The 287,103-nt window shown below is 45.9% G+C and overlaps 8 protein-coding genes and 1 long non-coding RNA gene across 18 annotated transcripts in view; 4 read left to right on the top strand and 5 right to left on the bottom strand.

The window, feature by feature from the left end:
* Chmp4b (charged multivesicular body protein 4B) overlaps positions 1-34,931 on the bottom strand; it is a 39,690-nt gene extending 4,759 nt beyond the window's left edge. The window contains exons 1-2 of the mRNA XM_052184012.1: positions 34,578-34,931; positions 160-337 (exon numbers count right to left, since the gene is read on the bottom strand). Coding sequence (XP_052039972.1) covers positions 160-337; positions 34,578-34,767 — 368 coding nt within the window. The 5' untranslated portion in view covers positions 34,768-34,931. The remainder of the gene's footprint in view (positions 1-159; positions 338-34,577) is intronic.
* Positions 34,932-46,892: 11,961 nt separating this feature from the next.
* On the bottom strand, positions 46,893-80,053 carry Znf341 (zinc finger protein 341). Of its 2 annotated transcripts, none has more exons than XM_052184010.1 (15): positions 79,917-80,053; positions 71,871-71,981; positions 68,855-69,051; positions 66,480-66,629; positions 65,472-65,717; positions 64,688-64,883; positions 63,167-63,257; positions 61,122-61,312; positions 59,107-59,297; positions 55,872-56,080; positions 52,702-52,798; positions 52,179-52,311; positions 50,023-50,134; positions 49,742-49,812; positions 46,893-48,021 (listed from the first exon to the last, which is right to left on the bottom strand). In XM_052184010.1, exons 1-15 carry the CDS (start codon positions 79,945-79,947, stop codon positions 47,489-47,491), a joined length of 2,559 nt encoding a protein of 852 aa, XP_052039970.1. In that variant the 5' UTR covers positions 79,948-80,053; the 3' UTR covers positions 46,893-47,488. The 2 variants fall into 2 exon arrangements, with proteins under 2 accessions (XP_052039970.1, XP_052039971.1); XM_052184011.1 differs by having other exon boundaries at positions 64,709-64,883.
* Positions 80,054-80,075: 22 nt separating this feature from the next.
* LOC127686114 (uncharacterized) lies at positions 80,076-81,882 on the top strand. The gene is made up of 2 exons (XR_007977989.1): positions 80,076-80,289; positions 80,581-81,882. It is a non-coding gene; the product is annotated as an uncharacterized LOC127686114 (long non-coding RNA).
* Positions 81,883-90,097: 8,215 nt separating this feature from the next.
* On the top strand, positions 90,098-106,264 carry Pxmp4 (peroxisomal membrane protein 4). Its single transcript, XM_052184008.1, has 4 exons — positions 90,098-90,293; positions 96,886-96,948; positions 99,326-99,524; positions 105,300-106,264. Exons 1-4 carry the CDS (start codon positions 90,181-90,183, stop codon positions 105,561-105,563), a joined length of 639 nt encoding a protein of 212 aa, XP_052039968.1. The 5' UTR covers positions 90,098-90,180; the 3' UTR covers positions 105,564-106,264.
* A 20,252-nt stretch (positions 106,265-126,516) lies between these two features.
* On the top strand, positions 126,517-136,919 carry E2f1 (E2F transcription factor 1). Its single transcript, XM_052184005.1, has 7 exons — positions 126,517-126,913; positions 131,685-131,775; positions 132,094-132,313; positions 133,095-133,247; positions 135,177-135,291; positions 135,385-135,604; positions 135,696-136,919. Exons 1-7 carry the CDS (start codon positions 126,659-126,661, stop codon positions 135,941-135,943), a joined length of 1,302 nt encoding a protein of 433 aa, XP_052039965.1. The 5' UTR covers positions 126,517-126,658; the 3' UTR covers positions 135,944-136,919.
* A 321-nt stretch (positions 136,920-137,240) lies between these two features.
* On the top strand, positions 137,241-152,091 carry Necab3 (N-terminal EF-hand calcium binding protein 3). 3 transcript variants are annotated; one of them, XM_052184002.1, is made up of 14 exons: positions 137,241-137,834; positions 138,504-138,595; positions 139,439-139,463; positions 140,800-140,908; positions 141,549-141,574; positions 141,729-141,826; positions 148,887-149,023; positions 149,289-149,407; positions 149,565-149,644; positions 149,741-149,794; positions 150,130-150,242; positions 150,385-150,462; positions 151,158-151,249; positions 151,338-152,091. In XM_052184002.1, exons 1-14 carry the CDS (start codon positions 137,549-137,551, stop codon positions 151,364-151,366), a joined length of 1,338 nt encoding a protein of 445 aa, XP_052039962.1. In that variant the 5' UTR covers positions 137,241-137,548; the 3' UTR covers positions 151,367-152,091. The 3 variants fall into 3 exon arrangements, with proteins under 3 accessions (XP_052039962.1, XP_052039963.1, XP_052039964.1); XM_052184003.1 differs by lacking the exon at positions 138,504-138,595; XM_052184004.1 differs by lacking the exon at positions 138,504-138,595 and having other exon boundaries at positions 149,289-149,415; positions 149,528-149,644.
* Actl10 (actin like 10) lies at positions 142,858-144,395 on the bottom strand. The gene has a single exon (XM_052184006.1). It carries the CDS (start codon positions 144,200-144,202, stop codon positions 143,198-143,200), a length of 1,005 nt encoding a protein of 334 aa, XP_052039966.1. The 5' UTR covers positions 144,203-144,395; the 3' UTR covers positions 142,858-143,197.
* Positions 146,281-147,520, bottom strand: C5H20orf144 (chromosome 5 C20orf144 homolog). Its single transcript, XM_052184007.1, has 3 exons — positions 147,170-147,520; positions 146,884-146,982; positions 146,281-146,726 (listed from the first exon to the last, which is right to left on the bottom strand). The coding sequence occupies exons 1-3, from the start codon at positions 147,293-147,295 to the stop codon at positions 146,328-146,330; spliced, it is 624 nt and encodes a 207-aa protein (XP_052039967.1). The 5' UTR covers positions 147,296-147,520; the 3' UTR covers positions 146,281-146,327.
* A 4,920-nt stretch (positions 152,092-157,011) lies between the features above and the next one.
* Positions 157,012-256,832, bottom strand: Cbfa2t2 (CBFA2/RUNX1 partner transcriptional co-repressor 2). 7 transcript variants are annotated; one of them, XM_052183995.1, is made up of 12 exons: positions 256,606-256,830; positions 202,635-202,741; positions 194,556-194,699; positions 190,097-190,338; positions 186,287-186,376; positions 182,215-182,396; positions 180,193-180,446; positions 177,455-177,540; positions 173,809-174,004; positions 169,257-169,325; positions 164,395-164,582; positions 157,012-161,331 (listed from the first exon to the last, which is right to left on the bottom strand). In XM_052183995.1, exons 3-12 carry the CDS (start codon positions 194,671-194,673, stop codon positions 161,035-161,037), a joined length of 1,722 nt encoding a protein of 573 aa, XP_052039955.1. In that variant the 5' UTR covers positions 194,674-194,699; positions 202,635-202,741; positions 256,606-256,830; the 3' UTR covers positions 157,012-161,034. The 7 variants fall into 7 exon arrangements, with proteins under 7 accessions (XP_052039955.1, XP_052039954.1, XP_052039957.1 ...); XM_052183994.1 differs by having other exon boundaries at positions 164,395-164,585; positions 256,606-256,828; XM_052183997.1 differs by lacking the exon at positions 202,635-202,741 and adding an exon at positions 211,019-211,153 and having other exon boundaries at positions 164,395-164,585; positions 256,606-256,726.
* Positions 256,833-287,103: the final 30,271 nt, after the last annotated feature.

The following is a 287,103-nucleotide window of genomic DNA, read 5'->3' as shown; positions in this document are numbered from 1 at the left end:
CCTATCACAATAACCTAGAACCAGGTGAAACAAGACAACTTTCCTAAGCTCTGTAGGGAAATAACGGTGGCAGACAGTCCACTCAAGCTCCAGGGACGGTGACAAGCACAACCGGGCCACGACCGTGACCATGGTACCATCCCCAGCAGTGGCACATACATGTTGTCGTGGGCAGCCTTCATGGCCTTGGCGGCGTAGCCCATGTTCTTGAGCACCTCTGTGTTGGTGTTGGCGTTCTCCAGGGCCTCCCGCTGGAACTCGATGGTTGACAGGGTGCCATCGATCTGCGCCAGCTGCTTCTCATACCGCTTCTTGCGCTTCAGAGCCTGCAGGGCCGCTGGAGGGAAGAAAGGGGACTGAGTGCACGGCGAGGCGTGGGGTTAGAGAGGACGCAGAGCCCTCCTCCCAAGGGCTCTGTACCAGCAGCCTAGCGTATTAGTAAAGTAGGTATCACATCCAAAAAACCATGCAAACTCTAATTGCTATAAAATACCATCCCATACCAACTCAATGACAAAAATAGCAATTGACTGTAGCAAATACTAGATGAGTTTGGGTTAAGATGTTATGCCAAACAAAAGCCAACAATCCTGTAAACTGTTCTGATCTGAAAGTAAGATAGCAACAGAGCGCAGCACAAAGCAAAGCGCTCAGACCAGGAATTTCTGTCTGGAAGTTAAATGAACAAAACCCAGTGCCTAGAGAGGGCCAGCTCTCCGTTCTCTGTAAGAGGAAACACAACACGACTGAATCTGGAGTTTGACCATTTGGTCAGATCAATGGTATCTGCTTTCTTAGCTCCCAGCCTGTACAGAAATAGATCATTTTGTCTGAGGTCATGACAAATGATTCAATAAGGCAAATTTATCTAGGACCAAACTGCATCTTCCCCACTCAAACCCAGACTCCTTGCCCTTACAGTCCATCTCAGAAAGGCAGCCCAGCAGACCCTAGCAGAAGGAACAGCTGGATTGTGCTGGGTCAGGGAAGCTGCATCTATGCCGGCTTGTAAGCAGCTCCCTCATCCAGGAGGGGTGTGTGCTAGTGCCATCTCCACAGGCTGCAGGTCACAGTCACCTGCTCTACACAAGTGGTTTCTTTATATGTGACACAAGTTAGCACAGTCCTTCCACTTCCAGGTATGTACCTTACAGCCTCAGGACACATGCTTCACGGGTAACTATGAACACCCAGCACAGAATTGTGAAGATCATTCATTCATTCATTCATTCTCTACAGAGAGCTTTGTGTCCCAATGGCTGAAGGTTAAAGACTGCTAGCTTAGGCCTCTGTCCTAAGAACCACTTGACCAAAAACAATGGTTTGGCCTCAAAAAACATTTTTGTTTTGTTTTTTTGTTTGAAACAGTGTTTCTCTGTGCAGCCCTGGCTGCCCTGGAACTCACTCTGTAGACTGGGCTGGTCTCAAACCCAAAAATCCAAATGCCTGTAGCTCTGCCTCCTGAGTGCTGGGATTAAAGGTGTATGCCATCATGCCTGACATAATTAGGTCTTTGAAAGAGAACATTTAAACTGATTAAGACTGAGGGCATAATCCAATGGCAGAGCATGCATGAGGCCCTGGGCTCCATCCCTAGCACCACAGTAAAGCCAACTTGCTCAGAGAAAGGGATAGAACAGTAATCCTCAGCATGTCACATATCAGATACCCTGCATATCAGACATTACAATTCATAACTGTAGCAGAATTTGTTATGAAGCAGCCTCAAAATAATTGTAAGGCTGGGGATCACCACAGCATGAGGGGTTGCATTAAAGGGTTGCAGTGTTAGGAAGGTTGAGAACCGCTGCTCCGAGAACTCGAGACAAACAATAAGAGCACTGCACTGCCCCTCATTGCAGTGTGAAAAGCCACATGATCGCTTAGAATAACTGTGAGGGCTGGCCAGCACCTTGCAGAACATTCTCATGTGTGTGCTATGTGAGTGCCTCAGAACAACGAGGAAACTGAAATTCAGAGCAGTTTTGCTCCTCAGCCCAGGATCTCCAGGCAGAAATCCCCAGAGAAGAACTTACACAGCTCAGTCACTCCCAACTCTTGCCCGCTTGTTCACTGATACCACAAACTCAAAAGTGACTTCAAGTAACTTCCAGATAGTTCTATCCATCTTTGCAGACCAACAACTAACACATGGACTGGTACAGTTAATATACACCAAGTTGAATCTTTAATTCCATGTATTTTAACATGTTTTCAAATACAAATGGTCCTATCCTAACACTTAAGTTAGCTATATAAGGAATACTAATGCATTTTTTATTTAATAATACTGTCCACTTGCAATGAGCTTATCAGTGTAACAGAAGGAACACACATGTTGTATGTAGGAGTCTTCAGGAGGGGTACACTTCTCCCTGTCTTCTTGTTCATACAACAGGATCTCTTGCAAGCCCCTCATTATAAGGTAAGTATGCAAAAACTAAGGGAAGGTCCCCTTCAGGGTCACCCTCCTTTTGCAGGCTTCTAAAGCTTTAGCCCAGAAAGCAGTGGATTCCCGAGGCTGGTGTAGGGCAGGGGCTGTGGATATTTTTCTTTTTCCTATCCCATCTAATGTCTTTATTTTTTAATTACCTGGCAGCTACCAAAAGAAAGGGTACACTCTGAGAAACGCCCCCCAAATATGTTTCACAAAGAAAGCAACTTTATTTGGTCAGCACTGGTCCACAAGAACATGTGTGGACACAAGTATCACAACACCTCACTTCCTATTCCCTACAAACGTCACAAGCTGCAGTGGAGGAGAACCTGGGGAATCTGGTGTTCCATGGGCCAATGACACACTTCTTTCTGAACACTGTCCAAGTAAGACTCCATCCATTCCACCTGCATATCTATTTGAGGTCAGAAGGGAGAGTTTGAGACAACTTATACTATAGTTCAGGCTGGCTTGGAATTAACTGAACAGTCCAGGTACTCTCAGCAATGACCCCATCTCAGCCTCTCAGGTGCTGACAGGATTATGGGTATGAGCCACTATACCCAACTCTAACCAGATTTCCAACCAGACTTGCTTTTCTACACAGCCAAAGTCTATAAAGCCCAAACCCAGTGGGCCAACCTCCCTACATTCTGGAGGGTTGGATTGAAGAAACAAGTTGGAGGCTAAGGAACAGATGTTCATCAATTCTAAATCTTCAGAGAGGAAGTATCCACAGACATCCATCTTCTGATGCAGACCTCAGGGTCATATATAAACACACTGGTTCTAGTAGACTAAACTTAACCCTACTAACAGAAGTTTAAGAGGTTGCTTTTAGATGAGAAAAAAGTCTGTGAAATCTCCATATTTAATTATGCCTTTGCCAGTTCCCAGAGAGTAATTACAGCAGCAATTACAGAATCTAATAACCAGCTTTATTGGCTCCGAAAGCTGAAGCCAAAGCAACTGCAACCATGTTGAAATAAACATTGGTCTCCAGACGGTTGCTTCATTAGACCCTCCTAACAGTTATTTTAAAAGCAGCATGCAGAAGATACCCTAAGAAGAACAACTGGTGGAGAAATATTCACCCAGGACTAGAAACCTTTCTACAAGGCATCTGGCGGTGACAACAGTGGATGTGTCAGTTCAGTACAACTAGAGAGGACTTCCTTTCTTCTAGGCCAAGGTTAATTAGAATCTCCTAGAAGAACAGAGGTCTGCCTACTGTGATGACTCCACATTCAGTTTAGGTGAGGCAGCCCAAAACATCTCAACAGATGTGGAGAAAGCATGCCTACACCCTCCCTGAGAACCCCAGCATGGAAAAGGGGGAGGTGGGTCAGGAACCAGCTCTCATACAATGGACACAGTGTCTGCAGTCCTTCCAAAAGTCATGATTTAAACCGGGTGGAAGCAGGATGTGGTGGGGGGAGGGGTGTGTTCACTTCTTGCCCAATCAGCATAAACCACACAGCAAACACCAGCACACTCCAGAGAGTATTTCCCCAGAACCCCAGTGAACCAAAGGTAGCTATGAAGGCTTGCTTTGTCTACCCTAGCCATCTTTCAAGGGTTCTTGCCTCACTGCGCTGTGAATGAAGAGTTTCAGATACTCTTGAGCTAGGAGACCACAACAAGGTATCAAGCCTACTGAAAGTAGGGCAGGGGCTCCTCTGTCATCTGTCCTATGTATAAGAAGAGCAAGATAGAGCCGGGTGGTGGTGGCACACGCCTGTGATCCCAGCACTCTGGGAGGCAGAGGCAGGAGGATTTCTGAGTTCAAGGCCAGCCTGGTCTACAGAGTGATTTCCAGGACAGCCAGGGCTATACAGAGAAACCCTGTCTCGAAAAACCAAATCCAAAAATCAAAAAAAAAAAAAAAAAGTCAAATTATCCAAAGCCCAGCACCCTCTCCTTTAGCTAGAAGAGGGTGCTGGATGCCCTGGAGCTGGAGATAAGGTGGCGTGAGCTGCCCAGTGAGTCAGTGCTGGGAACTGAGCTCTAGTCCTCTGAGAGAACGGTACCTAACTGGGGAACCATCCCCAGCTCCCTCACTTCACGCTAACCCATGGAAGATGGGTTTGAAAATGACAGTTTGCTCTCCTAAGTCCTAAGTTAGAAGAAAAAGAGGCCAGTCATGGTGGCTTACATATGTAATCCCAGGCTAGCCTGGGCAACAGAATAAGCCCTGTTTTAAGAAAACAAATCAGGGGGCTGGAGAGATGGCTCAGTGGTTAAGAGCACCGACTGCTCTTGCAGAGGTCCCGAGTTCAATTCCTAACAACCACATAGTGATTCACGACCATCTGTAACGAGATCTGATGCCCTCTTCTGGTGTGTCTGAAGAGAGTGACAGTGTTCTACGTATACATAAAATAAATAAATAAATCTTTAAAAAAAAAAAAAAAGGAAAGGGAAGGAAGGAAGGAAGGAAGGAAGGAAGGAAGGAAAGAAAGAAAGAAAGAAAGAAAGAAAGAAAGAAAGAAAGAAAGAAAGAAAGAAAGAAAGAAAGAAAGAAAGAAAGAAAGAAAATAAATCAGGGAAAAAAAAACCCAAAGAATTATCATTGACCAAAGTGGAGTGCGTGCTGCAGTCCCTTCTCGTCCCCCTACCCTGCATGAGGGTAGCAGGACCAACTTAGGCCTTAAAGTGAACATGAAACTCCTTAGAAGCCAAGTCTGGTGAGAGTGCGATCGGTCAGCAGGCAACAAGTTCTATCACTAGGATTCACATGGTAGAAAGACAGAAGTCCTTTTCTACAAGTTGACCCCCCTCTCTCTAATGTAGTAATTTTTTTTTTTAATTTCAGAAGCCTAAATGTATCTTTAAAGCCCAGTCTGGCTGCTTTGTTTCAGACTCACCTGCAGACTGCCAGCTTCATTCTGCAACAGCCATGGAATGATACCCTGACATCACTGTATTTATTCCCACATAGCTGGTGAGTTCAGACAGAGACACAGGCACATGTTTCCAAGCAGCCTCATTCTCATGATGTATCTCCCAGCTCCCTAATTTGCTCTCCATGGCCTAGAGCTAATGCACTCCATTTAGAGATGGTAAAATAAGTACTTGCGTATGACCAGGAAATGGGAGTCCAGAACCCTGCTGACTTCATCAGCACACACACAGGGAGTACAGTACTCTCTGCAAAGGAGATTCTAGAGAGGAAAAAGCCTCTTATCTGTTTAACACAAAGAGGAAAGAAATAAGCCTCACAATTAACAACCTTACAGAATGCTGAACCACCCAGAGGCACTGAAATGGCACACTGTGTGTTCTGTGTAAAACTGGATGAGGCACCTGCATGGTCTAGCAAACAGGATCTGCTGGCTTACAGCATGTTAAAACAGAGGTGTAGGGAGGCCAGGTGGCCAGCTTCCTGGTCCAGCTCCACCATTACCACACTGAGACAATTGCTTAACCTCGATAATCCTCAGTGACAACACCAGTCTCAAGATGTTACTGTGCTGGTCAAAATTACGTATGTGACATGCTGAGCACAGAGTGTGACATGCAGTAAGAGCTCAGAAAATGTCTGTCACTGGTACATGTAACTGCAGAACTTCCTATGTTAACAGGAAAATATAATCATCAGCCCCAAGATTAAAAAACTCAAACAGTTCATGTACTGTCGACTTAAGACGATCAGTATTTGTAAAGTATAGCTTGGACCTGAGGAGGAGGAGTGCATATCTTTAATCCCAGCACTTGAGAGGCAGAGGCAGGAGGATCTCTGTGAGTTCAAGGCCAGCCTGGTCTACAAAGTGAGTTCCAGGACAGCCAGGGCTACAGAGAGAAACCCTGTCTTGAAAAACAAAACACAGACAAATCTTAGAGCCTGGTAAAAACCAACTGCTTTCTGCATGAGTAGCTGGGCTCTGTCGCCAGGCAGGTGCACCTGTAACCCTGTTCTGGGAGATGAAGGTGGGTGATCTTTGGGGATCATGGCAGGCAGCCTCTCTGAATCAGTGAACTCTCGGTTGGTTCAGTGAGGAGGACCCTGCCTTGAAACTAAGGTAGAAACTTAACTAAGGAAGAAACCAGACACTGATGTCTGGCCTCCACATACCTGTGCCCACACATGTATCACATACAAAAGCATCTTATCACTCTCGCCAGTGCCAGCCTAAGCACTCCCAACCCTGGCTAAAGCCAATCAGCACTAGGACATGAAGGGCTCATGGAGCTTGCTACCAAAGGAATCCTGGCTCCAATGCTGATCAAGAGGCAGGCTAGGTTAGTGGACTGCTCTGAATGGGAGAGTGGTCTCACACTTTTATGATCAGAGGGAGATAATCTCTAGACAACGCTGGATGTGTGGGGGCAGTCACCCACACTGCTTGCTTCTTTCTCCCTCTTTCCTTGCCTTGTCCAACATGCCCAGGTCGACAGGTGTCATGATTGGCACTCTCCATGATTACTGGTACTTTTGGGGAGGGGCAAGGGGTTGTTGGTCCTCTACTACCCTCCCAGTGACCCCACAGGTATGCAGAGGCACATACCTGTGTTAGTGTCTTACTTAGCAGATCAGGATACAGAGGCACAGTTTATTACCTGCCCAAGGCACACACAGAGGCAGGGATACAGCTTACAGCCTAGAGTACACCATGCCCTGGGTTCTATCCCCAGAAGCCCAGAAACCAGGTGTAGTGGTGCAGACTTATGAGTCAGTCAGAAGGATTTGAAGTTCAGGGTCATCCTTAGCTACATAGCTAGTTTGAGGCTTCCTGGGATACAAGACACTTCATCTAAAAAAGGTGGGGAGGGGCTCGTGAGATGTCTCAACAGAGGAAGATGCTTACTACCAAGCCTGACAGCAGGAGATCAGTCTCTGACCTGTTGGGCATCAGTGAGCTTAGCTCAACGCCCCCAGCTGAGCTATTTGCACAGGAAACATCCTGCAGAAGATTCTGCGGTTTAATTTGATTTCTGTTTTCCTGCCCGGTGTGGTAGGGACCTCCCTGGTGCCTAACCTATGGCTATAATTGTTTTTTCCAGTTGTTTTCCCGGCCTCTGGTATATACTGCTGGTCCCTCAGTAAAACTTTGGCATTCTCCTTACAGAATGACAGAAGTCTGTGTTTTCTGTCAATCCCCCAGGCCTACGCCTGATACCCTGTACCGTGGCAGCGTGGGCACTGTCATTGACCCTGATGGTAAAAGGAGAACCTGTTCTACAGGTTGTCCTCTGACCCCTACTGCACACTGGCATGTAAGTGCCCATGTGCATATACACACATCAGTGCAGTACTAAAAAGAAAGTAGCACCGGGCAGTGGTGGCGCACGCCTTTAATCCCAGTACTTGGGAGGCAGAGGCAGACGGACTACAGCCTGGTCTACAGAGTAAGTTTCAGGACAGCCAGGGCTATACAGAGAAACCCTGTCTCAAAAAAAAAAAAAAAAAAAAGAAAGAAAAACAAAAAACTCGTAGCAGGCTGAGGATCAAAACCAGGCTGCCTGTCTCTCCGGGGAGAGCAGCGGGCCTGCTTCTGCTTGAGCCATGGCTTTGCCTTCTCTGCACCCAGACTCTGGAAGCTAGTAGTCTGGCACCAGATTGCCAGGGGAGGCTCAGTCTGCCCAGAAACTACCATCTGGCAACCCAAGACAGCACACAGTAAGGTTCTCTGACTAGACAAAAAAAAAAAAAAATTACTTCTCAGTGGATTGGTTAAAAATTCCTATGCTAACGCCCAGCACATGAGCATCTCTCCATGGCATGGGTTGGTGACCCTGCACCAGGCTAACAAGGGGCCTCTGTGCAAGCGCCCAGGAAATGAGCGTGCCTCCCCTCGGGCAGACCCCACTAGCAGGCAATGGATGCCCAGCTAGGCTGGGTCTCCTCTTTGCCTGTCAACCCTCTCACCCTTCCCAAGGGTCTAAAATGACCTCTGCTCTGGAAGGCCAGAGCTCTTGCTTTGTTCTCAAACTACCATTTGCCCACACATTTCTCTCCAGGTTAGTTCTCACTGGGATTCCTTCAACTCTGAGACTACAAGGCCGAGTGGTTTGTTAAGGGACAGTGGGCCTGGCTATCCTGTGACACTTGAAGGGAGGTGCCAGAGCCGGTAAAAGGAGACTGCTCTAGACTGTGATAAGCAGTGGCCCAAGACACAAGAAAGAAGAGGCAGAGGGAAATCACCACCAAAGGAAAGGGATCCGAGGCCAGTGTGGCAGGCACCTCCTACTCCTAATAGGGTGGCTAACAGTCTTCACCTGGCTCTGCTCCATCAGGGTTCTGGCTGGGCAGGAAGAAGTAGGCCTTTTGTTGTTGTTTTTGTTTGGGGACATGTATATGCTAGACAAGTACTTGCCACTGAGCCACATCCCTGGCCCAAAGGAGGTTCACTTTCTAGACATAGCAGGCAACCAGGAAGTAGCTTTGGTGATAACTCAGGACAGGACAGAGAACTAAGATCTTAGAAAGAAAGTAGCCTATGCCGGACTATCAAGGATTGACCAAAAGCCAAGGTCCTCTCCTTCACCGACCACACTGAATTCCACTTAAACAACTCACAGACATTTAAACTGAGACCCTTTATAGCCCACACATAGGTCAGGGCTATTCCAGGCCTTTATTAAAATGTGTCAAGCTGGGCGGTGGTGGCGCACACCTGTAATCCCAGCAATCTGGGAGGCAGAGGCAGGTGGATTTCTGAGTTCGAGGCCAGCCTGGTCTACAGAGTGAGTTCCAGGACAGCCAGGGCTATACAGAGAAACCCTGTCTCGAAAAAACCAAAATCAAAAAAAAAAAAAAAGTGTCAAAGCCAGATGCAGTGATACAAGGCTGTTCTCCCAGCACTCATGAGGCTTGAAGGAAGGCCAGTGTGGACTTCAAAAGTGAGGTCCGGTCTCAAAGAAGGAAAACAAATTCATAAAAATAAACAGACAGATGTGCTATGCAGCACGCACCCACAATCTCGGCACTTGGCAGGTGAGGCAGTAAGCCCAGAAGTTCCAGGTCATCCTCAGCTACACAGCAGGCTTAGCATCAGCTGTGTTACATGAGACGCTGTCTTAAGAAAGTAAAATAAAAAACAGACAAAAGGTCTTAATAAATAAATTTACATTTATATATTTTAACCTCAAAATTCACATTTGGGGCTTCCTCTGCAAATGCTAAATATCGGGCAACACGGAGCCCACTCTGCAGCCTGGCACCAATCTGTCAGCACTAAGTAGCAGCCATCTATCTCTCTGATTATTCTGCAGCATGGCTCACTACATTAAGTTTCTGGCCTTGAATTCTTGACTCCCTTGCCTCATGCCTTCTGAACACTGGAATCTCAGGTCTGGCTCTCAGCTTTAGAGAGGCATGGACTTTCCAGTTCACTGTAGCCCATCTGCTTCCTGACCAGTCTGAACATTTAGCTTACCTCAGGAGGACGGCCTGCCTTCCGGCAGTTAAGGCTTTGTCCAACTGAAAACAAGCTCAGCACCTTGCTGGAGGTAACAGACAAGAATGCAGGTACACTGTTTCTGAATGGACAGCCCTCTCTCTGATCTCTGAGGGACACTTGGCTCCCCATAGTACCTGCCACACACACCCCGTGATCCTAGTAGTTCCAAGTGTGCCATCACCAAAATATGTCACAAGTAGGACGCCCTCCCATCTCACAGCCTTAGCCTCCCCAGGAAAGGCAACGGAGTGGAGAGCAGATATTCTCCAAGTCTTCCTTCAACTTAAACAAATAGGAGCTCAGAGTTTTGAGATTTCCACTAATAGACTAATACAAACACAAAGGTAAAATAAAACTCTCCTGATAGATGTGTATCATCCTGAAATGTAATTAACACCCACACGATTCACTTCCTGATTATGTGACGTAATCACACGTGAGGTATTGACAGCCTCTCTTGACAGTTTCACAACCTGTGTTAGGAAAGATCAGACTCCAGCTGGGCAGTGGAAGTCAGCACACAGATTTAATGCTGGCCACAAATGACACTTGGGAAGGAGTGACGTGAGACAGACCCTCCTGCCGACTGACTCCCCATGCTTCTAGCACAGCACTGCCTTCCTCTCTAGCCCCCCCCCCTTGCGAGGGGAACTCTAGCCGCTGCTTTCTTTGCTCTTTTTTTCTCCATGAGCTAGTAACTGAACCCAGTGCCTCCTACACAAATACATGGTCTAACACCAAGCTAGATCGTCATCCCTAGCCATTTCTTTTCAAGTTTAAGGGGTTCTCAAACAGCCCAGAACTACCTTGATCTCCCCTTCTGCTTAATCCCTGAGTGCTGGACTACACAACACCACATACAAACACCCATTGTGGGGTTTTTAAGATGAGCTCTCGACCTGGAGCTCAGTCTGGCCACACTCACAAGCCTTCCGTCTCAGATTGAGTCCTGGCATTACTCATTTGCTCCGCCATATCTAACAGATCTTAAAAGGACAAACAGTTCCCAAGAAAAAAGTTCTATAGGAATACAGAAATATAGTATCCAACAAGGAAAAGTTGACACTTGAGATTCAACCAAAAGTTTCCGATTATATGCAAGAGATGGAGTAATAACCATAACATAGAGAAAAACCTCAGCAAATTACAAAACAGTGAGGCATAAGCACAGACACTGGAACTGGAAAAGCCTTTGTTTTGAGACTGGGTGTTTTTTTTATTTTTACTTATTTGTTTTATTTTCATGTACTTATGTCTGTACTTAAATGTATGTGTGTTTGTCTGTGTATGAGCACCACGTGAATGCAGGAGCCTGCAAAGGTCAGAAGAGAGCATCAGATTCCTTAGAATTAGAGTTACAGACTGGTGTGAGCCTCCCTCCATATGGGTGCTGAGAATCAAATCTGGGTCCTATGCCGAAGTGTTCTTCACTGCTGAGCCATCTCTCCAGCCCCTGAGTCTCAGAGAGCCCAGGCTACCCTCAAGCTTACCACACAGCTAAGGGTCACCTTCTACTCTTCCTGCAGCTGCCTCCTGTGTAATAGGATCACAGGTGGGTCATAGGCAGAACCACTCTATGTAGTTTATAGAATTCTGGGGAAATGACCCAGCCTTCCTGCAGTTGAGGCACTCACCCTGACAACTGAGGTATATCCACAGCTACAGCCAGGACACTAAGATAGTTATAACTGTTACAACCCAGTCATACCTATAATCCTAGCACTTGGGAAGTTGAGACAGGAGGATTGCTGCAAGTTTAAGTAAACTGTGCTATATTATTAAGTACTAGGCCAGTAAACAGGGTTTGACGACGAGACTCTGTTTCAACAACAAAAAACTAGTTTAACTATGCTCTATGTTCAAATATTACAGTGACAGAAGGTATTTTTAACCAAACTGAGCTACTAGAGATATAATTATTAGGACTACATGAGGATTCATATTGCAGGTGAGAGACTGGTAAACATGAGCACACAACAGCAAAGACTATATAAAAAGAAACAAACCTGGCACTAGGTGAAAAAACTTTCAAAAAAAATATCTAAGCGCGCGCGCACGCACGCGCGCACACACACACACACCCTTATCTCAAAGCACGAAAAAGGGGCTGGAGGGATGGCTCAGAGGTTAAGAGCACTGACTGCTCTTCCAGAGGTCCTGAGTTCAATTCCCAGCAATCACATGGTGGCTCACAACCATCTGTAACAGGATTCGATACCCTTTTCTGGTGTGTCTGAAGACAGCTACAGTGTGCTCATATAAATAAAATTAATAAAATTTTAAAAAAGGCATAAGAAAATAAAAGTACTCAAAACAGAGTAAGAAAAAAATCTTTAAAGCAGAAGAAAAACAAACATAATTGTGACACAAATTCCTCACAGAAAACAAGTTATAGGCTAGAGGATTTAAAGCAATTGTTTCAGTTCCGACTGCAGTGATCAAACACCGCAGCCGCCACAGGCCCTGGGCTACGTGTCCTTAGCCTGGGTAACCAGCGTGGACTGGGACAGAAACAAGCCGCCCGCCATGGTTTCCGTTCCCAGGCTGGGATGTACTGTTTCTCTTCCAGCTGGTTTTTCTTCCTCTGCTTCCAGCTGAATCCATGCCAACAGAAGCCCCCTTCTGCCTGAGCAAGCGAGAGCTCCCTGGAAACGCAGACACCAACAAAGCGCTGGGGGCTGGGCACGCTCATGTGGAAGTGGGGAAAGGAATGGCTGCAGGAACTGCTCCCAGGTGCACAGCTGTCAGAAGACTGGAGCAGGGACCAACTCCCCGGCCTTTCCGAGTCATCCAAGTCACAGGGAGAGGGCTGCAAACAGACACGCTCCCCTGTCTGAAAGACAGCAGGCAAAGCAGGGGTAGGGGAAAGACTTTCTTCTGGGCAAACAGCCTGTGCTTGCTTGGTCCATACAAAAATAGGGCAAAGCCCTCAGAGTCCTGATGCCTGTCTTCCTTTTACTCTGCACGCAACTTAACTAGAATATGTCCCCTGAGGGTCAGGCAAGGTCCCACTCCCTCAGGGTTCCCGGTACACAGCAAGTGCTCAGAGCCAAGCACTCAAGCATAGGAAGTTGAAGCCCTGGCCTCAGAGCTCAGCAGATCCTGCCTGGTAACCACTGAAGGAGGAGGCCTGGGGCAGAACCCTGTCCTCGCCTGCTTTCCCCACAAGCCCTGCTTGAGTTGCTAGGACACAACACCTGAGCAGGGCAGTGCTCCGGGTCAGGAAACAGGAGAGATGAGCTGGACAAGTTTCTTAGGAATATACCCCTTAAAGCCTGAGCCTTTGAGAACAGACTGCTTCCCTGTCACAGGGTGGAGTAGGCCTGTTATCCACAGACCTCTCAAGCTCCGGTTTGTAGTGATTGGCTAGTCATGAACACATGACCACAGCAGCCAATCAGGATCCTTTTTGAGTTTTCTAACTGCAATGGGAGATTAAGAGGCAGGAGGAATTTCCAGGTACAAAACTATAAACCATACTGGCCAGCTAGACAATGATTAGACTTGCAAGGGAGTCAAGAGAATGGTGGTAACTGGCAGAAGAGGCTCAGCCCCACCATGCCCTTTCCCACAGTCATAAACACTTTTGCTGCTGTAACCTATGCCAGCACCTGTAACATGAATAGCAGTGGCTCTGCTTGTAATCCCCATACTCAGAAGCTGAAGCAGAAGACTCTCTGGATCCAAGGCCATCCTCCCAAAGTCCCAAGTCTGCCTGGGGTAATGAGACCCTATGTCAAGGGAAAACCAAAACTACTGCACTTTAGCCAGTGATGGCACCTTAACTCCAGCTCAGTTCCTCTGACTCCAGAACCTTCCACTAGGGCATCCCGTTTAGAGAAGCAACTCATCTTAAAGACGGGAAGGAGCCAAACTAAGAACAGTTTCACTTAAGAGTAAACACTGGGGAACTGGAGAAATGGCTCAGCTTGTTAAGATCACTGGCTGCTCTTCCATGGACCTAGGTTCAAGTCTCAGGACCTAGGTTCAAGTCTCAGCACCTAACATGATGGCTGACATCCACCTGTAATTCCAGCGCCAGCAGACCTGACCCCTCATCTGGCCTGCCTGGACACTGGGCATGCACACGGTACACATGCATACATGAAGGCAAAGTATCCATATGCATAAAGTAAGAATTTCAAAATTAAAAAATTGAGAGAGAACTGGGAGATGGCTCAGCAGGTAAAAGCACTGACTGCACTCCCAGAGGACCCAAGTCCAGTTCCCAGGACCCATACAGCAGTTCACGACTTAACTCCAGTTCTAGAGGACCTGACACCCTCACACAGACATACACGCAGGCAAAATGCCAAAGCACATGAAAAAGTTGTAATAAAGAGCAGAAGGAGCAATCTACTGCAAGCAGGGCAAGCACACAACACATGCCACAGAGCTGCCACTACTTGCTGAAATGATGACTTTTATCTTCTGTTAGACATATTTTTACCACAACTAAAACACAGAGCTGGTGGCTGGAGATGCAGCTCAGTTGACAGATTATTTGCCTAGTATTTGCAAAGCTCTAGGTTCCATCCCAGCACTTCAAAAATCAGACATAGTGGCGCCTGCTTATATAATGGCACACGAGCCCCTGGTAAAGAGGCAGGGATCAGAAGCTCGTCTTCCATGGTGGCCACCTTCCAAGTCTGAGACTGGAAAGCACTCAACTGGCTTGGGCAAAGCCCCCGGTTCAATCTCCAGCACTAAAAGCAACAGCAGACTGTTCATGAGCCCACTACCTGGCCATCCCTGAACACAGCAGATAAGACATGTCATGTATGTGACATGTCATGTATGTGAGGTAACAACAGGAGAACAGACATCAAAGTGCCCAGAATCATCAAAACCTGAATTACTGGATAAAAATAATCTCTGCTCACTTGAGCAAGTCACGACAGTGTACGCCACAGTCCAGCGGTTCAGGAAAGAATGCAGGGTAGGAGTAATCAGGAAGTGGACTTTCTGATAGAGCACAACACATGGCTGTACAATCACAGCTCTTAGGAGGGCAAGACAGGAGATCATCATGGGCTAGGCAAGATCCCATCTCAAATACAAACAGGAGTGCTGAAGATACAGCTGTTAGAGAGCTTGATTAGCTCAATCAAATACTAGGTTCTAGGTCCTAGACTGCATAAATTGAGCACTGTCTCAAAAAACAAGTGGAAGGATATGAGAGGGCTCTGTGAATAAAGACTACTAATGATCGAGGTTCAGTTCCTCCAGACCCACAACAGAAGACAGAACAGACTCCACAGTTGTCCTCTGACCCCATGTATGCAATAAGGCATGTGATAATGCATATACATAACAATATAACTGAGTAGAGGGCAGAATAATATTTAAAGGGGAAAGGTCCTAGGGTGTTGGGTTAGTGGATCAGGCACTTTCCAGAAGCATAAAGATGTAAGTTTCGATCCCTGCAACCAATTTTAAAAAGCAGAGGAGGGTGACAACACACTTGTAATCCCAGAGAGAGGTGGAAAAAGGGACTCCCTGGAGTTCCACATATACAAACATTAATACACACAAACACGCATGCACACATGCACGCACCCACACACATGCCAAACAGTAAAACCCTAAGATAAGCAATACAGCTGCCAAGCTCCCCACCCTCCTCAACACCACTCTTCCAATTTATGACTTGAAATCTGGCTCTGGCCACAAGTCTTAGTTCTGTCTATAAAATGGGATCGGGGAGCCTGGTGGTGGTTGCACACGCCTGTAATCCTAGCACTTGGGAGGCAGAGGCAGGCAGATTTCTGAGTTTGAGGCCAGCCTGGTCTACAGAGTGAGTTCCAGGACAGCCAGGGCTACACAGAGAAACCCTGTCTCGAAAAACAAAACAAAACAAAACAAAAAAAAAAAAAAATGGGATCAGGGATAAACTCAAATAATCCCTGGTCCTTTTATTTCTAAGAGTCGGGGACTCATTAGAACCTGAGCAGCGTTCACCCAGACCGAGCCATCCCCTTCTCTATCTTCCGCCTGCACGCGTGCCTAGATAAGACTGCAGCTCGGACAGCCCAGGCTGCTGCCTCTCCAGACTCCACCTCAGGAGCCTTTTAAAAAGTGGGTCACCATGGGGCTGGAGAGATGGCTCAGCGGGTAAGAGCACTGACTGCCCTTCCAGAGGTCCTGAGTTCAATTCCCAGCAACCACATGGTGGCTCACAACCATCTGTAATGGGATCTGACACCCTCTTCTGGTGTGTCTGAAGACAGCTACAGTGTACTTAAAATTAATAAATGAAGCTTTAAAAAAAAAAAAAAAAAGTGGGTCACCAGGAATCTAGTTTGGACATAGCCTTCTTTACTTCCACCCTGTCAGCAACTAAAACTTCCACTGTACTTCAAAAAACAGGATCAGAAAAGTTGTTCTTGGGTCTTTTTTTCACTTGAAAGAAAAGAAAACTTTTGGTTTTAAATTATCCAAAGAAAGCAGAGACATTCGAGCCAAAATGATCTCAGATGTGTGGTCTCACAGTCTGAAGACCCAGAGAGAAGACAAGTCCGCTTCTGGGAGCCTGGGGCCAAAAGAAGAGGGGCTGAATGTTGTTCCACCTGCGTACTTGCCAGGGGAAGTAAGGTGGAGAAACAATACAGCTCTGAGTCGGAGCCTGCACCTCACAGAGCACTAGCATGCAAAGAACCAGCTGGCAGGCTGAAGAAATGGCTCAGTAGTTAAGAGTATTGACTCCAGGGTACGCAAGGCCTATCCTGGCACCCTCCACAGGCACCACACGCACTTGGTGCACAGATGTACATGCAGGCAAAATACTCATACCTATTAAAAATATATGTTTGTATGTGTGTATGTGTGTATATACACATATATACAGTATATATACATACTGTATATATATATATACAGTATACATATACATACAGTACACACACACACACACACACTGTCTGGAAACTCTTGTTCCAGGGAATCCATGACCCTCATATAAACATGCTGGCAAAATACCAATGCACATGAAGTAAAAAATATATATATATCATTTTTAAAAATTAAAAAAGAAAACAACTATATACTGCTATACCAACTCTTTTCTTAGGTCTCTAAATCCTCCCAAATCCTACGTGAGTTAAAAGGGAGAATTGGTCTCATCCTCTGCATGGGAGAGAATTGTGTGTGACTGAGGGAAAGCCAGTTCCTTCTCAGCCTTGTCCCAGAGTAGAAATGTAGCAGCAGAGCCGGGCAGTGGTGGCGCACGCCTTTAATCCTAGCACTTGGGAGGCAGAAGCAGGTGGATTTCTGAATTTGAGGCCAGCCTGGTCTACAGAGTGAGTTCCAGGACAGTCAGGGCTACACAGAGAAACCCTGTCTCAAAAAAAAGAAAAAGCAAGCAAGCAAGCAAGCAAGCAAGCAGCCCTGGGTTTGTGATCCTCCACCCAGACTGTGCCAGTCCACCAAACCACCCACAGCCACATACAACTCCAAAGAAAACAAACCTCCAAACAGCAACTGCTCATTCCATCTCTGTCAGCCGGCTTTCTGCAGCAACTTTGTTCTGAAAACTCTCCTGGCAGAGTAGGGAACACAGTGCCACAGTGTTAGCCTGTCTGTCAGAAAGCATCAAGGCAGGAGAACTCACTGGAACAAAAGGAGGCATCGTGGGTTCAGAGAACTGTCACTGTTAACAAGTCACTGAGCCTCTTAGGCCTGGGATATCCTGGGTAGGACAAGAAGAGTTGAGCTCTCTGACTTCTCAAAGCTTTTTAGAAGACAAGAATGTACTGTTGAGTTAATATAGAGAGAGCCACTAGAACAGGCACTACTTGGGACTTGAGGTTTTAGGGTCCTAATTTAGAAACAGAGTAAATGTCTTCTGTATTAAGAGGCTTAGCTGCTCATGGTGGGGCCAGGACTTACACTGAACAGGAGGCCATTAGAGAAAAGCCTGCGTCTTTTCCTGACACTCCCAGCATCCCCCATTGAGATGGTGTCTCAATCACCACTCTATATTAGAGTACCTTTAATTAAAACATTCAAGGTAGGGCTCAGTGGTTAAGAGCACTGACTGATCTTCCAGAGGCCCTGAGTTCAATTCCCAGCAAACACATGGTGGCTCACAACCAATTGTAATGGGATCTGATGCCCTCTTCTAGTGTCTGAAGACAGCTACAGTGAACTTACATATAATAAAGAAATATTTGAAAAAACAAAACACTCAAGGTAGGCCAACCTTAACAACTGGTCCCTTTCTCCATCATCCATACACAGGAGACAAATCCTCTACACCTGATGAGCCCACAGGTGGGTCAGTGAGGAAGTAAAATCCTGCCAAGAGCACATCACTAGTGCTCACTGGTCACTGTCAGCCTTTGTTCAGTAAGACCTGAGGCTGCTCAGACCAAAAGGAAATGTGTGTTTGAATCACCAAATGGCTAGCCTGTTACGGATCCCAAGTTTGGGAGCCAGGAGAAATGCCCTCCCAAACCTGTGCTGTTGCAGGGGTCCAGGCTCAGGGAAGCAGCCGAAGGCCATTCATTACCCAGCCCTAAGAGCCTCTCAACTAGTGAATCACAATGGAAGAGGCTCAGCACCTGCTACAAAAAGGCCTGTGGCCGCCCTGGGCTTTACAACTGCAGGGCTGTACTGACCCAGCTACCAGCTGACACAAGGAAGGCTGAGCTACTTCATCTTTTTACAAGGCCAAACTGCTTGGAGCAAATCCTGGCTCTCTGGAGCCCCACGACTGTGGCTCTTGTTGAGTCTGAGAATGGCGGAGCATGAAGGAGCCTCGGCACTCGATTCATCTGTCTTCCTTTATTGTTGAGACAATAAAGGCACAAAGGTGGGAAGGCACGTGCCCAAAGATAGACGATACTAGAACCAGAACCCAGGTGCACAGCAGCTGGAGGCGCCAAGGCTCTGACCTTCACGAGCGACACGGAAGCACTCAGGGGCTGGAAACCTAGGAGGCTAGGAGCCAAGATTTTTTTTTTGTGATGAGATAAAATTCTGGGCTGAATTGGAAATGTATGGTTTCAGAACTAGAGGTTATTTCATCTAAGAGATGCAACTACCTCTGTCTTGGATCAAAAATAAACATACAAGAAAAATTAAGTAATTTTTAAAGGGCTAGAGAAAGATGGCTTAGTGGCTAAGAGTACTTGCTGCTCCTGCAGAGGAGATCCAGTTCCCAGCACACGTAGCTCACACCCACCTGTACGACCAATTCCAGAGGGTCAACACACAGTTATATATACACACGTAGACAAGAACACACAAGCAAAATAAGATATATACTTTTTGATGTTGTTTCTTTGAGACAGGGTTTCTCCACATACCCCTTCCTGGCTGTCCTGTCCTGGTACTCTATTGGCCAGCATAGCCTCAAGCTCAGAGATCCACCTGCTTCTGTCTTCTGATTGGAATTAAAGGCCACGATGCCAGATCCTTTTTTTTTTTTTAATTTACTTACTTATTTAACAACAGGATTTCTCTATATACCCTGGCTGCCCTAGAACTTCCTATGTAAATGAGACTGGCCTCAAAAATCACAGTTCCGCCTGCTTCTGCTTCTCAAGTATTGAGATTAAAGGCATACACCAGCATACCTGGGTTTATTTCTACTTTTTTTTTTTTTTTTTTTTTTTTAGTTTTTCGAGACAGGGTTTCTCTGTGTAGCTCCAGCTGTCCTGGAACTCACTCTGTAGACCAGGTTGGCCTCGAACTCAGAAATCCGCCTGCCTCTACCTCCCAAGTGCTGGGATTAAAGGTGTGCGCCACCAATGCCCGGCTTATTTCTACTATTTTTATTTGTGTGTGTGTGTGAACATGTACACTGATGCAGGTGACAGAAATATTAGATTCCCCTGGAGCTGAAGTTACAGGAGGCTGTGAGCTGCCAAGTATTGGGAACTAGGTTTGGATTATCTTGAACACCACCAAGTGCTCTTAAACACAAAGTGACTTCACTGGTGATGCCCGCCTTTAATCCCTGTGCTCAAGAGGCAGAAGGTAGTGGATCTCTGAGTTTGAGGCCAGCCTGGTCTACAGAGTTCCAGGACAGCCAGGGCTACACAGAGAAACCCTATTTTGGGAAAACAACAACAATGATGACCAAACCAAACCAAACCAAACCACCCCGCTAAGTGATTTCTGAGCCCTGAACTAAGTCATCCTGAAGATCCCAGTGAGCTGGACGAATGAGGCAGACAGCTGAAAGTGAGCTACAGAACACACCAGGAAGCCATGAGCCTGCTAGTTAAATGAGGGGCCTCAAGGCAGTTTAAGCAGCAAGGATTAACCTTCCTTTGCCAGGCTGCCTGAAACAGCTTCAGAATAGGGGGAAAAGCTCTTCTGCCTCTGTTCAGCTGCCCAGGATGTGCTGGGCACAAAACCAGGGCAAAGTCACCAGAGTGGCAATGGCTGGGATTTCTCTTACAAGAAAGCAAGCAGCTCCTACCTTATCCTTACAGGCAATGATGGATAAAAACGCTGCAGAGAGATAACTGCTGGTCCTCACACTCTCTGGGTATAGAAAGTCCCTTCAGTATGTACCTCAACATGACACAGGTCCAGCCCAACTCAAGCTCTGACTTAGCGCCTGAGCTTTCCGAGGCAGCCTGCAGCCTGCCCTTCTGGGCCGTCATCCACGGAGCACATGGCGGGCACATGTTCATCCCTGCACTCTGGCGTCCACACCTCTGTCGACCTGGAATGGGCCTACTCCTTCATCCCTTCACCCCATCCATCCTCCACGACCCAGCTCAGAAACACCCCACAAACACATACTCCCAGTTGGTCTTCCTTCTCCTGCCACACTGTGACTGTGACTGAATGCCAATGGCAGTGTGCCTCATTTGAGAGATAGCTGGATACTTCTAGAGAATAACAACTGGGTCCCAGATGGCCCCATGCAGACAGTTTCACAGTGTGCTCAAAATGTTTGCAGAACCGAGTGGAACTAGAAACTGCCAGCCTCTTTTCTTTGCCCTCATCGTCTAACAGAAACAAGCAGCCCACCCTTGGATGCCATCCAGGAGCCCCAGCAACTAGTGTTGGGAATGGCCGGCTCTTTCTCTGGGATGATTTGTGTGGCCTGGCCTCTCTGCTTCTTACCTCAGAACTAAGAAGAATAGTCCTTGACGAGAGCTGAGTGTTTTGAGATGAGCAGCCCTAGAAACAGATTCTCAAGTCCAGCGCCACTATTTCAAACCCCCTTTAGATTTGTGTACCATTTACCAACTAATGCTAGGAACTTGAAGCCTATTTCCAGCTAAAGGCCTCTTCTTTCATCACAAACACCCTAGTGTACAGCAGTTGAGAGAGCTGCACTGAAGACTCTTGGGTAGCCTGCTGACTTTGTATTCCAGAGTGTAGAGATTTCCATTTCAAGTGTGGAGACACTTCATGGTTTCAGGCCGCTGTGCTCTCAAGGTTCCTGGTACAAATCACCTGAGCCCACAGGGTTGGTTCAGTCAGCACTACAGTGATCTCACTGTGCTCATAACCACTGCCTACACACTGATAACTGAGTCAACCTTTATACAAGTATCTGCCTGCCCACTCCCCACTGTTAAGTCAGATACATTCCAAGGGATGCTTAGTGGATTCTGTCTGGAAATTCTGTACCTGCATTTATTTAGTATCTACTGGTACTAAAAGTACAACTATTATCACTTGGCTATTGTTAGTGTTTTGTCTAAGCTCCACCCCACACCTACCTGGCAATAGCCAGGTATGCCCCACCCCAGAGACCTGGCCCACTATAAGAGGGGCTACTTGCCCCTCCTCTCTCTCTTTTGTTCTCCGCTCTCCCACATACTCTCACCTCTCTGCCCCTTGGGCTTTCCTCCCCACCCCCTCCACTGATCATGGCCGGCCTCCACTTCACTTCTCTACTCTCTCTCTCTCTCTCTCTCTCTCTCTCTCTCTCTCTCTGTCCCACTAACTCCCATCCCCTACTATGCCTGTGTGTGTGTGTGGTCCCTCAGGGGCAGAGGTGTCCAGGCAAGGGCCCACCTAGACACCTTCCCCCACGCCACCAAGCCACACTCCCCTAACCCCCAATCCTCTTCCTTTTTAAGCCCCCTTCAGCTATTCCTGATAATTTTAATTTTTAATTTAGAAATGGGTCATCCAAGTTTTTTAAAGGGTCCCAGCTGGGGCTGGAGAGATGGCTCAGTGATTAAGAGCATTGCCTGAGGGGCTGGAGAGATGGCTCAGTGGTTAAGAGCACTGACTGCTCTTCCAGAGGTCATGAGTTCAAATCCCAGCAACCACATGGTGGCTCACAACCATCTGTAATGAGATCAATACACTCTTCTGGAGTATGAAGATAGCTACAATGTACTCATCACATATATAAAATAAATAAAAATCTTTAAAAAAAAAAAAAGCATTGCCTGAGGCAGTTTCTTCTTCTTCTGCATAATCAAGCTAAAAATCACAACCTAGGCTGGGCATAATGGTGTGTAGCTTTAGTCCCAGTACTCAGGAGGCAGAGACAAGCAGATTTCTATGAGTTCAAGGATAGCCTGGTCTACACAGCAGCTTCAAGCCACCCCAGTGATGTTATACAGTAAGACTCTGTCTCAATAAATAAATATAGATAGATATAGATAGACAGAGAAAATAAAAATTACAACCTGATGGCTCCGCAGTACAGCATTTGCCTAGCATGTGAAAAGCTCTGGGCTCAATACCCTGGGTGTGAGCTGCTCTATTTACCTTATATATATAACAGCACTCTGGATGCCACAAAACCCAGGAGTTGCTTGTAGGTCCTCATGAAGTGAAGGGAATATTATAAAAAAATTCATTCCCAATTATATTGATAATTTATGAGTGTTCAAGGAGATAAAGTTCTAGTCTTTTCAAAGATACCAGAGCCACGGTGATGCAGTCCACTTTGGAATGCCCAAGCCAGGCCTAAGTCAGTAGCAGTAGTTTATATAATCCAAGTCTCAGCTTTCTCATCTCTAAAATGGGAGACACTGTGCAATGTATGGGATTGTTGAAAAGGCCAAAAAAGTAATCAAATCTGTAAAGCACACGCTGCATTCCCTAGGAGCAACCAACTCAACAGCAGCTGGAAGACGAGCAGCACTGTGACTTGATGCCCTGACAGACTCTAGACTTGCCAAGGCAATCAGTGGCAATGTGCTACTTCTATGCAAATTCCAATGGGAGACAATGCCACAGAGAAGTAAAAGCAACAGGTCCACCTGAGGGAAGAAAAAATTCTTTCGAGACAGGGTTTCTCTGCGTAGCCCTGGCTGTCCTGGAATTCACTCTGTAGCCTAGGCTGGTCTCGAGCTCAGAAATCCCCCTGCCTCTGCCTCCCAAGTGCTGGCAGGCTCGCTGACAGGCGTGCGCCACCACCGCCCGGCTATTCTCTCCTCTCCCCTCCCTTCCTTTCCTTTTCTTTTCTTTTCTCTTCAGACACTGTCTCTTTATATAAGTGCTAGAACTTACTATGTAGACCAGACTGGCCTCTGCCTCTGGAGTACTAGAATTCTTAATTTTTAATTTTTTTTCTCTCTGGGCGGTGGTGGCGCACGCCTTTAATCCCAGCACTCTGAGAGGCAGAGGCAGGCAGATTTCTGAGTTCAAGGACAGCCAGAGCTACACAGAGGAAACCCAGTCTCAAAAAAACAAAGGGGGTGGGGGGAAGAAAGAAAAGAAAGAAAATAAACTAGCAATCATTTTAACTTTTAAATGCCAGCCTTGGAGCTGGAGAGATGCTCCATGGTTAAGAACACTCTCTGCCCTTCCAGAGGACCCAAGTTCAGTTCCCAGCACTCTATCAGACAACTCGCAATGGCCTGTAACAGCAAACAGGCAGGCAGGCAGGCAAACATCTTTCAGGTTTCCTTGCTAAAGAGCCCTCCCTCTCTGGGTCTGAACAGGGAAGAGCAGCAGGGCCATACAGAGACAAGTCCTATTTTTGTATTTATACCTATTAGATCTTATTAGGATTACAAAGAATCCATAGTTCTTGCTCACACAGATAGCAAAGAATCCATTCCTAGGGTTCTTAGATCCTAATTCCTTTTACAGGAAGCAAAAGAACTGTTATTAATTGATCTAAGTGAATTAATGAAGCAAATTCATCATTAGAACAAACAGTGCCTTAAAACAGATCCAAATGTTAATTATTTTATTACTAAACATAGTTAAACATCTATCTATTCTTACATCATCTATCACTGGAGCATCTGATTCAGACACAGCTTTTAAAAAGCACAGCATACACTTCCACGTCTGTCTTTTTTAAAGAATTAATTTTTTATTTTATGTATATGAATACACTGTTTTCTCTACAGACACTCCAGAAGAGGGGATCAGATTCCATTACAGATGTTGTGAGCCACTGTGTGGTTGCTGGGAATTGAACTCATGACCTCTGGAAGAGCAATCAGTGCTCTTAACTGCTGAGCTGTCTCTCCAATCCTCATGTCTTACTTTCTAAAAAAAATTTTTTTACTGGGGCTAGAGTGATGACTCAGTAATTGAGTACACTTGTTGCAGAGTACCTAGGTTCAGCTCCCAGTACCCATGTAACACCTCACAAACATCTGAAATGAAACTCCAGTTCTTGAGGATCTAACAGCCTCTTCTAGCCTCCATGGGAACTGTACACATGCAGACATATATACAGTCAAAACATCCAGACATATAAAAAAGTTTTTAAAAGTATATATAATAAAATTCTATTAATTCAAAGTTAATTCAAAAACTTAAATGTTCCTTTCTGACGAAAATCCAATTAGTCTCCATAACCTTTAATAAAACATAAATTAGAAGGTTTCTCCCTGCTGGGCAGTGGTGGCACACGCCTGTAATCCCAGCACTCTGGGAGGCAGAGGCAGGCAGATTTCTGAGATCAAGGCCAGCCTGGTCTAGAGAGTGAGTTCCAGGACAGCCAGGGTTACATGGAGAAACCCTGTCTCAAAAAAACCAAATCCAAAAAAACCAAGAAAGTTTTCTCCCGCCTCTTCTAGCTCCTACCCCTGTATACCAAGGACTTCTGAAGATGCTTCCAGAACAGAGCATACTGCGCCCTGGCTAGCTGTTTAACACTTCAAGAAGATGTGTTGTTCCTCAGGAGCCATGTGACCTGCTATTGCCTGCAATCTACCTAGCAACTAAAACAGTACCTACCACACCTCTCCAACTATAGCACACTTATGCATCAGGTATAGGAATAGACCCAGTTCCAGGCTGTTTTCTTTTTAATGAACACCAGAAAAGAACCTGGTGGTGCAGAGGATCACAACTTTTAGCACAGCTTAGACAACCCTACTGTAAAGAGCTGATAAGGTTAGGAATTTAGCTCAGAGCCCTCAATCACCTACCATGTGAGACACCAAGTTTAATGTGTAGCACTGAAGGGAGAAAAGAAAGAAAAAAATAATACCTTTTGGGGTAGGCATGTGCACAAGTGGTTGAGTGCTTGATCCTCATTGCCCATAAACCAGGTATATGTCACCCCAACACCCCAGAAACAGGTAAAAAGACCAAGAGTTCAAAAAAAAAAAAAACAGGGCTAAGGATGTAGCTCTGGGGTGGGGTTCTTGACTAACACACATAAGGTATGAGAGTCAGTTGTTAGTACTTAAAATAGACAACGCCCTTGAAATTAAACACAAATGTCTAGCTATGAAGGAGATTTGGATCATCACTGGGCACAGTGGTACATGCCTGTAATCCTAGAGTGCGTTCAGGAAGCAGAAGCAAGGACGAGGTGTCCAAGGTCAGCTGAGCTACAAGAGTGCATTCTCTAAAGGAAATGGCAACATCAAAATCCCCCAAGATTATGATATACAAATTGTTTCTGAAACCCCGAAAGCTCTCCAGACACGGTGGCACAAATCAGTAATCCCAGGACTTGGGAGGCTAAGACAGAAGAAGAGATGAGGAGAGGGACAGCCAACTCCCCAAAGCTGTCCTCTAACCTCAACACAAGCACCATGGTGCACATGCACGTGTGCTCAAAGGTCGAGCATATAAACTACATAGGAGGGAGCCTCCATGTCTGCACTTCTAACAATCTCCCAGATGTTCCCATACACTTTATTTATCTATACCAAGAATGTACAAAAATGCTGTATTCTCAATGTTGCAGTTGCAGAAGCCAAAGCTCATAGAAAAAAAATTGGGCAGGACCCCAAACTACCAAGAGGCAGAGGCAGACTTGTCTTCTGACCCAAAACCCAGCACCTTTGTGACTAACTCATCACTAATCTTTTGATCTAAATATCACAACCAAAGAGATGTACAGCTTTCCTTTGCCCTGTGAGGAAGAGGGAGGAGATAGAGCCAGAAATTCCAGCTACAGAAGAGTCAGTCAGGTGTTTGTTAATTTCAAACCTTCAGCTAAGACTCCTTAAAGTGCTGGAAGGGAGCCAGGGATTTAGCTCAACATATTCTCAGCACACACAAGGCCCTGGGTTCTAGTCCCAGGGTGTGTGTGTGTGTGTGTGTGTATAAATTCTCTCTTCCTCCCTCCCTCCCTTCTCACATGCGCGCGTGTGCGCGCGCACACACACACACACACACACACACACACACGAACATAACTGTTACTGAGAGAAAGAAGATCTGGCTTGGAGATAGGGAATCATCTGGCCCGAGAGTTTGTACTAAATTCCTAAACAAATGGTGTGACCCTGCAAGCTCTGGGCTGAGCTGCTCAGACCTCTGCTGGAATACTCAGTGGCACCCACCACAGAATGGGTGACCTCTACAGAGGGTATCAGGGAAGGCACAGACGTGTATCTGTTCTAGAGAAGAGTAGACCTGAAACATGAACACCACTCACTGTTCTCCGTCAGCCATGGCACTGAGATCAGCCCTGCCCTCTGTGGCCCCAGGACGGCCAACCTGTGCCTGTTTCCCAGACCACAGGTGTCTGTACTAGACCCAAGCTTCGTGCTTCAGCCCAGGCTGAAGCCACAGGAGTACCTCTAACCTGACCCAACAGCGTAGGCCCTGCAGGAAGACAGCTCTCAGCCAGGTAGGAAATGTAATCTCCCAGACAGAGTTATCCAAGATGCACTAGGCCATACTACAGGCCAGAGCTCCTAACACAAACCCTGTTGACAGAAGGTTAACCACTTGGCAGGAATACTGCAAAGGGAATCTAGGCACTGGATGGGTGGATGGGTAGAACTTACATGGTTCCTTGTAACTTAGTGTACTGCCCTGGCCCAGTTATGAATCCCCATAGGAGGGAGAAGGCAGAACCTTTTTATCTGTACATCCTTACTGAAGACTATGAGTAGAAAACCATGGAAGGAAACACAATCCTTCCATGTGCTAGCCCTTCTGCTAGGAACCGCATATCACTGATTTACTTCTACGAAGAGCCCTGTGAAGGAAGCCACAGCATTCCCCTTTACAAAGGGAAGAGACGCAGGTGAGTACACATCAAGGCCCTGTTGGTCAGAGGAGGCTGCATGCAGACACACAACTGTCCACCTGGACCACTGTGCTGACTCCCTCCTGTATAAGGAGCACAGTAAATGCCTGCTGACTTGAGCTCACTACATTAGAAGCTGGCCAGTACCATACCAAGCCAAGACTGCTGTGTCCTCCTGCTGTGCTCAGATTTCCCTTCCAAATACAATCACCCATCCTCAATTACTAACCTATACAATCACCCATCCTCAATGACTAATCTAAACCAGCTGTTGGTTTTGGTTTTGGTTTTTGAGGATAGGACTTTTGCTATGTAGTCCAGGATGGTCTGGAACTAGCTATGAAGGAGAGGCTGGCTTCAAACTTCAGGAAATCCCACATATACTAGCATGCATACACACACACACACACACAGAGAGAGAGAGAGAGAGAGAGAGAGAGAGAGAGAGAGAGAGAGAGAGAGAGAGAGAGAGAGACAGAGACAGAGACAAAGAGAGAACACTAAAGTTGCTTTTGAATATTCTCTCAGGTTTTGGGTTTGGTTTGTTTGTTTGTTTGTTTCTTAAGTAGAGTTTCACTAAAGCTAGCTGGGAACTTCTGCCTTTACCTCCCAAGTGCTGGGATTACAGGTACAGGCCATTATATTCCACTCTCTTTCTTTCTTTTAAAAATCGTACATGGTAGCACACACCTATAGTACCAGCACTCGGAGGCAGAGGTAGATGGCTATCTTGTGAGTTCAGCCCCCAACTCCCGTGTCAGCCTGGAAAGATCATGCATGAGTACTTGACTTAGATACCTAGCAGCCGTCAAATGCAATGCTGGGAGTGGTGACGGAAGTATATTTGTAATTCATCACCCTCACCCGACAGGTGGAAAGAGAAGTACCCTTGAGGCTGACAGGCCAGCCAGGCCAGGTCCAAGTAAAAGACCCTGTCTCAGGAAACCAAGCAAACAGCTCCTGAAGAGTGACACTTGAGGTTGACCTCTGGCCTCCACATATACAATATAAGCATACATATGCTCATAATCTTACCAAAAAGAGATTTTTGTCATGTGATTCAAAGACACCAGTATGTTTGACTAGTCAACAGAGGGTCTTCAGACATCCCATCTGTCTTAAGAAATAAATAAAACTATGTCTTCAAACAAGAAGAGAAAGCGTCATTAAGGGAAATTCCCAATGCTCAGTTCCTTGGGTGGCTTTCAAGTTTTCCACCAAAGGGCATCCGGGACGGACAGTCCAGCAGGCACATTCACTATTAAGACACTGGCTTTCAACCTGGTATCTTGATATGGAGGACCAAAATGCCATATTCACTAACCAATTAATTTAATAAGATACCTTCCCATATGCTAATGATCTAGAGTGACTTTATTAAACATGAGGATACTACCTTTGTCTCAGCAATGAGCAGAACTTAATAAAGATATATTTCCCATACGATCACGGTCTCTGAATCAGTCAAACGCTCTTAGTGGAACTTAAATGATTTGCTTCCATGAATCTAAAGAAATGTACCAACACAGTCTCCACTGCTCAATCTTATATAATTGTATGTAACTAAAATAAGGCCCTTCTACAAGGCCTTTCTTCTTTATTAAAATAAGAAAAAAAAATCTGAATGACCGGGTGGTGGTGGCGCACACCTTTAATCCTGCACTTGGGAAGCAGAGGCAGGTGGATTTCTGAGACCAACCTGGTCTACAGAGTGAGTTCCAGGACAGCCAGGGCTATTCAGAGAAACCCTGTCTGGAAAAACCAAAAGAAAGGAGAAAAAAAGGAAATCTGAAAGCCCTAAGGTAGATGCTTCCTTAATTAGTTCCCATGCCATAAAAAGAAACTGGGCCAGTAAGATGGTGCCACAGGCAGAAGGGCACTTGCCTGAAGCCTGACCACCCAAGTTCAGTCCCCAACTCCCATGGTGGAAGGAGCTGTCCTTTGGTCTGTGTTCACACACACACACACACACACACATACACACACACACACTAAAAACTAAAGATGTGGTGATGCACATCTGTAACTCAGAACCCCTGCACTCAGGAGGCTGAAGCAAGTGGTCACAAGTTTAAGGGTAGCCTGGGCTACACACACAGCAAGGCCCACCCTTGCACCGCTCATACTCACCCTTAAAAAACAAACAACCAAGGAGTTGCAAGATGGCTCAGCAGGCAAGGAGCTTGCTGCTCAAGCCTCAAGACCTGAGTCTGAGCCCCAGAACTCTCAGAAGAGTAAAGGCAGAGAACCAACTCCTAAAGGTGGTCTTCTGGCCTCTTACACATATGTATGCCATGCCATGAGTGTCATAATAATAATAATAATAATAATAATTTAAATGAAGAGGCTGGAGAGGTACCTCAGAGGTTTACAGGCTTGCTGCTCTTACAGAGGACCTGCGTATGGTCCCTAACACTCACATTAGACAGCTCACAGCTGCCTATAACTCTAGTTCTAAGCAAGCTAGTGCTCCTCTCCCAGTCTTCCAGAGCACATACACACATGTGGTGCACAGAAACACACAGAAGCATTCATACAAATAAACAATAAGTAAACAAGTCTCCTGAGAAGAGACCCTTAGACATTTGAACATCTTTCTTAGGAGACTGTTAACAGAGTACAGACTATAAAGGTGTTTAAAAAAGTTAGTTCTTAGCCGGGCGGTGGTGGCGCACACCTGTAATCCCAGCACTCTGGGAGGCAGAGGCAGGCGGATTTCTGAGTTCGAGGCCAGCCTGGTCTACAGAGTGAGTTCTAGAACAGCCAGGGCTACACAGAGAAACCCTGTCTCGAAAAAACCAAAAAATAAATAAATAAATAAATAAATAAATAAATAAATAAATAAATAAATAAATAAAAAAGTTAGTTCTTGGCCATAGGCCTAGCCTGAGGCTGGTTCCTATTAACAATGACACAATGTAAATGTGTAAATGTGAACAGTGGTAACTTTTTCAGACAAGGACCATGTATTCCATTCTGTCATGTATACTTTAGGTAATCCTCACCTCAGCCATCTCAAAAGAGGATAAACTTAAGTCTCCTGGATAGCAAGGTCCATGTCCTAGTCATGTCTGATTCTTAGCTCTGAGCAGGGGGACTACGACTGGAGAACATAACAATGAATATATAGCTTAAAGGTAAAGGAACTTGGAAAAAACATGGGATCGACTCCTCATCTAACTGGAGCTACTACCTGGGACACATTTCAAAGAATGCAATCCGGCTTCCACGCTGTCCTTCTAAAGGGCAGTAGTACACCATCTTTGTAATGTGTACACCACCACCACCACCACCACCACCACCACCACCACCACCACCACCACCACGATAGCTTCTGAGCTTAGATACATATTCTGATGGGTAGACCATGGTGCTGACTCAATTCTTCCCTTCTCAGCCCCACACCTCACACACACAGGGTGTGTACTAAGCAGAGGGACAATGTCAGTCATGACAACACCCACAGCAATCATAGAAGTAAGCAGAACACATGATGTCCCTGATGTAGCTCAACTCAGTCTTGACCATCCAAGTCTCTGAGTTGAGATACATTACTTCATAACCCTTACTTTCTTCCCTCTACACTGGGATAAATAAATACACCTAACAGATACGTTTTGTGTGTGCCTGTGTGCAGTTATATGAATACATATATGCACATGTCTATAAACGCTAGGTCAAGGATAAAAAGGTCAAAGGTGAATGGCTTCTATTAATTGCCTTATTTTTGGAGACAGGATCATTCACTGAACCTGAAGCTCTAAAATTCAGAAAAGCTGACTGGCCGCTGAGGTCTGCCTGTCTCGGCCTTACTCCAGCTACCTGACAGCTGAGCACACTGCTCCCCTTCTCATGGGTGCCGGGATCTGAACTCAGGTCCTCATGCTTGTGTGGCAGGTACTTTTCCAACTGAGCCATATCTCCAGCCCAAGACTGGTTTTAGTCATACAACACTCATCTGTATCTACATACGTACTGAGCATTAACTGTAATCCAGATGCTGCTGAGGATACAGCCGTGAATATGTCTGTAAAATCCCACCTCATGGAGCCATAGGGTGCTGTAATACTCACGAGAAAGCACTTTACAAACTTCAAAGGCTTATACTAGTATGACATGCAGACTTGATCCGTGCATCACCACACAGCAGCTGCCCCAGCTAAAAGCCTGGAAATGATCTTCTTCCTGTCTCCGTCCTGCTCACTCACTCCAATAATCCCAAGAAATCACCAAGTCTCTTCTAACTCCCCTTTAGGAGTCTTGGGTATGTATTTCTGTGTCCATTTTCCATGTGTCTGGGCTAGGGCCTTTATTTCTACTTGCTGGTATCTGTGTAATGACAATGTCAAGAAAGTACTCATCTTTTACCATATGGCAAGCTTTGTGCTAAGAACTTTGCATGCACAGTTACCTTATCCTGTACTGCTGATGCTAGGACTTACAGAGGAAAGAAAGACACAGAATGACCTACCCACACACATAGTTAGTCAGTAAGGAAGCTATAGCTCAAGCCCTGGTCTGTAAGATTCTGTCTTCGTGTTACTGGATTCCTGCCGCTGTCCCTCCCAGGTCAGTTTACACACCTTAATTTATACTGCTGCTGGAATGTTCTTTAAAAACCTAAATAGATAAGATCTTCTACTATAAAAGAAGCACCAAAGGTCCTTTAACATATCCAGGGTAAGATCAGAAGGCCACAAGCCAGTCTCCAAGGTAACTTACAGCCTGTTCTGTCCCAGACTCCAGCTGGGAGGCACTGGAGCTGCTCTGGAACACACTAAACCCTCTATGACCCTCAATCTCCTTCCTCTGCAGAGACTCCCTCCCTCCCTTCCTCCCCTCCAAACAAGAACTTCCCCCTGTAACCTCATCTAAACACACTTCACTACTGACTTCTAAAATTACTCCTGGCCCTTCCCACCCCCACATTTCCAATCCAGACTTCTCCTAGGAAGACAGACATTGTATTCTCATCCCTGACATTCAGAGTCCCAGCCAGCAGTAGGTCAAGAAATGAGTGGTGTGCAAATGATGATGGTGAAACCTCACAGCACTGCCTGAGGAAGTGGTTAGGTCCTAGGACAAGAATACAACTAGACCTCAATAATAAGGGAATAAAAAGGGAAGCTTACAGCAGCTCCTGGTCTCACAGGCAAACTCAAAAAGACAGAGAACTTTGAATAATTTTTTTACAACTGAGTCACTTCTTCAGAGTGTGTCAGCTGTCTCTCTACAAGCATCTGGGAAGCCAGTTCGGTCACCTCTACAACTGCAGAAGCTAAGCCTGGACAGAGACCTGAGTTATAACTCTTCCTGTATGGCAGACGGTGTGCTCAGAGTCTGTGAGGCGGGAGGGGATGCACGGTGACCCCTCCTCCACTCCACGGTGAAGAAACAGCTTCCAACATGCAGACTGGCAAAAACCAAGACTCTAATTACCACTGGAGAAAAGAGGGTCCTGATTAAGGCAGAGCCGTCAGAGAAAAGGGCTGATTAGTGAACACAGCCCTGTTCTCCATCTCCACAGCTCTAACTGGTGTCCGGTCCACAGATGGATGCCTGAAACTTCCCTGCATGCCCCTCCCACTCTCCAGACAGCAGCCAGATGCTTAAAACCCTTACCAATAATTAGACTTACTTCAGAACACCCTTCAAAAGCTTTCCACACACTCAGAATCCAAAGTCTGTTAGCAATTCAAGGCCCGCCTCTCCCTTCCCTTCCCAGACTCTCCTGTCAACCACTAGAAAGATACAGAGGAGATCTTTCAACCTCTTAAATCTTGCCGACTTTCCAGCCATTCTTAGGCTATTCTCCCAGCCAGGAAAAAGCCCCCCAAAGCTGGGTCCTTCCAAAGGCTGGGTCCTTCCAAAGCTCAAACTTCAACTTTTCAAAGATGTCACCCTGACCATTCTATCAAAACAGCCCCCTACTGCTCACTAGGACCTAACTTTTTAGTCATAATTAGTGCTCATCACTAACATCTCCAAAATGGTTAGTTTTTTCTTTTAGTGCCTGGTGTGCCCCCCTATCTCTCTTGTTGGCTAGCTTGGCCTTCAGATTACTCTGTAAACAAGGATGACCTTGACCCTCCTGCCTCCACCTCCCTGGTCAGGCCTTCGGGCTAGCATCTTTTCTTTGAAGTAGATACTGTTTGGTATCCCTCTAGAAGAAGACTGGATGTCCTGGGTACTCAGAACTCCCAGAATGTTTGCTATTATATTGGCAGAGAAGCATCCCTCAAGATAGGCTATCATATTATGAGACAAAAATCAATCAAATGTTTACCGTGTAGTTATGCCCCTACTACGTACTGAACAAACACTCCACTAGAGTTCACAATCCTGGAACAATGTCCCTGGTAACTTTCTGGGTTAAATACTTGTATGCATGATTCCTAACCTTTGGCCCACTCTCAAGGGATGACCTGTTACACTGTGATTCATGATCACGTTGCTGAGAAAACACACACACAGCATCGTGAGCTTCTTTGCAATCACTCACGCATTTTTCACATTTATCTCACTGAGGAAAACTACAAAGCACTTCCTAGATAGCCTCACTTCCTAGACAGGAAGCAAAGAAGCCTTCAAGTACCAATCAACAACAGGACTGGGCCAACAGAGGCAGAGTCCTCATCCTTTCAAGTTCAGGAGGAACAGGGAAGTGGTGAGTCACAAGGGGGGGGAGGGCTTACAACACGGAAGCTCGGAGAATCACTGGGCTATCGACATCTTAGGTCTCACTGAGGCCAGATCCTAGTTGGTGGATGTGGAACTCAAACTTGTTCAAGTACACTCAACAAGTGAACAGAGTGAGCGGGTACAGAGGGTCTCCTCACTCTCCAGTTCTCTTTTCTCTCCATAAAGGAGGCTTTTCAAGAAGACTCCTAAATCAGACGCAGAAGGCAGATCAGACGTCATCAAGAGCTCAGGAGAGGGCAGAAGTGGACCAAGAAACACATAAATGATAGGGTGGGGCAAAGAAATGAACCAAGGTGGGGGTAGAGGCAGAGGCTGGGAAGATGGGTGAGGCCAAAGAGAAAAAGAATACAATGGAATAAAGTGGAACGGACTGAGCACAAGTGCTCTGAGATCTGGGTCAGAGGCCTGACGGGGTATGGGAGAGTTTGGAGGGAGTGTGAAGATATTAGTGAATCGGCTCAAGGAGACCCAGAAGGAGTCAAGATGGAAAGGGATCCCCGGCTCGGATAGGCAACGAAAGAAGTCTGGCCGGAGAGTTCCAGAGTGGAAAGAGACCCCGAAACGAGTTAGACAAAGTGGAGTCCGGGCCTGGGAAGCCTTAGGAGAGCCAGTGAAGAGTCTGATGGGGCCCCGGCCGCCTCACCGCGCTTATTTTTGGTGCCGTGTTTCTTGGCAGCCGTCAGCTCCTGTTCGATCTTCTTCTCTAGGAACTCCTGCTTCTTGCTTAGCATCTCCTCCGTGTCCCGAAGCCGCTGTATGGCCTCCTGGGGGGTCGGGCCGCCCTTGCCCGCCTTACCCCCTCCAGCCCCGAACAGCTTCCCGAACACCGACATGGTTGCTGCTCGCCGCGCCGGCCTCCGGCGCCCACTCCGGCTCGGCTCGGCTCTGCTCCCGTGCCCACTCCCGGCCTGCCGCTCCCCGCAGCCGCAGGCCTCGCCTCCACCTCCGCCCCGCAGCTGGGCCCGGCCGCGCCACCTCCCACAGGCCCCCACGCCCGGGCCCGGCCGGCGTCAGGGCAACGCGCCGCTGACTACAGCTCCCAGAGCACCACGCGCCCACAGCCCCTCGAGTCTAAGGGAGGACCGCGCGCTGCATGCCGGGAGTCTGAGTTTTCCGGCTCCTGGCGTACGGTGGCGCACCTTTTTAGTCTCGCCGAGGTCAAAGGGCGATGTGGCATGCTGGACAATGTAGTCTCTTTAGACTGTGTTCCGTAGAGGCGAAAGAACTGGAGGAGAAATAACTATTACGAAAAGAGGGATTCGGATTCGTTGTGCTGCGCCGTGATAGAGCCCTGGACCTAATTCCCAGCACCTGAAGCAATAGTGATAACAACATCGCTCATTTTCTATGATCTCTGGAACATACTACTTTACATGCATAATCACATTTGATTCTTAAAGCAGTTTATGACAGATAATGCTGTTCCTATTTTGTGTATCTGTTTTGGAGCCAGACTTTCATGTAGCCTAGGCTGGCCTTGAACTTCCTAAGGATCAGAGTCTGGTCTGTCTCTGCTTCTGAAGTATTGGGTCTGTGCTGTTCCTAATCTATATGTAAGTGAATCAAGCCCAGGAAACTGACTGCCTGACTAGCTTACTTTCCCAGCCCAGTTGGTTCTCTCTACTTGGATGAGCTGACATTCTCTTTATTCGCCTAAGAGACCTTCTGATACCTCAGATTCTACCTTGGCAGTAGAATGCAACAGCAAAGCATTAAAATCAGCCTGGAATATTTACTCGCAAAGTTACTTCCTCTTACTTTCCAAAGCTGTAAATTTGAAATTGTCACAGGTCCTCTTAAAAGCATCTGTGAGTGAGATAGGAAATATGAAGGTCCCAGTTGGCTACAGGCGCTCAAAGAAAGATGTGTATTTTAGACAGGGCTTGACAATTCATGCCTATAATCTCAGATCTTGAGAGGCTGAAATAAGAGGACTGCCCTGAGTCCTACCTCGGCCACAGAGTGAGCTGCAGGTCAGCGTGGACTAGACATTAGGCACCAAGGGAAAAAAATCACTTATAAATGCCTTTAGGAGGTCCCATGACAATTTCTGTTTTGTTGTAAGACAAGGTCTTCTTATGCAGCCCTGACTAGCCTCAAAAATAATCTGTCTCAGCCTTTGGAGTTTTCTATCCTGCATGTTCCAGGCATTCTGACCAGCAATTATTATTGAACCAGAAGAAGGTCCTAGCACTCTGAAAGTCAGCAGACAGGCCAGGTGTGGGGGCATACATACCTGGATTCTCACCACTTTGAAGAAAGGCAAGAGGTCTGGGGCACAAGGTCTGCTTCATAACAAGTTCAAAGCTAAGCTGGGATCCATAACCTAAACCTTGGCCAAGGGGCTGTGTTTAAAGCACCGTGAATGGTAAGTCACATTTGTGTCTGTTCTCTAATGGAAATTTTGTAATGTTTTATCAAAGTTTAAAAATAAAGAAAACAGAGCCCATCTGTGAAGCATCAGCACAAGCCATTTGGATCTAAGCAGTCTGCCCTGTCACCGCTTAACTGAGTCATGCTGCTCTCTGGCACTCAAAGCAGAGCTTTTTTGCCATGGTCCTCAAATCCTGCGAATAGGCAGGCAGAGGCTACAGAACTCACCGCCAGTCTAGACGACTGTCGAGCTACACTGGCCAACAGCAAAGTCCTTGTGTCCTAGCAAGTTAGGGTCATCTGAGAGGAGGGAGCAGAGCAGAGCATTTTCTTAATTAGTGATCAGTGGGGAAGGGTCCAGCTTTTGGGTGAAGCTACCCCTGGGTTGGTGGCCCTGGGGTCTGTAATAAAGCAGGCTGAGCAAGCCATGGGGAAGCAAAACTGAGATCTGCACCCCTTCGCCTTTATGTAGGCTCCTGCCTCCAGGCTGTGTGAGTCCCTGTCCTGACCTCCATTCAAAATGAACAATGATGTGGAAGTGTGAGCCAAATAAACCCTTTCCTCCCCAAGTTGTTTTTGGTCATGGTGTTTCATCAGAACAACAGAAACCATCACAGTGATAGTAAGACACTGTAGGAGTCTAGAAAGTTCTTATAGCAGAAAACTCAAATTTAACCTGAGTAATCTTCCCATACAATTGGCATCTGCCTTTGGGGAGGAATTTGAACCTACACTGGGACTCTGTTTTTCCTTTTTTCTTTCTTTCTTTCTTTCTTCCTTCCTTTCTTTCTTTCTTTTTTCTCTCTTTCTTTCTTTCTTTCTTTCTTTCTTTCTTTCTTTCTTTCTTTCTTTCTTTTAAAAAAGACTTTTATATAAGTGTTTTATATAGCTGTCTTCAGACACTCCAGAAGAGGGCATCAGACCCCATTACAGATGGTTATGAGCCACCATGTGGTTACTGGGACTTGAACCCAGGACCTCTGGAAGAGCAGCCAGTGCCCTTAACTGCTGAGCCATCTCACCAGTCCCTGGAACTCTGTTTTTAAAAGGGTGCTAAAAGCCAGGGGCAGTGTCTGTCTATAGTGGATGACACAGGAGACCACAAGTTCCAAGCTAGTGTGGCCTTCGTAGCAAAATTCTGTCTCGCCAGGCGGTGCTGGTGCACGCCTGTAATCCCAGCACTCTGGGAGGCAGAGGCAGGTGGATTTCTGAGTTCGAGGCCAGCCTGGTCTACAGAGTGAGTTCCAGGACAGCCAGGGCTATACAGAGAAACCCTGTCTCGAAAAAAACAAATCCAAAAAAAACAAAAAACAAAAAATATATATCCTGTCTCAATCTTAAAAATGAAGATAAAGGAGGAGAAAGAGGAAGAGGAGAAGAAGAACTGAGACATCGCGCTGACACCTGCCCAGGATATGGACTACATCACGCTGACATCCATGACACCTGCCTAGGATATATGGACGACATCGCGCTGACATGTGGACAGTTGCCATCCTGCCTGAGGGTTTACCTCTCACAGAGTACGTTGCTTAAGTACTGGAGAGGCTGGGCTTCACTGTTCTGACCTTTGGGTCAAGTGCAGATCCTTTTGGAAAACTTTCTTAACTACTAACACCTCCATAAAAGCCATGTGGAAAACAGGGCTGGAGCGCTAGCTGCTCTTCTGGGCTCAGTTCCTAGCACCGGAGCGGTGGCTTACAAATGCAAGCCCAGCCCCAGGCAATCCAACACCCTCTTCTGACCTCCTCAGACACCAGGTGCTCATGTAGTACAAATATATACATGCATGCAAAACGCCCACTTAATAGAATCTTTCTACTTAAAGACTCGAACCCAGGCACTGATGGCAATCTTCCTGTCTCCACCTCTCAAGTGCTGATAGACATGAACCCTTTATCCATTTTCAGTGAGCCCAAGGCCTTCTGTACGCTGGGAAAGCTCTCCCACTAAACTAAATCCCTGGTCCCTACAAAGCTTTTGCTTTCACACCCAAAGGAATTTATTTATGCCAGGGATGCTGGTTTACATCATTGATCCCAGCACTCAGGCGTCAGAAGCAGTAGGTTCTCTGTCAGTGTGAGGCTAGCCTGGTCTATAGAGTGAGTTCTAGGTCTCACAGGGCTACATTGTGAGACCTTATGTCAAAGGCGGTGGTGGAAGTGAGCTCCCTGGAGAGTTGGAAAGGGGATAGGCCAAGCCCAACCCAGCAGAACCTGAGGAGGGGGAGGGAGATGCTGGATGTGGTGGAGGTGTCACCTTGCTAGGACTATTGCATAACCCCTGAAGTGTGCCCCACAATGACTTTCCAAAGATACCTATCCCTAGAATGTCCCTTAAAGGTTTTAAGAGGAATGGTATTTTGAATCATCCAGTTAGACACGGTGTGATTACAAGGAGGATCAGAATGCAGGACGCGCCTCCTGGCTTTGAGGATGAAGCCAGGCCAAGCCAAGAAATGCTGACTTTAGGAATCCAGAAAAAACCCAAGTGGTGGTGACTTATGTCTTTAATCCCATCACTCAGGAGGCAGAGGCAGGCAGATTTCTGTGAGTTCAAGGCTAGCCTGGTCTACAGAGTGAGTTCCAGGACAGCTAGGGCCACACAGAGAAACCCTGTCTTACAAAAAACAAAACAAACCCCCAAACCAAAAACCAACAAACAAAAAAACCAACCAACAAACAAAAACAAAATTCAGACCTGTGATGGCTCAGTAAGTAATTCATACCCACACATAAATAAAATGCAATTTTCACTTTTAAGACAGAAAAGCAGTAGATAGATTCGCCCTCCCCTAAAGTCCCTGTTATTAACACAGCCCTTGACTTTAGCAAGAAGCATGAGCTTCTGACCTCTAAAACTATACCCAAGGAAAAAAAGTTATATTGCTGAAGCACTATGTTTATTGTCATTTTTTAAGGTACCACAGAAACCTGATACCCCTCCCCACAGGCTGTCCCCCTTCATCCTTACCCCTGCATTCTGTACATGGTGACCAACAAAGGCTTAAAAAGAGAAACAAGGGCTGGAGACATGGCTCAGCGATTAAGAGAACCAACTAATTTTCCGGAGGTCCTGAGGTCAAATCCCAGCAACCGCCGGGCTGTGGTGGCACACGCCTTTAATCCCAGCACTTGGCAGGCAGAGGCAGGCAGATTTCTGAGTTCAAGGCCAGCCTGGTCTACAGAGTTCCAGGACAGCCAGGGCTACACAGCCTGTCTCAAAAAAAAACAAAACAAAAACAAAAACAAACAAACAAACAAACAAAAAATCCCAGCAACCACATGGTGGCTCACAACCATCCATAATGAGATCTGATGCCCTCTTCTGGAGTGGCTGAAGACAGCTACAGTGTACTCACATATAATAAATAAATAAATAAATAAATCTTTTTTTAAAAGAAAATAAAGAAAAGCAAAACAAAAACTAAGAGTGATGTATAACTCTAATCCCAGCACGCAGGAGGATGAGGAATTCAAACCCACACTTGTCCACATATGGAGTTCAAGGCCAGCCTGAGCTACATGAGATCCCATCTCAAAACCAAACCACTTTTGAGGTTGGGGTGTAGCTCAGTGGAAGAATCATTGCCTAACATGCCCAAGGTCCTGGATTGAATCCCCAGTGAAGCAAAAACTCCTAAGAAGGGCAGAGTTCAGTTCCCAATACCCATGTTCACCATGTGAACAGAGGTTCACAACCAGTGGTAATTGCAGTTCCAAGGGATGTGAGGCCCTCTTCTGTCTTCCACAGGTGTGTATGTGTGTGTGTGTGTGTGTGTGTGTGTGTGTGTGTGTATCCCTCTGTGTGGACGATCCTCCCTCTCTCCTTCCACATACTCCCCTTTTTATTCCTTTCTACTTAACAAACCACATAATTGATGTATTTATAGTGTTCATTTTTTTATCTCCACAAAGATCATACAGATCATTGTGTTTATGACATCTTCCAAGCTAGGAAAATACTTGTTAAATGTGTTAATGAAAGGACAGAGGTAGCAAGGATCTGGGAGCCTGGCCCCAGGGAGACCTTGGGAGAGACCCCTTCCATCCCGTCACAGTACAGTCTCTGGGACTGTACAAAGGACAAGGGCTTCGGTTGCCTGACTCAGGGCTCGAGCTCTTAGACGAACCCCAAACACCCAGAGAAGTCAGACCCTTAACTCCGAGCGCAGACCCTGCCACCCTCCATGAACCACTTTGGGCCCTTAAACAAGGACAGGCTTGAAGCTGGGGGGGAGGAGGGGGTGGGGGGTGGGAGCACCTTTATTGGAGACCTTCACTCCTCCTTCCCAGGAGAGGCAGAACTGGTCGGACCAGTTCTCCTAGGCCACCCAGCCCTGCTCTGTGAACTGGGACTTGCAAGCTATTGCTTCAGTTATTTTCCCAGATAATCTCTTGCTCCGCCTTTAGAAGTTTCCTTTCTCAGACTGTCTAAGTCAGTATAGCACAATCTACCTGGGGAAAGTCACTCTTAGCTGCCCTGGGGTGGGAGCAGCGGACAGGCAGCCTGGGTCTTGTTCTTTTAAAGTATGTTATTCATTCCACAGATATTGATTCCTGGGCCATTCTAGCCAATGTAGACATGTTTATGAGCAAAAGTCTTTTTGCCTTTTGTTAGATTAGGATTGATGGAGGACGTTGTGTTTTATAAAAAGCCAGGATATGTTTTGTAGAGCGAGGTATGGTGAGGTGGGAGGGGTGCCTTGGCGGGCCCATGCTGAGGCACCCCTGAGGTAAAGGGGTATAAGAGTGGAATAGAGGTTATTCAGGGACATGGGAAAGGCAGTTGAGAGGAAGTGGAGGCAGAGAAAGACAGACAGAGAGAAAGAAGAGGAGAGGTAGGCCAGAAACATGTGGAGAAAGGGGGAGGGGAAGGGGAGAGAGGGGGAAAAATGGGTTAGGGAGAGAAAAAAGGCAGAGAGCAAGGAGGGGGCCAAACAGCCCCTTTTATAGCAAGCTAGGCCAACCTGGCTGTTGCCAGGTAACCATTGGGCAGAGCCTAGAAAGAATGCCAACAGAGGAGACATGGAAATAAAAGAAATCGGAGACCAATCTCTACACAGAGTTGTTCTTTAGTCAGAACAACTGGAACAGTAGTGTAAGTTTGAGGCCAGCCTGGTCTACATAGTGAGATTTAGGAAAACCATAGCTATGCAGAGAGACCCTATCTCAAAACAAGAACAAGAAGTTTATATTTAAAAGGATTTTATGTGTATGAGTGTCTGAATGTGTGTATGTGCACCATGCGTATGCCTGGCACTCACAGACACAAGACGGTGTTGGATCCCCTAGGACTGGAATCAGTTCTGGAATCTCCAGGAATTGGATAGCTGTCATAGATGCAGGTGCTGAGAACCAAATCGATGTTCCCTGCTAGAGCAGTGGTACTGGCCGGCTTTGTCCATTGACCTTGTTTGGTTTCAGACCTTGGGACTAGGCGCTGAGGTGCATATTTTACATACCAGAGCAACCAGGCCTCCAGGTTTGCCCAGCATTCCTCAGACCCCACCTGGCATACCCTGCCCCTGCCCCTGTATGTCCCAGCCCAGCAGCTGGGCTGCCCTTTCCCCAGAGGTTCCTTCCTGCAGAATCTGGACCCCTTGGTCTCCTCCCACTCCTCTCATCTCTCTCTGCTCTCTCTTCTCCCTCTCCCTCTCCTTCCCATGGTGACTTCCTTGGTTCTCAAGCAGGTGAACCCATGCCAAGCGCAGCTTCCCAATAAACCCACACTTAATCTAATCTAATCTAGTTTGAATTGGTTCTTGGCACAAGGGAGAGAAATAGGTTACCAAGACTTGACACAAGTTCAAGCCTTCAGAGAGGAAGGAGTCTCAGCTGAGGAAATGCCTCCAGAGATCCAGCTGTAAGTCATTTTCTCAGTTATCAATGGGGAGGGCCCAGCCCACTGTGGGTGGTGCTATCCCTGGGCTCGTGGTCCTGGATTCTATAAGAAAACAGGCTGAGCTATGTGTGGTGATGCACACCTTTAATCACAACACTCCAGATTCCTGCCCTGCTTGAATTCTGGTCCTGACCACCTTTGGTTATGAACCGCTAGGTGGGAATGAAAGCAGAATAAACTCTTTTCTCCCTAACTTGCTTTTTGATCTTGGTGTTTCCTTGCAGCAACCCTAAGACAAGCAGCAAGTGCTCTTGACCACTAGTCTTATCTCGCCAGCTCTCAAAATAAAATAAAATGAAATGAAATTAAAATAAAAGCTAAGGTACAAAGCACAAAACTTGGCACTAGTAAGTAGATGCTCAGTCCCACCCTCTGCGTTTGCTGCTAAAGAAACTGAGGCTGAAGCCGGGCGTGTTGGCGCACGCCAGTAATCCCAGCACTTGGGAGGCAGAGGCAGGTGGATTTCTGAGTTCGAGGCCAGCCTGGTCTACAGAGTGAATTCCAGGACAGCCAGGACTACACAGAGAAACTCTGTCTCAAAAGAAAAAAAAAAACTAAAAAAAAACAAAAAGAAAGAAACTGAGGCTGGGGGGGGTGTGTGTGTGGAGGGGGTCGTGTGCTCATCTCTGCAATCCTACCCTTGAGGAAACCAGGTCAGCAGGATTGCTTACAGTTCAAAGGGACCTGAGTGACTCTGAGTTCAGGGTGTTCCCGGCAGGTGGGGTATGGAATATAAAAGGAAAGAGAGAAAAAGAGAAGGAAAGAACTGACATAAAACACAAAGAAACTAGGAGCCTTCAAGATTCTCAGTGGGTGAAAGTGCAGTGCGGACTGCAAGCCTGACATCCTAAATCCAATCCCTGGATCCCCGTGGAAAGAGAGAACTGACTCCCAGAAGTCCTCTGACCTCTACACATGGCCATAGCATGCACACAGCCACATGTACACACCATACATATGCACATTAATAGAAAAAATAAGTATTTGTGAGACAATCTTACTATGCAGCCCTGGCTGTCCTGGAACTCACTGTGTAGACTAGGGTGGCCTCGAACTCACAGGGATGAGTACACACTGCCTCTCCTCTCAAGTGATGAAGCTAATATCTATGTTTTAGGAGAGTAAGTTCCTGAGGCCAGTTTAGAGGCTGAGACCCGGGGGCAGCTCAGAAAGGATGGGAGGACTGGGGGCAAGCTTACAGGGCCACACAGCAAAATAAATCACAAACTGAGCACAGAAGACCAAAAGCCAGTGAGGTGGCCTCCCCCACCCCCACCCCATCCTAGCATTCCAAGGTGGAGGCAGGAGAGACAAAAGGTCAGTGACCTTTGACTACCCAGTGAGCCTGGAGCCAGCCGAGGCTATGGAGACACCCTGGGGGGCGGGGCTCCGACGGCTCTTTCTGGTCCACTTGTTCTGCCTTCTATCCTGTCCCTTTGAGACCTGAGAACTTAGAAATACTTCTATATAGTAAATCACAGCTAACATTCCATTGCAATGCCTTCCTTCCCCCTCCTCTTCCTCCTCCTCTTCCTCCTCTCCCCTTTGAGGCAGGATCTCACAAATACAGCCCTGGCTGGACTGGAATTCACTATGTAGACCAGGCTGGCCTCAAACTCACAAAGATTCACTTGCCTCTGCCTCCCAAGTGCTAAAATTAAAGGTATGAGCTACTGCACCAGGCTATTAGTAGTACTTGTAGGTTGTTTTTTTGTTTGTTTTTTGAGGTTTTGTTTTGTTTGTAAACTAGATCTGGCTATATAACCCTGGATAGCCTTGAACTCAGAGATCTGCCTGCCTCTGCCTCCTGAGTGCTACGATTAAAGTATTTGCCAATGTTGGATGGTAATGGCAAATTCTTTTAATACCAGCACTTGAAAGGCAGAGGCAGACGGATGTCTATGAGTTCCAGGCCAGCCTGGTCTTTAGAGCCAGTTCCAGGACAGCCAGGGCTACACAGAGAAAGCCTGTCTAGAAAAACCAACCAACAAAAGCATCCGCATCAAGCCTATCTGGAACACGATCTTGCTGTATAGCTCAGACTGGAGCTGAACTTACTTAGTAGCCAAGGCTGACCTCAAACTTGTGATCTTCCTGCCTCATGTTCCAGGGTGCTAGTTGGCGTCACCCAGGGTGAATATTTACTAATTTATTTACCTTTCTTTGGCAGTGGTGAGGATTGAACCCAGGATCCTGTACATGGGAGACAAATGGTCTACCCCTGAGCCATACCTTCTGACTTTTTTTTCTTTTTCTAGCATGGTAAATGAATGGCTGTCTATTAACTGGATTCAACCTACACTTGCCAATTCGTGCTCTCCCGTTTACCTACTTTATTCCCCTGAATTACGGCATCAACCCCATCGAGTAGGATACTGTTCTTTCTGCTAACTGGGGAAGCTAAGATTCAGAAGCATTCTCCACAGTCCAGAAGGGGCGGAGCCGGGACTCAAGCACAGCCCCGTCTGATGCCAGTCTGCGGTCTTTGGGACCTGGACGCTCTGCCTCTAACACTACATTGTCTGGCAATCTGGGACTCTTCAAGCTGCTTCGGATCCCCTGACACCAGTTCTCTGTGACTCTTGAAGAAGGGCTTTCCTTTCTCCACAGCTCAGTCTCCTATCTGCTAGCCCAGGAGTATGTGTGTCAGTCAGACTCCAACGCTGTCCAGCTCCCCACCCCCACACAGTCCTACTGCCTTATTCTGTGACCTGACTCTGCCACTATCTGCCACACAGCTTTGGCCTGATAATCCCTGATACCCTCCATTGCCCTATCTCAGGGGCAGAGCCGGATTAGAAGCAGTTCCTAACTTGAGTGCTTAGAAGAGCGGCAAACTTGTGGCCAAGTATGGGACTTCCCAGGATTCCCGCCAAACGTGTGCACAGAACAGTGCACTTCCGGTGGGAACATCACTGGTGGTGTGTGGATACAGAGGCACTGCTAACATCTCCTTCAATGTCCAAGCTTCTCATTCAGCACCAACCCCGTAATAGCACAATGTGGCTGGGAGCGTGTACAGACAGGCCATGCTGACTGACTCCCAGCTGTGCAACTTACTAGTAGGCTCTGTGAGCTTGGCTGAAGAGCTCTGCCTTTCTGTGCCTCTGCTTCCTCAGCCATACACCCAGGAAAGCAATAGCACTCCACGGGCAGATTGAGACTACGAGACATGAGCAGTCTAGCAGGGTCCATCTCATGAAGGCTTAAAGAACCAGCCACTGTCACCTTCCACAATGTTTAGTCACCCTGGGCCATTCGCCAACCCCAGACTTCATACCTGCCTCCTCAATTCTCACGCTTGGGAGGTTGCAACAAGATGACTTTCAGGAGTTTGAAGCCAGGCTGGGCTACATAGTGAGTTCCAGGCTAGCCTGAGATACAGAGTAAAACCTTGTCTCAGAAAGCCATCCATCCATCCATCCATCCATCCATCCATCCACTCACCCATCCATCCATCCATCCATCCACCCACCCATCCATCCATCCATCCATCCATCTATCCATCCATCCACCCACCTACCCACCCATCCATCCACCCATCTATCTATCCATCCACTCATCCATCCACCCATCTATCTATCCATCCACCCATCTATCTATCCATCCACTCATCCATCCACCCATCTATCTATCTATCCATCCACCCATCTATCCATCCACTCATCCATCCATCCATCTATCCATCCACTCATCCATCCACCCATCTATCCATCCACTCATCCATCCACCCATCTATCCATCCACTCATCCATCCACCCATCTATCTATCTATCCATCCACTCATCCATCCATCCATCCACCCATCTATCTATCTATCCACTCATCCATCCACCCATCTATCTATCCATCCACTCATCCATCCAAGTAAACCAGATGTCCTCTCCTTCAAGAATTCCTGTCCTCCTTTCTTCTTGCTCTTTTGCAAACAGGGACACATTGGCTTTGTCCCTCTTGCTACCCCTTACCCCCTCTTGGGAATGTGGGAACTCAGGCATGGCTCCAAGTTCCATTCTTGGGACTTAACACAGAGCTATCTGAGGATCACGTCAGGCTTCTAGGAAACTCAGCATCAAAGTCAGCTCTACTGGGCCCTGCCCTGGTCCTTCTGTGCCTCAGTTTTTACTTTTATAACAGAAACAAAGTTGCCCAGAAGATGGCTATGAAGAGAAATGGAAAAACACAAATTTAGGACCCTTTTTCCCTCCTACCTCTCAACAGGCCTGGCTTGCCTCCCACCTGGACTCGCTGGGACTGGAGGGGACCACTGGAGGTAGGGACACAGAGAGAGGGGCTCTATCTAGAGAATCCACAGCATGGGGGAGGGGAGGCCTAGAATTCTAAGGTTCCACACACAAGTATAAACCTCTTCCACAGGCCATTTGCACAGACCATGCTCTGTAATAAGCATCTGGGGAGCTTCAGGCCTGCGCCCATGGGAAAGAGGGACTCAGCAGCCTATAACCCAGGCTGACCTGAAACTCAAAATCCTCCTGCCTCAACTTCCTGAGCGCTGCAGACTGCTGGAGTTATGACTGCTCAGAGCAAGCCTGTTGATTCTCCTTGGTCACCCGCATGAAGGCTGTGCTGCATCTTAGCCTGTGCTTTAGAGGGAGTGGTGCCATCCGGGCTAAGAAAGGAACCTCTGAGGCTCAGGCCTGAGCGGTTTGGACGCGGGTAGTTAATAAAAACATTTGTTGAGATTTATTGAGCACTTTCCAGGTCATGGGTACTTCGACCAGCCCTTTGCACGTTTTAGCACACTATGCCCCCAGGACACTCTAGGAGGTAGTGCTATATGAAGTCCTGTTGTACAGGTGAGGAACATGGAGCAGAAAGAGGTGACGTGTGTCTTGCTCAGGTCACAAGGGCTGGCTGGTGGCTACAGTCTAAGCCCCAGGCTAAGAGCCCATTACATACTCACCTCACACAGTCGTCAGAGGACATCAGGAAGTGTTTAACACACAAGGACTCCAGCCATGTCCAGCTAGCATCCTAAAGACCAGCACAACCTGAGGCCACCCAGGTAAGGAGGAGAGGTGGGTGGGATCACCCTACCGTCTCTTGGAGGATGCCCAAGCACCAGCCTCCATCAGCCAGCCCCTGGGGCTACAGTGCCTGCCTCAGACCCTGTGAGTGCTGTAGGTTTCCCCGGATAATCGCGGGGCACAGGAGGACAGCGGTGGGACAAGGTTGATACAGTAACTTCCAAAAGGGATTGTGCCCATGCACCTTCCCCGCCCTCAACACACACACTTCCGGAAGTCCCAGTCCAGGTTACTCTGAGGCCTGGATGTAAACTGGAACAGCGAGCATAGCACACCCTCCCTCGGTCCCAGCCTGCAGCTCGGCAAGTGCCAGGTTGGAGCCCAGACCCTCTGTGTGCCCAGGCACCACCAACTCCGGGTCCCCGCCCACCACAATGGACAGCACTGCGTCCTGCTCAAAGGGTGGCTTGCCAGGGGCAGCCTCAGGAGAGGGCCCTGCTGCCTTCAGCTCCTCCAGCCCCAGAGGGTCCGGCATGGGGTTCTCCTCCTTGTGCACGTTGGCGATGCTGCCGCCGCTGCCGCTGCCGCTGCCACCACGCGCTGTTGCCCTCCTCCGGGGAGGCCGCCGGGCTTGCAGGTCCTTGTCCTTTGTGGGGCCCAGGCGGCAACGGTGGTCCTTGAGGTATTTGTGTCGCGAGAAGCCCTTGGCACAGCCTGCGCAGCGGAACTTGTAGTTGCCTGTGTGCGCGCGTTGGTGCTCTGCCAGGTGGGCTCGGCGGCTGAAGGACTTGCTGCACAGCCCACACTTGTGGAGCTTCAGGCCTGGGGAATGAATGAGGAGCCATGAGGGAGAGGCATGGCCCCCTCGCCCTCCACATGCCCCACCCACCCGGGAATGACTGCTGTCTCAGGCACTACACACTTCTGTGCATGCGGTTGGGCCTCAGCTGGCTCCAATGTTGCGTCTTACCTTTTCCCTGCCACTCACTCTTCCTCTCTGTGTTGCTTCCTGCCCCCAGGGCCTTTGCACTTACTGTTCCCCTGCCTGAAGTAATCTGCTAAACCCCTAAGCCTTGGTGAACTCTGTAGGTCACACATGCCTCTCACCTGGATGGTCCTGCCCAGCCACCTCTTCTAGGCCCGCCTGTGCCCCTCAGACCATCGCCAGTGGGAGAGAGAGATGTTTTGTGAGGCACTAAAGCGCAGAAGGCTTGATGTCTAAACCCTGCTCTGAGGCCTCATTTCCTACAAAGCAGGATGCAGTGTGCCAGGCCCTCCTCAGCCCTTTGCCCCGTGTCCCTCAGTCTTCCCTGATTGAGGACCTGTACTTGCTGTTCTCTTCCAGAAAAGATTTCCCGGATCTTCTCTCTCCTCAGGCCTAAGCTCTATGGAGCACTTCCAAGACCCCCACACTCAACCTGCTGGGCCAGGCGCCTTCCTTCTGTAAATGCCTTTACCCTTCATTTAGCCCCTGGGGTTGGGGTCCAAAAAGGGGCAGCCACTTGCCTGAGACCTACCCAGCAGGAAGCTGGTGGCATCAAGGTTCAAAGCCAAGATGTCAGAGGCCTTGATCTACTTTTTTTTTTTTTTTTGGATTTGTTTTTTTCCAGACAGGGTTTCTCTGTGTAGCCCTGGCTGTCCTGGAACTCACTCTGTAGACCAGGATGGCCTCGAACTCAGAAATCCACCTGCCTCTGCCCCCCAGAGTGCTGGGATTATAGGCGTGTGCCACCACTACCCGGCAGCTCTTTTGAGACAGGGTTCCACTCTGTAACCCTGGCTGTCCTGGAGCTCTGTAGACCAGGCTGACCTGAGTCTCAGAAATCCATCTGTTTCCCAAACGCTGGGATAAAAGGCGTTCTATTTGGCTTCAGGCTGGCTTTGAACTCCCGATCCTCTTGCTTCTATCTCCCATGCACTGGAACTACAGTTGTTTGCTGCCAAGTTTAGTTTATGTGTTGTTGGGGATCACACCATGATCCCCAACGTGGATGTTAGCTAGGCAGGTCCTCCAGCTGAGCTGCATCCCCAGTTTACTCTCCCATTTTCAAAGTTTATCAGGAGCAACTTCATCTCCAAGGGAACCTTTGGAGGCATTTTTGGTTGTTACACTATGGAGAAGATGCTACACTGACTTACCATGTGGATGTGGGCACGGACAGTGGATGTGGGGTTAGGGTGAACAGAAGATGAGATGCTGATAAATACTTGTATTTACCCTGGGAAGGTGACTTGGAGATCTCTGTCCTGCCTTCCCCTGCTACCCATTGGCCACATCTTGATGGCACCAACACACCTCTACGTCACCGCACACAGTCCAGCTCAGCAGCCTATGTTCACAATTACTTCCTCTGGGACCGGGAAGTAATTCACAACTAATTCATCTCTGCTACCCCAAGGTCCCCAACATAGATCTGGCTTCTAGCTCTCAGGAGTGGAAAAGTAGAAACCCACACTATGTCTCACACGGGTGTTGTGGCCGCTTTTCCTTCAGATGGCTCTATCCCTGAGAATCCTGTCAGCCAGTCCCTGAGCCTCTTACCAGCGTGGGAGAGGATGTGGGCTTTCAGCTTGTCCTGCCGGTTGAACTCCTTACTGCAGCCTGTGTGCATCCTGGAACCCAAAGCCAGTGGTTACTGGGGCGTGAGAGCACGGATCCTCACCAGTTCCTGCTCCAGCCTCCGTCAATCAAAGGACTGGGCGGGGAGTGAGGCAGGCAGGACCCAAACAAGACTCCTGAAGAGAGGCCAGAAGCCCAGCCCTCCATGTTGGTCCCTCTAAAGTTATCTAACCCAGCCCCGTGCATAAGGCGCCCCTACATACGAGAAGGGGCATTTGTACTTCTTGAAGGGCTCGTGGATCAGCATATGTCTCTTCAGCTTGTCTTTGCGGTTGAATGCGGATTCACACACTGAGCATTTGTAGGGCTTCTCACCTATAGAGACATGGGAACACCACATGGGTCCCGCGAGGAGGAAGCCGAATTTAGAGCCCAGCTCCTCCCGCAGCTGGCTTTTCTTATTCTTCCTGACATAGCACAGAGAATTTGGAGGGGTTGTGTTTGGGTTTCGAGGCAAGTTTTTGCTGTATAGCCTATGCTGGATTGGAGTGCCCAATCCTCCTGCCTCAGCCTTCCCAAGTGCTAGGATTATGGTAATAGGTCACCATGGAACTCAAGGCTTGGTGCTTGCTAAGAAAGCGCCACAGCTACCTGTAGTGCCCTCTTCTGGTCTCATCGGGTACTGCATGCACCTGACATACACCCACACAAACACAGGTATATAAATCTTTTTTTTCTAATCTGTTAAACTATAGTCACCCAATCTAGACAGTAACTACAGTTATAACTGGAGAGGGAGTTGGGAGTACTTTATATGACCTGCAGGTCCTAGCTTTCAGGAATTTATTTATTTATTTGGTTTTTTGGATTTGTTTTTTTCCAGACAGGGTTTCTCTGTGTAGCCCTGGCTGTCCTGGAACTCACCCTGTAGACCAGGCTGGCCTCGAACTCAGAGATCCACCTGCCTCTGCCTCCCAGAGTGCTGGGATTACAGGCGTGCGCCACCACCGCCCAGCTGCTTGCAGGACTTTATTTTTGCCTGGCATTGTGTTCAGAGAGAGACTGCCCAGGCGTCTCTCCCATCTCAGGCTCCAGAGTAGCCAGGGTTACAGGTGTAACCACACCCGGCCAGTTCTTATTTTAAAGATAAAATTTAATTCTGGGCTCGGCATGGCTCCATGGGTAAATGCTTGCTTACTACACAAGAGTGAGGACCTGAGTCCGAATCTGCAGAACATCTGGAAAGCCAGGCGTGGAGGGGTTCGGAAGGGGGCACATCTATAATCCTGGGCTGCTGAAGGGAGAAGAGAGTGGAGGCAGGGGAATCGCCAGGTGCATAAGGGTCAAAGCAGGCCTGGTGCGCACACAGACAGACAGACAGACAGACAGACACACACACACACACACACACACACACACACAACTGAATCCTGTGGCACAGACCCTAATCCTAGCATTGGAGTTAGAGGCAGGAAGGTCAGGAATGCAAGGTCAGCCTCGGCTATGTCTGATATGTCTCTCCCTCCTTTTTTTTAATGATTTAAAAAAAAAAAAAAAGCAAAGAAACAACTTTTACTCTACCTCAAGCTGGAAACCTGGGAGAAGGGGTGGGAATTTGCAGGATGGTCACCCCACACCCATGATGTAATCCAGCAGGGCTGGCACCCAGAGGGCAGAGCCAAAGTCCCTTCACTAGCCTCTGGGACTCACCTCTACTCTCAAGGTGTTGACAACCCCTTGCTCACAGGTGAGGTGGTGGGAACCCTCTGCTCACAGATGGGATGGTGGGAACCCTGTGTCCACAGGTGGGATGGTGGGAACCCCGTGCTCACAGGTGAGGTGGTGGGAACCCCGTGGTCACAGGTAGGGTGGTGGGAACCCCGTGCTCACAGGTGGGGTGATGGGAACCCCGTGCTCACAGATGAGGTGGTGGGAACCCCGTGCTCACAGGTGGGGTGGTGGGAACCCCGTGCTCACAGGTGAGATGGTGGGAACCCCGTGCTCACAGGTAGGGTGGTGGGAACCCCGTGCTCACAGGTGGGGTGGTGGGAACCCCGTGCTCACAGGTGAGGTGGTGGGAACCCCGTGCTCACAGGTGGGGTGGTGGGAACCCCGTGCTCACAGGTGAGGTGGTGGGAACCCCGTGCTCACAGGTGAGATGCTGGGAACCCCGTGCTCACAGGTAGGGTGGTGGGAACGCCGTGCCCCCTGGTGAGGTGGTGGGAACCCCGTGCTCACAGGTAGGGAGGTGGGAACCCCGTGCTCCCAGGTGAGGTGGTGGGAACCCTGTGTCCACAGGTGAGGACCGGCAAATGACCAACAGTGTGGAGAGCAGTAAGAGGGATTCAGAGAAGAGCCCGAAGGACAGAAACGCGACACAGGGGCCGGCCAGCCAGGGAAAGGGTGGGCGGGCACCCACCTGAGTGGATGTGGGCGTGCAGCTTGAGGTAGTGCTCCTTCCGGAAGAACTTCTTACAGATCTGGCACCTGAACCGGCCACCACTGCCGTGGGTGGGTAAGTGACGCCGGAGGTAGCGTTCACAAGGGAAGACCTAGATGAAGACCTCGGCAGATCAGCTCCGAGACCCTCCCACGACTTCCACGGCCAGATCCCTGGTCTCTAGCTTCTTGGAAACATCATCCTGTGTTCACGGGGGCTGGATGGAGGCCAGGGTCATCCCTAACCCTCCAGACCGCTCAGCACCCTAAGCACTCGTGAGCCCAGGCAAAGCATATCCCCTCTGTGTCCCCCTCCTCCCCCCGGGCTGTTCTTCCTACACAGAGGACTTTTTTCTTGGTCATAAACTCCCATTCATCCCTCGAGACCCAAGTCAGGCGCCAATGCCTCTGTGAAGGCTCCTTTACTGCCTGGCGACATGCTAGACTAAGTCAGCTCACTGTCCCTCCTGGGCCTGCTCTGAGGGAACCGCTGTGACACCTACCTTGTGGCAGTGTGGGCAGGGGAAGCTGTGAGTGGCTGTCTGCACGTGGTGCTCCAAGGCCTCGGGAGTGGAGTATTTGTTGACACACTTGACGCACCTAAGTGGGAAAGGAGAGAGATGAGCTTTAGCAAGGTTCCCCTGCTTCCCCAAAACCAACTTCAGGAGGCAAAATTCCCCATGCCATTCATTCTCAATGCGTCCACTCCTCTCTGACGCTGTTGTGAGCTGCTGAGATTGTGTAGGGGCCTCTCTGCCTTCCTGCCTCATCCTTACCCTGGAGCCCCTTATCCCCCAGGGAAGCCGGATTACACCATTGAATATGAAAATCAGGGCTCAGTGATTAAGAACACGGGCTGCTCTCCCAGAGGACCTGGGTTTAATTCCCAACTCCCACAATGGCAGCTCACAACTTTCTGCTATCTTCAGGTTTCCATAGATAAACAACAATAACATTTTTTTTTTTAATTTAAAGGAAAAAAATCTCCAGGAAATCGGGTCACACCTATTATCCCAGTGGTTCAGGGTAGAGACAGGAAGATCATGCATTCAGGTTATCCTTGACTACAATCTCAAAAATTAAAAAACAAAACCAAAAAAACAAACCTTCCTCTGTATTTAATAAGGATGCTTTTTTCTTTTTTCTTTCTTTCTTTTTTTTTTTTTTTTTTTTTTGGTTTTTCGAGACAGGGTTTCTCTGTGTAGCCCTGGCTGTCCTAGAACTCACTCTGTAGTCCAGGCTGGCCTCGAACTCAGAAATCCGCCTGCCTCTACCTCCCGAGTGCTGGGATCACAGGTGTGTGACACCACGCCTGGCTTAAGGTGCCTTTTTGTAACCAGGGAGAAAATACTATCAATAATTTTTTTTTTTGAGACAGAGTCTCATGGAGCCCAAGCTAGTTTCAAGCTTCTATGTGGATGAGGCCTTGAATTCCTGCCTCCAATTCCCAAATGATACCAGGCAATAAATCATATTTTCAAAAGGAAAAAAAACGAGGGGGTCCTAGGTATGATATAACCCAGCACCTGGGAAACATGTTAGAAGGTTGCTAAGAATTAAGGCTAGCCTCATCTACATACCAGTCAGAGCTATGTAGTAACACCCTGACTCAAGAAAACAAAAACAAAAACAAAAGAAAAAAAACCCAACCAATCAAAACAAAACAAAACAAAAAACACCCAAAGAACCAAATACAGTGAGTGGTAGGCATGAGAGTTACTTCAGTGGCTTGGGGACAGTCCATAGGAAGGCCAAGGCGAGTAAACTCTGAGGACACAGTGACCAAGTGCCAAAGCCACCGTGCAAGCTTAATCTACCTACTGAAAGAGGCAATCTTTCCTTTAAGTTGTCACTTTGGCTTTCCGCGCACAGCTGAACAATACAACAAAAAGGTCTGTAGCGATCTCTCACTGAGCACCTACTGTGTTCCAAGGACCAAGCCTGAGAGATTCTTCTTTTACTTGACCCTTACTAAGAGTCCAGGAGAGCCGGGCACAGTAGCCCTGGCCTAGAATCCAGCTGTCTTGGGAAGCTGAGGCAAGAGGGTCACTTCAAACGCAGTGCCGGCTTCAGCTACATAGAGAGCTCGAGGTCGGCCAGGGTCACACATGAAAACAGAAATGGGAGGCGGAAGGGGTGGGGACATAACTGGACTGCTAGAGTCCTGCCTAGCATCCACGAGGCTCTTAGTTTGGTCCCCAACACTGCATAATTGAGGTGTGGTGGAACAGATGTAACTCCAGCGTCAGGAGGTAAGGACAAAAAGATAAGAGTTTGCCTGGGCTGTAATCCCAGCACTCTGGGAGGCAGAGGCAGGTGGATTTCTGAGTTCGAGGCCAGCCTGGTCTACAGAGTGAGCTCCAGGACAGCCAGGGCTATATAGAGAAACCCTGTCTCAAAAAAACCAAATGCAAAAAAAAAATACAAAATAAAAAATAAAAAAATAAAAAGGATCAGAGTTCAGGGTCACCCTTGGCTACATGGAGAGTTCATGGCCAGTCTGAGCTACATAGGAGTACTTGAGAGAAGTGAAGACAAGGTAATTAAGGGCCATCCTTGGCTACATCGGGGAATCAGCCAGGACTATAGGAGATACAGAGAGAGGCATGCGGATAGAGAGAGACTCATTCTAATAGGCTAAGCACTATCTGGTGAGGAAATTAAGGCCTGAGGCAGTTTGACTTTCCCCAAAGTCAGCACAAGGCAGCTTGGGACCTGAGCACTGGCAGGTGCTTAGTCCTTATCATCACCCTGAAGCAGTTGCGTCCTGAGCAGGTTCACACACCTGTCCTCAGAGATCTGCATTTACTTATCATTCCAGAAGCCATACCTGTCCCCACCTGTTCCCAGGGACTAGGACTGTTTGCAAAACACCTGCTTCCAACCAGCAGCCACCAAATGGTCAGGAAAAACCCAAAGGGCAAAATGGTGAGGGTGGGTGCCCTGCAGAATGTACCTTCCAAAAAGGAGGTTCAGAAAACACAGGGAGGTGCTCTGGGGGAGTGATGCCAAGCCTGACAGTCTCAGGGAGAGTGAGCTCAAGATCTGCGTGGCAATCTCATTTCTGAGGAGCCAGAACACCAGTTTCAAGACTGTTCTCTGTGTATGTGTGTGAGCCAGCATGAGTTCATAGCCACCTTGTGCCTGCAGGAGCACATAGAGGCCAGAAGAGGGCACCAGATCCCTCTTCCTGTCACAGGCAGTTCTGAACCACCACGTAGGGCACTGGGAACTGAACCCAGGTCCTTTCTGCAAATACTCTTACCCACTGAAGCATCTCTCCAGCCCTAATCAATTTTTTCCCTCTTCAATTGTATTTATTTATTTTGTACTTGGCAGTGGAGGTGAGAGGACAACTTTGTGGAAGTGAGTACTTTCCCTCAGTCGTGTTGGGTCTTGGGATTCAAACCCAGGCCGTGAAGCTTTATAGCGAGCACCTTGGCTCACTGAGCCATCTTTCTGGCCCCTAGTTACCCTTTCCAATGATAAATGGCTGGCAAACTAAGAACAGTCTGAGAAGAGTCAGCATCATTTTCCCCACTGGTACCAACACTGGTCAGGACCTCAGCTTTCAGCCACAGCCTCCCTTCCAGATGTGTCATTAACCCTGAGCAGCCTGGGCCCCCGGGCTCCCTGCCCACTAGTGCAGCGTGGCTGGTGGCATGGCACATACTTGTAGACGGTGCTGTCCTTTTTGGGGCTGTGCTGCGGCAGGAGGCTGTGGGAGTACTGGTGTACGCCCAGGTCGTACAGCGAGGGGAAGTCCTTGCTACAGAGGTGGCAGCGGTAGCTCAGCTCCTCTTGGTGGCTTCTGATGTGCTCCAGAAAGGCGTCCAGCTTGGGGAACATCTGGGCACAGCTCTTGACCACGCACTTGTACACCTTGAGGGGAGACACCGGAGGGTGAGAGAGTGGAAGTCGCCTCTACTGCTGCCGCAGCCTCGACCAAGGATGAGGCTGCACACACTGCCGTGGACAACCTGCCAACCACAGATGAAACCAGAGCCTCCCAAATGCTGGGCTATCGGGCTACCCTTCAGATCTATCTCTTAGCCCTCTTTTTAGTTCTTATTTAGATGCAGGTGCTTACGAAGTTTGCCCAGGCTAGCTTCGAACTCATTCCATAGCTCAGTCAGGCCTTGAACTGACAATCTCCTGCATGAGATAGCACCGGCTCAGTTCCTGGCTTCGCTATGATTACAGGGTTCTCTTCTTTTGGCCAGTTGTTCCCCCCACTCCTTGAATGTATCCACAAAAATTACCCAAGACGTGGAAATACAGCAAAAGGATGGCACTATGCCCGTTTAATGTCACACAGAATCATGTTGTGACTCTCAAAATAAGTGGACATCGCTAGCCGTGTGCACACCTGTAATGTTAGCACGTGGGAAGAAAAGGTAGGAAGGTCTGGAGTGACATCTCAGCTATTAGGGTCATTAGGGCATCTGTTGCTCTTGCAGAGGACCCAAGTTCGATTCCCAACACCCACACAGTAGTCCATAACTACCCATAACTCTGATTGCAGGGGATTTAACACCTTTCTCTGACCTCCAGAGTGCTGGACATCACATGGTACAGTATGCATGCATATACACAAGCAAAACATTGATACATAAAAAGAGAGTAAATGAATCTTTAAAAATTAAAAAAAATTTCATCTTTAGCTACACGGTGAGTTTGCAGCTAGCCTGAGCTACATGAGGGTCCATATCAAAAAAGAAAAGAAAAGAAATATTTGAGAGGCACCACCAAGAGGATCTCTGACCTGGCAGGTGTGGATGGCCCGATGACACATTACCCTTAGTGTCATCTCAGAGACTAGTCTGGGGACCACCTTTAGAACCGCTACCCAGCAAACTTTCCCAGCATCCTCTCGCTCCCTGGGGACACGGCTAGTTTTGACTATTTATTACTGACTTAGGACCCAGGCTCTCAAGTTCAATGTTAACTTGTAAATAATATATAATCTGATATAAATGATTTTTGAGAGTACATGCGTGATGTAATTCAAGGTCTTGTACATGTCCCTAGCCCTAATGAGAGAGACTTTTTTTTTTTGTCAGATAGAAAAACTAACTCCAAAGGCCATGCATGGATGAGACATTAATAGAATTTGCATCTAGCTTAGCAGTCGGATGTGAGACACTCAAATGTAGAGACAGGTGTCATATACACTTGTGAACTGAATTGTCATTTCAACCTCTGTTTTCATGAGCCATGTGACATTCTGACATGTCTCATGTCAAGTCTATAACAAATACGCTTTCAATATTTTGAAAAGTCTCACAGTCATCCGTATTCCTCAGGTGCCCACACAATGTCAAGCTCTCTTTGTTCCTAATTACATCGTTCCCAATTTGCCCCAGGTGGCAACAGACTGGATAAAAACCCTTCACCCTCTTGACAGCCTGGTGGCTCCTTCCTCGGCAATGATATCCAGAGGACAGTCTCTGGGGACACCATCCCTCGCAAAACAAAATGGCAAAAGCCTGCTGGTAGGAATCCCTTCTACTTTTCTGCATATATCTTGACTGGCATATAAATGTGACAGACGGAGACACAGCAACTCTTCTGCAGCTTTGAGGGTGATTACCACAAGCCAAAAGACTCTAGAGCAGAGAGTCAGAAGCCAGGCCCACGATGACACACCTAGCCTGCTATCCAAGCCCAGTACTGCTCATTTCAGGCCTATTTTGATAGGAGAGAAATAAAGCCCTAGGCATTGGGCAGTCTTCTATCACTATATGCATATTAATAGTCTCCTACTTGATAAGAGCGGCGTATTAATAGTGATGAGAGCGAGGGCTCTGGAGCTGGGACACCGCTCACTTGACTCAGTCGGTAGCAGGCTTACCTACCATGCAGGAAGCCCTCTAACACCTCATAGACGGGCACACACACTTATGATCTCAGTGCTTGGAAGATCAGTTCTAGGTCAGTCTTAGTACACACATGTGTGTGTACATGCCAGCACAGGTGCCCTCAGAGGCTAGAAGAGGATGCCATCCCTTGGGGCTGGAGTTACAGGCAGTTGTGAGCCACCTGATGGGGTGCTGGGGACTGAACTCAGTGCACTTCACCACTGAGCACTGCTTTGTTTTAAGAGCCCTTGTCTTTAAATAAAAACAAAACAAAACAAAACTGTCCCTGACCCACAAGAGATGCAGAGAATTCTAGGAAAGGTTTCCACGGCTCCCTTGAGATACTATGACTGGATTTTCCATGAAGAATAACCCTGACAGGGGCAGCAAGGCGGCTCAGCGGGTAAAGCACGTGGCACTGAACCTGACAACCTGTCTTCAATTTCTGGGACCAGCATGGTGCAAGGAGAGAACCAACTCCTACTAGCTGTCCTCTGACCTGCACATGCTCTGTGGCACTTGTGTGAGTGTGTACTCACGCGCATGTGCACACACACATTAAATAAACAAAGGGCAGAAACAGAGTGCAGGGCATGGTGATGTTCTTTAATCCCAGCACTCAGGAGGCAGAAGCAGGCAAATCTTTGCAAATTTGAGACTGGCCTCGTCTATATAGCCAGTTCCGGTCAGCCTGGGCTACACAACCACAACCTGTCTCTATAAAAAAAAAAAAAAAGACAGTAAACACAAGGTAAGCCACAATGTAGGACAAGGCCACACCTTATGATAGCAGCCACCCTTGATGCTGAGCTGAGCGGATGCTCTGGCCAGCCTCCGGTTTTGTCAGATAACAAAGTCCCTAACCATTTAAGTCAGCTACCTCAAAGGTCTCTATGGTCTAAGCTCACTGTGTATGATTGCTACCTTCTGCCAGGAATGTACCCTCAGGACAAAGAGCCATGGACAAGGCTGGGCAGCAGGGTGACCCCAGTGCCACCAAGCTCATAGATGGGGGGCCCGCCCACCCTCTGCTTCTGCCCCACCCACCTGCTCCTTCTTGTGCTGGATCATGTGGGACTTGAGCTGGAAATAGGTGCTGAACTTGCTGGGGCAGAACTGACACAGGTAGGAGCTGTCGATGACGACCACCTGCTTGGCCTCTGGCTTGTCACCTTCCTCCTCACCTGCAGTGGGCAAGGCCTGGGGCTGCGTGGTGCTGGGCAGGGGCTGACCCAGCCCTAGGCAGAGAGAGAGAGAAAACATCACAGGGAAGGGTTCTGAGTGAGGCAGAACAAGAGCCACCCCACCCAGGAAGGCTCCTGGGACAACTCCTGCAGACTTGACACTGTTCAAGGCTGCACTCACTCAGCATGTGCGCTCCGGTACAGACAGACAGAGGCTAAAATACTAAGACCTACCCCCGCCCCCAGACAGGGTCTCATGTAGCCCAGGTTGGCCTCAAATATGCTAAAAGTGACCTTCAACTTCTTTTTTTGTTTTTTGTTTTAATTAATTTATTTACTTTATGTATATGAGTATACTGTTACTGTCTTCAGACACATCAGAAGAGGGCATCAGATCCCATTATAGATGGTTGTCAGCCACCATGTGGTTGCTGGGAATCGAACTCAGGACCTCTGGAAGAGCAGCCAGTGCTCTTAACCGCTGAGCCGTCTCTCTAGCCCCAACCTTGAACTTCTAATCCTCCTCCACTATCTCCCAACTGCCACCCTGCTCTGTTTATGTACCGCTGGGGACCGAACCCAAGGCATGCTGTGTGGAGACACTCCATCCTGAGCTACATGCACAGCCCTTGAAATACTGAGAGACAGCTGGTGATCTCTGTTCCCTCCCGACCTTTGCTTAGTTACTGCCTGCTCCGTGGTCATCAGACACTGAAGACTCCGACGCATGCTCAGGCTGCCTCCCACGCCTTTCCAACCAGGACACTCACCTTTGACCCACCGTTCTTTGCTAACTAGCATCCCACACTCTTCCTGACATCAAGAGCCTTGAACAAATGGTGCCCTGGGGTCAGCGTCTCGCACTACATGGAACTGTGTGAATGAGTGAAGGTCTGTAGCCATGGCACTCAGGAGGTAGCAGCAGAAAGATCAGGTGGTCAAGGTCAATCTCAGCTATATAGCAAGTTCTAAGCCAGTCTAGGCTACATGAGATCCAGGGGACAGGGAGAGTACAATGAGAGGAAGGAAGGAAGGAAGGAAGGAAGGAAGGAAGGAAGGAAGGAAGGAAGGAAGGAAGGAAGGAAGGAAGGAAGGAAAGGAGGGAGGAAGGGAGGGAAGAAGGGAAGAAGGGAGGTAGGGAGAGAGGGAGGGAGGGAGGAAGGGAGAGAGGGAAGAAGGGAGGGAGGGAGAGAGAGAAGGAAAGAGGGAAGGATGGAGAGAGGGAGGGAGGGAGAGAGGGAAGAAGGGAGGGAGGGAGGGAGGAAGGAAGGAAGGAAGGAAGGAAGGAAGGAAGGAAGGAAGGAAGGATATAGATTCTAACATGGGATTCAGACTCAGCCAGAGAGAAAGAGATAGGAAGTAATTTACGGGTGATGTCTACATCTGCCCTGGACACAGTATTAGAGTATTAGAGTATTAGAGTATTAGAGTATTAGAGTATTAGAGTATTAGAGTATTAGAGTAAGGACACATATATCACATACTCGGCATCCTTCCTTTCACCTTGTGTTCCCTTTCTTTAGATCGCTGCTGTATAGCACAGGCTGGACTCATAATCACAGTGTAGCCGAGACGGACCGCCAACTCCTGCCCCTCCCATCTTAGCATCACCCAGGCTGGGATGATACCCTGTACCACACCCAGTTCTCTAGGTCCCGCTTCATAGATAAAGTAGGCTGAAGCCCAGAGAAGTCACAGAGGCCACCCAACGAGCAACTGTGAGGCTGGGTTTGCTGGGACTGAGCATGAATCGCAGAGCTAGAGCTCTCTTCTGGAATACAAGAGACCCTGGTTTGGCTCCCACAACAGTCAGACAGCACTCGGAAGCTTCAGAGGGGGTGAGGGGGAGAGAGCGGTGGGCTCTCCCAGAATGCTCACCTGGGTCTTCCTCTTCTTGCCTGTTGGGGTTCAAAGCCATGACTTGTACTGTCACAGAGTTTCGGGAAACCGTGCCACCACTCCGCCCCGGAGGCCACACCTTATGAGTTTGCATGTGTTTCTTGACATTAGATTTCTGGGCAAAGGCACGGCCACACGCGATGCACTGGAAGGGCTTTTCCCCCGTGTGGCTGTAGGAACAAGGTTAGAGAGCATTCTCGTGTACAGACAGTGATGTGGCCTCCACCCAGGAGCTCACAGTCACCAGGAGGGCCCAGAGATGCCGCTGGCCATCATTCTAACACCAGGAAGACCTGCTCTCCCAGTGTGGCAGAGAGATCAAAGGTAGAAAGCCTTGTTGAGCTCTCGGTGAGCACACTCTTCTTGGCTACCTCACCTCTGAGATGACAGGTTTCCTAACTATTAAAGCATCAAGAAGGAAACAAGTGTGTGTGTATGTGTGTGTGTATGTGTGTAAGCATGAGTGTGCCACAACATATATGTGGATGTCAAAGAACATCTTGTGGGGGTTCTTGTGCTACACAGATCCCCAGAAACTGAATCCAGTTGTTGGCCTTGGCAGCAAATCCCTTTACCTACTGAGTCATCTCCTTGGCCCAAGTGTGCTCAGCCCCTCCTCTCTCTCTTACTCCTCTCTTCTTATCTCTCTCACTCTCAGCTTTTCTCTGCCCTTCTTGGGCTCTCCTCCCCTCCACCTTTCTCAACGTGGTCATGGCCGGCCTCTGCTTCTCTACTCTCTCCTTCTCTCTGCCTTTTATCCCCTTTAACTCCCATCCTCTGCCCTGAATAAACTCTATTCTATACTATGTCGGTGTGTGATCCCTGAGGGGTGGGTAGGGGGGAGGGATGCCTTGGCATGGGCTGGCTGGGGCACTCCCTTCCCCCATGCCACTGTATACCATATTCTCTTTTTATGATCACAACAGTGTGCCCTCATGCCCAGCTTTCAAAATAATTTTAAAAATGAAATCTCCCCATTATTTGTCATTGAATATGAAAAACCACTTCTTATGAGTACCTATGTATTGAAAATGCAGTACAAGTCAGGCATGGTGGTGCACGCCTGTAATCCTAGCACTTGAGAGACAGAGGCAGGCGGGTTTCTGAGTTCCAGGCCAGCCTGGTCTACAGAGTGAGTTCTAGGACAGCCAGGACTACACAGAGAAACCCTATCTCAAAAAACCAAGAAGAAAGAAAGAAAGAAAGAAAGAAAGAAAGAAAGAAAGAAAGAAAGAAAGAAAGAAAGAAGGAAAGAAAGAAAGAAAGAAGGAAAAGAAAAGAAAAGAAAAGAAAAGAAAAGAAAAAATGCAATACTAAGGACTGGAGAGATGGCTCAGTGGTTAAGAGCACTGACTGCTCTTATGGAGGTCCTGAGTTCAATTCCCAGCAACTACATGGTGGCTCACAACCATCTGTAATGAGATCTGATGCCCTTTTCTGGTGTGTCTGAAGACAGCTATGGTGTATTCATACACATAAAATAAATAAATCTTTAAAAAAAGAAAAAATAAAATGTAGTAATAAAAAATGACTATAACAATAACACCATTTAAGATCCAAAGGGACACCATGCAATAAGGTAGATGCCAGCCTTTTGGGACCAGTCACACCTAGCTTCATTAGGCTGAAATTTAAAAGTTTTGATTCTCAGCTGGACTAACCAGGTTCTAATAGCCATGCAGGTTAACAGTGCCAATTTGGACATTTTCAGCGTTGCTGAATGAATGATGAGATCTAGTTTACTCTCAGCAACATTTGGCAATGTTTGAAAACGCGCGTGTGTGTGTGTGTGTGTGTGTGTGTGTGTGTGTGTGTGAAGATGCTCTCTGTTCAAGAGTGCCTGTCCACACAGACCTGCCAATCTTCCTGTCTCAGTGAGTGGGCTCAGCCTTACCCCTCCCCCCATCTGAGAAGAAGGGAGGAAACTCTCCTCCTCTGTACTGCAGGCCCACAGACCGCAGCAGGCCTGAGAAGGGCGCCTCACTCCCTGGCCCTGAGCGGGAGACACCTGCCCCCAGGGCTACCTTCGGATGTGTTGCTGAAGATCAAAGTTTTTGGTGAATGACTTGTCACAGTAGGAGCACTTGAGTTTCTGAGCCTTTGGCTTCCCTGCGGCTGAAAGGAGAAGAGGTGGTTAGGCTGAGGGTACAGCAGAGGGAACCTGGGAACCAACCGCTTCTCCTCTGTCCCTGGGGTCCCACAGGGCATGCACCTTGGAAACATCTCTATCTGTGTGTAGACTGTGTAAAAGGGAAGGTCCGAGCCTCGCTCTGAAGAGAACAGACCAAGCTCTCTCAAAGGCTCCCTCTGTCTCACAGTGGAATCCACCCTCTCTGCCATGGCCTTCAGTACTCCGCAGCCTCTGCTATGCCAGCTTCAGTACTCCCTCCATCATGTACACACACACACACACACACACACACACACACACACACACACGGCCTTCCCTCAGGGCTTTGTACCTGTTCACCTGTTCGTTCCCCTGCCTGGAAAGCTTGTCCCAGGTATCAGCATGACTACTTCCTTCCCTCCAGAAACGTATGTGTGTCCTTTTCTAGCCTGCCATCTCTCCATCCATCTGTGAATGACTGACATCAGAGGAGACCCTAAACCCCAGGAGGTAATGCACAGATGCTAATGCGCATTTATGGAAAGAAGGGATAGGGAAGAAGTTGAAAGGGAAGCCCTTAAAAAAATTCCCAGTTCTAGGGGCTGGAGAGATGGCTCAGCAGTTAAGAGCATTGACTAATTCTTCCAAAGTTCAAGTTCAAATCCTGAGTTCAAATCCCAGCAACTACATGTTGGCTTCCAACCATCCATAATGAAGTCTGATGCCCTCTTCTGGTGTGTCTGAAGACAGCCACAGTGTGTATTTATTATAATAAATAAATAATCTTTTAAAAAAAGAAATTCCCAGTTCCTTTCCCACCACACCCACTCCCTGGTTCCGCCTCCACTGCTCACTTAGCAGTGATGCCACACTTAGCATCTCTGGGAGGGGAAAGGTCACACATGCGTAACTGACAGCCAGTTCCATCCCCATCCCCTACCTCAAAAGATAGTCAGGGTTCCTGGCTAAGTCAAATATTTCCTAACTTTCTTCTCATCTATGCATGGCCACATGACTACATAGGTAAAAGCACCACCTAGCACTTCTGGGAGCTGGGAGATACTCCTTTATCCTTCTCGTCCTCTTTCTTTCTATCTGGAATATAAAACTGATGACTGGCATCTCAGCATCTCCCTAGGTGACAAGGCACCCTGATAAACCACATCCCTAGAAGCCATGTTCCAGGGACAGAGAAACAGAACAATAAAAGTAACATGGGTGTTTGGTGACAGTACCACAGACTTCCCAGATTCTCTGCTTCTAGTCTCAGGAAAGAAAACCCTCACTGTTCTGAAGTCTCTGCTATTTCAACTTTTCCAGTACATGCAACCAAATTCCACCCTAAACATTTTAACAGCAAAGACCAGAACCAAGCAACCCGTATCGGGGTAGGCCAATGCCAAGGAAAGTTCCCCGGGTCAGGTGGGTGGCCAACCTTCTGGGAGTCCACTGGCACCTTTAGCACGTCGGGTCTTCAACGTTGGTGGGGAGTCAAAGGTGGCCACTGTGCTCCCAGATGCGCTGGTCATGGGGGCAGTGGAACTGGGTCCTTTGGGTTTGAATTCCTGCTTGCCGGGGCTGTACACCGGGGGTGTGGGGTACACTGGGGCCTCTACACACTGGCTTGGCACCTAGAAGGACAGCACTGTGAAGGGGGGGAGCAGGGGGAGCCCTTTGAAGGGACAGGATAGCTTCCCCAGCCTCACTGTGACTCTGGCTGGTGTCAACCACTGCCATTCCATCACTACCAAAGCTTGCCCCTGGCTCGCTCAGGCCAAGCGCTCCCCCGACCCCTTAGAACTTCATGACGTGGGCTGTAAGATGCTCAGTGAGAGGGTAAAGGCCTTTGCTGCCAAGACTCAGGACCTGAGTTCGATCCCCAGAGCCCAAAGGGTAGGAGAGAATGGACTCTCCCAAGTTGTCCTCTGACTTCCAACACATGCCCCCCCCCCACTAAATAAAAGAAAGAAAAGGGGGGAAAGGACTTCATGAAGCAGCTTTGGAGCTGGGCTGTCTAGGTTTAAACCCAGACTCTGCTACTCGGCCCTACGTGGCCTCACACGGTTGGCATGGTCTATCTGTAGACTGCATGCCTTGATTACAGCCCTCCTCTCCCCAACACAGGAACTCATGACAGGAGGGTTGGGCCTGCTTCTGTCCCCATGATGACTGTGTCCAGTTTCTTGGACTGCCCCCACCATACCACTGCCCCTGCTCACCTCCAGGGGCGGGTACGGCTGCATCCCCAGAGCCTGGATCTCCACTGTTCCATTCCCCGCCATGGGAGCAGCAGCACTGTATACCTCCACCACATTGTTCCCAACAGGGTTGGGGCGCCCAGAGGGGCCCAGGGTCTGGGGAGGGGGAGGGGGAGGCTGGGGCGGTGGGGGCAGGGGCGGAGGGGGTGGAGGAGGGGGTGGAGGCTGGGTGAGGTAATTGGGCACAGGATGCATGTTCAAGCTGTTCTGCAATCAGAAGAGAAAATGGCCACATTGAAGTGTCCCGTTGACCAGCCTGTGTGGAAAGGACACCAACCCTGGGCAGCTCAGAGGACAGCACTGAGACAGGGAAGGAAACAAAGACCTGGGAGGATTTCAAGGGACATCAGCTGGGGGCTGCAATCCCTCTTCTCTATGGTTGGCTAGGCTAGCCTGCCTTGGGTATACACAAGTCAACAGAGGAGGCCTCAGAAGGGCATTGCAAACCAAACCAAACCAAACCAAACCAAACCAAACCAAACCAAACCAAACAAAAGTTCATAAAGCAGGACTGGCTCTTGATTGGGGACTCAAGACTGACTTTGGGACATTTCCCAGGACACTGACTGCAGAGCAGCTGCTTACTAGAATATACCAGAATCAGGGCTGAGGGGACCAGCACTTTCCCTTCTGAGAGCCTGATCACCTATATGCACTGGAAAATCTCAGGGGGTCCACTATATTTTCTATTTTTTTTAATGGACCAAGAATAAAAACAGCACTTAAAATAGCTGGAGGGTGGTTGCCAAGGCCCCACTGCTCCACAGGGCTGGCCTGAGAAGGCAGATAGTCCCTTCATGCAGGGGAGCTGGTGCTCAGGCCATTTTCTTCTACAATATTCTGATTTCACAGAAATTAGTTTTCAGGCTTGGAATTAAACTCTTGAGAAACATACGAGGTGCCGGGGGTCACTCTCCAGCATTACAAGAAGGAAAAACAGAAGCCTGTGAGAAAGCCCCGCCTCCTTACCTGCACAGGTGGGGGCCCCTGAGGCATCGGCTGGTCCAGGGATGTGAAGGCAGACATGGCAGACATGAGGACATCATCGCTCACCAAGATGTTCCCTTGCACCAGGGTCTGGATCAGTGGGGATGGGGGCACTGTGATGTACGTGGAGATCTGAGGAAGAGAGGAGGGAGCATGCCAGAGACTCTAGAAGGAAGCAGGGGAGGTGATATAAAAGTTCCACAGGTGGCGGTGGCGGCACATACCTTTAATCCCAACTCTCAGAAGCAGAGGCAGAGGGTTAGAGGCCAGCCTGATATAAATAGTGAGTTCCAGTAGAGCCAATACTACACAGAGAAACCCTGCCTCAACAAAAGCAAGAAAGGCCAGGCAGTGGTGGCGCACGCCTATAATCCCAGCACTCGGGAGGCAGAGGCAGGTGGATTTCTGAGTTCGAGGCCGGCCTGGTCTACAGAGTGAGTTCCAGGAAAGCTGGGGCTATACAGAGAAACCCTGTCTCAAAAACAAACAAAACAAAAACAAGAAACAAAGGACAAACACAAACAAACAAAAAACCCTAAGTTGGAGCCATACATAAGGGTTTATCTCTAAAATCCTAGCACCTGGGAGGCCAGAGGATATCTGGGAGTTGGAGGCAGATTACTAAAATTTACTATTACACAGTAAATTTTAGACCAGCTTGTGCTGCATAGAGAGACTGTCTCAACAACTAAAGCAATGGGCTGGAGAGATGGCTCAGCAGTTAAGAGCACTGGCTGCTCTTGCAAAGGACCAAGGTTCAATTCTCAACACCCACATGGTAGTTCCCAACCATCTGTCACTCCAGCCCCAGGAGACCTGATGTCTTCTGTTCTCCAAGGGCATCAAACATACATACATACATACATATACATGTACATATACAAACATACATACATGTACATGCAAGCAAAACACTCACATATAAAATACAATGAGTAAATTGAACCCACAAACAAACAAACCAAAAAGAAAAAACAAAAAAACAAAAACCCGCGAGCAGCGGACATTAAGAGAAAGGCCCAGGTTCCGGAGTCTCCCTGCCTCTGCCGCTCCCTGGCACCTGACACTGAGCAATCACTGTACATCTCAGAGCCTCCAATTAGTCACTATCAATGAAGAGGGGTCATGTCACATATCTCAGAAAGGCACAGACTTGGTCCAGCAGTAAGACCTCTGGCTTGCGTCCTAGGGAAGCACAGTGCCCACAGAGCAGTCGCATGGGTAAAGTGGGGGTCCGTCTAGGTCCCTCCTCTCAAGCCTCTCCAGTGGTTCCTCCATCTACATAAAGGCCCACAGCGCACAGGCTCTGATCCTCCCCGCACTGGCTCAGCCCCAGCCACGCTGCCTTCCTTGTGACACCACTTCAAGCATCAGAGCCTTGGCACCTGCTGGCACGGGAACACTTTTTATATGTGTAAGCCTGTGTGCTCACCTGTTAAATGTCACTTCTTCAGGGTTCTTCCCCAAATATCATCTATAATGAAATACAGCAGAATCCCCCACCCCACCCCCTCTCAGCAACCAAAAGACTGAGAAAAGTATAACTTATTCATTTATTTAGAAATTTTATTTTTGAAGCTCAAGGACAATTTAAAGACTTATTTATTTTATTGTATGTAAGTACACTGTAACTGTCTTCAGACACACCAGAAGAGGGCATCAGATCCCATTACAGATGGCTGTGAGCCACCATGTGGTTGCTGGGAATTGAACTCAGGACCTTCGGAAGAGCAGTTAGTGCTCTTAACTGCTGAGCCATCTCTTCAGCCCTCAAGGACTATTTAAAAGTGTTTAAAAGAAAAACCCTCAGGGAAGACACGCTGTTAGCTTTCAGTTGTAAGCTAAAGGAAGACAACGGAGAGGAGAAAGGCGAAACAACACAACACAGCACACAGCACTCGTGTCAGCGTGGAGATCAGACACGTGGCAGGCGAGCAGCCATACAGTGGGGAACTAAGCTTCAGAGCAAGAGTAAGGAACCCCAAAGTGTGAGGGGGCTCCAGGTGTTAGGGGAGCATACTTAGAAAAGAGACAGAAGGAAGAAGAGAAGGTGTGCTGATCTGAATGACCTAGAAAAGTGGGTGGACTTAGGGACACATACTGCTGCCATCTGGCAAGATGCAGCCCAGCGCAACCTTGAACTTAGATTCCTGAGCGTTAGAATTACAGATGTACACCACTCTGCCCTGCAAAACATGTCTATTTTCGTGCATTTGTGTCTTGTCCACCCATCTAACTCCACAACAGTAGATTCTTCATCTGTCCTGCTCAGCGTCCTTCTTCTAAGACACAGTACAGTGTGTGTGGAAAGAGACCTGCTGAAGGAATCACAGGCAAAGGAAGGAAGGAAGGACTACCTGGCGGTTGGCAGGAGGCGGGGCCTGCTGGACGGCAGCAGGTGCCGCTGAAGGTGTATAGATGCTGTTGGTGGCCAGCGAGACTGTGGCCAGGGCGGGGGCATTCCCCTGACACTGTTCACGCTTGTGGGTCATGAAGGCCGGCAGGGAGTTGAATTGCTTCTTACACTTCCCGCAGAGAAAGACATCCTCATCATCTGGGTCAGGGCAGTAGTGGAAGAGGCCACACATGAAGTGGAGTAAGGAAAAAAAAAAAAGCAAGAATGAGTCAGAGGGAATCACATTGAAGACCTGGAAATCACACCCGGCCTCAGAGAAGCAAGTCTGAAAACACTGTGTGACTTGCTATGCATGTGTCAAGCATCAACCACGTGCTTCCTAGAAATGTTCAGAGCCTAACAGGTGCCTTCAGGAAGAACTAGCCATGTGCAGCCGGGTATCAAATAATTTACAATATGGAAACAGTACAGTGACTTCACTTCCAAGTTGACCAACAGACTCTATGCTGACTGAATTGACTCTCCAATGCACTGTGTGGCCACTTCCTCATGTCTCTGCATGCCTCATTCCCCTGCCTGAGTGGATCTCAGATCAACTCACTCTGCAAGGCTCATCACCTTTAAGACCTCTTCTTTATAAAGATTTATTTGTGTTTTTTAAATTATGCACATGTGTGTATTCGTGTCTGTGCATACAAATGCAATGTTCTCAGAGGCCAGTAGAGGGCACTTGATCTCCTGGAGCAGTTGTGAGTGATCTTAAGTGTGTGCTGGAAATGGAACTCAGGTGCTCTACAAAAATCTCTTCACTGCTGAGTCATGTCCCTCACCCCCAGGAAGTCTGCTCATAGCAGGGTCCCAATTCCTTATTCTGGGCTGGCCTCAGGAATAACAGGTTTCTCACTACCGCCAGCTTGCATGTCCTCGAAGGGAAAGAAGCATCTTTTATTTATCAGCACGGCTGTGATTATGTCCTGGGCACAGGAAAGGTCCTCAAAGGGTATGTGCTGAATAGATGAAAAACCACCCACAGGGTGAGATAGCTAACCACAGAAGCATACTGTGTCCTAAAACACACTGTCGTTCAGATGTTCAATTCATTACTCAATTTTAATGTCTGGTATTGGTTATAAAACCCAAGGCCATTGAGACATAACCCCAAACCTGGCCTAAGTTCTCATTGTATTCTTTCTTTACAGACTAGAACAGTGGGAAATATGACTTCCTGCTTTTTTTTTTTTTTTTTTTTTTTTTGCTTGCTTGTTTTTTTGTTTTTGGAAACAGTGTTTCTCTGTGTATCCCTGGCTGTCCTGGAACTTGCTCTGTTTTAGGACAAGCTGGCTTCAAATTCAGAGATCCACCTGCTTCTGCCTCCTAAGTGCTGGGATTAAAGACATGTATCACTGCCACCTGGCATGACTTCCTACTTAATGTATATATTTCCCAGTTTGCTTTGGGAGTATCACATGACTATTTTCTGACCAGTGGGATAAGGGCAGAAGTGAGAGAGATACTTATGCAAATTTCTCCTAAAAGGAAAAGTACACTGACAAGCGCATCTCCCAGAAGGTGAAAGGCAGGAAGGTCTGGACCAGCCCGGGGCCACATAGGAAGCCCTAACCTCAAAACCCAACACAAACAAAGTAAAAAGGAATGGGTATGGCTTCCATTTCCTTTTGTCTTCCCTTCACGCTGTCCGTAAGATGTAAATCATAGCCAGAGTTGGGGAAGCCAATCTGGATAACTGCATGAACACAGTCAGAACGTATCTACTGATGGTCAGTTGGGGCTTCAGGGAAGAGAAAAGGTAGAAGGTAGCTTCGTTTGTGAGAAACCAATAGAAATCTTTCTTCTTCTTTTTTTTTTTTTTTGAAGACAGTCTCAGTTTGTAGCCCTGGCTGGACTGGAACTCCCTATGTAGACTGGACTGGCCACGAACTTGACTTTACTGAGTCTTACTTGTCTCTGCTTCTGGGATTAAAGGTGGTAGTGACTGCTTCCTCTTCCTCCTCCTCTTCTTTGACGTTTATTTTAGCGGGTAAGGGTTTAATGTGCCACGATCGCATATAGAGGTGAGAGGGCGATGTGCAGGAGTGAGATCCCTCATTCTACCGCGTGAGCTCCAGGGAGCAAAGTCAGATCGTCAGACTTGGCATCTAGTGCCTTTACTCACCGAGACCGCTTGCTGACCTCGGAACTTGTGTTTCTTGTACACAGTAGCTAAAGCAAGTCCTGAGTACGCTCATAAGTTTCTTATGAGGTAGGACAATCACCCCTGTCCTTCCAAGGCTGACACTGACGGTAAGCTGCCTACCTAGGACAAGCTAGAAACTATGGGAATAAGAACCTAAACCTTACCAAGACAGGCAGGCAGATCCCTGTGAGTTCACGGCCGGCCTTACTACATACCAAGGCCAGACAGAGCTACCCAGTGAGACCCTGTCTCCAAAAAATATATTATTATAATTGGAATTCTGGGTACATAGAGTGACTCCCAAGGACTCAGAAATGTTTGGGGCTGTGTGGTGGAGCACACCTGCAAATCCAGCACTCAGGAGGCAGAAGTATTAGGATCAGGGGTTTAAGGCCATCATCTTTAAATAGCAAGTTTGAGGCCAGCTGAGGCTTTATGAGACTTGGGTCTCACAAATATTAGAGGAAAAAGTTGCAAATAAATTAATAAAGACTTCCAGAGAAGTCCTTTGCTCTCTCTAGGTGCCAGAGGCTTAAGTCATAAACTGGAGCAATCTATGTTCTCTCTTCACAGAAGGGAAGCGGAGCCATGGCTTCGAAGGCAAAGCAAGCATCAGGTTCCTGGACATCCCCAGATGACGCCCACTTCCCACATTCTCTAAGCGGTAGATGAGCGAGGGTTCAGGTAGGAGGAAGGGGGAGAATTCAGAGGCCAGAGGTCAGTCTGAGGCCACACAGGCAGTTCCCTCCCATGCTCCGTGAGCCTCACACGGTCTGCATGAGGAGCCACCTGCCCTCTGCTGAGGGACAGGGCAGATACTCACCCAGTGGCTGGATGGCAGGTGGCGCACTTACACTTTGTCCTGTGGGATCAGGGACTGCTCCTTGGCCATCCAACAAGGACTGGACGGCCAGAACGGTTTGATTGTCCATTCCTGAAACAGGAAATGCAGCCCGTGAGGAAGGCGGGCGAGCTTCCACCCAACTTCACCCTCCCAAGCCACAGCAAACAAAGCAACCCAAGGTACATTCTCTATTACACTGCAACAGATTCCATGACGTGGGTCTGGAAACATGGTCCTACCGTAGATGACATTCCTAAGCCTCTCACAGCTAGGAAGGAGAGCGTGCTGTCAAGGGAGCAGAAAGTGTTGTATAAAAAGTTCTCAAAACCGAGTATAGTAGTGCATGCCTTTAATCCCAGCACCCAGGAGGCAGAGGCAGGTGGATCTCTGTGAGTTTGAGGCCAGTATGGTCTACAGAGGACCAGGACAGTTAGGGCTAAATCAGTGGTTCTCAACCTTCCTAATGCCACAGCCCTTTAATACAGTTCTTTGTGTTGTGGTGACCCCCAACCATAAAAAAAAAAAAAAAAAACATTTTTGTTGCTACTTCATAATTATATTTTTGCCACCGTGATGAATTATAATATAAATATCAATGTTTTCTGATGGTCTTAGGCAACCAACCCTTCAACCTCTAAATTATTTATTTATTTATTTATTTATTTTGGTTTTTCGAGACAGGGTTTCTCTATGTAGCCCTGGCTGTCCTAGAACTCACTCTGTAGACCAGGCTGGCCTTGAACTCAGAAATCCGCCTGCCTCTGCCTCCCAAGTGCTGGGATTAACGCCCAGCTTCTAAACTTTTTTAAAAAGATTTTATTTATTTGATATATATGATGAGTACACTGTTGCTGTCTTCTGACACAGCAGAAGAGGGCACCAGATTCCTTTACAGATGGTTGTGAGCCACCATGTGGTTGCTGGGAATTGAACTCATGACCTCTGGAAGAACAGTCAGTGCTCTTATCCTCTGAGCCATCTCTCGGGCCCACCCTTTGACCTCTAAAGGAGTCCTGACCCACAGGTTGAGGACTGCTGTGCCAAACAGAGAGATCCTGTCTCAAAAAAAAAGTTTCTAAAACGAAAGCTTCTTGCTGGTCAGTAGTGTCATGTCTTTAATCTCAGCACTTGGAAGGCACAAGCAGAGGCAGGCTGATCTCTGTCAGTTCAAGGCTAGCCTGATCTACACAGGGAGTCCCAGGACAGCCTGGGCTTCACTGAGAAACACTGTCTCAAAAAAGAAAAACAGGGGAAAAAAAGTTTCTTGAAAGATCACCTACCTGCTTATTATTATTATTTTTTTTAATATGGGGTCTCAGTCTAATAGCCCAAGCTGGCCTTGAGCTCATTATGAAGGATTAAGTTGGTCTTGAGTTCATGGTGGTCCTCCTGCCTCAGCCTCCAAGTGCTGGGATTACAGGTGTGCATCTCCACAACCAGTTTTATGTGATTTTATGTGATGTTGGTGACTGAACCCAGGGCTCTGTGCGTGGCCAGCAGGGATTCTACCACCTGAGCTGCATTCTCAAACCAAGAAACGTATGCACCCCACCCCACCGTACATGTGGAACTAAGAAACAACTCTATCAAGTTAGTTCTCTTTTTACCTTTATGTGGGTTCCAGAGATTCAACTTAGATTCTAAGGCTGGCACAGGCCTTTCCCTGCTGAGCCATCTTGCTAGGCCTTAAGATGTCTCAGGAGCTGCCTATTACATACTGCCTTCTTATTTGTTTGTTTTTGAGACAGGGTTTCTCTGTGTATAGCTTTTGGCTGTCCTGGAACTCAATTTATAGACCAGACTGGCCTCAAACACACAGAGATCCGTCTGCTTCTGCCTCTGGAATGCTGGGATTAAAGGCATGGATCACTACACTGCCAGTCATAATTCCCTTCTTTACAACACCCTCCCTCTGCTTCCTAGAACAAGGACATGGAAGTCTACACTCCACCCTGATCATGAGGATAAGCTCTAAGGATTGGGACACGAAAAAACTGGTAAGAGTGGCTGAGAGCCTTCTGACGCTGACAGAGTTCATGCCTGGCATGGACAGAGTCTGGGCATGTACAAAGGGCCAGTGACTACCCCAACCCCAACCCCAACCCCAGCCCTGGAAAGTAAAAGTGAGAATTCTTTGGGGACTGTGAGAAGCTTGCGCACAGCCAACTCACCCCTACCCCACAGACCACCTTCCTTTGTACTTTCTATAAACCAGCCATTTTGTAATGTCTCCATCGGTAGATCCTGAGTCACGGAGCTCTTTGGAAATCCCGTTACCTGATTTACCTCACCCACACCCCACACGTCTCCCAAGTCCCCTCATTCTCTTTTCTCCTCTCTGTCCATTCAACAAACATCTGCTGATGAATCTTCAAGCCTTCGCTGCCATCTTCTTGCTTACCTCCCGATGTTCCTCTATTTCCTCTAGCAAAACTTGCGCTCTCGCCTTCGACCAGAGACCATCTGACAGTGCCTGACACACCGAGACCCCCCTTGTTGGCTCCAGGTGTACCCCTTCTTGGATCTCTTCCACTTTGCTGGAGGACCTTCAATTCACACTCTCCTCCGGCCTGTCCTAAAAGGCAGCTGTTTCGAGGGGTTCTTTCTGTCTGGATTTTGAGGTGCTCCTTCTACTTGGATCCCACTTCCGCACTGTCCCTAGGGGTCTCAATCTCTGTCATCTAGTCCCCTGTCTTGGGGGGCCCAGCCCTGGGTCCATGCTTCCCTAAACAACTGCTGTGGACCCTTTCCCATTCTTAGGCTTTGGATAGAGTCGGAGTTCAAGAGGACACTGGGACGAAACATAAGATTATTACAAGAATTATTAAAGTCATGGACAGACAGAGGGACAACTGAATAGTTGAAGTTCTGAGGAGACTTCAGGCATCAGAACCTGAGATAGACAGCAAGGTGTTCTGTCTGAAGAGAATCACAGCCCATGTCACAGAAATGGGGTCTGTTCTGATGCCTACTGAGGATGGGGGGTAGAAAATTTGCAGCAAGAGCCTGAGCCAGGCTGATTTCCAGGGAGTCAGGGAAGAGAGTAGGGAATAAGATGTGCCCAGTGCTGCTGGGCGGTGGTGGCACACACCTTTAATCCCAGCACTTGGGAGGTAGAGGCAGGCAGATCTCTGAGTTCGAGGCCAGCCTGGTCTACAGAGTGAGTTCCAGGACAGCCAGGGCTACACAAAGAAACCCTGTCTCGAAAAACCAAAAAAAAACCCAAAACAAACAAAAACAAAAAAACAAAAAAACCCAATACCCCCCTCCCAAAAAAAAGATGTGCCCAGTGCCAAAACCTAAACACTAGTACCCTTTGATGTCACCTCCATTCTCAAGTGAGAAAGCGTGTTGGCAATGTCCCAGTACAACACCTATCAGTATCTGGGGGCTTGGGGGAGGAGCTGCTTCAAAGCCCTGGCTATGCTTTTTTTTTTTTTTTTAACTTTTGTTGTTCCTGTGTGTGTGTGTGTGTGTGTGTGTGTGTGTGTGTGTATACTTGGGGAGCTCAGAGGGGTATCAGCTCCTCCTAGAAGCTGGACTTACACATATAAGTGAGTATATCCAAACCACCAAGCTAGACCATTCCATAGGTAGAAAAAACAGTTTATTAGGGGACAAACTGCTGGACTGTATCAGAGAGCGGAGAGCTGTAGCCTGGCGAGAAAACAAGCGGATTTTATGACACTCGGCAAGGTGTCAGTCTTTAACAGTTTCCATACAATGTATTTTGATAACCTTTCTCCCAATATAACAATTTTTATTAAGTTATTTACTTTATATCCTGATCGCAGCTTCCCCTCCCCTCCTATCCCCCCCACACCCTCTGCCCCCTTCTACTTAGAAAAGGAGGTCTCCCATGGATGTCAACCAGCCTAGACATCAAGTTGCAGTAGGACTAGGCACATCTTCTACTGAGGCTGAGATATGGCAGCCCAGTTAAGAGAGAGGGGTGCAAAGACAGAGACAATGGAGTCGGAGACAGCCTCTGCTCCTGCTTTAGAAGTCACATGAAAACCCAGCTGCACACCTGTTACGCATGTGCAGAGGGCCCAGGTCTGGCCCATGCACGCTCTCTGCTTGGTACTTTAGTCTCTATGAGCCCTTATGTGCCAGTTGATTCTGTAGGCTTTCTTGTGGTACCCTCAACCCCTCTGGCTCCTTCTCCCCCTCTTCCACAGGATTCCCCAAGCTCCACTTAAAGTTTGTCTGTGGGTCTCTGCATCAGTTTCCATCAGCTACTGGGTGGAGCCTCTCTGTTGACAGTTATGCTAGGCGGCTGTCTGCAAGCATAGCAGACTATCACTAACAGTGTCGGCGTGGTCTCCTTTTCATGGCTTGAGTTTCAAGCAGGGCCAGTCACTGGTTAACCCTTCCTTCAAATTCTGCTCCATCTTTTACTCCTGCACATCTTGTAGGCAGAGAGAAAGTGTGGGTCTAAGGTGTTGTGGCTGGGTTGGTATCCAACTCCCTCCATTGGAAGTCTGACTCATGACATGTGATGGCTGCGCCAGGCTCATCTCCCATTGCTAGGAGTCACCCTTATGGTTGGCATTGCCTAGGTTTCTAGTTCGTTCCAGAGATCCCCACCCCCAACCCACTTATCTCTCCCAGTACTCTCTCCCTCCATCCTCCCCCATTTCTTTTCCAGGCAAAATGAATAAATTTAGAAAGGTGATGAATCGTTAAATATGACTAACATATCAGATTAAGTCTTGAATGTGCTACACAGAATTGACATAATAATTCCAATATAAAGAGGATTTCAAATTATCAAAATTCTGATGTCTAAAATCCTTAGAATTATGCAACTATTCAAGCCACTGGATTTTCTTTAGGTGGAGTCCTATATGAAGTTTCTGCACAAGAATTCCATTATTCCACACCTTATCCCTCAATCATGCATTCCTCTGTTGTCTATAAAACCTAATGACTTCATTATCATTTCATATATTTTTTAATTAAACAGGCAATGAGATTGAGACTGCTTGCTACATATTTGTCCATGACATCAAAATTGCAAATGATAAGTAGGACCCATCTTTCATGACCAATTCCATTTACTTTTCCTTTGTAGTTCAGATCCTTAACTCAGTACTTTCCTCAAACTTCTTCCCTTGCTCTGTTGAGTGCAGTTGTCTTTCTCTATGATTCTACTGGGAGAGAGAGAGTAAGAGAGAGAGAGTGTGTGTGTGCGAGCAAGGGAGAGCGAGAGAGAGCAAGAGAGCACAAATTCTAGTACATACAACCTAGAGGGACCTTGAGGAAACTGATGGATAAAACACAAGATGCTCTTGTAGCCCGCTTACATAACAGTCTTGCAATGACTACATTTCATAGGTGAGGAGTAGATAAGCCAGGAGTCAGGGAGAATGGGAGAAGAAAGGGCTGTGGCTGTGACAGAAGTCTTCTGAACTCTCAGGTAGTGAGACTCGGTAGTATAAAGAAAACAAGCTGCAATCATCGGGAGAAATTGGGTTCTTGGAATCACTCTGTCTCTTAGAACTTCAAGGGGAAAAACAAATTATTTTTTCAAGATAAAATATTGGGCCTGTGAGATGGGTTTACACAGTAGGTAAAGGCACTTGGCAAGTTGAGTTTGGTTTCTAGAACCTACTGGCTCCTGCAAGTTGTCCTCTGACCTCCACAGACATGCTGGGACCTAAGTATGCACACATACGAACCACACATATAAATAAAAGGGAAAAATAAGGCCCCAGATTAAACATCCCACCCTCTTCTCCTTTCCCTTCTGGTAATGCCCATCAGTACAAGCAAGGTGGTGGTCACACCAACCTTCCTTCCAATCAAGGCCCTGGTGCGCTCCCGGAATCTTCTCACCCTGCTGCTTCCTTCCCGACATTTCTAGACTTTTGGCAAATCTAACCTATTCTGCTTCCCAAATATATCCGGAGCCCACTCTCTCCAGCTCCTCACCCACCCCGCCGCCCTTCAGCTCCTCCAGTCCATTCCCCAGAAGCCAGGGTGAACTTTATAAAACATACATCAGATGATGTGGCTCCCTGATGAAAACCTTTTTTTAGCACCACGCTGATCCCAAGATAAAGTTCAGAAGCCTCATCGAATCGGGGGAGGGCTTTTCTCTAGCTGCTCAGCTACACTGAACTGGAGTTATGGGAAATCTTGTTCTCCCCAGGGTTCTGCAAGCCCAACTTCCACCACCTGGTCCTTCAGATGCCCTTCTATTTGGATGGCCACACACCTGCTGTTCTTCTCTCAGAAATTTTATTTATTTTGGTCCTGGGGACCTTCCAAGGCCAGTAAAGCTACACTTCTCAAATTCTTTTCTTTTCTTAGCTAATACACAAACATGCTTGTAGTAAACGTTTAAGCAATGCAATACCCCACTGTCCTCCAAAAGGGAACAAACACCCACAACCCTGACTGCCCAGATTCACACCATCCCTGCTATGTTCTTCACAGAACACACCAGCTGGGGTCACCTTTGTAGTCTTCTTTTTTAGGTTCTTGTTTTGTGTTTTTTGTTTTGTTTCTGTACAATATTTTTAATATTATAATTTGATTACAACATTTCACCCTTCCCTTTTCCTCCCTCCAAGCCCTCCCATATAACCTCTCTACTCTCCTTCAAAGTCATGGCCTTTTAAAGGAAGTTGTTATTAAGTGCTTATATGTATGTACACATATGTTCCTGTTTCTTAAAGTCTCATGGTGCCAAAGCTGGCCTCAAAATCCTTCTGTAGCCGAGGCTAACGATTTTCCTGCCTGTCTTTCAACTGCTGGGATTATGGGCATGCACCACTGCACCTGGCTGAGATTTCCTTTTTTACTATTCTTTCCCACAATTCTGACAGCGGGGGTGGGGGAGGGTGAGAACAAGTGAATCTGGCTTAGTAAGAATCACTAGATCCGGACTGGAGAGATGGCTCAGAGGCTGCTCTTCCAAAGGTCCTGAATTCAAATCCCAGCAACTTCATGGTGGCACACAACCTTCCGAAAAGTGACCTGCCACCCTCCTCTCCTGCGTCTGAAGACAGCTACAGTGTACTTCGATATAATAAATAAGTCTTTAGGCCAGAGTGAGTGGGGCCAACCAGAGCAAGGAGAGGTCCTGCATTCAAATTCCCAGCGACCACATGATGGCTTACAAACATCTGTACAGCTACAGTGTACTCATTAAAAAAAAAAAAAAGAATCACTAGATTTTTACTAAGACTCAGGTAGATAAGAAACGGTGCTCCATCTTGCCATGGTTAGAGCTCATCCTCCAAGAAGCTAGTGAACTACAAGCCTCCTTCTGCCGGTGAGCCCCACAAATTTCCACTCCGCTGTTCACTCCATCCCCCCTCCACCCACAATACTAAGTGCCCAACTCCTCTCCTGTCTCTAGAGCCATCCTTGGTTGCCAAACTCCAGTAGGTAGGTGCACATGGTGGCGCTCAGAGCTCCCTTTCTCCAGAGCCTGAGGCCCATCCACCACGGTGATCTTGCAGATCACAGGATCGGATCCGGTTTGATCGGAGACCAGCGTAGCCCAAGCAGGCACACGCGAACAGGGCTCAGATCGGAGCACGGTGGGTGCCCTGTTTACTGGCTTGGGCCTGTGGTCTCTCCCAGACTCGGCTATGCACACAGGCGGCACCTCCTTCCCTGCCCTGGACTTAGTAGGACTATCCCCGAGCCCGGAGGGCACAGTGGGTCTCGGGAAGTTCTCGGTGGTTAGGGCACCGGATTGGGCTGCCGGGCAGCCCAGCCCTCCCGCACGGCGGTCTCTCCAGGCCCCGGCCCCCGGCTGTTTCCTCCGCGTGCACCCTCCCGCGCCAGCGGCCTCGACTGCCGCGCTGTTCCGGTCCCGAGGCCCCCTCCCCGCAGAGCCCGCGCTCCCCGGCTGTTCCCGCCCCCTCCCGCCCCGCGGCTGTTCCGGCCCGGACGCCCTCCGCCCTCCGCCCCGCGGCCTCGGCGCGCCCTGGGCCCGGCGCTGCGAGGGCGCGGCGGGAGGGGGCGCCACGCGGAACAGCCGCTGCCCCGGCCCGACGCGCTCACCCTCCAGGGCCTCGAAAATCGCCTGCGCCATCTTGGAGCTGCCACCGCCCGGGGAGTCAGAACGAGGCTACGCAATCATTGTGAGAACCGCGGCAAGTTCGGGACCGCCAGGGGGCGCCCAGGAGCCGACGCCGAATCCCCTGCCCCGGAAACAGCTTTCCCCGCTGTCCGGCCGGAGACCCTGTCCGCACGTAGTTCTAATTCTACAAGGACACATGTCCGGCGCTCGCACATCACTTCCCTGCGCTGACACTGACCCCAGTTCTGCAACACATACGCCATTATAGCTGCACTCCGACGTTGCAACATCGACCCACCTCACCGAGATTGTCCGTTACAAGAACACCCCATACCTTGCAACTGTGCTACGCAGGTTGGAAAGCAGCCTTCTATAACGACTCCCATCTCTCCTTGATCTTAATTCCTCAGTATATGTTAGATTCCCTCAGGACTCTTCTTAACCCCAATTTCCAGCTTTGGGAGGAACCATTCTCATTCACACACATCTCGACCGTGATTCTCTGAGACCCCATTTCTTTCCCGACCCCATTCCTATTTAGCCATTCCTAGCTCAGACTCATAGGGATCCACCCCCCCCCCAAGTTCATGACCTCTTTTTTTACGTTTATTATTAACTTTGTTTTGTGTGTATGTGTCTACACAGAGATACACAACAAAACACTTGTGTGAAGATCAGAGGACAATGTTCTCTCCCTCCATCATGTGAGACCCTGGCACTGAACTCAGTCTCTGAAGCAAATACTTTTTACCAGCTAAGCCATCTCTAAGGGCTCTCGTTTTGTTTATAATCCACGAAGTCCAATTTGAACTGCCAGTATATTATATTGATTGGTGTGGGATCATCCACTGGAACATGGCTTATCAGGGACTACATATACCTTTAAAGGAAACCGACTTTCCCTCCCAAGACAGCCCTCAGTGGGGATTTGTGAGCGCCTCACCCACGCATTCTGGAATGATGACTGGATTGATTGTCTGCAGGTGGAGAAAGCTACCGACGTTCTGAGTTGGTGAGTGCTGTAGTCGTGCCATTTCTGAGACACTATTTCACCCCAGGCCTCCCCAACCTCTGACGCTTATAAATAATCTCTCCACCCCCTCATTCATGATGCTGTCTGAGTCTTGGAAAGAAGAAAAGATGAGATAGAAGTCCTACCCTGGCCAAACACTCTGCTAACACTGACCAGTTGTGAGTTTCTGACTTCATTGCCGTCCATTGCACAAAGAAAGTTCTGTAATGCTGGCTGAGAGCTGTACTACTTTAACGGCAGTGTGGAATAGCGAGATCCGTCTGTTGCCCTTGGGTAACCAGAAAGAGTTGGAAGCCCACACAGAGAACGGGCAACCAGAGATGTGTCATCCACAGTGAATGGCTTCCATGATCATAAGCACACTGTCCAAAGACTGCATTACCATTTGACTCCAAATGTCCTCCTTGTTTTACCGCAGTACCTATTTAAGTCTCAGCCAGAGGAATGATCAATACAAACCACGATTTTCCCTTTCCACACTAAACTCCTAAAATTAGAAAACAGATGCGCTGGAGCTCCTCTCTGTTGGAACGCTGCCGCAGTGCCCTACGAATGCCTGTCAGCCATCTGCCCGGTCCACACCCTCCAAGCCTCTTCCTGCCCTTGCATTCCTCAGCCTGCCCTAAATGTCAAACATTAACCTTGCTGCTGTTCACCTCCCCCGGTCAAAGGCACCAGGGTGCTGAGCAAGTCTCCCCCACAAAAACCCCTCCTGAGAGGCCCTATTGCTAGCTGCCTGGAAGCCAGTCTTTTCTTGTTTGCCTTCAGAACAATATGTAGGCTCAGTTCCTCCAGCACCATGCTTCCCGCCATGATGACAATGGACTGGACTTCCAAAACTGTAAGCCAGCCCCAATTAAATGTTTACCTTTTTAAAAAATAAAGCAAAAACGAAAATCTGCTCCTTTGCTGGATGTGTTGACAACTCTTTTTGCTTGTTTGGTTTGGTTTGGTTTGGTTTTCTGAAACAGGGGTTTTTCCATGTAGCCCTAGCTGTCTAGAATTAACTCTGTGGGTCAGGTTGAGTTTGAGTTTTAGAGGTCCACCTGCCTTCTGCCTCTGGATTAAAGGCCTGTGCCAGCCAGGCAGTGGTAGTGTATGCCTTTAATTCCAGCACTTGGGAGGCAGAGGCAGGCAGATTTCTGAGTTCAAGGCCAGCCTGGTCTACAGAGTGAGTTCCAGGACAGCCAGGACTACACAGAGAAACCCTGTCTCAGGGAAGGGGAGGAGGACAAAAACAAACAAACAAAAAAAGGCCTGTGCCATCACTCTCCTGATCTTGTTAGCAACCTTTAATCCTACCACTCCAGAGGCAGAAGCAGGAAGATCTCTGTGAATTTGAGGCTAACCTGGTTTACACAGCAAGTTCCAAGCCAGCCCGGACCCTTCTCAAAACAAAACTAAGGCTACCACCACCACAACAAAAACACTCCTCACAGACTTCACGGGCCAGTCAGTCGTTTTCCTGGGAGGTCTGCAGACCCAGAGCCCACTCCAAATCCTAAAGTCTTTTCCCCACCCTGTTCCCAGGAGTGAGACCAGAATTTCTTCTTTTCTCTTTTTAACATCACCGTTGACCCATTGGCCTCAGATTTTGATTTCTTCCCTAAAGTTTTGTTTGGCATTGCTTTTATCATTATTACCATTACACTATATCCGGTCATTTAATTTCACTTTTAATTGTTGAGGCTGGAGAACAGTGCATTGGTTAAGAGCACTCGTTCGTGCAAAAGACCCAAGTTTCATTCCCAGCACCCATACGGTGGCTCACAGCCTTCCATCACTCCAGTTCCAGGAATTCCAACATCTTCTGGCCTCCAGGGCACTGCATGCATGTAGCACACAGCTATACATGCACATAAAACACCCACACACAAAGTAATAAAAGTGGAGATATAATTTTTTTTTAAAAAATTTACTTGTTTGTTGAGCATCTACTATATGCCAGGTGTTGTTCTAGATTCTAGAGACACAGCCAAGATCAAAAGAAAAATGTCTTCAGTCCTAATCCATCAGGAATGGTGGGCTGCAGACAGGGAAGTAAAGGAGGGATCGAGGGGAGAGGGGAGCCATGGCTCCAAATTATTTTTGGTTCTGGTACAAAGAGAAGCTGTGTTAGTCAGGGCGGTTGGTCAGGAAGAGCCTCTCTGAGAGGGTAGATGGCCTAAGGAACAGTGGTGTCAGCTGTTGGAAGGGTACTGGAAGCTGAGAGAACAGTAAGTACAAAACCTCTGAGATCAAAATTAAAGGACAAGGGTGGGAGTGGAGCTAAAGTAGATCAGCAGCTTAGCATTCGTTTACCAGACTCTGGGTGCAGCCCCGCCCTCCTCCAGCCTCGCACTGGCAGGGCAGCTGAGAATAGTGAGACTTTAGGTTTTGTTCTGAGAGTGACAGAGAACCCACAGCTCCATGAACCCAGGCCACACACCCACCCACTGCAGCTCTCCAGAGCTGCCCCTCACGCAGAATGTGTGCAAGTCTGTTCTGCTTGCTGTTCCATGAGCTGCCCCTAAAGGGCTGTTTTCCTATCTTCCCTGGAACAATAGGAACCTGTCTTCTCACCTCCCCGGAGAAATGTTCCCTGACCTCCCAGGACAGGACAGGACAGAACAGAACAGAACTCGGCCTCACCATTCTAAATCCCCACAGTTCCTGGCACCAGCCCCATCGTGTGATCATTTCCTGCTATTAGCAGTTATCTCTCTTTTTCTCAACCATCAAGCAGGGGGGTTGGACCTCAAGGCTTGACCCAGAGGCCAGCAGGGAATTGCTTGACTGATGGACTGTCGAATGGGACAGATGGATAAGGGCTGCAGAGCCCTAACACAGGTGGATTCCCCCGGTCAGACTGTGCCCTCTACCAATCTTCCACTCATCACCACTGTCCCTTCTTTTATCATAGTCCCTATCAGTCCCATGCCCTAGTCCCTCAGGGCTGCCTGGTTGGCACAGAATGTCTGAAGCAACTGATGTAGTAATTCTAGGCGCAGGACCAACTAGGGAAAAGGAAAAAACCGAGAAGCGTCTAACAACGAACAGTGAGCACTCCAGCTACCGGCACTCTGACAGAACTTAAAACTAGATCCCAGGTTAAGAGCAGAATGTGAATGTTTGAAACACAAGGCTACATCCTTACATCTTGGTGTCTGCAGGAGGTAACAAGGCACGGCAGTTGTTACAGAATTGAGAGTTCACTTTTACCCCTCAACCCCCAGCCCATACTACCCAGAGGGCCTAGACCCCGTAGTCAGAATGTTTCTGTATGTGGGGGCTGCGGATGCAGTGGAATGTGTGCTTGCTCGGCGGCAGGAAGTTCTCGGTGGATCCTCATCACTGTATAAACAAATGGTGGCATGCCTGTAATCTCAACAGTAAGCAGGTGGATACCGGAAAATCATGGCTTCAAGTCATTCTCAGCCACAGTCGGTTGGAGGGCAGCCTGCGATTTAGAAGACCTCGGTTGGAGGAGACAGGGGTGAGGTTGACAGGACGGCTCAGCAAGTGACTTGCCACACAGTGGGCAGAGAGAACCGGTTCCCGCCAGTTGACCTCACTTCATGGGCACTGTGGTGCCTGTGTACATACACTCACTAGGCAAATAGATGGGATTAAAAAGCACATTAAAAGCAATATGGGAGCTAGAGAAATGGTTCAGTGGTTAAGAGCACTGGATATTCTCCAGAGGACCTGGCTTTGATTCCCAGCACCCACGTGACCGGTCGCTCACAAAGGTCAGGAACTTCAGCTTCAGTGGATCTGATGCTCTCTTCTGGACTCTGTGAGCACCAGACACAGACATGGTTTACAGACATATTTTCTGGCAAAGCACCCATACACATAACATATACATACAGATATATTTATGTGTATATAGATATTACTATAGCTCAGTGAGTAGAAGGGGGTCTGCCTCTAAGCCCGAGGACTGGAGTTTGATGTCCTGGACCCATGTGTTGGGAGACAGAACTAACTCCTAGTTATCCTCTGATCTCCAGAGGCATTTGGTGACACACATACATGTCTTTGCAGATAAATCAATAAATATAAATTTTAAAAGAACTTTTTGGAGGCAGGATCTCATTATGTAGTTCTGGTAGGCCTGAAACTCAAACCCAGAGATCCTCCTGCCTCTCTGTCTCCCCAATGCTGAGATTAAAGGTATATACCACAACTGGATAAGAATCTCTTTTTTAAAAAAAATGGGGTGAGCATGTGAGAACTCACCTTAAAGTCAACAAGGGAGCCAAGCAGTGGTGGCACACGCCTTTAATCCCAGCACTTGGGAGGCAGAGGAAGGCAGATTTCTGAGTTCAAGGCCAGCCTGGTCTACAGAGTGAGTTCCAGGACAGCCAGGGCTATACAGAGAAACCCTGTCTCGAAAAACAAAAAATAAAATAAAATAAAATAAAATAAATAAAATAAAATAAAAACAAGGGAGAAAGGTCTTCAGAGAATTGAAATTGACCAAAACCACTTTGGCTTTTAACATCCACTTTCCAGGGGATTCTGATACAATAGATTTCTGTCTGCAAGTCTCTGTGATACTTTGTCATGGTAGTACTAACAAGCTATGTGGTTAAAATCATAGATTTGGGCTGGAGAGATGGCTCAGTGAAGAGCACTGACTGCTCTTCCAGAGGTTCTGAGTTCAATTCCCAGCAACCACATGGTGGCTCACAACCATTTGTAATGGAATCAGATACTATCTTCTGGTGTGCCTGAATACAGCTACAGTGTACTCATATATATAAAATAAATAAATCTCTTAAAAACAACAAGAAGAAAAAGATCACAGACTTTACAGACAAGCCAGGAGACCTGGATTTAAATCTCTCCTTTAGCCTTTCTCAGGGCAAGTTATTAAATTATCTTGGTCAAATTACTTTGCTTCTGTATACCTCTGTTTCCCAAAAGTTAGCAGACATTCTTTAAGTACTTAACTCACAGACTTTTTATAAGAGTGAGATGGGTAACAAGTTATTTAAGGTCTCTGGGTGTAGTTCCGTGGCAGGACATGCAGTTTGCCTGAGGCCCAGAGGTTGACACACAGCACCATACACACAAAGGCATTCAGGAAGCCAGTACACACTTAGTACTCTACAGATGCACACTTGGTAAACTTTATTTCTCTGGACCAAGGTAAGTAAACAGATCTGCCCTGAGGAGCTTAGAGTTGTGCAAGGTGAAAACGAGTCACTAGGTCACACATATTTGTACTGTGGCAACTCTTTCCCCTTTAGCACTGTGGGAGGCTTAGAGAGGCAGAAACTTATTCACCCACCTCAGAAAGAGCTTACCCAGAGATAGTATACAGGAAGACCTGCCAAACCAAATTGTTTCCAGACACCTGCTCCCAATGCTGGGGCACCTGTCACAATGCAGGGACTGATTCTCCATGTAGTTGCAGGTGACATTTCTAATAGCTTTGCTTAGTTCTTTTCCAAATCTCTCTCTGTCTCTCTCTGTCTCTCTCTGTCTCTCTCTCTCTCTCTCTCTCTCTCTCTCTCTCTCTCTCTCTCACACACACACACACACAGAGAGAGAGAGAGAGAGAGAGAGAGAGAGAGAGAGAGAGAGAGACTGGTGAGAGGGAGAGAGATGGTGTCAGGGTCCCTTGTAACCTAGACAGCTTCAAACTCACTATGACGCTAGCATGGCCTTGAACTCCTGGTCCTCCCGTTTCCACCTGCCAAGCACAAGGATTACTGTATTTGATATATTAAAATTTGTTCCTGGAGCTGAGCAATGGTAGCACACATCTTTAATACCAGTAATCTGGAGGAAGAGGCAAGGGAAAATCTCTAAGTTTGAGGTCAGCCTGCTTGACAGATGGGCTTCCAGGACAGCCAGGGTTATACAGATAAACCCTGTCTCACATTAAAAAAAAATCCTGGGGTTGGAGAGATGGCCATTGCAGAGGACCCAAGTTCAGTTCCCAGCACCCACATCAGAAGCCTCACAAAAACTTATAACTCCTGCCCCAGGGGCATGGGACTCTCTGGCCCTCCCAGAATATTTGCACTCGCATTCACATACTGCACACAGATACATGCATCCACACATAATTAATAGATAGCTTTCAACTTTTGCTCAACATTATTTCTTAAAAGTCTGTGCCTGAATTACAATCTTTATAACCTACGGTGATGTATTGATTTTTCTTTTTTTGTTTTTGTTTTTTCTTTTTTCTTTTTGAGACAGGGTTTCTCTGTATAGCCCTGGCTGTCTTAGAACTCACTCTGTAGATCAGGCTGGCCTCAAACTCAGAAATCCGCCTGCCTCTGCCTCCCAAAGTGCTGGGATTAAAGGACTGCACCACCACTGCCCGGCTCGATCTATTGATTTTTTTTTTTTTAGGATCTCATAGAAACCCACTTATCTTTGATGACAGGCTGGTGATCCACCTGTGAATTTTATTTGGGGGTGCCTGGATCCTGGGATCCCAAAGCAGATGTGCTGTTCTTCACTGTGCTTTGGGACAAGGTGCCTTGGCTAGCCTGCAGCTCCTCCTCCTGAGTGCTCCTATTCATGGGGAGCACTAGGCTGCCACACCCCCCAGACAAGCACTTTTTTAGGGTTCCAGGGATCCCAACTCAGGTACTCAAGATGGCAAGCCAAATCTCCACCCTGAAGTCTGACCTCTATAAGGGTGTGGGGACATCAGTTATCTACCATTCATAGCTTGAGGAGTCTTCCTTATTTTTACGTTGAGGAAAAGATTTTCAGGGACTGGAGCAGATCAATGGTTCAGCCACTAAGAGCATGCTCTGCTCTTGCTCAGGATCTGAGTCTGGTTGTCAGTATCCATGTCAGGTGGCTCACAAATGACTCCGGCATCCCCGATCACCAGCACTCAAACATACACACTAACAGTGCTGAAAATAAAGTTTTAAAAAAGAATAAGGTAGGTGTGGTGGCAAATGCCTTGCCTTGCTAGGTAAGGTCTTACAGAATAGCCCAGGCTGGACTAAAGTCCACAATCTCTCTACCTTTGCCTCACCAGGACTGATTACAGATGTGCACCACCACAGCTGGCATAGCTTGAGATTTTTTTTGACATACTAAACCCCACTCGCCAGAGTGCAGAAAGATTCATCAGTCACACTGTCCGAGAAAGGGCTCTAAAAAGGAATCCCCCTTTCCTTTCCTTTTTTTTTCCCAACTGTTGTGTTTGACTCTGAAGCAGCCTCTTCTGGGGTTCCTTGGGGCTTAACGGTTATACAGTGATTTCTGTCACATTAGCCTGGAAGGTAAAATCCTTTTGGTTGTTATTGTTGTTGTTGTTTCCCTGGGGTTCGGGGGGCGTCACCGATTGACTCAGAACATCTGCTCTAAGCTTCCTGGACTTTCACTCTTGTATCTATCTCATGCCCTGTGTGGTTGACAAATTGAAATTCCCAGGGTAAATATTTGCTAAGGCTCTCGTGTCATGAGTGGCTTTGGTGTGCCAGTATCTGAGCCCTCTTGTTAACTATCTAGTTACCAGTATCTGAGTCTTCTTGTTAACTATCTTGTTACCAATTTTCACTCACACTTTTTCATTCCTCACACTTTTAAGCATCTCTGAGTTGATAAGAGGATTGTATAAATAAACATATTGGGCTTATTAGCGATCTATTAACAGAAATCCCTAAAGATTTGCCCACAATATGACCATAATGGACAGTGGTCTTGATGTGTGGGGCCTTGGACATACAAGTGCCAGCACAGACACTGTGCTGTGGGCCGCAGTCTTCTTCAGGTGTCCCAGGTCTTGACAGAACTTGATGTATAGACACTTGACTAAGCCTGCCTCGGTTCTTCTTGTTACTTTGCTTTTGCTGTTTGTATTCTCTTTTTTAAAAGACTTTTATTTATGAGTGCACTGTAGCTGTCTTCAGACACACCAGAAGAGAGCATCAGATCCTGTTACAGATGGTTGGTTATGAGCCACCACGTGGTTGCTGGGAATTGAACTCAGGACCTCTGGAAGAGCAGACAGTGCTCTTAACCACTGAGCCACCTCTCCAGCCCCCCTGACTCGGTTCTTTCTGCCTGTCTTTCTTGTGTTCAAGTCGGGGTCTCATTCTGATATAGATTCTGCATGGCTGTGATCATATGTTTTGTGAAATATTCTGGCAGTGATAATTTGTTATCTTTACTGCTTCTGTACACTTGCGTTGGGTACTGGGGTTACAGCAGAAAATAAGACAGCTTTCTGGTTCCAAGAACATTAACAGTCCATGTGATGATTGACATCGAGCAAGTAGCGAGTAGTTACAATTACAACGTGTAAAGAGTTCAATAGAGAAAAACAAACAAAACAACAAAAAACTCGGACTAATAAGTCTGAGCGACCAGTGCTACAGCGGGTGGGATATCCTGCAGGCTCCCCTGATTAGGTGGTACCACCCAAGCCAACACCTGAATACTGAGAAGTCAGTCATCGGAAGTACAAAGAATATGCACTTCAAAAAGGGAAATATCAGGTGTAACTCCTTTGAAGCAGAGGGGTTCTTGGCATACTCAAGGAATGGAAGCTAAGCCAGTAGGTTGGAGAGAAAAGCAGATGTGAAACGAGGCAAAAGCTGGCAATCACGTAGGTAAGTCGACTCCTGGGGGGGCCCTGAGAGTTTGTAGTTTAAAAATAAGTAGAAAAGGGTACGACGCCACAGGGCTGCAAACCCCTAGCATGTGTGAGGTAGAGGCAAGAGGGTTATAGTTTAAGGCTAGCCTGGGCTATAAGAGATCCTGTTTTAAAGCACCAACCAAGAGTGACAAGTAATTTACGTTCTGAGAAGTTAGCTGTGATACTCGCTCGGCAATCGAAAGTGTCACGTGTGATGACAAGTTCAACGTCACCTTCCAAATACCACCCATTCCAACTCGAAAGAGAGCGGCAAACCCCTCCTAAGCCCACAATTAAACAAACTTTTCCTTAAGAAAACTGCCTTCTCATTGGGCAAATCCTGCGTGAGACCTTCCGAGTCACGGTGATTGGTTACCGATTCTCCTTTCTCTTCCAATCAGACTGATATTCCGAAGAGTAAGCGCGTCTCAGCCCCTTGCAGACAAATGCGCTCTATGACTGGTTCCCATATATGATTGACAGCAGACCCAGCCTATTGACACAATGACAGGGCGGTGCTCTCTAGTGCAGTGGACTGTATAGCCGGAGCCCAGGGCTGTCAGTACTTGGCCAGCCGGGTCCTTCGATCGAGTGCACCGGTGCTATGGCTGCCCCACCGCAGCTACAGGCTCTTCTCCAGGCTGTCAACAAGTTGCTGCGCCAGCGCCGCTACCACGCTGCGCTGGCCGTGATAAAGGGCTTCCGGAACGGCGCTGTGTGAGTAGGGCCGCGGAGTCCGGTCTGGGCTGAGGGACAGGCCTACTTGGGGTCGCGAGTTCGAGGTCCCGGGCCATTGTGCTGCGTTCTCTTTAGGCGGCTTCAGCTGTCTATAGATTTCGGTGCCCCATTGGTGCAGCAGGTGTAGGTGTCTGGGTTCCAGTCACCTTACCAGTCCTGAGCTGGGCCTTCCTCTGTCCTGCTTCTAGGTCCTCTGTCCTTTCCTACCCGGCACTCTTGGCTTAGTTGTCTCCTGTGCCAGCACCTGTATCCCCTCATTGGGTCTAATTCATCTCAACGTGCCTTGTGCCCTTTGACCTACTTGGCTTCTGTGCCACTGTATGCACAAAAGAAACTGGACTCTGTCCTTTAGTTATCAGGTGGTCACCTACTGCCTTGTAGATTCCCCCAGTTAAGTAGCCAACAGGTCCCCATCTATATGTGACTTCACGTCATTCTTCATTTTCACTGGGCACTCGTGAGAAATGACTGTGAATGTATGTAAGAAAAAGTAGTGATGTTTGCTGGGCACATTGATCTCACTTCCTTGTAGCTAGGCTTCGAGCTCTTGGGGTTGTTTTTGCTTCACTGGTGCCCGGAGGGAGGGAAGGAAGTTTCAGCTTTTTTAAACCTCATACCTTAACAGTTAGCGAGGGGCTACTATGACAGCACAAGCAGTGACTCAGAAAAGAAACCAAAGTCCCTGTCTCCCGAAGTTGGCATGCTGGTAGCAGTGTGCGGCATGGTGGCCAGTGTGTCAGATGCCAGGTATCAGCTACCATGTTCTCGATCTTGAACAAACCATTTAGGCTTTCTGGGTCTCACTCTTCTGGAAAATGGGTCCTCCAGGGTACTTCTCTATTGTTCGAGGATTGAGTCAGTGTGCGGAATGGAGGGCACAGGCCCTGCTACGTGTCTGCACGCGGACAGGTGTAGGTGCAGGTACACTGTCTGCCTGGCTCATGAACCCATTCAGACCACGGTCTCTGGCTCCTCACCCTCTTTCTCTATAGTATGTGTCATCATCAGACACTGAATTATCTTTTTCCTGGTCCATGTCTCCCACTTTGTCAGCCTGGGGTGGTGCGCATACCCGTCACCCCTGGAACGAGCATATTTGTGCCAGATAATAAGTTCTGGGTCATCCTGGGCTACCCTGTGAGACCCTGCCTCAACAACTGCAACACAAAGACTTTCGAGAGGGCGGACATCTTTTTCTATGTTGTCCTCTGTGTGTCCTGGTATTCCATCTGTTATAGACATTCATGGTTTCTTTATTTTCTTTCTTTCTTCTTCTTCTTCTTCTTTTTTTTTTTTTTTTTTTTTGTTTTGTTTTGTTTTGTTTTTCGAGACAGGGTTTCTCTGTATAGTCCTGGCTGTCCTGGAACTCACTCTGTAGACCAGGCTGGCCTCGAACTCAGAAATCCGCCTGCCTCTGCCTCCCAGAGTGCTAGGATTACAGGCGTGCGCCACCACGCCCGGCTTCACATTTTCTTTGTGGATATTTGAAAACTAGGAATTACTAGGGTCCTACTGAATCTGGCCAGATCAGATCAGACACTCTTTGACCAGGATGGATGAACCCTGAGGTAACATCAGCCCCCTTGTCAGGTATGCACTGTACAAAGCAGGAGCTGGCCCCTGTGCCAAGCATTGCCCAATATGGTCTTTGTATAGCTGCCCTATGCCACTATGTCGTCCTCAGTGGACCTTTCCAGACAGCACAGATATTTTCTAGGGTCAGATGCTTGGGCTCTAATCCCAATGCTTTCGATGTAAAAAATGAACAATTCTTTGTCTCTTCTGGTCTTGGTTTCCTCCTCTGTAAAATTAAAACTCAGCCAGTCCCAAGTCCCCAAGACAGGGATCTCAATACTTGTTAGTGGCGCTGATGCTCCGCCTCTCTACACGGACCATACATCCAAAGGGAAGTCTCACAAACTGCTGTGACAGGCTGAGCGTGGCAGCGCACACTTGTAATCATAATGCTTCAGAGGCAAGTGGGTTGAGAGCTTGAATGTAGCCTAGGCTGAATAGCAAGACTCTGTAACAGAAAACAAAGCAAAGCAGAAAGCAAAACTCCAACAAACACCACACCGGTGCAAAGCAGTATTCAGCAATGCTTTTCAGGGGAAGTGCTGGTGATATTCTGGAAGCCAAATTGGAGTTTTCCAGGGAGAAAAGGGCATTCTAGGCATGGGAGTGCCTTCAACAAAGGCCTGGAGGGTGGGGGGGGGGGAGGGTGAAGAAGGGGAGGAGGGCCAAGTTTGTGAAGAGATGTAGTCAACCAGGATGCCTGAGATGTTTGAACTCTGTGAGCACTTAACTCACCCCTAACTAGTTCACAAGTGTGGCGTGCTCTCGTGCACAGCGTGTTACACACAAGGACACCCAAGGGCCATCTTGCTGTCATTCCCTTCACTTCTTGTATGAGAAAGGGTCTCACTGGCCTGGAGTGTCACCAGGTGCCTAGTTGGTTGTCAGCCTCCAACAATCCCCACCTCTCATCTCACCATTTCTTTGGATACAGGTGCCCACCACTATGCCTTGCATTTTACGTGGGTTCCTGGGTTTCCAAGTTCAGCTCCTCACACTTTATAAGGCACACACTCTACTGACCAGGACATCATTCTAGCCTCTACCTTAATTAAAAACAAAAAAACAACCAACCAAACAAACAAACAAAAACAGGGTATCACTGTGTAGCTTAGGTTATCCTGAAAGCCAAGATCCTCCTGTCTCAGCCAAACAATTTCTGATACTACAGGCATACATCATATCTCATCTGAATTTGAGGATTCTGAGAAGGGGCTTGCCAGATGTAGGGAGGTAAGGAGAGGCTGCTTTTATGTCTCTGACATAAAAGGAAGGCTCTGACTGCCCGGAGGAAACTGAAGGCCTCTGTGTAGGAGAACGAGATAAAGTTTTGAAGGTGCTGGGGGCAGAATGGCCACAGGGACTAAGATGGGAACTTCCTGGCCACACCAGGCAGAGGAGGAGATAAAACAGCATCCTGCTGGCTTTTGCAACAAAAACACCATTTAAAGTTAGGTAACCATCAGGGCGGTGGTGGCGCACATCTTTAATTTTAGCACTTGGGAGGCAAGCAGATTTCTGAGTTCGAGTCCAGCCTGGTCTACAGAGTGAGTTCCAGGACAGCCAGGGCTACACAGAGAAACCCTGTTATGAAAAAACAAAACAAAACAACAACAACAAGTTAGGTAACTCATTCACGAAAGTCAAGGCCACCCATGTAGCATGCAAGAGGCCCTGAGTTCCATCTCCAGCTCTAAATAAAGTTAGGCAAATGTCCTCTGCCGTCAGTCCTTGTGTGAGTCTCTTATGCCTTCATCCAGAGTGTTGTATGTACACACAAACACAGCTAACTCCCCACCTCTAATGCTTTTCGTTTGAAATGTTAACTTATAGAGCGCCTTCCTCACCTTACAGTCTTCGCTATAGCACCCACACTATTCCACATTGCTCTCGTAAATCCCAAAGACAGCCCCAGAGCCAGCAGGCATTTCCCAACGAGGGCTTTGCACATCTACCATCTGCTCTCCCTGTGTCCTCCTCGGTGAACCTTCTCAGCCACGGCACTTTCTGTGGTCATGTCCTCTAGCTCAAATCCTAAATGTTAAATTAATTATTTTTTAAGATATATTTTTTTGGCCGGGCGGTGGTGGCGCATGCCTGTAATCCCAGTACTCTGGGAGGCAGAGGCAGGCAGATTTCTGAGTTTGAGGCCAGCCTGGTCTACAGAGGGCTATATAGAGAAACCCTGTCTCGAAAAAAACAAATTAAAAAAAAAAGATATTTTGTGTGTGTGTGAGTGCTTTGCCTCATGTATGCTTGTGTGAGTCCTTTGCCTCCATGTATGTACATGTATGCTTGTGTGTGGTGGACATGCTTCCTAGAATCCAGAAGAAGGTGTGAGATACCCTGCAACTGGAGATACAGATGGTCGCGAGCTACCATGTGGTATTGAGAACTGAACTCAAGTCCTCTGCAGGGGCAACAGTTCTTACCACTGAGCCATCTCAGTGGTTGCCAGGCAGAGGGGAAGATAATTCCTTTATTTGCCTCATAATATACTAATTTCTCAGTTGCAATCTAGAGCTTTTTGAGTCAGAGTCTCTTTATGTAGCCAGAGTTCCTGGCTAACCTGGAACTCCATGCAGACTAGGCTGGCTTTGAACTCACACAGATCTGCCTGCCTCTTCCTTAAATGCTGGGATTAAAGACCTAAAGGCATGCACCACCACACTCAGGTTGGGTTCCTCTCAGTCTCCTCTGACCCTAGCTCCTCACCGGTAAAATGAAAACAGAGAGGGAAGCCATCCCCCACACCCCACCCCTCTCACCTACATGCTCCTGTGGGTGTGTGGGCGGGGTCAGATGTGGGCGGGTCAGGATGGAGGCCAGAGGTGGACATTAGTGCTCCTCCTCCATTACACTCTGCATTGGCTTTTGTGGCAGTGTCTGTCACTGAGCCTGGAGTAACAGACATTGGCTATGTAGGCTGAGTAGTGAGCTCCAGGCCTCTGCCTGGCCATCTCTGTCCCCTTGGTCTGCTGTTGCTGATGAGGTCCACTGCTATTAGGTCCTCATGGTCACTGTGCAAGCACTTTACTTTCTGAGCCATCTACCCTGTGCCTGATTCCAGCTATTTGCTGTTTCATGTAAGTACCAGGCTAATGGGTGTGTCCATGGAGTCCCTCCCTCCTCTTGCCCTCTGGCTTTTTTTGAGACAGGGTTTCCTGTGTAGCCCTGGCGGTCCTGAAACTTGTTCTGTAGACCAGACTGGCCTTGAACTCAGCAATCTACCTGCCTCTGCCTCCCAAGTGCCGGAGCTCCTCTTTTTGGAAGCCTACAGTAAATATTCCTAAATATTCAGGCAACAACAGTCTGTGGCTCGCAACCATTGTCCCCCAGGCCTTCAAGGGATTTTAGGACTCATAAGGCTAGACTCATCTGTAGAAATAAGGGTGAAGGTGTATCTTAGGGTTACTATTGCTGTGATGAAATAATATGAACAAAAGCAACTTGGAAAGGGTTTATTGGCGTTATATATCCTAAGTCACTGTCCACTGAAGGAGGCCAAGGCAGGAATTCAAACCAGGCAGGAGCCTGGAGGCGGAGCTGATGCAGAGGCCTGGAGAAGCTGCTGACTGGCTTGCTCATCGTGGCTTGCCCAGCCTGCTTTCTTATAGAAACCAGGACCATCAGCCCACGATTGGCAGCACCCATGGCCCGGGCCCTCCCCTAACACTCACTAATTAAGAAGCTGCCCCACAGGCTCGCCTGCCCACACTTGATCTTATGGAGGCGTTTCTCATTGAGGTTCCCTTCTCTCAAATTACTATCACTTGTGTCAAGTCAATATAAAACCAGTTAGCATACATGTCCACACACATATATAAATAATTTTTAAATTTATCAAAACAACAACAACAACAATAATAATAAACTAAAAATAAAATTCTTGGTATGGTGACATACACCTTTAATTCCAGCACTCGGAAGGTATAGGCAGACAGGTCTCTATGAGGCTTTTTGTTTTGTATTGTTTTTGTTTTTCAAGACAGGGTTTCTCTGTTGAGACAGGGTTTCTCTGTGTAACAGTCTTGGCTATTCTGGAACTTCCTTCGTAGACCAGGCTGGCCTTGAACTCGAAGAGATCTGAATCTGCAAGAATCTGCCTCTGCTTCCCAAGTGCTGGGACTAAAGGTGTGCACCACCTCTCCAGGCCTTCATGAGGTTTTGTTTGTTTGTTGTTGTTGTTTTGTTTTTGGTGATGATGAGTTTTTTGTTTTGTCTTTTTTTTGAGTCAGGGTCTCACTTTGTAGCCCTGACTTCTCTGGAACTCACTATGCAGACTAGGCTGGTCTTAAACTCAGAGAGACCCCATTGGGATCAAAGGTGTGCACCTCCACCATCCGCCTCTCTGAGCTTGAGGCGAACGTGGGGGGCATGTTGAGTTCCAGCCCAGCTAGGACTGCATAGTAAGATTCGGTGTCAGTGAATGAATGTCATAAAATCAGTGTTAGTAATAACAATAATAAATCAAATTTGAAATTAATAAACAATGAGCCTGGCTGTCGTCTGAAGTACACACAGGAGCTGCAAGGCCAGGTGGGCAGGAATGGCCACCGCCTTTCACGTACTTCGCTTTCTCCTGTTAGAATCATACCCATCTGTCCCGCTAAGGTTTAACATCCCTTTTTGGTTGGAAGCCTACAGTGAATATTCCTATATATTCAGGCAACAACAGTCTGTGGCTTGCAACCATTGTCCCCCAGGCCTTCAAGGGATTTTAGGACTCATAAGGCTAGACTCAGCTGTAGAAATAAGGGTGAAGGTGTATCTTTTAGTTGGGGGAAACTGAGGTTCGGAGAAGGTAAAGAGAAGCCAAAGGCCACTCCACCGGGAAGGTCTAGAACTCGAACCCACATGTAAATGGAGAGCTGTCATGATTTCCTCTCCCATGGGGTTTCCGAATTGGGGGTAGGAGAGAGAAGCAGGGGTCCTAGGGAGAGCTTGAAAACTCCTACAGCAATGGGTCAGTGACTGTTTCCTTCTGTTCCTACAGCTATGGAGTCAAAATCCGGGCACCTCATGCACTCGTGATGACCTTTCTCTTCAGGAGTGGCAGGTACTTACCCTCTCTGCAGACCACTGGGGAGAGAAAGTGCTCAGCCCTCAGGCCAGGGTGCCTATAATAGTCTCCAGCTGGGACTAGCTTTCCTGTATCGCTGTTCTTCCGAAAAGCCAACTCTGATTCTATGTCTCCCACTTGAAAATGCCTGTGGCTCCTCGCTATGCTCTGAAGAGACCCAGCTGTCAGATCTGGCCTTCAAGGCCTTCCGCCGTCTGGCCACAGCTGTCTCCTACAACGTCCTGTGTGGGCTTCCTTGGCACACAGGCTGTGTTCCAGGCACGTGCTTTCTCGCCCACACATTTGCCTGTGTATGTTCACTTCCCTGTCTTCTTCTAGCAAGCCTTTATTTTCTTCCTGGAAACCTCTCTAGTCCTCCGGGAGGGAATCAGTCTCTGTTCTCTCCACACCGGCCTCAGGGTCCGGCCTTCTTTTGAGTTCCTATAACCCTTCCTTCATGGCCTTACTCAGAAGATTCAGTGCAGACCAGTTTTGTGGCTATAGACTCACCTGCAGCTTACAAGAATCCCACCCGGGAATCGGAGCGATGGCACCATTGGTTTCGAGCACTTGTTGGTTTTTCAGAAGACCCGAGTTTACTTCTTAGTACTCACATGGTGGCTCCCGATCATCTGTCACTCCAGCCCAAGGACTCCTCACCCTCTTCTGAGCTCCACAGACACCAAGCATCATGTGATACACAGACATGAAGGCAAAGCACTCGTACACATAAAATAGAAAATAAATACATCCAAAACAAATCACACTCAGAGGGCTGGTTAAGTTGCAAGATTTCTGTCTTGACATTTTTATTTTAGTTCTCTTTGTCAGGGTTTTTTGCCCTCCCAATTTCAGCTTTTCCCTTCCCCTCCCTCCCCTTCTCCTCTCTCTACAGAGCCAGGAACATAGTAGGCCTGGACACTGACACTGAGCTATATCCCCAGCTCCTTCAGGTCCTTTTGTTGTATTCAGTTTTGTTTTTGAGACAGGGTCCCACATCGTTTTCTTTGTTTGGTTGGTTTTTGTTTTTCAAGACAGGGTTTCTCTGTGTAGCCCTGGCTGTTCTGGAATTCATTCTATAGACCAGACTGGCCTCGAACCCACAGAGGTCTGCCTACCTCATGTGTGCCACTATGCCTGCTCCAAATCAGAGTTTTAAAAACCTGAACTTATTCATCCAGTCACTGAATGTTTAGTGAATGTCTGTTACGATAAGGACACCAGTTGTCTTCATAGCTGGGCATGGTGGCACACTCCTCTAATCCCAGCACTTGGGAGGCAGAGGCAGATAGATCTTCAAGTTCCAAACAGTCTTGGTCTATGTAGTGAGATTTTGGACATAAAAAGACCCTGTCTCAAAAAATCAACCAGCTATCCCATAAACAAACAAAGGCACTCCTAGGTCCCTGTCCTCAAGAGCCGCAGCTGGCTTTTCCCAGTCACCTGACAGACTTCCCTCGTTCTAGTCCTTGCCTAGAATTAACTGTACACACTGCTCTCTCCCTGGATTGTCTTTGCTGCCCCCTAGTGGGACTGTAGAGATGGCTGGGTCATTGCAAATGTCTGTTGGTCTTATAGAGGACTGGAATTTGGTTCCTGGCACCCCCACCCCACCCCCACCCTCAGCTCACAATTCCCTGTAACTCCAGGTCCAGAAAATCTGGTGCCCTCTTCTGGTCTCTGTAGGTACTCATATTCGAGCAAGACACCCCCTTCACACCTCACTCCCCCTTCCCCACACACAGCTCCTGTTCATACCACACTGGCCTCTCCATTGCTTCACTCCCGTCCTCTGTGTATGTCCTTGGGGGCCTTTGTGCACAGTGAGTCTTCTGCCTAGAAAGCAGCATGCGCTTCCCACCGATTCCTTCCTGTCCTTCAGATTCCAAGACAACCCGTCGTCTAAGTCAGTGTCTAATGCTTGCCTTGTTCCCCCTCATAAACCTCACAAAGGCAGAAAGCAGATCTGTCCTATCCCAGAATTCAGTCTGCAGATCCAGCTCGTAGTAGGCACTCATTTGTTCACTCACCTCTTCCATTTGTTGAGCACCTACTGTGTGCCAGACCCCTTTCTGTGCCCTTAAGACAAACAAACAAAATCTAGACCCTGCTCTGCAGGAGTTTATGTGGAGGACAAGAGAACTTTATAAAGCACTTTAAAAATGCTAAATGGTGATCAGAGCCGTGAAGGATGGACAGGTAGGGAAAGGGATGGGCACTAACGTATGGTGTCAGGGAGTGGCTCCAGTCTGGAGAGAGAGCTACGCCCCTGAGGACACAGAGCACGTTTGCCTAATTCAGATCTGTGTGCACACCCAGGAAACCTGCCTGGACCAGCTGGGCCTGCACTCACGGGGTCTTTCTGTTTGTGCAGCCTCCGAGAGAAGCTGCAGGCCATTCTGAAAGCCACGTACACCCACTCTCGAAACCTCGCCTGCTTTGTGTTTGCCTATAAGAGTCTCCATGCCCTACAGTCCCACGTGCAAGGCGAGACACACCAGATGCACACTTTCCTGGCTGCCTTCATCGGAGGACTCCTGCTGTTTGGGGAGAATAATAACATTAACAGCCAGGTAGAAGCTTTTCTGGGCGGGGCGGGGCAGGGTGGGCAGGTGCCCTTCAGTTGAAGATGAACTCTTGCCTGGCATCTGTGTCTGAGGTCCAAGAATCGCCAGTCCCCGAGTGGCCTTGTGTCTGTGTCATTTGTTCCTGAATTTGCCCACGGGGGAGGGGGTGTTTTTGGGGACAGGGCTTCACTGTACACCCTTGTACACCTCACTCTAGACCAGACTGGCCTTAAAATCACAGAGGTCGGCTTGCCTTTGCCGCTTGAGTTCTGGATTAAATGAGGGAGTCAGGACTACCCAGCCCAGTTTTCCCCATTTATAAACCAAACCACAGCCAGCATCCAAGGGTTCCCTACATCAGTGTGTCTGCTGCTCTTTGGGGCAGACATGTGGGTGGTGGTGATGGGTGGGGCAGGTTTCATCCTGTTCAGGCAGGTCTTGAGCTAGCTATATAGCTGAGGCTTGGCCCGAACTCTGACGGTCTTGCCTTGTTCCAGGTGCTGAGATTACAGATATGCATCCCCTGGATGGTACAATGATTTTTTTTAAATTATTTATTTATGTGCGTGTGCCTCTGTGTGGGGTGTGTACCTGTGTGTGCGTATCCATGGAGGCCAGAAGACGGTGTTATCTCTGGAGCTGGAGTTGTGTGCCACCGCCCTTTGTGGGTGCTCGGAAATCAAACTCTGTCCTCTGTAAGAACAGCAAGTGCTCTTAACTGCTGAGCCGTCTCTCCAGCCTAAGATTTTTTTTTTCTTAAATATACTTTGACCTGGGCGTGAGAGACTAAGGCCCCGATTTGAAGCCAGCCTGGGCTGCATTTTCAAACAAACAAGCAGAACTCAGTGAAACTCAAAATAGGAAATCAAAAGAGAATAGGCAGTTCTCTGCAAGGATGAATAAAATCAATAAGCCTCCACCACAGGGTCACCTGCAGAGACTCTTACCAATACTAGAAACGACACAGGCCACGTTTAATGTCTTGTGCGCATTAAAAGACCTTGAGTCTCAGCACTCAGAAGGCAGAGGCCGGAGGATCTATGTGAGTTGGAGGCCAGCCTAGTCTACATAGTGAGTTCCAGGACAGGAAGAGCTTGTTTGTTTGTTTGTTTGCTTATTTGTTTGTTTTTTGAGGCAGGGTCTCTCTGTGTCACCTCTGAGGTGCTTCAGCAGGTAAAGTGTCCTGCCATTAAATCTGACAACTTAATTTGATCCCTGGGACTCACATCAATGAGAACCGCCTCCCAAAGTCTCCCTCTGATCTCTTTACATGTGCTTTGAGATACTCATCCTGTACCCCCTTAAATAAAATAATAAGGCATGAAATATATATATTTTTTAAAGACCTTGAATACCATGGATCACTATTCTATTTTTACAGGCTCTATTTTTGCAACTTGGTAGCTGACATGAAATAGATGGATTCTTTAGGAAGAAAAATGTGCCCAGGTCAGTCACACAGGAAAGACTGTGGATGACCAGTATCTGACAAAAGGGCAGACTCTGCCTGGCTTGCTCCCAGTGCTCAGAGACATTAGGATAAAATCAGGAATAGATGCAAAAGAAAGCCCTCATCCCCGTGACTCAGTGACTCAAGCCGCTGACAGAGCCAGTCCCTGCTGCTTATGCCTGCCCTGGGGCTTGGTGGGGTTTTGATTTCCTCGTGCCCTGCATGGAGATGGGGAAGGGGACTGGCCTTTAGCCATCATACACTGTGGCAGTTTGTACGTATGTCAGACTGTGGGAGCACTTTTAGTTTGTAAGGAAGTTTTCTGAGGTCCTTTTTATATATAGGTGTTTTGCCTACATGCGTGTCTGTGTACCATATGTGTACCTGGTATCCATGGAGGCCAGAAGAGGGCATTGGATCCCTTGAACTGGAGTTAGAGGGTTGTGAGCTGCTGAATGGATCCTGGGACTTGAACATGGGTCTTCTGGAAGAACAGCCAGTGCTCTTAACTGCTGAGCCATCTCTCCTGCCCCAGATTCTTTTTTTTTTTTTTTTTTTTAAGGTTTTCAAAATAAAGTTTCTCTTTAGACCTGGCTCTCCTGGAACTCTGAAGACCAGGCTGGCCTCAAACTGAGAGATCAGCCTGCCTCTGCCTCCTGATTGCTGGGACTAAAGGCCTGCTCCACCACCACCTAGCTTCTTTCTTTAAAAAAAAAATTTTTTTTTTGGAGTGTTTGCCTGCGTGTGTGTGTGTGTGTGTGTGTGTGTGTGTGTGTGTGTGTGTGTTTGTGTGCGTGTGCGCGTGCGCGCGCGCGTGCGCGCGCGCCATATGCATGCCTGGTACCTCAGAAGCCAAAAAAGGGTGTTGGATGCCCTGGAACAGGAGTTACAGAAAGTAGTGAGGCACAGTGTGGGTGCTGGGAACTGAACTTGGGTCCTCTGTAAGAGTAGCAAATGCTCTTAACTGCTGAGCCATCTCTCCAGCCGAGACAAGGTCTCCTGTTACCCAGGCTGTCCTCAAACTCAACCTATAGCTGAGGCCTTGAGCTGCTGCTGCCTCTACTTGCCCAGTGTTTGGATTGTAGGCAATGTCACCACAACCATCTATTTTAGTCTTCTTACAGTGTCTTGCTCTGAAGCCCAAGATGGCCTCCAGTCTTGGCAGTTCTCCCTGAGCCTTCAGGGCTCTGGAGTTGTAGCCACAGATGGCCAGCCTGACTTAATTTATTCCTTTTTATTCCTAAGGAGTACCACAGGGTTGTTGTTGCTGTTTGATTGTTCGTTGAAGGACATTTGGGCAGTTTCTAGCTTTGGAATATTACAAGTAGAACTGAGACGAACACTCTTGTATAGATTCTTCTATGAACATAAGTTTTAGTTTTTCTGGGATAAAAGCCCAAGAGTGTAATTGTGGGTTGTGTGGTATATGCATGCTTGGTTTTTAAAACAACCTGCCAAGAAAGAAAAAGAAAAAAAACCCAACAACCCTCTGCCAAGCTGTTTTCTAGGGTGATTATCATTTTTACATTCTCACCAGGGAGATAGGGATGGCTTGTCTGCTTTCTCTACACCCTAGCTAACATTTGTTTTGTTACATGGTTTATTTTATCCATGTTTTAAGATTTTTATTTGTGTGCATGCATGTGTGCATGTTTATGGGTCTGTTTGTCTGTCTGTCTATGATATGATTATAAGTGAAGGCATGTGCCTGCTATGGTATAGGTGTGGCAATCAGAGGACAACTCTTGGAAGTTGGTTCTCTCCTTCTACTGTTGACTCTGGGATCTAACCCAGCTGGTCAGGCTTTTGCTGCAAGTGCCCTTAACCCCTAAACCATCTCACTGGCCCTCTCTTAGCCTTTGTGACAGTGCATCTCATTCTGTCTTGACTCCACCTTTCCTTGATGGCCCCTCCTCATTATCATTTATTTGCCACCAGTACAACTTCTTTGATGAAATATTCATGTCCTTTGCTCATTTCCCACTTAGAATAGTTCATGTTTTACTCTTGAGCTCTGAGGACTTTTTTCAAATTGTCTACGTGCTGATGCTTTGCAGATATGCATTGTGAGTGTCTCTCATCTGTAACATTTTTTTCTCTGAGATAAGGTCTTGGCATGAACCCCTGTTGGCCTAAAATTTATTCCATACACTCAGCTGACTTCACAAAGAAAAAAGAAATGGAATTTCAAGGAGATCCGAAATGTTATTTTTTCATCTTCAGGTTTTTTGTTGTTGTTGTTGTTGTTTTTTTTGTTTTTCGAGAGGGTTTCTCTGTGTAGCCCTGGTTGTCCTAGAACTCACTCTGTAGATCAGGCTGGCCTCGAACTCAGAAATCCACCTGCCTTTGCCTCTCAGAGTGCTGGGATTAAAGGCGTGCGCCACCATTGTCCAGCTGAACTGCATATAATTCATTTTAAAAACTTCTAATAAAACCCTCTAATAAGGGAGGCAGGTGTATTAGTGCATGCCTTCAACCCTAGTACTTGAGAAGCAAAGACAGGAGGATTTCTGTGAGTTTAAGGTCAGCCTGGTCTATATAATGAGTTCCGGGACAGCCAGGGCCATACAGTAATACCCTGTCTTGAAAAATAAAAAGACAAAAAAAAACCCATAATAATAATAATAACAACAACAACAACAACAACAACAACCCAAAAGCTGACAAGATGGCTCAGCAGGTTAAGGTGCTTGCTGCCAAAGCTGATGACCCGAGTTAGGTCCCTGGAACCATGAAATAGGAGAGTGTCAATTTCAAGTTATCTTTGAAGAAGCTAGAAGCTAAGAGTCTTATAATCTCAACACTGGGGAGGTGGAGAGTGCCCTTTGGCTTATACACACCACACACACACACACACAAACATACACATATATACATACACACACAACACACACACACAAACATACACATATATACATACACACACACAAACATACACATACATACATACATACACAACACACACACAAACATACACATACATACATACATACATACACACACAACACACACACAAATATACACATACATACATACACACACCACACACACAAACATAAATATACATACACACACCACACACACACAAACATATAGATACATACACACACCACACACACACAAACATACACATACATACATACACACACAACACACACACACAAACATATACATACATACACACACCACACACAGAGAACATCCACATATATTACACATACACACACAAATAAGTAAATACATCATCATTATCATCGTCATCATTATTATTACTTTTTTTAAAGCCAGGTACAAAAGCATCTGTTTGTAATTCCAGTTTTTGGGAGATAGAAAGAGGTGGATTCCTGAACTCCCTGGTCAGCCGGCCTAGCCAAACTGGTACATTCCAGGTTTACTGAGAAAATCTTGGCTTACAAATAGGGTAGAGGACAGGGTGGATCTATCGCTCAGAGACTAAGAATGCTTTTAAATCTTTAAAAAGAGAAAACACTTGTATGTTAAAAGATCTCCTTGGAGGTCAGGGGCTGTCGAAACAGGGTTCTCCTGCACAGGCCCTGCTGTCTCAGAACTCTCTATGTTACCAGCTGGTGGCAAACTCATAGAGGGGATCAAAGGCTTAAAGGTGCCACTACACCTGGTTATAAATGGGACGATTTATTAAGACATCGTTGGCTTTTTAAAAAAAAATTATTATATTTGTCAATTTGACACAGAAAAAAAAAATAAAAATAAATTAGGCCAGAGCTGGGTGGCACATGCCTTTCATCTCTGCACTTTAATCTCAGGAGGCAAAGGCAGACTGAGATCTCTGAGTTCCAGGCCAGCCTGCTCTACATAACAAGTTCCAGGAGAGCTATATAATAGGGAGAACTTGACTCAAAAAAAAAAAACAACCCAAAACCTCCCCCCCCAAAAAAAACCCAGGGGAGTGGGGGGCTAGAAAAGGGGAAATCATTTGAAATGTAAATAAAAAATATATCGAATAAAAAAAAAAAAACCCAAAACAAACACCAAAACAAAAAGTTAGGCTGGAGACAAGAGAGAAGAGGACACTCAGTGTCAGCGTCTGGACTCCACAAACATGTGCACATGCCTATGTGCACAGCACCCAAGCACCCAACACACTCACACCTACACGACACATGCACCACACACATAGAAACAGAAATATTAAAATGTCTGTGGCATGCCCCCACAATCATCTTGCATATTAACTTTGAAAGTCCTAGAGCCAGTGCGCAGTGGATGTCCAGTGCCTGTGGTTGGGTGGGCAGGCGAAGCCTCCCACAGGCTGTGCTGACTAGTAACCCCGAATATTTCCCTCCCTGCAGATCAACATGTACCTGACGTCGCGTGTCCTGTTTGCCTTGTGCCGCCTGGGTGTGGAGAAGGGCTACCTCCCTACGCTCAAGTGGGACCCGTTCCCCTTGCACACGGCAGTGATTTGGGGGCTTGTGCTGTGGCTTTTCGAGTATCACCGGCCCACTCTGCAGCCCTCACTGCAGTCCTCCATGACCTACCTCTACGAGGACAGCAACGTGTGGCATGACATCTCTGACTTCCTCATCTTCAACAAGAGCCGCCCCTCCAAGTAACACAGTCCACGGTGCTTCAGAACTCCTCCGCCCAGACAGCTTCCAGGCAGCGGCCCGCTGCTGCTCGGGGTACGGTTCTACTGGCACCCCCTCTTTGAGGATCCTGCTTTCTCACAGTCGTGGACCTCACACTCCAACCCGTATTATCCCTGGCTCCTGTCTGCAGAAGCAGAAGTCCTGAGTTTTACACCTCCCAGGTACTTTTGAACACTACAGCAAGCGGCCGGGTCCCATGAAGGAGTCTGGGGCTTGATTCCAGATGCTCTTCAACTTCTGGAAGGCCAGGGCAAGTTCACCCCTCTCTAGGCTTCAGGTCATTCAGTTCAGGGGAGGACCTTAGAGGACAGTGTCTCCCTGGTGGATATGGTGACCCTCCCCTCTACTGAGGGCTCCTTGCTAGTGGGCAGTAGGTTACAAATACTTTGAAAGAAAAAAAAATAACTAAATTCTTCGTCTAAGTTATTCTGTTAAGTTCTGGAGCCCCGCTGTCCGATAGGAACACAACATGAGCCATGTGTACAACCAAGGTTTTTCAAGAGCACAGGGCCTGTGCCAGGCTTGTGTGAGACCCTGGGTCCTACCGCCAGCACTGGGAATAAAATTTCTAGTGACCACATTTTTGAGATGCATTAAGAAGGCTATGGCAGTAGGGTTGTGAGCTCCAGGCCAGGCTGGGATGCATTTAAAAAAAAAAAAAACCCTCTGTCTCAAAAATAAATAAATAAATAAATACGGCGGGGGTGGGGAGGGAGATGGCTCAGTGAGTGAAGTTGGTTGCCAAGCCTGGCGACCTGAGTTTGATCCCTGAGTTTCACATGGTGACATAATGGAAGAAGAGAAGCAGATCCTGCAAGTTGCCCTCTGACCTCCATATGTGTGCCTTGACATGTATGTGTGCATGCACACACACATGCACATATACAATAAATAAATGAAAATATAATAAAAATTAAAGAATATGTAAGATTAATGTCTTTTTTTTTTTTTTTTTTGGTTTTTTTTCTGAGACAGGGTTTCTCTGGCTGTCCTAGAACTCACTCTGTAGACCAGGCTGGCCTAGAATTCAGAAATCCTGCCTCTGCCTCTGCCTCCTAAGTGCTGGGATTACAGGCGTGCACCACCAGTGCCCAGCAAGATTAATGTCTTAATCACTGTTTCTATTCCTGCATAAAAATCATGACCAAGAAGCAAGTTGGGGAGGAAAGAATTTACTCAGCTTACACTTCCATATTGCTGTTCGTCACCAAAGGAAGTCAGGACTGGAACTGAAGCAGGTCAGGAAGCAGGAGCTGATGCAGAGGCCATGAAGGGATGTTACTTACTGGCTTGCTTCCCTGGCTTGCTCAGTCTGCTTTCTTATAGAACTCAAGACCACCAGCCCAGGGATGGCACCACCCACAGTGGGCCCTCCCACCCTTGATCACTAGTTGAGAAAATGCCTTATAGCTGGATCTCATGGAGGCATTTTCTCAACTGAAACTCCCTTCTCTGTGACAACCCCATCCCGTGTCAAGTTGACACACAAAACCAGCCAGTACAGTTGATCTTAATCATATATTTTGCCTGCACACACATCTATGTACCCTGTGTATGTCTGGTACCAGCAGAAGTCAGCAGAGGGGGCTGAGTCCCTTGGATCTGAGGGTGTGGGTGTTGGGAACAGCGTGGGAGAAATGAGGCTTGTCCTCTGCATTCTGCATGAGCACTTAGGTTTCTTGTTGTTGTTTGGTTGGTTTTCTTTCTTTCTTTCTTTCTTTCTTTCTTTCTTTCTTTCTTTCTTTCTTTCTTTTTTTTTTTCTTTTTTTTCTTTTGGTTTTTCAAGGCAAGGTTTCTTTGTGTAGCTCTGACTGTCCTGGAACTCACTCTGTAGACCAGGCTGGCCTCGAACTCAGAAATCCCCTTGCCTCTGCTTCCCAAGTGCTGGGATTAAAGGCGTGCACCACCACCGCCCAGGGTTTTTGGTTTTTCAAGACAGTTTCTCTGTGTCTCCCTGGCTATGCTGAAATTGACTCTATAAACAAGGCTGGCCTCAAACTCAGACTGACTCTGCCTCCCGTGCTGGGATTAAAGACATGCGCCATTACTACCTGGTAAACTAAGTGCTTTTCACCATTAAGCCATTTCTCCAGCCTCCGACCTATAATTGTATATATTTTAACTCAATATTTCCAAAACCTTGTCATGCAGCATATATCAATATAAAGGATTAATAACAGTTTTTCTTGAACTACATCCTCAATGCTGGCAGTGTGTTCTACCTGCATCATGTAAAACAGCTATCTATCATCACAGAAGATTCCAGAGGACACTGAAAATCTGGAACTAAAGATACCGTCTGAGCTCCGCACCCCCCACCCACCCACCCACCCACCCACTGTGATGCATCACTGGGGAAGGCTTTTCAGTTCTCAGCACCTCCAGCACCATAAATGAAGAAGGATAATCACCACAGTAATCTGATGCCCATTCTGGACACTTCACAAAGCCTGAAACACTCTACCAGTGTCTTTAGCATAGTTTCTACTTTCTCTGACTGCTTTGCACATGATTGTCTGTAATCCGTAGTTACCTTGCAAGGATGCACATTGTTCCGTGTTTTCCAGGTAGGAAACTGCGAGTCAGATAAGAGGTAACTTGCCCAAAGTGACATGGCTGCTCTGCTGTGGTCTCGTGATGGTTTGAACAGTCTGCCTGGTTTTGAAGCCTGTGTTTCCGTCATTGCCTTGCTTTAAACCTTGAAAACCTCAGCCGTGCTTTGCAGTCTTTGATTATAGGCTCTCACATTTGAAAACAACCCAGATGCTCACAGGAGCTCTTGGTGGCATAAATGGCACGTGCTTGGGGTGCCACGGCACAGGGGGAATGGGACACAGTGAATTGGAGAGTTGTGTGCCAGGTGGAATTTTTAAAAGCCATTAGGAACAAAACAGCCCTCAGAAAAGCCTGGCCCAGAGGTGGATTTCTGAGTTCGAGGACAGCCTGGTCTACAGAGTGAGTTCCAGGACAGCCAGGGCTACACAGAGAAACCCTGTCTCAAAAAAACAAAACAAACAAAAAAAAAAAAACAAAAAAAAAGAAAATCCTGGTCCAGAGGCTACGGATTTGAGACACTTGGGGTTGATGCAGTACATTACTTAAGACATGCCCTCTCCTCCTGACTTTTTATGCAGCTGAAATGACCAGTAGAGACACTGGAGTGTTCTCAATGTGCGGATTCTGGGCAGTATGGAAACATACGCCTGTATTCACAGCACCTGGGAGGTGGAGGCAAGAGGAAGGGAGTTGAAGGTCATTTCCTGCTACAGAACAAGTTGGAAGCCTGGACGACTGAGAGACCCTATCTCATGAACAAACAAACAAGAAGATGAGTAAATACAAGCTCTGACCCAGAGGGTCTGGAACTGCTCCAAGGTCTGACTGTCTTCCAAGTCTCCCAGGCTGTGGGCGCTGGTCTCTGAGCCCAGCCAGCCTGCTGCTTGGAGTGGTGAAGGGCGGGGCCAAGAGTTGTCGGCCCAGGTAGCTGACACGTCATAGAACTCCAAGGCAGTGGAGGTTGTGTGCTGATTCCCCAGTGCTCTCAGCCACAGCAGTTTATTTCAAGTTCCGAGCAGATGGTCTGGAAGAGCTTCTTACTCTGCTCGACCTGGAAGATGCTCAAACTCTTGAGACTGTCGGAGCGGGCCGTTGTCAGACTGGTCTATTGTAGCCAATGATGGGGAGCCCTGTCATTCGCTCCCCTGTCATTCACACCTAGCTTCTCCAGTCCCCACCCCGGTGTCCCCCGGCCTGAGGGCTCCCACCCCTGGTGCCTGATTGACCACTCTGCCGCAGGCGTGAAGTTTTAGACATTAATATGCCCCCGTGAGCAGCATTAACTGCATTAATTGCAAGCAGCTCCCAGCCCTCAGAGGAGATAGCTCTCCATACGGTCTGTGTGCTGCTTGCCAGAGCTCCAAGCAGGGCTGAACTCCAGGCGCCCACGGTGGAAACTCTCTCCTTCACGCCACAGCCACTGCACCCGCTGGGACATTAAACTACTTGCACACAAACCCTTCTCTTGGGCTTTATTATTGGAGAAAAACCCCCAAACTAAAACTGGCCACTGGTCAGCAGACTAAGAGGCAGTATACACCGTGGCAAGGGACAAGGGCTTTCGAACCAGCGTGCCTAGGTTCAAGGCCTGACCGATTCAGTGACTTAGCCATCTGTGCCTCATCTGTAAAAGCAGTGTCGCAGTGACGTGCACCTCGTGGTGTCTGGAAGGAGGAAGTGAGACACATAAACTGAGCATTCAATAAACGCTGCTCTCATTTCCAATCGAACAAACACGGGAGGAAGCTGGTTGTAAGAAAGAAGTGCGCCCTGTGTTTAGCCGGCCCTTCTCCCCAGCCAGCCTTGGCCTCCTGCCCTGACATCCCTCCTCCGCGGCTGGGGGTGGCCGGCTCCACCACTGACTGGCTCTGCTCTCTAAGAATAGGTTTCCCTCGCAGATGGCATCTCTCTGGATCTTGCCAGAGCATCTGGTGCCTCCAACTGCACACTCCAGGGAGGAAGGCGGGGTGGTCCGCACAGAGAGGAAGGAGCCTGTCTTCAGCAGCCTCGGGAGGAGCCCAGCTTCACCCCTTCCTTGATGAGCCTCCATTTTCTGTAATCCGTGTGTAGGGATTGCTAAAGGGCTGTTGGCACATGGAGAGGAGCTACCCCACTCGGCTTCCTTAGACAGCAGAGTGGATTAGTCTGCAATTACTGTCTACTACATTTGCATAAGAGCCTTTTGCTTGAAAAACTTAAAAAATTATATTGTTTAATTAACTTTCTTCCTTTGGGGGTCGGGGAGTCTTTGTTTTTGTTTTAAGACTGGGCATGCCCAGCAGTGGTGGCTCACACCTTTAATCCTGGCACTCAGGAGGCAGAGGCAAATGAATCTCTGTGAATTCAAGGCCAGCCTGGTCTACAGAACAAGTTTCAGGACAGCCTGGGCTACACAGAAAAATCTTGTCTCAAAAACCAAACAAATAAAAGGACAGAATATCCCTTAAACTCAGCTCACAGCTGAGGCTGGCCTTAAATTCCTGATCCTTCTGCTTCTACTTCCTGAATGCTAGGACTATAAATGTAGGTACCATGCTTTGTCGGGCTGGTGTCTGGCTTGACACTAGCAAGCCATTCAGGAGACGCAGAACACACAGTCTGTGATCAGGGTTCCATCCAATGTTCCTGGATAAGAACCAGTGGGATTGGGGCTGGAGAGATGGCTCAGCTGTTAAGAGCACTGACTGTTCTTCCAGAGGCCCTGAGTTCAAATCCCAGCAACCACATGGTGGCTGACAACCATCCTTAAGGAGATCTGACTCCCTCTCCCACTTCCTTAAGTGTCTGAAGACAGCTACAGGGTATTTACATTTTTAAAAAAAATGAACTAGTGGGATCTGGGACAGATGCTGTAGTTCCTGGCCTCCTGTGTACCCAGAAGACCTTGGGGAGTTGGGAATGGGGTCTGTGCCTTTCCTACGCACCAGGCAGGAAAGGGATGGCTGAGCCCAGGACTAGAGTGAAATCCATTTTTGTTCCAAGTGAATGCCAAGCTGGGTGGTGGTGGCACACGCCTGTAATCCCAGCGCTTGGGACGCAGAGGCAGGTGGAATTCTGAGTTCGAGGCCAGCTTGGTCTACAGAGTGAGTTCCAGGACAGCCAGGGCTACACAGAGAAACCCTGTCTCGAAAAAACCAAATCCAAAAAACCAAGTGAATGCCAAAGAGTATGGATGGGGCTAGAAGAGAGAAGGCCTTCTCCTAGAGACTCAGGTGTGGTTCTTTAGGATGAAGGTCTCCTGCCTTGACCATCCTTGAAGAAGGAGAGGGTCCTTGATCATCCAAACTGCTTTATTTGATGGCGGATATGAATGCACACAGCTTACTCTGGATGAACCAGAGATAAAATACCTTTTGTGGGAAGGAATGCCCAGGAAGGGAGTTCATTGGCTAAACACTCTAGGCCTCTCTAATTACCTCATTATCATGGAGAACTGCAGGTGTTTATGCTTCCTGACCCATTGTCATGGTCCTTTCAATGGAGTGTCATGATTACAAGTCCCAGATCAGGTAGTTTGGCAGGGAGCTGACCTCACGTCTATTGTTCTCAATTCTGAGATTTCCAGGGGTTTAGACTGGATCAACCTTACCAGTTCTGTCTGGTGGCACAGTCTACTTGCCTCACAATGCTTGGGCTTCCCTCAACCTGCGTGTGTGTGTGTGTGTGTGTGTGTGTGTGTGTGTGTGTGTGAGACAGTCTCACTCAATAGCCCAGGATAGCCTGCAATTCACTGTATAGCCTAAGTTAGCCATGGTAGTGGATTCCCATACATTCCTCTAATTCTCCACAGCAGGAGCGCTCTCTCCCTCTCCCTCTCTCCCCTTTCCCCTCCCATCCCCTCCTCCCCCCCCCCCCCCCCCCCACACACATACACACACACAGTAGCAAAGGTGATCTGTTCCTTTAATTTCAGCACTTGGGAGTCAGAGCCTGGCCTATGAGTTGAAAGATCTGCAGAGTAAATTCCAGTCCAGGCAGGCCTACATAATGAGACCTGTGTCAAACAAAACAAACTATCAAGCTGTATAAAATGTAAGACTCTTTCCTAAGTTCAGTCCTAAGTACCCCCTTGCCAGGGACACCCACTATAAGAATGCCGCCAACTCTGCATGTGTATGTATGCACACGTGCAAACATGCATATGTATGTATGTGTGTATGCGTAAGGAGGTCAGAGCTTATATTAGGTGTCTACCTTAGCTGCCTTCCATTTTATTTTTGAGGTCTCTCAGTCTCACTCAACCTGGAGTTCAGGAATTCACTGGTTAACTGGCCAGTAACTGAGCCCCAGGGATCCCTTGTCTCTTTATCTTTTTGTTTTCTTTTGTTTTTCCAGACAGGGTTTCTCTTTGTAGCCCTGGCTGTCCTGGAACTCTCGCTGTAGACCAGGCTAGCCTCCAACTCAGAAATCCGCCTGCCTTTGCCTTCCAAGTGCTGGGATTAAAGGTGTGTGCCACCACTGCCCAGCCTGTCTCTTCACCCTTAATGCTGGGATTACAGACACACACTACTGCACCTGGCGTTTTACATGGTTCCTGCGGATCCCAAGTCTGAACCTCCTGCTTCTCTGACAGAGCTCGTAACTGCCTTTCCCCGTTTGCTCCACCCCTGGCTTCCAGCGCTTTCAGAGCTGTACAGTCTTCTGATGTGTCCTGTGAACAGTCACTTGTCTTCGTCCACAAATAAACCTTTATACTGCATTGTTGTGACTCTGGCCTTGCTCATCTGTGTGCTTGGGTCACCTTCTATATAAAGTGAGCCTTTGAAGGGCTGGAGAGACGGCTTGGGGCTTGAAAGCACTAGCTACTCTTCCAGAGGATCTAGGTTGATTCTCAGCACCCACATGATAGCTCACAGCTGTTACCTCAGTTCCAGGGCATGCAACACCCTCTTCTGGCTCACTCAGGCACTGCATACACATGGTGGACTGTTGGACATAACCCCGTGGCTATCAGTCACGTAGGGCCAGGCCCCTAGTGTTCTGGCTGGACTCCACCCCCACAGTTACCTGGCAACAGCCAGGTAGCCCGGTTTGCTATAAAAGAGGATGCTTGGCCCCTCCTCGCTCTTCCCTCTTGCCCCTCGCTCTCTTTCTCATCTTTCTCTTTTCTCTTCTCTTCTCCCTCTGCCCATGTGGTCATGGCAGGCCTTTATTTCTCTGCTTCCCCTCTCTAACTTTATTTCTCTCCAGTAAAGCTTTAAAGTCATGGGCTGTCTCTTTTTATCAAAACCCGCTGTGTTGGAGTAATGGAACAGGCCTCGTAGCGTTCCCAGCTGACAGAAAGGACCAAGGACTTCCCTGCCAGGCCAGGCTCCCGCCACAGGTACACGGGTACTTGCTATCCCTACAGGTACACGGCCCCGCTCGCCATTCCCTATAGCGGACAGAGGTAAAAGCAGGTATAATATCTTCACATACCCATGTACATAAAATAATATTTTTTTTCGAGACAGGGTTTCTCTGTGTAGCCTTGGCTGCCCTGGAACTCACTCTGTAGACCAGACTGGCCTTGAACTCAGAAATCCACCTGCCTCTGCTTCCCAAGTGCTGGAATTAAATGTGTGTGCCACCACTGTCCAGCAAAATATTTTTTTCCATTTATTCTGTACACACACACACACACATGCTGTCAAAAAAAAAATCCTTTCATAAGTAATCAGACTTTCAAGTGAAGGGGAAGGGTGATGTTCATTTGAGACCCTTCTGCTTCTCCACGCCCAGATATTAGAGATCATCAAGCAAGCCCCTGTGAGAACAGTGTTGTGCAGACCGAGATGCCGAGAAACTGCCCGTGATGCTCTCCCCTCAAGCCTTCCACATCCGTGCGCCAGAAAGGATCCCAGCAACAGCCTCTCTCCCCACACTGTTCCCTGTTACTGCCCTGTGAGTCCATTTGGTTATAAGAAGCAGGCTTTGAACCCTTCGTTCTCCTAAACCAGAACACCATGTTCTGCCCCGCCCCCCCATGAAGCCATGTCACGACAAGCTGTGGCTTAAGGGCAGCCTTTCCTTTGACAAATCAGAGCGTATTTAGAAAAGGAAAAGTGTTTTCCCCCCTCTTGTCTTGTTTCAGATTCCCAGGGAGGGAATCTATGTCTTACTCAGCCTTGAAGGGCATTATGGAGAGAAGGTTTTGATGTGAAGCAGAGGCAGATGAGGCCAGTCACACCCTGGCAGAGAACAAAGGAGAGCTGAGCTCTTCTCTAATGTTGGTTTGAGAAATCTAAACACGGAGAGCCAGCGTTTTGCACCAGCTCTGCTCAAGTACGCCCGGGGAAGCGGTGACTTAGAAAGCAGGCTGTGCTGTGCACAGGCCCTGGCGCCAGTGCCAGGACTCTTGTTCTTTTCTCTTCCGGGCTTCTCCCTGTGGGCTGGGTGTCAGCTGAGAGTCAGGACCAGGGCCAGGCCACATCAGCTCGTTAGACACTCCTTTGGAGTGCCTTTGTTATGTCATGAATTCCTCTGGCATCTGTGGGAGCCCATGGTCCCCTCTCAGAGTGTTGTTTCCAAAACCCACGCAGTAAAGTATATCGAGCCAGGACCGACAGAGCCAGCCTGTCCCGAAAACAAAAACAAAAAAAACAAATCCAAAACACTCCCTTAAAAAGCCCCAAACAACAAAACCTAAGATCTAATGAAATATCCCCAAACTGTGACTTCGAAGGGATAATCAACACAAACAATGCCTTAGCTAGAGCAGTGCGCCCCGCACAGTAGGCAGCGTTGTAAGTCCCTCTGAGTGTTGAGCACACGCAGTGCTGGGGTTCGAGCCCTACTTCTGAGACAAGCAGTCTACCAGCTGAGCTACATCTCCAGCCCTGGAAAAGCTGTCATTTCTGTTCCCCGTGTAATTTCAGCCTCCGAGAGGTAGAGGCAGATGTGTCATGAGTTCGAGATCATCTTCTGCTACACTCAGTGAGTTTGAGCCAGTGTCTTTGATTTTTGTTTCAGTGATAAAACACCATGACCAAAGGCAGCTTGGGGAGGAAAGTGTTTATTTCAACTTCTAACTCCTCAGGTCACACCGAGTCACTGAGGATGTTGGGCAGGAATGAAACACTAAAACTGAAGGAGAAGCCATGGAGAAATGCTGCCCTGGCTTGCTCCCTCTGGCTTGCTCAGTCCGTTTCCTGTACCACCCAGCCCTTATCCTGCCCAAGGATGGCACTGGCCCCTCCCATGTTGTCAATCATTAAGACAAAGTGCCCAATGGCCACACCCACAGGCCAGTCTGATGGAGGCATTTTTTCAATTAAGGTTCCTCATCTTGGGTGACTCTAGTTGGTGTCAAGTTGACAAAAAACTAACCTGGACTGCTCTTGCAGAGGGTTTGAGTTCAGTCCCCAGCACCCACACCAGATGCTTTGAGCACATCTCCAGCACCAGACAGGCGAAATTAAAAAGATAGTATTTTGGGGGACTCGGTGTGATGACACACACCTTTAATGTCAGCGCTCTGGAGGTCTGAGTTCAATGCCAGCCTGGTCTACATAGTGAGTTCCAGGACTCTGCAGCAAGACCTTGTCTCAAAACCAAAAAAAGTTTTAAAAAATTCTTTTTGGACCAGGGACGTAGCTCAGTGGTACAGAAATTGTCACTTGCCTATCGGTGACTTAGGAATATATGTTCCTTCTATTGTTTTAGTTTATTGTGATTGTGGTTAGTATTTTGAGATGAGCGCTCACATGTAGACCTGTTTGATCTTACTAAGTTAGGCCAGGCTGGCCTTGGATTCAGACATCCTCCTGCGTCAGTTATCCAATAACTGAGTTATAACTGAACACAATATATCCTCCTTTTCTTCCTCCTCTTCTTCTGCTTTCTCTTCCTCCTTTGCATTAAATAACAAAATCTAGCTTGTTACAGTCACACATGTCTACAATTCCAGTACTCAGGAGTGAAGAGATAGCTCAGCTGTTAGGAGCTTGTAGACACTCTTACAAAGGACCCAAGTTCAACTCCTCTGCAGTTATGTCAGGGGGTTCACAGACCCTGGTAACTTGGGGGATCTGATGCTTCTCACTTCTATGGGCACCTGGACTCACATGCACACACCACTGCCTGTCAATACATATATGCATAATTAAAAAGAAAAAAAATCACCAGGCATAGTGGCAGTGGCCCACACCTTTAGGCAGGTAGGTTTCTTCCATGTTCAAAACCAGCCAGGTTTACATAGTAAGTTCTAGTCCAGCCAAAGTTACATAATGAGATCAAAAACAAAAACACAAAATGAAATTAAATTTAAAAAAATCACACACACACACATATCAGACTCAGGGTGAGGCATGAGTGTCACAAAATCGAGATCAGAGCATGCCAGTAAAAAGATCCTATCTCAAAAAACAAAATCAATCAATAAACTGGAAGATAATAAAAGAAAGGAAAAAAAGCTCAGACATGGTGGCACACACCTGTAACCACAACATTCATGAGGCAGAGACCACAAACCTGAGGCTATCGAATTATGTGCCAGCCTGTGCTACATAATGAGACCATATCTTTTTGTTGTTGTTGTTAAGATGTATTTATTGTATTTATTATATTTATGTGAATACACTGTAGCTGTCTACAGACTCACCAGAAGAGGGCATCAGATCCTATTACAGTTGGTTGGGAGTCACCATGTGGTTACTGGGAATTGAACTCAGGACCTCTGGAAGAACAGTCAGTGCTCTTAACCACTGAACCATCTCTCTAGCCCAAGACTATATCTTAACAACAAAAAAATCCCAAACAAACAAACAAACACAAACCTCCTATGACTTCAAAGGCATGGCAAGCCTAATGGTCGCCTGCAGCCTTGCATCAAGCCTGACATCCGTAGGAACTCCGTGAGTTCTAACCCCGTGAAGGCTCAGGTGCTACCTGCGGTCCTCTGGTTCATCACAGACAGGCCTTGGCAGGCCTAAGCAAGGGAATGCCAGGGGATGTGAGGTCCCTTTGGGGAAGTCTTTTCTACCCATGTGAGGAGCATGGCACAGGCTCAGAGTGCTGGCAAGAAGCCCTGGGGCTCAGGGTGTGCTGAACCAAGGTTAGGCGGCCATAGGTAGTAAAGGGAGAGTGGGCAAATCTGGGGTGTCCTCGGAGAACGGCACAGTGACCCAGGGCTTAGGAGGGGTGAGAGAGGAGGGGGTGTTGAGTAACCCCCATGTTTTTTTTTTGTTGTTTTTTTGTTTTTTGTTTTTTACTTTCAGGTTTGCCTCCAGCCAGGAGATAGGCCTGGACCTTGTGCCCCTCCCTGTTCCTCCCCAATCCTCTCCTGCCCTTCATGGCCCTTCTGAGGCCGCTGGCCGCCTACCAGGCCCCTGGCATGCCAGGCTTCGCAGCTGGCCCTGATTGTCATTGCTCCCCAGGGAGTCATGGGAACACACTCCCCTTGCCCTCTTCACCCCCCTCTTCCCAGACGAGGCCAGGCCCTAACAATGCCCCCTCAGCCATCCAGTGGCCTGGACACAATGCCCCTGTTTCGGTTCATTGCCAGCTCCAGGAGGCCTGCTGGGTTTCCTGGCCTGTCTTGCATATATATAACTCTGGCTTCCAGAAGACATTTGTTTTTTCAAAAAAAAAAAAAAAAAAAGTAAAAATAGTGTGTAGGTGGGGGTGGGAGGCTGGAGGGCTCTGACTCTTCCTCTGAATATCTTAATATATGTACAAAGTCTTTCTCTCCCGGTATTCTGCCTGCCCCACTCTCCTCCATAGCTGTATTTGCCCTGTGCCTGTCAACCTGGGGCCCTAATGCAGGCATCAGCTACAAAAAGAAAGAAAAGCTGATTGCTCCATTGTGGCCAGCCTCTGCTGTAGCTCCAGACTACAGAGGTAACCTGAGGGCTTATGATATGGCCGGTGCTGGGCCCTGTGGGTGTGTGTGTGTGCCAGGCATGGAAACCAGAGTCTGACAGGGCTGAGCATGGGTTCTCTTACTGTGTACACCCAGCCCCACCTGGCACTTGCTGTAGCTCGACACCTCTAAGGCGCCATTCAAGATCTAAGATGCATTATTTTGATTCCCTGAAAAGAAAGAGAGGAGCTGGAGGAGCGCCCGAGTAGCAAAGCATTGCTACAATGTGGCATGCACAAGGTTTCTTGCCCTCGGCACCAAAAAAGAGAGGATGGGAGGGGTGAGAGAGAGGAAGGAGGAGGAGAGATAAGACATTTTCAGAGATGTTAATATGAAAGTTTCAGAACCTGGGTATGGTTTGCTCGTCTACAATCCTACCACTTAGGAGGGGAACACCGGAGACTCAGGAGTTCAAGGTACCTTCCATACACGAAGGTAGCCTTTGACACCTTTGTCTCCCTCCCTCCTACCCACCCCCACCCCAGGATCAGTGGAATAGGGGTTGTCTGTTCAATTGTCCTCCAAATGCATTTCCCCTGTCCTTGTCTCTGGGCCTGTCTGTGCCCCACAGAGTTGGAGAGGTAGGACCAGGCTATTTCAGGGTGTTCTCTCAGGGTGAACAAGCAAAATTCAAGATGAGGGGGGGAGAGGGAGGGAGGGAGGGAGAGAGGGAAAGAAGGAGAAAGGGAGGGAGGGAGAAAGGGAGAGAGGGAGAGAGGAGGGAGGGAGGGAGGTGTGCGTGTGCGTGTGCGTGTGTGTGTGTGTGTGTGCGCGCGCGCGTGTGAAATATATGTATATACATGAGTATGTGTTTGATTTAGGGTCTCATGTCGCCCATGCTGGTATTGACTTCACCAGGTAGCTAATACTGGCCTTGAACTTCTGATCTTTCTGCTTCTGTCTCCCAAGAACTGGGATTATAGGTGTGCACCATCTTGCATACCTCCACTGTTTGGGTTGATTCATCTCCATTTTATAATATCTATCTGTCTGTCTGTCTATCTATCTATCTGCCTGTCTATCTTTCTGTATCTATTTTTAGAAAGTGTCATTATGTAGCCTTGGATTCTTGGGGTCTTGGATCTTGTTATGTAGACAAAGCTGGCCTTGAATTCACAGAGAACCCTCTGCCTCTATCCTGAGTGCTGTCACTACCCCCATTGAGAACACATTTTTAACACTTATTTGTTTGTGTGCTGGGGTTGTGGGTATGTGGGGGGCTAACACTGTGGAGTCCGTTCTCTCCTACCTTGGTAAGGTTTCTGCGGCTCCTTCTGCTGACTGAACTCCAGTCCTCGGGCTCATGGGCGGCCATCCACCTCACTGGCTTCACCGCTTTTATTATTTTTAAAGGATTTTTTAGATTTATTTTATTTTATGTGTATGAATATTTTAATACTGTTTCAATTTTTTATTTAATTTTTAGGGGTGTGTGTGTGTGTGTGTGTGTGTGTGTGAGAGAGAGAGAGAGAGAGAGAGAGAGAGAGAGAGAGAGATGGTCTCCATAGAGAGAAGAAAGGCGGGCTGGATCCTGTAGAGCTGGGATTACAGAGGCTTGTGAGCTGACCCACTGACTAAATGGGTGCTGAGAGTCAAGCTCGGGTCTTCTGGAAGAGGAGTACATTATTCATTCACTTATTCATTTAGACAAGTCTTGTTTTGTAGCATGGGATAGCCTAGAACTCACCAGGCTGGCCTTGAACTGCACCACCCAGCTTTCATCTTCCTCATTCTTGTTTATGTGTTATGTTTTGTTATGTTTTGTTTTGAGACAGGGCTTCACTGTATAACCCTGGCTGTCCTGAAACTCCCTCTGTAGACCAGGCTGGTCTTGAACTCACAGAGATTTGCCCCTGCCTCCCAAGTCCTGGGATTAAAGGCATGTGTCACCACTGCCCAGTTTCATCTTCCTTAATTTTTTAAAAAAGATTTATTTATGGATATGAGTACACTGTAGTTGTCTTCAGACACACCAGAAGAGGACTTTAGATCACACTACAGATGGTTGTTGAGTCACCATGTGGTTGCTGGGACTTGAACTCAGGACCTCTGGAAGAGCAGTCAGTGCTCTTAACCACTGAGCCATCTCTTCAGCTCTCATCTTCATTCTTAATAGCAGCTGACATTGCATTGAGCACTCTTGGCACTTTAGGAACTGTTCTAAGCACCTGATAGCTCATTCACCATGGCAACAGCCCTATCAGATAAACATCATCATCATCATCATCATCTTATTATCCCCATTTACAGATGCAGAATCAGAACCATTGGCTCTAAGACTCTTCCACCTCATCGGTGTGAGCCTAGTCAGAGCAGGCATGAAGCCGCTGTATGGTGTTCTCTCTCTCTTGGGAGAGGCCTGATCTCTCAGAAGTCTCTCCCTTTGAACATATGGGCTGACTGATGGCTGGGACCACTCAATGATGCCAGGACTGTCTACTTTCTCTGTCCTCCCAAGTCCAAATCTTATTTTTCATGACCTGCAGACAAGGGAAGCTGTGTTGGAAGCAGCTGGTACCCAAGCAATATCAATAGCATTGTGACATTTACCGGGGATTCCCTCTGTGCCTCACAGGGCACAGTGTGAGGAGTTGCAGACTCACCTGGAACAGCAGGGGAAGTCGGACATAGTCATGGAGCAAGGCAAGCTGGGAAGTGAGTCCAGTCATGACCAGGGGAGGAAATGGCTGCTGTTTAGCACCTTGATGGCCTGTTTAGTACTGCCAACCATTACGGGTTTTGGCTTTGTTATCATTTTGTTTGATACAGGGTCTCCTGTAGCTTAGGCTAACCCTGAACTTGTCAGATAGCTAAGGATAACTTCACACTCTGATCCTTCTGCTTCTACCTCTCTAGTGCTGGGATTACAGGTATGTACCACCACAACTGGTCTTATGCAGAGCTGGGGATAGCCCCCTAGGGGCTTTGTGAATGCTAGGCAAACATTCTCACCAACTGAGTTACATTCCCACATTCTATTTCTGTTTGTTGTTGTTTGTTTGTTTTTCAAGATAGGGTTTCTCTGTGTAGCTCTGGCCGTCCTGGAACTTGTTCCATAGACCAAACTGGCCTTGAAGTCAGAGATCTACCTGCCTCTGCCTCCCAAGTGCTGGAATTAAAGATCTATTGCCAGTTTTATCAGAAAGCCAGGTGCTTGAATTTTGAAATTAAACCATTGTGTGGGCCAGTCTGAAAACACTTCCTTCTGGTTTCTTAATCTGCCCCTGACACCTGTCTTAGTACTGCTCCCCGTGTTCCAGGCCTAGGGCAAGCACAGCCCTTCCTGAACTAAGGCACCATCAGCCAGTCAGGGTGAGTGGGGGTGAGGGGGTGGGGAGTGGGGGGAAGTGGGGGGGGTGTCTGCTTGGTTCTGAACGCTGGCCTTTGTACGAGACCACCTCTCTGGTGGGTAGGGGGCCTACTCATCCAGAGCTGGCATGGTGACAGAACATCTCTAGGGACAGTAAACTGCCAGTCAGTGTAGCATCATGGGATCACTCAAGAGGAACGAGATGTCGCAGATGTAGAACTCCTCACTGCCTTCTGCCAGGATTCAACAATGGAGGCCTGTGTGCCCCTTAATAACATGAAGTCACCATAGAGACATTTCTTCCAATTATATATACTTTGTAATGATGGGGTACACATGTTTAGAGTTCTTTTTTTTATATATTTATGGGAGGTTTGTGTGGAATAAATAGCTTTAAATTATCTCTGTCACTTGTCAAACTTCTTAATGAGCATATTGTGCAGATTCTATGAAAGTGATTCTTTAGCCTTGTACCTGGAGCTTGAGCTCCAGGTGCCTCAGGTGTGTCTGCTTTGTTCATAGATGAAGGGCCTAGCTCCTACAGTGTCTCTCTCTCACACACACACACACACACACACACACACACACACACAAACACACTGGGTGTATACACACATACACATATGTACACACACACATACACACAAACACACTGGGTGTATACACACACACACAAACACACTGGGTGTATACACACACACACAAACACACTGGGTATACACACACACACACACACACACACACTGGGTGTATACACACACACACACACACACACACACTCATACACACACACACACACACTGGGTGTTCAGAAGATGGCCAGGGCAGGAATGAGTATAGTTCAAGGGAAATGATTGTGAGCCTTGGTCACACAGCCCAGGATTCCTGTTTATATTTATATTTAAATATATGGAGTGAGAGGTCTAGCCACTTTACCGCCACACCATTCTGCTTGCTTGCTTATTTATTTACTTATTTATTTAGACACAGGGTTTCTCTGTGTAGCCCTGGCTGTCCTGGAACTCACTCTGTAAAACAGGCTAGCCTCAAAACCAGAGATCTACCTGCCTCTTCTGGGATGAAAGTTGTGTGCCACCACCAACCATTCTGCATCTCAGAAAGAACCGAAGACAAGATGTCTCTAGGGAGAGGACACCGGACCAGGAGCTATGACCTCCATGCACTCCTTTAGAGACGGGGTGGGTGTAGACGGTGGTAGGTGGGTACCTACTAACGGAGCCAGAATCCACTCTAGCACCCTTTGGAAGCCATGAATCGTATCCTGATTCTGGCTCCTGGGACATTATCAAGGGCAGCCCTGGAGTTTGCAGAGGAACAGGCTAAGTACCCACCTCTTGCTGTGTGACCTTGAGCTGTGAGGGACCCTCTCTGAGCCAATTCCCTTCTGCATCCTGCAGATAAATAAGCTTCAGTTCTGGGATTATAAGGTCGAAAGAAGAGCATCAATTGAAGTGGCTGCCCAGAGATGGTGGATTAGCGTTTGGATGCCGCGTTGGCCTCAGAATTGCTGATGCTGTGAACAGCCTTATCTGGATCTTTCAGGCTCTGGGCCAGGGGATCCAACTCTCCAGCCCTTTTCAACTGTCCACTATTTATTAACAGATCCAAAAGCTCTCTTTCCTGTAGGGAAGTCTAGTCTTCACCCCACACTCCATTCTGCTGCTCAGGACCTGGCCGGGGGCGGGGGGTGGGGGGGTGGGTGGGAGTGTGTGGCTGGTGGGAAAGGACAAAAAGAAATTTCTGTCACTTGGATATATACTTAGAATTTTTTGTTTTGTTTGTTTTTTGTTTTTTGAGATAGGGCTTCTCTGTGTAGTCCTGGCTGTCCTGGAACTCACTCTGTAGACCAGGCTGGCCTTGAACTCAGAAATCCACCTGCCTCTGCCTCCCAAGTGCTGGGATTATAGGCATGCGCCACCACTGCCCAGCAGAATTTTTTTTTTTTAAAGAACATTTCTCTGTTGCGTAACTCTGACTGGCCTGGAATTCTCTGTGTAGAGCAGGCTGGTCTTGAATTCACAGAGATCTACCTGATGTTGCCCCCCTGAGTGCTGAAATTAAAGATGTGCACCACTTCACCTGGCTTTAGTTCTGCTCCCTCTTTATAATCTGATTTCTCCCTATGTGGCTCAGGTGCCCTTGAATCTCTAGATTGGAACAATCTTCCCACCCTGACCTCCTGAGTATCTGTGACTCTAAGCATTTATAGGATGTGAAGTGGAACGTTTTGGAAGGGTAAAGCTTTGCAAAGCCCCTGGCCTTGGCTTCTCCAATTCTGGGTAGTATAGCGTTTTAACCTACTAGGAAAACTCAGTTTAATCATCATAAAACTGGACAGTAATATGTTTCCCCTTCCAGCAACCATCTTGATCTTGGATGTATAACAGATGCTCAGTAAGTGTTTGTTGAATGACTATTGAGTAGCAGAAGGCTTTACAAAAGCGAGCGTCATTGTTAATGGGTCCCTTAGGAAAGCCAGGAGACAGCAAACTCTCCATCTGGTATGAGGATGTGCCAAGCTCTCTCTCCTCCGTCAGTGCCAGTGTCAGGCTTGGTTTGGTGAAGGTGCCTCCAGCTTCTCTACTGTGCTTCGGAGGGTGGGCAGTGCACACATGGGCACAGGCAGAGCAAGGCTGGGGGATCTAGTGTGTGCCACATTCTGTCACTGAATTTGCAGGCACCAGCCCTGAATGGGCCTCATTTTCCCATCTGTACAGCAAGAGGCTCGTGTGCTCTCTGTGGTCCTTCCCTGTTCTGACACATTCCAGGATTTGCAATGAGTAATTTCACAAACTGTTCGTGAGTGGGGGAAGGAAAGACACTCTTGCTGCTTTCCAAACCACCAAAGTCTGCAGAATTCCTTCTAGTCCCTATGTTTCCTCATGAAAACTGGAGACCGCCGAGGCAAGATCTAGGTGCCCCCCCCTTTTTTTTTTACACAAAACTGAACTGAAAACCATCCTTGGGAGCTGCAATCTGCTTGTTTTCTAACAGGATCTTAGGTAGTCCTGACTGCCTAGATAGCCAAGGATGACCTAGAACTCTCCTGGTCTTCCTGTATCTACGTGCTGGGGTTCCAGGTGTGTACAATGGGATTCTAGGTGTGTACCCAGCTGTAGGAATTGTAATATTTGGCTCTACTCCACATTTTTATTGTTTTTAAAGATCAACTCTTTATTTGGGATGGGCATAAGTGTTCCTTGTGTTTGTTTACATTTTTATTTATTTTTTATTCTTGCCGTATCATAGTCCAGGTCGTCCTGGGACTTAAGTTCTTCCAGTCTTGACCAAAAGATTCTAAACTGGATCTGGGTGTGGTGGCTCAAACATGCAATTCTAGCACTCAGGAGGGGGTGCAGGGAGGTTACACTGATTCAGTTTGGGCTACTACATAGCAAGATTCTCTCTCTTAAAAAAAGGCATAGTGGCTCACCTGTTCAGTCCCAGCACTTGGGAGGCAGAAGCAGGCAGATTTAAGTGTGTTCCAGGACAACCATAGCCAGATAATAAGACCGTCTCAAAAAACCAAACCTCCAAACCTAACCAAAACAACAACAACAACAACAACAAAAACAACAAAAAACCCAACAATAATAAAAAAACCAAAAACCCAAAGTAACACTAATAATCCAACGCCCCCCAAAACAAGGGGGCGGTGCACGGTGGGTTTGGGGATTGATTCTAAATTGGCCAGGCCGAGGTGGTTCAAAGTTAACCCGTGCCTTGGTATTTCTGTGCCTTGGCATATCACAGCCTCCTTATTTTGCGTCCTTTTCTCTCATACCCAGAAGTATGAGAAGTAACCCACCTGGAAAGCTCCCTGTAGCTGACACTGGACTTGGGGACTTGAATATTGTCAGCTACTCTCTCCTTGTGGTCATCCCCACCCCCAAGTGCAGGAAGTTTGTAGGCTTTTTAAAAAAGATTTATTTATTTATTTTATGTATATGTACTTGCTCCAGCCCAAAGGTTAATTATTATATGTAAGTACACTGTAGCTGCCTTTAGACACACCACAAGAGGGCTTATTATGGATGATCCCGAGCCACCATGTGGTTGCTGGGATTTGAACTCAAGACCTTCAGAAGAGCAGTCGGTGCTCTCAGCCATTGAGCCATCTCTCCAGCCCTGTAAGTCTTGCTAAGCCTTTCACATTTCTATTCCCAGTATTGGCAGGGTGCCTAGTAGAGAGGACAATGCTAATCAGATGGGCTGACCTGAGCAATCAGAAATGCTGACGGAGGACCTCAGGATTAAAGGCACGGTTCGTATGCACCCTCCCCGCCCTGCACTGCCCTATGTGAGGCCTAACTTAGAGATGCTTTAATGGGCCAATCTCTTCACATTGCAAGCATCTGCTGCCTCTGTGTTCCTTTTTTTCCTTTTCACTAAGTCAGGAGCCAAGGTCTGGACTGAGGATGGGACAATGAACAGGCTCTAAGAGTCTGTGATTTTTTTGAGACAGGGTCTCTCTGTGTAGTCCTGGATGGCCTGAACTTGGAAGATCTGCCTGCCTTTGCATCCCAAGTGTTGGGATTAAAGACTTGTGCCATTGTGGAGTAACCAAATGAATGAACGCTAATGGGCACTAGCTGAACAAGAAATATCAGTAAAATGAGACTGAGATGAAGCCACACATCCCTGCTCATTTCTTGGCACTCCTCTTGGACTTGGCTTTTGGGTGACAGGATAGGGAAGAACGCATGGTGTGAACTAATGGAAATAAATGGGTCTTAAGACCGGCGATGTGGCTGAAGCAAGCTTTGGAGATGAGCCTGAGCGTGCAGAAGTAATTTCCAGACTGTAAACTGAGGGGGTGGAGACCACAGGTTGAGAGTTTAGGGGTTCATGTGGCAAGTGGAGACAGCGGGACGTGCAGAACCGAGTACGAAGTTTGTTCCCTTCGCTAGACCCGCCACCCATCAAGTGGGCGGTGAAGGGGGCGGGGTCCGTTGCCCACGCCTCCTGCAGGGCACAGAGAGAGGCAGAGGGGAGAAGGCGGCCGGCACCGCCCGGACAAAGCCTGCGCGCGCCCCGTCCCGGGATTGGCTACTCCGCCTCTGGTCCCACCCTCCATCTCTTGCCCCGCATGCCGCAACCAATGTACGCCACCGGAGCCGCCTTCGTCACAGACTCTCTGGCCAATGGAGGAGGCGCTCGGCGGCGCGTGGCTCTTTCGCGGCAAAAAGGATTTGGCGCGTAAAAGTGGCCCGGACTTTGCAGGCAGCGGCGGCCGGGGCGGAGCGGGATCGAGCCCTCGCCGCGGCCTGCCGTCATGGGCTCGCGCCGCCGCCGCCGCCTGCCTCCCGGGCCACGCGGGCCTTGAGCGCCATGGCCGTAGCCCCCGCGGGCGGCCAGCACGCGCCGGCGCTGGAGGCCCTGCTCGGGGCGGGCGCGCTGCGGCTGCTCGACTCCTCGCAGATCGTCATCATCTCTACCGCGCCCGATGTCGGCGCCCCTCAGCTCCCCGCCGGCCCCGCCGCGCCGCCCACTGGCCCTCGCGATCCTGACGTGCTGCTCTTCGCCACGCCGCAGGCGCCCCGACCCGCGCCTAGTGCACCGCGCCCGGCTCTCGGCCGCCCGCCGGTACGGACCCTAGGCGCGGGCGGGGGAGGGGCGGACTGCAGCGCTGGGCGGCGCGGAGCCTGGGCTGGGCCTCGGGGCTCCGCCCCGGGGCGCGCGTTGACTGACTGCCCTGCCTGTCTGTTTGCTGAGCTTTGCTCTGGGCCTCAGCGTCCTCACCAGAGCGTCGGATTCATTAATGATAATGTCTCACGTGTATTCAGCTGGTGCTTGCTTAGTGCACGACCAGGCTTTGGCACGAAATTCTCAACTCTGTTGTGAGTTGGGTGTTGTCACGTGCCCATCTGCCAGAGGGAGGAACTGAGGCCCAGAGACAGGGAAGTGCTCCACGCAGCTGCAGATGGCGGGGCTGGTATTTGAACTGATGTCTGCTGGCTTGCTGCACAACCTATGGCTGGTGCACACAGTTGCTTGTTGGAGGTGAAAGAGGGTGACTGTTGGAGACTATCTTCGGGAGACCTTCCTTAGTGGCTCTGCCAGGTGCAGGCCTGGCCTTCCAGGCCTCTGGGGATAGGTCTGATGATTGGGAGGCCTTCTCTGCAGGGGCGGGGTGCTGAGCCAGCTGCTGCAACCCTTCCTTTGCCTGTCCTTCCATCTGCCACCCTTCCAGCCCCTGGTTGCCATGGAACTTTATTAATCAGGCGGACAGACCCCTGAGCCTCTGGAAGACTGGGTGGGCTGGGCCCCTGAGACGGGGCCTCCAGTTCCTGGAGCGAGAAGGCGTGGGAGGGAGATCCCTGGATAAAGTCTTTTTTCCTATTCGTAAGCAGCAAGTAGCTCAGGACCACTTTAGGCTGGAGGCCGAGTGAAGGTAGCCGAGTACCGGGAGAGTGGAGGTTGGATTTAAGCAGGGGCCAGCCCAGCGAGTGGGCCACCAACTTTATTGTAGGGGTGGAGCGGACGGGAGGGGTTCTCAGCAGGGGGCTCGGAGCAAGTGGGAGGGGCAAGGCTGTTCAACTCCTGTTGGGGGTGTGGGTGGCAGCTGGTCCCTGAGGCATCTTAGAGAGGGCCCATAGCCCCCTTGGCGCAGTGCCCAGTGCTGCCTTCCTTCCGGAATCACCAAGATGCTAATAATAAGAACAATAGCAACCACCATTGTTTTGAGGATGTTTTTGTGTGCCCTGCTCAGTGCTAAGCACTTTACCCACTTAACCCGGTGGGCAGCCTTACTTTTTCATCCTCAGAGTTGAGGAGCCTGAAGCCCACAAATGATGTTACTTCTTAGTCATTCGGCTAGGGTGCGGTCTTCCTGGTTGTTAGAGGCCTTTCCTCCCAGTGAGGAGGCCGGCCAGTGTTTGGTGGGTCCACTGCCTCCCTCCCATGCACTCCAGGGGCCTGCACCTGTAGGTAGGAGCTCGGGCCCTGGGCAGGTATTCTACATTTAACCAAACGTTGCATTCACTAAAGTCTTTGAGTTAGTGAGTCCCCATTATGTGCTAGGTGCAGAGGAAGTTAAGGATCCCCTCCCCCCATGGTACTTAAGGACCAGCAAACATTTTCCTTAGAAGAGGTTGACACCATCCCGGAGCCAAAGGCCAGGAATGCAAATCTGGATTTTGGCCTCTACTGACTTTGCGCTGGAATTTTTTTGGGGGGGTGACAGTCCTTGAAATAAGCGCCAGGTTTGGCTTCCACCCAGTGAGCACTTGCTGGGCGTTTCCTGTGCACTGTGCAATTCAGACATTCCTCCTTGCCCTACCTCTACCTTGTCATGGCTCTGTGTGTGTGTGTGTCCCCATCCTGGGGGGGGGGGGCTTGGCTAGGGAGAAGCAGAGATGAGAGGACCGACAAACACGTTCAAGGCCAGCCTTGGCTACGTAGTGAAACCTTACTTAACATAAGCTGGGCTGGAGAGGTGGTTCAGCCATTGAAAGCACCTGCTGCTCGGTTATGACAGCTTGGGTTCGGATCACAGTCCCAACACTGAGGTCACAGGTGACTAACTCCAGTTTCGAGGGGTTTAATATTGTCTTCTCTTGTCCTTGAGTACCCATGTTTACATACATTCATACAGACACAAATTTCTTTTTAAAAAGAAAATAATTTAGAAAGTAAATTAGTTAAATAAAATAAAAATGAAATATCAACAACCTATTTTGGTTAACTGATATATCTTCTAATCCAAGCAAGCAAGAATGAGGAGTCTTGAGTTCAAAGCCAGCCTGCACTATAAAGACCTTGTTTCAAAACAGTAACAGCAAAAATCTGAGGTTTTCGGTTATGATGTAGTACTTGTTTACTGTAGAACGTATGTGGTACCATACATTAAGTCCGTGAAAGACGGGCTTAGAGTAGAAAGCCAGCTCTTCTACAGGGCCCTTGTTTTAGGAGTGACACTTATTATATAAATCCCTGGCTGGTTGAGCACTTAATGCTGCTGGGAATTGAACCCAGAATTGAATGTATACTGACTAAGAACTCTGACAGTCAGAGCTTTTGTTTATAATAGTTCTAAAAGGTGCTGTGAGCCATGTGTGATGGCACCTTTAAAACTCCAGTACTTAAGAACTAGAGGTATAAAGATCCGGAGTTCAGGATTTTCCCAAGCCTGATCCGTGTTCAAACAGTACATCATTCACATAGCCCAGAGGAGGTGACAGTCCGTCCTGGCTCTCCCACAGGAGCGCTCCTGTTTCTGAAACACTCTGTTAGAAGCTGAACTGGGGAACAGCTCCTGAGAGTGTAGTCCAGGAAGGAACCATATATGTATTAGCCTGTCACAGTGGTTTCCTTGTGTGTCTGTGAGAGCATTCTGTACTGGCCTGGGCCTGCCTCGGTCTTTTACTGAGACTACACGCTGTTCAGGGGCTACATAAAGCTTTTGTGCCCTTCCTGTGGATGGGTGTTTGAGTCACTCAGCTATCAATATCTTCACCTGTGGTTTTTAGGATCTCAGTGCTAGAGTTGTCTAAAGACGAGGGACAGAAGCAAGCATCAGTTTGAGCCCTTACTTTAGAGCATGCCTTTGGGGCTAGGCAAGGGTGTCCCTGGACAGGCTGTGTCAGCCCATTGGGGTGCATTTACTTGGATTTCTCCCTGGCTACAGGTCTTCCAAGGTGGAGACTGCCATAGGTCCTGCAGTCAGACAAGAGTTTGCTGAGGAAATGTCTGGGATTTAGTTACCGCCCTGCTCTGGCACAGTCGGCCGAGGCAGTGTCTGCCTGCTTGTGATTGGCTTATGCTCTCATGCTGTCCTCTTCCTCAGCGTGAGGGTGGGGACATCTGCTCAGCACATGGTTACTGACACTGAGGTTTGTGGCAGACAGGGATGCAGAGGTTTCTTGGTCCAGTGTCCAATGACACTTTCTAGGTAGAGGTGGTAGGCAGGGAGAACAGACACATCTGCAAGTAGTTTGTAATGGATGGAGGAAAAGGCCAGGTTCGAGGCAGTATAGAGAGAGGTAACTGCTCTCTAAAGCGATCACAATTGTTAAGGGTCCTGCAGGAGGCAGCTCCAGGTGTGAAGAGGGGGCATAGGGCAGCCTTAGAGCAGAGACTGGGCGAAGCTCCTCTCCATAGTTCATATGAGGAGTGAGTGCACTGAAAGGCATTACTGAAGCAGTGATCTAGAGAGGCCAGTGTGGGGACAGCTGTGCTGTCCAGTGGGAGGGTGATAATGGCTGTGGGTAGAATTCTTGGCAAAAGAATGTGACAGGTGGTGGGCCAGGTTGAGAAAGACCCGAGGCTGGTGAAAGGACTTCAAGTCTGGTCCAGTTAGTGTGTTTTGAGCTATCCCTGGCACTCCAGGGTCCTTCCCATCACTGAAATTAGAATGTTCATGTTAGAGGGCATGAAAATTAGCTCTGGGTCTATCTCAGACAGTCCTGGGTAGGAACTGTGGCTCTGCCACGTCTCTGTGGTCTTGTCCATAGGTTGTGAAGTGGAGCTGTTGTGGTGTTGCCGGTCCAAAGAGCAGAGTACATTGAGCACAGCAAGTGGTGAGCTCTAGTTGCTGCCATGGTTATAGATACATAAACAAGTTAAAAACTGGAGGCGTGAGTTACCTGTACCCTCCCTTGGTGGCTTAAAGCACTTGTGTAGCCTCTATGGGTCGGGACTAGAGGGGGATTTAGCTTCTAGCCTGAGATGGAATCCTGGCTGCCCCGGAAAGCTCCCTGGCTGTAACTGCACATGGGCCTACAGTTGCAGGGCTTGCTTCCAAGCTCGCTGTGCCCCTCCTACCTGGAGGAGTGCTCAGCTCTGTCAGGGGCTCATCTTCCGGTCTGCTTGAGAGTATGCACAAAGCTTTCTCCCACCCCCTGCCACCTCAGAACTGACACCATCACTCCCAGCTTGCATTTAGTCCTGGTGGCGTGTGCCTGTAAACCCAGTACTTGAGAGGTAGAGGCAGGAAGATAAGAAATTCCAGGTCGTCCTTGGCTACATAGTAAGTTTGAGGCCACCCTAGGCTAACTAGACCTTGTATTTGTAGGAGCTAAGGAGACTAATTGGTAGATTGTGTGGTAGTGTTCACAAGGCCTTTATTTTAACCTCTAGCATTGCAGTGATGATTTGTTCTTTGCTGATGTATTTAAAAACCACCAGCAGCCCTTGGGAGGTAATGTTGGACCTAAATTTTGAACCTGGCCCTGTTCTTGACTGATTTGTGTGGTAGGATGATAACCTCATGCTGTGTCCCTCAGGATCTGTCTCTGCTCGCACACCTCAGCATCCTAACAGAGACCTAAGACTGGAGTTGGGTACCAAGCCCTTAGTTAAGTCTTCTGTGGTTTCAGTCCTGGTTATTGGGTATCGTCCTGTGTTTCTGCTACAGGTGAAACGGAGGCTGGATCTGGAAACTGACCATCAGTACCTGGCTGGTAGCAGCGGGCCATTCCGGGGCAGAGGCCGCCACCCAGGGAAAGGTACCCATTGACTCCAGTTTCTCAGGCCCATACTGGGGGAGGGGTGTGGACACAGTTGTATACTTTGGGTCCCTAGCAGGGGCTGGAATGACCACCTAACAGGACTTCCTCAGGTTTTGGAGGCGGGGAGTTGCCCAGCTACAAGAGGAATGCTTTGGTTGGCAGACAACAGCCACAGAGCCTTTCTGCTTGACCTAGCCGGAAGGAGCCATTTGCCTCCCGCCACATCTTGCCACTCTGCATTGCTAGGGAGACAGGCCTGTTGGGGGCAGGCTGAGTGTCTGAGGAACCCTGCCTAGCCTAACCCCTGCCCCCCAGGTGTGAAATCTCCAGGGGAGAAGTCACGCTATGAGACCTCACTAAATCTGACCACCAAACGCTTCTTGGAGCTGCTGAGCCACTCGGCTGATGGGGTTGTTGACCTGAACTGGGCAGCTGAGGTGCTGAAGGTACAGAAACGGCGCATCTATGACATCACCAATGTCCTGGAGGGCATCCAGCTCATTGCCAAGAAGTCCAAGAATCATATCCAGTGGCTGTAAGTACTCATCAGGCAGGTGGGCAGGTAACAGCCAGACCAAGCCAAATTGCTTGCAGTGGCTTCCTGCATTCCCAGTAGCTGGGAAACCAGGGTCCGAGAGAGTTACTTTCCTTGGGGTGGTAGAAGGGGAGGAGCTTACAGGTCTTGCAGATCCAGTTTCCTATAGCTGTACAAGCTTTCGCACACACACACACACACACACACACACACACACACACACACACACACACACACACTAGTGCCTTGCTGAAGGTTTCCTGTTCCCCCTCCCCTTGTTGCCCGTCCTTAGACTGCTGTGTTACCTTCATTGCCGTCTGCCGTCACTAAGATCGGCCTCACACATTTATGGTTTTGTTTCTACTTCTCCCTGTACCTTCTGCCTCCCCCAGCATCCAGCATCCTGCTGCCTTCTGGCATATCTGCCTTGGTTTTTTGAGATGATTCTTCATCCTGCATTGTGTTTTCTTTGACTTGATAGTGTGTCTCAGAAACGTTTGTATATACATCTAGCTCAGCTGTGTCCTTCCGTGGCATGTGTTGTCTCCTTACCTGGCTCCTTGCTGGGTGTTTGTTGACTGATCAGGAATGTTACTGAGCCCGTGCCAGTCTTACTTAAAGCCTAGCTGGGGAGCAGAGCCACAGGAAAAAGAACTTGCTAACTTCTCACAGAATAGTGATGGCAACAGATCGTCTTGAGGGTTAGGGCTGATGGGTAAGTTGTGTGTGTGTGTGTGGGGGGGGGCTCAAGGGCTGCTAATTCTTCACTGGCTTCCCACAGAGGCAGCCACACCATGGTGGGGATCGGTAAGCGGCTAGAAGGCCTGACCCAGGACCTGCAGCAACTGCAGGAGAGTGAGCAGCAGCTGGATCACCTGATGCACATCTGTACCACACAGCTGCAGCTGCTTTCTGAGGACTCAGATAGCCAGCGATATCCTTGGATTGGCCAGGGTGCATTGAAGGGCAGGCTTGGCCGGTGGTGGCACCACACTACTGTGACTAGAGGTTACCTAGGGCTCAGGTTATAAAAGATTCTGGTTTTGGAAACAAGACCTGACTCTGCATTTACTTACCATGTGACACCAAACAAGTTACTTAGATTTTATGGGCCTCAGTTTCATCTGTAAAAGAGAGGACAGTAATATCCATTTCCAAAATTGTACATATTAAAAAAAAAAATAGCCAGGTGGTGGTGGCATACACCTTTAATCCCAGCACTTGGGAGGTAGAGGCAGGCAGATCTCTGAATTTGAGGACAGCTGGTTTACAGAGCCAGTTCCAGGGCTACATACAAATGCTGTCTCAAAAACAGGAAAAAGGAAAAAAGAAAAGAAAAAGGATAGACAAATGATTTGATAAGTAGAAGTGCTTTTGACCATCATGACCATCTGAGTTTGAGTCCCCAGTGGAAGGAGGAGACTAATGCCTGTAAGCTGTCCTCTGACCGGCACATGCTAGTCACACACATACACACCCCCTGTGGCATGTGTGTGTATATACAGTCACACAAGATTAAGTTTTAATATAAGTAATATATTTTAGGGGGACTGGTGAGATGGCTCAGTGGTTAAGAGCTCTGACTGCTCTTCCAAAGGTCCTGAGTTCAATTCCCAGCAACCACATGGTGGCTCACAACCATCCATAATGAGATCTGACTCCCTCTTCTGGATTGTCTGAAGACAGCTACAGTATACTTACATATAATAAAATAAATAAATCTTAAAAAAAAAAATATATATATATATATATATATGTATGTAAGTATGTTAGAAGAAGCCAATGACTAGAGAGATGGCTCAGCAATTAAAAGCATTTATCACACTTACAGAGGACCCAAAGTTCAATTCCTTGCATCTACATGGTGGCTCACAGCTATCTGTAGTTTTACTTCTAGTGCATCTGATGCCCTCTTCTGACCTCCAAAAGCACTAAGTACTTGTGTGGTGCACATACATGTGGGGAAACGCTCATATATAGAAAAGACCAGGCTGAGTACTGGGGGTACAAGCCTTTAAAATCCAAACTCTTGGGAAGCAGAGGCATGTGGCTCTCTGAACTCAAGGCTGGTCTGATCTACATACTTCTAGGCTAGCAAGAACTATACAAGGAAAACCTGTCTCAACCAAACAAAGAAGAAAAGCCCAGTATGATGGTATATAATTCCAGGGCCAGATATGAGCAGAAATTGTAACATTAAAGGCCAATTGATGTTATATAGTGAGACTCCCAAAGTAAAATAATCATAGGCCACTGGATTACACACTGAGACCCTGTTACCAAAGAGAAGACCTTGTACCAGTAATGACAAACCTTTCCTTGGTCATGAATTTAGTTCCTGATTGTAGCTTCAAAGTTAAGACTTTTTGGTTTTTGGTATTTTTTGAGACAGGGTTTCTCTTGTGTAGCCCTGGCTGTCCTGGGACTCACTTTGTAGACCAGGCTGGCCTCGCACTCAGAAATCCGCTGCCTCTGCCTCCCAAGTGCTGGGATTAAAGGTGTGCACCAGCATTGTCCGGCTAAAGTTAAGACTTTTTAATTCACAAAAAGAAACTTCATTAGAAAATGTGTCTTTTAGTGAATATCATTAATTAACAGTAAGATTGTCAAAATTAATTTCCATTTCCCAGTCTGGAGACCTGTTGAGCATTTGATGTGGAATTATTACAGGCTGCTGTGAGTTTGGAATTGGATGGGTAGATAGTCTGTCTCACTGTTGAGGAAGCTGACATTTGGGAATGAGATTCTGAGTACCTACTATGTGCCAGGCTGTGGGAATAGGGTGTCAAAACAGGAGTGACTAGGGACGTATAGGCTGAGTCAGCGGCACCTCAAAGATCAAGTGGTCCTTGACTCCCCCAACCCTGGCCTATGTGACCTGCCAGGACCTTCGTAGCATCGCAGATCCCGCAGAACAGATGGTCATAGTGATCAAGGCCCCTCCTGAGACCCAACTACAAGCTGTGGATTCTTCAGAGGTGAGACTAAAGACCCTAAGTCTTACCAAGACAGAGTGGGCTGGGCTGGTGGTCACCTAAGCCTCACCTATCCTGCCTGCTTCCTCCACCCAGACATTTCAGATCTCCCTTAAGAGCAAACAAGGCCCCATCGATGTTTTCCTGTGCCCTGAGGAGAGTGCAGAGGGGATTAGCCCTGGGAGGACCTCATGCCCGGAGACATCCTCTGGGGAGGACAGGACTGCTGACTCTGGCCCTGCAGGGCTTCTACCGTCTCCTCCTTCTACATCCCCAACCTTGGATCCCAGCCAGTCCCTGTTAGGTCTGGAGCAAGGTAGGTAGGCCAGGCTTTGTTCTGTCTGGCAGACGCTGTGGCAGCCCCTTCTGCTGGGCCGTCCCTAACCTGTAATGCCTCCTTTTTCCAGAAGCAGTATTGCCACGAATGGGCAACCTGAGGGCCCCCATGGAAGAAGACCGATTGTCACCGCTGGTGGCTGCTGACTCACTCCTGGAGCATGTTAAAGAAGACTTCTCTGGGCTCCTCCCTGGGGAATTCATCAGCATTTCCCCACCCCATGAGGCCCTTGACTATCACTTTGGTCTCGAGGAGGGTGAGGGCATTAGAGATCTCTTTGACTGTGACTTTGGGGACCTGACCCCTCTGGATTTCTGACAGAAGCCTAGAAGCCTAGGGACTCGGCGTCTGGAGATGCCCACCTTGTCTGCAGCTTTGGAGCCTCCTGCCCTGGGCCATCCTTCCTGCCTCAATGGAATAGCACGATTCATACCCTCTTCTCCGTCCAGTAGCTTCTAGCTCTGGGGTTAGGTTGCTGCCACATTGAGCAGACCCAAAGGAGAAGGTGTTGTACAGTATGTGTGCATGCACCCCATACTGCGCACTGTGTACCTGGGGTGTGTGTGTGTGTGTGTGTGTGTGTGTGTCTGCCGGGGAATGAAGGTGAACACATCTGTATGTGTGCTGCAGATACATCCTGGTGTGTCCGCATGTGTGCATGAGTCCATGTGTGCGCATTGGGGTGGGGGTGGGGCTCTAACTGCACTTTTAGTGTCCTTGCTGCAGGGGCCCTGTGAGGCCCAGGGTGGCTGCCTGCTTCCAGAATCCTGTGTGTCAGCCAGGCTGGGTGGTGCAGCTTGGCTGGCTGGTTTGCAGGGCAGCAAGAGCACTGCTTAAAAGTTTTCCGATCGAAGCTTTAATGGAGCGTTTATTTATTTATCGAGGCCTCTGGCAAACCTGGGGATAAGCAAAGGGTAGGGGGATATGGAGCTGATACCCCAAGTCCCTGTTCCCTGAAGCAAGGGCAGGGTCCCCTGGCCAAAAGTTACTGAGGCCCAAGCAGTTTATTTATTGGGAGAGGGAGACAGACTGACAGCCGTGGATGGGCTGGAGAAACAGTCCCTTTTTAGAAGGTTGTACCAGCCCCCCGGCCGCCTGCATCCATGAGGGTCTGAGATGGGGCGGGTGCATGAGGTCCTTGGCTGAAGGTGGCCAGGAGAGGTGGGTATGGGTCCCTCCTGTGGTTGGAGTGCTCTTCCACTGTCCTCCCCACCTGCCAGTCTGCACTTTGATTTGTTTCCTGACAGTTCTGTTCCCTCCTGCTTTGATTTTAATAAATATTTTGATGGTGTTAGGGCTGGTTTGGGACTCTCCGCCAGTGTGAGGCTAGCGTTGGAGGGAATGTTTATTCCTGTTCCTATCTGACTTAATTTCCTTTCAGTTTGTAACCCCTTGAGAAGAGGAAAACCGCCCCAATGATGGGTAGGAAGTTATGCCTGTTACCTAAGTACAGAAAAGGGAGTGTCAGAGTCAGCTTGCTGTGCCCCTTCCGGTCATTTCTGAGCATTAGTAAAGATGCAACACACAGTGAACTGTATCTGTGTCATATGCTTTCTTGTGTGTGTGTGCCTATATTGCAGCTTGTGTTCCCTCCAGGGCTTTGTAAGTGAGACGACCAGGGAGTTTCCTGAAAGAGGTGCTGGGGCAGAGATCTGGGAGAAGGAAGTGTTTTCATGGCTTGTGTTAAGCCATAGGTGGAAGTCCTCTGAAGTGACCATCTATAATCTTAAACTCTGTGTTCACTTCTCCTTTACAATCTGGGGGTGGGGGTGGGGCGCCTATTGTTATCCTCTTTTGTCAGGAACGGGCACAGATGGCCAGATGTAAAAGGCTTGTGGGTCTGATTTATTAGGGCTCCTGCCCTTAGAGCTTTGCCTGCCCACACCCGACTGGGTGGAGTGCCCGTTCCTGTGGAACTGGAAGATGATGTTGCCAGTGACTTCTGGGGTGACTCCTTACCCAACTCATTTTGGAAGGCTCTTCCAGGCGGGGAAACCGAGGCTAGGTGGGGGCGGGGCCGTGCTTGAGCCAATGGGCGCGCGCCCCGCCCTCAGCCAGCCTGGGCGGCCTGGTAACCGCAACCCGCAGCCTCGCAAGCCTCTGAGCCATGGCGTGCGCCGGGCTGCTCACTGTGTGCCTGCTCGGGCCACCTGCGCCCCAGCCGCCGCGACACTCTGCGCCTGCCGCGGGACACGCGCTTTTCCAGGACGTGAGTGGGGCACGGTGGGCGGGCATCGGGCTCCCTAGGTCTCAGTCCTTCGTGTCCCTGTCTCTCCCTCCACATCTGTTGGTCCTGCTTCGGTCCCTCTCCTGGACTATCAGTGACCCTGCTGTTCTGATCTTCCTGCCTTTGTGTTCCTTGTGCTGTCTGTGCCGCTCCATGTCTCTCCTTGTTTCTCAGCAGTACTGCCCCTCACCCCAAATATGCTCAGTGGGGCTAGGGGCTGTCAACACTCAGTCGCAGCAGCTTGCTCCTTGGCAGCCCCTGCTGGGCTGATAGGACAGGGGGGCCCAGACCTAGAAGGAGCTCTGTCCTGCCCCCAGAAGCCTCGGGCCTGATCAAGGCTGGCAGAGTCTTACAGTTGGTAAGGGACTCCTCTCATGGGCAGCAGGTGACCTGGAGCCCCCTTTTGTAGCTGTAGCACATCCTAGCCTGTTTCAGATTGCTGTGCGATCTTCCTGTGCTACCTAGCTGGAGGCAAAGCGCTATAAGTGCCGGAGCCCTAGCTCTGAGCACCCCTCTTCCCTCTTTTACTGTGTGCTCAGCAGGTCCTAGCTCTCTCCTGCCCCTGCTCTAGCCGTCCCTGCCAGTGTGATAGGCTGTGGTGCCCCCTCCCCAATGCCCTAGTGACTCAGCACCTTGACCATGGTCCTTCAGGCCCGAGGAGGCATGTTCCAGGTCAGGAGGCACACAGAGATGTGAATGGAGTGTCTTCACTCCAAGCTTCGCTCTCCTGCCCCATTCCCACTGTAAGTACCCCAGCCAGGCCACGTTGACCTGCTGTGTGGTCCCAGCCTAGTAGCAGCCCTTCTCTGAGTCAGCCCAAGGGTTAGATTGGTTAAGCTTAGTCCAGTGACCCTGAGGGAGTTGGGTGGAAGAGTTTAGAATTCAGGACCCTGGGCTGTATGGGTTCTGTTTGAGCTTGTCTGCTCCATCATTGCCTCTATAAATAAAATCTGCTGACCCTTGCCACGCTCCTTGCTCCTTACACAAATGTGTACACAGATGCCCACAGTCTTCATGATGAGTTGGCCTTGTAAGGGGTCCCAGCCCTGAAAGGGTTAAACTCTAAGCTGCTCCGTCACATACTACTGGAAAACCAGAGGAGCCTGCCAGCCTTCTTAAGCAGGCACAAGGGAAAGAGCCTGCTCAGTGAGGGTAGATGGGGAATAGTGTGGACTTGGGAGAACATCCAGAAAAGTCGGGGCGGAGTGGGGGGTTTCAGATCTGATATGGCTTCCAAGGCTTCTCAGGGTGAATTTTGGCCCATCTGTCCAAGCTTCCTCAAGCTGGGAACTTGCCAAAGGCTGCTACATCAGAGCGAGCTGGGGCTGGACTCCAGCTGTGGGAGGGGAAGGGATGGAGAGTTGGCCAGGAGCACCCACCCGCCGGGCAGCCAGCCCTGCAGCAGGAGGGAGTCGGCATTAGGGCTTGCTGTGCCATCTTCCTGTGCTGCCTTGCTGGAGACTCCTGCAGGACTGCCCTGAGCAGGGGGAAGGCAGTGTAGGGGGCTGGCTGGCAAGCTAGAGTGGGGGGAGTCCTACCTCCCTGGCTCCCCTCACAGTGCTCACTTGTTTCCCTCTGTCCCCTAGGTTTTCCGAAGAGCAGACAAGAATGGTGAGTAGTTTCTTCCCTTTGGGTCCCACAGTGTGTGTGTGTGTGTGTGTGTAAGAGTCAGGGACTTGGAGGTATGGGGGGGGGGGCAAGGCTGTAGAGCTAGGGACTTGGAGATGCAGCTTGAAGTCTTGAGAGCCCAGAATGGGAGATCAAGCAAGGAACACTTCCTGGAGTTTGTACAGAATGGGTATGTGGGAAGTGCGGTTTGATCTGAGGCTGGAGGTGGGGGCTTGTATTGACAGCACTCTGGCTCAGTGGTGGGTGTACAAGATCTCGTGATGGCCTTACACCACCTTTCTAGGTGGGAATTCTTCATTCCATTTCATGGGCAAAGGAGTAGAAGTTCAGAGGAGCGAGTCAGCTGTGGGCCTGGACTCCGGACTTGTGTGGTCCATCACCCTGGGCGCCTGTATGACGGGTGGGGACTCGTCACTCATTTGGCCTTCACGCTTCCTCTCCCTGGACCTGCAGACTCTTGTTTCAGCCTCTTTGTTCCTAGTCCTTGCCCTTTCATGGGTCTCTTCAAATTGGTGGGGATCATTGATTTAACATACAGACTCTCATGCTGGGGGATAGTGGCACATACCTTTAATCCCAGCAGTTAAGGAGACAGAGGCAGGTAGATCTCTGAGTTAGAGGACAGCCTGGTCTATAGAGCAAGTTCCAGACAGCCAGAGCGACAAAGAGAAACCCTGTCTTGGGAAAAAAAATGAAACCCACATTTTCCCCCAAAAGATACCTGCTCTTAATACCTTCTGCTGCAGAGGCTCAGACCCTCCCATTCTTGCTTATCATGTAGACAGCAAATCCCTTTGCCTTTAGTCATCTTGCCCTTCTGTTTTCCACCTCTGCTTCCATGCCCCTCTGAGGGGAGCTCATGCTGGGCCCGGCCAGTCTGCGGCTTTGTAGAGTCTGGCTGGTGGGCAGGCTTCACAAGCTTCTCTGGGACTTCCTGGGAAGGTTCTGGGCCAGAACATGGAGGTGGTCTGCTCTGGGACAAGGCTAGTTTATGGGGCCAGGGACTGTGCCCTTCAGTCCTAAGCTATGCTCTGCTGGGTCCCGGGCTTTTCTTTCATTTCCATTTGGTAGACATTAAGTCCCTACCAAATGTATCCTGTACAAGGTGGGCCCTGTTTTCAGCATATACTTTTTGGGGAACTCTTGTCCTTTTGTTCAAAACAGTCAGGGCCCCCACTGAGGTCAGAATGCTAGGCTACCTGGCTGAGGGATTGTGAATGTTGCTGGCCTCTGGGGAGCTTGGATAGGAGGGATAGGATGCAGCTAGGACGGACTCAAGGATCGCAACACCATGCACGCACGCCCTGTCTCTCCCCAGACGATGGTAAGCTCTCCTTTGAAGAATTCCAGAATTACTTTGCTGATGGGGTTCTCAGCTCTGCGGAGCTGCGGGAACTGTTCAGCGGCATCGATGAACATCTCCCTGAGTGAGTACAACAGAAGGGCTGGCTTGCTGTGGCAGGGCTAGGCCAGCTCATCCTGACCCACCGTGTCCCCTGCGGCCGGGTTCTCACTGGAGGACAGGGGGTGGGGAAAGACGACAGGGCCCAGTGCCAGCTTTGTCAACCCACCCACACCTTGTCCAGCTCCAGTCTTGTTGCTACACTGATTCCAGCTGGGACCCCAGAATAACCAGACCTGAGTCACCAACCATGCTCAGCCCTGCTATTCCCAAGCAGGGGATGTTTGAGGACAGCTGGGTTCTGCCTGCCTCTGCCGTGGCTGCAGATGCAGGCGTCTACTCTCCTGCCTCCCACATGTCTACATGTCCACATGTGGTTCAAGTGTATGCTCCTTTCCCGCTTCTTTACTTGGGGACACGCCATGAACACGTACACTGCCCTCACCCTCTCCTTTCCCTTCCCTTCATCTTAGTGTAAATCCTAGACTAGGTCAGCATTCAAGGCTTCAAGGACTTGGACTGGCCCCCTGAAGGGCCTGTGACCCCTCCCCCAGCAGACATGCCATGTGGAGGCTGAGTAGAACTGGTGAGGACACTGGCATCTGGTCTGGTTCCCCAGGCCCAGGTGCTAAGAGTCTGAAAGATGTTTTCTCTTTCCTTCACAGCAATTTAGAAACAGAGAAACTGTGTGGTGAGTAGGCCTGCTGGCTCTTGTGTCCCAGCCCCTGGGTGGGTGGGTGTGGTGAGGGATGCTTTATGGGACTGGCCTCTAGGGGTGGGCAGCTGAAGAGTCCCAGGCTGGGGAGATGGTTTAGGCTGGAGCCCTGGGCCTCTTCCGCCTACAGACTACTTCTCCACACACCTGGGTGTCTACCGGCCTGTGCTAGCTGCGCTGGAGTCTCTGAACAGAGCAGTGCTCACTGCCATGGATGCTACAAAGCTGGTAAGTGCAGGGAAGGGCTGTCAGGGAGCCTGGAGTGACATGGCGCAGTGAAGTGGTGAAGGTTTGTCCTGCCGGGGCTCTGGGATGTGGGCTGGGAGGCTGGCTCAGGTTCTGGCACTCCCACTTAATGACTGTGCCGTTTTCTCTTAGCCAGGGGTGGTGATGAACAACTGAGTGGGTTAGGTGGTTCACGCCTGTAATCTCAGCATTCAGGAGGCAAGGCAGGAAGATTTGCTGTCAGTGTCAGGCCAGTCTGCCTAGAGTGAGACCCTGTTGGAGGAGGAGGACGCAGACATCTTATGTTTTGTTCTTTGCTCTGTTCCCTGTGCCCCAAACAATGCCAGCAATATAGTAGGTTTTTGTTGGCCTGTCAAACCAGTTAATTGCTAATCAGTTAACTGTAATTGCTGGAGGCTGTCAAATCAGTACCCAGTAGGCACAGGCTGGGACATAGATGACTTCAGACGTCCACAGGTACATGGAGCCTATGTGGCCTGGCCTAACCTCAGGACATGTGAGGCGGTAGGTGTATATATGCCTAGTTTGTTGGCCTGTGCTATAACCTGTGTAGACCAATGTTGACAGACCCTGAAAGTGACCAAAAACAAAACAAAAACAAAAGCAACCCTCCTTTTATGTGTTAAGAACCATCTTTGCCAAGAACAGGTGTGGTAGCTTATACTGTTTTTCCTCTGTGTATTTCTGGATGTTCTGGAACTTGCCCTGCAGACCAGGCTGGCCTCAAACACAGAACCTTTGCCTCCCGAGTGCTGGGATTAATTTCCATGCTACCACTACCTGGAAGTAGCTTACACTTTTAACCTTAGCACTTGGAAGAGGCAGGAGAGCTTGAGACTGAAACCAGCCTGGGCAAGATGCCAAGATCCTGTTTCAAAACACAGCAAAAGATCCCCTCTTAGGGGTGACAGGCCTGGGGTTACTGACCGTACTGTTTCTGGTACTGAGGCTAGAACCCAGGGCCTTACACCTGCTAGGTACTGCACTACACTCTGCCCTCTGACCCCATTTTCTACAGAAAAAGGAAAAATGAGACCTTCAGGGGTCATTTGAGCACACGGCTAGGGGCAGGACTTCTAGTTCCCTCATGTAAGAGTTTTTTTCAAGTATTGTTCTTTAAGTTTGGCCCTGCTGAACTGGCATTCTCTAAACTGGTTTGGGTATTCAAACTGAAAGCAAAATGAAGGTCAGGGTTAGCTCAGAAAGGGAAAAGAGCGGCCCATTCCCATATGATAACCCTGCCAGCTGTGAACACTTGAATCTTTATCTGGTTCTCCATGCTAGGACAGAGATGCAACCTCTGTTCCTGAAGCACCCCCTGGTGGCACCATCCATTCTCGGTCAACATAAAACTCAGTCGAACACTTCTCGCACCAGGAAAGGGCCGTATTCCTGGTACATGGCCCGAGTCATCCAGCGGCACTGAAAGGAGTTCAAGGAGGCCATCATGGAACCTCCAGTCCACACAGCTGTGCCCCGTCCAGGATGAGCCACCAAACAGGGCTTCAGGGCCGGGTACCCATGCCTCCGGCACTGTGCCTCTAGCTCCAGGTTCATGCGCTCCACAAAGCCAGGGAAAAGGGTGGAACCACCAGCTAGCACCACCGTTTTGGCCAACCGTGTCCGCAGTGTTGTGGGTATCTTCTGCAGTGCCTGGAAGGCCAACGTGGGCAGTCCTGGCTCAGGGTGGCCTAGGAGACTTGGCTGGAAGATGGGTTCGGGGCAGCGGAATCGCTCGCTGCCGAGGCGCACGTAGCAGCCATTGCCCAGGCAAAAACAGGCCCTCTGGTGGCGGGCAGGGTCACAGATATCACCCTGGAAATCTAGCGACACATAGCAGCAGCGCTTCTTGAGCTGTGTAACGGTTTTGCGGGGCAGGGCCTGCAGCTGAAGATCTGGGCACGCTGCCACCAGTAGATCTCGAAAGTAGCGCGACAAGGTGCTGCCTGCCACATTCAGACGGAAGGTGGCCTTGTGCCATGAGTGACCCGCGTAGACGGGTGTGGCGTGGCACACGCCCGCGCCCGCCTCCACAGCTACCCCACTGAAAGCTCCGATGGAGCAGAGTGCCAGCAGCGCTGTGCTGGCCATGTGGCACGCAGGCACAGTCAGGGCCTCGAACAGTAGCTCAGCCACCTTCTCTCGGCCCTCGGGTGGTGCTGACGGCGAGTCGCTCACCAGCACAGGCCACTGCTCGGGGTGGACCTGCAGGCCTCCCACCATTAGGCGCTCCCACAGTCCCTCCAGTGCGTCCCAATCCACCACTACTCCATGTTTGATAGGGTGCGCACGGGCCACGCCTCCTGCCAGCTCGCAGCCCGGTGCTCCTGGCAGCACAGGTCGGTCCCAACTGGGCATCAGACTCGAGCTCTTCAGCACAATGCGCGGCTTGATTTCCCCAGCGAAGCCTGCCTTGGTGAAGCCCGAGCCTTGGTCCACTACCACAGCAACGTGGTCCAATGAAGGCAGCCTGCGGGCACGGCGAGTCCGCTGCACCGACGCCACCTTCAGGGCTCAGTGTGCCCCGAAGCCCTATGGGCCTTCTGGGCGGATAACCGGCCCTCCCAGTTCTCAGCTCCGCCTCTGGCTGTGAGGCTCCGCCTCTGGCTATGAGGCTCCGCCTCTTAAGAGTAGCAGTTCCTTTTTGTGGCACTACCTCAAAGTGTCACTGTTAGTTAATCAAGACTTGATTCCTCCTTAGGATCCCAGGGTCCTAGCCTTCCTAGGCAGCTCTCTTGGCACGTCACCTAGCTTGGCTAGAGTTACCGGGCTGTAGAGGTGGGAAGGAATCGTTGAAGGAACTTAGATTGGGCTCATTATGACCTCAGTCTTGCAGGCACCCCACCCCCACCCCTTGCGTGGGCTGATGGCAGCAGCCATTTGGGAGCCCATGTTAAGGGCCTGTCTGGCCAATACAGTGCTTAATTTGTGCTCCCAACTGTTTGGAGTATTTATGTGCTCTGGCTAGATGTGCAGCACTTTACACTCGGTTCTAAAGAGAAACTACACATCTACAGGTACTTTCCTTGTGTGACAGTCGCGCAGGGTCTGACCTGACCACTTCAGTTCTGAAGTTCACATTGCAACCCTAAGCAAGTCCAAATCTCTTTCGAGGTGTTTTTAACTCTTAAAGGTAGAAATGAGCCCTGCCTCCTGGATAGACCATTTTGGTTGCAAATAGAAGATTCAGATGTACTTAAGCTAAAATAAGGATCTTATTACTATACAGGATCCTGGATAGTTTCTGAATCACAGGGGCAAAATACGTCTTAGGAACAGGATCTGACCATACGGTTGTAACTGGGAAGGTCTCAAAGTTGCTAATTACAGCTGTGGGGAGATGACAGAGCCAGCTTGAGTCAAGCATGCTTGTGCTGATGACATTTGACAGAGCAGTTATCTCTCAAGTAGGGAGACACATGCTGTGCGTGGGTCATACATTTTCCAGCACAATTCCAGTGTGGATAATAACAAAAGTGCATCCTTAATTCCATAGCTTATGGTGTTAGTGAGCTGAGACATTCTGCCATCTCTAGCCCCAGGGGAAGCATTCTCAGTGTGTAGAAAAAGACACAAGAATTTTTGTTTTCTGAAGCAATCTGGCACTGAATTCAAGAGACTCCTACCCCATCCTCTTGAATGCTGGTATTGTCAGTCAGAAGTGGTGGCTTTAGGGTCTGCAGTGGCTTCTGCCCAGATCATGTTACTCTCTCAGGAGTTAGAGTGACATTGGAGGCCATTGGTATTATGTCAGTACGGAGGGGCAGAGGGCAAGCACTGAAGGCAGAGAGGATCGGGAGCCGGTGTGCATACATTAATTTTAGCCTTGGCCTTTGGAGGGGTAGCTAAGAGACTGGGAATTATGAGCAGGGGAAACTAATTTGCCATACACAGATTAGTGGTTTGGAAGTCACTTTTGGCTATATATGGTAGAGGATGGAACTGGTACCTCTGGAGGAAAGTGCTTTGACTAAGGGACCCTAAAATTTGGGGGACCTGAGTGCTTGGGAACTGCCAGGCAGTACGGTGAGAGGCTAGGGCTTCAAGCCCCTTTTCCTAAGTATGTGTGGCAGAAGCTGAATTGGAGGTTCCGGCTCCACTATGGCTGACCAGCCTACTTGTTCTTCCCCGAATGATGTTTGTTAGCCTGAAACCCTCTGCCTAAGAGGGATTTTTGAACGTTGGGGACTCTTGGAGACCTCAAGCCTTTGCCTGAAACAAGTTCTTCCTAGCGTTGCCAAGTGGTTTGCATAAGTCCATCTTGAGTCTATGGATTTGGCATGAGCTGACCTGTGTGCCACAAAAAATAAGTTAAAGGCAGCCCTAGCTCCAGGTCATGGTGGTGGCTGTGCTAAGTACGGTTTACTCATACTTAGGCTGTTTTGACCCTGGGACCGACGGCAGGGATAGAAGTGGCAGACGCCGGGGTTGCCATGTGCTCTTTATTGAGCAGAGTCCTGGCGCTAGGGGTCGTGCCAGACACTCAGGGCCGCGGGCGAGGGCAGCGGCGCCTCTTGCGCGGCTGCTCCTCGCGGGGGTCGCCTTCGCCGCAGGCCTCGCGTTGGGTCAGCAGGTGCGCATACAACGGCTGCCAGCACTGCGGGGCCTTGGCCCCGCCCCCCGGCCTGCCTGCCACTCGACGCCCCTCCTCCTGCAGCCGCGCGTCCAGCTGCAGCAGCAGCACCAGGATCCTTTTCATCTCCCGCGCGCGCGCACCTTCGCGCCTGTCCACGCCGTCGCCTGCCCCACGTAGCATAGGCGCCACCGCTGGGAAGCACGTCGGGGTGCCGAGCGGGTCCTCAGTTGGCCGCACAAATGGGCCCACCGCTGCCTCGGCCAGCTGCTGCCGCTTGTCCAGTGGGAAAAGCAGCACGATCTTGGTCTGGGGGTGGGCCGATGTGAAGGGAAGAAACACGCCTTTGCGGGGCCTGAGGCTTCTTCCGTACTGACCCAACCTCCCGAGCCCCACTGTGCCCCTCACCCTGTGACCCCACCTCCCCACAGGAACCCATTAACCACTAAGCCGAATCACTGCATACTTTCCCAGCCTTGATGCGGGGGTTCTCACCCACCCGGGCAGGGTCAGGAGCTTCTCGCCATTGAAAGAAAGGGAAAGTGGCGTGTTGTGAAGCTGTGGGCTGGAGAGAGGGAATAAAGGATATTTCAGGTCTGTGGTCACTATACTTGATCCCTGGTTGAGAGAGCACCCCTCCCCCGTCCCCAGCCATTGCTTCTAGAATCCCTATACTACCTATATGGGCTCCAGGGATCCTGTTGTCCCTCACTAAAGGCATAGACTCCATCACCCAGCCTCTCCATACTCACACTTGGCTTCTTCCGCTTGAGGTGGCTGAAGAACTGCTTGTGACGGGCCTTGTCCATGTCAGGTGGCCTGTCCTTGCTGGCCTGATTGGGTGCTTTGGTCCTCTTGTGGGAACTGCTGTTTCCCATGATAGGACTGGTCACTAGAGGCCACTGCCCATGCTGCCTCGGCCCTGCCCTCTAGCCAGGGGCCCCAGCTTGACCCCGCCCCATCAGGGAAACTGTATTGTGAGCTCACAAGTGACCTCACCACACCCAAACTCTGCTCCTCACCGTCTGTGACTTCTGGTCTTAGCTTCCCAGCTGCAAAACAGGGCTGGTGCTTTAACGAACCAATTCTTATAAGGTGCCTGATGGTAAGTAGAGGGGGATTTCTATCTCTTTGATTTCTATCCTGGCCTACCACTAATTAGGTGCTTAACTTTGGCTAAGATTCAACTTCTCAAGGCCCCAGGTACAAAGTGGAGTCAATTATGGTTACTAAAAATTGTGAGGATGGTTAAACAAGAGTCTTGGGATGAGTCTGGTATGACAAAGTTGGTTCTGCCAACCAGGTTTGGTTGCAAACAGCAGAAAATCGATTTCTCCAAAGGGAAATTACTAAAAAGATGTCATGGAAACAGAACCCACAAACTCAGAGCATGACTCAGGCACTACTCCATCGGTTTGTTACAAGCCTGGTCCGGAACCTACCATCTTAGTTGAGCCAAGGCAGATCATACATAAAAAATGAAACCCACTGTCAGTGTTGCCATGCATCCTAGATCTCTGTGGCTCCTCAGGACTCCCATTTTAGGTTTGGGTGTGCGCTGGTGGTGGTGGTGGGGGGGTGAGGGCTTCTAAGGACATCCTTGACTGTCCATGCATGTAGCTGGGCAGATCACCATATTCTACAATAGTGGTGACATTTTCAGGTTGAAAACCCAGACTGCAAGCACTAGGCTTAGTTCTATGAAGGAAATAATTGAGGGGAACCTCTGTGCAGCATTGTGGGAGAAACTGAGGCACAAGGTGAAAGCAGCTGAGAAGTGTGAATATTCCATGATGGATGGCACAAGGTCTGATGTGTGGTCAGGATACCTGTCTCTGCTCCCCTTCCAGGAACTGAGGGGAGGCTGGTAGTGTGAGCTCTACTCAGGGAAGTTACGAGGGTTTGTGTTTGTTCAGTGACCTGGATGTCTTGTATATATAGCTTCCCACAAAATGCATGCAATAAGTGTTAAATGGATCGTTGAATGGAATAATGAAAGAACAAACAAATGTAGGCCAGTAAGGGGTCATATCACACATTGTTTTGTCCCATGTGTGAGATTGGCCTTAATGCCCTGAACCCTCACCCTGTCTGGGGAGGCCCAGAGGCCTCACTAGCTGTTGCAAAAGCAAGCATGAGCTTTTACTTCGAAGAGGAATTGAGATCCAGGAAAACCCAGTGTGCCAGGAAGGTATGATCCCTGAGAGTCAGTCTCCTATCTGCGAGGATAAACAAAGCCCATCTGGACTGGGAAAAGGGACCTTAGAAGCTGGGCAGAGGGGTTCCCACCTTTAATTCATGTTAGCATTTGGGAGGCACATGAAGAAGATCACCATTCAAGGCAAGCCTGGGCTGGAAACAGAAAGTGGGTAGTAACTAGCCTGCATGGTCTGTCCATCCACTTTCACTGTTGCTCTCATGAGCAAGATAAGCTCCCTCTTACGACAACACCCTCTGCCCTGCCCTTAGGAGTATGAACAGGCCTCCAAGGTGGACCAGTTTGTCACACGGTTCCTGCTGCGGGAGACTGTGAATCAGCTCCAAGCCCTACAGACCTCCCTCGAGGGAGCATCAGACACCCTGGAGGCCCAGGCCCGTGGTCAGCGGTATGTAAAGGAGCCGCTGGGCTGTGGGCTTGTGGGTGCCTGTTCCCACAGTCCAAACGCCTCAGTATCCTGTTCCAGCCAGTCTTCTGGAGGTCACATTCTTGGGAGGGAGGCATGAGCTGCTGAGAAGGGATCAGTGGTTTAGGGGCTGGGCTTCGAAGACCCAGGAGACCTGTCTTGCCCCATCTGAACCCAGTCCTGTGCTGGAATCCCAGTCCTTGACCCTATGGGCCTGGGGACACTGGGCTAACCTTCTACTTTCTAGGTTGGATGAAGAAAAGATCAAAGAACAGAGTAGGTCCTGTGGCAGCCGGAGGGCAGGACGCAGAGCCCTTAGGAGCATCAGTTGGTCACCATCCTGGTCTCCTAGATCCTCTGATACAGGTGTGCCTGTGGCAGGGTAGGATCTGGCTGCATAGGGCCAGGAAAGACGTGGCATCTCCTATTCTCTCAGGGCTCTGCTCTGCCAATATTGTCAGTTCACCCTGAGCGGCCTCCCTTCAGGGGCCCCTGGCTGATGTCCTCCTGGTCCCTCTGCCAGGGAGGAGTTCAGAGGCTGAGCTGCAGTGGCGGCTGCAGGTCAACCGCCTCCAGGAGCTCATAGACCAACTTGAGTGCAAGGTAAGAGGCTGGGTGGCCAGCGCCCCTCAGAGGACTTGTCCTACCTGCCCAAGCCAATGCATACTAGAGGCTCAATCTATATTTTGTCTCTTGTAGGTACCCCGGCTGGAACCCATGCATGAAGAGGACTTTACCAAGGGTCTTGACTCGGTGAGCTTGGGAAGGAGTACTCAAAATTTGTCTTCCCAGATCTGGTAGGCAAGTGCTAGGTTTTGGTTCTTGCTCTATGACTACCTTAGGTTTTCTGTTCTCTCGTCCATATCTATCAAAGTCAGGGTTAAGGTAGTAATGGAAGGAAGCTAGAAAGCATAGTGGGAGGTGGTCTAGTAGAGGGTCAGTCAGTGGCTTGGAGGATGGAGTCAGATGCTGGGAAGCCTTGTTGGCTGTGGGGACTTGATCCCACAAGGGGCGGATCTGGACCACATTAGAAAGACGGGATTATACCCTGAGCTTGGCTTTACCCCGACTATCTGCTATCTTGCCAGCACATCCTTGTGGCGCAGAGGCAAGTACAGGTGGCAGAGGATGCCCTGCAGGATTTTCATCGTGCTCTGTGCTGCTACATGAACTTCACAGGGGCCCAAAGCCATTGTCTGCAGTGAGTCTCTGGAGGGCCAGTGGGTGGGTGAGTGGGTGGGAGCACAGAGGAATGGTGGGAAGGGCTCCCAGGAGACCCTTGGCAGGTAGGCAAGGGGTAGTCACAGCTGTGGTCCAGCCTGGCTACCTCTTTGGCTCTGCAGTGTATCTGCCCAGAAGATGCTAGACAATGCTGCTTTCACCCTGTATGAGTTCTGGCGGGACGAAGCCTCCTGGAGACGGTGAGTAGTGGGTGGGCTAAGATCTGAGGGTGTCGGACCAGACTCAAGTCCTCCTCTCCTATTCACTGGCTGTGTGACTTCAGATAACTAACCTACCACATCTGGGTCCCAGATCAGATGATGTGTAAGGAGTAAATGCAAATTAGTATTGAGTGCATGCCTGTTATATCAACCCAGAAGGCAGAGGCTCAGACTACAAGGCCAATCCTCAGCAAATTCAGCAAAGTTCTGTCTCAAAAAACGAAAGCAAAACCAAAACCCAAGAAAACAAATGAGCAAACAAACAAAAACCAAAATAACAAAACAAAACAATAATACAAGTTGGCCATGGCTGCACTAGCTTATGATGCTAGCACTTGAGCCAGAGGCAGGAGGATCAATGATTCAAGGCTAGCCTGAGCTACATCTTACAACAAGACTCTGCCTAACACAAACCCTCCAAATGTACAGACATGCAGTCGGCCCTCGAGTGCACACTGCTGTCAGCATGCCCCCTGTGCTAGGTGCCTTCGTTTAGTCCTGGCAGTAGCCTGGTGATGGAGGTACCTTGTTCCCAGTTTTCTGGAGGGGGAGACTGAGGCTAGAAGCAGTGATGAGGGCTGGTGCCTTGAGCAAGAGCGGGACTAGTGTGAATGACCTACAGCACCGATTTTAGAGCAAACGACTCAGCTTCTGTCTGTTCCATGGCCTGCCAGGCACCAGCAGTCACCCTGCAGCAAGGCCTTCCAGCGCACCCTCATCGATCACCTGCAGGCGCCGGACAAGCTCACCACTGTGTTCTTCCCAGGTGCGTGTACCACTGTGCTCCTAACAGCTCTGGGGCCCAGGAGGGGAGTCCCCCCATATCTCCTGACTCCCCAACCTCTCATCCACAGCCTCCTGGTGGATTATGAATAATAACTGAGTTGGCTCTGCTTAAGCTGTGACTGCAGCCCTGCCTACCGCTCTGGAGCACTCTGCACTGGTCGGCTCTACACTTTAATCAAGGAACCTGCCTGTTCCCAGGCTAAAGGCCTGGTCACCTGTTAGAGGGTCTCTCAGACCAGGGATCAGGAGCTAGGCCTTTTACTTGCTTTATTTATTTTACTGTTTGTAGCTTCTAAACACCTGGGCTTCTGCCTGGTTCAGGAACTTCAGATTCTGGACCCCCTTTCCTCTAAGTTGCTGTGTGACCCAGGCAGATCCCTTACCTCTCTGGCTGCCTAGGGGAGTCCTGCTTTCTACTTGCTGCTTTGGGGTTAAGTTTTTGTTCTTCCTCAACAGTGGCAGAACCAGGGCTGATGCTCAGGGACCCCCACCCACAAACCCTGGAACCTTGACCCTTGAGGCTAGGCCAACTTAGTCTATTGTATAGAGACCTGGGTGTCTAATACCCTGGGGTCAGCTCTAAAATTTCTAGCATCAGTGGTTGTACCAGAGACCTCTAGAAGATCCTGGGTTGATTTGCATGTCATTTGCATATCATTTGCATGCTCTCACCCCACCTATTCTCAGGGCACTATGGGAAGCCCCAAGATGACCTTGCAGAGTAGCAATAATTTGGGCCTAGAGTTGCCTGCTGCCCCCCCAGAGATCTCTGAACCCCAGTCTGGGAATTGGCACACAGAGGCAATAAAGTTGGTAGTCACCTGTGGTGGTTTCTCTCTCTCTCTCTCTCTCTCTCTCTCTCTCTCTCTCTCTCTCTCTCTCTCTCTCTCTCTCGGGAAGAAAGCCTATCTTTCAAGCTGCAGTTGGTTCCCCGCTGATGCTTCCATACTGTGAGGAGCTCCATCACCATTTACTGGGCTAAAGACGGTACCTACCCCAGACCTCCTCCAGAGCCCTGTCTGGAAAAGAGGAATGATATGGCCTAGGCTCAGTTCTCCCTATGCAGCCTTCTCCATGTTCCAAAGGCTGCTTGGCTGAATTCCTTGAGGGGACCTATCCCATGCAGAGCCTGCCAGGCTGGCCGGTCCTCTCCACTGTCTAATTATATAGCCAAGAGTCCTAGCAGCTGCAATCCATCAGGGGGACTTCTCCAGGACAAGACTGAGTAGTAGCCAAAGGCGACGCTTGAAGTAGTACTCATAGGGAGGTGCATAGTATCATAAAAGCACGGAATGGATGTCGCCTGTCTTATACGTAGGGATCCCAAGCTTGGAGTGGCAGGGAATACTCAATTCCAGTCAACCAATGGAAGCCAAACAAGATAGATACGGAGACCAGGGGTTAGAAAAAGACTGGGGTTCTGGAGAGATGGCTCAGTGGTTAAGGGCACTGGATGCTCTTCTAAAGGTCCTGAGTTCAAATCCCAGAAACCACATAGTGGCTCACAACCATCTGTAATGATATAGGATACCCTCTGCTAGTGTGTCTGAAAACAGCTATGGTGTACTTACATATAATAAAATAAATGAATTTATTAAAAAAAAAAAAAGACTGGGGCCGGGCGGTGGTGGCACACGCCTTTAATCCCAGTACTTGGGAGGCAGAGGCAGGCAGATTTCTGAGTTCGAGGCCAGCCTGGTCTACAGAGTGAGTTCTAGGACAGCCAGGACTACACGGAGAAACCCTGTCTCGAAAAACCAAAAAAAAAAAAAAAAAAGAAAGGAAGGAAGGAAGGAAGGAAGGAAGGAAGGAAGGAAGGAAGGAAGGAAGGAAGGAAGGAAAAGAAAGAAAGAAAGAAAAGAAAAGAAAAGAAAAGAAAGAAGACTGGAAGGCAGGGAGGGCCCTTAAAGGAGCTTCGTTCTGGAAGCTACAGTATGTTTTAAGCCAAGACTGGTGGCCAGGGTCTGAGTGCTGCTTCATTCATGCCCCAATGTCTGATTGCCAGATCCTTGCTGGGTGCTGGGGTGTGGCCAGAATAGCAGCTCTGCTGGCAGGAGTGCAGATCTGGCCTTTTCTGCGCATCTCCCCAGTGGTCTTGGGCCATCAACCGAAATCCAGCAGGCTCTAGAGTACACAGCCAGTATCTGTTCCTGTGCCTCACGGGCCCCAAGTCTCCTTGGAGAGGTTTGTTACCCACACTGGTTTCAGTGTGTGCGTGTATGTGTGCACACACACCAGAAGAGGACAACTCAGATATGGCTCCTCCTTTTTAAGTTTTATTTCATGTATATGAGTACACTGCAGCTGTCTTCAGACACACCAGAAGAGGGCAGAGGATCCCATTACAGATGGTTGTGAGCCACCATGTGGCTGCTGGGAATTTAACTCAGGACCTCTGCAAGAGTAGCCAGTGCTCTTAACCACTGAGCCATTTCTCCAGCCTCCTTGTTTTTTGTTTTTAAGACAATGCCTCTTTTTTGTTGTTGTTGTTTTTTTTTTTTTTTTTTTTTTGAGACAGGGTTTCTCTGTGTAGCCCTGGCTGTCCTGGAACTCACTCTGTAGACCAGGCTGTCCTTGAACTCAGAAATCCATCTGCCTCTGCCTCCCAAGTGCTGGGATTACAGGTGTGCGCCACCACCGCCCGGCTCAGAAAAGTCATTCTTGAAATAGATGTTAAAGAGTAAGTCCTGCCTATGCCTCCTGACTGCCATAGCTGTCTTAAAATGGCATAAGGAATTTTTTGTTAATGTATAATGTATGTATATGCCATGTGTGTCAGGTGCTGGATGAGGCCATCAGATCCCCTGAAAGAGCGACTGTTCTTAACCATTGAGTCGGCTCTCTATTCCCCAGGATTTTATTTATTCTTTAAAAAAAATGTGAAATGTGTGTGTGTGTGTGTGATGCACATTAGCACGCTGCTGCCCTTGGAAGCCAAAGGCTTTGGTTCTCATGAACTTGATTTGTATGAAGCTGAGTGCTGGAAACCAAACTAAGGTCCTCTCCAAGAGCAGTACTCTCAACCAGTGGGCCATCTCCACCACCTAAAACATGTTAAAAGTTTTTTTGTCTTTTTTCTGGTTGTTCTGTATATGTCTGTGTACCATGCTGGATATCTGTAGAGTACAGAAGAGGACACTGGATTCTCTGGAATTATGGTTATAGACAGTAGTGAACCACCATGCAGGTGCTAGGAATTGAACTGAGGCCCTCTGGAAGAGCATCTCTCCAGCCCCTGGTTTGAGGCAGGATATCATATAGCTCAGGCTGGCCTCTTGTCACTTCCAAGTGCTGGGTTGGAGCATGTGCCACCATACCTGTTTGGCTACCTCCATCCCCAGCATTTTCCCCTTTTAATTAAAAATAGACTTTTCCCTCTCACATAATCTACCCTGATTACCCCTCCCTCTACCTCTCCCAGTTCCTTCCCACCTCCCTCCCCATCCAGATCTGCCTCTTGTTAGAAAACCAAAAAGCCTTTAAAGGACAATAATAAGATAGAACACATCAGAGTTGGACAAAACAAACCAACAGAAGGAAAAGAGCCCAAGAGTAGGCATAATAAAAATCAGAGATCTGCTCATTCACGCTCTCAGGAATCCCATAAAACCTCTCAACTGGAAGCTACAGTAACCGGCAGAGGACCTGGTACAGACCTGTGCTTGCTGCCTCCGGCTCTGAGTTCGTGTGAGCTTTGAGCAGGTTGATCTACAGGGCCTTTGTGCTCCTTCAGCCTCGTTCCCACAGGGGTTTGAGGGAGACCTCCTGTTTAGGGTTGAGTATTCCAGAGTGTTTCACTCTGTATGTCTGGCTGTGGGTCTCTGTATTTGTTCGGATCTGGTGTAGGAGGAAGCGTCTCTGATGATGGCTGACCAAGGCACTGATCTAGGAGTATAGCAGAATGTCATTAGTCTTTTTGTTATATTTTTTGAGATTGGGTTTCTCTGAATAGTGTTGCCGGGCCTGAAATTCTCTGTATACCAGGCTGGCCTTGAGCTCAGATTGGCTTGCTACTGAGTAGGTGTGAAAGCTCTATGTAGACATCAGCTCATCTTCTCTCTGTTCAATTGAGTTATATAGGTGTTGTCTTCAGCAATAGGGCCTTCCCATCACTTTGTGGAGAACAACCTGTAGCCTTGGCAACAGCCTTAGTTGTTTGGGAATTCCCATGGAACCCCTTTGGCCAACAGCTCAATCAGATGTGACACAATACCAGTACTGGGAGTTTCATTTGATGAAGAGAGCCAGTTGGGGCTGTCTCCCCCACTATTTGGTGATTTCATTTAGATTACTTTCATATATGTATATATTTAGGAAGTTCCTACTGTATTAGGTTTCCATAAAACTCTTCAAATGGCTCTTAATTTTAGCTCCTCTCCTCTCTCCACTTGATGCTTCTGTTCCAGCTTTCACCCAATCCATAACTATCTTTCCTATTTCCCCCTCCTAATGATATCTGTCCCTAACTCATTTCCTTACTGTGTATCTAACTTTTGTGGTTCTTTGGATTGCAGCTCAGTTATCATTGACTTGACAGTTAATCCTCACATATACCACTTGCCTCTGGTGATCACACTGCTAGCACCCCCACATCACAGGAGACAGACGTGCACAGTTACATGTTTGCTCTTGTGCTGTTGAGTATGGAAGGCATTAAAGTGGGCATCCATGGGGGGTAGCATCTTAGCTAAAGCAGGGACAGTGAGAGTCCCACAATGTGCCTTGGGGTCTAGGGGATGTCAAAACAAGGTAGAGTCAAGAAAACGCCAGGCAGTGGCGGCATACACCTTTAATCCCAACATTTGGGAGGCACAGACAGGTGGATTTCTGAGTTCGAGGCCAGCCTGGTCTACAGAGTGAGTTCCAAGACAGCCAGGGCTACACAGAAAAACCCTGTCTCAAAAGACAAAACAAAACAACAACGGGGGGGGGGGGGTCGAAACAAAACCAAAACCCAGAAAAACACTGAATCCTGAGCCCTTCTGGAGCTTCCTGAATGTACGCAGAAGTCATCTGAAGTCAAGGGATAGAGGCGGTCTCAGAAAAGGTTGAAATCCAGAAAACAAAAGTGGCCCAGTGATCACCCTGGCTAGGAATGAGTTCTTAGACGGAAGCAGCAGCAGCATGACCAGTTCATTTTGCCCTCCAGAGGGCACCTGATACTAGACAATGAAGCTGAACGAAGCCTGGAGGAAAAACACTGCCTCACATTACACAGCCTTCAGCATCAGTGAAATTAAGATTTAATGCCAGTACAGAAAGGACATAAAAAAAGCCCACAAGCCCAAGTATGTTATGTTGAAATTTTGTAAGGAAATAAGAACTCAGGTCTGTCCTGTGGCTGAGTGTTATTACTAACAGATCACTCAGGACAGGGGTGCAAGGAGCCAAGGATCTCCATTATTGCTGTCACTCAGCAGCTACTAGCATGGTCACCTAGACAGAGAAGGTGGCTGCAACCAGCATCATGGAAGGGTCCAACGGCAAGTACTCCAGGAGTTGTGTTCAAACCTTTCTCCTTAGCAGTCCACCTCTTTCCTATCCCTACCCCTCATCCCATGATCTTTTGGTCATAGCAAGGATGCTTAGAGCCTCACTGCCCCTTCACCAAAGACCTGGGGGCAGGGGAGGGAAATGTGAGTGTCCACATGTGGTGTATGACAACACCAAAGCCTGCAGCAGACCATTTGGCATTTGCACTTCACCATTGTACTATCTTCCCCAGGCCTGGTTCAGCTTGAGTCAGAAAAGGAATATAGCATTTTTATTAACTACTTTAAGTAGAACAAACTAAATACATATTTAACAGTTTTGGTTCATTTATACAGTACATTAAATAAGTTATGCACAGAGTTAAGTAACAAAAGTTCCTATTGAGTCAAATGACAGCGCACAGAAAAACCAGACTCAAATGCATCCTGCGGGTGGCTTCACATTCGTCACCCGCCTCTGCAAACCATGCTTGCAGGATTGGCTTTTATTTACATTATTGGTTTTCTGTATGGATGGAGCCTTTGTAGCCTCATCAGGAACTTGGAAAGCCACAGGAGTGGAACGAAGGCCTTATATCAAACAGCCCTTTAACCATTCAATGAACTGTTGCAGCTTCTTCCTGGGAACTACAAGGCAGGGACTGGGCTGTCCCTGACAGACACCAGCTGCACATGCCCTTTTTGGTATAAGCATTGACAGTTTACACTGGGCAGCTGGAGGCCTGACAAGACGGGGTCTGAGTGGGAAGTACCACCTCTTGGGCTGTGGAAGGAAAGATGGCAGAGTGAATTACCACCCACCATCTCAGCTTCCTCCTGGCTCATACTCGCTCCATCATCTTTGGAAATGGGTGTCAACATGAGGCAGAAGCAGGTAGTCAGCATTTTGGCTTTAAAGGAATATACTTGAGCGGCCAAGCTCTGCTGAGCAGCTGCTGGATCAAGGATCTTCCACAGCTGGCCATCTGGCCCACAATGGCCAGTTCTGTTCGTTCTGGCTTTTCTCACATTTGGTTCAAACATGCCACCACCTAGTTCTCTGCAAATAGCTAACATTCATCAAAGCACACTGGCTTAGTCTCCTGAGCCAGGAGCCTGGAAACCTTGGTTCCAGTCCAGTTCTGAAGTAAGCCTCCAAGATATGTCCTATTTGTAAAGGTTTATTCAACCCGCAATCCTGTCTGCAGATTCCAGAACGAAGGCCATCTGCTCATCCCTTATGCTCTAGGAAGAACCACTAACACACACTTGCAGTTGTGTTGAGGCCTCACACACCTGCTGAGATAGTTTCTAGAACCACTCAGAAAAACTGTCTTCACTCTCTCTGAGAAGGTGAGGAGAACACAAGAAAAACGGACACTTCCGCTTTGAAGCTAAAAATGTTGGTAAAGTTGACATCAAGATGCAAAGCACTTCCTGGGGTAAAATGGGTAAAGGACTCCCCGTTACAGAAAACTGGCAGTCAATGCCTGGACAGACCTCGGGGCCAGACAGGTTGTTGCATGCAGCTCCGTGGCAGCACATAACTTAGTGCCTTAGGAAAGAGCCACTGTGCCTGTGCCCTTACCACCACCTCCCCTCTGAGCCAATCTGAAGGAGCTGCAGGGACCCTTCAAGGAGTCGTTTTATGGGATAGGTCTCATGTAACTCAGGCTGGCCTCAAGCTTGCTAATCTTAAACTTCTGGTTGCCCTGCTTCCGCCACTCAAGTGTTAGGATCACAGGTAGGACAGCCATGGCTGGTTCATGTTACACTGGGAATTGATCCATGAGAACCATGCTACCAGATACACCACGTTCCAAGCCAGCATCAACAACTTGTCACCATTTTCTGCAGTGAGAATAGTGCATGACTTCCAGTTTGGCTACTTTTGTTATCTACTTCCTGCAATTTTATCCCTCACTTGGTCCAGGATGACTAAGCCCTGACCACTGTTGTTCGCCAGATAGTTGCTGCAGAGGCCAAGCTCTGAGCAGCCTGAGGCTTTACGCTCCCTCCCAGCCTTGTGGGGTCATATAAGCAGACTAGAAATAAAGACTTGTAACCCCACCTCCTCCCCCAGGTGCTGCTGCTGCTGCTCCTGCCAAGGGAGGAACTGGAGAACTGCAGAAAGGAACTCCTTAAATCTGAGAAGTCAGTCCTAAGCAGATGCCATGTAAGAGTGATGGTGACCAGAGGCAAGATAGAAACAAGTCTGAGAACTGAACTATATAGTGTAAAGGACTGTCCGAGTCTGAAGACAGACCTAGGCAGGACACAGAAGTCAAATAGCCCTCAAAGGCACTATCGAAAATCGGACTCTGTCAGTCAACCATGTAGTAGCCCACAAAGGTAGGCTAGATGTTGTTGTATTCCCAAACCTTTGCTGTTCAAATGATCTCCGATGTGGTAAGTAGTGTACTGGTTCTAGCTCTTTATTCCAACTCTCTGGAGTAGTCCTGTGGCAAAAAGATTTTAACACTTAAAAGGTGTTCATCCATTTACCAATGAATAACTGATCCAGGGTACACCACGAGACATTCTCAGATTCTCAGAAGCCCATGATCTTCTCTTAAACAGTTTTGTGTCTGAGAGTGTGAACAAGTGCTGTCTGGTACTAACTCTATCCAGTAAAACAAAATTGTCCCCACTAGACTGATGGGATGGGACCAGGGAGGCCAGGCTGCACTATGCTGTCTGGTAAGCAGTGGGTCTTGGGTATTCTATGCTAAAATAACATGATTTTAAAGGTCTAAGTTTCTAAGTCTGAAAACACTTGTTCCAATAACCCTTGCTGAGTATTTTTTAAATCAGCCTTAACTGTATGCAAGGACAATACATCCATACTTTTATGGGGCAAGGGCTAGTATTCAGACTTGGTCATGAAAAGTGACCACAAAAAAGTGACCATAGCTTCCAAAAGCCAACAGGATCAAAGACAATGCCTTATCCCAATTGACTGCATGGGGCAAAAAGATTCTGGAGTGGCCAAGGCAAGGTGCTGGCAGCTGACCAGCTTCAGATGGCAAGGGAAAAGGAGAGCAGTACTTGGCCTGATCAAGGGGGCCTGGCAACGACTGGGTCAATGTTTCCAAACTCTATTTGGAGAATCAGATAATTAGAAAAGCTCCTGAAGATGGAAAGAAAAACAGGTCAGACTCTTCAAAAGCAGTTCCCATTTTTCACAAAGTCTGAGCTGTGAGGGATACTATCAAACACATAGCACAGAAAAAGGATGTCAAGAATGTCCACCTGATAATGAACCTATGAGGTGGTGTCAAAACCAGGTGTGAATAATCCCACCAGGGTCAGGAGCACTGCCTAGGTGCCAAACAGAACCTACACGCAAGAGACATCCCCAAGGATCCAGACATGCACAGTCCCAGAGAGAAAAGGACACATAGAACAAGGTGACTGTTTTAAACAGTCAAGCAGTGGCAAGGGGTTTGCATTTCCAAGGTGATCCACGGAATATTTTAGTTTGGCCAACATGCTCAGAGAAAAGACTAGCACAATGATTTTATCCTCTCTTAGACCGATCCATGCGATAGAGATTTTTTTTTTTTTTTTTTGCACAAGCAAAATCAAGGGAAACACTGGAGTTGGGGGGAGGTTCCAAACATGGAGGCGGCCAGGGTGGAAAATCCTGTCCAAAATGATCCATGACGCTTGGGAAGACTAATTTACTTTTTTTTTTTTTAACCATTACTAGAGATTTTACTGAAATAGTGACTTCTTTCTTGCATTTCTGGGCATCTTAAAAGCTCTGAGTGGCTCAGGAAGGAGTCCTGAGTACTGCTTTTGTGCTACCCAAGTCTTTTTTTAGGTCAATCAGTGTCACCTTAGGGTGGATGGATATGGGGCACAAGGTACTGTTTGAAGGCAGGGGAAGGGAGGGCCTCCTCCTAAGCCTGCTACCAGTCTTCAGGCCTCTACTACAGACAGTGTGGGACACTGGTGCCTGCTGGGACACTGCTGACAATCTGCTGATGCAAGGAGTTGGAGGGAGCTGGTGTATACACTGAGAAGGGGCTGCTTATGCCAGCTTTAGCTGGAAGAGAAACCTCAGGAAAGCAATGGAGTAGGCAGCTCAAGCTACGTCCTGTATGCAGAGACTATACATTAGTTCTTCCAAGGACACGCGGCAAATCCCAGAGACGCTGTGGATGCCTCTTGGATGCTTCCTGCCACTTCCTTTCTGCTGATGACCCCACAGCTACTTGTCCTCAGAGCCAGCTCACTGGCTCCAGCATTCTGCCAGGGGAAGGGGTCATCAGGGCAGGCAGTCTGTAGCTCAGAGCCCGTTGGCATCGATGGCTGTCACAGAGGCAGGTGTTGAGGACCGTGAGGTGGTAGCTGAGGTCTTGTCCAGGGCTGGGCTGGGCACACTGCAGTCAGCAGACCTGGCTGAGCCCCGCCCTCCAGGGAGCAGTGGCCGGCTCTGGCTATGGGGACTGTGGCCATGTAGACTCTGGCCACAGAGGCGGTGGTGCCGTTCCCAGTCCTTATGCTGGCAGAAGGAACCACAGTAGCGAGCAATATTGCAGCCACTGCATGTCTCACTGGCTTTACGGCCACAGTTCCAGCAGTTCTGCAAGACACAGGCATCAGTTAGTGGCTGCTGACATCTTGAGGGGTAGGCTTGCCATTGTCACTTGTCATCTGCATGGTACAGCAAGGGCTCTGGAGCTATAGACCTGTGGTAAGTCTCTGAGGATGACTTTTAACTCTCTTGGTTTTTGTTTGTTTGTTTTTTGGATTTGGTTTTTTCATGACAGGGTTTCTCTGTGTAACCCTGGCTGTCCTGGAACTCACTCTGTTGGCTGGCCTCGAACTGCCTGCCTCTGCCTCTGCCTCCCAGAGTGCTGGGATTACACCTCCATTGCCCGGCTGACCTTTGATCCTCCTGCTCTCCCTCCTAAAGTGCCAGGGTCACAGGTATGTGTCACCTGGGTCCAGGTTTCACAACTACCTTCTGAAGACCATAAATTCACATATGAACTTGAACAAACATTTTCTATAGCTCCAAATGGAGGAACTGTCTTCAGCATTTCTTTTGTTTTTGTTCCCCCCCCCCCCCCCCCCGCCACACCCCCAGACAGTGTTTCTCTGTGTAGCCCTGGCTGTCCTGGAACTCACACTGTAGACCAGGCTGGCCTCGTGTGCCACCACCGCCCGGCCGTCTTCAGCGTTTTTATTGACAATAGTTGATCTTTTAACTAAGACTTTTAAAGGAATATAGGAAAACAGATTTTTTTTTCCCTCCAAAAAGTTACCTTCTAGGGAACCCAGATGGATGAAGAGGGCGGTGGCTATGCTGCTGCCTCCTCTGTCCTCTGTACCTGTTTCCCTCACTGTTAAGTCATACAGCAGATGGCTGAGGAGAAACTGTAGTCTGTTCTCAAGGCCACTCAACCCTGAAGTCCCTGAAGTGGACTCTGGGCATTTTCTTACTACTTGTTACATTTATTACGGGTAGGGTAAACGGCCCTGAGGCTTAGCAGAAATGGCACCTACGGACAGTAATTCTATCACAGAATAGAAGAGCCAAGAAAGGTTTCCTGTGGGCTCAAGGAACAGCCATGAAAGAGGCATCAAAAACATCCCCTTGCTCCAAATAAAAACAGGCAAAATGTTTATTGTTTAGTCACACTTCAAGCATTCCTCAAAACTTGAGTTATAGACTTAGGTCAGTATTGTTCTGTGGTTAGTGTGCAATGGTTATGAACCTTCTGAGGTCAGAACTGTGATTCTAAAGTTTCCTTTGTTAAGCAGAGGCTCCCAGTTATGACCTGTATCACAATTACCTGCGGCTTGTCAACAGCTTCGGGTCCTAACTAGACCTCTGGGAAGCTCTGGACCATAGGAGGAAGACTTCCTCTTCATTGTCAATTACTAGTGTATTGTGTTTGCCAGAAAAATTGGAGATGGAGACAGACTATGAATGTGGGATAAACAATGTGATGGGATACTCTTTTGCCCCTCCATCTCAGGCAAGGGAGCAGCCAGGATCTAGAGTTTTGTTGTTGCAGGCATAGAAGCTGCTGTAGGTTACATATCATAGCAAAGTCCTTATCAACTGAACAGTACTGCAGTGTAAACTCAGTTTATCTTCCTAAAAGCTCCCAGGCCAATAGGACAAAGCAGCTGAATCTTCAGTACAGAAAACTGATTCCTTAAAGATGCAAGGTCAATGTGGAGACAAGGTGGAAGTAGCATGCTTCTTCCACGCCACACAGCTGATCATGAGATGGAGAAATTGCAAGTCATCCAGGAGGATTTTTCTGATGAAATTCGAGAGAATCAACATTTCTGGTACAATGCAAACTCAACAAATGCTTAGGCTGTCTGTTCTTTTTGAAATGCAAATTTGCCAGAATCCACGCTGGCATACATTCACCAGCAGGGTACTTAGTTTGCTGCTTAAAATGATAGCTCCTACAGTCCTATTCCTTATGTTCTAAGCCTTAAAAATGTCTAAAATAAGAAGGTTAGCAGAGTGGTACACATCTGCAATCTCTCTGCACTCAGGAGATTGAAGCAGGATTGCCTTTAGTTTCCAGACCAACATGGATTCACAGTACCATGCCAGACTAAACAGCCTGTCTCAAAAAAGTTACAAGCTGGGAGTTGTTGTGTACACCTTTGATCTATCCCAGCACTTGGGAGGCAGAAAGTTCTGAGTTTGAAGCCAGCTTAATCTATATAGCAAGTACCAGGACAGTCAGGGATATATAGAGACCCTGTCTCAAACACGTAACAAGTCCCCCCACCCCCAACAACAACAAACTGGACATTTTTCCTTGAATTCAAATACACTAGTGATAGGGCTTAATGCTGGGCCCTGCAGTTCCAGCCCCCTAGAGGAGCTTTATCAACTTAGTGAGACGATGCCTCAAAATAAAAACAACAAAAGGCTGGGATGCACCTGAGGCAGCACACTTGCCAAATGTACCCAAGGCGCCAAGTTCAATTCCCAGTACTGGGAATGGGGAGAGGGTAGGCAGAGTTATGATTGGTACTGTCACATTGTTTCTGCCTTTACATCCCTTTTTTCATCTTTATGACCTCCCTGCCTTCTCCTATATGTACCAGGCTCACATGAACTCTAAATTGTCTCAGTCTACCAAATGCTATAATTACAACTGTGTAACATCACGTCAAGTTCCAATTTTTCATTTTTGTTTCCATTGTATTGAAACATCCTGGGACCTGGGTAGGGTATTGGAAGGTCTATCTTATCTGCCCAGTTTGTAAATTTAGAACCAATATCTACCTAATGAGACTACTGTGAAGACCAGAAAGAAGTATGCATACACAGCCAGGTATCCACCTGCACACAGTGAACCTACTACAGCTACCTATAGCTGGGTATCTTCATCTGCATGTTATCACTGCCACATTATCACACAGTGGGACAAATTCTACTTCATGGAAGCTAAAATAGTGTGTGTGATAGACTGTGATGAATACAAAAGAATGGTTTATTATTTTAGTATTATCTTCAAGTAAGAAAAAAAGTCTCCTAGTGATGGCTAAAAGTCCCATCATCTAGTTCAGGAGTGAACTCCTACCCAGCAGCTCAGTGGCAAGCAGCAGGCTTGCTCCCTTCAGCCACCCAGCCCAGCCCACAGCCCATGTAGCTCTGACCTACCTCTGTGGACTCCTCTTGCTCATTGATGACCAGGAAAGCATCTTCTGCAGCCTGCCGTTTGACATCTGCTATGGTCTGCTCCATTCGAGCTCTCTCTGTTGCAATCACTTCAAAGGCTTTTTGCTCTGCCTCAGCTACAGCCTTTTGTACCTCTGACATGGCCTGAATTTTCACCTTATTCACAGCTTCTTCTGGAAGAAAGCAACAGTAAAATCAACTGGCAGAGAAATCTTTTCCCTTCCATCCCACAGCATTAGGGGGTGGGAGTGGAAAGTGGGGACAGTGAAATCAACTGGCAGAGAAATCTTTTCCCTTCCATCCCACAGCATTAGGGGGTGGGAGTGGAAAGTGGGGTAGAGGAGGTAGGGTTTGTTTGATAGGTTCTCACTATATAGCCTAGGCTAGCCTCAAATTTGTCACAATCCTACTTCTGCTTCCAAGCAGTGGGATAATTTATAGACACATGTCAACACTCAGCTAGCTAACCAAGTATAACGAAGGAAAAACAGTAGAACAAGATGTGCAGGTGTGAGCATGATGCATGCACTTACATTACTCCTACAGCAGGCTCACCCAGTTATGTAACTGTTAGGTATAAACATGGAGGTAGATGCTCCGTTAAAGCTAGGAAGACACAGGTAGGCAGACACCGTCCATCCTTCTGTATGGGGTCAAGTACCCCAATGGCTTAGATGCCTGATGTCAAAATAAAAGACTAGAGTTTCAAGGACAAAGGTTGTCAACTCTACAAGAGCAAGAGGATCAAAAGGTGTTTACAATATTGTATTTTCTAAAGGAAATGTGAACTTCTAGAATTGTATACAATGAGAAAGAAAGCAACTGGAAAAGTGGGTGTGGCTGAGTTGAGAGAAGAGGCTCAGAATGTGTAAACAGGGTACTCGGGAGCTGAGGAGTCCGGGTAGTCAGTGTGGTGATATAGGACAATGGCAGCGTTATGCAAAGATTGGGCACACAGAGCAGGGAAGGGAGAGTACGGAAGTGCTGGGAAGCACCCAGGTCAACCAGCAGCGTGGAACTTGGGAGAAACATGGACTACTTGGTCTAGATCCCTCCCTCCCTCCCTGAGCCACCATGTTTGGTTGAAGATACTCCAAATGACAAGGGATTTGGCCAAAAGAGAATGTAAATAGAAAACATCTGTAGGATGGTGGTGGCACACGCCTATAATCCCAGCACTCTGGGAGGCAGAGGCAGGCAGATTTCTGAGTTCGAGGCCAGCCTGGTCTACAGAATAAGTTCCAGGACAGCCAGGGCTACACAGAGAAACCCTGTCTCGAAAAAACCAAATCCAAAAAAAAATTATAAACAAACAAACCAAACCAACCAAACAAACAAAATCTCCTTTAAGTCCATAAGGAAATAACCTAGACCCTAAGGGGATCCCTAAGAGCTCGGCTCTTGCATATAAAGCACAGGCTCACAGCAGCAGTAAATTGTCCCAGCTGTGTTAGAACTTCCTAAGTACAGATCCCACCCCAGAGTCAAGGACTCCTGACTTCTATCTACACAACACTTTGAGTTGTTCCTGCCCCATCCCCAGGTACATTTTGGATCCATAGCTTAAGGATAAATCAGTTAAAAACAAAACAAACCAGCACTGTGGAGTGACAATTCTGGAATTCTGGCTTCTTTAAAAACACAGAAATATAAAAATATGTTTTCATTTCAATCCCAGGTGTATGGATATTGGGCGACTTTGGACTGTCTGAAGCAACTGACTAAGATCTACCTCATTCTCTAGGAGATGTGTGGTTTTGCCAGCTGCAGATAGTTTCTGTGACTGAGTGAAGTGATATTTGAAGTTGTAGAACTTTTCAGAGTGTGTACAAATGCTAGAACCTGAGAGGCAGTGTGGCTGGTTGTCGGTCACTTAGGGAGGCTGGCTGCAGTTTATTAGTAGTCGTGCTCAAAGAAGAAACAAGAAGAAACTAGATTCAGAGATCTCTCCCTCTATCCTTTTTAAATTCCAGCACTTGGGCGACGGGCTGGCGACCTCTAACTCTGAGTTCCAGGCCAGCCAGGGCTGCCAGAGACATCTGTCTGGAAAAACCAACACCAAGACCAAAACCAAATCAAACCAAAATCCTAGTTTGTAAAGCTATCTTACTAGAGGGTATCTAAGGTCACAGGGAACACTGTAGCAGAGTGAGGACTTAGACTTGAACAGGGTGGGTGTCTACCAGCTTACAAAGGTAGGTTTCTCTCAACAGTCATAGTCAGTAGTCCTAAGGTTCTTTTTTTTTTTAAAAGGTGTATTTATTTTATATTTTATACTGTAGCTATCATCAGACACACCAGAAGAGGGCATCGGATCCCATTACAGATGGTTGTGAGCCACCATGTGGTTGCTGGGAATTGAACTCAGGACCTCTGGAAGAGCAATCAGTGCTCTTAACTGCTGAGCCATCTCTCCAGCCCAGTCCTAACGTTCTATTTATCATAATCTTTTCCTTTTAGTATGAATTTGTACTAGTCTATCTCATTTTTTAAATCAGCATAAAAACATGCTTTTCTCATTTCTAAGAGTATTTCCAAACTGTTTTATGTGGTAAGAATTGCCTCATCAACTTAGTAAAACCATGCCTCAAGAACCGAACCCCCCACCCCCCCAACCCCTCCCCGCCAAAGAAGGACTAGGATGTAGTTCAGAGGAAGACCTTCAAAGCATATTCAAGAGCCTGCAGTGTGCATATACCCACTATGGTAACCACAGTAGGTGTGCCACTAGAGAGACCTAACAGAGTAAACATCTTTCAGCCCTAGAATAGTCTTGAAGGCTTGGTGGTTGAGAACGTTCAACTGCTCTTGCCGAGCGAGGACCCAGGTAAGTTCCTAGCATTCACATGATGGCTGACACCTGCCTGTAATTCCAGTCCAGGGATCTGTGGGGTTCTGAATCCAAATGGCCCCTATTCGAATATCTTGTCCCCAGTTAGTGGAACTATTTGTGAAGGATTAGGAGGTGTGGTCTTGAGAGGGTGTATCACTGGGGTGGAGGTGGACTCTGAGGATTCAAAACACTTTAAGTTCTCAGTGCTCTGGTATGTATTCTCTCCCTCCCTCCCCCCCTGCTCCCTCCCTCCCTCCCTCCCTTTCCCCTTCCCCCTCCCCAGCTTGAGGTAAGTTCTCAGCTGTTACTGCAACTCTGTCTTTGCTCAGCCATCATGGACTCTAACCCTTTGAAACCAAGTTAATTAAATGCTTTCTTATATATGCTGCCTTGCTCATGGTGTTTTATCATAGGATAGAGAAGTAGCTAAGATAGGATCTCATACCCGCTTCTGGCCTCTTGGCTCAGTATGCATGCGCTACACATATAGTTATGTAGGCTCACACACAAACACATTAGTTTAAAAACAAATCTGTTTGAAAAACAAAAAGGGAAAGGAAGAGCAAAGGTGTTAAGCTAGGGCAAGCTCAGAATCAAGACTAGGGAGATCTGTGGAAATGCTTGGTGGATACAGTGCCTGCCACATAAGTATAAGACTAGCCCTTGGGGTGAGGGGAGATGGCTCAGCCATTAAGAGCACTGCTCTTCCAGAGGTCCTGAATTCAAATCCCAGCAACTACATGGTGGCTCACAACCATCTATAATGAGATCTGACGCCTTCTTCTGGTGTGTCTGAGTACAGCTACAGTGTCCTTACATAAAATAAATGAACCTTAAAAAAAAAAAACAAGCAAGCTCTTGGATCCACATTAAAGCTAGATGTGGAAGTATACATGTAACCATTCCAATATTCCATAGGGAGATGGAAAATGGAAACAGAATTAATTGTAAGCTGGGCTGGAGAGATAGCTTAGTGTTTAAGAGCACTGACTGCTCTTTCAGAGATCCTGAGTTCAATTCCCAGCAATCATATGGTGGCTCATAACCACCTAGAATGGGATCTGATGCCCTCTTCTATTGTGTCTGAAGAGAGCAACAGTGTACTCACATAGATAAAATAAATCTTTAAAAGAAAAAAAATTAATTATACGCATCTTGGCCAAGCAGCCTGGTGTTCAAAGCAGCCAACAAGAGACATGTTTAAAAACAGATCAAGAGCTGACCCTGCAGACAGCCTCTGCTCTCTATATTGTGGTGCCCAAACATAAGAAAACACACACACAAGAGCTGACACTGCAGACAGCCTCTGTTCTCTACATTGTATGCCCAAATACAAGAAAACACATACACACACACACACACACACACACACATCACATACAAGAGTTGACACTACAGACAGCCTCTGTTCTCTGTGTGCCCAAATACAAGAAAACAACAAAACAAACAAAACACAAAAGCTGGAGCCGGGCAGTAGTGGCGCTTTTAATCCCAGCACTAGGGAGGCAGAGGCAGACAGATTTCTGAATTTGAGGCTTCGTCTACAGAGTGAGTTCCAGGATAGCCAGGGCTACACAGAGAAACCCTGTCTCAAAAAAACCAAAATGAACAAATATACAAACCCCCAAAAACCAGAATTAAGCAAATTTGGTAGCAGAGTGAACACATTAGGATACTAGCCAGGAAACCAGGCAGAAATAAATTCAACGTCTGTCAAAATGAAGAGCTAGGTACTGCATGTTTCAATGGAAGACAATAGAAGGGTATGAAAAGATCTGGAGGGAAGCATTCCAAATTCAGGCTCGAACTCTGATCCTGCCAAAGATCAGACATGCAGTTTGGCCCAGGAGATGTACAATCAGCTAGAGGGTGAGCAGGAGGAGCCAACAATTCTATAAGGAAGACATTATGGATAATTGAAAGGCTGGTTACAGACTTTTCCCTAGTATATAGGTTCCCAGCTGGCATTAACTAGTAAGTACAGACAGCCTGACAGCAGACAGACACACACCTGTTTTCTTCCAAAACTCCACAGGCACATATCCTGCTGCTGGCCTACTGGTGAATTCCCGCTGAGAATCTACACAAGAGAGACAGAAGAGCAGGTGTCAGAAGCTGCTTTAATCAGTATTCAAAACCCAAGCTCTCATATATGCCAGGCAATCCTCTAACAATAATCCCTAGCCCCAACCCAAAATTTTCAATTAAGACACAAGAAGTTTTAATCAAACTTCTTTTACTGCCTAGACACAAATAAGTATGCTTGCTTGATGTAAAACATATTCAGAATAAGAGCTAGCTTCAAATTATTAAACAGTGTACTAAACTTTATATCTAAATATATATAAGCATGATGAATTTAACAGTGTTAGGAATCAAACCTGGGCCCATGTTCATGATAAATAAGTGGTCTCCCAGTGGGCCACATAAAACATGGGCTACCGCAGACAAGAATCAGTCTATCTTGGCTAGGGATCAAGGCCCCAGCTCCTGCCACTCTTGTTACTTTTAGACAGAGTGTGCTTATGTAATCCAAGCTGTCCTTAAATTCTGCAGCTCAGGTAAGTCTTGGACTCATCCTTTGGATTTTGCTTCTTGAGTAGCTGGGATTATAGGGCTGTGCGAACAAGTTCAGACTGAAAATATCAAAACAAAATAGTGGGGGAACTTTCTTTAAATATGAACTTAGAAAAATTTGTGAGAGCAGGGCAGTGGTGGCGCACACCTGTAATCCCAGCACTCTGGGAGGCAGAGGCAGGCGGATTTCTGAGTTCGAGGCCAGCCTGGTCTACAGAGTGAGTTCCAGGACAGCCAGGGCTATACAGAGAAACCCTGTCTCAAAAGAAAGAAAGAAAAAAAAGAAAAGAAAAAAGAAACATTTGTGAGACAACACTAACTGGTTCGTGCGCCTACCAGAAAAGTCCAAGAAAACTGGGATGGAGAAAGCATTTCTATAATATTATCTTTCTAAATTCTATGACCTGGGCTTTTGGGGGGACTGGGGATAGAGTTTCAGTATGCTACAATTCAGGGTGGCTTCAGACTAAAATCCTTCTGCCTCAACTTCCAAAGTGCTTTTGCAAGACATTTACACAGTACAATTCCTTATAAAATAGCATCTAACTAGGCATGGTAGTACATGCTTTTAATTCCTCATGAAGGAGGCAGAGACTGGCAGTTTTGAGTTTGAAGGCAACTTGGTCTATATAGTTCCAGACTAGCCAGGGTTACACAGGGAGACCAGTCTAAGAAACAAATCAAACAAAACCAATACATAATAAATAAACAGTGTAAGGTCTACATAGCAAGTTCTACGCCAACCCCAGGGCTACACACTGAGACCCTGTCACATACACACACAAAAAGGGACAGATGGCTCAATGCGTAACTGCTTGACATGCAAGCTTGATGAACTAAGATAAATGGAGCCCAAATAAATGAGAAGCAAACAATCAACTATCAAAGTTTTCCTTTGACCACCGTAAGTACATTATGGCACATGTACCCAGACACACCAGGCAGGTATATAAGCATGCACATATACAATATTTTAAATAACAAAACCTAATAAAAAAGTATTTTCGAGACAAGGTCTAAGTAGTCATAGAACTCTCCATATTGACTAGGCTGTCCTCTGCCTCCAGAGTGCAGGGATTAAAGTTGTGTGCACCACCATGCCAGCAAAGTCTTTTTTTTTTTTCTTTAAACAATTTATATTTGATTTTCATCATGAGATTTTGCGTCTGCAAGACTGCAGATGTCTGCTTGGGTGAGCTTTCCTGAGGCTGAAGTTACAAGTGGTTGTAAGCCACTCAGAGTCCTGCCCAGGATTTCTGCCCTCTGCAAGAGCAGTTAGTGTTCTCAACTGCTGAAACACTTCTTTCTTTTCTTTTCTTCTCAGTGTAACAGCCCTGGCTGTCCTGGAAGTTAACTATGTAGAACAGGCTGTCCACAGATACCTGCCTGTCTTTGCCTCCTGGGTGCTGGGATTAAGGACATGCATCTCCATGCCTGGCACTGTACCATCTCTTTAGCTCCTACCCTATCACGTTTTCCCTTCTTTCCTTCCTCCTTTCCTTTCAGATAAGGTCTCATAATGCCCAGGATAACATCAGACTTCTGAAATTCCTGTCTCTACCTACCAAATTCTGGGACCCCAAGTGTGCAGTAAGACCATATCCAGTTTACTTGGAGCTGGAGATTAAACCCAGGCTCAGTGCATCTTAAGTAAACACTGTGTCAACACAGCTATATCCCAGAAAAATGACACAATTTAAATCAGACATGTTGGCAATTTTCTCAAAATTTTAATACGAGCCACTGGGATCCATGAAAGACTAAATCTACAGGACCTAGAATATATCATACAAATTGTCTTCATTTTGAGAGGGAGATACTAGCAACTATTACAACAGGTCATAGAAACAAGTAAGAACTGTCCCACATTAGACACACTGGTCTCCCAGCTAGACCCTCAAGTGAAAGGTGGTTGTGGGCGGAGCAGTGATAGTACACAGCAGTATTTTAGTCAGCCTGCACCCTGCCACCTCAGCTGGACACCTGCACACTCATGGATTGAGTGTATGTGTCTGTAGATGTTAAACTTCAGCCAAGGATCTCTATGCTGCTGCAGGGAATATTTGCAAGGGTTCAGATTTGTAAGGGTTACCTGATAATTAGCTCGGTTGGTTTTGAAGTTTTTAACCAAAGTTTTGTGTCTGCATGGAAGTTGTTTGTTTCTTCATGTACTAGATCATCTCACATAAAAAAGTTTAATTGATGGCTGGCTCAAGAGCCATGCCTGTCAATGAGGAGAGAGTAGCAGCCTTTAGCTATTTAGGATAGGACACACACTATTAATGCTGGCATTTCGTCTAAATTTTCTTCCAGTCCTTTTGAGACTAACAGCTGTCTTGCATGGAAAATGCTAGCACTGAAATAAGAAATTCCTTCTCCTTGATGAACATTTGGGAACTTTCAGTGGGTGGGTGGAGAAAGTGTGATCACAGATGGCCTGTCATTCAGCTGTGCCTTTTGGATAGGGCATTTTTTCAGCTTCTGGGGAAAGTGATGGAACATTTTGGGGGGATATCTCTGGCTTCCTGAATGTATCCTGCTCATCTCTGCTGCTTCAACATGAACCTACCTAGCTTTGTGTAAGCTAACCTTTTGAAGACAGTTCATTGGCAGCGGGGAAAGACAGCAAAGTGGTGTAAACACCTTCAAGAAGAATATGGTGAACACAATCATCAAAGTACACAGTTGTGATGTGACATCCATGGGCAGTACTCTTTTCTCCTGCTGGGCTGAAGCCAGCCACTGCTTGGCCAGGGCAAGTGCTCATCACGGATACACCCAGTCACCAAAGTTCAGATGTCACTATTGTTTTCTGGCTACTAAATTTTTCCTCAAGTCAAACTAGAAAAGTTCTAGCCTGTGCTCACCTCCTACCAAAGTGTTAGGGTTAGGGTTAGGGTTAGGGTTAGGGTTAAGGTTAGGGTTAGGGTTAGGCTTTGCTGGGGATGGCTAGTCATGCTGTAATCTCAGCAGAAGCAGGGCTGAAGCAAGTTTCTGTCAGCCCGGGCTATGGAGTGAAAACATCTTGAAAACCAACCCAGAAAATAAACAACAAAACCAAATCCAACAATATCAAAACTGTTTGAATGCATGCTTATGTGATAATATATATAGGGGGTCCTGCCTCATCACCTAGGAAGAATTCTGCAGACTAGCATAAACCACCAATGAACACAGGCGATCCTTGGTTTCCCCATCCAGTCCATTATAATTCAACTGCAATGATACAGCTATAAGGTATAGGATCCAGAAAGCTGGTTAGCAAAAATATAACTCCATTCTTAAGTGTAGCAAATCCAGAGAAGTTCTGTGTTCCTTTCCCTAGACCTTGTGTTTTGCATCTCTTCATGTGTATCCTGTTTAACCAAATAAGCTTGTTTCCCTGAGTCTGTGAGCAGCTTGAACAAGCCTTTTGGAAGGAATTTTTTATTTTTATTTTATTTTTTATTTTTTTTTGGTTTTTTTGGAGACAGGTTTCTCTGTGTAGCCCTGGCTGTCCTGGAACTCACTTTGTAGACCAGGCTGGCCTTGAACTCAGAAATCCGCCTGCCTCTGCCTCCCAGAGTGCCGGGATTACAGGTGTGAGCCACCACTGCCCGGCCTTTTGGAAGGAATTATGGAAAGCATAGTTGAACATGAACACACAATGTGTGAAAAATAATGAATCTTGTAAGTTATCCTCTGACACACACACCAACATTTAAAAAAAGGTAAATATAAATAAAGAGCTGGTGGGAGGAAATAGTCTCCACAAACATCACATACCCACACCCACCCACTAAATAAATGTAGTTAGGCAAGGTGGTACACATCTTTTATCCCAGCACTTGGGAAACTGAGGCAGGAGGCTCAAGTCCAGCTTAAACTACATAGTAAGAGTCTCAAAAACCAAACCAAACCAAACCAATGCCACAGAACAAATAAAAACATAAAACTCAGTTTAGGTGGAATGGAAGCTGCAGGTTTTTCTACGTCCCCTCTCATACCATTGCTGAGAGAATCTGTACTCCCGGGGCTGTGCTGCCTAGAGACCAACTCAGTCCCAGCTTTCCTTAACTCTGTATTTTCATTAAATCGCCGTTTCCAGTAGTTGAGTTCTTCACGATCAGATTCCTGACAGCGCCTCAGAACTGCCATGGAGCGCCTCGTTTTCTCTACCATTTCCATAATGCAGTTCAGGGCCTGAAACACAGACAGGGAAGCAGAGATGAGAGGATACATTTAAACAAGGATACTGAAATCAAGGATGGATAAACAACTGCAAGAAGGGAAAAAGAGCTTGCAGATTTTACAACCGTAGGAATAAAGTTTACATTTAAAAGTCATTACTATACCTTGTTAATTTAAATTCAATTTATTTATTTTCATGAGTGTATGTGTGCCTGGTGCCCTTAGGTCAGGAGGAAAGGATGGAATTCCCTGGAACCAGAGTTACTGGTGGTTGTGAGCTACCAAGTGGATGCTGAGATGCAAACCCAGGTCTTCTACAAGAACAGCCAGTGCTCTTAACCACAGTCCCCTCTTAGGCCTTGTAATTTTATATATACAGCCATCTTTTCCTAACCACACAGGTATTGGTACCAGAACACTTTAGGGACACTAAAAGTCACAAGAGTTCCAGTTCCCTTACATCAAATGCACGGCATTTGAATATAACCTATGCACAATTTACACACACACACCCTTTTGTTTTGTTTTCTTGAGACAGGTTTTCTTTGTGAAGTATCAGCTGTCCTGGAACTCACTCTATAGACCATGCTAGCCCCAAATTCAGAGATCCACCTGTCTCTGCTTCTAGAGTGGTGGTGTTAATGGCATGCACCACCACTCCCAGCCAAGACTATTTTTTTTTTAAGATTTTTTTTTTCTTTTAATGAATGTGAGTAGTATAGCTGTCTTCAGACACACGAGAAGAAGGCATCAGATCTCATTACAGATGGTTGTGAGCCACTATGTGGTTGCTGGGAACTGAACTCAGGACCTCTGGAAGAGCAGACGGTGCTCTTAACCACTGAGCCATCTCTCCAGCCCAAGACTATTTTTTAAAAGATTATTAATTTTATGTATATGAGAGCTCTATCTGCATGTACACCTACAGGTATACCTGCATGCCAGAAGAGGGCATCAGATCACATTATAGATGGTTATGAGCCACCATGTGGTTGTTGGGAACTAAACTCAGGACCTCTGGAAGAGCAGCCAGCAATCTGAGCCATCTGAACCCCTCCCTGAGCCATTTCTCCAGCCCAGGACCTTTAAAGACTCATTAGGCACTACAATCTAGAAGTGACTTAAGCTTGTAGGTAGCTGGGTGGTAGTGGTACACACCTTCTACAAAGCACTTGGAAGGCAGAAGAAGGAGATCTCTGTGAATTCAAGGTCAGCCTGGTCTACAAAGCAGGTTCTAGGACAACCAGGGCTGTTACCTAGAGAAGCTTTGTCTCAAAATACCCACACATACCCACAAACAAACAAACACAAACACACACACACACACACACACAAAAGTCTTTATATGGGCCAGCAAGATGTCTCAGTAGTTACTTGCTGCGCTGCCCTCTGAAACCCACAGGGTGGAGAGAGTGAAGACTCCTGACAGCAATCCTCTGGCCTTCACACTCTTTGTGGCACACACACTACCACATACAAAGTAAGTTAAGATGGCTTGATGAGGAAAGAACTTCTCACCAAGCCTGAGTACCTGATAATGTTAGATAAAACAAAATGTTTTTATAATAATGCAAGTCGGAGCTGGAAAGATTGCTCAGTGATTAAGAGAATTTGCTGCTCTTGCAGAGGAGCCCGGCTCACTTCCCATCAAATTTATTGGGTGGTTTGCAACCGCTCATAACTTTAATTCCAAGGGATCTGACACCCTTTTCTAGACTGTGCCCTACACCCCCACAGAAACTACCTGAGGTAAGAACTAGGGTCAGATGATGATGATATTATCATCTAAGGTAAGGTCCAGGGTTAGCTAACACTCAAGGAAAGGCCACAATATGCAATTTTAAACTACTACTTATAATCAAAGATAAGGGATGCTCTATTCTGATGGGAAAAAGAAAATGAGCATATAGTCTGTACCAGAATGCCAATTCTTATTTGGATCTGTTTAACTCTCCATGTGCTACATCCTCTGATAAACACTTTATGGACTTTACAAATAATGACAGTCTTTTTTTTAAAGATTTTATTTATTTTATATATATGATGAGTACACTGTTGCTGTCTTCAGACACACCAGAAGAGGGCATCGGATCCCATTAAGATAGTTGTGAGCCACCATGTGGTTGCTGGGTATTGAACTCAGGACTTCTGGAAGAGCAGTCAGTGCTTTTAACATCTGAGCCATCTTTCCAGCCCCAGTCTTTTTTTAAGAGAAAGAGTATATTATTTTAGTATGTGTGTGTTTTTTGTGTGTCTGATTGCACAAAATCCATGGCCCAAGAGGGAGTCTGAGGACAACTTGTGAGAATTGGTTTTCCTTCCATCATGTGGCTCTTAGGGATCAAACTCGGGTCTCTAGCTTGACTACTTTTGTCCACTGAACTTTTTTTTTTTGAAAGGAGAGAGAAATGAAGGTTAAAAGAAGTAAGGTGAGTTATCCATCTCTCAAAGACAGTAAGTAGAAAAGCTGAAACTTTTGATTTAATCATCTATTACATGGCTGCTTGGTTTAGGAACTGTCCAGATCAGCCTACCACTAAGATGGGGGGGGGGGGGGCACTCTACAGTACTTCACCAAACCAACTTCTGTTAAAAAATTCATGTTCACTTCAAGCATCCAAGAACTACTAGTAGTTATTAAGAATTAAGAGCTTCCACAGCTACACAGAAAAGGCCTGTCTTGAAAAATTAAAAAAAAAAAAAAAAAAAAAAAAAAAAAAAAAAAAAAAGAAAGAAAAAAAAAAGAATAATTAGGAGCTGGATGCAGTGGTGCATGCCTTAATAGAAAAGTAAAAAACAAAAGGTGGGGAGGGGATGGGTCGTGTGTAAATGTGCTTCCTGCCAAGCCCCATGACAAAATACCTGTCTTCTCCTTTTTTTTTTTTTTTGTTGTTTGTTTGTTTTGTTTTGTTTTTTGAGACAGGGTTTCTCTGTATAGCCCTGGCTGTCCTGGAACTCACTCTGTAGACCAGGCTGGCCTCGAACTCAGAAATCCGCCTGCCTCTGCCTCTCAAGTGCTGGGATTAAAGGCATGCGCCACCACTGCCTGGCTTTTTTTTTTTTTTTAAAGATTTATTTTATGTATGTGAGTACACTGTAACTGTCTTCAGACACTCCGAGAGAGGGAACTGGATCCCATTACAGATAATTGTGAACCACCATGTGGTTGCTGGGAATTGAAGTTAGAACCTTTGGAAGAGCAGTCAGTGCTCTTAACTGCTGAGCCATCTCTCCATCCCCAGTATCTGTCTTCTTAATCTCTACATTCATGTCAGGGTATGTGCAGCAATGCGCATAGATGCAAGCAAGCAGCACACACAAAGATACACAGCAAACACACAAACCACATGCCAAACCCACAAAATATCAAAACAAACAAACAAACAGAAAATGTGAAACAAACCATAAAAATTTAAAAGTAAAAAAGAACCCGGGGAAATGTAAACATGTTGAGATTCTTACATGATCCAGATGCTTCCATTCATCAGCCCACTCCCTTTCTGTCAAACGGTGGTCTACCAGCTCATCTTGATAGCCTCCATTGAGACCTATTTATTAGAAACAAGAATCACAGTTAAAGAATACAGAGCAATTAAATTCTATCAATACACATCATTGTAACAATTTAGAACATACTACTAATGAAGTAACTTACCATAACTGGTGTGAGACCCACAAAAGAATGAATACTAACCAGTAAAGAGCTAGTACTCATCAAATAATTCCAGGGACTGGAAGTACATATAATTCAGTATCTATATACTAGGCCCTGGGTTCTATTCCCAGTACTTGTGGGGATGTCTCCTAAACTCTTAACAATTCACTTATAATGACGAAAATGACAAAAGAAAAGCAATCACAAGATGTAACAGATTTTATCAGGGGGAAAAAAACCAGTTCATGAGCATGAAGACAGCAAGCTTCTAAGTATTCAGGAGTTACATCCTTTTCTGTTGTTCATATAGCATTTCACATCCAACATTCAAGAAGATAAAATAGCAGAACTAGTCTGTTGAGTTGGATGCTGTCGTGGCTTGAATAAGAATGGGCCCCATAGGCCCACATATTTGAATTCTTAGTCACCAGAGAGGAACACTACTGGAAAGAATTAGGAAGTGTGGCCTTGCAAGGGGAAGTATGTCACTGTAGGTGGGCTTTGGCGTGTCAAAAGCCTGAGCTGGATCAGTGGCTCTCTTTCTGCTGCCTTTGGATCTATAAATACACCTTCCCAGCACCATTTTTGCCTGCTTGCTGCTGTGCTGATAATGGACTAAAGGTCTAAAACTGTAAGCAGCCCCAATTAGATGCTTTCTTTTGTAAGAGTTGCTGTGATCGTGGTATCTCTTCATAGCAATAGAACACTGACTAAGACTACATTATAGCACACATTTATAATTCTACTATGTGCAAAGTAGAGGAAGGAGAACTAGAGTTTACTCTACCACTGTGGTATTCGAAACCCTATTTTTCATTGCTATCTTCTAAAATAGCTATGCCTAAGTACTAGTACTTTTTATTGTAAATTCTTTTTTATGAGTTACATAGACTATGGACCCTAAAGTTATGGATCTAAGATATGCTATAGTGTCCAGAGATTTCATTTTAGGAGAATAACTGGGAGTGGACTTATTGATGTGATTGGGAGGAAAGGCAAGTGATGGTTTGATTAACCAGTATAATAGGGCAGACATTTCTAAATAGATCTAAGGAAAACAATCTTTGATGAGTCTGGTGCAGTCATCATGGAAGGTGACTAACAGTCTTTTCAAGGTACACTTCTAAACATAAATATAGTTTTTTCCTAAATGAATTAGAAATACTAGAAAAATCTCACAAAATGCAGTTATACCTAGCTTTCACCATTCTTCTCTCTAATGGACAAAAAAACTGTATATGAAGAAGTAAATGAAAGCAAAATTCTTAAAATAATTTAATATTATTATTGTTGTTTATCTGTTTGTGCATCATGATGACACATGGAGGTTAGAGAACAACTATCTGGAGTTAATTCTCTCTAGGAAATCAAAATCAGGTCCCCAGGCTTAAATGGCAAGCGCCTTTCTTCACTGCACCATCTCGCTGCACACCCCCATCCTCAAGCCGGGGTTTTAACAGCTAAAGAAAGAAGCATGGGAGAATAAGAACTGAACTGAGTGCCAAGGAAGGCTCGTGCCATCGTCTGCTCCCAATACAGCCAGCATGCAGCTTAGGAGCTGAATCTTGTCAAGATAACTTACTAGCTATGTGACACTCGCCACAGTTGCTTTGATCTTCTCTGTATGAAGTATTAATGACTGGTTAGACTTTCTGGAAAGACTGAATCAAATAATGTAGTATAGCTGAGACTCAGTAAATGCATGGAGACAAATCTCTTATGCCCTTCACCATTCAGTAACAAGGGCATGATGCTGAGGCTCTACTGAGGTTTATGCCTTGGGAAGATGCTAGTTAGCCTAAGTCAGAAAGAGAAAGAATCATGGTGTTCTCCACGGGTTCCACTAAAAATGGAATGTATGGGAAACCCTACAAAATGGTAGCCTTTTGTGTCCCCCCGCCCCCCAACAGAAGATAGATGCTGAGCAGTTAAGACTCCAGAAGAGAATGTGACAAAAGCTCTTTTTAAAACTGATCTCAAATTAGGACTCTGTAGGCTTTTTCCTTTTTAAAATGGAAGTGTTTAGTCCTAAATTTAATAGCTACATAGTCCCATGCTTTAGGCATTTCAAACCTAACGAAAGAACAGAGACAGTAATGTTGTCTTAATTCATTTCAGAACTCTTTTCAGAACTTATTACTCTCAGGTTCAAGAGCCTAAGCAATTTCCATTAGAGACACATGTAAACTGGAATAGTCCTGGGACTCATGTAGATAGAGGACACTAGCCTCAAACTTGGGGTAACTCTCCTGACTGCTAAGATAGTAAGTGTGTGCCACCATGCCCAGTCCTTCTATTAATTTTTATTTATACCACGGCTACCCAAAAACTCCTTAGGCAGCTGAAGATGACCTTAAGATGATCACTGCCTCGGCCTTTACAGTATTGGAATCAGAAGTAAGTGCCACTATATCCAGCTTCATAACATCATCCTATCAACAGAAAAAAGGCAATGATGATATTATTTGGCTTTATCACTGAATAGGAAAGCAATCCATGAATCTCCTCCAGACTACAGCGTTATCATGAGGTTCAGACCACTTACTGAGATGGTGGTGCCTCTCACGGACTTCTCGGTGTTCTAGCATCTTGTTTGGCTCCCGATACAGGTGAGAAGTTGCAATGTCTTCTAGTGTGTAGTGCTGAAGAGGTGGTGGCGTAGGATGGAACTGGCCCCCAGGATTCATAAGGGGAACAGTGAGGGCAGGACTGTGCCGAGGAGCAGGGCTGATAGTACACACTCTCTTGGCAGGCGGTTCAGGAGGAACTGTCTCTCTTTCAAAATTATTCTCATCCCTCCTGTAGAAGAAACTGAAGTGCTTACCGGAGCCTGTCAAGAAGTGTTCGTGTTAACATCCCTACAAGTCTCAGAACAGCTGCTTCTTCCCAGCGTCTCACCTCCCTTTAGATGCTATGGAACCTGGAACCCTCTTGAGCACTATGTTTTGTTCTATTCACTTTCCAAAGCACGAAGACTGTTATTTTCTGAAATTTCCAAAGCAAGAATGGTTATTTTTGGTGCTGCAGCCCACATACTAAGCACATGCTTCCTCTGTTCTGCTCCCAGCCCCTCGGCCCTTCTCTCAGCTGTCAGCAAAACTAGAGATCTGACTTCAGTGCCTCTTCCGGTGTGTGTTCTTATACCTAGAGGCATGAACCAAACTGTCTTCAGACCAGACACAATTTGTAAATGCTTCTTTATTCCAGCATAAAAAGAGGTCAAATTCACCCCTAAGTAGGTAGAGCCATATAACCGTGAAACAGGAAAGGGGAAACTGAATAGCACAAGAACTGAGAAAATTTAGGAATGCTAAAGGTCAAATTTCTGACTATGGAGGTGATTTGCTGGGAAGAAAAATGCCTCTATGACTCAGTATGGGTTTTAGTCATTCAGCTTCAACTGCACTAAGCCTTCCATTGCTGTTCAATATTGCTTCCTCAATAACTCACACACTATTGTGGCAGCCACTTTATCCTACTTCCTGACATGCTAGTCATAAAGTCTTAAGAGTCTTCCTACTAAGTCTAAGAAGCCAGCTGTAGACTGGCTTCAGGATTAGGGCTGGTTATGGGATGGACCAAGGCGGAACTACACTATCCACCCTTAGGGAGGGGAGGGGAGCGGAGGGGAGTGAAGGTTAAGTTAATCGGGAGTTAGCTGTCATCAATCACACCTATGGAATGAAGCAGACAAGACAGACAGAAGAATTTCTGGAGAGCTGAGTATGTGTGGCATCCCCTTGGAGATGGTGATGAACTTACCAGGAGAGGACAGGTCCCCTCCACATACCCAGTGCCACTCTGTGCCCTGCCTTTACCTACTATTCATCAGTATCCCATGAACACATCCTTAATCGTAAGCCAGCTAATGTTCTTGAGTTCTGTGAAACAATGAACAATTAAACAATACTGAGGAGATTTGAAGAAGCTCAATTTGGCCCAGCAATGGCTGCACATCTTTAATCCTAACACTCGAGAGGCAAAGGCAGGTGTGAGTTTGAGGATAGCCTGTAAGTTCCAGGATAGCCAGGGTAACACACAACAAAAACCCTGTCTTAAACCCCACTTCCACCAAAAGAAGCCCAATTTGGAGACCATTATTCAGAAACAGCCAATGAGAACAAAGCAAAGGGGACACAGTTGTTTGACAGGACAGTATTCACAACCACAACCTGACACTTGTCAATGGCTTAAGGGAGAGGACAATCCTGGGAGCTGAGTCTTCAACCTGTGGCGGCGTCAGCTCTATCTCCAGGTAGAAAACAACAAGAGGAAGGGACAGCTGACTAATGGCTGCTGTGCTGGCTGCTTACCACATGTGAGCGTCCCAAGCATCTCATAAATACATCTTTTTTGCAGGTAGCAGAGTAAAAAGGATCAAGGGACTGGGTGTTCTTCCACTTCTGGGACAGTGAACCTGTCTAAACTCTAGGACAGAGGTCCTCCAAAGGAATGGGCAGTCACCTGAAGAATTGTTTGGACAAAGGAAAACTAATCTTGGAAAGTCTATGACATTGTATGTGTAAAACCCAACAAGCAAACCCTTTCAGACCTCTTCTCTGCTCACCTTTCCGGACTGGGCCTCTTTCCATTTCCATGAACCTCCATAAGCAGTTCAGAAGAGTCAGCAGGAGATGCAATACTGGTGTTGAGCAGAAGGTGCTCATGCTGGGCCAGGTACTGCGATGGGGTCTGCTTGGCTGCACGGGCACAGTGCAGCAGTTCTCGCTGCAGCAGGGGCAGGTTGGCCTTGAAAAGAAAAGAGGCAGTTTTCTGCTGAGCCCTACCTACAGAGATTAACCTCTCAAGGTGCTCTCACAGACCCAAAGCCCTCTGCTTTCTCACTCTAACACTCACCGGTAAAGTGACATCCAAGTAGTAAAGGGACATTTTTTTGAGTTGCTGGTTGGTCTGTCCCCCCCCCCCCCCAAGATCTCTCTCTCTCTCTCTCTCTCTCTCTGAAAACTAGCCAGTTAGAGAAAAATGTATGTTTTAAAATTATGTTCAATAAACCTTTATTGCGCTCTGTATCAGGCCACAACAGTAACTAAGGTATGGTCCCTTTAAGAAGATTGAAGGACAGCCAGGCAGTGGTGGGACATGCCTTTTAATTCCAGCACTTGGGAGGCAGAGGCAGGCGGATCACTGAGTTCGAAGGCAGCCTGATCTACAGAGCGAGTTCCATGACACTCAGGGCTACAAACAAACAAACAAAAAGATGTCTTTTATTTTTAATTGTGTGTTTGTGTTTGGGGATGTGAGGGCAGATCCCTGCAGCTGGAGTTACAAGAGGTTTGAGCGCCTCACACCTAAGCCCTCTGTAAGAGCAGCAAGCACTCTTATCACTAGAGGGTCTCTGCAGCCCGAACACAGTCTCAGCAAGAAAGTTTTCACTCAGGGAAATAGGACTAGGGCCCAATGCAGATGAGGCAAATGCTCTATTACTAAACTCTATCTCCAGCATCCAAACTACACATTTTCTTGAAGACTAGCCAGTTAGAGAATTACTAATGCCTAAAAAGGAGAACTACAAGTCCTGGTTTCTCTCCTCTAATCACAATCCTTCTCTGATAGTGGCAGTCAACATTTTCTTAGAGTTCTCTGGAGAAATCTTGGAATCACAGAAACCAGGATTACTTTTGAAATGGGGTTTTGAAGAGGAGTATTGGGAATAATATAATCTGGAACCATATAACCAACCCTTTTACCTAGTTTTCTGTCTAGATTTTCTACCACCTGCTGTAATTGGGTGATATACTATGTGGCAGAGTCCTGGCCAATAGGGAGATAAAAGACAGAGACAGACAGGCACAGTTGCTAGTTTCTTCAAAACCCTTTATGTATCCATTTTCTCTGCCTAATCCATCCCGCTTAGCCATCAGCTAACTGAATGCGTGCCTATTATCTAAAAAGCCATGGGTTGAAGATTTTCGAATTTTCCTTATTCTGTGGTCTTGAATGACTATAGGAAGAAAGGTTTTCATTCCCAACTTCCTTTAGCATGTTTTATATGACTGAAGAATCCATTATGTTATTAAGCCACCCACACATACAAAGGCTTAATTTTGTTGTAACGGGGCGTCAGTGAGACACTAGTAAAGATAAATAAAGTCTGTACATCAGATACCAAGTGTTATCTGAATGTCAGCATCCTGATTTAAGGGCTCGGAACACGGCTCCTTGAGAGTATGTGCTTGGCACACTTGAAGCCTAAGACTGGAAGCCTACTGTCATGAAAAATGAAATTTTCCATTTGGTAATTTAAATGTGTGACATCTACAACATTTTTTTTAATATTTGAAGAAAAATAGGAAATGATTGTGAAATGCTTCTTTTTGGGAAATTGGTTTTGAGGCCATAAAGGAAGCTTATTGTACCATTTTAAACCTTATCTGTGAGCATGAAATTTCTTAAAAATAAAAACACTTTTAAGAGAGTAAGGGTGGTACTTTGAATAGAAATGGCCCCCATAGACACGTGTTTAAATGGTTGACTCATAGAGAGTCACATTATTAGGAGGTATGGCCTTGGACTAGGTGTGGCCTTACTGGAGGAACTATGTCATTATGGAAGAAGGCTTTGAGGTCTCAAATATGCTCAAGTCACACAGAGTGGCATAGTCATCTGCTACCCAGGAATCAGGAAGAAGAACTCTCAGCTCCTTCTCCAACACCCAGCTGGCCAGCAAGTCATGACATTTAATAGACTAAATGCCACACCGACCCCAATAGAATCTGTGTGACAAATTCCACAGACTGATTTCAAAAGAAGGAGGTCTCCTGGAACCAGTTGTGGAACTCTCAACAGGGGCAAACATATTGAGCCGTAGTTCTCATGGCAATGTTTCTGTTTTGTTCTCTTTCATTCCTTTTCTTAGTTACAGGTTCTTGGTAGCCTAGACCATGATCTTAAGCAAGAATAATGGGTACGAAACCATCACTTGAGATGGGTCACTAACATGACCTTGTCTCCGGGGAAACCAACGCTTTACTTTTCAAATTACTTATAAAATTATTATGATAGATAAAAACTTTCCCAACAATAAAATTCCATAGGCTACATATGTATCATCAGAGATGGGTTTTGGTATATGGTAAAGAAAGTCTTAATTAGAAAGAATTAAGATAGTTTAAATTAGAAAGAATACAAAGAATTAGAGCCAGGCAGTGGTGGCGCATGCCTTTAATCCCAGCACTTGGGAGGCAGAGGCAGAGGCAGGCGGATTTCTGAGTTCAAGGACAGCCTGGTCTACAGAGTGAGTTCCAGGACAGCCAGGGCTATGCATAGAAACCCTGTCTCAAAAAAAAAACAAAAAAAAACCAAAAACCAAAAACAAAAAACCAAAACAAACAAACAAAAAAGAATTAGAAATAGTTTAAATGTATTCATTGAAGATTTATAAAAAACCAGGCATTAGATGATAAATGATAATTAACCATATAGGGCTGGAAAGTTAGCTCAGCTGTTAAGAGCACTGACCATAAAGATTTATTAATCTGTTCTTGGGAATATGCCACTACTAGCCTTGGATGACTGTCCTATTGAATATATTCTTTTAGAATTGTTATATTTTAGTGATTTATATTATTAATAATGATGTTACCTGTTCTGTTTATGATTCACTGAACATGTAATTTCAGAGTTGTAAGGCTCAGATGATTTTTGTATTTTACTGTGCCAAATGATTTTTTGTTGGTATTAGTGATTGTTTCACTGGATACGGTTTCCACTGGATATGGTTTCTTCCCCCCACCCCCCACAAGGTTTCTCTGTATAGCCCTGGCTATCCTGAAACTCACTCTGTAGACCAACCAGGCTGGCCTCGAACTCAGAAATCTGCCTGCCTCTGCCTCCCAAGGTGTTGGGATTACAGGCGTGTGGCACCACCACCGGCTTGGATATGGTTTCTAAGAAATGTTATGTTTGGTTTTTAATGTATAAAATCCTCTCCTTGAGAGCTGCAAAATACACTCAGATTCAAACTGCCTGTATGTTTGTTTCTTTTTGTCATCACCAAATCCTTATCTACCTGGACTTTGAGGACCCTCATCCCAGTGATCCCCATACCCGGCTGGAGTGGTCCGTGGCAACTAAACCTTTGAAACTGTAAACCAGCCCATATAAATATTTTCCTTTGTGAGAGTTGCCATGATCATGGTGTCTCTTCACAGCAAAAACAACCTAAGACAGTAAGCATGATAATTTAGAATGATGTACACAAAAGGTATGTTCCATGGAATAATAATTCAAGATGACATCAGTAGACTGTATTATCTGGGGTTTGAGGAAAAAACACTGCCTCTTTGTAAAGAGTCTCCACTCAGATAACACATACTCTCATCTTCAGACCACACCTACAAGATAGAGTGGCATTTCCTCCTCGCCCACAAACTCACATAACTCTGTCCTCTTTCTACCTTTTTTCTTCCTGTACTTGCTCCTGGATGCTAACTAGACTGGAAACAGAAACCATTCGCATTACATATGAGGCCAATTTACATACTGTTCACCTATCAGCCCCAAATAAAATAAATTTATGAAAATGCAACAAGCCATCCTTGCTGAGATCACAGAGCAAGGATCAGTAGACCTTGAAGAAATGCCGATGACAAATTACAATGAATGCCTCTCAGAATTACCTTGAGAAATGGAATCACAAATGGACGAAGAGGAAAGTTTGTAGCTTCCTGGAGCTTACAATGGAATTCTTCAATTGTCACTGTTGAGTTCTGAAAAGGTAAATAATAGTCAACATCCAAAACTGGGTACACACAGCAAAAAAATTAAGTAGATTAAATGTACGGAAAGGCCAAAGGAATGATCAGAACTTTCCCTACAGATAAAGTGATAATACAAATTTCTAGCAGAGACTGTGACTCATGCCAGAGGAAGAGACTCAAGGCTGTCTGTGTGGCCAAAATAGGGCAGACTACATCTCAAAGGAGTGATCTGTCAAACATTAATGTCAACAGTCAAAGAACATGACTGTTAAGCTATTGCTTAGTTGATTTAAAAACAAACAAACAAACAAACAAAAACTTGGATTTTTTTAAAAGAATTATTTATTATTTAAGTATATGAATACACTGTAGTTGTTATAGATGGTTGTGAGCCATCATCGTGTGGTTGCTAGGATGTGAACTCAGGACCTCTGGAAGAGAAGTCAGTGCGCTTAACCACTGAGCCATTCTCCAGCCTGCTTGGTTGTTTTTCTTCTCCCCTCTCTAAAGATTGCACAGTCCAGCAGGAAATCAGACCATTAACTGTCTCGTATTGGTAATAGTGAGTGAGATGATTCAGTGGGTAAAAACCTGACTGTCATGCACACACAATGGCACAAGTGCATACACACTCACAATACATATATACATACATACAATTTTTTAAATGTTTTGATTTTTGATGCAGCATCTCACTATGTAGCTTTAGCTGGCTTGAACTTGTAGAGATCTTCATGACTCTGCCTGCTAGAATGCAGGGACTAAAGTCATGCACTACTACTATTACAGCTGGGCCTGTGTACAATGGTTTTTGAGACGGGGTTTCTCTTTGTATCTTTGGCTGTCCTCGAACTCAGAGAGTCACTTGAGTCCTGGGGATGAAGGGTGTGTGCCATCCCTGCCCACCTTAATGATTCCTTTTTAAAGGCTCAGAAATGCTTGGGAGAGAGAAAATTTGAAAAGTAAAATATTAGAAGATTTAGTCTAAAGGGAATATCTGCGATGGACTTAGAAGATAAAGTAGAGGGATAGAGATAGGCTCCTATACTTGTTTGGTGGAGACAGGATCTCTCTGAAACACGAGCTGGCAAGAACAGCTTACCAAGTGCTACAATTATTTAATGTATACCTTTCAAATTTTTTGAGAAAAATTATAAACTGATACCCTCCTTTGGGCCTCTGAGGGTGGCAGGCTGCATGTAGTACACAGATGCACACAAGACAAAGTATTCACACAATTCATACAGGCCAACCTTTCCTTTTCCTTTTTCTATTTTTATTACATTTTATATAATTTTTTATTTAGAAAATTTTAAATTAGAAAAGTTAAATATAGAGACGTTTTTCTATTCTTCTCCACTGTTAACATCGTATGAAACTCACTGACACACGGTAACTATAGATTTATACCACAACCTATATACTGGCCCTATATACCACTACCTATATACTGGTCAAGGCCCAGTATACAGAAGGTCGTGGGCTGGCAGCCAGATGGCTCAGTAAGTAAAAGTTTTGCCACCAAGCTATATGACATGCATTTTCTCTGGACCCAGCTTTTAAATTAACTTCTTAAGGTGATACTTCTGCAAACATTTTTAAATTTTAACTTAATTTTTATTTTTTAAAAGATCTATATTTTTGTTTAATGTGTATATTTTGCCTGCATGTATGTACATGTAACATGTGAGTATCTAGTGCCTGTGGAAGCCAGAGGAGTACATCAGAACCCCTATAACACACAGTTTATATTTCTTATAAAATATAAACTTTATAAGAAGGGGAAAAAGAAAATGTAGGCCTGCATGAAAAGCAGACTGTCAGCTGATCTGAGACCGTGATATAAAACTTTTCCCTAACTGACAAGGCAGAAACAACAACACCCGGAAAAACAAAATGCTGTACATGCAGATGACAGACGTAAGCTGCCTTGTCCTTTACAAAGCACTTTCACATTCATCACATCACTGAAGGACCATGAAAGGGCTGAGGGGTAGCTCTCTTGGTACAGTGCTTGTCTGGCACACATGAAGCCTAAATATGCTCCCCAGTATACACCATGACCTGAACATGGTGGTACATGATTATAGTCCTAACCCTGGGGAAGTAGAGGCTGAAAAATGAGCAGATGAAAGTCATCTTTAGCCGGGCGTGGTAGCGCACACCTGTAATCTCAGCACTTGGGAGGCAGAGGCAGGCGGATTTCTGAGTTTGAGGCCAGCCTGGTCTACAGAGTGAGTTCCTGGACAGCTAGGACTACACAGAGAAACCCTGTCTCAAAAAAACAAGTCATCTTTAGCTACACAGTAAATTTAGCCTGGGCTACAGGTGACATAATCTTAAAAAACCAAGTAAATGAAAGTAATTCTGAAGATGAATGGCAGTGGTGATAGCTGTGACAGAAGTGGCACACATGGGAATATAGTGCAACTTACAAAGTGGGCTATGTGCGTGGTTCAGCATGGGTGGTGGCGTAAAGGCTCAATTGTGGCTGCAGCAAGTAGGAACGTCAAGAAGTTTGTGCACTCGTCCAGTGGACTGCCACTGTGCCTTTCAAAGCCCACTTTGCTTGGAGTAACAGCAGTGAGTTCTTGACAAGGAATGGCCACGATGTATGCAGAGTGATGCCAAATTTGACTTCATCACCGGAAAGCATCTCTGCAGTCACTATGAAAAACGCTTCTAGAACAGGTGCTGCAGCCAGAAGGTGGCATTTCAGCATGTGTGCTATGTGACTCAGTACTCCAGTGTGCTGAGTGTGCCTTGGTGTCCCACTGCAAGGCTGAGTTTTACAACAAGCAGCTCGAGGTGCTCCTACGTGATGCTACCTTCCTTGTTACTTTTGTTTTTGGTTGGAGATAAGATCTGATACACAGCCTTGCTTCACTTCATGTGAAACTATGTAACTCAGGAAGATTTTAAACTCCAGATCTTTCTGCCTAAAGATCCAGAGCACTGGGACTGTACCCAGTACTAGACAAGGACCCTACTAACTACGTTCCATCCCCTGCCCTCCAGTACACTGGGGGAACCTCAGGGATTTTCCTAAATTGTATTTTGAGAAGAAATATAACTTTAAGAACTAATACAATAATTCATCTTTCATCATAAATAGAAGCCAACGTGCATGAAAGAACACAGAATGCTTTTATCGAGTGAATTTTACAGTATTTTATTTGAAAATTCTGAGAACTAGTAGCACTTCCCTCATAAACTGAGAATATTCAATCTCACCCAGATGGCAATATAGAAAAGTTAATCCTTTAATCTATAAGCAGGCTCACTCTGATCAGTATAGAATGAAAATAAAGAAACTATGCATAAAGAGCTGATCAACATAACTACTTAGATACTATTTATTTAGATAATGAAACTTCTAATTTTACACAATAATGTTTTGAAAATTAAAATCTGGTTTCTAAATACCGCACCAGCTAACTAACTATGCTGACACACCAACAACCCTCTATTAACTTGGTTGGACCTCAGCAGGCCTGCTGAAAGCTGTTTAAGACAAATCCAAAGCTGGAATTAAATCAGCACCAGATAATAAGATACATAACAGATTTTTCTGACAAATAAATGCTGCTATAAAATCTATAAAAACTATAAAACAGTTTTACACAATTTGTAAGACAACTAATCTGGTACGCACTATCTACATGGTTTGGGAATGGGCAGAAATACGACGACTGCTTAAGCAGCTGATGGAGGTGAAGCTGTACTTACCACCAAGGCTAGAACAAGAGTCCGAACCTTCTCGCCAATCTCAGGTGAAATGTCATTGCCAAACTGTTGCAGAGTAGTGAGAAAGCGTTTCAACTTGCTGAGTTGCCTAGCACCACAAGTTGCTGGCAACTGCTGATTGGTTAGTGCTGATGATGTAGAGGAGGCAGGCCCATTGCTGAATCTCTGTGGTGGCGATGGGGCACCATTCAGGGTAGGAGGGGAATGGTTGATGCCATTGCTTACTAAAAGAAAGCCAGAATGAGAAGAGTCGGTTGAAGCACAGAAGAGTATCTGCTGACCCTTCATCTTTATCTTCTCTTTCATTTACTCATTTGAATTCTGTAAAGCATTTCAGTGTCAGAAAAAACTTATTTCCACCCTCAATGAGTGTGTTGTGTGCCAAGACAAACTGTCAGAAAAAAAAAATGGTGACAGAATATTGTACAAATGTTGAAACGTAAGTGTTGTGATATGCACTTCTGTTGTAGTTATGGTCACGCAGGGGGCCAGAATGGAAAAAAATGTGTATGCCCAGGAATACAAGTCTAGACTTAGTAACATAGTGACATTTCACTTAAAGCAAGCAAGCAAGCAAGCAAACAAGCAAACAAACAAATAAAAATGAGGTGGAGAAAGCAGTATAGAGGAAGGAACATGGGAAGGATAACTAATATTAAATGCCTTTTGAAAAGGTCATACAGAAAACGTACTATTGTAGAAGCCTCCTAAAATATATACATATAGGGAGAAAAAAAAAAAGAGTTGAAATGGTGATACTCTATAATGGGGAAAAACAATACCCCAACTATGCAAAGAAAACTCTTTTTAAGCTGTTGGGATTTCAACCCCAAACTTTAAAGGCCAATGCTATTTGTTACCCTCCAGAACTTTCTTTAACACCCTCCCGCTGTAGATACCAATATATGAATCATCAAACACGGAGAAATCTAGTTTGTACTTAACTAGAAGCTTCATCTCTACTGACTAGTGTTCAAAATGCTAAAAGAATGTTATGTATGTTACTGGAGAGGACAACAAATCATTAGTCTCAAAACCAGCTATGAATAAAGACCTGCTGGCAAGGCATGCTCACTAGCATAAATGTTATAGGAGCAATCAACCAGTTTTTGTAGACTTAAGTCCTTTCTCTATGAGACAGAACCTGTATCTGATACTGTGTGAATGAGGCTAAGCACCCCCGGCTATATAGGTCATGAGCCCTAAGGGAAAACCTACTATGTCATTTGCATCTCTAAGTGATGCATAAATGAATGCATTGCCCAGCTCTCATCAGAGAAGCTTCTTGCAGTGGATGGTAGCTAACACAGAGATCCACAACGGTCAGCATGACAAAGTGAGGCTTCTGAATGCTCAGCCCTAAAGAGGTCATCTGTATTATACTCCTCCCTTCATGGCAGACAATTTATGATAAAGACTATAAGGTCCAGAGATGGTAGATGTCTTCAAGGAAACAGTGTTTTTCATTTATAATAAGGCAGATGCACATATTAACTTACAGAGATTATGAATGTATACACAAGTTCAAGCCAGATAAAATTTCACCACAGAAGAGGATAGGAGAGGTGGGCATGATGTTCGTCTGTCCGTCCCAACCAGTCCATTCCTATCCCATGCCATGCCCCACCTCCCTCCATGACATCTGATTCTAGTTGGGATAAGTAAAGTCCGTTTTCCTCAATGTAGTTATAACACACTCTGAGGCAGGTCCCACACCTGGAAGTACTCAGGCAATACAAACTAGAGAGAAAGGGAAAAAGAGGAAAGGGTGAAAACAAAACAGACATAGCAAAGGAGAGAAGTTAATAGCTAGGGAATTAAAGTTGAATAGCTAGGGAAAGATCTGAAGGAGTTGGGAGGGGGGTTGAATACGATCAAAATATATTGTAGGACATTCTCAGAGAACAAATGAAAACATTATTTACAAAGCAAACAAGAAGACACAACACCTACACACAACCACTGTAAGGATTAGGAAAAGGCAGCTATGGTAATGTTGAATGCAATCCCAGCACTTGGGTGAAGAAGGACACTGTTCAAGGACACCTGGCTACAGGGAGCTCCTGTTACAAAAAACAAAAACAAAGAAAATTCATAGGCACAGAAGGAATATTTAATCTCAGACACCATAGGTGGTATAGGATTTTTTTTTTTTTTTTAACAGCACTCGGGAGACAGAATTATGAGGATTCCAGTTTGGAAGCCAAACTGAGCTATAGAGTGAGATCTATCTTAGAAAAACAACAAAACAAACACAGGAAGGGGGGCACATTCCTGGGATCCATCAAAACTTGGAGGGTGGAGACAGAAACAGTTCAGGGTCATGCTGGGCTTTACAGAGTTCAAGACCAGTGAGCTACGCAACACTACCAATCAAAAACAAACGCATCAAGCAACTGAGCAGCAAAGCACAGAAAAGAATTTAAGGCTTCTGCTGTGTTTTAGAGGAGGGCTAATCCTTTAACCTTTCTTAGCTAATAAAACTGACTCTAGGAGGCAGAGGCAGGCAGATTTCTGAGTTGGAGGCCAGCCTGGTCTACAAAGTGAGTTCCAGGACAGCCAGGGCTACACAGAGAAACCCTGTCTTGAAAAAACAAACAAACAAACAAACAAAAGACAGTTACTTCTCCATCTCTGTTCCTTCTGCCTGGAAAGAGGATTCAAATCTGAACCAGCAAACTCACATGCCTTGTTACCTCTTGAAGTAAGACTTTTTCTTTGGTATTCAATAATGATGCTTTACTTAAAGATACATCCTAATAGATTTAATAAACCTGAACCAGGTGTAGTGGCGCATACTTTTAATCCCAACACTCTGAAGGCAGAAGCAGGTAGATCTCTGAGTTCAAGGACAGCCTGGTCTACAGAGTGAATTCTAGAAATCTTCATCTACAAAACTACCATTTTATCTCCCCAAATATACTTGTTTTTGTATATTGGCAAGTCTTCCTTTTGCTTGGTTTTTGCTTTCTTCTTCTTCTTTTATTTTTTTATTTTTGTTATTTTATTTTTTTATTTTTTGGTTTTTTCGAGACAGGGTTTCTCTGTGTAACCCTGGCTGTCCTGGAACTCACTTTGTAGACCAAGCCTGTCCTCAGACTCAGAAATCCACCTGCCTCTACCTCCCAAGTGCTGGGATTAAAGGTGTGTGCCACCACCACCTGGCTGGTTTTTGCTTTCTGAGACAGGCCTTGAACTATCCTTTCCACCCCACCTTCCCCTTCCTTTCTCCCCTGAACATTTATTTACAAGCACATATCAACACATCAGGCTAGACTTCTTGATAAATATTACTTTACCATATGCATATGCAGTGCTAGGTTTCTGTAAACTATCATACATGTATTTAGTGTACGGGTGCATCCACGTGTGCGCATATGCCATAGTGCCAGTGGGGTTCTTTGAGATCTAGGAGTTGGTTCTCTACAACATGGGTCCTGGCATCAAACTCAGGTTGTCAGTCTTGGCAGCAGGCATTCTTTCATTCTTTTGTTTTGTTTATTCCCTAGCAAAGGGTAGGTTTTCAGGATAATGGTGCTGAATTGATATAAAACTAACGGGCTGCTGAAGAAAAAAAGAGAGAACAATTCTCTTTTCCATTCTAATAGAACTAAAACTACTGGAAAGGAGAACTCCACACTTAACATCACCAATCTAGAAAATTAGTTTTAATCATTTTTCATTTCTTTGTTCCCACCAAAAGATCCATCCTGATCAAAGCTACCCTCTTTGAAGTGCCCCACAAGAACAGTATAGATAAGCTTTTCACAGCCTTCTAAATAAAACTGCATCATCACATTTCATGTTTTTTGTTGCTGTTGTTGTTTTGACACAAGATTTCTTTGTGTAGCCTTGGCTGTCCTAGAATTAGCTCTATAGAGCATGCTGGTCACAAATTCACAGGCATCCACCTACTTCTGCCTACTGAGTTCTGGTATTAAAGGTGTGTGCCACCACTGCCTGGCTACATTTTCATAGTTTTCAAACTGTAATATTTCCAGCTACATAGTGACACTGTTTCAAATAATAAAAATTATGTCAATCTATATGTTTTTGTAGGTCAGACAGAAACATCTCCCTCCCCACACTCTTTTGGGGATAGGGTATTACTAAGTATCTCAACAGGCCTCGAACTCACTATATAGACCAGCCTTGCCTCAAACTCACTGAGAACTCACTCGTTTCTTCTGCCTCCCACACTCCAGGAATAAAGGCATGAGCCACTCCAAGGGGCTGCCCTAGAATTCTTGACCTCTGAGAGTTAGATTACAGGCTGAGATAATAGGAATGCATTGTTATACCTCAGTGTCTGTGTGTGTGTGTGTGTGTGTGTGTGTGTGTGTGTGTGTGCGGTGTATATATTGAAGGTTTAATGTAAACCTGTCACTCAGATCTAAATTATGACTTGAATGATAAATTCAACTTTATTAAGAGGTCTCACATGCTGTAGGAGTAAAGGACACTGGCCTCGGCCCTCCAGGATTTATTGGTGGGAGGGGTGGCATGATGGGAGGCGAGGATCTTGACTGTATCTTCACTTCCACAGGCGATCCAGGCATTGCTGGCACCCTTTTCTCACAACCAACTGCAAAGAATAAAAGAAAGGGAGGTCAAAGTTCTCTATAAAATAATAATAAATAACAACGACAATTGAAAATGAACCTATTTCCCAAGAGGACTCAGAAGTTAAGATGAAGCTTCCAAGGGTCCATGTCCTAAATCCAGCTCTGTGAATGACACCTTATTTGGGAAAGAGGGAAGAACCTGTTTTTTAAAAATCTAATTACATTTTACTTTTTTATTTTCTCTCTCTCTCTCTCTCTCTCTCTCTCTCTCTCTCTCTCTCTCTCTCTCTCTCTCTGTGTGTGTGTGTGTGTGTGTGTATGTATGTGTGTGTGTGTGTGTGTGTTGGTTGTGGTGGTAGTTGGGGAGGGGACAGGTTCCATGATATGTATTTGGAGGTCAGAAGACAACTTTCCAGAGTCAGTTCTCTCCTACCATGTAGGTCCAGGGGATAATTTAGGCTATCAGGCTTGACAGTAGTAAACACCTTACTAGCTGAGCCACCATGCAGACCTGGGAAAGGACCTTTTAAGATTGGGGGTGGGGGTGGGGGGCGCGGAGGACACTGGAAAGATGACTCAGCAGTTAAGAGCATTGACAGCTCTTCCAGAGAGCCTGGGTTCAATGCCCAGCACCCACGTGGCACCTCATAATTGTCTATAAAATAACTCTAGTTCCAGGGGATCTGAAGTTCCCACAGACATAAATGCAAGCAAAATGCCAACGCACAAGAAAAAAGAAAGTTGCTATGTCTTTTTATTGGGGCATTGAGTCCATTGATGTTAAGAGATATTAAGGAATAGTGATTGTTACTTCCTGTCATTTTTGATGTTATTTTTTAAATTTGATTGGTTAACTTCTTTTGGGTTTGATGAAAGGTTGCTATCTTGCTTTTTCCAGGGTGAAGTTTCCCTCCTTGTATTGGTGTTTTCCTCCTATTAACCTTTGTAGGGCTGGGTTTGTGGATAGATATTGGGTAAACTTGGTTTTGTCATGGAATATCTTAGTTTCTCCATCTACGGTGATTGAGAGTTTTGCTGGATATAGTAGTTTCGGCTGGCATTTGTGTTCTCTTAGAGTCTGCATGAGATCTGCCCAGGATCTTCTAGCCTTCATAGTCTCAGGTGAAAAGTCTGCTGTGATTTTGATAGGTCTTCCTTTATATGTTACTTGGCCTTTTTCTCTTACTGCCTTTAATGTTCTTTCTTTGTTTAGTACATTTGGTGTTTTAATTATTATGTGACGGGAAGTATTTCTGTTCTGGTCCAGTCTGTTTGGAGTTCTGTAGGCTTCTTGTATATTCACGGGCATCTCTCTCTTTAGGTTAGGGAAGTTTTATGGGGACTGGGCCGATGGGTGGCTCAGTGGTTAGGAACACTGGCTGCTCTTACAGAGGACAGAAGTTCAGTTACTAACTCACAACAATCTCTAATCCCTGTTCCAGGCAATCTCTCAGTCTCTTCTGGCGGCAAAAACACATATACATGTAAGAAAAATCCCCAAAATTATGAAAACAGAAGGACCAGGAGCCAAAGCCAGACTCTAGCTATGAAAACATTTTGGATTAAATGAGACAAAACCCTGATTAAAAAATAATTTAAAATAAATTAATTCTCACCCAAAAGAACCTATTAATACTTGATTAATAGGCTTGCCTTTAAAGTTAATGATATACCTTTCACTAATTTCCTGGGGTTTGCTTTGTTTTTTAAATGTAAGTACTATAGTAGCAGCTGTCTTCAATTTCAAGTGCAAAAGACCAGAGAAAAGGTTTAAATGAGAAGTTAAAAATTAAAGTTTTCTTGTAGGATCAGTTATTAAGATAGTATATTCCAGCATGTTCATATTAACCACAAGATATATTTTAGAATATTTACCACATTTTCTGATAGGAGATATTGTTTTACTGTCCCCAAATATTGTTTTATGTTCCAGTTTCCATATTTTGGAAAGGGATATATAAACAGAAAATATCCAGGAAGCCAAGCCCTGCCCACTATGTTATAGTCCCCTAACAAAACCTACCATATTCAGAAAACCATGATGCTAAAATGTCCTGCTCCTGCTGTCCCTAGTCTGGATGCTTTCTTCATGAATTGATGGTCATCCTATCTGATTAGTGGACTAATGAGCTGTCGATGTCACGCTTGCCTTTTCCTTCCTGCCAGTGTTTTCTCGGTGCCCTTCAGAGAACGGTTGGCACGGTTCCAGGTCTCCCATCTGGGGCCCAGCTCTCTAGAAGGGTGGGAGGAAGGACCCAGTTGTCTCGCACTGTTATGTTATGTGCAGTGTGCATCAACCTGGAGGGCATCTTTCTCGGGCCACCTGTCTGTACAAGGGTGCCAAAGGCTGGAGGAGGCTCAGCACTGAGATAGATGTGTTTTAACATTCAGCACTTGGCAGAAAAATAACAGTGGGTCAGCCCAACTCCAAATGCATGCTTCATCTCCTGAGAACTTAGCTAGTGGACAAGATCTAGCCTCAAGAGCACAGTTTACAGGCCATGTGCGTTACCCATTTCTTGTTTTCTTCACTACCCACAACCCAGCACCAGAACTGCTATTCCAACTTTCAAACAGTAATGATGATCTGCAGAGGGAAAAGGCTGATTTGGCTCTTCCTCCTGTTACTGACCATCTACACAAAATTTAGCTAATGATTTCACCTTTCTACTACATCTTCTTTTTCAACACAAAGCAATGAATGACAATAAAAACAACCTTTTGAAAGGAAAGCTATGAAAATCAGGGACAGGGCTGGAGAGATTGACCAGAGATTAACAACAGAGCTGTTCTTCTGGAGGACCTAAGTTTGAATTCTCAGCGCTCATATGGTGGTCTCTAACGCCAGTGCCAGGGGATACAATGCTTTCTTCAGACCTCTACCAACATCAGGCATAAATGTGGTACATAAACATACATACAGGCAAAACACACACACAAGTAAAATAACTAGGGACGGGAAAGTTGGCTTTGCAGTTAAGAGCATAGCACTTGTTGCTTCGGCAGAGGACCCATGTTTGGGTCCAGTGACACACTATGGTTCACAACCATCCAGAACTGCACTTCCACTTCCAGGTGATCTGACAACCATCTTCTGAACTCTGTAGAGCATATCCATACATACAGGCAGAAACACCTATACACAAAATACCATGAAAAACAAAATATACATGGAGATCTTCTTGAAAAAAATAAAAGAAAAATACAAAAGAAAAAAAAGGGACCAGAAATGCCTGAAAAAGTATTAACAATAGGAATGAAATGGGGGTGGGGAGGGGGGGATACCTCAAATTAGAAGACTGGAGATGGACTTGGTCACAGTGAGGTGACGTGGGAGACACACACCAAGGAGGAAGTGCTGACTGAGAGAAAGAACACTAGCAAGAGAGAAGATTTGAGCAAAGAAAAGATGTATTATTTAGTATGGGAGAGTAAGGGTTTTTTGGTTTGTTTGGTTTTTTTTTTCCCTGTTTGTTTATTGGTTGGTTGGTTTTTTCTAGACAAGGTCTTACGGTGTAGCCCTGGCTGTTCTGGAACTCACTGTGTAGACCAAGACTGTCCTTGAACTCACAGAGATCCTCCTGAATGCTTGAATTAAAGGTATTTGTCACTCTGCCTGGCAGAACATTAAGTTTTAATGCTGACTCTAAACCAAATATATGTTCTCAGTAGGTAATTCAGTAAGAAGCTTGGAAATAAAAGAATACTTCAGCTTTGAACTGGAAGTCACCAACATAAGAATGAGAGTGACGCTAGGAAAGAATGGTAAAAATATAAATAATTTTTAAAAATATTTTTTTTTCTTGTATTTTTTTTTGTTTTTTTTTTTTGTTTTGTTTTGTTTTTTTTTAAAAGAGACAGGGTTTCTCTGTATAGCCCTGGCTGTCTTGGAACTCACTCTGTAGACCAGGCAGGCCTCGAACTCAGAAATCTGCCTGCCTCTGCCTCCCAGAGTGCTAGGATTACAGGCGTGCGCCACCATCGCCCGGCTACGCCCAGCTTTTAAAAAGATTTTTATTGGGCTGGAGAGATGGCTCAGTGGGTTAAGAGCACCGACTACTCTTCCAAAGGTCATGAGTTCAAATCCCAGCACCCACATGGTGGCTCACAACCATCCTTAAAAGAGATCTGATGTCCTCTTCTGGTGTCTGAAGACAGCTACAGTGTACTTACATATGATAAATAAATAAATATCTTTTTAAAAAAAAAGATTTTTATTTGGTATTTTTATGTGTGCCATACAGGCCAGGCCACAGGTATCAGAGGCCCCAGAACTGGAATTACAGGCAGTTGTGAACTGCCTGATGTGGGGCTGGGAACTGAATCTTTCCCCAAGAGTAGGGTGCACTCTGAACCATTGAGCCATGTCTCCAGGCCCAACTAAATTTTATTTTATTTTTTGAGAGAGCATCCTGTGTGTTCCAGGCTGGCCTGGAATATACTATGTAACAGAGGAAGTCTTCAACTTCTGACCCTCCTGCAGAGTGACAGCCTCAGGCCTGACTGCTTGTTTTCACTGTCATTTTTATGGATCAGGCTGAGTGTTGGTATGGTAAAGTGTGCACCATTATATCCAATCTCTTCTGTTTGTTTTTTCCTTTGCTTTTATTTAAATTAAAAAAAAAAAAAAAAGGCTGGTAGCTGGGTTAGTGGCACATGCCTTTAATCTCAGCACTCAGGAGGCAAAGGCAGGTTGATCTCTATGAGTTCAAGACCAGCCTGGTATTACAGAACTAGTTCCAAGACACTGAGAAACCCAGTCTTTAAAAAAAAAAAAAAAAAAAGAAAAGAAAAAGCTGGTATAACATATTGAAGTGCCCCTTCTCTTTAGTAAGCTTTAACTATTTACTCAGATCATCTTTCTCAAGTTATTACTGATGCTTTGGATAAGTCACAAAGCCAAATGTTCACAAACATCTAGATGCTAGAGCCTAGGTAACTGTTGCCTGTCTAGACAGCCATTTTGTGCTGTTGTCAGTGTTATAAGGACATTTTCTCATGTACTATTACTAGGAAACTTTCTTATGCCTGAGATGACTGCATATTCTGTTATGTTTTATGCTTTGGTTTCTTGGAAAACAATCACAATAGAGGTCAGTTGGACCTGCTCTGTATAGTTAGCTACAATGACCCTAACCACCCTTGGATCCTAACCAACCTCCCAGCCACACTTTTCCTACAGCTCCGTATGAGCTTTTGTGGCTTTTGGACTTATAAGCTGCCTCTGGAATGGACCCTAACATAAGTGAGACACCTGCATCAATGTAAGAAACCATTTAGATTAAAACTTCCATTTTGATGCCGGCGGTGGTGGTGCACGCCTGTAATCCCAGCACTCTGGGAGGCAGAAGCAGGAGGATTTCTGAGTTCGAGGCCAGACTGGTCTACAGACCAGGAGAGCCAGGGCTACACAGAGAAACCCTGTCTCGAAAAAAACAAATCCAAAAAACAAAAAAAACAAAACACAAAAATATTTTTTGAGTAGGGGTCAAATACTGTTTTCCATTCCTAAGACCTCCCTGCGAACTGACATCCTATTTGGCAGAAAGAGACATTCTGGTTGGCAAGTCAAGGCATGAATGTTGAGTAAGGCAAGTCCCCTGACACAGTTGAATACTCCCCAAACAATGGAGACAGGATAAATGTACAACAAGGATGTTCCTTAAATCCTGACTGTGGAATAACTGGGTTTCAGCCTTAAAAGCTTGTAGGATCTTTACTGAAGGTGGCAGGCAGTTCCGTTCCTTAATCTGGACCACTTCCCTGATTGATCAGTCTTGGGGTGTACATTCAAAAAACCCTGTGTGACTGAGATGTGTTTGAGTGGTTTGTGTCCATAAACGTCCTATGAAATATCTGGCTTTATATTTCTTTGCTGCCATTTCCAGTACCTAATTCTGGAAAGTCATTTTTAAGACCCCAGCCATGTCTCTAAACCAGCAATTCTCAACCCTTTAAGGGTTGCTTAGCAAACATCCTGCACATCAGATATTTATGTTATGATTCATAACAGTAGCAAAATTAGTCATAAAATAGAAATAAAATAACTGTATGGTTGGAGGTCACTACAACATGAGGATCTGAAAGGGTCACAGCATTAGGAAGGTTGAAAAACAATGATCTAGGGCTGGAGAGATGGCTCAGCAGTCAAGAGCACTGATTGCTCTTCCAAAGGTCCTGAGTTCAAATCCAAGCAACCACATGGTGGCTCACAACCATCTGTAATGAAATCTAATGCCCTCTTCTGGTGTGTCTGAAGACAGTTACAATGTACTTACATATAAAAATAAATAAATCTTTGGGCCAGAATGAGCAGAGATCCTGAGTTCAATTCCCAGCAACCACATGATGGCTCACAACCATCTGTACAGCTACAGGGTACTCATACATAAAATAAATAAATCTTTAAAAAGAAAAAACACTGATCTAAACCAAAGCTCCCATGGCTCAGCAGTTTAAGAATGCTTGCTGTTCTTTCAGAGGTCCTGAATTTGTGTCCTAGGGCCCACATGGTGCATAACAATTCTAACTCTAGCCTCAGGGGATTTGATACTGTACCCTCTTTTATCTTCCTCATGCATCAGAAACATTCAAAATATACACAGAGACATGCTGACAAAACACTTAGACACAGAAAATAAAAATAACGCCTTTAATCACAGCATTTGGGAGGCAGAGGCAGCCTGAGTTCAAATCCAGTGTGGTCTGCAGTATGTTTCAGAGCAGCAAGAGCTACATGGAGAACCTTGTTTCAAAAAGAACAGAAACTAAAAGAAAAAAAGAGAAAAGAAAAGGAATATGGTAAGTCCTCACTTTCCTAGACTGGAGAAAGAAACAAGTTTTATGGGATTGTCTCCTCGGCTAGATTAGCTTGCTCACAACCTGATGTCTTTAAACAACACAAAGTTTTCCTCAAAGCTCTGTGGAGGCTGGAAGTTTGAGGTCAGATGGAGGCAAGTGCTGATGTCTTCCAGGCCATCTTCTTGGTTACAGAGAGCCACTGTTTCCCCATGCCTTTATATGGTTTTGCCATATACCTAAATATATGAATTTCCACTAGCATAAGTGTGGGCTTTGGATTAATGGATGTCAACTGATAATTTTTAAAACCTGAAAGCATGTAACCTGGATGAGGTTAATAAAGAACAGGTCTGAGAACTGCATTCCAGAATTCTATATTTAAGACAACAAAGAAACTAAAAGAAGTGCATGAAAAACAGCAGCCAGGGAAATTGGGGTGGCAGGCAGCACACATGGAACCAAGTCAACAGTATCATCTGCTGGCCTACAAGCCCTGCAAAGGTTAAGTAAATAGAAAGTACAGAAAGCACCACTACAATTGACACTAGCTCTTTACATCATTATAAGAACCAGACATATCAGTAATAAAATACCTTCTTAAATTTTCTCATTTAAGGGGGCTGGAGAGATGGCTCAGCCATTAAGAGCACTGGTTGGTCTTTCAGAATTACTGAGTTCAATTCCATGCACTGACATGATAGCTCACACTGTTCATAATGAGATCCAATGCCCTCTTCTGGTGTCCAGACGTACATGCAGATAAAACATCCAAATCCACGGGTTTGTATATGCTTGGCCCAGGAAGTGGCACTATTTGAAGGTGTGGCCTTGTTGAAGTAGATGTGTCACTGTAGGTGTGGGCTTTAGGACTCTTATTCTAGCTGCCTGGAGGCCAGTATTCTGCTAGTGGCCTGCAGATGAAAATGCAGAACTCTCAGCTCCTCCTGCACCATGGCTGCTCGGATGCTGCCATGCTCCTGCCTTGATGATAATGAACCGAACCTATGAATCTATAAGCCAGCCCCAATTAAGTGTTGCTCTTTTTTAAGACTTGCCTTGGTCATGGTGTCTGTTCACAGCAGTAAAACCCTAACTGAGACATCCATAAACAACAACAAAAAATCTTTAAGAAGCCAGGACAATGTGGCGCTCACCTTTAGACCCCCTTAATCCCAGCACTTGGGAGGCAGAGGCAGGCGCATCTCTGGAATCTGATCTACCCTGGTCTACAGGGTAACTTCCAGGGCTGTACAGAGAAACCCTGTCTCCAAAAATAAACAGACAAAAATCATATTTTAGAAGCAGACAAGTTACTGTGAGGACCAGGCCAGCCAGAAATACACAAGTGACACTGTCTCAAAACACACTAATGCCTTTAATTTTGTTGAGTATGGGGGTCAAAGGACAATTTGGAAGAATCCATTTTCTCTTTCTACCGGGTGGGTTCCAGGGATTGAACTCAGGCTACAAATCCTAGACACAGCAGCTTTTATTTACCTGCTTAATAATCTTTACAGCTCTAAAGTGCCTTTTAAATTTTATTTACTGAGTTTGAATTGTGGTATGGTGGAAGAGCGGGCACTGGGATCACTGAGCATCTGCCTGACCCTGTCTCTCACTGAGCTTCAGCACAGTTACAAATGGTTGGCAGAAGGCTGGAAGTGACTCTAGAGCCTGGTCCCTGTCCCTGTCCCTGTCCCCCACGCCCTCCCGGCTCCCAGCAGTAACACCTGAAATCTAGGACAACCAGCCACTGATATCACAGCCATCCTGAAGTACCTCACCACAAAGTAAATCTAAAAACAAATAAATAAAAACAAACCTATTGATTCTGTAGTGGGGTTTGACTGAGCTGACTTTTTTTGAACTGTTTGAATTTAAATTGTGATACAGAAGTTATAGCAACAAACATCTGGTTTTATAGACATTATTTCCACTCTGGTGGATAAGCTTAATAAAGGTCATATCCCCAAAACAAGACAAAAAGAAAAAACTTTAAAAATTGTTGTTTATTTTGTGGATGTTCACATGAGGTAGCCAGAGAGGCATCCAAACTCCTTTATTTTATTCCTTTGGAACAAGGTGTCTCTGAACCTGGAACCTGGCTTGTTGTCAGCAACCACAATGATCCTCCTGTCCCTATTCACCCACACCACTAGCTGTTACACATTCACCTGTTACTCTTCTAGAGGACCTGAGTTCAATTCCCAATATTCACACTATATGGGTGAGGGTAGCCATGCCTAGTTTTTCCCACTGGTGCTGAGATCATCTCAGTAAGTTGTCATGCTTGAGCAGCATGCACTCTTACCCACTGAAATCTTTCTTCAGGTGTGGTGAAGGCCTATATGTCCAGCACTTGTTAAGTAGACAGGAGGAAGAGGAATGAGTTCAAGACCATCCTTGGGTATGTTAAGATTCAAAGACATCATGACCGACAATGAAACTTCATTTCAAATTCTACCTGACATGTGCCAAGGTATTAAAAAACAGGAGGAAACTGGAGAGATGACTTAGTGGTTAAGAGCACTGACTTGCTCTTCCAGAGGTCCTGAGTTCAATTCCCAGCAACCACATGGTGGCTCACAACTATAATAGGATCTGATACCCTCTACTAACTTTTAGCTGTACAGACAGAGTATTCATATAAATGAATCTTTTTTTTAAAGCACAGGAACAAGGAAAGAATAAATATACCCTTTCACCAAAGATTAAAAACATAAAAGACTGCACACAAATCTTACCCTACAAGCACAATAGCTATAATATTTTTAGGCCAGATAAGAGTTCCTCTAGGACTTGGGATCTGTCTCAGTTGGTAGATACCTCATCTAGCATGCATGAAGAAGGTACTCACATATACCCTTCCCCCAGACTTGGAAGTAAGAGGCAAGAAAATCAGAAGTTCAAGGTCTTTAATTACAATGAGTATGAGTAATAATCTGGACTACACGAGATCAAACGCATAAAATTTTCATTTCTTCCTCATTTTAAAAGTATCTTAGGCTTGGAACTGGTTGTATATGCCTTGCTCCAGAAGTAGGCAGATCTCTGAGCTCAAGGCCAGCCTGGGCAGTATACAGCAAGACCTTGGCTTCAGAGAAGAGGGCTTAATGTCCTGAATTCCAGTATAGCCAGGGATATACAGAGAAACCCAGTAGGAGGGTTGTGGGGAGGTGTGGTGGCACATACCTTTATTCCCAGCACAGGGGCAGACAGATCTTTGTGAGTTTCAAAGCCAGCCTGGTCTACAAAGCAGGTCCAGGACACATAGAAAAATCCTGTCTCAAAACGAAGGAAGGACGGAAGGACGGAAGGAAGGAAGGAAGGAAGGAAGGAAGGAAGGAAGGAAGGAAGGAAGGAAGGAAGGAAGGAAGGAAGGAAGGAAGGAAGGAAGGAAAATAGTAAGTAAAAAGGTTTGTTTGCAGCTAGATGAGAGGGACACTGCTGCCCGGTCATGACGGGGCATACCTATAACACTACTAGGAGGGCTAAGGGCTCCAGGTTTGAAGCCACTCTTCCGCAGCAAGCAAGGCTCCTGTGGAGGACAGCACTGATCTTGAATCTGTGCCTGAAACCTGATGTTAATACTAACTGGTTAGCTACACCAGCACCTGAGACAAGCCATTCCAGTAAGGAAGTGTTAAAATCAAATAAGAGATGAGAAAGTGCAGTTAGATTATCCACACACAGCTACTGTTAGATAGCTCTCCCACTAGAATGCATTAACAATCATTGTGCCACTGAGTATGACGGGTAGATAACTACAGGGTTTCTTCCTGTGCTAATCATTTTAATATTTAAAGATATGTTGTAATCAGCCTGCCAACATCCAAGCCTGTTGACAACCTGAATGCAAATAAAAAGCAGCAGCAACACAGCTGACCTGATAATGTAAATATGGAAAGTGAAATAGGGATTGCTGTAACCCAATTCCAGCAAGTGTTTATTTAGAGTAACAGAGTCTACTCCAACTGCACACCATCTGTTTCGAATCTCCACTAAGGTATTATTTTTCACATCAAGAAAAATAACAAATACCCTGAACCTTTTCAGGGAGACTACCTTTGCCACAGTCTAAATTTACTAATCTCAACCATTTAACATTATGTAGCATTAATGTCCTGGCCAAACATTTATCACCACAGTCAGAATCCAGAAGCCTGAGACTGTCAGAAAATAAGTTAACTTTCCGTCATAGTTATGCCTGTCTCCACAATGGGACTATAGACTCATTCATGCCTAGCTTTTACATAGGTGTTAAGAATTGAACACAGGTCCTCCATAACAACTGAGCCATCTCTCCAAACCATGTTTGTAGGTTTGCTTTTTTGTTTTGTTTTTCTTTTAAATAGAGTTTCCTCCTACAGCCCATGCTAACTCACTATGCAGCTCAGGTTAATCTCAATGCCCTGGCAGGATCTTGTATCAACCTCAGGAGTATTGTGATGACAGATGAGAACCATTATATTCAGATTTTTATTTTATCCCATTAAATGAAAATAAGTTAAGAAGTGGTGGTATACACCTATAATTAATGCCAGCACTCTGTAGTGAATTTCTTAAGTTCGAAGTCAGCCTGATCTATATAGTTTCAGATAAACCACAGCAATTTTATGAGATCCCAACTTTAAAAATTAAACAGACATTAGGCTGTGGCAGTGCACACCTTCAATCCTAAGCACCCAGGAGGCAGAGTCAGGGAAGACCTCTGAGAGTTCAAGGCCAGCCTGGTCTACAGAGTGATTTCCAGGACAGCCAGGGCTACACAGAAGAACACAGTCTCAAAAACAAACAAAGCAAACAAACAACATAAACAAAGGCATATGTTCTTAGTACTGCCTTTCATATCGTCTAGCATACTAACTGTAAGCAGAGTGGTTTGGCTTTTGATTGTTTTGCCTCCAGAGTGCTAGGATTAAAAGTGTAGAAGACTATGCCTGATGAGAACCAGAATTTCAAGGGTAATCTTACTAAATAATGAATTCTAAACCAGCCTGGCTATATATGACCTTGTCCCTCCAAAAATGTGGGCTGGAGAATGGCTTAGTGGCTAAGAATATTTGTCACTCTGGTAGAGTTCAGTTCATAGCACCTACATCAGGCAGTTTACAGCTGCCAATAAATCCTGCTTCAAGGTGGATCTAAGGATCTAATACCCTTTTTTTGGTCTCCTTGGATATACAAAGGTGGTAGAGAATGAACAAAAAAGTGGGGAGGGAAAGGAGGAGGACACCATGAATAAGTTATGTGGCTTATGACATACATCTGGTCCCACCCAATTCTAGTCCATTTGATCACATGATTCTCTTTCATTTTCATCTGGATTGAGTAGTGTTGGAAAATCAGCTTGTGCTGAGAGGCACTCTGAGCTTATTTATCCTCAGCTCTAAGAAAAAGCTTTGCCTCACATTACCACATTCCAGCTTATACTACACAAATATTTTCTTTTTATACATACTTATTTGTCAAATTTTGACAGAGCTTGCCAGCTACCACTAGGGTTCCATCTTGTTGTATGTCCCTTAATATTTGAAAAATTATGCTCCTATGGCCCCAAGAAGAATACAAGTTTCTGTTTCAGAGTGAGGAAAACAAACACACAAACAGGTTTGGGAGTCGGAGAGACCAAAAACTAAGGTGCCTATGATGAGAACCTTCTGGACAATGCCCCTAACTGTAACAATACTAGTAAGGAATCTCTGACAAAGAGCATTTTGCAATAATGTAAAGATATCCTGCCAATTAAATGAGAAGTGGAACTCGGTGACTGCCTAGTCAAAAGACAGGTGGTGATAGATGGAACCTTCAATATCCTGCTTACATGCTTACACGCTCTCGCAAGACAGGCCAAAACAGTCAAACAAAAATTAAATGAAGCTTTATGTATTTGGCTCAATCTGATTTCTAGAAATAGTTAACAATAAACCAGTATGAGAGTATACACCTATATCTCAGCACACAGTGCACATGTGGAGGTCAGAGGACAATTTATGGAGTGTGTTCTTTCTACTGAGACCCAGGGATAGAACCCGTATCATCAGACATAGTGGCATCTTAACACACTGATCCATCACCAGCTCAAAAGAATTTAAACTATTTGAATGAAACAATGTTTGTGACAAAAGGTCCAGACAAGAAATCTAGTCCTCATTTGCTTGAAGACAGAAATCTTGCAAATTAGGATTAACAGTTACAAATGTCCAAATAGGGAAGACACTCAGAGAGCCACATCCACTGCCATGTACTACTACTTAACCCTGATTAGGGAACATGTGGGGGAGAGATGGGAGAGATGCAAGTGGAAATGTTTGTGCACGATGGAGAGAGGAGGAACGCAAGGAACTCAAGGATGGTAAGGAACGGCCTGATATGAGTAGCCTATGCTGCCACCTGAGACCATGCTATTGCAGCAGCAGGGGTCTGTGTCAATATCCATGGCCCATGTTACCACTAAAGGCCATGCAGATGCCCCTGGTCTGGGCTGTCACCTGGGACCATGCTGTTGTGTGAGGACTGCGTAGACCTGGCTCCTCCCCTCACCTGGATAGTGCAGTAGAACCTTGCCTTGGTGGCACAGGTAAGGAAGAGCTAGCCTTGATGGCATAAGCTCAGGAGAGCTGGTCTTATTTTTTTGTCAGCTGTTGAAGGCAGGAAGGTGGCCCTGGTGGCCAGGGTTCAAGAGAGCAAGCTGAACAACTAAGGTACCACCCAGGCCTAGATCCAGATCCTTATCTGTGGAAGTGCTGTGTCTAGGGGTGTGGTACGGGGGACCTAAGGACTGAGAATACTAACAAGTGCTCTGCCACCAGACCGGAAGCCTAGAAACTCAATGTTGGGGCCCTTGAAATGCTTAGTGAGTACAGGTGCTTGAAACACAAGCCTGGCCTCCTTAGTTTGATCCCTGAAACCCAAGAATAAAGGAGAAAAGACCCCTGAAAAATCTTCTAACTTAGCAAGACCAGTCTCAAACTTAAAAATAGGAACGAGGCTACTAGTGTAGCTTATTGCTACAATGCTTGATCAGATGACAAGTACAGAACATTTTGTGGGATTGTGAGGAAAATCTCAAGAGAGTAGGGTGAGAACAGATCAGATGGGGGGGCGAAACTTCATTTTATTCCCCCATTTCAACAACAGAGACAATAATCATTCATCACACTGTTGACAGGCCTGCAGTTCTTCTGTACCTTGATAACTCCTTTATTCATTAATTAGCTAGCCTCTTAGAGACACAGGAAAAGGACAAAAGGATGAACCTTGGACTGGTGAGCTGGCTCAGCAAGTTAAGGTGATTGTTACCAAGTCTGACAACCTGAAATTGATCCCTGGGACCCACATGGTAAAAGGAGAAAACTGAATCCTGCAAACTGTCCTTTGACCTACAAACACACATGTTTGAAACTTTGTCTCAAACAAACAAAAAATATATAAAACATATTAGTCAGATAAGAAACAATAATTATGCTTTTCTTCTATAGCTAATCTCTTATTCTAAAATAAGCTTTTTATTTATTTTAACTAAAACTTTAATACCAATCTCTCTCACATTTCCTCTGTCAGTCCCCACAGCTCTGCCAAAACACAATAAACTGGGACGATGCCTTTTGGAAGAAAATAGTCACCCATTTCCAGTTTTGGCTATTAAGAGTTTTTATAGATTATCTATACTCTCATTTGATACCATTAGTAGTTAGAAGAGCAAAAATATTTCCAAATACCAACATAGCATTAGTAGGATTTTTTAAAAAAAAGTGTTTCTTTGCCAGCAAAATATTCATTTTCTTTGATTGTGTGACCTCACTCCTTAGGAATTTGTTCATAAGAAAATAACTCCAGGGAAAATGCAATTTATTCCACAGAGAAGTGGTCAATTAAATGGTAGAACAGCATGTCAATGCAAACTGTGAAGGCACTGAAAATAATTACAAGGAATATCAATAATTGGGGACTGCATACAATACAGAGCCAGGTAGAGGGGCATTCTCTACAAAAAATTGTATGTGCAGTGTATTTACAATTACTTACAAAAATACATGTAGTCACAGCAAGAGAATGATTGTGGAAATGGAATTAATGATATGGCATAAACAATAGGTCAACACCCTATTCATTTGGGTCACAGCTGATAACAGATTTTCATTTACATTTTTATTAAACTTGATTTCCTTCAGAACAATTAGACATCCATTGCTCTACCAAGCATTTCTCATATATGGGTAGGATTACTCTAGTTACATTGACTTCCATTTTTAAATCCAAAAAGCCTTGAGTCTTTTAATAATTTCATATGTGTACATAATATGTTCTGGTCACTCTCATGTCCTTCCAGGCCCCCAGCCCCCACCTCCACCAACTAAATCCCTTTTAAGTCTTTTCTTTTTAGATTTACTTTGTGTGTATGAGTGCTTATTCATGTTTATGTCTGTGCAGTTTAGCCGCAACTTACATTTAACCTACTAAAAATCTCATTTTGAATTTAGAGGGTATAAATGTTTGGCCAAATGCAAAACAAATATGTGCACACACAAAACAATAGCTTATCACCTCCTTAAAAAGATCAATTAAATCACCCCTCAATCTAAGCTGTTTTGTTATCAGAAAGTGAAGTCAATACTGTTCTAAACTGCAAGCCACTGTACAAACCATTCTCATAACTGAATCCATCCTATTACTGCTACCATCTCTGGTCCTCTACTACAATAGTTTATCAGATAGGGCAGGGAAAAAATTTTTTTTAATCTTTAAATGTTATTTAAAGGGCTAGAAGTGTATTGCTCAGTTGGCAGAGTGCATAAACCAGGCACTGTGAACATGCTTATAATCTGAGCACTAGTAAGGCAGGAGTGAGACTCTGAAATTCTAAGCTGAATAGTGAGTTTAAGACCAACCTGGAATGTGTGAGTTCTTATAAAGGAAAACATTTGATTGGGACTGGCTTACAGTTCAGAGGCTTTGTCTATTTTTTAAAAAGATTTATTTATTATATAAATACACTGTAGCTGTCTTCAGACAAACCAGAGAAGGGAATCAGATCCCCCTACAGATGGTTGTGAGTCACTATGTGGTTGCTGGGTATTGAACTCAGGACCTCTGGAAGAGCAGTCAGTGCTCTCAACAGCTGAGCCATCTCTCCAGTCCATGGGCCAAGCTTTTAAACACAAGTCTATGTGGGCCATGCCTATTCAGATCACCACTTTCCTGTTTGTTTTCTTTTGCTTTTTGTTTGTTTTTAAAACTAAGAACTCACACATTCCAGGTTGGTCTTAAACTCACTACCGTATTGGTAAAACAGTTCCATACTGACAACTAAATTAAAAGAAGCACATTTCTCAAACTAGTAGAATAATTATGTTCTAGAATAAAGTATCTAGATAGTAATATATGACTAAATGAAAATAATGATATATTATACTGAAGAACATGTACATTCTGGACACACGGCCCCATAGAAATGACAAGTATTCCTTAACACAGAATACTCTTCGACAGAATAAGGAATATGGAGAAATTAAAAGACAAGTTTTAATAAAAGTACCATTGTCAGGTTGGAGAGATGGCTCAGCGGTTAAGAGCACTGACTGCTCTTCCAGAGGTCCTGAGTTCAAATCCCAACAACCACATGGTGGCTCACACCATCTGTAATGAGATCTGATGCCCTCTTCTGGTGCATCTGAAGACAGATAGAGTATATTATTATATACTTAGATATAATAATAAATAAGTCTTTAAAAAAAAAAAGTACCATTGTCACTCCTAATCCAAAGGTCACTGAAAGGCTAGCATGACCTAAGCAATGAACTAAGTACTAAGACTATAAACATGAGCCGGCCGGTGGTGGCGTAAGCCTTTGGGAGGCAGAGGCAGGCCGATTTCTGAGTCGGAGGCCAGCCTGGTCTACAGAGTGAGTTCCAGGACAGCCAGGGCTACACAGAGAAACCCTGTCTTGAAAGACAAAACAAAACAAAACAAAACAAACAAACAAAAAGAATATAAACACCGAGATATAATCCCAACCTCAATGAGTTTGTGATGAGCTGGGCCCAATGCTCAGGAAGCTAACACAAAACAGCTGCCTGAAGTTTAAAGTTAGCCTAAGACACCCAATAAAATTCTGTCCCAACCTCCAATCCTAATGCCATGAGTTATACTAAATCTGTATAGGTATAACAAAAGGCAGACTTAGCTGATTCTAAGTACAACCAGAGTTCAGATTTCTGGTCTGTTTGCTTTTTTATTTTTGTGACATGGTTTTATAATTCACATCTGAGGCTGGTTTCAAACTCCCCAGGTCTGGCCACAGATAGGCGTTTTATCATTCCAATGTTGTTTTAGGTTATGATTGCCCTTGAAAACTAAGATTCCTTTCCATTACATGAAGAGAATATCTATATCTTATACTTCCACACAGTACTTCGTACAGAGTCAGAGTTACTGTTTGTTTTTGTTTGTTTGTTGTTTGTTTTTTGGATTTGGTTTTTTTCGAGACAGGATTTCTCTGTATAGCCCTGGCTGTCCTGGAACTCACTCTGTAGACCAGGCTGGCCTCAGAAATCCGCCTGCCTCTGCCTCCCAGAGTGCTGGGATTACAGGTGTGGCACGCCACCACCGCCCGGCCCAGAGTTACTTCTTAAGATTTCACTTGTAGAAAGGCTCATTTTCCTATACACAACTTAATTAATGGACTTTCAAATGCTATTGCTAACTTTTCCTTTTGGATTTGGGAATAAGGAGCAGATGGCCTACCCAACATAAAGTCTTACAAGAAATAATTTTCCCTGACTTAAACCTACAGATTAATGAGCAATAGCAACTCTCATAATGATGTGACAATTATGCAGTGTGACAGCTGTTTTGTACCACTACCAAATGTGAGTTTTAAAACATAGGTTAACACCTCTGGTTCCTTCAGATTAAAGCAAAACAAAACATAAAGAATCTATCTAATATGTTTTGAAATACCAATCATGAATATAAAACATCAACAATGCAAAAAAATTACTTTACATTTATTTTGTGATGCTAAGGACTGAATACAGGACCTTTCTCCTGTGATACAAGCATTACCACAAAGCTAACATCCCCCAAAAATTTTATTTTTAAACCAGGTACTGCTAGACTGTATAAACTGACCTAGAAATTACAATCCTCCTGCCTCAGTTTCCTAAGTACCTAGGATTACTGGCTACTGCCTGGGAGGAGGGGGGATTATGGATAGGGGATGTCCTCACTACATAATCCTGAATGGCTTCAAATTCATAAAGGGCTATCTGCCTCTGCTCCCTGAGTACTGGGGAAAGTCTAGTACAACCGTCTGGCCCTGCAGAGAAAAAACAATTTAAAGTGGGCAACATCCTTAGAAGACAGGTTAGACCGGTATAGTGGTGCACACCCTGAATCCTAGCTTACCGCTAACTTACAGGAGGCAGTGGTAGGCAGAGCTCTCAAGTTCAATTCCAACCTGGACTACAAAAATTGAGTTTTGGGACATTCAAGACTTATACAATGAGACCTTGTCTCCAAAAAAAAAAAAAAAAAAAAGGTAGCCAATGAAGATAACCATCTACATGTACAGGTATACAATCATTCCAATATCCATGGCTTTAGTCAATATTTTTATCAAATAATAATACCAACAATCAAAAAAGTCCTATAAATAAATCCTTATCAAACAGAGCTCTACAAAAATTTTGAGCATTCCCAGTCAACTACACAATGAAGAATACTAAAGACTTTACAGCACAGGTCCCTAAATCCACCACTATGCGTTCTTGTTTCTCACTGGCTAGCCTCTGCTCCTCAAGTCATAACACCTGAGAGCTAAGACCAGAAGTAGAATTGCCCTCTCCACTATGGTATTCTCACTGTCAAACCCAGTTACAAGAGCATTAAACGTATTTACACGCAGAGTCAATCCATTGATTTTTTTTTCCCCCTCATTCTTTCCTTTTTGGGGGTGGAATGGTAGGTGGCGTTCAAGAAAGGGTTTCTCTATGTAGCCCTGACGATCCTGGAACTCTGTAGACCAGGCTAGCCTCAAACTTCAGAGTCCTGAGATTAAAGGCATGCAGGACACCACTGCCCTGCTTCTTTCCCTCCATTTTTGTTTTTTGGGGTTTTTTTGTTGTTGTTGTTTTGTTTTTTGTTTTTTTTCTTTTTCCAAGACAGGGTTTCTCTGCCCTTGGCTGTCCTGCAACTCACTTTGTAGACAAGGCTGGCCTTGAACTTAGAAATCTGCCAGCCTCTGCCTCCGGAGTGTTGGGATTAAAGGCATGTGCCACCATGCCCCGCTTCTCCCCCCCCCCCTTTTTTTTAAAGGTGAATCTAAGGCTTACCAGACAATTGCTATAACTACAAGCTTGGGCAATTTAGCAAAAGTTTTCCTAAACGCTCTTTTTATCTTATTTTAATGCTTTTGGACATAGGGTTTCATGAAGCCTGTGCAGGCCTCAAGCTCACAAGAGTCCTGCCTCAGAGCTAGAATGCTAAGTTATATGGTTACACCACCATAACTGACCTCTTAAACACACCTGGTTTAAAACAAACAAGAAAATGTAATGATTTGCAACTTTTTCACTATAACTACCTAATATCCCTCCCCTTTTATAAAAAGAAAAAAAATTTAAGCTCAAGAACATCTCTATATTTTAAGGAGGGGTTATATAGACCAAGATATTTGTATCATTGCAAAGAATACTCACTCCATAAATACAAACTAAATGACTCATGATGGATCCCTGGCTAACATCCAGAACAATAAAAGCTTTTTGAAAATAAAGCAAGAAAGCTAGGCATGGTAGTCCATGCCTGTAATTCTTGTATTAAGGAGGCTGAGGCAGGAAAATGTCAGGTTCAAGGTTAGCCTAGGGCTACAGAATAAGAGTTTATCTTTAACAACAAACAACTACAACAACCACATACACACACACACACACACACACACAAAAGCCCTAGAAATTATTTTCATGAACTCATAATATGCAAAATATTCAGGTCACATAGCATCGAAACCAGGACCACTTAGACTGCAAAACAGGGAATGCATGAGATTCCCAGATAGTTTTCCTCTCATATCCACACATGTACCCATACTCACACATGCAAACCACATAGTAATAATACTTATGATGATTTTTAAAGGCTCAAGTGATTGATGGATGGCTCAATAGATTAGAGCACTTATCTGTCTACAGAAGACTGGGGTTTGATTCCCAGCACCCACATGGTTCACAACCATTGGAAACTTCAGTTCTAGGAGATCTAATACCTTCTTCTGACCTCTGTAGGTATCAGGCATGTAAACTATGTACATACATACACACATGCAGGCAAACACTCATACACAAAAATGGTATCTTTAAAAAAGTAATTTTTAAAGCCACCAATTAAGTGAACAAACAAAACTATGAAAATAAAACTGGTGCAGAGCAAACTGAAGCAGGCTTGTACTCACCATGAACACAATGAGCCCTAAGCTCAGTCCTCATGTCTCCACCAGGGCTACAAGTATGTGCGTCCATGCCTATCTAAAAGTAGTTTTCTATTTTCAAAAGATACCATTAAGAAGGGGCTGAAGAAATGGATCAGCTGTTAAGAGCTCCTCTTTCCAAAGACTGGGGTTCAATTCTCAGCACTTATATGGCAACTCATAACTGTCTGTAACTCTTGTTCTGAAGGACATATATGCAGGCAAAACAACAAAAGTAAAAATTAATTAAAAAGAAAAGAAAGAGAGAAAACAAACAAACAAAGCATGTCTTTAATCCTAGTACTCAGGAAGCAAAGAGGCAAGTGGACTTCTGTGAGTTCAGGACTGGCTGGCCTGGTTCACATGAGTTCCAGGACAGGCAGAGCTATGTAGTAAGACCCTGTCTCTCCTCCATCCCCACAAAAAGTTTTTACTTCTTTAGCTGGGTTGTGGTGGCACATGCCTTTAATTCCAGCCAAGGCTACACAGAGAAACCCTGTCTCGAAGGAAAAGAAAACAGTGGCCAGGGGATGGCTTACCTGGCTCTGGTCCCAGTGCCCCCTCGGAAGCGCAATGCAGTCTAACTTCGAATCCAGGGCATTCAATGCCCTCTTTCAGCATCCCCTGACACTACATACTTTATGCAGTAACACACATGAAGGCAAAACACTCACACACATAAACTAAATCTTTAAAATATAACAACAAAAAAGAACCAGTAATCAGCATTTGGATATATAATATCTGTATTTTATTGATATATTTCTAAAAAGCAGTACAAAAGGTTTCTACCACTCATCACACTGCCTCCTTTCTAAGAGCAGTTTCTATCTGTAGACACTTTTTGATTAATACATAAAGCACTCAGGCTCTGTACCACAGCTGTTAAAGGGTCTAGAGATTCTCACAGAGCTAGTTAAGTCACCCTTTAGCTTTCCTACTCTAGCTCATTTTGTAGGCTGGGTCTGATAATCAGATGTCCTGACTGACTAGCATTCACTTCTAATCAAGAGCCCATTTGGAATGCTGCCAGGGTGGGCCTTAATACCAAAGGAACAATTTTCTTTTGCTATTCAAGAGCAACACCCTTCTTAAGCTCTAAGTCATCCATACAGAGGGAATGACATCTGGAAAAGCACTATAATGCCATGTGTTTGGTCTCTTTGGATGACAGCTCTAAGCATTACAAACAGGGAGTTGTTATACCAGTCTATGGGACACCGCACACTATAGCAACTCTAAAAGCTTGCAATATGAAGACTAAACAAGCTGGGTGTGGGGGAAAATACCAATGAATACACAAGTTCTTTAAAAAACTCACACTGATGGCAATGGTTTCTTTCAACAAATACATGGAAAATAGTTTATCTCAAAGTCCAAAAGAAAAACCAAAAGTCAATAAAAAGATGGCTCTATCATGCCAGGCAGTGGTAGCACGCGCCTTTGATCCCAGCATTTGATCCCAGCACTTGGGAGGCAGAGGCAGGCGGATTTCTGAGTTCGAGGCCAGCCTGATCTACAGAGTGAGTTCCAGGACAGCCAGGGCTACACAGAGAAACCCTGTCTCGAAAAACAAACATAACAAAATTGACTCAATCATATATAAATTGCACTAGAAAACATATTTTCTTTATATATAACACAGAGGAAGCAGAGGCAGGCAGATATCTGTGAGTTGGAGGCCAGCCTAATCTACAGAATGAGTTCTAGGACAGCCAGTGCTACACAGAGAAACCCTGTCTCAGAAAAAACAAAACAAAACAAAAACCAAGGCACAGGGATGTTAATTATACTCAGGATACACACACACAACACAGGTATGCAATAGTTTTGCTGTACTTAAGTCTAGAACTTTAACCAAAAGGAAATCTAAATTGAGGAGTACATGCCTTTAACCTCAGCATTTGGGAGGCTGATGGAGGCAGATCTTAGTTCTAGACCAGCCTGATCTACACAGCAAGTTCCAAAACACCCAGGAGTACATAGTGAGACCCTGGAGGGAGGGAGGGAGGGAGGGAGGGAGGGAGGGAGGGAGGGAGAGAGAGAGAGGGAGGGAGCGGGAGGGGGGGGAGAGAGAGAGAGAGAGAATTATAAGACTCAATGAAATTTGTACATTCTAAGTATTTAAGAGAAAAAGATACTGATAACAGCTCAAAGTGATAAACATGAGGGTAAATGCAGTCTGCAGGCAATGCAGACCATAGTGCTTCTACTTTCAATGAGTTCCAGAGACCAAGCATCTACTATGTAATGTCTACTATGTAATGCCAGTGTGACAACTCATGAAGCAGATCCAGGGCCATGGCTTCCCGCCGGAAGTATAGGAGCAGGATGATGGCACTTAGCCTATGTCTTGTACCCAGGAGAGATGGATGCACCATCATCATGCAGCCTGTGCTTCTGTCAGGATCAATGTGTAGATGCCATTCTTATAGCTCTTACCTGCAAGTTAAGCTTGACACACACACACACACACACACACCCACACCATTTAATATAATTACTGATAGTTTGCAATGTCTTTGTAAGAGAAGGGTTGGCACCAATGCAGTATGGAAGGCTAGGATGGGGGTCACACTTACTGTGTTCCTATGGAAACTTTGAATATTTGTTTTATATGGATTTTTGTATATTTTTCAGACATGATACTAACATGTGCCCCCCAGCTGCTGAGCAAGCATTTGTGGCTTGTACATTCGCAGAATGGGCCAAAGCTTATGTTGTGACCCATTTTGAAAATAAAGTATCTTGAAATTAAAAAAAAAAGCTAGAAGTAGAAGCTATATTTCAAAAAGCTCAATTATGTCCTCACCTATAATGAAAAAAAGCTTCTCACTTTAGCAAATCAATGGGTTTGCTTAAGAACTAGCAACAGATAAGCTTTGAAGTATAGTAACAAACTTGCCAGGAAGTGGTGGTACACACCTTTAATCCCAGTACTCTGGAGGCAGAAGTAGGCTGATCTCTGTGAGTTTGGGGCCAGGCTGGTCTACAGTGCAAATTCCAGAACAGCCGAGGCTATACACACACACACACACACACACACACACACACACACACACACACAAACTATACAGGAGTCATAAAGTATGGCTCAGCTAGTAGAGTACTTGCTTAATTCACAAGGTCCTGGGTTCAATACCCAGGGGTGCATAAATCCAGCACCATGGTACATGCCTGTAATCCCAGCAATCAGGAAGAACAGGAGGCTGCCTAGAGTTGGGTGTGAATACAGACTGGCTACCAAGCAACCAGAGGTACACAAGGCACAATCTTGTCCCTAAAGCATAAACAAACAAACCATACAGCCTGAAATGATGGTTCACACCTTTAATCAAGGCACTTGGGAGAATGTGGCAAAAATAAATAAATAAATAAATAAAATAAAATTAAAAAAAAAAAAAAGTCACCATGAGTAGAAGGCCAGGACCCAGAATGGGTTAATTATTGAGAGCCTGTCTCAAGTGGGAAAGAGCAATAAACAACCCTGCTCAGTGAGACCCTGAAATGTAACCAGGTTATTATGTTTGCCAAAACAGGCTAAAGAATAGAACAACAAAATCAGAGAAAGCTGTCTTTGGCAGACACTTCAGTGACACACTTAGCACCCACTCATCTATCACGATAGCTCAAACTAAAACTGGCATGGGGAAGATGAACTGAAGGTGGCAATAAATGAACTGAGAGAGCAGTACCCACTCTGAGATTTCAGGATCACCTCTCAGTACAGAATACTCCCACACACAGAGCAAACTTCCAAGTTTGGAATAGTTAACTTATATTTTTCCAGATTCTGTGACTCTTCACAAATGCAAGCAGAAATACAGATTGGAGCAAAAGGGTACAGCTACAGCTTGGAGATGTCAGGCTGTCAGCTCCATGATCATCAACCATACAGCCCGCCTTGCCAGGTAAGGCAGCCTCAGGTAGCACTTAGGGATATACAAAATACCTGAAGGAGGTTCTTCCTATTGGCAAGCACTCTTTGCAGTCAAGCTATGGAAAACAACCTTATCTAAGAACTGAAGCGATATGATGATGGTGTCCCAGTTTTCTCTTCGATAAAAATATGACACCTGGCTTTTACTTCCTATCCCGAGGGGCCTTTATGAGGATAAAAGGCTTTTCAAGATTAAAAGCACAATATAAATGTGAGGCTATAATATAGCAGGGACTGAATCCAAACAACACAAACGGAAGGTAGATGGGCACTTTGGCAAAGCAAATAGCCACCTATGCCATCAGGGTAAACATGCAAGTAGCAATACCTACTATCATATTGAAATGAGATCTCTGGGAGCTTAGGAGATGGCTCACTGATTAGGAATACTTGCTGCTCTTGCAGAGAATCCAAGTTTAGTTCTCAGTACCACATGGTACTCAACTATTTGTAACTTCAATCCTAGAGGATCCAACACCCTCTTCTGACCTCTGTGGGAACCAGGTGCACATACTCACACTGTACAGACATTAAGAAGTGGGCGAAATACCCATACACAAAAATTTAAAAAAAAAACAAAAAAAATATTATTGCCATATAAAACAGTAGTGCACCCTATGCCCAGCCTTGGCGGCGGCGGCAGCACACGCCTTTAATCCCAGCATTGGGAGGCAGAGGCAGGCGGACTTCTGAGTTCGAGGCCAGCCTGGTCTACAAAAGTGAGTTCCAGGACAGCTAGGGCTACACAGAGAAACCCTGTCTCGAACCCCCTCCCCCAAAGAAAAAGAACAATGAAATGTCTCAAGTTGAAATTTTCCCACAAGTGAGTTCTTTCTCTGCCTGGTTCTCTGAATTGTTTGAGCTTTATATTTGATAAACTACAGCTCCTAGTGGAGTATCTAGTATTAGTACACAGTATTAATCCTAAAACACTTTTCTAATTCTAACTAACCAAGTACAATATAGAAGTTTCTGTACTGTTTCCACTGAAGCAGAACTCTGCAAGTAGATGACAAATCACAATGGGAAATAGACTAATAGCTGAATTTACTCAGACGTTATTTATTCAAACTGAAGTAAACCAGAACTTATATCTGCTATGAGGATGATGTAAAGAAACACCAGTGAGAAATGTCCATGTCTTTTTCTGCGTGGTGTATATACATGTGTATATACATGATCAATTTTGCATGTGTATAAAAGTGTGTGGAGAAAAAACAGATGTTATCCAGTATTGTCCTGATTTGCTCTCTATCTTAATTTTCTGAGACCGGGTCTCTTATTGAACCTGAAGCTCATCGGTTGAGCTACGATGAGCGGCTGAGCTCTGGAGATGCACCTATCTCCCCAGAACACCCCCAACTGCAGGAGTTACAGCTAGGTGCCACCATACCAATTTTGACACTGGTACTGGGGATGTGACCTTCATCCTTGTACTTACTCAACTGTCACTTCACTGAGCTATCTCCTCAGTTCTGAAATGTATTCTTTAAATACAATAAATATATGAATGATGTCCTACAGTTATAATCCAGTACTCGAGAAATTTAGGTAGCTGGGCAGTGGTAGGGCACACCTTTAATCCCAACACTCAGGAGGCAGACAAGTGAGTTCAAAGCTAGCCTGATCTACTGAGCAAGTTCCAGAACAGCCAGGGCTATACAGAGAAACCCTGTCTCCAGAAAAAAAAAAAAAAAAAAAACTGCCTCAATTTTGGATCGCTGTGGATAGAGATCTCATCTTGAGCAAGGTGAATCTCTTGAGTTCAAGCCCAGCCTAGTACACAGTGAGGTCCAAGTCATAGTGAGACTGTCTCAAAAACAGGTAAGAACTTTGGTAATGGTTTATCTAGTGTGCTAGCCCTAAAATGCATGAAGCTCCAGGTTAGACTTTGTAACTCATACAATTATGTGTGGTGGTTCATAACCACAAACCTAGTGCTCAAAAAGGTACAAAGAGGAAGATCAGAAGTTCAAGGTTGCCCTAAGCTAGAGAAAGTTTTAGGCTAACCTAAAATACCTACGACACCCTAAGGAGGTGTGGGGGAAGCAAAGAAAAAAATAGAATGACGAGAATAATCGCCACACATGCTGATGCCTAGAAAATAAATGTTTCAGAACACTGGCATCAGGTAAAGCATTTTATCCTGGAAGAAAAATAATGCAGCTATCTCACATAAGCAGTCTATGCAAACACCATATGGTCTGCTGGGGAGAAAAAAAGTTTACTTTTTTGTCCTACAGATAAAAATGTAAATGAGGTTGCCAGAAATATTTCTGCCATCCCAATTGTCTAATACAATATGTACAGCATCCACGTTTATTTGTCTAACTTCATTTTGAAAGCTTAAAATTATTTACCCACCACACTTAAATCATGGGCAAGGGGTGGTGGTGACTTTAACCCCAGATCTCAGGAAGCAGAGGCAGCAGATCTCTGTGAATTCCAGGCCAGCCAGGACTATATATAGTGAGACCCTGAAAAAAAATGAAGTAAAATAAAATTTTAAAAATTGATCAGGGGGCTAGAGAGATGGCTCTGTGGTTAAGGGCACTGGCTTCCAGGGGTAACTGAGTTCAATTCTCCACAATCACATGGTGCTCACAACTGTCTCCAAATGCAGTTCCATAGGATCTGATGACCTTTTCTGGTGTGCATACATAAAATACATAAATAAATTAATCTTAAAAAATTATAAAGGGCTGGAGAGATGGATCAGAAATTAGAAGTACTTTAAGAGGACCCAAGTTCAATACCCATAAGGCATCTCACGCCTGTCTGTAAACCAGTTTTAGGAGTTCTGACACACACAGTCACACTGAAGCAAAACATCAAAATGAACATAAAATAAAAATAAATTATATGGGGCTGGAGAAATGGCTCAGCGGTTAAGAACACTGACTGCTCTTCCAAAGGTCCTGAGTTCAAATCCCAGCAACCACATGGTGGCTCACAGTCATCTGTAATGAGATCTAACACCCTCTTCTGGGATGTCTGAAGACAGCTACAGTGTAAACATATACATTAAATAAATCTTTAAAAAAATTATATATTTAAGGCAACTGACGAGAACTGGAGAGGTTTGGGTAAGGTTCTTGCCACAACACCTGACAAGATGGGATTGACCTCCAGAAGCTCCCTGGTGGAAAAACACTCCTGAAAGCTCTTCTCTGACCTCTACTGTGAATCACTGCACATGTGTCCCTTCCCCCAAACTACATATTTTATGGAATTGTAAAAATTTTAGATGCTAAAATTTAGGTGGTGGTAGCAGGGACAATCTCATTTCTTCACCACAACATTATAATTATCCTAGGCTTTTTCCTTTCCTTTGAGCATGCTCATTTAACCTCTGCCCTGGAATAGTCTTTCTTCTGCTATCTATTAGAGTCTATAATGTAATTTAGAATCGTCTATTCCTTCAGGTAAACTGTAAACTGACCACTTAGTATAATACCCTGGTTTTGCTACTTTTCTTGATGGCCATCTACTGGTCTTCACTTTGGTTTTTAAAGGCAGGGAACCTTGTATTTCAGGCAAGTTCCCAACTTCCGATTCAGCTAGCCAAGGAAACTCTTGATCCTCCTCCTACCTTCACTTCCTAAGTGCTAAAATTACAGACATGCTCTGTAATAAGCTGACAGGAAACTGAACCTTGAGTTTTGTGCACACTATCAACTGTACTACATACCTAGCCCCGTATTTATTTCTTGCATGTTTACTTATTTATCTAGTTGTTTATTGGGAGTAGGAGGATGGGACACAGTTTGCAAGAGTGGCATAATGAATTTGTGACTGATAGGTATGTTACTCATCAGTTAGTAGTCCCTTCTACCCCTTTTCTCTGGAGATAGGATCTCAACCTTCTAGCTCTCAATAATCGTAAAACTCATTGTAAAGTAGACCTGCCTTTGTTTCCCAGGTACTAGAGCTACTGGTACCACTCTTTCATGTTCTCTGTCTGTCTACATGACTCTATCTCTTATCAAATACAGTATGCCAGCTACACAAAACAGGACTGTTTTGTCCCAATCCTAGAATTCCCAACTTTGTTTCTCTGTGTAAATTTGAGAATAAGATCTTTTAGTTTAATGGTGCACTATCAACCTTTTGGTAATTGTGGTTACATAAGCTAAGTCTGTAACTCTTAACAACTACACAGTGAAATATTTATAGTCATGATTACACTTAGATGTTTTAGACAGAAAAGTTGAAACAAGGAAAGCAAGGGGCTGGAGAGATGGCTCAAGGACTAAAAGCACACTAGTTGACTTCCCAGAGGGCCTGGGTTTCAGTGCCAGCACACACATGATAGCTAACAACCATCTGTAACTAAAGTTCCAGGGAATGTAAAACCCTCTTCTGGCCTCTGGGGGCACCAGCCACACAAGTGGTACACAGGCATACATGCAAGCAAAACACTTTATATGTAATTTTATTTTTTAAAAGATTTATTGATTTATTATATGTAAGTACACCGTAGTTGTCTTCAGACACCCCAGAAGAGGGCATCAGATCTCATTACAAATGGTTGTGAGCCAGCATGTGGATGCTGGGATTTGAACTCAGGACCTTCGGAAGAGCAGTCAGTGCTCTTAACCACTGAGCCATTTCTCCAGCCCTATATGTAATTTTAAAAACAAATCCTCTTACCTATTTTTCAGGGTTTTTTAAAAATTATTAAAATATCCAAACAAACCTGAAAGCAGTAATAACTATACCAATACTGTACTTAAAACTGTTTCTACTTGTTCTAGTTCCAAACTGCAAATGAATGTACCCCAACTCTATGAGCATAAGACCCAGTTCAAAATGCTACTTTGTTTTCCCTGATGCAGTGGTTTGAGTAAGAATGGCCTCCAAGGGACCATATATTTGAATGATTAGTTATCAGTGAGTGGCACTAATTGAGAAAGATTAGGAGGTGTGGCCTTATTGAGTAGGTGTGTCCTTGTTAGAGGAAGTTTGCCACTGGGGGTAGACTTTGAGGTTTGGATCATAGAGTTGTGGCACCATGCCCCGAAACTGTGACAATGGAATAGCCCTCTGAATCTGTAAGCCAGCTCCAATTAAGCGTTTTCTTTTGTAAGAACTGTCTTGGTCATGTGTCTCTTCACAGCAGCAAACAGGAATCAAACACCTTATCTTTTTCCATTTTTCTGCTCACAATCATGATGCTACATGCAGGGGATATGCACCATTAATCCAGCATTCCAGGCAGAGGCAGGACAATCTGTGTCCTGCAAGCCTGATACACACAGTGAGTTCTAGGACTGCCAGAGTTACATAGTAAGAAAGACCCTGTCTCAAAAACAAAACAAACAAAACCTAAAAATGATGGAGCAGATTTCAAAGCTCTCAGAACACTCTAATTCAAACACTATATTCTATTCTATAGAATAGAATTCAAACACTATAATCTATTCTAAATGCAGTCATGCCACTTTATGTGGAGGCTTGCCTTCAGAGAATTTGCCAGATAAAGTTCTGGTCAGGAGTTTTTCAAACCCTAAGTCCTTTTAAACTCAGAAATAGAACAGAAAGGTAAAAAGATATATCCTCAACAGAAATGGCTCTATATTCCATATTTCCATATACTAACTTTGATGTAATAAAACTGCCACTTTAAATGTTAGACATATTAAATAATCTGATTTATGATGTTATAAAGATTTTATGATAAAACCTGAGCTGCAAAATTAAACACTGACCAGTCAAGTCAGAGAACTGGCTGACTCCTGGAGCTGTGACACTGTACAGTCTATTAGGATTCTTCACTGGTGTGGTTTTTAACGTTGACAAAGTCAGTGTTTGGTTTTGGACCCAGGGATAAGGGACTGAAGTACACATTTTACATACCAAAGCAACCTGGCCTCCAGGCTCTCCCAGTATCCCTTAGACCTTACCTGTCATATTCTGCCCCAACCTTGAACTTCCCAGCCAGGAGGTTCCTCCCTATATAATCCAGACATTCTGGTCTCCTCTTTGTGCATAAGCACTCTTTTTCTCTTCCTCCCCTTCCCCGCTTCCCTATGGCGACTTTCCTGGTCTCAATCCTCCTCGGGGCCAGTAAACTCGCCCAACTGAGAGCAGCTTCCCAATAAACCTGCCTTTAATATAATCTAATCTGGCTTGAATTGGCTCATTTCACCAGTGGTAAATAAATAATGTATCAGTCAACATAATCATTGGAAACCGAGGCAATTTCAAACTATCCTTAAAATTGGATTTAGGATTTTAAATCCACTTCACCTTTTTATGTTTTGAGATAAGGTTTTGACTGGTAGAGTAGCCTTGTGGAGTGAGCCTCAAAGTTGAGCTCTTCCTGCCTTCTAAAAACTGGGATCTCAGACATGTGCCACCATACTACCACACTATCAATTCATAACAAGACCCAAAAAGAAACACACACATTTAACAATAAAGAAGTCTAAGTCACTGAACCATCTTATGTGGTGTATGAGGCAAAGTACATTAACCAATACTGACTGCATATAGTTTTCCTCAATCAACCTTTTAAATTAGGCTCCTTTTTCAACCCTGAACACTCCAAATAATTTAATAAAGTGGGCAATACGAATCTGTGTCCCTTCCCATCTCTATCCTAAAGACTTATTAGGCCATGGTTTGCTTGAACACTATGGGTGGTATGAAATACTTAAAATAGTGACTAAAATTTTCCAGACAAGTCCATCCAAAATCTTAAAGCTCCACTACTCAGAAGCATCTAGCTCCAGACATTCAAATTACCTCTCCATTATGATAACTCAGGGTTTTTTCCATCTGACATTTAGGAAAGAGGCTAAGAAGGAAGAAAAAAAAACATAATTTTGCTTGTAAAACGTTCATCACAGTGTAATGCCAATTGAGCTACAGCCTATTGGAGGTCTAATAGATTTCAGGTTATTATGTTTGAGGTGGGGGCTTGTGGTGGAAATCAATAAATGACTACTACTTCTTTGCACAGCCCCATATGGAAGTAATCAAGCGCAAGGGTGGCAGCTGGGGCCAGTACCAGTCACCTGCAGTTGAGGGACACGGGGGTTTCAGATGGATTTAATGCTAATTTCCTACAGAAACAATGGGCTACAAAGAGCAGAGTAACAGACAGGAGGGTTGAAGAGACCAGCCAGAACAATGGCTGCACCTGGTGTGGGGAGCACAGGACACATCTGTCACCCTCAGAGTGGCCCATCCCCCAGCTCGGCCGGCAAAGTAAAGCAAGGTCCCTAGACAGCTTGCCTTTCAGCAACAGGTTTGAGTTTTTAAGGCTAATACATTCTCTACTTGCAACCCTCTCTCTTGTGACTAGAAATTAGTTAAGGAAGCAGAGCTGGTTCCATCAGCCTAAAGAGAGACATATTAAAAAGCATGCATATTGTAATTAGCTTTTTCATTTCTGTAACTTATCAATGTTGGGAGGGCAAAGAAAAATTACACAGGAAGATAAAGTTTATTAAGTATTCATGTAGCAAGTATTAATGCTTAAAACTCATTTTACAGTTGAAGAAACAGAGGCTTGGATAAATCAATGTTCGTGGTCATATAACCTAATCTAATGTTAAAGCCTACACACAATATTTTCACTTTCTTTATCCCATCTTTCTTAACACAATCAAGTTAAAATGCATGTTCTAAGGCTAGGTACCATGTTCCATGCTTGCAAGCCCAGCCCTTGGGAGGCAGAAGAAGCAAAAGGCTCAGAAAATAGGCCAGCTTGGACTACATGAGAACCTGTTTCCAATGAACAAAGAAAAAACAAAACAAAACACATATTCCACTTATGTTTTAGCTCCAGCTATGAGACATTACAGCAGGTAGCATGAGTCCATTTTCTACACAGACCACTCTGCTAGCTATCTCTAACAAGCTGCTCAAGATGGAAAGATAACAGGATTTCCACCAGTGATTGCTTAGAAAAGTAAAGCCATATGCATTTTCAATCTCCCAGCATAAATCTGTCACTATATAATTTGAGTGTGTGTCCTTTATGGTTGCTGGGTACTGAATGGTTGTTTTCTTGGTGGTGCTTGAAACTGGAACCTAATGCAACCATTTTTAACTATACACTGTCTTTAGACCTTTTTTACTTATTTTGAGGGGAAAAAAAAATCACAAAATTGGTCAAAAGTATTATAGGCCTGTTGTAGACACTACCAGGCATAGCTAACCACATAGTTCTTAAAATTTAACTATCTATGGGATGGAAAAATGGCTCAGTGGTTTAGAGCAGTGGCTGCTTTTCCATAGGTTCTGAGTTCAAATCCCAGCAACCACATGGTGGCTCACAACCATCTGTAATACGGTATGACATGCTCTTCTGCTGTGTCTGAAGACAGCTACAGTGTCCTCATATACATAATAAATCTTCAAAAAAAAAAAGTTAACCATCTAGGAAGTCCATCACAGCTAGTCAGACTCTATCAAACAAGCCATTTAGCAGTGGCAGGTTTTTTGGTTTGTTTGTTTGTTTTTCCTATAAGGCACTCCTGAGCCTTTATTTACTGATCTGAACTTGAAGGGAATCAATGCACATACTCTCCACATATCAGGACCTTCTAAACTGTAAGTAAGTAAGGACAGAAAAAGGAGGGAGGTGATTGGAGAAGGGATAGAGAGAAGAAGGTTTATGGGACATATGGGGAGGGGGGATCCGGGAAAGCGGAAATCATTTGGAATGTAAACAAAGAATATAGAAAATAAAAATATTAAACTGTAAGTAAGTACATTGGTAAGGAAGGGCCTCATGAGCAAACAACTGTGCTCAGATCCAAGCAACTGCAGGGGATCTAAAGCCTCAAGCACTCTTGAGCGCCTGTACTGATACTCACACAGGTATGTACACATAATTTAAAAAATAAATTAAAAGAAACAAAAGTCCACAGCATACTAGTGCGCATAGTGGCACATGCTTGTAACCTCAGCACCTGGAAGTAGAGAGGCAGGAAGACCAGGAATTAAAGGCCAGCCTTGGCTACACAGTGCGTTCAAGACCAGTCTAGGTCATATGAGGCCCCCACCTCCATCAAAACTGTGACTGAATTTAACTCAGTGTAAGGATGCACTTGACAAAATTTAACTTAAGGAACTGCAGTCTGAGCCAGGAAGGACTGGTACAAATACCTTGCTGGGGATTGAAACTAGTTCATTTCTACTACCCCTCAACAAAACACATGGCTTCCTAATCAAATGTTATGTTCCCTCCAAAAGATCTGGTTCCCTTTGTTAGTAATAACTTCTAGAAATTACCTTCTCTATATTTCACCCTTTAAAAAGAATGGACTGGAGAGATGGCTCAACTGGTTAAAAACTCGAAGCCAGGCATGATGGTTCACATCTATAATCATAGCATTTGGGAAGTGGAGACATGTTCAAAGTCATCAGCAACCACCTGGAAAGAAATTCAAATCTTGGCAGGGAGTTCCTGTCTCGACATCTTCCCCCATACTCCCCAAATCTCAAATCTGTGAGATCATGGCCATCTTGGACACCTCAGTTAAACCATATCACAAAATATTATGTAAAAACAAACACAAGAAACAAAACAACCTCAAGATATTATCATAAACACAATCAAAAGAATTTGTTAAAAGCTAGGTGTTGACACCTGTAATCCCAGCACTTTGGTAGGCAGAGGCAGGCGAATTTCTGAGTTTGAGGCCAGCCTGGTCTACAGAGTGAGTTCCAGGACAGCCAGGGCTATACAGAGAAACCCTGTCTTGAAAAAATCATATTTATTTATTTATTTATTTATTTATTTATTAAAAAAATATTTAAAAAAAAAACACCTAGGTGTTGGTTGGGTGCACAATGTAAATTCCAGCCAACCCAAGGCAAGATCCTATCAGAAAATTTATTCACATACATGCATACATTATATAGTAAGGTGAATATTCTGGAAATCCACTGGATATTAAAGCTCTGTGCCAGGGTGGACTCTCACCCACTTTGCACACAAGCACCTTCCTGAGGGCTGAAACTAGTACATGATTGGGCAATGTTCCGCTGCTGATCTACTCCCTTGACTTATGATGTGATAATGCAATTAATGAAATTATATAAAGAACATCCCCTGGACCCAATAACATGACTCAGCTGGTAAAGAGACTAGCAATCCGGACTCAATAATCTGGAACTCACGTGGTGGGAGAAATTAGCATCTGTAAGGCTATCATCTACAACTTCCACATGAGTGGCTTCCTCAGCCCTGAGAAAGTACTGTGACTTTCTCAGTATTTATTTTAAGATTTATTTATTTATTTTATTTATTCATATGAGTACACTGTAGCTGTCTTCAGACTCACCAGATTAGATTCCACTAGATTCTATTACAGAAGGTTGTGAGCTACCATGTGGTTGCTGGGAATTGATCTCAGGACCTCTGGACAAGCAGTCAGTGCTCTTAACCACTGAGTCATCTCTCCAGCCCTCTCAATATTATTTAACTAGAAAGAATTTTTTTGTGTTTTTGGGTTAAAGTGATAGCTTAGTAGTTACAAGTGCTTCCTGGTCTATCAAAGAGCTCCGTATCCCATCAGACCGCTCACAAACACTTCTAACTCCTGTTTCAAGGGACCCCCCCCCCAATACCTCCATGGGGGCCTGTTCAAGTGTGCACTTGGCACACACCCATACATAAACTATAACACATTTTTTAAAATAAAATTTCTTGGTGATAAAAATTTTTGTTGGTTTTTTTGGTTGTTGTGTATTTGTTTGGAATAACAGCCTCTTTTTGTAGTCCTGAAGTACCCCAAAACTGATATGTAGATCAAGCTGGGCTTGAACTTACTAGAGTTAGTCTCTATGTCCTGGAGTATTGGGATTAATGACAAGTGCCACTCCTCACCCCTGGTTTTGTCTTTGAACTGCTGGGCCCTTGCTGGTTCCCCCCACCCACAATTGAAGACTGAACTCAGGGCCTCATCTCACCCCACCAAGACTGTTAAACACTTCTATTTACAGCCAATGAATTATCACATAAGCCAGGTGTGGTAACATATACCTGTTATCCCAGCATTTGGGAGGCTAAGACTGGACAATTACTGTTAGTTCAAGACCAGCCTGGGCTATGAACAGTGTTAGCTCTATGCCAAACCTGGGCCACAGTATTTCTGAAGGCTAGCCACTGATAGAACGCATGCTTTTTTTTTTTTTTTTTTTTTTTAGCATCCACAAGGTCTGGATGCAATCCCAAGTCCCAGAATATAAAAACAGTATTGCTAAAATAAACATATAGCAATAATAAAAACTCCTTTTAAGCTCCCTCAGAGTACAACCTACACTACATTTTCAGCATTATGTTCTTTTCTCCCTACTCATTCCCAGGAACACAGTTCCTAAGGGCATAATATTGTTCACTCAAAGACAACCGTGTAAGTTCAACATAACACTACAGCCTCTCAAATATTCAGAAAGGTCCTAAGTGCTGTTCACTGTACCTATCAAAACTCCCCAACTTTGTTCTACAACATTCAGTCAATTTAACATAAAAGAAACTTCTAAGAAGATCCATTTTAAAAGTTCCCACCACCTGATGGAAAGGGAGATAAACTGAAAGAATGTCAACAGTGTATTGCACTGCAGCCAGGTACGTGCAGTTACCCGAGGACCCAGGAGGCAAGACAGAGAGAGTAGGGCTGCAAGTTTGAGGCCAAGACTGGTCTACACAGAAAATTCCAGCCAGCTGGGGACTCTAAGTGAGTAAGACCCAGTCTTTAATAAACAAACAAACAAACAAAAAACACATTACACTGTTTTCTTACAACACCAGGTGACATAAGGTTGAAGAACTTTACAAAGTGAAAACCTTTCGGGGACAAGAGGGTTGGCACTAAAGTTAGGAGCACTGGATGCTCTCCTAGAGGACCCAGCACCCCAGGACGGTACACAGTCATGTAATTCTAATTCCAGGGGATCCGATGCCCTCTTTTTGACAACCAGGGACTCCAGGCTTTCATGTAGTGCGCATACATGCAGCTGAAACACACAACTAAAATAATAAAAATTATTCTTAAAGATATTAAAGTTATTTTTTTGAAGCTCCCATTTGTCATTTCATAGAATCTTTGAGAGTCAGGTACAACTTAAACAAAGCTGATCGGTGAGATGGCTCAGTAAATGCCCTTGCAGCCAAGCCTAATATGACCTGAAAATTCGAATCCTGGGACCCACACAGTAAAAAAACAAACAAACAAACAAACACACACACACAGAAATAGGTAAATAAGCATAAAATATTTTTTAAATAATCTGTGCACTTAAAAGTAATACAATCAATACTTCCCTCCTGTAAGTTGACTTTTCAACGCTATATGTTCTGGTACAGTCAAAGAGAATCCATTTTCACTTTACATTCAGAATGCTTTCCAAACTTTAGTCATGGAGAAGTTTACCAAAGATGACATACAGCACAACAGATAGATACAAAGGATCAGAGGTCTGGAGAATTGGCTCAGCAGTTAGGAACACTGGCTGCCCTTCCAGACAGCCTGGGTTCAATTCCCAGCACCCACACTACAGCTGACAATCATCTGTAATTCCAGTTCCAAGGGATCTTTTCTAGTCTCTGTAGGCATCAGGCAGTCATGTGATACAAATATCCATACAGGTAAAACACATGTATGAAACAAAATTTTAAATATAGAGTATAAATATAAGTGGGTGCAGCAAGAATAACAATACCCTGAAAATGTGAGTTAGACCAGATAATTTGTGGATCAAGGTAGAAGGGAAAGGAGAAAGGGTTTATACACTTGCCACAACAGAAAAATAAATACCTAAAATCTTTTGAAACTGATCAGTACTCCTTCTATGTGCTGGAAAGGTACTAGACAAATTTTCCCAATACCAACACAAATCAGGAGTCAGCTGTCTGTGGTGGAACATGCCTTTAGGGAGGAGACAGAGGAGGGTGGATCTCTGAGTTGGAGGCCAGCCTGGTGTACATAGACACACAGAAAGATGTAGCGGAAAAAGAGAGTGGGGTAGCAAACCAAACCAAACAGATTCAGAGCAGCAGATTTTCCCAAGATGAAAGAACTAGGAAATAATGTCTATGCAATCACGTACTAAACGCAGGTTCAACCTATCGGTGGCTAATTTGTAAGCCTTTCAAAAATAATAAACACTACAGAAATAGCCAATAGGCACCACAAACTGACAAAGACTCCAGGTAGAGAGGTATGTGTCTAACTCAATTCAAGTCAGATTTCATGCTATTTTGGACATAGAAAATAGCATAGGAGCAAACCATAAGATATAAAATGCTGAGATGACACTAGCTTTGCTACAATTTCTTTTAGCTGTAATCTGATTACTTTGAAGTAAAATCTAACAATGAAAAGAACACTGCAAGAGTCATCTCTTTAACATTGATATTGTACACACTTAAAAAAAAATTCCCTCAGAATATTCAAGAAGTATTTAATATGGAATAGTTTTTTAAAAGTATTTGTGGGACTACTTTTCTAACTATAGAATTTATGAACTCCATCTGATTTTAACTAAGCTTCCCATTTAAAAAATACAAAGGTGGCAAGTGAAAAATGAAATAGAAACAAAATCAAATGAAGCATCAAAATGAAACCAAGACTAAACTCTAATAAAATATCCATAAACATAATTTGAGATAAGCAAAAAGCTATGGAAAGACAGAATTGTGCACTTTATTATCCCCAAAACTATATTAAAATATACACTTACCCTGAATGTCCAAATTATAAAATCCAGACTCGTAATATACCAAATCTACTTGAAATAGGTATTAAAAAGCTCTCTCTCTCCCCCTAATCTTCAAAGCCCAATCGCAGACTAGCCTTCCTCCTCCTTTCATTAGCTGGACGTGTGTCAGCTCGCTCACATCTGCGACTTCTCACTGACTAGAGCTGCCTGTCCCATTCCAGGGAAACACAGATGGATCCCAGATGGGAAGGTCCTGCCAAACAGACCAGCTCTTCACCTTGCCAGAATCCCCAGATACAGTCTCTCTGTCTCTCTCTCCCTCCCTCCTGCTTCCTCTCTCTCTCCACTACCCTTCCACCCTCCCTGTTACCAGGGCGCTTTGCCAGCTGATGTCACTAAGTACACACCTCCTAGTGGCTCCCGGCCAATCTGACATTAACTTGTTAAATGCATGTAATTTGTTTATGGCTGACAATAACAGCAAAAAATATTGTGTAAATCCCATCTATTCGAGTCACTAGTGGAATAATTGTACACACAGACTCACATTTTGAGGGACATTCAAATGTTTAACAATCACCATTTATAGCCCTTGTGTAGTTTCTGCTATTGTTTAATAACTTCTGCTCTTTTGGCTAGTTTTAAACCCTATATGAGACAAAAGCCTTCATAAAATAAATTGTAAACATATTTTGAATGTATAATTGGATCAAAAATAAAAAGCTGCAAATTAGTTTTGGGAACATAAGCAGAAATATATGTAAATGATTCACACAAGCTGCCTCCCAGATCCAGACTTGGTACTCTACTAAACTGGCACGTGATTAAATTAAGACAATGCAGGCAACAATGTTTCTGGTGCTATAAAGACTGTAAATCAAAGATGAGAACACAATGCAAAAAATTGCTTTAAAATCATGCAAATATGAATGTAATGATTAATTCAGATTAAATTCAGAGCTGTTAGTTTAAGTTTCAACAATGAAGAATACAGAAAATTTGAGATAATTATTTTGAGAATCCAGAGAAACGACAGAACTACATGTCAGAATTTAATCCTTTATACTTCCCAACAGCTTACATATGATAATGTTTAATCAATTTCTGGGGCATGAACACAGTAGCCTGAAGCTGAAACAACACCAGTCATTATAAAGCTCTCCCGCAGGTGACCTGGGCGAAGGCCTTGAGCTTCTCTATACACTCTCTCAATTTCCTGCAAATATTTTAGAATAAAAATATAAACTGAAGGAGGGGCTTGTCTTCTTCCCATACTACACAAACACATAACCTATATTAACATTTATATGAACAAACATTAAGAATGAAGATACTGGGCTGGAGAGATGGCTCAGCAGTTAAGAGCACTGACTGCTCTTCCAGAGGTCCTGAGTTCAATCCCCAGCAACCACATGGTGGCTCAAACCATCTGTAATAGGATCTGATGCCCTCTGCTGGAGTGTCTGAAGAGAATAACAGTGTACCCACATACATAAAATAAACAAACGAATCTTAAAAAAATAAAGATTTCCACATACAACATTTTAGATAGATAAAACTTATAAACATGGCATTTTCTGCCTGGCAATGTTTTACAAAAAAGGAAGACTCATCCCCCAAAGGCAGCTGGCAGCAATATTAATTAGTGCAATAGTAATTTTTATTGTAAGTTACTGAGTATCAAGAATTACCTTGCCGGGTGGTGGTGGCACACGCCTGTAATCCCATCACTCTGGGAGGCTGAGGCAGGGAGATTTCTGAGTTCGAGGCCAATCTGGTCTACAAAGTGAGATCCAGGACAGCCAGGGCTACTCAGAGAAACCATGTCTCAACAAAACCAAATCCAAAAAAACAAAAAACAAAAACAAAAACAAAACAAAAAAAAGAATTACCTTTATTTCCTTATTTGTCACAAACAGTCTAAAGGACAATCTGTTAGACATTATTATCTCAGTGTTATAACTAAGGAAAGAAACAAAAATATAACATCATGTGACTAGTGTCAGCATCATGTCTGGATTCATACCCCTAGTCAGTTTGTAGTACCTACACAATACTATGAAGTATGAAAAGTAATCAAGACACTTCTGAAGTGTGACACAGGGACACACACCTATATTCCCAGCTACTTGGGAGCCTGTAGCAGGAACACTGTGTAAGCCTAAGTTCAAACTCAGACTGGGCAACATAGTGATGCCCACAAATATTTACTGATCCTAGCAAAATAATTCAGGAGGGAGAGAAGGAAGATCGGAGGGAAGAAGGAAGCAAGGAGTAATCCCAAATTACTCACTCTGGAGGATGCTAACTACCAAGTCATAAAAGAATATTCAAGCGTCTCTAACGGGAAGTATCAACTTGTTCACTATGTAAGCAATCTTTTTGTTTATGTTTATGAGTGTTTTGCCTGTATGTAAGTGTGTGAACCGCTTTCATACCTGGTGCCTGGAGACATCAGAAGGGGTGTGTTTTTTGAACTGGAGTTTATAGTAGTTCTGAGCTGCCACATGGAGGATGAGAACTGAACCTGGATCCTCTGAAAGAGCAACAAGTACTCTTTAACCACTGAGCCATCTCTCCTGCATCCAATGAGAAATCTTGATAGCAGGCACCAAGCTACTCCCACCAGGCAAAGGCAACTTGGGATTACAACCCATGGAAAGTGCATAATATAAGAAATGTTTTATTTTTTACAAAGGAAAATGATGGTTTTTCTCAAACCGTGCCTGTAATCCCAGCCACAGCCAAAAGGCTGAAGCAGGAAGACCACTGTAAGTTTAAGGCCAGCCTGGTCTACACAGTTCTAACACAAAGATTTTTATATTCTAAATACTATTCCCCAATAAAAGTAAGCAAGTTATTTATTTACAAGAACAGTGTCCTCTCCTAAAAGGGAGAGGAAATGCTCAAATTCACATCAGAAATCAAATAGATAACAAAGTCTTCTGAAAGTTGTATCCAAAAGACTTAAGAGACCTGGGTTTAAGCTACTTGGAAAGCTGAGACAGAAGGATTCCAAGCTCAAGACTAATGAGAGTAGCTTAGTAAGATTCAAAAACAAAGGCTGGAGTAAGACACAGGGAGGGTGGCATAACAAACATCTGTATGTAAATTCCAGAACTCAAGAGGTGGAGGCAGACTAGGTAAATCACAGTAGGTCAACCAGCTAAACAGTGAATTAAAAGGTAACCTTGAAAAGTCAAAAACACAGGACTGAAAAGTAGCTTAGGAGGTTAAGAGTTCCCAGTACTCACTCAAGCAGTCCAAAACTGCTAGTAACTCTAGCCTCGGGGGAGTCAACACTCTCTTATGATCTCTGTGGGCACTGTCCTTCCACAAATAAACCCACACTAAAAGACATATACACATAATTATAAATAAATTATAAATTAAAATTTTAGGGACTGGAGAGATGTCTCAGCAGTTAAAGGCACTGGCTGCTCTTCCAAAAACCCAGTTTCAACCCCCAGCACTCACATGTGGCCAACAACTACAGTCTCAAGGGATTTAACACCCTCTCCTGACTTCCTTGGACACCAGGCACACACATGGTACACAGACATACATTCACACAGAATAACCGTACACACAAAACAATAAAAGTATTTATCTGGTTATTTTTCAGACATGTTTTTCTCTACATAGCCCTGGCTGTCCTGGAACTCACTATGTAGACCAAGCTAGCCTCAAACTCAAAAAGATCCTCCTGGCTCTGCTTCCAAAGTAATAGTTATGAGTCCATCACAACATCTGACCTAAATAATTTTTCAATATTAAAACAAATAAATATAAATTTAAAACAGGGGATGGTAATTAATGACAGCACTTGGGAGGCAGAGGCATGTAGATCTGTGTGAATTTGATGCCAGCTTGATCTACTTAACAAGTTCCAGTTCAGTTACATGGTAAGACCTTGACTCAAAATACAAGCACCCCTAAAACAATTTAAAAATATAGGCCAGCCGGGCGGTGGTGGAGCACTCCTGTAATCCCAGCACTCTGGGAGGCAGAGGCAGACGGATTTCTAAGTTCGAGGCCAGCCTGATCTACAGAGTGATTTCCAGGACAGCCAGGGCTACACAGAGAAACCCTGTGTGTGTGTGTGGGGGGGGGGGGGAATATATATATATATATATATATATATATATATATATATATGCCTGGTCCTTTTAATCCCAGCACTTGGGAGGCATAGGCAGGCTGATCTCCATGAGTTCCCAGCTAGCCTGGTCTACAGAGTCCCAAGACAGCCAGGATACAAGGGAAACCTTGACTCAGAAAAACAAACAAAAAAATGAAACCAAAACAAGGCAGGAGGGGCTTAGATGAGGTAGTATGGCAGTGTCTGTGATGGAGCACTGGCTGTTCTTCCAAAAGATCTGGATTCAAGTCCCATCACCCACATGGAAGAGCATAGCTATCTACAACACCCTGTTCTGGTTTCCAAGGATACTGCTTGAAAGTGGTGCACAAACAGACACGCATACAGGCAAGACACCATACACATAAAACAATACAAATAATGGAGGGGGGGCAACTTAAGCAACATAGCTAACTAAGCCAGCTACAGATAACACAGTGACACTTTCAACTACTGAGGCACCTCTCCAGACCCACTATGCACTTTAAATATACTATTTATTATAAGTCGATTACAAGTTTTTTTGAGGCATGGCCTCTAGGGTGTCCTCAAATCCGACTGCAGGCACTCAATACCTCACTCAGTTTACCTGGTGTTGGAGATCAAATCCTGAGCCTTGTGCATGGTGAGCAGGCATTCTACCAACCTACCTACATTCCTGGCCATACTATACGATACGGTATAGTTTTTCTTTCAGACAAAGAATATACAAAAGTGTGTGCCAAGAAAAAGGGCTTCAGAAGATAACACCAATAAGAAGCACTGCTTGCTCAGGAAAAGTGTCCATCCCTGAGGATTCCATGTAATTTGAAACATCTGGATCTGAAAAGACAGGGAATCAGGCCAAATGGACATCATCTGTGGGAAATGAAAACAGTGAGTCTGAAAACCAAAAGGAACCACTCCTTGAAAAGAGACAGCACAAGCCACAGGGCAGTAGCAGTAGCTCAGTCACTATCTCATTAACCTATGCCACACTCCTCCCAGTACCCACCCACCGTCTCCACCTCCTGCAGGCTTTTATAAAAGCTAACATAAAGACTGTTCTCCTGGATCATTTCACTGAAAAACACGTGATGTAGACACAGTCTCATGAGGCCTCTTGCCTAAAATCAAACTTGGTTCAAACATGCTTTGAAATGGTGTTTTTTACTGGGTTTTATTTTTGTTTTTTGGTAGCAAGGGGTAAAGAGATACCTTCTCTCAGGTTCCCTTCCAATCCCTGGCCAAAGAAAACTTTAAGTAACCTATCACTTATTACAAAGCCTAAACATGGTGCTCTACTGCAGGGTGTCTGATGACAAATTGAACAGGAGACCAATGTGGAGACCAAACCCAAGGCTCAGAGTCCTAGTTTCTCTTCATTAGTTGCCACTCACTGCAGCTACCAAATAGGTTAATGGGCATTCAGTACATTATTCTATTTTTTGTGTTCAAAATTTTCCATAGCATGCCCACAGATTTGATTCACAGCTCTCCCCCACTCCCTTCTTCCACAAAGGAAGAAAGGAAGAAAGAAACAAACAAACAAACAAACAAACAAACAGTTTTTGAGACAGGGTCTGTACACGCACGGCTCTAGCAGTTCTGGAACTATGTAGATAGACTAAACCAGACTAGAACTCACAGAGATCTACCTGCTTCTGCCTCCCATGTGCTGGGATTAAAGAGGGCACTAACAAACCCAACTTTTAGAAATGAAATTTTTGTGTAACAAATTTACTAAAATTAAACAAATGAACAAGCAAATAAGTAAATAAATGAGGAAGAGGGAAAACAAGGAGTGTTAACTCTCACCGTTGAACCCAGGGAGGCAGAAGCAAGCTGGACATCTGAGTTCCAGGCCAGCCTGGGTCTCTAATAGCCAGCCAGGGAGAGAGCTACAGCTATAGAAACAGAGACAGAGACAGAGAGAATGAGAGAGGAGAGGGAGAGAGAGAGAACATGGAGAGGGAGAGGTGAAGACATGACTAACCCTTCTCTTATTTTCCTACCTTTGAACTTTTTTTCCCTTTTAACTTGATCTTTGCCAGCCCCCCCCCCCTTGTCAACAGGTCCACTGCCATTTAACAAATGGTGGTTTGGAGGATAAAAGACAGATCCTTAGCACAGGCAGTGGAATTCCAAATGCTAGACTCTTGGCTCCACAATGTCTGATTCAGAACTGCTGGGAGCTATTAGTGTAGCTCGCCCACCCAGGCGTGTGAGGCTGCGAGAGCCCCTTTCACACCACCCGCACAAGCCTCACATTTATGCTATAGGCTTCAGTGATCGTGTGCTTTTGTTCCCCACAGGAACACACAAAGTCCAATGTAACTCCAGACATTATTTAGGAAGGCCCAGAAGGAATAGTTTCAAATGTAGATCTGCAACAGAATCTTTTTATAATTGGGCAGAAAGAAAAGAAAGAAAGAAGAAAAAGAAAAACCTTTTCAAAATCCTCAAATCTCAGATGCACTCTGGTTTAAATTACAACACTTGCCATTGTTTTAAAAATGTTTACCTATAACCTATAACTGTGGTCCCAATCAAGCTGCACACATTTTCTATCATCCCTCATCTTTAACTGCTAAATCACACCCTTCCTTCCAAACAAGTGTTTATAAAACATTGCACCTATCATATCAGTCCTTAAGCCTCTGTTCTAGAGTCATCTTTTTGAAGCAATTCTAAGGACTGAAGCAAGGTTGTAAGCACCCATGATAGTCAAGTGCTCTATGGCTGAGCTCTACTCCAAACCTTTTGTTCATATTACATGTTAAAAACCAAACCAAACCAGCCAACCACACAACAACAACAGCAACTTTCAACCAGGCATGGTGCCTCATGCCTTTAGTCCTAGTACTCTTGGGAGAGGCAGGCAAATCTCTCAATTCTACGACCATACAGAGAAATCCTGTCAAAACCAAACCAAACCAAACATCTTTACTTTCCTGGAAGGTCCATAGCAATTTTTATGTTTCTAACAAGTGGGTCAAGCACAGGCATGATAAACTTCGAATTGGTGCTGCATGACTCTAATCCCAGAGCTAGGGAGGCAGTCAGGTGTATCTCTGTGAGTTCAAACCCAGCCTGGTCTAGAGTGAGTTCTAAGGCAGGCAGGGCTACACGGAGAGGCCCTGTCTGGAAAGACCAATAAACAAACAAGCAAACTGACAAATAGCAAGACAAGCAGAGTGATTCTCTTTGTTCTTCACCTTGTCCTAGACTAGTCACTAATTGCTACAATTATGTAAGCAGCCCATTTTCTCTCTCTTTTTTTTGTTTTTTTGTTTTTGTTGTTGTTGTTGTTTTGAGCCTCTGTGTAGCTGTCCTGGAACTCACTCTGTAGACCAGGCTAGCCTCGAACTCAGAAATCCACCTGCCTCTGCCTCCCAAGTGCTGGGACTAAAGCCATGCACCACCACTGCCCGGCAAGCAGCCCATTTTCAATGGGGAAAATAACATCAGGTGTGGCTTACACCTCTGTAATCCCAGTACTTGGAAAACTGAGAAAGACTGCCATGACTTTGAGGCAAGAAGAAGAGTATTTATTGACAGAGAGGAGGAAAAATATAACGAATAATAAAGCCAGATATCTACTGCACACCTGTCACCCCAGGACTGAGGAGACAGAGAGAACAGGGAATTCAATATCCTCCCTAAAACAAACAAAAGCGATTACAGAAGCTGGATAGCAGCCTTTCCGCAGTTAGGCACATTCCTAGGACCCACACCTGCTTGCATCTCTAGTTCCAGGGGATCCAATGCCCTCTTCTGTCCCCTATGGGCATTGCACTCGTGTGGTGCAGACACACATGCAGGCAAAACCCCACACACGGAATAAAAAAAAATCCAAGTTAATAAATTAATAAATACTTTTTAAAAGGCAAAAAAGGTATGGTGGCTCAGATCTAAGAGCATGAAACAGAAAAGACCGCTCGGCCCCAACAGCTCCAGGCCTGCCTGAGCAACATGAAACACTATCTAGTCTCAGCAGTTAAAGCACAGCAGAGGACCCAGGTTCCCTTCCTAGCACCCACATATTGGCTCACAACTACCTGTAACCCCAGTTGAAGGGATCTGACACCCTCTTCTGAACTCTATGGACACCGAGCAGGCACATGACGGCATACAAACAAACCATCCATGCACATAAAATACATAAATCTTAAAAAGAAAAAAGTCAGCCTAAGCGACATAGCTAATATCAGGCCAGCTAGAGCTACACAATGAGACCAGATCCAACCTCAACAAACCAAGGTAGAATAACCACAGACAAAGCCCTAGATTTGATCCCCAGAACTGAAAAGAAGAAATATCCCAAAATTTTACTCAGCTGTTACTTTACATATTATTATACTTCAACCAAGTTAATGATACGACCAAGACTATTTTAAGCTCCTATAAGATATTTGCTAGGTTATTGTTAAGAATACAAAAACTTAAAAGATGTAGTCCCCTGGTGCCCATGGTGGTGTACATCTAAGACTCAGAAGACATAAAAATGAGAAATAAGGGCTGGAGAGATGGCTCAGCGGTTAAGAGCACTGATTACTTTTCCAAAGGTCCTGAGTTCAAATCCTAGCAACCATATGATGGCTCACAACCATCCGAAATGAGATCTGATGCCCTCTTCTGGGGTGTCTGAAGACAGCTACAGTGTGTTTACAAATAATAAATAAATAAATCTTTTTTTAAAATGAGAAATAAAGCAGGGCATGATGGTACACACCTTTCATCCAGAGTTTTTGTTTGTTTTGTTTTATTTTTGTGTAGTCCTGAAACTTCCTCTGTACACCAGGCTGATAAAATTGCTGGGAGTAAAGGCATGTATGTGCCAGCAACACCTGCTTTTTTTTGGGGGGGGGGGGGGTTTCAAGACAGGGTTTCTCTGTGTAGCCCTGGCTGTCCTAGAACTCTCTCTGTAGACCAGGCTGGCCTTGAATTCAGAAATCTGCCTGTCTTTGCCTCACAAGTGCTGGGATTAAAGGTGTGCGCCACCACCGCCCAACATAACACCTGCTTTTAATCCTAGCTCATATGAGCAGAAACAGGTGGATCTCTGCAAGTTGGAGGCCAGCCTGGTCTGCATGTTGGGTTCTAGGATTGTCAGGACTACACAGTTCCTGACTCAAAACACACAAAACAAAACAGTGTGTGGCTGCGCTATTGAGGACAAAGACAGCAGGACCACTGGGGCCTGCCAGTCACCAGTCTAGCTCTGATTCAGTAAGAGACCATGTCCCAAGGGACATAAGACAAAGTACATAATACCTGATATTCTCCAAATTCTGAACCCCCAAACACAGAGGCATACCTCCACTGCACCCCTCTTTTTAAAAAAAATAAGTAAGGTTCTGAAGAGATGGCTTAGTTGGTAAAGCACTTGCAACATAAAAATAAGGACAAGTTTGACCTTTACCACCACCATAAAAGGCCAGTGTACATTCAGAAAATGGGGACATAAAGACCCCCGGGGATTTGATGATCCGCCGGCCTAGTCTATGAGTGAGGAAATGATCAAAACTCAAGTGAATGGCCCTGCCTCTGGTCTCCAAAGACATAAGCACATATATAAACATATACAAACAAAGTTAAATACAAATAAATAAATGAAACCTTAAGTTATCTTGCTCAGTATCAATCTAAAAATACTAAGCAGGGTGTGGAAACATAGCTCTGCAATCCAAGATTTTAAGAGAATGAGACAGAACAATACTAGTTCCAAGCCAACGGGCATATCAGACAATGTCTCAACACATAATACACCTTTTTATTTCTGTTCGTTTTTTGCTGTTAATGTCCTAACCATATCCTAATCAATACATTTGTGGAGGTAAAACTGCATTCAGGTAGAAAGAGCTGGGAAAGCAAGCAATTAGTTCCTCTAAGTCTCACCAGCTGTGTTTTCCTGAAGACAGGGACCTGCCCACCTGCTCCCACAGATGGCACAGCTGAAGTAAAAACACCTGGTTCAGTACAGCCATTCCATGCAGCTAGAACAATGCTAGCCATGAAGACACCTCATCCAAATCAGGATTTTCATTTTATTGTCTACACAAAGACCCAAATCATCACTAAAATAAAGCTTTATACCTCTCAAATACAAATGCTATAATCTCAAAGTGCAGCAATAATAACGCCCAAGAGGGGAGATGCTAGGAACACAGATCCCAGAGTTTTTATTTCTTTACCTATATTAACTTAGGGTGGCCAACCTGGTCTACACAGCAGCTATCAAAGCAAGTCAGGGCAATACAGACAGACCCTGTTGGGGATTTTTGTTGTTGTTGTTGTTTGGGTTTGTTTTGTTTTTTTGGATTTGGTTTTTTTTTTTTTTTCCGAGACAGGGTTTCTCTGTATAGCCCTGGCTGTCCTGAAACTCACTCTGTAGACCAGGTTGGCCTCGAACTCAGAAATCTGCCTGCCTCTGCCTCCCAAGTGCGGGGATCAAAGGCGTGCGCCACCACTGCCCGGCGACCCTGTTGTTTTAAATAAATAAATTGATTAATTGAATAATTAAATAAATAAGTAAAGCAAGACAGACATAGTGGCCAGATCTTCTTGTTTAAAAATAAATAAATGAGGGCTGGAGAGATGGTTCAGTGGTTAAGAACACTGACTGCTCTTCCAGAGGTTCTAAGTCAAAATCCCAGCAACCCCATGGTGGTGGCCCACAGCCATCTGTAATGGGATCCGATGCCCTCTTCTGGTGCGTCCGAAGACAGCTACAGTGTACTCATATAGATAAAATAGGAGGAGGAGGAGGCGGAGGTGGTGGTGTCGCATGCCTTTAATGCAACAGAGTGACCCTGCCTCAAAGGCACAGTCATAGAACCAGCAAGATGACTCAGCAAGTAAAGGTGCTGGTTATTAAGCCTGACAGCCTAAATTCAATGCCGGGGCTCACATGGCAGGAGAGAACTCACAAGAGTTGTTCTCTAACCTCCACATATGGCATACACACCCACTTAAAAAAGATTTAAAAGATTCATCAAGGACTTCATGAGGATGGCTCAGCAGTTAAGAGCACTGACTGCTCTTTCCGAAGGTCCTGAGTTCAAATCCCAGCAATCACACGGTGGCTCACAACCATCCATAAAAAAGATCTGATGCCCTCTTCTAGTGCTGTCTGAAGACAGCTACAGTGTACTTACATATAATAATAAATCTTTAAAAAAAAGATTCATCAATATTGACAAATTTAGAGGCTGGAGAGATGACTATTGCTCTTGCAGAGGATAAGTTCCGTTCCCAGCACCCAGGTCCAGGCAGCTCGCTCACTCACACCCACATACCAATAGACATAATTAAAGGTAAAACAAATCTTTTAAAGAAAAATTATGTACATTACCATTAAAATTAAATTAGTGATTTTTATTTATTTATTTTTGAGACAGAGCCTCACCATGCAGCCTTTGCTTCCTGTAATTTCATTATGTAGGCTCGACTGCCCTTAAATTCAAAGAAACTCACCTGCCTCTGCCTCCCAAATGCTGCAATTCTGCGATTAGAGTTCTGAGATTAAATCTGTACACCACCACCATACCCAGTCAGTGACTTATTTCTTGTGCAAATTGAAAACTCATGAAATGACAGATGGTTTTATGCCACAGTCACCAGCGTATTGAACTGTCACAAACCCATATAAAGTCACAAAACTGAATGTGAGATGGCAATGTAGATTTCTGAATATGCAACACCCAAAACTTCAAAATCAGATTGGGAGGGCAGGTCCCAGAAGGAAAGCCCAGTAGTTTACCGTGGGGCGGGGGCGGGCGCTGCCATCAGTGTAGCAGGCGGCCAGGGAGCCTGAGGCCTGCACCTAGTACAGGAAACTGTTCAAATGTTTCTTTTTTTTGTTGTTTTTTTTTTTTTGGATTTGTTTTTTGTTGAGACAGGGTTTCTCTGTGTAGTCCTGGCTGTCCTGGAACTCACTCTGTAGACCAGGCTGGCCTCGAACTCAGAAATCCGCCTGCCTCTGCCTCCCAGAGTGCTGGGATTACAGGCGTGCGCCACCACAGCCCGGCCCTCAAAAGTTTCTTAAGGCTTACAACAAACACTGATTTGTAGAAGATCAGTGAATTTTACACCAAGCCACAGAAAAGTCTCAAAGGTACAGCCCACATTTACAAACACAAGAGTATCATTACACAGACCCAAAGACATAGAGAGGACACTGATATTGTCAAAGAGCTTGAAAAAGAAATCCTGGAGGCATTTTGTTTGAGGTGCTTGATGCTGCAAAGAACAAGATCTATTTAATGACTGCCCTGACAGTGGCAGGATGTATCTATATGGTTATTGAGGGCAAGAAGGCTGTGAAGACATGTCTTTAACAAGACTGAACCTAGAAGCCGGGCGGTGGTGGCACACGCCTGTGATCCCAGCACTCTGGGAGGCAGAGGCAGGCGGATTTCTGAATTCGAGGCCAGCCTGGTCTACCAAGTGAGTTCCAGGACAGCCAGGGCTACAGAGAGAAACCCTGTCTTGAAAAAAGCAAATCCAAAAAAAAAGAAAAAAAGAAAAAAAAAAAAAGATTGAACCTAGAAAGGAAAGTCTGTCAGAGAGAAAAAGCAGCTATAAAAACACAGGGGTAATGTTCCAACTACAAGCCTGTGAGCGCTCACTGTGGAGCATATACTACTAAAAGCAGGATGATATAGAGAAGATTAGCATGGCCCAGGGACACACAAATTAGTGAAGCCGTCCATATTAAAAAAAAAAAAGAAAACAGAGGATGTGATACGAAATCCACGTCACAGATACACACCTGCATAGACTTACTCCACCTTCCTATTTCTAAGTAAAAATTGTTAAAGAATAAAATAAAAAAATAAAAGGGCCCTTCCTGCTTCTTCCCAGAGGACCAGAGCTCATGCCCCAGCACCCATTCTGGGTGGCTCGCTACTGCCTAACAATAGCTCCAGTTCCATAGGGTCCAGCACAGGCAACTATATGCACAATTATATGTATACACATTGGTGAAACAGACACACTCGCAAATGAAAAGTCTCTCTCGCCCTTTTTTTTCCTCCTTCTTGACAGAATTTATCTATGCCACCTTGGCTGTCCTGGAACACACTCTGTAGATCAGATTGGGATAGAACTCAAGAGATCTGCCCACCTCTGCCTCCCAAGTGCTGGGAGTAAAGTTGTGTGCCACTATATCTGGCCTAGGATACAATTTCTGAAATGGCCTAAACACACTTTTGGTATTTTGTACTTGCATATTATGTGAAGTATCACTGTTGGCATTAACAATTACAAAACCAAATTACTGCCAGGTAGTGGTGGCATAAATAAGTACTAGAGCTGCAGTTACAAGGTGGCTGCTAACCTCAGATCTAGGTACTAAGAACCACACTTCCATCCTCTGGAAGAGCAGCAAGCACTTAAAAGCTGAGACATTTTTCCAGCCCCTGGGAAGGCATCCCTTCCTGACACTTTTCTTCCCCTGTCAGATGGCAGAAAGGGACTTACTTACACTCCCAGATCAGCTGTATCTACTCACAGAACTTCACAGGTTCATTATTTACTTTTTCTACTGCTCATGAAAACCAACAGTAACAGATAATTCAACAAGATGCAAATAACTTCAAAATGGACAATGGAGATGTTGTTTGGCAAATTCATGAACCAGTCAACCAAATAACTATCTTTGTTTATTACAGGGTATTTGCAGCTTTCTCTGAAATGAAAAAGAATGCGCTATAATCACTTTAAAGGTGTCTCACATTAAGGAAATCAGTATGGAAATGTAATCCTACCCATGCTACTTAAGTGTTAAATTAGTAACCTTAATCAATAATCTTAACATTGCCTTGACTTCCCCCGTGTCCCTATCCCAGTTCAAAATCAAATATTGGTAACTCTAGCTGGGCGATGGTGGTGCACACCTGTAATCCCAGCACTTGGGAGGCAGAGGTAGGTGGAATTCTGAGTTTGAGGCCAGCCTGATCTACAAAAAAAACCCAAAAAACCAAATCTAAAAAAGCCACAAAAAAAAAAAAAGTGGGTTTTCCTGGAAATATTGGCAACTCTAAACTGGGTGTGGCAGTACGTGGCACACTCTTATAAAGCTTGCACTAAAGCAGAAGATTGAGGAGTTTCAAGACCATCTTCAGTAATAGGGAGTTCAAAGCAAGCCTGGGCTATAAGAACCTATCTTAAAATAAAAGCAGTTGGGCTGGGTATGATGGCTCACAACCTTTAATCCCAACTATCAAGAGACAGAAGCTGGCTAATCTCTACAAGTTCAAGTACAACCTGCTCTGTACAGTGAGTTCCAGGCTAGTAAGAGTTACATAGTAAGACCATGCCTCAAAAAACAAACAGGGCTAGGACATGGCTCAACAGTTAAGAGCACTGACTGTTCTTCCTGAGGTCCTGAGTTCAATTCCCAGCAACCACATGGTGGCTCACAACTGGTGTATCTGAAGACATCTGAAGACAGCTAAAGTGTACTCATAGATAAAATTTTAAAATGTTTATATATATATATATATATATATATATACATACACACATACACACACACACATACATATATATACATACACACACACATATACATATATGTGCATATATATATATATACATACACTATATACAATAATAAAATAGGGAGGGGAAGCATGACACCTACTAACTCTACCTTCAAAATATTCTGAATCCCGCCCCCCCCAAAAAGATAGATAGATGTGAATACAACTATTTCTACATCCACTGTTAATAAATATTCTGGTCTGTGGTGATTTGAATATGCTTGGCCTAAGGAGTGGTACTACTAGGAGGTATGGCCTTGTTTGAGTAGGTGTGGCCCTGTTGGAGTAAATGTGTCACTGTGCGGGTGGGCTTTGAGACCCTCTTCCTAGCTGCCTAGAAGAATGTCTTCTCCTGATTATCTTTGGAACAAGATGTGGAACTCTCAGTTCCTCCAATGCCATGCCTGCCAGGATGCTGCCATGCTTCCCAGTAATGATGATAAAGGACTGAACCTCAGAACCAGTAAGCTTGCCCCCAATTAAACGTCCTTCATAAGAGATGCCTTGGTCATTATGTCTCTTTACAGCAATGGAAACCCTAACACATGGTCCAAACCAGAAACCTTCTCTAACTAAATCAGCAACTTCTTACTTTGTATTCCAGGTCCCACCTTCGATTAACAAAATGTTTGCTCCAGAAGTAAAATGATCTAAGTGTAAGCCATATCAAAATATGTCACCCAATTAGTATGGGCAATTTTTATAATTTATTTTTCTAATTAGTTTAAAAACAAACAAACAAACAAACAAAAAACCTTGGGTATGCTGGAGAGATGGTCCAGTAGTTAAAAGTACTTGGTGCTCTTCTAAAGGACCACAGTTCAACTCCCAGCACCCAAGCACCTCACTACTGTCTGTAATTCTCAGCTCCAGGAAACCCAAAGCATCTGGCTTCTTAAGGCACCTGCACTCACGTGTACATATCCATATAAATGCACACATATATCTTCACATAACTGAAAACCAGTAAAAATAGCCAGGCACAGTGGTGCACACATTTAATCCCAGCACTCAGGAGGCAGAGGCAGTCAGATCTCTGTGAGACTGAAGCCAGTCTGTTTTTTTACAAAGCAAGTTCTTTTTTTACAAAGCAAGTTCTAGGACAGCCAAAGATAAATGGAAAAACCCTGTCTTGGGGGAAAAGAACCCTGTCTTGGGGGAAAACAGTAGCCGGGCGGTGGTGGCGCACTCCTGTAATCCCAGCACTCTGGGAGGCAGAGGCGGGCAGATTTCTGAGTTCGAGGCCAGCCTGGTTTACAGAGTGAGTTCCAGGACAGCCAGGACTACCTGGCTTTTCGAGAAACCCTGTCTCAAAAAAAACCAAATCCAAAAAACCAAAAAAAAAAAAAAAAGAAAGAAAAGAAAAGAAAAAGAAGAAACGGTAATACAAATACAATCAGGAGCTATACACATTAGTACATTAGTGTATACCCACAATACACTAATATTTGGGAATACCCACAATATTGGGAATCTGAGAAGAACCACTTGAGTCTTCAAACAGGAGACTAGCTCAGATCACAGAGTGAGAGTTTGTTTCAAAAACTAAAATAAAGTCTAAGACAGTTGTACACAGGTGTAACCCGAATACCTAGGAGAAAGAAGTGGGAAGATCATTGCACTTAAAAGTCAACTCAGACTATACAGCCAGTTCCAAGCTAGCCTGGGATACATAGAAAGGTCCTGTCCCAAAAAAATAAGGTTCTGGGGCTATAGTTCAGTGATAGAATACTTACCTAACAAACTAAGACCTCCCAGCACTGTAGAAAGAAACAAGAACAAGTGTTGGAGGGGCTGGAGCGATGACTCAACAGTTAAGAGCACTGACTGCTCCTCTGGAGGTCCTGAGTTCAAATCCTGAGTTCAAATCCTAGCAACCACATAGTGGCTCACAACCATCTGTAATGAGATCCTCTTCTGGGATGTCTGAAGACAGCTACAGTGTACTTACATATAATAAATAAATAAATCTTTAAAAAAAAAAAAAAAAAAGAACAAATGGTGGAGAGATAGCTCAGCTATCAAGAGCACTGGCTGTCTCTCAGAAGACCTAGGGTTGGGTTCTCAGCACCCAAAGGGTGGTTTACAACTCAACTATCTGTAATTCCAGTCCTAAAAGATCAGACACCATCTTCTGGGCCCTAGACACATATGTAGACATATATATAGACTAAACATACCATATACATAAAACAAAAAAACAAAAAACTAAAATAAGTGGGGCCCAACTGCTGTCTACTATAACCAGCACAGAAAAGCTATGAGTTCATCAGCCAGTTTACTCCAGAATAAAACTCTGGCTCAAACAAACCAACCATCTAAAAATAAGAAAGTGAGTAATAAGAAAGTGAAGATTTGGCCCTAAAGCCCTAAGTTTGACCCCTAGCACTACAATGAGTAAATATGTGTATGCATATTTTTACATACAGCTAAGGTTAGAGATTGGTAAGTTAAGCACATCTTAGCCTTGTGGTTGGATGAATAGACTGACAAAAAGATGTTCCTCCTCGAGATCCTTACCTGTAGCAGCTTCCCATCTCATTCAGAAATATTCTTGCTAACACCCTTTATTATTAGGACCATATCCAATGTCCATGTTCTACCACTAACCTGTACTTCAGCCAAACTAACTGCTAGAAACTTCTCTGTGAAAACTACAACGCATGTTCCCACCTCATGGCCCTGATATTTGATATTTTCTTTTTTTTTTTCTTTTTCTTTTTTTCAAGACAGGGTTTCTCTGTGTGGCCCTGGCTGTCCTGGAACTCACTCTGTAGACCAGGCTGGCCTTGAACTCAGAAATCCGCCTGTCTCTGCCTCCCAGAGTGCTGGGATGACAGGTGTGCACCACCACAGTCCGGCTGATATTTTGTTTGTTATACTGTTCATCTCCAAGATGTGCTCATAGCCAGCTTATTCCTTCAGATCTTTACTCAACTGTCACTTGATACAAAAAAAATTTTTTTAAGTAGTCTATCAAGTAATATCCCCACCTCCTTTTCTCTTTCCAACATCTTTGTGTGCATGTGTGCATGTTATATATGTGCTCAACTACCTGTACATGAATGTGAGGAAAACATAGGTCAGTGCTTGGTTTCTTCTTCCAATCACCTCATTTTCTGAGACAGGGTCTCTCACTGGACCTAGTGCTTAAGTTCTGGCCAGACTGATCAGGTCCTCAAACTGAGCAGCACTCTACCCACTGAACCATCTCAGTCCTCAATGGACTGGAGGGGGGCTGAACTATGTATATGGGCATTTTGTTTGCAGTGTATACGTGTGCATCACATGTGCAGTGTCTACCAAAGCCAGAAAAGGATGGACAAGACACCCTAAAATTGGAGTTAAGAACAGTTAACTGCCAAGTTGGCTGCTGGGAACCAAACTCAGGTCCTCTGAAGGAGCAACAACTACTAAAATTCCAGCCCAACAACAAACCTTTTTAAAATAGTAAAAAAATAAAAATAAAAAGGGACACAAGATGCAGCTCAGTGATTGCCCAGCATGTACAAGATCATAAATAAATCTTAAAAAAGAAAACAGAAAAATAGCACAGGCCTATTAGCTTTTATGGGATAGGAGGGTGACATGGTCAGGACTGTTGTGAATTCCAGGAAAATGAGGGTGTGTTTATTGTTTCTCTAGGGATATGAGACCTAAATGAATAAATCTGTGTTATGTGAATGTTTGCTCTCATGTGGTTTTGAAAAATTAAAAGCAGGCAGGACCTCTATGATGATCAGAATTAATAAAGGAATGAGGCAAACATTTGTAAAAAAGAAAAGGTCAAAGTTTTGTGTGTGCCAAGGAATGTGTGTGATGTCAGATAATAACATTTCACTTGAGCTGCTGGAGAGCTTAGATTACATATTTGTTGCCATCAGCTAATTTAATTTAAAAGTCTGCCCACTCCAGAGCTATAAATTCAGAATTTTACATTGGTCACTCTGAATTTTACTTTGATTTCTGCATTTGATTATAACAATGCAAAACAGAAGGGAAAAATCAAAGTCCTTTTGTTTGCTTGCTCCCATCTTAAGAAAGTCTCACTATACAGCACAGACAGCTTCACAACCACCCACCTCAGCCTCCCAAAAAGTAAGATTATAAGCATGTACCACAATGCCCAGCAGGAGTCAAATCTTATTTTGTTTTTTGTTTTTCTGACAGGGTTTCTCTGTATAGCCCTGGCTGTCCTGGAAGATCCTGGCCTCAAACTCAAGAGATCCACCTGCCTCTGCTTCCCAAGAGCTGGAATTAGAGGCATGTGGGGCACCAGGTCCAGCTAAGAGTTACTATTTAATACCCACCTTTGTTTGTTGAGCCTGCCCAGGCTGTCTTGGTACTTATAATAATTCTCCTGACTCAACCTGCCAAATGCTAGACTACAGGTGTGTGCATTAAAGCACTAGTGCCTTTTCTCTGTCCATCTCTAAGGTAACATGACAATGCTGCACAGGCATGAGGGCTCATGCTCTTAATCTCAGCACTATAGGAGGATCTGGAGTTGGAAATAAGCACAGGCTACCCTAAGAGGAGGAGCTTAGGATAACCCAGTCAGCTAGGAGCAATCCCTAATAAAAAGGAGCAGGGAAATAATTTGATCATTTCAGAGGGGAAGGAAGTCCACAGGTACAGTTCCAGTAACTAAGTCAGCCAGAGAACAGGATGAGAAACAGGAGTGGAGCAAGAGAAGCAAACGGAAGGCACTTAGGTGTTCATCCTCAGGAAGCTCTGACTGGTACATTGTCATTTCTCTATCATCCTAAGAGGTATGTGCCACATAAGGAAAAGTTCCTTAAGAGAACAATTCTTACAGCTATTTATAGTAATGAACGCACAGGATCTGCCTACTAGAAAAATATCTGTAATTACCTAACATACTTAGATGCCGGTCCATTTGTGTTTAGGCCTCTTCCAAGGGTCACTGATTTATAAACCTTTTGTCACTTTATGAGTGCCACACTTACCTTACTCAAGAAACTTAGTCTGCTAATCTGCATTCTTAGGTAAGTGGGCAAATGAAGGAATACCTTAGAGTGAGTTGAGCCTGTTGAACTCTAGAACTTTCTTGCCATGTAGCACTTCCCAGGCACAACCCAGCTGAAACTTACTGCCACTCTATTAACATCATATATTCCACTTCTCCCATATAAATAAAAGAAATTCCCCCCAAAATAAGCACTTTAACTTCCATTACTCACTTATCTATGCAGTACCCCCCATGAAATATGAGCTCCAGAGTCATCTTTCTATCTTCAGCCAGTAATATCACCTGAACAGTGTGTCAAGCATTGTTAAAAATATTCTATAGGCCACACCCAGCACTCTGGAGGCAGAGACAGGCAGATCTCTGCAAGAGCTACACAGAGAAACATGCTACACAGATTACATGCTTGTAATCCCAGAACTCTGGAGGCAGAAGCTAGAGGATTAAGGCAAGTTCAAGGCCAGACTAGTAGTCTACATAAGGAGTTCCAGGACAGTCAAGGCTATTACAGAGTAGCCCTGTCTCAAAAAAGAGTCATCCTAAACCACTGCATTCTATCTCTACTAAGTAAGGTACTCTTTTCTTTCTGACAGTAACATCGGGAGGTAAAACCACTATAAGATGATCTCCATTCCAAGGGTAGTAACTATAACACGCATAGCATAGAGAGACAAAACTATGGCTCCCACTTACATTTTAGCTCATCATTTCTTAAAAATAGCAAATTTTATGTATTATGAAATGTTAGAACATCAACTCTAATGTGGCTGTAATTGTTACTTTTTTATGGGCAAGGGATTAAACCCAGGGCCTTGCCCATGGTGGGTGAGTAGTCTACCACTGAGCTGCATTCCTAGCCTAAAACTGTAATTTAAAACAAATATTCAGGGCTGGAAAGACCGCTCAGTGGCTAAGAGCACCAAGTGCTCTTCCGAAGGTCCTGAGTTCAAATCCCAGCAACCACATGGTGGCTCACAACCATCTGTAACAAGATCAGATTCCCTCTTCTAGAGTATCTGAGTACACATAATAAATAAATCTTTAAAAGACAAAAAATTCAGCCAAGCTCACATCCATAATCCTTCAATTTAAAAGGCTGGAATAGAAAGCTTGCCCCAAGTTTGAGGGCAACCTGATCTACTTAATAAGTTGAGGTAAGTCTTTGCTACAGAGTAAGACCCTACTTCATTGAAACAAAATATCCAGGTCTGGGATGAAGCTTAGTGGTAAAACAACCTAGGGAATGAGAGGCCCTAGTTGTTGTTTGGTTAGTTGGGTTTTTTGTTTTGTTTTTTGATCAGCACTGCCAGAAAAAAAAAAAAGTAAAAGAAATATTCGTGCACTGTGTGCAAACTTAGCACTCTAGCCCAATGGAGAGAACACAAGAGGCCTAGAGTGCCACCATGCTTCCCCAGGGACTCCACTGTGGTAAAGCAAACTTAGGGCTGAGCTCCTCCCCACTTTCCCTTCCCCGGGACTATATACAGGCCAGTTAGAGCCTTGTCTAGCATACACTAAAGCCTGTGTTCTTCAACACCAGAAAAAAAGAAGAAAAGACTGTAGGTAGGCTCCTGAAATCACTTAAAATGACTCATGCCTGTAACACCCTAGCTCTGAGGAGCCCAGCAAGGAAGTGGGACTGTCCGGCCGGATGAGGACCTAGAAAGAGCCTATCTTTTCGGTGATTTGTTTTGTTTTTTGTTTGTTTTAGACAAGGTTTCTTTGTGTAGCCCAGGCTGTCCTGGAACTAGTTCTAACTAAGCAGAGGTAGGCAAGATCTCTGTGAATTCTAGGTCAGCCTGGTTACATAGTGAGTTCCAAGAAGCCCATGACTCCAAAAAAAGAAAAAAAATGGAGGCCCAGAGGCTGGAAAGATGGCTCAGAGGCCCTCTTCCAGAGGTCCTGAGTTCAATTCCCAGCAACTACATAGTGGCTTATAAACATCTATAATGAGATGGTCCTCTTCTGGATTACGGGCATACGTGCAGGCAGAATGATGTATACATAATAAATAAATAAATAAATAAATAAATAAATAATAGAGAGACTTTTTTTTAAAAAGGAGAATGTTATAGTTTTGAGTTATAAGTACCTGCCTAGTTGGGTGGTGGTGGCACATACTAGAGGCAGGTCAGTCTCTGAGTTTAAGGATAGCCTCCTCTACAGAGTGACCAGGACAGCTAAGGCTACAGAAAGAAAAAAAGGAAAAGTACCTGCCTAGCACATAGGCCTTCAGTTCAGTCCTCAACCCCAATAAGTTCCTTAACATAACAAACAATAAGCAAGCATATTAAACCACTATAGATTAACTTTTGCAATGAAACTCAGTTACATAACAAACCACAAAGTCCTACTTCTTGGCTTTTGTTTTTCCAGACAGTCTCACTAAGTAGCTTGGGCTGGCCTCAAACTTGTATTCTCCTGCCTCAGCCTCCTGAGTGCTGAAATTACACAGGCTTTTATCATACTCAACTGTTTCGGAATATATTTAACTGAAAACATAAAAGACATGGAAATAAAAATGTGTTAGTTCATCTGGACCTGGTGACACAGGCCTGTATTTTTAGCTACTGGGAAGCTGAGACAGAATTACAAGTTGCCTGGGCAACTGTCTGAAAATGAAGAAAACTGGGGACACAGTTCAGTGTAGGGCTCGAAGCACAGGCCCTAAGTGCAGTCCCCACAGCACTAAGTAAAGGAATTTACATTCAGAGAAGTTTCTTCCACTTTTCTTACATAATATCGTCAAACCATCAAGAGCAGCAACAGCACACTTAACTACAGAAGGCATTAGTGGGTAAAAATCTATTTTGTATTTTTTTCCATTCAATGTGGTAAGTGTCCAAGAAAAAGGCTAGACAACTCCTCTGCTGAAGAGCAGGGAGGGGAGGGGTTAAGAGGTCTCAATGTGCCTCGATTTATCCTTGCACAACAGACATCCAGCAACACCTGACTTTAGTTGTTCTTTTTTTATTATTTTTTGTTTTTTGTTTTTCAAGAGACAGGGTTTCTCTGTGTAGCTCTGGCTGTCCTAGAACTCACTCTGTAGACCAGGCTGGCCTCAAACTCAGAAATCTGCTTACCTCTGCCTCCCAAGTGCTGGGATCAAAAGTGTGCACCACTACTGCCCAGGCTGACTTCAGCTTTTATTTATTTATTTTTTTTAGGGTTTTTTGTTGTTGTTGTTGTTTTGTTTTGTTTGAGGCAGGGTCCCACAATGTAACCCTGGCTGGCCAAGAGCTGACTGTATAGATCAGGCTGGCCTCAAACACAGAGATCCACCTGCCTCCAAAGTGCCTCAAATACCTGTTTTTAGACTGTCACTAGGCATAGACAAAGAAATATCCACAAAACATGAGTCCCTCTGTCAAAATCAAATCCAGAATCTAGTCTGTCAAGTTTGATGCCATAGTCTCTGGGCCTAGAGTGATACTTTGTACTTAGATGATTTAATAAATATTAAATGAATCGAATGCAAAATGCCTGGTGCTCAAGTAATGTTAGCTATTACTGCTATTTTAATGACAATTAAATTTTTATTGTTCTTATTAAACGATGCTATCCCTCCTCCAAGGATCTTACAATTCTAGGAAGAACATCGGATAAATGGAATAGCGAAATGGGGGTAAGAATAAAAACACAACTAGGTCACACTGTAGGACTTGGCAAAGACAAGATATCTTAAACTAACAAAACACAACCAGTCCCCAACTTCGGACTTTTCCGAGGAACACATAACAAACTGTGATTATGATAGTGAGTCTTCACACTTGAGTATGATGTGCAACTGTGTGTTCAGGGCATTCTACTGGATTCACTAAACCCTACTACAGAGCATTCAGGGTACGTTCCTCAGAACCCATTTTTCAGACGGAGCAACTGAGACTTTGGGAGCGCCAAGGTCACAGCCTATACGCGGGAGAGCCGGGACATGAACCCAATGCAGTCCGACCCCAAAGCCTGCATTCAACAGGGCTCTCCGGAATATCTGCCCCGCATCCTCCAACATCTACCACACGTCACTCCAAATCCGGCGTGTTTCCCGGGACCGGACTTTCAGCCCCGATGCCGCGAAAACAAAACAATACTTCTCTCGCGGCCAGTCCATGGGGCGCCCGCCAGGCCTGAGCTCCAAGGCCGCTCCGCACAGTCCGGCTTAACACCCGAAGCAGCGAGCCCCACAGGAAGCGCCGGGATAGCCCCGAGGGCCCCGGAAGGCTGGGGAGCCGCGTGACCTTGGATCTAGTGCCCCAACCCCGGCCTCAGTTTCCCTGCCCAGGCCTCCCTCGGGGGCCTCTACGGAGTCTCCCGCCTATGGAGCAGCAGGCCCCTCAACACACACCCCTCAGTCGTCCGCCTTCCCGCCCCACTTACGTTGGAAGGCGGCCGCTCCAGGGACGCCCACCATCGCGGAGCGCAGTCCGTCGCGAGCGCCGCCCGCTTCGACCCTCTGCCTGAGCCCTCCGCAGGCGCAGGCCGGGACCTGCACCCGCCGAACTCGCCCGCACCAGCGCCGCCGCCGCCGCCGCCGCCGTTAGGCCGCGCGCCGCCCCGCCCCCAGACGGCCGCGGCACGCCCCCGCCGCGCGCTCCCGCGCGCAGACCAACGCACGCGGAAGCCGGGCCCATGGGCGCTCACGCGAAGCACCGCCTCCTGACCTGGCCCGCCCCTTCCGCGCCAGACTGCGTCCTATCCTGGAGCTGTCTGCACCTCGACCCGCCTCCCGCGAGCTACGCGCGGCCGCACGGAACCGCCCTTTTCGGAGCTCCAGACTTCCGGATGTGGCCTGGGCGGCAACCTAGGAGCGGGGGCGGAGTCCTGGGGCGGGGCTTCGGGGAGGTATGCTTCAGGTACAGGCCTCGGTGCCTCGACGGTTATATTCTCTTCTTTCTTCCTTTTATTTATTTGTTTTTACAATGATTTGTTGCTTATGTGTGCGTGTATATGTTTGAAGGCGTGCATTCCAACGCGTGCATGTGAATATCAGATAAGTTGGGGGCATGCTCTCCTTTCACCGTGTGGATCCAGCAGATCAAATTTGGGACATCAAGCTTGACAGCGAGCATCTTTGCCAAATTAGCTATCTCGCAGATTTCTACATCTTTTGGGGCTATAGGGATCTAAATGTTTAAAATACCTAGTAGCTGTCATTATTGACTTCTGTATCAGATCAAAGGCTTTGTGGGGTTTGTGTCTGCGTTTGTGGGGAGGGGCACGCGTATGTGCAGGGGTTTTGGTTTTTTGTTTTTTTTGTTTTTTTGACACAGTATCTCACTTGTAGCTCTGGCTGTCCTCAAACTAGCTGTGTTGTGTTCAGATTTCTATCTACCTAACTCTACCTCCCAAGTGCTGGGACTAAAGGACTGTGCTAGCAGGCCTGGTTAAATATAGGTCTATTTTGGGGAGTGGGGGGCTAGAAAAGGGGAAATCATTTGAAATGTAAATAAAAAATATATCGAATAAAAAAAAGAGTAAAAAAAAATATATATAGGTCTGTTTTGGTTTGTTGAAAACAATGTCTTGGGCTGGAGAGATGGCTCAGCGGTTGAGAGCACTGAGTGCTCTTCTAAAAGTCCTGAGTTCAAATCCCAGCAACCATATGATGCCTCAGGCCCATCTGTAATGAGATCTGATGCCCTCCTCTGGTGTGTCTGAAGATAGCTATAGTGTACTTAAATATAATAATAAATAAATCTTTTTTTTAAAAAGCAAAAAAAAAAAAAAAAACCAAAACAAATGTCTTAATGTGCATTTGACATGTCTGAACTCATTGACCTATTCCGGGTTAGCCTTCAACCTTAAGCCATTCTTCTAAGAAAAGAGTTCCCCTTTTCTACACATTAGGAAGAGGCTTTCCCACTGATTTGTCCACCTATTTCTGTTAGCAAACTCAAAACATAAATCTCATAGCAACCCAAGAAAGAATTCTGACTATAGTATGAGTTCTCTGCCATTCTATCTCTCAAAGAGTCAAAAACAGGAATTAAAACTAAAATGAAGCCTGCCTGGCATGGTGGCACAAACCTATAAGCCCAACCCTTGGGAAGCTGAAGCAAAATAACTGCCAATTCTGAGCCAGCCGGGGCCACACAGTGAGACTGTCTCAATAAAACACGGTCAGGCATGGGGGGTCACACCTGTCCTCCCAGCACTTGATTGGCAAACGCACATCAGTTCAAGGTTGTCCTCATCTATATGATTGGGCAAGCTGCAATGGCATTGACCAGGTGAAATGGCACACACCCGTAATCGTGTAAAGTGGCACTTGGGAAGAATTCAGCTACACATCTTTAATCCCAGCACACAGGAGGCAGAGGCAGGTGGATTTCAGTGCATTTAATACTAACCTGGTCAGCCGGGTGTGGTGGCGCACACCTGTAATCCCAGCACTTGGGAGGCAGAGGCAGGTGGATTTCTGAGTTCGAGGCCAGCCTGGTCTACAGAGTGAATTCCAGGACAGCCAGGACTACACAGAGAAACCCTGTCTCAAAAAACAGAAAGAAAAAAAAAATACTAACCTGGTCTACAAAGCACATTCCAAGACAGCCAGGGCTACACAGAGAAACCCTGTTTTGAAAGGGGTTCAGGGTTTGGGGAAGAATTTAGTTATAGAGGCTGGAGAGATGGCTCAGAGGTGACAGGCACTGGCACTTCTAAAGAACATTGATTCAATTCTCAGCACCCACATGGCAGCTCACACATGCCTTAATTCCAGTTCCAGGGGAACTAACTCCTTCACACAGACATACATGCAGACAAAACACTAATGCATATAAAATAAAAATAAATAATTAAAAAAGACAAAGAATTCTATATATCAAGTGTATCATGAGACAGAAAGATGTCTACTATGGGACCAGTCTGAGCTACTGTCAGATCCTGTCTTCCAAAAGAAAAAAAGTAACTCCCTATCATGCACTGATGCCCTAGGTTTGATCTCTGGTTCTATAAACAAACAAACAAACAAAAGTTACAGGTTCAGATAGACCTAAGGAAATAGAAATTGCTTGGACCCTGGGCTGTTTGTTTGTTTCTTCGCTTTATTTTTATTATTATTTTTCCATAAGATTCTCAGTCTATATCTCAGACTGGCCTAGAACCCCCAACATGCCCCATGCCTTGGCACCCCAAATTCTGGGATTCCAGACATGACCATTCCAAACTGAATTTTTTCCCTTCTTCCTTTTGTCCCCCAAGTGTTTGTCTTGAGTGACAAGAAGAGTAAAGCTGGGCAGAGAGACATGCACGCTGCCTGCCATCTGTCTAGGCTGTACCAGCTCCTCAGCTAGTGAATGAAAAACTCCAGGCCAGACCAGAAGACATTGAGAGAGCTGCTTACTAACTTGCGGGAGTAACTCCTTTACTCTATGGTCCCATAGTAGACATCTTTCTGTCTCATGATACACTTGATATATAGAATTCTTTGTCTTTTTTAATTATTTATTTTTATTTTATATGCATTAGTGTTTTGTCTGCATGTATGTCTGTGTGAAGGAGTTAGTTCTCCTGGAACTGGAATTAAGGCATGTGTGAGCTGCCATGTGGGTACTGAGAATTGAATCAATGTTCTTTAGAAGTGCCAGTGCCTGTCACCTCTGAGCCATCTCTCCAGCCTCTATAACTAAATTCTTCCCCAAACCCTAAATATCGTATTTATTCACGATAGTGGTTTGGCAGTTGGTTGCTTGTTAATTGGTTTCCTACCCCCATCCCCACCCCCAGATGTGGCTTTATTATCCCAATAGAACTTAGGAATTGGCGCTGGGGTCCTTCTTCTTGTCAAAGGTGGGCCCAGCATTGACAAATCGATGGTTGTATTGCATTGGTCTTCTTCTTCTTCTTCTTCTTCTTCTTCTTCTTCTTCTTCTTCTTCTTCTTCTTCTTCTTCTTCCTCTTCTTCTTCTTCTTCCTCCTCCTCCTCCTCCTCCTCCTCCTCCTCCTCCTCCTCCTCTTCCTCCTCCTCTTCTTCCTCCTCTTCCTCTTCCTCCTTCTTCCTCCTCCTTTTTCCTCTTCCTCTTTGGGCTCTTTGGAAGTTTGACCTCTCACTTTTCCAGCATGAGTCAGTGAACCATGAACTTTACCTCCCAGCGAGCAGCCAGCTTCTTTCAGAGTGGTCAGGGCCTTTACACCACCCTGGCCTGGGATTCTAACACACCATCAGGCCCAGATCTTGTTATCCTTATCAAGTTTGAATCGGGGTTTCCCTATGTGACTCTGGATGGCTTACTTCTTGCCATATGGTAATTCCAGTCTGGAATTCATAGCAATCCTCCTGAAGTTTTTCAGGAGTGTTCAGTTTTCTGAAGTATTACAGGTGTGTTCTGCTGCACTCAGTTCCTTCACACTTGAGCAAGCCTGTCTGAATTTGTCAAGAAAAAAAAAAAAAAAAACCTCCTCCAAAAGAGAAGGTGCCTTAAAAGGTCCCAGTGGAAGACATGAACTGTCAAGGTTTTTGGACACTAGCTATATTATTAGAATTCATACTGTTCATGAGTTCGATCTGAATGAGCATGCTTATGATGAAAATTAACATAGAATACAAAAGCATCGTGTTGGGTATTGCAGTAGATGTCTATAAACCCAGTACCCAGGAGATAGAGACCAGGAGAATCAAGAATTCTGAGCCAGGGCTGGAGAGATGGCTCAGAGGTTAAGAGCACTGACTGCTCTTCTGAAGGTCCTGAGTTCAAATCTCAGCAACTACAAGGTGGCTCAGGACCATTCGTAATGAGATCTGCTGCCCTCTTCTGGTGTGTCTGAAGACAGCTTCAGTGTTCTTAACATATAATAAATAAATAAAGCTTTAAAAAAAAGAATTCTGAGCCAGTTTGAAAAATGAGGAAGGAACATAATGAGTTCCTTTATTAAAATAAATAAGTAAAATAAAAAACAAATTAAATACTCAAGAAAATTTTGAAGAAAATAGAGCACCTTAACTATTTTTTAAATTGTTATTACTGAGACAGTTTCACTATAACCTGGGGCTGGCTTCAGAATCGTTGCCTGCAGTCTAGTCTTAAACTGCCTTGGCCTCTTGTGTGCTGGGCTTGCAAAGCTGCAACACCACAAGTGGACTAGAGGTCGGGATGTCCTTGCTCTGGCTACCACTTAATTTGCTGATAGACATTACCAGAGAAAGTAGGCCCACAAACTTATCAAACACACCAGACCATGCTATAACTCCTTCTCCTGGACCATACAGTAAAAGGGGCTTCTTAATGTTGGCTGAGGCATTGTCACCCATCATCAAGATGCCCACAAGAACTAAGTTCCCAACTCTGTCCCCGGAGCCCCAAGACTTTTGGCTTGTATGCATGGCTTGAGGAAGCCAGTTATCTTTCCTGGGGACCTAGTAAGCCTAGAATTTACCAACCAACACCACTTTTACAATTTTTCTTTAAAATAAAACCTGCCTATGTAGCCCTGTCAGGCCAGGTATTAAACTATACGATCCAGCTGGCTGGCCTAGAATTTGTCTGCCTTGCAAATGCTGGAATTTCAGATGTAAAACACTCCCACCCTGTGCAGTTTTGTGGCCCTGGAGGGGTGGCCCTGGAGCCACCCCAGAGCTTTAGTCACCCTAGCTGGAACTGCACCAGCCATCATAGGTTTGTTACGTTAATCTAAGCACCTGCAGTAACTCTCCTAGAATCTATCTGCATTAGCTCCCTGCCTTCTGCCTCTAGCAAGGCACCTTTGAACCTTGTAGCCTCTTTAACAGGTTCTTAGCCATTCAGTAATGTATGTGTCCTTGTGATAGTATATGATCTGAAAATTAACATTAATAATTAAGATTGGACTGGGTGGGTTGTCCTTTCTTTTAATCCCATCACTTGTTAGGCAGAGGTGGAGCCCTGTGAGCCAGGGCTAGGTAGAGAGACCTTGTCTCAAACAAACAAACAAACAAACAAACAAACAAGATTGGGAAAATCTGCATTTTCCTCTACTTGTATTTGCCAATGGCCAGGAAAACTAAAGGAAGCCCAGACTATTAGGCAAACTAGAGGCTGTCTAGTGGTAGAGAGCGTGCCTGTCTCATATAAGAACCTGCGTTCAGTCTTTGGGACCACACAAAGAAAAAGCCTTTGCCAGGCGTGGTGGTGCAGAAGGATCAGGTGTTCAAAGTTATCCTCTGGTCCTATTGGGTTTGATTCCAGTGTATGCTACTTGGGACTCTTATCTCAAAGCAAACAAGAACAACTTTTTGCCGGGCAGTAGTGGCGCACACCGTTTAATCCCAGCACTCGGGAGGCAGAGGCAGGCAGATTTCTGAGTTCGAGGCCAGCCTGGTCTACAGAGTGAGTTCCAGGACAGCCAGGGCTACACAGAGAAAGCCTATCTCAAAAAACCAAAAAAACCCAAAACAAACTAACAAACAAACAGCTTTTCATCAAGTTTATCTGGCTTGCCTCGAACTCCCAAACATCCTGACTCACATCCTCTAGAGTAACCAGGATTGCAGGCATGTCCCGCCAAGTCAGGCAGATTTCTGAGTTTGAGGCCAGCCCCTCGTGTACAGAGTAAGTTAAGTTCCAGGACATACTTGGGAGGCAGAGGCAGGCAGATTTCTGAGTTCGAGGCCAGCCTGGTCTACATAGTAAGTTCCAGGACAGCCAGGGCTCTACAGAGAAACCCTGTCTCAAAAAAGAAAAACAAACAAAAAAAAAATCAAACAAACAAACAACAAAACCATCTTGTGGTACATTTGTTTAGAAGGAAGGGGGTGTTATACATGTGGTGGGGAATAAACCAGAGAGTCCTGAGGGTTAAACGAAAAGTTTTTCTGTTTTCTTTTGCCCCAGGCTCCAGGATCCATCCTTTGGTCTTCTTTTTTTATTTTTTGGTTTTTCAAGACAGGGTTTCTCTGTGTAGCTCAGCTCAGGCTGTCCTGTCCTGGAACTTACTCACTCTGTAGACCAGGCTGGCCTCAAACTCAAAAATCTGTCTGCCTCTGCCTCCCAAGTGCTGGGATTAAAGGCATGCGCCACCACTGCCCAGCACCAGATATTCTTAAAAGAGAAAAATCCAAAAAGTTGGAACCTCTGCAGGACAGGGAGCCTCTGACCTTGTCCCTATACCCTTGAGTCTCCCAGGGCACTGGTACCACTGTGGGGAAGTGGTCCTAACCCCAAGCCTTATTTCCCCATATGTAATACTAATCACCGGCTCCCCTATAAACTGAGGTGGAGAGGGCCAATATTTCAGAAATTCCTACTGATGTGTTTATAAAAAGATAAAGAGAGATATATGTTCTATGGAGGGGTGTAGTCAGGTATGGGGGAAGGGGATATCTCATCCGGCCCATGCCAAGGCATCCCTTCCCTCTGAGGAACCAGCCACATGAGGGAATAGTATAAAATAGAGTTTATTCAGGGCATGGGGAGGGGAGTTAAGAGGGTACTAGAGGCAGAGGAAGGGAGAGAGAAGGAGAGAGTAGCAAAGTGAAGTCTGGCTGCCCATGAACATTTGGAGGGGGGAGGAAGGGAAGGGAGGGGCAAGGGAGGAGCCCAAGGGCATAAGCAAGAGATCAAGAAAGGAGAGAGCTGGGTGGTGGTGGCACATGCCTGTAATCCCAGCACTCTAGGAGGCAGAGGCAGGCAGATTTCTGAGTTCGAGGACAGCCAGGGCTACACAGAGAAACCCTGTCTCGAAAAAAACAAATCCAAAAAACCAAAAAAAAAAAAAAAAAGAGAGAGAGAGAGAGAGGAAGGAGGGGGTAAGCATCCCTTTTTATAGTGGGTCAGGCCTACCTGGTTGTTGCCAGGTAACTAGAGGGGGGTGGAGTATAGACAGAATGCTAACATCTACCTTGTAAAAACTTTTATATAAATGTTTTCAATTTCCCCACATAGCAAAGTTTTTGGTTTACACAAAGTTCCCCCATTATTTGCTATACTAAGGTATCCCAAAGCCTTAAGCATATACTAGGTTCCTTTCCACTGTTCCACACCTCAGCTTATCACTGGGCACCATGACTGGACTTAGCTCTGAGAATAACAACAGTTTTAGACAAAATTCCTGTCCTGTGGTGCTGTCCCACTAGCTGACATCTGGTTACTTAACACTGTTCTGAGAAGGAAATAGGCAGGAGAAAATCAAAGAGTGAAGTTCAGGTTCTATCTTTTATAAAGTAGCAAAGAAAGTCTTTTTGTTTGTTTTAAGACAGGATTTTCCTGTGTAGCAGCCCTTGCTGTGCTGGATCTGCTCTGTAGACCAGGCTGGCCCTCTACCGCAGAGAAACACCTGCCTCTACCCCCCCAAAGTGCTGAGATTAAAGGTGTGAACCACCACCACCTGGCTAAGAAGCTGACATTTATACAACTGAAACCTGAAGCAGGTAAAAGAACTGAAAAAATGCGAATCAAGGAGAGGGTAGTAGGATAGGAAGGCCTTGAGACAGGAAAACGTAAAATACACTAAAGAAGTTGGCAAAGAGCAAGAGATGTAGAAGGGACCGGGCAGTGGTGGCGCATGCCTGTAATCCCAGCTCTTGGGAGGCAGAGGCAGGCGGATTTCTGAGTTCAAGGCCAGCTTGGTCTACAGAGTGAGTTACAGGACAGCCAGGGCTATAGAGAGAAACCCTGTTTTAAAAAAAACAAATCCAAAAAAACAAAATAAAGAGAGAGAGAGAGAGAGAGAGAGAGAGAGAGAGAGACATAGAAGGGGGCAGGAGCTTGTGTGGGACCTGTCACTTCTTAATAAAGACTATGGCTTTGTTGTAAGTCAATTTTGCAGCCACCAGACACTTCTGAGATCTATATAGGAAAGAGAATACTGGGGAAAGGCAAAGGAATGTTGCTGGGGTAATACTCAAAGGCCATGGAGGCAGTGAAGATTTGGGAAGGGAGTGGATTCCACATATATTGTGTAGGTGTGGTCAGCAGAGTTTGCCAAGGATTTCTAAGTGGGCACCAGAAAAGTAGCTGGGCATGGTGGTTCATACCTATGATCCCAGCAATCAGGAGACTGAATCGAAAGGCTTACAGTATGTTTGAAGCCAGCTAAAACTATACAGCAAGACACCCCACCCCACCCCCATCTCTAACAAAATCAAATTAAAGATTCAAAGCCCTACTATTTGGAAGGATGGACTAGCTATCGGTTGAGACCTTACTAGCTGTAGGGTTAGCAGAAGCAGGAGTTTAGGTGTGGGTGTGCACTTTGGGATGGCAAGACAGCCACATGGCTATAAAAATATTACATATGCTTACTAAACTCCTGATTCTCTCCTGAGGTGAGGTGGGGCCTCAGAGGGTGTGGGATATGTATAACCTGAAGTCGGCTAGACGTGATCCACACAAGCCTTGTACAGCCGGTGCTGCAGCTGGGCCTCCGCCACTGGCAGATTGCCAGTCCTTCCCCTCCCCCCCCCCCCTTAAAGCGCATTCCATCTGGCACACCTTCTCCAGGTGTCAGCTGTGCTAGAAACCACTCATCCCTGGAGGAGGAATGACCTTAAGCTCCCCGGGAGTGGCGCGGAGATAGGGTTCACAGTTTCCCCAAGCCTTTCTTCCCTCGGTTCAGCTCCAGGCAATGGAGGCTCCGGCCGAAGCGGTAGACAAGAGTCGGGTGCAGTTGTTTGCTTTAGAACAATTGAGCCCACCTCTTTGGCGCTCCGGGGCACAGCTGCACACCTGCTCTCCGCCCTCTGCCCAGGTGCAGGCCTTCTGAGAACAAAAGGCCACCTACTCACCAAGGTCATTGCCTTGGTAGGGGTAGGGAGAAGGGCTGGGAGAGGAAGACCTCTAGTCTTAAAAAATGAGTTGAGTTAAAGGGTTTGAATCAGCCTCCTCTGGCAGAAGTTTCTATGATGCTGATGTAACCCTATACTGACTGCTTTGCATGAGAGTCCCTTAAATAGCTTTGTTTGTTTTGCTTGCTTGTTTATTTGTAGACAGGTCTCATTATTTAGTCCTGGCTAGCCTGGAACTACTTAAACCACTGTGGCCTCAGTCTTAGTCCTCGTGCCCGCTGCCTCTCAGGTGCTGAGATCATAGGTGTGTAGCAGCAAGAGCAGCAGTCGTGTATGTGTGTGTGGTGTGTGTGTGTGTGTGTGTGTGTTGATGGTAATGGAATTCAGGGCCAGTGTATACACTAAGCAAGTGCTTCCCAGCCCAGCTACACAGCCCGTACAGTGGCTACTGAGCATTTAATATGTGGCTGCAAGCCTGGAGGACAGGAGATGGAGCTCAGTTTGTATGATAAGGCAAACCTGTAATCCCTTCACTCCAAATAGTAGAGGTAAGAGGATCAGGAGTTCAAAGTCAGCCTTTACTACATAGCAAAATTCAAGGCCAACCAGGATTACATTAAGACCTAAAAACAAAAAACAACTACTTGTGAGTTTGATGCCTACAACTGAGGCAACAAAGTACTAAGATTATTTAATTTTAATTTAAATAGCCATAAGTGCCTAGTGGCTCCAGTAAGGGATAGTGCTCCCGGTTATCGCAGATCGCTGGGGACAGAGGCTGGAGTTGTATAGTGAGTTCCAAGCCTGGCAGGGTTACGAAAATAGAATTACCGGAATAAAACAAACCCAAAGGACCAGGCGGTCTCTACAGCAGCCTCGCCCTCCACAAAAGAAGGGGCTATGCAAATTGCCAAGGAATGCAAATCAGCCACTGATTTGAAGGACAAAAGCCCAGGCCCTGTGATCGCTCTAGGATTCTCTCCGAGTTGCTGGGCGGTTGTGGGGCAAGCTCAGAGACTGGGAGAGTCCAGGGAGGAGGACGTTTAGAGGTGATGTGGGGCCTAACCAGCTGGTGTCGACGACCCGAGACATCAGCTGGCTAGCGGGCCCGCAGGCTGGCGGGCTGGCGAGCAGAGACAATGGGTGGGGGTCTGCCCGGAACCTGCCTCCCCTGGCGCCGGGTCCTCTCCCGGACCCTGGCCAGCTGCCGTGGCACTTTCTGTGGTCTCTGCTGAGGCTTGTGAGGCGAGAAGATCACGCAGTGGGTTGGGGGTGGAGGGGGGAGGCATGAAGGATGCTGGGAAAACCTATGTGAAGTGGCCTGGGATGTGGATGAGGGTTGGGAGGGGGGAGTGAGGATGTAAAACCGGCGGTTAGGAGCCTTTATGAAGGTCTCCAGTGTGACAGACATTGCGCTGGAGGATTTGCATATATCCTTCAGTTTGCTACTCCCAAAGTCCCCCTGGTCATAGTAATAATAATCATCATCAACAATAGCAATACGCTGAGCGACCCCTCCCCCGCCCCCGCTGGAGTTGAAGGCTTGTCTCAGTTAATCCTCATGATCGCTTTGGGAGCCAAGGTCTTTTATTATAGCCCTTTTGCAAAGGAGAAGCCCCAGGCCCTCAACAGTTCAGAACTTCACAACATCAATGAAATTGGAGGGAAAAAAAGCGTCCACTTCCTAGAGATTTATCTACAGAATCCCAAGACGTTTCTGTGCCTGGGAGAGTTAAGGAACAGTTTAGTGTAGGAACTGTGGCTCACGTTGTGCACATCTGACAGCTGTGATGCACACGGCTAACACAGCTTTTTGTTTTGGCTTGGTTTGGTTTTTTTTCAAGAGACAGGGTTTCTCTGTGTAGCCCTGGCTGTCTTAGAACTCACTCTGTAGACCAGGCTGGCCTCGAACTCAGAAATCCACCTGCCTCTGCCTCCCAGAGTGCTGGGATTACAGGTGTGCGCCACCACCGCCCGGCTCCCTCCCCTTCCCACCCCCCCCCACCCCCCACCCCCCCCCACCCCCCCCCACCCCCCCCCACCCCCCGCACAGCTTATTTTTTAATGTATTACTCTAAGAAAAAGAAGCTTATTCTGGACCTGGAGGCCCATGATGACAGGCTCGTTTAAGAGAGTCAGTGGCAAATGGACTTCTGGGTTCCACAGTGAGTTCCAGCCGGAGCTTACTCTGTCTCAAAACAACAGCAACAACTAAATAATCACAAACGACGCGATTTGGGACCTGGAAGCTCACCACCCTCTGTAATTCCAGTTCCAGGTGAGCAGGTGCCCTCTTCTGGCATCCTTGGGTACTAGGTCCATAGAGCACACATACATACACCCAGCAAACATTCATATCTGTGAACGAAAAATAAATGTTTTTTAAAATGAAGAATAGTTGCTGGGCGGTGGCGGCGCACACCTTTAATCCCAGCACTCTGGGAGGCAGAGGCAGGTGGATTTCTGAGTTACTGAGTTCCAGGTCAGCTTGGTCTATGGAGAGAGTTCTAGGACAACCAAGGCTACACAGAGAAACCCTGTCTCAAAAACAAACCAAAGATGAGAGAGGCAGAATCATCAGTTAAGGCCATCTTACTGAGTTACATGACACAGAGTCCCCAAAAAAACAAAGTCCAAAATAAGTTTCTATTCCAGTGGATTCCTGCATTGTAGTAAGGGAGCCAATAAGGAATACATGTGTTATATTTTTAAGTGTTTATCAACACGATGGAGAAAATTAAAGCAGATGTCAGGCAGACAGAAATAGCTTCGGGAAGGCCTTCCAGGGAAGGTGACGATCCAAGTCACCGTGGTGGAGAAGCCTGCATTACTGAAACACTGAGAAGCCAGGAAATTCAAATCAATAGAGCTCTCAAGTCATGAGACCCTCAGTAATAAAAAAAAGTCTGTGGTGGTGGAATGTTAGTATCTCTCCTGTACCACAAAATCCTAATCTAGAACATTCTCTAGTTGTAACATTTTAAATGATAAAACTTTGAAGTCTTGGAATTCTAGTGAACCAGGAAACTTACCTGGACAACAGGAAGCTTAGGGGTTCAAAGGCAGCTTTGCTGTAGCTATACATGGGCAAGTTCAAGGCCAGCCTGAGCTACATGAAAGCCTGTCTCAACTTACAGAACCAAGAAGCCTCAAGGCTGCAGAGAGATGGCTCCGCTGTTGCTCTCTCTTCCTCCAATTTGATTCTCTGGGCCTAGGCTGGGCAGTTCACAGCTGCCTGCAACTCCACCTCCAGACAATCCGACACCTCTTCTGGTCTTTGTGGGCACTGCTCACACACTCATACAATTTTTTAAAAATCAAAATAAAATAATTCTCCTTGAGCATGGTTGTATACACATGTAACTTTAGTACTTAGACATTATGGGAAAGGCTGGAGAGATGGCTCAGTGTTTAAGAGCACTGACTGCTCTTCCAGAGGTCCTGGGTTCAGTTCCCAGCAACCACATGGTGGCTCACAACCATCTGTAATTGGTGTCTTCTGCTGTGTCTGATTTTAAAGATTTATTTATTTATATAAAGTAAATAAGATCAAGGTCTATGCTACACTTAACTATGTCTCAAAAAGAAGTTAATTTAATAGAGTGAGAGGGTGTAGCTCAGTAATACACTGAATTGGGTCATCAGTATTAGCCCCTGCAGGTTCTTAAGTCTCAGAAGTGCCGCTGGACGGTGGTGGTGCACGCCTGTAATCCCAGCACTCGGGAGGCAGAGGCAGGTGGATTTCTGAGTTCGAGGCCAGCCTGGTCTACACAGAGAAACCCTGTCTTGAAACAAACAAATAAACAAACAAACAAACAAACAAAGTCTCAGAAGTGCCTCAAAAAGCTACAAAGAAGAATACTTATAAAATAAGAGGGTCTGATGAGTTTTGATGTTCTTTTTAAACAGGATCTTGGGTAACCTTCCCTAACTAGTGTCTCAGCAATCCTTCTGTTTCAGGTTCTTCTCCACTGCTAGGATTTCAGATGTAAGCCACTAGACCTAGTTTATTTTTTTCTTTTACGAGATGAGCCTCATGCAACCCAGGTTGTTTTTGAATTCACTCTGTAGTCCAGGTTGGCCATAAACTCCTGATTTTCTGGAGCCTCTGCCTCTAAAATGCTAGGATTACTGGTGTGTACACCATTCCTTTTTTCTCTTATGTTTTTGTATGACTGTTTGTCTGAATGTCTTGCATATGTATTGCTTGTGTCTGACCCCCATGGAATCCAGTAAAAAATGTCTGATCCCCTGGAACTAGAGTTACAGGCAGTTTCCATCCGACATGGACCTGGGTCCTTTACAAGACAAGCATAGCCTCTTAATTGCTGGGTCCAGCCCCTTGGCAGTCTTCTTCAGGCAGAAAACTGATAGGGACTGACCAAAGTTTGTGATATAATAGTTTAGGATCGATAAACATCTGAAAAGCAGCTTTTTTAAAAAAAAATCACAAATGTTGCCATGCGTAGCATTCCATGTATTTAATCCCAGCATTTGGGAGGCAGAGAAGGGTGGGACTCAGTGAGTTCAAGGACAGCCTAGTCAACATAGAGGATTTCAGGACAGCCAGGGCTATATATAGACACCCTGTCTCAATAAACCAGATAGATAGATAGACAGACAGACAGATAGGTGATAGATGAAAATACATCTTGTTTCCAATGGGGAAACACATTTCTTTCATTTCCCAAATGACCTAGGAATAGTCTGGGAAATTTCCAGTTTCCAGGGAAGAAATGAGAAAGACAGGTGCAATGCTTGTCTTCCTAACACACTACAGTTGTACAGAGCAACTCTGAGGTCTGATAACATGATAACATGAGGAACTGTGACATGAGGAAATGTAAATTGATTTGATGTTGAGCTACGGATCCACAGAATGGAGGATTCCACGTATGCTCAGGACCAGAAGGAACTTAAAAATGGAGAACAGCTTTCCGCTGGAGCTTCAGGCTGCATGCTGAGCTGCGAAGGACAGAGCTGGGCGTCCCAGCCTCAGCCCAGGTGGAATCCTGAGAGCAAGCCCATACGTGGACAGGTCAGGATTCTGAGACGATGCTTAAAAAATATTGAAATTAATCTGTTGTCTGACAAAAAAAGAGGTATTGGCCTGGTTGAACAAATTGTTTGCTCAAAGAAACTGGTTTGCGATTAATTGGTTACTGAGTAAACAGTAGGTGATCTGTCGCTTTACAGTCTTGTCTTTCCAGACAAGAGACTCCCTAAGAGTCAGTTGACAGAGAGACCTCAGTTCTCAGCCCAGGAGTTGGGTAACATTGAAGATGGTCTCAGTGGTTGGACTAACCTAGTTCCTGTTGATGGACCCTTACATTTTCCCCAGTATTTGACTCAAACACCGTTGCAGTGGTGCCCTGAGCATATTTAGGGAGAGTTTCCAGGGTTCCCATCTGGAACTAGAACAGCTAGGTAGGTGTGAGAATGAGCAATTTCCCTGGAGTCCAATAACCTCTTCCCTGCCTCCCAGAAGGGGAAACCCTCCCTCTGTGCTCCCTAGAGAAGACAGCAGGAACTCCCAGGGCCTTGCCCACACCGCCTGCCTGCCCACCTGCCTGTCCTCTCTTGTTCTGGCAGATTAACGGTGACCTGTGACCCTGACAGGCTGGCCACACTCCCGACCAATTTCAGTCTGTCTAAAGGAATCCCAGGGGTGGTCAGGGCCTGGGGATGTGTTGACCAGATGGGCCTGGGAGGTCTTGGATCAGCTTATCCCAGGAGGCAGAGCAGGTGGGTAGCCCCTAGCGCACATCCCCCCCCCCATATTCCCCATCATGCATCACTGGGCTGGAGCAGGAGCCAGATGGTGGGGATGGGGCAGCTTTGTAGCTTCTGGCCTAACAAAGGATCCTCTATACTGCCCCCCTCCCACCTCCTAGCTCAGCCAGTCAAGTCTGGCTGCCCAATCGCTCTCAGTCCTGGCTTTCTGTTGAGACTATCACTCTTCCCCATTCCATTCATGGAGGAAGCTTCCCAGGAAGTGTTCCTGGAGAGCCTTGGACTTGGATCTGTCAATCTGAGAGTGGCTAAGTGTGGCCAAGAAAGTGTGGCCGGCCATATGGTCACAACCGGTTGCTGATTCAAATGCAGTGAAGGGGGAAATGCAGCAGAGCTAGGTAGGAGTTGGAGCAGACCAGTCAATAAACCTCCATTCAGTGGGCCTTCTTCAGTGGTCTCAGAGCTTGGACAGATCACCTGAGGTCTCAGCATAGTCTACAGGGCGAGGTGGCGGGATGTAAGGTGGCACGTAGAGGCCCTCAACACATGCAGGTTAAATCTGCCATTTTTCTACATCTAGGAAGAACTTGTAGGTCTAGAGGTACGAAAGCCTCCAGGTGGAGAGAGAGAAATCCTAGAGCATCTGTAGCTGGTAGGTTCAGGCCCAGAATCCTGAGGACTCCTCTGCTACAAGCTTGTGGTCTTGCCTTGGCTCAATTTTCTCATCTATAAAGTGGGTTAACTGTCAGCAGTTGCCTCATTTTATTCAAGAAGCATTTTGAAGCTGGGCAGTGGTGGCACATGCCTGTAATCCCAGCACTCTGGGAGGAGGCAGAGAAACCCTGTCTCAGAAAAAAAAAAATCCAAAAAAAAAAAAAAAAAAAACCAGAAAAAAAAGGAAGCATTTGAAATATAAGGTCTACACATTATTAAAAAATAATAATGTAAGAATGTGAGGAATAAATGAATTATTGACCAGGAGATATATAGACCACACTGAACAACAGAGCTGTACGGAAACCAATAAAGGGCCTGGGGAGTTGTCCTTCAGGCTGAGCTCCAAAAAGATTTCCAATTCAGATCTGCCTTGGGGCATAGCTGAGAGAAGGTTGGGGGGTGGGGGGGAGCTGCTTAGGGTAGCCGGAAGCCCTGGGCTCCCTTCCAGGATCTGTCTCTCCCTTGCTTCTTGAGAGTACGTGGCTTAGACTCCACTATTTCTTTCTCTTCTTTCCTTTTCCTGCTTAGGTGTCTGCCATTTCTAAGGAGCCTATGGCTCCAAAATTCTCTTCATTTCAGTCAGAACACGTGGGAGCCAAGGTGAAGGCTAACTCGGGAGGGAGGCACAGGAGGGCTGTCCAGGGGCCAGCACTCAGGAGGGGTTGCTCTTCCAAATCCCTCTCCATCCCCCCTCACCCAGGGCTCGGGCGCTTTCAATTGGCTCCCTGGTGCCAAGTGAAGTCTATTAATATCAAAGTAATGAGGTAATTACTGTGATTTTGGAAAAATTACCAGTGAATGCTTTTGAGGGAAATTCTGAGGGAAAAAGAGGCCTTGTGAAACATCTGTGAGGAGAAGAAAAAGAGTTGCTCCGGCTGAGGCCTGAGTGTGAGTGGTGTGGACCCTGGGAGACCCACAGAAGGGGGAGCTGTGAGTGTAACTAGGGGCAGGCAGGCTTTTAGGAAATCCCTGGACTTTGAGTGGTGAAAAGCAGTAGATTCCAGTGTGAAAGGAAACTTCTGGAGTCAAGGGATTAGCCCTTGTTTCCCTCAGTCCCCAAGGCCCCGCATTTGAGACATGGTCTTCCGATAGAGCTCTGGCTGGCTTAGAGCTGCTGGTATAGACCAGGCTGGCCTCAAATGCTGACACATCCACCTGCCCCTGGCTCCTGCATGCTGGTACAAAGCGGCTGCAGAGATGGCTCAGTGCTTATGAGCACATGCTACTCTTCTAGAGGACCTGGGTTCAATTCCCCGTACCCACAGGGCAGCTCACAACTATCTGTAACTCCAGTTCCAGAGAATCCACCTTCACATAAATATACATGCAAAGAAAATACTAATGCACAGAAAAGAAAAATAAGTTATTTTTTAAAAGATGTTAAACTGGGCAATGGTGGTTCATGCCTTCAATCCCACCAGTTGGGAGGCAGAGGCAGGCGGATTTCTGAGTTGGAGGCCAGCCTGGTCTACAGAGTGAGTTCCAGGACTGAAAGGGCTTAAAAGGGGGACAGTATAGGGGGTTAGGTGAGTGTGGCTAGGCGGCAAAGCAGGAATAGGGTCATTGTTGAGATCTGGCTGCTTCATGGTGACATTGGGGAGGCGTGTCTCTGGGAAACCTAGAGAAAGGGGTATGGGGGGTGATTGTCCAGTCTCAGGAGGACTGGCTGCTTCTTTGCTGTCCAGGATTTGTAGAGCCATTTGAGGATAGGTCAGGAGAACAGGTCCAGTAGAAGCTGTCTGTGTCTGGAGAAGCTGAGAGGAGATTGGATCATCTGAAGGTTGCTTCTCTGGAGCTGTCCTGGATATGGCAAGGGCCTGGACTTAACAAGATGTTGGAACACATTAGTATAGGTAGGGAATAAGACTAAGTACATTTGGGAGAAAGGAAACTTTTCTTAAGATGTACAATTGAAACCCAGAGGAATCCCACCCTTTGGAAAGGTAGTAAAGTGGGAACTTGGGCAGCCCCAACAAAGACAGCCAGGGCTACACAGAGAAATCCTGTCTCGAAAAACTAAAAAAAAAAAAAAAAAAAAAATTAAAAGGGACTGTAGAGATGGCTCAGTGGGTAAGACTACTCTTCTAAAGGTCCTGAGTTCAAACCTCAACAACCACATGGTGGCTGACACTATTCATAATGAAATTCTTCTGGTGTGTCTGAAGACAGCTACAGTGTACTTTAACAATAAATAAGATCTTTAAAAAACACAGAGAGAGATCTGACGCCCTCTTCTGAAGCATTTGAAGATAGCTACAATATACTCACATATAATAATAAATAAATCTTTTGGGGCTAGAGAGATGGCTCAGTGGTTAAGAGCACTGACCGCTCTTCTGAAGATCCTAAGTTCAAATCCCAGCAACCACATGTTGGTTCACAACCATCTGTAATGAGATCTGACACCCTCTTCTAGAGGGTCTGAAGACAGCTACAGTGTACTTATATATAATAAATAAATAAATCCTTTTTTTGGTGTTTTGGATTTGTTTTTTTTCCGAGACAGGGTTTCTCTGTATAGCCCTGGCTGTTCTGGAACTCACTCTGTAGACCAGGCTGGCCTCGAACTCAGAAAGCCGCCTGCCTCTGCCTCCCAGAGTGCTGGGATTACAGGCGTGCGCCACCACTGCCCGGCTAAATAAATCTTTAAAAATAAGTAAATACATCTTTAAAAATGTTAAAAATTCTTGCTGAATAAAATGGCTAGTTCTGAAATCATGGTCATAACAGTATCAGTCCCAATAAAACAGCCCTCAAGCCAGCACCAGAAATCTGAATTGAATTAGAGTTATTGTATACTTTTATGAGGTCCAGTCTCCTGTGTCTAGGGCTAGCTTCCTATTTACTGCGTTGCCGAGGATGATCCTGCTGCACTCCTTCCCAAGCGCTGGTACTCCAGGCCTGTGCTGTTTCACCTAGTTTAGGCGAGGGCATTAAACACCACAGGCTCAGCAAGTACTCCATTACTAAGCTAAGTCACAGCCTCTTGTGTTTGTTTTTGCTTGTTTGTTTCTTGTATTTTTGTTTTTGTTTTTTTTTGAGACGGTTTCTCTGTATAGCCCTGGCTGCCCCGGAACTCACTCTGTAGACCAGGCTGGCATCGAACTCAGAAATCCGCCTGCCTCTTCCTCCCAAGTGCTGGGATTAAAGGCATGCGCCACCACTGCCTGGCTGTTTTTTTCTTTTTAAAAGCAGGGTTTCGTGTAGCCTGTGTTCACCTTTAACAGGCTTTGTAGCCGAGGTTGGCCCAGACCCTCTTGCCTCTCTCAGGTACTAGGATTACAGGCGTGTACCACCACACTTAGTTTACTATTTATTTTTGTATGTTCTCAGGGTTGATCTCAGGGCTCCATGCATGCTAGAGTAGCACTCCACCCACTGACCTACGGTGAAAGCACACCAGGAGCCCTTGTTAAGTCTCCAAACCTTACAAGGATACATTTCTGTTTCCCAAGCCTAAGGTGTCGGCAAACTTTGTTTTCCAACCTACAACGGGCTTGAAACCCTGTTTCACTAGCCTCCTAAACACCTGTGATGACCACCCTTCCACAGGATACATGCTTGCTCTTATCTACCCCACAGGCTGCCCCCAAGTCCCTCACTCCTGGGTGCAGGCACTAGCAGCCAGTGATCTCAACAGGTATTTTCTGTCAGCCCTGCTCCTACCCTATAAAGGGGATCTCAAGGACTGGAAAAGATGGCTCAGTGGTTAAGAGCGCGGACTGCTTCAGTAGATTCTGAAGATCTTGAGTTTAATTCCAAGCAACTATAGGGTGGCTCAAAACCATGTGTAATAGGATCTGACGCCATCTTTGCTTTGCTTTGTTTTGTTTTGTTTTTGTTTTTTTTTTGGTTTTTTTCAAGACAGGGTTTCTCTGTGTAGCCCTGGCTGTCCTGGAACTCACTTTTGTAGACCAGGCTGGCCTCGAACTCAGAAATCCGCCTGCCCCTGCCTCCAAAGTACTGGGATTAAAGGAGTGTGCCACCACTGCCTGGCCCACATGCACTTCTAAATACAGTTTGCTTTAGTCAGACAGTTGTGGTATTTTTTATTTTTTCAGTTCTAACTCTACACCTCTTGCTATTAGTATTTATTTATTGTTTCTGTGTGGGTGTGAGTGTAGAGGGCACCAGGACTTGCTTCTCTCCTTGCAAGGTGGTTCTGATGATAGTGTGCATGTTACTGCTAGGGTTTTAAGGTTTTTAGCTACTGAGTAATTGACTTCCCCTGTCCAATTGTAATTTTTTTTTTTGAGGTAGGTTCTCATTTTGTAGCCCAGACTGCCCTGGATCTTATTGTGTAAACCAGGCTAGCCTAGACCTCATGCTAATTATCCTGCCTCAGCCTTTCACAGACTGGGATTACAGATGTGTGCCAGCGGTATTTAAAATGTATGGAAACTTCCTCTTAAACCAGGCTCTTCACAGACCCAACTCAGTTCTGCAGCGTCCACCGCTCTTCCTTCCTTCTTTCCTTGTCTTCATTTTATTTATTATTATGGAGTAGGTATTCATGATGTTTATGATGAGTAGAGACGCCAATGTTTCACAGTGATCAGGTGCAGGTCAGAGGACACCCCTGGGGTCTTTCAGTCTTCCCACCATGGGTTCTGGGGATTGTAGCCCACTTTTCCTTCCTTTCTTTCTTCCTTCCTTCTGAGGCTTATGAATTTATTTTTCTTTTTTCTTTTCCTTTCTTTCTTCCTTTTTTTTTTCTGTTTTATTGTTTTTTTGTTTTTTGTTTTTTTGTTTTTTCGAGACAGGGTTTCTCTGTATAGCCCTGGCTGTCCTGGAACTCACTCTGTAGACCAGGCTGGCCTCGAACTCAGAAATCCACCTGCCTCTGCCTCTCAAGTGCTGGGATTAAAGGCTTACACTACCACCACCCGGCTTATTTTTGTCTTCTCAAGACAGGGTTTCTTTTTATTTTTATTAATAAAATTAATAATAATTAATAATAATTATTATTATTATTTTGGATTTGGTTTTTTTTGAGACAGGGTTTCTCTGTATAGCCCTGGCTGTCCTGGAACTCACTCTGTAGGCCAGGCTGGCCTCAAACTCAGAAATCTGCCTGCCTCTGCCTCCCAGAGTGCTGGGATTACAGGTGTGCGCAACCACCACCTGGCTCTCTTTTTATTTTTAAGACTTATTTATTTATTTTAAGTATGAATGTAGAAGAAGGGCTTCAGATCTCATTATAGATGGTTGTGAACTGCCACGTGGTTGCTGGGAGTTGAGCTCAGGACCTCTGGAAGAGCAGTCAGTGCTCTTAATCCCAAGGAAGTGTTTCTTTGTGTAGCCCTGGCTGTCCTGGAACTTGTTCTCCAGACCAGGCTGGCCTCGAACTCAGGGATGCAGCGGCCTCTGCCGCCCGAGTGAGTGTCACTGCCCAGCTCCTTTCATTTTCCTAAACCCTGTTTTACAGATGTGGAAAGTGGAACTAAGGAGACAATGTTCTGTTTGAGGTCACAGACTATTTCAATGAAAAGCCAGGGCTGCAACCCTAATCAGTTTGCTCTCCATATTGGTTCTTTTTCTACTGTCCCAGTCCATGTCCTTGAGGGGGAAGAGAGGTAAGATGGGCTGATAAGATGATGATGATGATTGATGAGATATTAGATGGATGTATAATCCTCACGGAGAAGAGAAGAAAACTCTTCAAAAACCAACCATCTCAGCAGATCCAAGCTGCAACCCCAGTGCCCAAGAGTCAAGGCATAGAGACTGCAGTGAGTTTGAGACCAGGCTGGGCTACATAGCTGAGTTCAGGGCCCTGTTGAGGCCTACAGAATGACACCCTGTCTCAAAAACTAAAAACTAAACTATCTCTACAGGCTTTGGCTAGAATGTGCAAGGCTCTGGATTCAATCTTCAGCACCACTAAATAGTGAATTAACGAAGGAGTAGGTAGATAAATAGTGACAATCTGAATCAGGTGGCTCTCCCAGAGGATGGGAGTTTGGTTCCTAGTACCCATTCAGGTGGCTCTCAATCACCTGTAACTTTAGCTCCAGATATGACACCCTCTTCTGGCCTCTGAGGGCACCCACACAAATATAACATCCTACCCCCAATCTACCCTCACTCCCCCAAAATTTAAAGCCAGGTTTAGTGGCACACAGCTTTAATATTGGTACCTAGCAGGCAAAGGCAGGTGGATTTCTGTGAGTTCCAAAGTAGTCTGGCTACAAGTGAGTTCCAGGATAGTCAGAGCTACACAGTCAGACTATATCTCAGGAAAAAAGCCAAAACAAGTGAGATAACCAGGCCTGCCGTGGTAGCACATGCACTCTGGAGTCGTGGTAGGTAGATCTCTAAGCTCCAAGTCAGCCTGGTCTACACAGTGAGTTCCAGGATAGTCAGGGTTATACAAAGAAACTCTGTCTCAAAAAACAAAATCAAACAAACACAAACAAAAAAACAAAAAAGCAAAACAACAAGTAAGATGTCATTGGCGTGTGATTCCTGGACTTGGTAGGCTCAGGAGGGAAGATTTTCCAGTTTGAGGCTATGCTGGTAGATCCTTTGTGAAAGAAACAAAAGATAAAAGGGAAAAAGAGGGTGAGGGAGACAAGGAAAAGACAAAGGAAAAAAAGAAGGAAGGAGAAACCCACTCTTTTTCTACTTTGTTACTTATTCCCTTGTTTTCAGAGGGTTCAGAGGTTCTAGACCAGGCCAGACCCTTGCGCCAGGCAGTCCTGGCTGTATGCTGCCCTCTGCTGGTTCCCCCACCCCAAGACAAAAGTTTTAATTTGAAATAAAAGATGGGTAAGGAAAGGAAGCAGACAGCCCTGGTCCCCGGGAATTCAGGCTGTCCTGCCCAGCTTCATGGGCATTTTGGAGGCAGAATCTGTGTGTTCTGAATCCAGCATTAGTCTGTCTGGAGCCCCGAATGGGCCTTTTTCCAGTGACTGCTTCTGGACTGGAGAGATAAGGCCGGTTGAAGTATTGCTTAGACCAGGAACCTGAATGATGAACACCTTCCTGGTTTCTATTGATTCCATCATAAAAAAAAGTGCTTTCTTGCCAGGCAGTGGTGGCGCATGCCTTTAATCCAAGCACTTGGGAGGCAGAGGCAGGCGAATGTCTGAGTTCGAGGACAGCCTGGTCTACAGTGTGAGTTCCAGGACAGCCAGGGCTATACAGAGAAACCCTGTCTCAAAAGTGGATTCTTGCTGGGCAGTGGTGGCGCACGCCTTTAATCCCAGCACTTGGGAGGCAGAGGCAGGCGAATTTCTGAGTTCGAGGCCAGCCTGGTCTACAGAGTTAGTTCCAGGACAGCCAGGGCTACACAGAGAAACCCTGTCTCGAAAAACCAAAAAAAAAAAAAAAAAGTGGATTCTTTGCCCTGGCAGACCTTGTCTGTTTCCTTCTCTAAGAGTATATGTTCATGATACCTGAGCATTGTGAAAATCCAGCTTACACATCCCCACAACTCCCCAGAACTAGGAACACCAGCTATCGCCACCAGACAGTTGCCCTTGATCTAACCTTTAAACACAGGTAAACGCATACACAGCCCATCATTTTAAACATATCACCCACCCATCTGGTATATTTTCCACAAAGATGCTGAGGTGACTTTGAGCTAGCTACCTTTGACTAACTAAACTTATATAATTATATCTTATATAAACTTACATAATTAATTACTTGGCTTATCTGTTTTTCTTTTCCTTTTGAGACAGGATCTCAATATGGAACCTTTATTAGTATGGGACACAGGATGTAGACCTTGCTAAACCTCTTCCTGCCTCTGCCTCCTAAGTGCTGGGATTATAGGCAGGTACTACCATTTCCAGTTCATTCATTCATTCATTCATTTTTTTTTTTGTTTTTGTTTTTTTTATTTGTTTTTTTCGAGACAAGGTTTCTCTGTATAGCCCCAGGCTGTCCTGGAACTCATTCTGTAGACCAGGCTGGCCTCGAACTCAGAAATCTGTCTGCCTCTGCCTCCCAGAGTGCTGGGATTACAGGCATGCCCCACCACCGCCCGGCTTCTCACCTATTTCTAAGACTGGGTTTCACTACTTAGCTCTGATGGCCTGGAAGTTCGCTATGTAGACCAGTATGGCCCTCCTCTGCCTCCTGAGTATTGAGATTTAAGGCAGGCGTGTACCATCACAGTTGTCTTAAATGGTTTTAAAAATAGCATATATTACTTGTACATTGTAATGGATTTTGATCATATATTTTCTCCACTCCTCTTTTGTTCTACCTCTTTTAAATCTATTTTTTTAAATTTATGTATTTGTTTTATGTATGTGAGTACACTGTAGCTATCTTGAGACACACCACAAAGGGCACTAGATCCCATTATAGATGGTTTTGAGCCACCATGTGGTTGCTGGGAATTGAACTCAGGACCTCTGGAAGAGCAGTCAGTGCTCTTAACCTCTGAGCTGTCTCTCCAGCCCCCTTGTTCTACTTCTATACTCACTAATCCCCTTTCTCTCCCAAATGCTCAAATACAACTTGATTTGTTTGTTTTATTTTATTTGAGACAGAGTTTCTCTGTAACAGCCCTGGCTGTCCTAAAACTCACTAGGCTGTAGACCAGACTAGCCTTGAACACACAGAGACCTGCCTGTTCTGCCTCATGCCCAATGAACATGTGCTGTATATGACCCTCACTGTCACAGAGGGGTGGATATGGAGCTACAATGCCCAGTCAGGTTCTTGCAAGTCGTGGAGTATTTACCTCTCCCGGTCAGTCTAATCATCTGCAGTAGAGGGCAAGAGTGCCAGAGTATTCACTGATGATACTTAACAAGTGTTTTGTTCTTGGAAGGCTTATTGGCCAATGCCCAACAACATTTTTCATGTATTATGCACATCATAAAGGATGCCTGGCTTCTGTTGTCCTGCCAGAAGTTTTAGGACTCCTCCCCCATTCATTCTTCTTGTCTCTTTTTTCACATGGACACTGACTGTATGCCCAACACACATTTTTTAATTATATTTTTATTTATGTAATAAATTATATTTTAATTATATTTTTATTTATGCACAGGCATGCGTGCGCAGGCATGCAGATACTTGCATAATGTGATGGTTCCTGTAGGGGCGGGTTCTCTCGTGCTATGTGGGTCTTCAGGATGAACCTCAGGTCACCAAGTTTGGTGGCAGGTGCCTTTACTCACTAAGTCACCGACCTTTTTCATAGGATCCTATAACTTCTCGGATGGCCTCACCAATATCCCATATATTAGGAGCATTTTTTTCCCCTCACTAAATGTAGCTCTGGCAGGTTTCGAACTCATAGAGATTTGCCTGCCTCTGTCTCAGGTTGCTGGAAATAAAGGTGTCTGTTACCACATTAGGCAGAAGCATCTTTTGTTTTGTTTTGTTTTGTTTTGTGGAGATTTTAACTTCGATGTATATGAGTGTTTGCTTGAATGTCTGTGCACCGTGAGCATGCAAGGCCTGTGGAGTCCGGTTCAATTCCCTGCCCTCACATGGGAGCTCACAACTGTCTCTAACTGTAGTTTCTGGAGATCTGATAGACATGGATGCAGGCAAAATGTCAATACACATAAAATAAACATAAAGAATTAAAAAAACGAGCGGACACTTAGTAGGAAATACCACATGCCTGCTTTTGGTCCGTTCTCTCTTACTGGCATGTGTGAACAGTCTTCCAGCTGTACTGAGACTCTGCCCTTGTCATTTTAGGCTTAAAGTCACCCCAAAGATCTTATTGGCTTGATCTTCCACTTTCCTGCCTTTTTTATTTGTTTGTTTTTCGAATTTGGTTTTTCTGAGACAGGGTTTCTCTGTATAGCCCTGGCTGTCCTGGAACTCACTCTGTAGACCAGGCTGGCCTTGAACTCAGAAATCTACCTGCCTCTTGCCTCCCAAGTGCTGGGATTAAAGGCGTGCGCCACCACTACCTGGCCTTTACTTGTTTTTCAAAGAGCTGTTCTCTTACCTTGTCCAGGCTGGAATTCCATATCAGGACTGAGGGGAGGATCTGTCAGAAACATAGATTCTCTTCTCTTTTCTTCTCTTCTCTCTCTCTTCCTTTTTTTGGGGGGGGGGGCTTTTTTTTGGGGGGGGGGTTGGTTTTGTCGAGACAGGGTTTCTCTGTGTAGCCCTGGCTGTCCTGGAACTCACTCTGTAGACCAGGCTGGCCTCGAACTCAGAAATCCGCCTGCCTCTGCCTCCCAGAGTGCTGGGATTACAGGTGTGCGCCACCACCGCCCGGCTTCCTTTTTTTTTTTTTTTTTTTTTAAAGATTTATTTATTGTTATATGTAAGTACACTATAGCTGCCTCCAGACACCAGAAGAGGGGGTCAGATCTCATTATGGATGGTTGTGAGCCACCATGTGGTTGCTGAGATTTGAACTCAAGACCTTCGGAAGAGCAATCAGTGCTCTTAACTGCGGAGCCATCTCTCCAGCCCTAGATTCTTTTCTTTTTCTCCCACTCCCCAGCCCCTTGTCTTTCCCCTTTCTCTTCACCCCCAACTTTTTTCTGGTTTGGATTTTCCAGACAAGATTCTCTGTATAATAGCCCTGGCTGTCCTGGGGACTCCATGTGTAGACCAGGGTAGCCTTGAACTCATAGAGATCCTCTTGCTTCTGCCTTCCAAGTGAGTGCTGGGATCAAAGGCTTGCACCACCATGCCCAGCTTTTTTGTTTGCTTTTGTTGTTATTTGAGACAGCATCTCACTGTGAGTGTCTGGCTAGCCTGAGATTCACTATGTAGATTAGACTGGCCTCCAACTCACAGAGTTCTGGGAATAAAAGCAGGAGTTACAAAACCTGGTCTCATTTTTATATTTGGAGAAAGGGTCTCTTGTGTTCTATACTGACAACTGATTATGTAGACCATGGCCTTGAATTCCTGATCTTCCTTCTTTCACTTCCAGTACTGGTTGTATTGGAATTCTTCACCATGTCCTGTCTCCTCTCTCCTTTTCCCACCCTCCTTCTCTTCCCTTCTGTTCTCCTCTCCTCTCCTTTTTTTTTTTAAAGAGATTTATTTATTATATGTACGTACACTGTAGCTGTCTTCAGACACCCCAGAAGAGGGCATCAGATCTCATTATGGATGGTTGTGAGCCACCATGTGGTTGCTAGGATTTGAACTCAGGACCTTCGGAAGAGCAGTCAGTGCTCTTAACCGCTGAACCATCTCTCCAGCCCCTCCCTCCCTTTTAAAGATAGTCTTACTATGTAGCCTTTGCTGGCTTGGAACTCAAGCTACTTTTAAACTCCTAAAGCTCTATTCTGCCTCCCTCTGCCTCCCAAGTATTGGTATCTTTTTTATCTTACCTTTTTTTTTAGATTGATTCGTTTATTTGTATTATTTATTTATTGGCTTTTGCCTGCAGATATATTTGTGCACCACAGCGCCACATGCATTCCTGGTGTTTACAGAAACCAGAACAGGGTGTTGGATGTCCTGGAACTGGATAGTTGTTAGCCATCATGTGAGTTCTGGGAAACTAGGCCTTCTGGAAGAATGACCAGTGTTCAGGACATCTCTCTAGTTCCTTAAAGAAAAACACACTACTTTGTGTGTGTGTGTGTGTGTGTGCACACGTGTGCACTTGAGCGCAGGAATGTGTGTGTGCATGCTATGCATGATATGAGTGTATGGAATATGTACCATGGCACATGTGGCGGTCAGAGGACAACTCTGGAAGTAGTTCCTTTCCACCTTCACATGGGTTCTGGGGAACAGACCTCAGGACACGAAGATTGTATAGCAAATCCCTTTACCTCTGAGCTATCTTGTCAGCTCTCTTTTCTTTTTTGAAAACTTTATTAAAAAAATATTGTGTGAGGCCTATCTGTCTATGCTAGACAATTTTCAGAAGTTGGCTCTCTTCTGCCCCCTTGTGGGATTTGGTGGAGTGAACTCAGTCATCAGGTCTGTGCACAGCCTTTGCAGTCAGCGAGCAATCTTACCTGCTCACCGTCTGTTTTTTTTTTTTTTTTTAAGCAGGCCCTTACATGCCTGGAGTTGTGGCACACACCTTTAATCCCTGTGTTTGGGAGGCAGAGGCAGGCAAATCTCTCTGAGTTTGAGGCTGGCTTGGTCTACAGAGTGGGTTTTAGGATAGCCAGAGCTATATAACAGAGAAACCTTATCCCAAAATACAAACCCAGACATTACTATGTAGCCTAGGCTTGCCTCAAACCTGTAGCAGTGCTCTCCTGAGCGCTGTGACTACAAAGATGAGTTACTGAGCCTCACTGAATCGGCGTATCTGGGTTCCAAAGGTTTTCGCTCTTTTCCTGGGCTATTCTAGCAATTTGCTTGATTCAGATTTCTCACACACTATAGAATTTTAACTGTAGACTTAAGAATTTAGTGTAAAGGAATGTTAGCATCGTAAATTCTGACATTTAGAAAGCAGAACATTCATGTTACCAGATCCAATTGATTTCAGCAGATCTTAGGCAAACTACCCTACCTGGAACTAATTTTCTTTCTTTCTTTCTTTTCTTTTCTCTCTCTCTCTCTCTCTCTCTCTCTCTCTCTCTCTCTCTCTCTCTCTCTCTCTTTCTTTCTTTCTTTCTTTCTTTCTTTCTTTCTTTCTTTCTTTCTTTCTTTCTTTCTTTCTTTCTGTGTACACATGTAGGCCATGAACTGCTTGTGGAGGATGGTGGGTCATTAGGCTTAAATACATGTGCCTTTACTGCTGAGCAGTTTTAATCAGATCCTTGTTCCTGTCTGTCTGTCTGTCTGTCTGTCTGTCTGTCTGTCTGTCTTTGAGTTTCGTGGAGTCCAGGCTGCTCTTCAACTCCTGATCCTTCTGCCTCTACCTCTTGAGTGCCACATAACCCTACTAAAACCTCTGTGGAGCCTGGGCAGCTGCGTCTCTAGCCCACGATAGTCAGTCGCAGCAACAAGAGATAACAGCCATTTCCACTGCCTAAGCCCACAAAGAGGGACCAGGCTTACTGCTCTGATGTTTTACTTTGAGACAATTGGTATGTAGAATGACCTTAAACTTGGAAATTCCACCTCAGCCTCCAGAGTGTTGACCATAGAAAGCACTTACTGGGTGATGTACTCAGTCATGGCGGTTCTCATCAGGACTGCTGGGAGCTTTGTGCAGAGGAAACTCACTGGCCAACCGGGACTTCAGGCTTGCTCTCAGAGTGTGAGCCAGTGAGGCTTTGGGGGCTGGCAGCTCCCTTGTGGTTTTTCTTTTCCCAGCTCCTCCTCCTATCTCTTTGGAGTGAACCAGTTTTCTCTGGGAGCTTTGCCCAGGGGTTTGGTAGGCAGCCAGGTGTGTGTGTGTGTGTGTGTGTGTTCCTGTGTATGGTCAGTTTTTCTGGCTACAGCTGACTAAGTGGGGGAGTAGAGCATTCCTCTGACTGTACATTGATGAGGTAGCTGACAGGGCAGGGAAGCAAATGATTGGCATCACTGATGCTGTGTGATCATGGACACACACACACACACCACATACACAACATACACACTACACACACACACACACATACACACACACACACACACACACACACACGCATGAGACACACACACACATGAGACACACACACACACACACACACACACACACACACACTTTTCTGGTTCTACACTTTCTCCTTCTCTGCTAGCTGCTTGGCATACAGACGCCTACTTGTCCACTTCCCCTTTCCTCAGCTCTGTCCACAGAGAGCACTCCCTAGGGGTGGAGCTCTCTCTATTAAGGTTCCTTCCCAGAAAGTCTGTCTGGGCTTCTTTAAGCAGGGCAATACGTGGGGGGACTTTTAAGGATCTAATTCTAGAATTGGTTTTCTTCCTTCCTCCTCTCTCTCTCTCTTTCAGACTGGGTTTCTCTATGTAGTCCCGGCTGTCCTGGAACTCACTCTGTAGAACATGCTGGCCTCAATCTCGGAGATTCACATGCCCTGCCTTCTGACTGCTGGGATCAAAGGTGTGCACCACTACCATCTGTTGCTCTATTTTAAACATTTAAAACAGGGTGTCACTCAGTTGCCCAGGCTGGCCCTGAATTTGTGATTCCCCCGCTTCTGCCTTTCTGAGAATCTGAGATTCAGATCTTCCTCAGCAAGCCTAGCTTGTCCTTCAACATTTAACTTAAAGTCTGGAGTGCAATTACAATCACATGTAGCAGCTCAAAACTATCTTTAACTCTAGTTTCTGGGATCCGATGCCCTCTTCTGACCCTTGAGGACTATGTGTGGAGCATAGACATCCATAAAGGCAAAATACCAATCCACATAAAAATTAAAATAGGGGCTGGAGAGACGGCTCAGCGGTAAAGAGCACCGACTGCTCTTCTGAAGGTTCTGAGTTCAAATCCCAGCAACCATATGGTGGCTTACAACCATCTGTAATGGGATCTGATGCCCTCTTCTGGAGTGTGTGAACACAGCTACAGTGTACTTACATATAATAAATAAATAAATCTTTAAAACATTAAAATAATTTTAAAAAGTATAACCTGGAACTTGCTATGGACTATAGCTATTCTAGAATTAATTCATGATTCTCCTGCCTCCAGAGTGCTGTGACTACAGATGTATGGCATCTTGCTTGGTCCAATAAGTGCTCGATTAGTGAATAGTGAAATTATCTCCTGTTGCTATGCATGTAGGATAAGGGAGTAGGAGGGCTATGAGCATGGAAGCCAGAAAGGCCCAGGTTAGAAGAGAGGTCTGCTTTTAGTACTAGTGTGTCTCAGTTTCCTCATCAATAAAATAGCAACAATGTATTTGTTATGCAGGATT

The sequence above is a fragment of the Apodemus sylvaticus genome, chromosome 5 (genome assembly GCF_947179515.1).
Source record: "Apodemus sylvaticus chromosome 5, mApoSyl1.1, whole genome shotgun sequence".
Taxonomy (NCBI): domain Eukaryota; kingdom Metazoa; phylum Chordata; class Mammalia; order Rodentia; family Muridae; genus Apodemus; species Apodemus sylvaticus.
This window is presented reverse-complemented; position numbering and strand designations above follow the sequence as displayed.

Bases quoted from the DNA above. Each gene is read 5' to 3' on its own strand.
- Znf341 (XM_052184010.1), bottom strand. From the start codon at position 79,947: ATGGCGCAGGCGATTTTCGAGGCCCTGGAGG. The intron at 65,718-66,479 runs GTAAGGAGGCGG...TTCTGATTGCAG, and splicing joins AGGGGCCCCCACCTGTGCAG to AACAGCTTGAACATGCATCC. The intron at 52,312-52,701 runs GTAGGTGTCACA...GTCTTCATCTAG, and splicing joins CCTGCCCACACTGCCACAAG to GTCTTCCCTTGTGAACGCTA.
- Pxmp4 (XM_052184008.1), top strand. From the start codon at position 90,181: ATGGCTGCCCCACCGCAGCTACAGGCTCTTCTCCAGGCTGTCAACAAG. The intron at 90,294-96,885 runs GTGAGTAGGGCC...CTGTTCCTACAG, and splicing joins GGCTTCCGGAACGGCGCTGT to CTATGGAGTCAAAATCCGGG. The intron at 96,949-99,325 runs GTACTTACCCTC...CTGTTTGTGCAG, and splicing joins TTTCTCTTCAGGAGTGGCAG to CCTCCGAGAGAAGCTGCAGG.
- E2f1 (XM_052184005.1), top strand. From the start codon at position 126,659: ATGGCCGTAGCCCCCGCGGGCGGCCAGCACGCGCCGGCGCTGGAGGCC. The intron at 126,914-131,684 runs GTACGGACCCTA...TTTCTGCTACAG, and splicing joins CGGCTCTCGGCCGCCCGCCG to GTGAAACGGAGGCTGGATCT. The intron at 131,776-132,093 runs GTACCCATTGAC...CCTGCCCCCCAG, and splicing joins AGGCCGCCACCCAGGGAAAG to GTGTGAAATCTCCAGGGGAG.
- Necab3 (XM_052184002.1), top strand. From the start codon at position 137,549: ATGATGTTGCCAGTGACTTCTGGGGTGACTCCTTACCCAACTCATTTT. The intron at 140,909-141,548 runs GTGAGTACAACA...TTTCCTTCACAG, and splicing joins ATCGATGAACATCTCCCTGA to CAATTTAGAAACAGAGAAAC. The intron at 149,795-150,129 runs GTGAGCTTGGGA...CTATCTTGCCAG, and splicing joins TTACCAAGGGTCTTGACTCG to CACATCCTTGTGGCGCAGAG.
- Actl10 (XM_052184006.1), bottom strand. From the start codon at position 144,202: ATGCCCAGTTGGGACCGACCTGTGCTGCCAGGAGCACCGGGCTGCGAG.
- C5H20orf144 (XM_052184007.1), bottom strand. From the start codon at position 147,295: ATGGGAAACAGCAGTTCCCACAAGAGGACCAAAGCACCCAATCAGGCC. The intron at 146,983-147,169 runs GTGAGTATGGAG...CCCTCTCTCCAG, and splicing joins TCAAGCGGAAGAAGCCAAGT to CCCACAGCTTCACAACACGC. The intron at 146,727-146,883 runs GTATGCAGTGAT...GCCCACCCCCAG, and splicing joins CCCGCATCAAGGCTGGGAAA to ACCAAGATCGTGCTGCTTTT.
- Cbfa2t2 (XM_052183997.1), bottom strand. From the start codon at position 256,639: ATGGTGGGCGTCCCTGGAGCGGCCGCCTTCCAAC. The intron at 180,447-182,214 runs GTGAGCAGAGAA...TTTCTTCTACAG, and splicing joins AAGAGGCCCAGTCCGGAAAG to GAGGGATGAGAATAATTTTG. The intron at 174,005-177,454 runs GTAAGAATCTCA...TCTGTGTTTCAG, and splicing joins AATGGAAGCATCTGGATCAT to GCCCTGAACTGCATTATGGA.